The sequence below is a fragment of the Anomaloglossus baeobatrachus genome, chromosome 5, assembly GCF_048569485.1.
Source record: "Anomaloglossus baeobatrachus isolate aAnoBae1 chromosome 5, aAnoBae1.hap1, whole genome shotgun sequence".
NCBI classification, from domain to species: Eukaryota; Metazoa; Chordata; class Amphibia; order Anura; family Aromobatidae; genus Anomaloglossus; species Anomaloglossus baeobatrachus.
Genome location: NC_134357.1, coordinates 412,876,118 through 413,156,916, shown reverse-complemented (window position 1 = coordinate 413,156,916; position 280,799 = coordinate 412,876,118). Strand labels below are relative to the sequence as shown.

Sequence of the window (280,799 nt, the reverse complement as noted above, 5' to 3'; positions counted from 1 at the left end):
GCACATTCTGGTATATATGTCCAAATCCTGGTTTCTGTCCCCCTTCCTGGTGTATTCGTCCTCCTCCTGGTATATATGTTCCTTTCCTGGGCCCCTCCAGGTATATTAGGCTGCCACAAATAGAAAAAAAAACAAAAAACATTTTACTCACCATTCCCGGCTCCCATTTCGTGTGGCGTCCTCTCTGAGCCTCGCATGCATTTCGAAGCAAGGCAGGGGCTGAGTTCGGTGGATCCCCCCACCACTTCGGCGATCGGCCTGCTCCTGTCTTCAACTCACAGAGAGCTTACCTTTCCTGCCGGCTGCCGTATCCTTGCCACCTCCGTGGCTCTGCGTTGCCTGCAGCAGTATGATGAGGTTGCAAAGTTATAACCTCATCATGCTGGGCCGCAAGATGACACATCGGCGCCCTGCTCTGCCCCACTGACCTTGCCTTAACCACATGGCTAATTTGCATGTGATTCCCCTGAAGTGCTTTACATTAGCCATGCGTATTCACCTAACCAACACGGTCGGCCCTTTTGCTACATGTGTAACAGGGGCCCGGTGAAGATGGGGGCCCGAGCCGGGACTGGGGCTTAAGAACTAAGTAATTACCCCGGGCACGGCTGGCACTCCTCTTAACCAAGCTCCATACACCAATCATGGTTGTCATGCCCTGATGGTGGCCCTGCTTGGTTAATTTTAAAAAATAAAATATAAAAATAATACATATGAATAAATTGTGTGGACACAGCCTAAGCTGTACTATGATGCAGGGTTATTATTAGGGCTTGTGTTGGTGTGAATTGATTTACAGGACCCAGTACATGGCCACGTCGTTAATTTGTGGCAACTGGACAGGAGCCCTGAGAACCACCTCTTACCTGTCCGTTTATGCGGCTCTTCTTTTGATTAATCAACCTGGCACAAAGTAACGTGTGTCACGGTGCACCAGGCTAGCTAGTCGAAAGTCTGGGGCAGCCAACAAGTAAAAGAGTCCCAGCCAGTGACCACAGATTATTGACATGGACGATGGACCGGCTACTGCAAATAGATTTGCTGCAATTCTGATTAGGCCTATTTAGACAATCCAATCATCTGGAAACAAGTATTAATGGGAACGCTCGTACCAGACTAGCAACTAGGTTAAATAGGCAGCCTCAATCACCTGACAAACGAGCAAATCACTAGTTTATCTGGTGCATTGATTTTAAAACAGGCGTAAAAATCATCAGTATTGGCAGCACATCGTTATTTTGTTATACTCCAGTTCCACAGCACTTACAGACATCATCGTCACTGTCCCCAGTGACGCTCACAGTCTAAATTCCTTACCAGTATGGAAGAAAGCCTACACAAACATGGGGAGAACATAGACACTCCTGGCAGATATTTTTCTTGGTGGAATTTGAACCCTGGCACTGTAAGGCTACAAAGCTAACCACTGAGGCATCATGCCGCCTGTCGTTATGTGTAAACATGATCTTTGGGCACAGAATGGTCGCATTAAAAATAATTTTGTACATACAGAATTCTAGTTGGCATATCTAAACAGGCCAGTAAATGACTGTCACCTATCTTGTGAGAATGATGTTTTCAGGGTGATGCGCAGTGTTAGTTTTCCACCTCGCATAGCATTTGGCCTTTAAGCTCAAAAAGTTCTACTTTGGTCTCATCTGACCAGAGCATGACTGTCATCTATCTTGTGAGAATGATGTTTTCAGGGTGATGCGCAGTGTTAGTTTTCCACCTCGCATAGCATTTGGCCTTTAAGCTCAAAAAGTTCTACTTTGGTCTCATCTGACCAGAGCATGACTGTCATCTATCTTGTGAGAATGATGTTTTCAGGGTGATGCGCAGTGTTAGTTTTCCACCTCGCATAGCATTTGGCCTTTAAGCTCAAAAAGTTCTACTTTGGTCTCATCTGACCAGAGCAGCTTCTTACACATGCTAGTTGTGTTTCCTACCTGGCTGTCTGCAAACTGTAAATGGAAGTTCTTATGCCTTGCTTTCATAAATGGCTTTCATCTTACCACTCTTCCATAAAGGCCAGATTTGTGGAGTATACGCCTAATCATCATCCTGTGGACAGAGTGAGAGATCCCCCTGATCTGTGGATCTCTGCAGTAGAGATTAGCGAACCTGAGGTTCGGTTTTCGAAGCGAACACTGAATTTAAAAATCAAGGTTCAGTGTTTGGATGCTTTACGTGCAACAAAACTCGCGCGAGCAAAGCTGTGCTTAGGTACGCTTGGTGCTCAGTCCTGTGTGAGCCGCTAGTGTGTTTGAACGATGTACACTGGGGGCAACAGCGTGACCACATGTTGTGTGTAACAACAAAAACAAAGTTTGAAAAAGCCTGCCCACCCTCCCCTGGAAGTAATCTGCTTATGGCTGGCTGTATTTGTGCGAAGACTCAAACTGCCAATCAGTGACTTTATCCTGGGTTCGGGTCAAGCTCGAGCCTGTGGACCTAGGCTCATTTGCTGCCTGCAAACCAAACCTCCAAAAGTTCGCACATCTCTAGTCTGCAGCTCCTCCAGTGACCATGTGCCTCTTGGCTGTGTGACGCCCCAGGGCTGTGGGGTACTCAGTCCCAGACTCAGTAGTGCTCGGTGGGGTCAGTCGTGGTCGCAGCCCGGTACCATGGCCCTTGGGGTGCCGTCCCTCAGGAAAGAAAAAGTTTTTTTTGGTAAAAATAAAAGAAAGTAATAAAAGTGTTTGTCGACTACGCCACTTGCAGTGTGCAGCCAGGTTAGTTGCGGCCGCCACTGCAGATTTCTGCTGGGGCTGATGGAGTGATACAGCCTGGATGTTTGGAGCCCTCCGCAAGCAGGGACAGGCCCCAACAGTGGATGATGAGGGTTGTAGTGGGAAAACAGTCTATGTGAGTGCACGCCATCAAGGAAACAGTCCACACCAGTGTTGCAGTTTAACTTGCCTTGTTTACTTTTGGTGATGGAACCATGGGTGCCGGTTCCAGGTGTTCCTGCTCCCCTTGTTCTCCATGCCAGCTGGAGCTGGGATGGCTGTCCTCCGTGCACACTTGTTGTGATTGGACTCCTGTGGCCTGGAGCTACTTTAATGTCCCTTCTCTTCAGTCTGGGCCCTAATGCAGGCAGCCTGGACTATTTAAGGGGATCAGCCCCCAGTCTCCTTTTTGCTGCTTGTGCTTCAGGCTTTCTTAGGTTGGCGATTGACCCTGGAGATCTTCCCTCTCGGCAGAGTTAACAGCTGACCATAAAGTGTCCCATTGTCCTAGGATCTGCATCCCGCCTTGCGCTGAGTCCCGTGAGTCTTGATTCCAAACTTCCACAGGCCCTCCGTGGTTCCTGGAGTCTGCTGCTTCCACAGGTAACCCACGGTGCCTAGAGTCCTGGCTCCGTACTCCACAGTTCTCAATCCTTTTACAGCTCTCCATTGTCTCTACAGGTCCCTTTCTGTACTTTACTCTTTCCTTCACTTCCTCACTACTCACTCTCTACTCCTCAAACTTTGAACTCTCTGACTAAACTAAACACTCCCTCCCGCCAACTTCCCAACTGACCACCGGCCCCTCACCCTCACTGGGTCTCTCCCTACAGGCTGGGTGGCTGCATCCAATCAGTGCCCTCCCTTTCACCTGTTACTAGGCAGTCTCCCAGGTTAATGTTGGGGTTCTGTATGTGGCCTGAAGGTGCTGGTGTACTTACTGGCACAGATATTCTGGGATTTGGGTTTCCACGGGTTACATTTGTGGCACCTGGTACTGCAGGGGTTCTACAGCTGCTTCTCCTATCAGCAGGTTTTTAGACGTTGACAAGTTTACATAGATATTTGTTTTGGGTATAAAAACCTGCTGACCGGCTCCCTGTACTAAAAAAAAAACAAACACATTTTAAAAACACTGCTTCAAATTTGCAGCAAAAGCAAATCAAATATAGGGAAATACGCAGCAAAAACGTTTTAATTAGCGAAAATTACAGTGGGTACGGAGAGCATTCAGACCCCTTTACATTTTTACTCTGTTTCATTGCAGCCGTTTTGTAAATTCAAAAAAGTTCATTTTTTTTTCTCATTAATGTACACTCTGCACCCCCTCTTGACAAAAAAACAGAAGTGTAAAAATTTTTGAAAATTTATTAAACAAGAAAAACTAAAATATCACATGGTCATTAGTATTCAGGCCCTTTGCTCAGTATTGAGTAGAAGCACCCTTTTGAGCTAGTACAGCCATGAGTCTTCTTGGGAATGATGCAACACGTTATTCACACCTGGATTTGGGGACCATCTGCCATTCTTCCTTGCAGATCCTCTCCAGTTCCGTCAGGTTGGATGGTTAAATTTGTTGGACAGCCATTTTCAGGTCTCTCCAGAGATGCTCAATTGGGTTTAGGTCAGGGCTCTGGCTGGGCCAGTCAAGAATGGTCACAGAGTTATTCTGAAGCCACTCCTTTTGTTATTTTAGCTGTGTGCTTAGGGTCATTGTCTTGTTGGAAGGTAAACCTTTGGCCAAGTCTGAGGTCCAGAGTAGAGATGAGCGAACCGGTCGCGGTTCGGCTCGAGGTCGGTTCTCCGAACGGAGCTCCCGTTCGAGTTCGGTTCGTCGAACGTTCGACGAACCGAACTCGAACTGCATAGGAAACAATGGCAGGCAATCAAAAACACATAAAAACACCTAGAAAACACCCTCAAAGGTGTCCAAAAGGTGACAAACAACTCACAACACAACACAAACACATGGGAAAGTGACAAGGACATATACTCATGCGAAAACAAAAGAGATAGACAAGGAAAAAGAGGACGAGACACAGATATAGGCATGGCATGCCCTTCTAAGATCATGTAAAACACCGCAAGGTGACTCCAAGCGGAGTCTCCCTTTTTTCCAAAAACTGGGCCATACAGACACCCCTTCAGTGGCAGCACTTGTGCCCCAGTTGTACACTTCACAGCTAGATTTGCACCAAGCACATTCAAAAATACGCTATTCTTAACCGTCCCCAGGATGACACCGGGGTAGGTAGCAAAGTCTTTCCTGATCCCAGCTCTGTTCATCTTGGCTTCCTTTAAAAACAATGTAAGCAAGGGTTACTCCAAGCGGAGTCTCCCTTTTTTCCAAAAATTGTGCCCCACACACACCCACCCATTCAGTGGCAGCAGTTGTGCCCCAGTTGTACACTTCACAGCTAGATTTGCATCAAGCACATTCCAAATCCACAAGCATTTACTCTCCCCAGGATGACGCAGGGGTAGTAAATTCCTGGTGGATCCATGACTTGTTCATTTTGATGAACGTTAGTCTGTCCACATTGTCACTGGACAGACGCGTGCGCTTATCTGTCAGCACACACCCAGCAGCACTGAAGACACGTTCAGAGACAACGCTGGCAGCTGGACACGACAAAATCTCCAAGGCGTAACTGGAGAGCTCTGGCCATTTTTCTAGATTTGAAGCCCAAAATGAGCAAGGCTCCATTTGCAAAGTCATGGCATCGATGTTCATTTGGAGATACTCCTGTATCATCCTCTCCAGCCATTGACTATGTGTCAGACTTGTTGTCTCTGGTGGCCTTGCAAAGGAGGGTCTAAAAAAATTATGAAAAGATTCCATAAAATTGCTGTTACCAGCACCAGATACAGTCCTACTGGTACGGGTAGACTGTTGAAGATGACGAGACCGTCCCATGTTTGTCAAGTTACAACTGGGAGAATCACTCCCTGCACCTGCACGGTTGTTTGGTGGAAAAGCCGAGCTAAGATCGAGTAACAGCTTCTGCTGATACTCCTGCATCCGTGCGTCCCTTTCTATGGCTGGAATTATGTCACAAAATTTGGACTTGTACCGGGGATCTAATAGTGTGGCAATCCAGTAGTCATCATCACTTCTAATTTTGACAATACGAGGGTCATGTTGGAGGTAGTGCAACAAGAAGGCACTCATGTGTCTTGCGCAGCCATGTGGACCAAGTCCACGCTGTGTTCGTGGCATAGAGGTGCTACTCGTTCTTTCTTCCTCTGACATCTCCCCCCAACCTCTTTCAACTGAAATTTGACCAAGGTCTCCCTCATCTGCTGAGTCTTCCATGTCCATGGACAGTTCGTCCTCCATTTCTTCAGGCGATGAACCGGCAGGCCGAAAGACTTCTGGAGAGATGCAAGTCGCTCAGCTGCGGCGGTTGAACGGCGGAAGTGAGCAGACAGTTTTCGTGCCCTGGTCAGAAGGCCATCTAGGCCGGGATAGTGTGTTAAGAATTGCTGGACAACAAGGTTCAACACGTGAGCCATACAAGGCACGTGGGTCACATTGCCCAGGTGAAGGGCCGCACCCAGGTTTGCAGCATTGTCGCACACGGCCTTACCAGGCTGCAGGTTGAGTGGAGACAACCATTTATTAAACTCGGACCGCAGAGCTGACCACAACTCCTCAGCTGTGTGACTCCTATTCCCAAGACATGTCAAGCTAAAGACCGCCTGATGCCGTTGCGCTCTGCTGCCAGCATAGTAATGAGGCGTGCGTGATTCCTTCTGCGCAGTGAGAACGCTGGTGGCCTGACCAGGCAGGCTTGGGGCGGAGGACCCAGATGAGGTGGAGGAGGCAGAAGCAGTGGAGGAACTTGGACAGACAGAGGATTGACACACAAGTCGTGGGGACGGCAAGACTTGTGCAGCTGACCCTTTACCATCTATCACCATAGTTACCCAGTGCCCAGTCAGCGACATGTAACGTCCCTGTCCATGCTTACTGGTCCAAGTATCGGTGGTGAAATGCACCCGTTCACACACATAGTTTCTCAAGGAAGCGGTGATGTTGTGTGCGACATGCTGGTGTAGCGCGGGCACACCTTTCTTAGAGAAGTAGTGGCGACTAGGCATCTGGTACTGGGGCACAGCGACAGACATAAGGTCTCTAAAATCCTGTGTGTCCACTAGGTCGGAAAGGCAGCATTTCGGTAGCCAAGAGCTTACAAAGGGATAGAGTCAACCTCTTAGCTTTGTCATGGGTCGCAGGAAATGGCCTTTTATTTGACCACATCTGAGGGACAGAGATCTGGCTGCGGTGTGTAGACGGTGTTGAGTAGGGTGTCCCTGGAAAAATGCAGGTTTGTGAGGAAAGTGCAGGCGGAGACATGATGTTGCCTTCATCCAACGTTGGTGCTATCGATGTCTGAGAGAGCTGTACACACTCACTTGTTTCCCCTTCCAAACCAACTGACGACCTACCAAGCAAACTGCCTGTTGCGGTAAGTTGTCATCCCAATCTGGTATCTGCGTCTCATCGTCATCAGTATGTTCCTCATTGTCTATAACCACAGGTGTTACAGTTTGTGACAAAGGGTCAACATTATGCTCAGAAACTTGGTCCTCACGGCCTGAATCAGAGTCACAAAGGTTCTGGGCATCACTGCAGACCATTTCCTGGTCTGTACTCACTGTAGCTTGGGAGCAGACTTCTGATTCCCAGGCTATAGTGTGACTGAACAGCTCTGCAGACTCAGCCATCTCAGTTCCACCATACTGTGCAGGGCTGATGGAGACTTCAGAGCTGGGAGAAAGCAAGTTTGATTGGGATGACAACTCAGAGGACTGGTGTTTTTTGGATGCGGTACTTGAAGTAGCTGAGAGGGCACTTGTTGGACCACTTGAGATACATTCAAGCATTTTCCTTTTTTGGCCATCATCTACCTTTGTTCCTGTTGTTCGTGTCCGTAAAAAAGGGAGCACATCGGATTGTCCACGGTAAGTAGTAGACATCTTACTTTTGCTAGTAGATGGTCTATCTTCAGCAGATGATAATGGAGCTTTGCCACCTTCCCCACGGACAAACCCTTTTTTTCCTTTTCCACCACGCCTCTTCCCCTTTCCGCCAGCATCTGTCATTTTGCCACTCATGTTGATTGCGACAAGATTGTGCACTGAAAATGTGGTAGTAAAAATTGAGAGGTGGTGTAGATTGCAGCGGTGGTCTAGCTTTATTAACAGCAGAATAATAAAGAATAAATATCCCTGACAATGCAACTACGGCCCTTAAACTGGCAGCATAAATTGCTAGTATAATGGCTTAGTTATAATGAGTTGGAGTGTGCAATGCAGGCAGACGTGCTGCAAATATCTGTGCACTACTGGGACTATACAGAAGTCCAATAGCCACGTTTAGGATGCCACTAGGTTCACTCAGTGTTTGCTAGTATAATGGCTTAGTTATAATGAGTTGGAGTGTGCAATGCAGTCAGACGTGCTGCAAATATCTGTGCACTACTGGGACTATACAGAAGTCCAATAGCCACGTTTAGGATGCCACTAGGTTCACTCAGTGTTTGCTAGTATAATGGCTTAGTTATAATGAGTTGGAGTGTGCAATGCAGGCAGACGTGCTGCAAATATCTGTGCACTACTGGGACTATACAGAAGTCCAACAGCCACGTTTAGGATGCCACTAGGTTCACTCAGTGTTTGCTAGTATAATGGCTTAGTTATAATGAGTTGGAGTGTGCAATGCAGGCAGACGTGCTGCAAATATCTTTGCACTACTGGGACTATACAGAAGTCCAATAGCCACATTTAGGATGCCACTAGGTTCACTCAGTGTTTGCTAGTATAATGGCTTAGTTATAATGAGTTGGAGTGTGCAATGCAGGCAGACGTGCTGCAAATATCTGTGCACTACTGGGACTATACAGAAGTCCAACAGCCACGTTTAGGATGCCACTAGGTTCACTCAGTGTTTGCTAGTATAATGGCTTAGTTATAATGAGTTGGAGTGTGCAATGCAGGCAGACGTGCTGCAAATATCTGTGCACTACTGGGACTATACAGAAGTCCAACAGCCACGTTTAGGATGCCACTAGGTTCACTCAGTGTTTGCTAGTATAATGGCTTAGTTATAATGAGCTGGAGTGTGCAATGCAGGCAGACGTGCTGCAAATATCTGTGCACTACTGGGACTATACAGAAGTCCAATAGCCACGTTTAGGATGCCACTAAGTTCACTGAGTGTTTGCTAGTATAATGGCTTAGTAACAATGAGTTGGAGTGTGCAAAGGGCAGGAGGGTACAGTGGCAGGGTTGTGGGTCTCTGGGTAGAGGAAAGGAAGCCTGCCTTTCTATCCTTCCTAATGGGGAAATGCAGCGAGGAAATCCCTGACCTTAGCTACACAGACGCTGTCATCTTCTGTAGCTGTTAAACTCTGTTTTCAGGACCTATCACCTATGGCTCTGACCCTGCCGGTATGAGCCCTTAAAAGGACTGATAGAAAGTGCTATCCCTAAGCTGTCCAGCGCTGTGTATGGAGCGTAATACAGCTGTATCGGCGATAGGAGCTGCGCCAGTGATGTCTGACACCAAGGACACAGAAGAGATAATGGCGTCCGGACGGGCAGATACTCGTTTTTATAATGCAGGGACATGTGACATGGACATCCTATCACACATGCCGTTGCTTCTCTGGCTAAAAGTCCACTTAGCTGTGTGTGTGTCTGGGATTGGCTGACATGCTGGCCCTCCCCACTACACGCGCGCGCTTAGGGAAGTAAGACAAGGAAAAAAAAAAAAAATGGCGATCGCCATTATACATACAGCAGTGATCTGAATGCGCTGTTCCCGCACACTATACACTGAAATGTCATAATAGTGTGAGTCACAGAGTGACTTACACTATTACAGCGGAAAGCCAGCTAGGAATTAGCTGGGTTTTTTTGCTGCTAGAACCGTTCTCGAACGGATCTAGAACTATCGAGCTTTTGCAAAAAAGCTCGAGTTCTAGTTCGATCTAGAACAGCCCCCAAAATCACTCGAGCCGCGAACTGGAGAACCACGAACCGCGCTCAACTCTAGTCCAGAGCACTCTGGAATAGGTTTTCTTCCAGGATATCTCTGTACTTGGCCACATTCATCTTTCTTTCAATTGCAACCAGGCGTCCTCCTCCCTGCAGCAGTAAAACACCGCCATAGCATGATGCTGCCACCACCATGTTTCACTCTTGGGATTGTATTGGGCAGGTGATGAGCAGTGCCTGGTTTCCTCTACACATACTGCTTAGAATGTTCACCAAAAAGTTCTATCTTCGTCTCATCAGATCAGATAATCTTATTTCTCATAGTCTGGGAGTCATTCATGTGTTTTTTTTGCAAACTATGTGGGCTTTCATATCTCTTGCACTGAGGAGCGACTTCCATAGGGTCACTCTGCCATAAAGGCTCAACTGGTGGAGGGCTGCAGTGACAGTTGACTTTTTGGAAATTTCTCCCATCTCCCTACTGCATCTCTGGAGCTCAGCCACAGTGATCTTGGGGTTCTTCTTTACCTCTCACCAAGGCCCTTCTCCCACAATTGCTGAGTTTAGCTGGACGGCCAGGTCTAGGAAGAGTTCTGGTGGTCCCAAACTTCTTCTATTTAAGGATTATGGAGGCCATTGTGCTCTTAGGAACCTTGAGTACTGCAGAAATTCTTTTTTAACCTTGGCCAGATCTGTGCCAGAATTCTGTCTCTTTGCTCCTTGGGCAGTTTCTTTGACCTCATGATTCTCATATGGTGTGACATGCACTGTGAGCTGTAAGGTCTTATATAGACAGGTGTGCGCCTTTCCAAATCAAGTCCTATCAGTTTAATTAAACACAGCTGGACTCTAATGGAGTAGAACCATCTCGAGGAGGATCACAAAGAAATGGACAGCATGTGACTTAAATATGAGTGTCTGAGCAAAGGGTCTGAATACTTATGACCATGTGATTTTTTTTTTGTTTAATAAATTTGCAAACATTTCTACATTTCTGGGGTTTTTTCTGGCAAGATGAGATGCAAAGTGTACATTAATGAGAAAAACAAATGAACTTTTTTGAATTTACCAAATGGCTGCAATGAAACAGAGTGAAAAATTTAAAGGGGTCTGAATACTTTCCGTACCCATTGTATTATTGCTTAATATGGTGCGGACAGCTTCAGAAAATATGCACGTAAAAAGCAACAGAAGTAAAGCAGCGCATGTGAACAGCGGTGGCAAAAAGATATTCATAAAATACATTTATTTATTTTTCCTCATTTTAATGAACACTAAAGTGCATTTTACATTCTTTTTATATATATATATTTGTACTGTCTTGTTGGTCTCTTTATTTAGATTATGCCAAGATGTAAAACTTTAAAATAGTATACAAATGTAAATATAACTTTTTAATTCCATGTTCCACCTAAACAATTTTTTTATAGAAATAAATCTTATATAAAATTGAAAAGTTATAGAAATGTTTAATATGTTTTGTGTTTTGGTTTATTTCCCTTGTTTAACCCTTTAGTGACGGAGCTAATTTTCACCTTAATGACCAGACCAAATTTTGCAATTCTGACCAGTGTCACTTCATGAGGTTATAACTCTAGAACGCTTCAACGGATCCCGGTGATTCTGAGATTGTTTTTTCGTCACATATTGGACTTCATGTTAGTACCAAGTTTAGGACAATATTTTTTGCGTTTATTTATGAAAAAAATTGAATATTGGCAAAAATTTTGAAAATTTTGCAATTTTCAACTTTTGAATTTTTATACCGTTAAACCAGAGATTTCTGTGACACAAAATAGTTAATAAATAACATTTCCCACTTATCTACTTTACATCAGCACAATTTTGGAAACAAATTTTTTTTTCGTTAGGAAGTTAGAGGGGTTCAAAGTTTATCAGCGATTTCTCATTTTTACATCAAAATTTACAAAACCATTTTTTTAGGGACCACATCACATTTGAAGTGACTTTGAGAGGCCTAGATGACAGAAAATACCCAAAAGTGACACCATTATAAAAACTGCACCCCCCAAAGTACTCAAAACCACATTCAAGAAGTTTATTAACCCTTCAGGTGCTTCACATGAACAAAAGCAATGTGGAATGAAAAAAAGCAAAAATTAAATTTTACCTACAAATGTTGCTCTAACCCAAATTTATTCACTTTTAGAAGAAATAACACATCAAAATGGACTGCAAAACTTGTTCCCCACTTTCTTTTGAGCACGCCGATACCCCACATGTGGTCAGAAACCTCTGTTTGGACAAATGGGAGGGCTCGGAACAGAAGGAGCAATATTTGAATTTTGGAAAGCAAATTTGGCTGAAATAGATTGCGGGCACCATGTTGCATTTACAGGTCCGCTAAGATACCTAAACAGAAGAAATCCCTCACAAGTGACACCATTTTGGAAACTAGACCCCTCAAGGCTTCTATCTAGGGGTATAGTGAGCATTTTAGATCCACAGGTACTTCACATATTTTGTTAACGTTACGTTGTCATATTGAAAATTGTAATAATTTTCTCAAAAATGTTGCTTTAGCATCAATTTTCTCACTTTTTCAAGAGGTAATTCCAAAAATTTGACCTCAAGGTTTGTTAACGACTTTTTTATGAGCGCGGTGATACCTCACATGTGGTCTGAAACCTTTGTTTGGACAAATGGGAGGGCTTGGAACGAAAGGAGCAATATTTGAATTTTGGAAAGGAAATTTGGCTGAAAAAGATTGCGGGCACCATGTCACATTTGGAGGACCCCTAAGGTACCTAAACAGCAGAAACCCCGCACACGTGACCCCATTTTGGAAACTAGGCCCCTCAAGGAATTTATCTAGATGTTTGGTGAGTACCCTGAACCCCCAGGTGCTTCACAGAATTTTATAACGTTGAGCCATGAAAAAAAAAAAAAAAATTTTACCACAAAATTGTTATTTCAACCAGGTAGCTTTTTTTTTTACAAGAGTAAAAGGAAAAAATTCAGCATGACATTTATTGTGCAATTTCTCCTGAGTTTGGCGATACCTTATATGTGGTGGAAATCAACTGTTTGGGTGCACAGCAGGGCTCGGAAGGGAAGGAGTGCCATTTGACTGCAAAATTGGCTGGAATCAATAGCGGACGCCAGGTTCCATTTGGAGAGCCCCTGAGGTGCCTAAACAGTGGCTGTCCCCCACAAGTGACCCCATTCTGGAAACAAGACACCTCAAGGCTTTTATCTAGGTATATAGTGAGCAGTTTGAATCCACGAATACTTCACAGAATTTGATAAGCTTAGGTTGCCATATTGAAAATTTTCATTTTTTTCACAAAAATGTTGCTTCAGCATCAAATTTCTCACTTTTTCAAGAGACAACAACAAACCGTGGACCCAACAGGTTGTTATCCAATGTCTTATGAGCACAGGGATACCCCACATGTGGCCAAAAACCTCTGTTTGGATAAATGGGAGGGCTTGGAATGGAAGGGGTACCATTTGAATTCTGGAAAAGTTGAGATAAATTGCGGGCACCATGTCACATTTGCAGGGCCCCTTGGGTACCTATACATTAGAAACCCCCCACAAGTGACTCCATTTTGGAAACTGGATTATATTCAGGAGTATAGTAAGCATTTTGAATCCACAGGTACTTCACAAAAATGTTGCTGTAGCAACAAATGTCTCACTTTTAGGCTATGTGGCCATGATCCAGCGACACGGCGTCTAATATACAGTGTCAGCCTCCTGCAGAGATGTGAGTGTTGTCCACGGGAGAATGCAGCTGCCCATGCCCACGATTTGGGTTCAGGCCGCTGTGGAGCTCTATGCTACCTGCAGAGAACACTCATCTCCGCAGCATAAATTGACATGCTGAGGCTCGGGAAGCTGCGCCACAGGTCGGTTTATGCTGCGGAGAAAAGAAGCACAGTGGACACGGGATTTCTAAAAATCCTTCCACTGTGCTTCTACTGCACAACGCAGCGCTATGGACGCAGGGAAAACACTCTGCGCCCAAAACGCTGCAAATCCCGATTGTGGGCGCACAGCCTAAAATGCTACAATGGATGAATGGATAGATGTCAAACAAATATAACGTCCCACCCCCTGCATATTCTAAGCTGGCGCCCTTTAGTGCCTTTCATGTGGCACTAAAGGGTGCCTAGCCTTGTATTTAGCCCCCCAAAAAATTAATAATTAAAATAAACGACGTGGGGTCCCCCCTATTTTTGATAGCCAGCTAGGGTAAAGCAGACAGCTGTAGCCTGCAAACCACAGCTGACAGCTTCACCTTGGCTGGTGATCAATTTGGAGGGCTCCCCAGGCGTTTTTTTAAAAAAAAAAAAAACCGTGGGGTCCCCCCCAAATTAGATCACCAGCCAAGGTGAAGGAGACAGCTGGGGTCTGGTATTCTCAGGGTGGGAAGAGCCATGGTTATTGGACTCTTCCCAGCCTAAAAATAGCAGGCCGCAGCCACCCCAGAAGTGGCGCATCCATTAGATGCGCCAATCCTGGCGCTTCGCTCCAGCTCATCCCGCGCCCTGGTGCGGTGGCAGACGGGGTAATATATGGGGTTGATACCAGCTGTAATGTCACCTGGCATCAAGCCCTGGGGTTAGTGATGTCACGGCATCTGAACAGATACCCGACATTACTAACCCAGTCAAGTAATAGAAAAAAATAAAGACAAAAAAAAAAATTTATTTGAAAAAAAAAGCTCCCCGAAACATTCCTCTTTTACCAATTTATTGAAAATAAATAAATTTCGGTCGCTGTAATCCATTTTGGAGGTCCCACGCCGACTCTGGATCTTCTAGAATATGGGGGGCACGTTCAGGGAACGTATCCCCCATTTTCTGGAAGAGCAAGCTCTCCATGAGCAGTGTGGGTGCAGTAATCTGAGAATACTGCACTCACACTGCCCCGGTCCAACCTAGGGCAGAGTGACCTGCAGTAACCTCATTCTAGAATATGAGGGGCACGCTCACAGAACGTACCCCCCATTTTCTAGAACAGCAGTCTCTCCATGTGAGGAGTGTGGCTGCAGATTACCGCACTCACCCTCCCCCGGTCCACAGTGGAGCAGCCTGTGCAGTAGCGACGTCAGCATCCCTGCTTGCAGGGATCCAGCTGACAGCCGCTGTCTGCGCATGCGCCGCCAGCTTTCAAGAAGGAGGCGGCGTGATCGCGGGGCCGGAGCACCAGCAGCCAGTTAACGTAAGACCGGGGGCTGGGGAGGGTGACGGGGGGACCTGGGGACAACTTTCTGCCGCATGACGTGTCACATGCGGCAGAAAGAGCAGGATGAATGCGGCCGCCATCTTCCACGCTCCGGAGGGGGGAGGGGGAGGCGGCTCTGGAGAGCCGGAGGGGGCTCCGGGGACCAGAGATCTCCGGTGTACCGGAGGAGAGGTCAGGGGGAGGACATTTCCCTCCGATCTGAAATGTTTGATCATTTCAGATCGGAGGGAAATGAATGCAGAGCCGGCGGCGGCGGGAGTTTTCAGCGCGCGTCGGCGCCATCTTGGATTTTCCGGAGGGGGGGTAGGGGTGGTGGGGGGACTCTCCGGTACCAGGGGCTTTGGGGGCACTAAGGGCTCATATTTATTTCTCATCTGACATGTTTGATCACGTCAGATGAGAAATAAATCAATTTTACCGGCCATTTATTTTTTTTTAATGTTGTCGCCGGTATACGGTGTATACCGGCAATCGCATTAACGGGGTCCAAAAAAAACACCCCGATTCATAATCTTGGGGGTCTCAGCTACCTCCGGTAGCTGAAACCCCCGAGATTTTTCGTCACTGGGGGACGCTACCAGCTTTTTCCGGCCTGACGTCTCAAGACGTCGGAACAGAATAAGTACCCTGTTTTTCCGACGTCTTGAGACGTTAGGCCGTCGCTATGGGGTTAAGACCATTAGGACCTATATTCCAAAGACAAACCCTTTCCAAGTGTTGCCCTGTTAGTTCCATTTAGGAACTGGTAAAGTTGTTCCTCCCATATATCACAGGATGGCACTTCATATTAGGCCCCCTTCACACGTCCGTGATACACGTGCGTGTTTGGTCCGTTTCCGTATATGCCGGAGACACGGCCAAACGTGCACCAATGTTAATCTATGATTGTGGTCACACGTGCGTTATTTCATTATGTCCGTGTGTGCGTGTCCGTGATCCGTATGTGTTTGCGTTTTGCATGGATGCATGTCCGTTATCTGCACGGAGCACGCACACGTGGACACAATGAAAGTCTATGGGTATGTGCACACACGTTAGTAAACACGTATGCATCTACCTATAGTCCGTGTCCGTTTGGTGTTTTTATTTCTAGTGATGTCGGCTATTCTTTCTATTTCTGTGTATGTCGGTCAATCTCCCTGAGTCCGTCAGTCCGTCTCTCTGTCGGTCTCTCTGTCCCTCTCTCACAGTCTGTCAGTCAGTTTCCCCCCCTCTCTCATACTTACCGTTCCCCGATCACCGGCGCGGCGCTGCACGGCATTCACACTGCTGCGGCGGCTTTTACTATTTTGAAAAAGCCGGCCGCTCATTAAACAATCTCCTATTCCCTGTTTTCCCCGCCCACCGGCGCCTATGATTGGTTACAGTGAGACACGCCCCCACGCTGAGTGACTGGTGTCACACTGCACCCAATCACAGCAGCCGGTGGGCGTGTCTATACTGTGCAGTAAAATAAATAAATAAAAAAAAACGGCGTGCGGTCCCCCCCAATTTTAATGCCAGCCAGATAAAGCCATACGGCTGAAGGCTGGTATTCTCAGGATGGGGAGCTCCACGTTATGGGGAGCCCCCCACCCTAACAATATCAGTCAGCAGCCGCCCAGAATTGCCGCATACATTATATGCGACAGTTCTGGGGCTGTACCCGGCTCTTCCCGATTTGCCCTGGTGCTTTGGCAAATCGGGGTAATAAGGAGTTAATGGCAGCCCATAGCTGCCACTAAATCCTAGATTAATCATGTCAGGCGTCTCCCCGAGATTCCTTTCATGATTAATCTGTAAATTACAGTAAATAAACACACACACACATGAAAAATCCTTTATTAGAAATAAAAAACACACACATATACCCTGGTTCAACAATTTAATCAGCCCGAAGAAGCGTTCCATGTCCGGCGTCATCCAGGATGGTCCAGCGTCGCATCCAGCTCTGCTGCATGGAGGTGACAGGAGCTGCAGAAGACACCGCCGCTCCGGTCACCTCCACGCAGCTAATGAAGGGAACAGCGCGATCAGCTGAGCTGTCACTGAGGTTAGCCGCTGTCACTGGATCCAGTGACAGCGGGTAACCTCAGTGACAGCTCAGCTGATCGCGCGGCTGTCTTCATTTGCCGCGTGGAGGTGACAGGAGTGGTGGTGTCTTCTGCAGCTCTGGTCACCTCCATGCAGCAGAGCTGGAAGCGACGCTGGACCATCCTGGATGACGCCGGACATGGAGGGCTCCTTCGGGCTGATTAAATTGTTGAACCAGGGTATATGTGTGTGTTTTTTATTTCTAATAAAGGATTTTTTCATGTGTGTGTGTGTTTATTTACTGTAATTTACAGATTAATCATGGAAGGAATCTCGGGGAGACGCCTGACATGATTAATCTAGGATTTAGTGGCAGCTATGGGCTGCCATTAACTCCTTATTACCCCGATTTGCCAAAGCACCAGGGCAAATCGGGAAGAGCCGGGTACAGCCCCAGAACTGTCGCATATAATGTATGCGGCAATTCTGGGCGGCTGCTGACTGATATTGTTAGGGTGGGGGGCTCCCCATAACGTGGAGCTCCCCATCCTGAGAATACCAGCCTTCAGCCGTATGGCTTTATCTGGCTGGCATTAAAATTGGGGGGGACCGCACGCCGTTTTTTTTTAATTATTTATTTATTTATTTTACTGCACAGTATAGACACGCCCACCGGCTGCTGTGATTGGGTGCAGTGTGACACCAGTCACTCAGCGTGGGGGCGTGTCTCACTGTAACCAATCATAGGCGCCGGTGGGCGGGGAAAGCAGGGAATAGGAGATTGTTTAATGAGCGGCCGGCTTTTTCAAAATAGTAAAAGCCGCCGGAGCAGTGTGAACGCCGTGCCGCGCCGGGGATCGAGGAACGGTGAGTATGAGAGAGGGGGGGAAACTTCAGTCACTCGGGGGATTAGCGGTCACCGGTGAATCCTTCACAGGTGACCGCTAATCAGTACTCGACACAGACAGAGCCGCGGTATGAGGATGAAGTCGGGTGAAGTTCACCCGAGTTCATTCTCATCGCGCAACTCTGTCTGCTGTCAGCCGACATTTATAAACGACATTGTGCATCACACACACGGACATTACACACGGACATTACACGTACACATACACGTTAATTCCACACGCACACACGGACGTTCTACACACAAACACGGCTAGCATACGCAATTCACACAGGTGCCACACGGACCATAAAAACGGACACAAAAACGGGACACGGACCCGAAAAACGGCCCGTAACACACGTGCGTGTTTTTCACGGACGTGTGAAGGGGGCCTTAGGCTGAGCACACACAATGAGTAAAACGGAGTCGGGACCCATGTTACACTATGGGCACACTCCCATGAGCGATTTTTTTTCTCAGTCCTAATTGGATCGAGAAAATAATCACAGCATGCTGCGGGTGGAATCCAATTCGTTTTCACTTGCACCCATACAAGGCTATGGGTGCGAGAGAAACATCGCATTGCACTCGCATTACACCGGTGTAATGCGAGTGCAGTGCGGGAATCGTATCAGCTGAAAATGAAGGAGATAGTGAGAATAATCTCTCCTTCTCCTTCGCAGCACCCGCCCTGTCCTCCATGGCTGTGCTGCGATTGCAGGATCGCATCTCAGTGGCTTGACCATCGCGTGATTCGGCTTCCACTCCAGCAGAGCGGGAGCTGAGTGTCATGCGATTCGCTCACATTAATGACCATATGACCCCAGCCTTTAGGTCATTGTACGGCCATCTGGGGCTTGTATCACAGCTGGTATATTAAGCTACACCCATGGTGATTGGTTTCAATATAGAAAGGAGTGGTCATGTTGACACTTCCTTCCGATGGCTTAGGATTTATTATAGTTGTATCCTTTCTAGATAATCAACTGTGAGCGAAATACATCATCTTTTACTGGTTTCAGTCAAGCGTATGAAACCTTCGGACGATTTTCACCCTTATCTTCATCTATGTGACAACCTTGTGGCATCAGTTTTTATACATCCTGAGTTTCATAGTTTCATAGTTTCATAGTTTTTAAGGTTGAAGGGAGACTCTAAGTCCATCTAGTTCAACCCGTAGCCTAACATGTTGATCCAGAGGAAGGCAAAAAAACCCCAATGTGTCAAATAAGCTCCAATGGGGAAAAAAATTCCTTCCTGACTCCACATACGGCAATCAGACTAGTTCCCTGGATCAACACCCTGTCATAAAATCCAATATACATAACTGGTAATATTATATTTTTCAATTAATGCGATCAGGCTCTGCTTAAATTTTGCTTGTGAATCCCTCAATACAACATCATACGGCAGAGAGCTCCATAGTCTCACTGCTCGTACAGTAAAGAGTCCTCATCTGTGATTATGATTAAACATTCTTTCCTCAAGACGTAGCGGATGCCCCCGTGTTCCAGTCGCAGGCCTAGGTGTAAAGAGATCTTTGGAAAGGTCTCTGTACTGTCCCCTCATATATTTATACATTGTGATTAGATCCCCCTAAGCCTTTGTTTTTCCTAACTAACTAACCCCAAGTTTAATAACCTGTCTTGGTATTGCAGCCCACCCATTCCTCTAATAATCTTGGTCGCTCTTCTATCTACCTGTAAGATTATGCTATTTATAACCTTCTATACTTTTGCTAACAAGAAATGCATCCATTCCTCTCTTAAATTCATTCAGTGAGTTGGCCATCACCACTTCCTCAGGAAGAGAGTTCCAGAGCCTCACTGCTCTTACCGTGAAGAACCCTCTTCTATGCTGATGTAGGAATTTTCTTTCCTCCAATCGAAAAGAATGCCCCCTTGTTCTTGTCATAGTCCTTGGTACAAACAGATCATGGGAGAGATCTCTATATGGCCCTCTGATATATTTGTACATATTTATTAGGTCTCCCCTAAGTCTTCTCTTTTCTAGAGTAAACAGACCTAATTTTGATAACCTTTCCGTGTATTGTAATGCACCCATTCCATTTATTATTTTAGTAGCCCGCCTCTGAACCCTTTCAAGTTCAGTAATGTCTTTCTTCAGCACCGGCGCCCAAAATTGCACACAATACTCCAAGTGTGGTCTGACTAGTGATTTGTACAGAGGGAGAATGATGTTTTCATCTCGTGCCCCCAGACCTCTTCTAATGCATCCCATCACCCTATTTGCTTTGGTGGCTGCTGCCTGACACTGGGCACTCCAATTTAGATTCTTATTCACTAAGATGCCTAAGTCTTTTTCCATGTCTGATTTCCCCAGCAGTTTCCCATTTAGTAAGTAATCGTAGCATCTGTTTCTCCTTCCCATGTGCATAACCTTACACTTATCTGTGTTAAACCTCATTTGCCATTTTTCAGCCCAATTCTCCAATTTACTCAAGTCCATCTGTAGTTGCAAACTGTCCTCCTTTGTGTTAACTACCTTACATAGTTTTGTATCATCTGCAAATACTGATATTTTACTCTGTAAACCATCCACCAGATCATTAATAAATATATTAAATAGTAGGGGGCCCAATACAGACCCCTGTGGCACCCCACTAGTAACCCTGGCCCAATCTGAGTATGCACCATTAATAACCACTCTTTGTTTTCTACCACTAAGCCAGCTACGTACCCATCTACACCCATTTTCCCCGAGCCCAAGCTTTCTCATTTTACTTAGCAGTCTTTTATGTGGGACAGTGTCAAATGCTTTACCGAAGTCGAGATAAATGACATCCAATGATTCTCCTCGGTCCATGTGAGAGCTTACATCCTCATAGAAGCTGATCAGGTTAGTTTGACAGGAGCGATCCTTCATAAATCCATGTTGATATGGAGTTAAACAGTTATTAACATTGAGACATTCCATAATAGTATCCCTTAAAAACCCTTCAAATTTTTAAAGTTAATTTTTTCCTGAGTTAATTTTGTATTAATAAAAATCAGATGCTACATAGATAACCCATATGGGATCTGATTTTATTTGTGCACTCAAAGACTTGCATAGGCGATTCTCATCTGATACTCAAAAGAGAATAGTGCACGCTGGATCTTTTTCACACGGATGTTTTGTCTTTGTGATAAACCGCAATCTGACCTGCCTTAGTGAATTACTGTGGTCAGTGTCCTGTCTGATTTTTAACTCGTTCAGCACATGTCCATAAAAAAGATTGTCTGAATGAGCCTTAATCTCTTTTTGCTTGGGGTTTTTCATTGTATAAAGGTTCACATGCATATTAGATAGAAATATCAATCAACCGAAAGCTATCCATCCTGACTCCGCTATATATATAGGAATATTTGGATCATATGTGCTTTTCTGCATTCTCTGACAGACATTACCAAACTTCTCTGGTGGTGTCTTATCTCCTTGCCAAACCAAAGTCTCAGGATATGAAATGCAGCAGCCTGGAAACTAATCTCTACCCCAACTTGATCCGTTAGGGAAGGGTCATGAGGCCCTCATACATATTAAATTGCTGGCCGATCCCACCAATATTGTCAGGTTCTGTTGACTTTAGTCTAATGTGTATCTGGGCTGTCAGTTGAGGTACAATGTAATAGTAATATGTTCTTGTACACTGACAGTACAGACATCTTGAAAATGGAACTAAAATGCATATGACACAAAAAATGTGAATTATGTATTGTTACCTTATATAAAGATAAAATGGGCTTTCCACTTTTTAAAAATGTAGTAACCAAATGTTTGGAGTCATGTAAAGTTAGAAAGCCAGACATTAATCTCCCACCCCTCAGTCCATTACCAGCTCCCCATCACTGCTGAGGTCTCTGCGTTTTGGCTGCAGCGGTACCATCACAACTACAGCGCACATCACCGCGGTAACCAATCACTGAGCTCAGCAGCTTGGTAGGGTGGATACTATCTGGCTTTGCTTATTTAGCATGACATGACTTCTAAAAGTGGGAAAACCCCCTTAAGCTTTATTTATAAGTATATGTAATTACCAGGTCAGGAAATGTTAATGTAAAGAAAACCATACTTTCATTGAGGTGGTATCACTTACTTTACATTACAATGTTTTATATATGACATGTACATATTATATGTGTAAATATTATGAACAAAGGACTACATTTGACAGAATAAATATAAAATAATTATTAATCACTGTCATGCAAAGAGGTATAAAAGTTATGATGACGTTTTACATATCTGGATGGGAGAGTTGTAAAAAGTCTGTGCTTGGCTGTCTGTAATGCCTTTTCGGATATGAGAAACATCAAGGCGGTAGTTATTCATAACTTTGCTTTACCACAATACTTGAACGGAGTCCACATTTACTATCCTTAATGAGATCCTGTTATCAGAATTATGCATGTTAAAATAAAGGTATGGCCATAATGGCGCTGCTATACTGATAAAATAGGTACTTTCAGTGAAGAAACCCACATCTTGGTTGTTGTTTAACCATTGCACAACCTTGGACGTACCCCATACGTCCTGGCTGGGAAGGCGCTCCCGACCTATGACTCACAAGGGACGTCCTGACTTTCATGTGCCATTGTGACTTAAGTCACGGCGATCGCATGAAAGTGACGGTTGATTCTATCAGCAGGGCACTGGGACTCGTCACTATGGAGGGTTTCGCAACCCCCTCAACTACTGTTGCTGTAATTGGCTGTTCAATCCTAAACAGCAAATCACAGTGATTTCAATGTCAAAGTCCATCTATGAATGGTGCAATAACAGCCCCTATCAAAGACTTGAGCTAGGCAACGTTTGCGTCACCAGCCCCAGCACTGTTTGGAGCGATCGTCCTGTAGCATGTGATCTCACCAGTGAGCAGAGATGCGGTCTGACCTCCCAGTGACCGTTCTGCTCTGCTTCAATTGCACAACAAATTGTGGAGTATATTTTCACCTGTTACCCTTATCAAAATTAAAATATTGCGGTTAAAGCAATGTATTTGTGGTAAAAAAAAAATTCAGTTTCACAGCTCAACGGCAAAAAATTCTATGAAGCTCCTGGGGTTTAAAGTGCATCTTGATAAATTTCTTGAGGGTCTACAATAGGGTTACTTTTGGATGGTTTCCACTGTTTAGGCACATCAGGGGTTCTCCAAAGGCAACATGGAGTCCTCTAGCGAGTCAAGCCAATTTTGCGTTAAAAAAGTCAAATGGCACGCCTTCCCTTCCGAGCCCTGCTGTGCTGCTAAACAGAGGTTTTCCACCACATTTGGGGTATCAGCGTACTCAGGAGAAATTGCACAACAAATTTTAAGGTCCATTTTTTCCTGTTACTTTTGTGAAAATGAAAAAATTGGGCTTAAAGCAACATTGTTGTCAGAAAACGTTACATTTTCATTTTTTCCTTCCATATTGATCTAGTTCCTGGATTTAGTTTCTGTGAAGCACCTGAAGGGTTAATAAACTTCTTGGATGTTGTTTTGAACAGTTTGAAGGGTTCAGTTTTAGCTCTCAGATCAAGAACTCATCTGCGGATGCGCCGCCTCCAGTCCATTGATCTCCCAGCAGCAGATTTAAGGAAAATGGTGCCTAGAAGAGGCGCGTGTACAGATGAGATTTTGGCTCGTCTTTCTTTGAAGTCCGCACCGCCAACCGTTTCTGGATGCTCCTGCCTCACAGCACTCGCAGTGAGCATCCGGGAGACCGCTGCACCGCCTGCAACATTGTCTTACTCCAGCACCTCACTGCACCACCGCTGCTGCCCCTCCTTCCCGGTAAGACTCATTGGATTATAAGATGGACCCCATATTTTTTTTTACCTTTTTGTTCCTCCAAATTTGCAGTGTGTCTTATAAACCGGTGCATCTTATAAAACGAAAAAAAAAAAAAAAAATACGATAACTGTCTTGTTTAAAGACTTAAAAATTAGAAATTTTCAAGATTTTCTCCAAATGTACACTTTTTCACAAATAAATGCAAAACAATCGTCCTAAATTTCCCACTATGTAATGAAGTACAATATGGCACGAAACAAACAATCTCAGAATCACCGGGATCCGTTGAAGCGTTAGAGTTATATTTTCATAAAGTGATACTGGTCAGAATTGAAAACATTTTCCTGGCCATGAAGGTGAAAACAGTCTGGGGGGGTGAAGGAGTTAATTATCAGAAATTTGCCTTTCTAAAGGTATCGTTACATTGTTTGTATCTTTTTTTTTTGTTTGTTTTAAAAGTTAGAGCGTAGCCACTGGTGTCGCTTGCACAAATTTATATCCTGGCCTCCACTAGCACCATTTTACTGAAGCCCGATAGCAGATCAATCTCTACAATTGAGACCCGTGCAAGATACAGACACCAGAGGCAGGTGGAGGGGCCGTGACAAAGCCAAAGACCTTATCCACAATCCCACCCCAGTGCACTGAAAGCTTAGGAAACGCAAACTTCTAATGATTAAATAACAATCAAGATGTGGTGATTTCTTCACTGAAGGTAATTGAATCTGTATAACAGCTCCATTATGGCCATAGCTCTATTTTAACATGCATAACCCTGATGACAGGTTCTCTTTAAGGCTATGAGCCCACGCTGCGGATTTTGCGCGGATTTTGCCGCGGATTTCCCGAAAATCTGCAGCAGCAGCACTTCCAAGCCATTTCAATGGCATTTTGGAAATGCTGTGTCCATGCTGCGGATTTTTCCCGCTGCGGATTTGCCGCGGATTTTGATCCGGAAAAATCTGCAGCATGTCAATTGTTTGGTGCAGATTTGGTCCGGATTTTTGGTTTTGAATGGGGGAAAAAAAATGAAATCCGCGGCAAATCCGCGGTAAATCCGCGGGTGCGGATTTGCCGCGAAAGTCGCGGATTTTCAGGCAGAAAAATCCGCAGGGACATTCTAGCGTGGGCACATAGCCTAAGTGTCATCGTTGTTTACAATTTGTGAAAGATCTCACAAACAAGCTTTTTTTCTTTTTGCAGATTGCTTGTTTATGTATCCCAAGTAATCAGCCAGAATAACTTTGTATTCGCAAAATCATTTCTGCTTTTTTATCAGCAGAATTTTTAATTTTATTTCTAAAACCAGCATTCATTCTTCATACCCGGTCTTAAAGATTTTCCCCTTAATCCAGTGTCTGCTTTGCATTTTCTTCTAGGCTTTAAGCAAAGCCGAGACACAAAGAGAAAAATGTACTCCTTCATCCTTATATGGTAGCAAGCTGAAAAGCAACAGACTGACGATTAATATGTGAACCACCGCTAGTCGTGACAGCAGCGTACAATAATGTTGACAAGCTCTGTTTGCGCACAGAATACAGCCCCACTGACATCATTAGAAAGGTTTTACTATTGTTATTGTCATCCTTACATAAAGTTCTAGCCCAAAGACTTAGTTTTACCCATTTTAGATGAAAACGTATCTACTATTATTCATTTACAAAACTGTAAGTTGTTCTGACTCTGAACACTTTATTTGTGTATCAAAGAACAGCGGGCAGACATTTTTTATCACAATACATAAGAGTTTTGGCACAAGTGCCATGTGAAACATTTATTTAATGGGTTATCCGGAGCTTTGGGGGGTTTTTTTGGCGATGGGGCTAAGAACCTACCGACAGGTCAACCGAGCAGCTTTTACTTTACCCTCTGCTCTGTCGAGGGGGTGTTACGGTTGATGTCATACTATTATTATTCGTCTCCCCATTGCATAACTGCGGGGAACCAGCTGTTAAGAAGCATGATATCGTCTGTGATGCCCCATCGACAGAGAAAATCAGAAGTGAAAAAACATCTCTGTTGGCGCGAAGTCAAATGATGTCGGAGAATCGCCACTTGAGCAGGAACAGATTGTCACAGAGTAGGACAGAGAGGTGGTTAGCATCTATCTGCCTGAAAATTGTTATCTTCATAGCAAAAAAACCCCATAAATCTAGGATAATTCCTTTAAGTGTTTTTAACACATTTGTTTAATGAAGAGAAATTCTGCACTCTGACAATGAGTCCAAAGATAGTTCAGAGGTTTTATTTCAATTCCATAAACCACATGGTGTGTCAGAGATATTTTGGTCCTTTCATGGACCTTTATCAAGCTCACACGGAATTAATGGTCAGTGGTGGCTCAAAAAAAAACCAAAGGCACATATGGTATGTGTGGAGTTACCGCTTATGGAAGGCGCTAATGGACAGGCCTTAGACACGTTTGTGGTCACCTGACAAAGCAGAGTGGCTTAAGAATCTTCACACTGCGCCAAAATTGTGGCACAAGATAACTGTTCTAAAGTAAAGTATCCAAGAGCTGGTATGAAGGTATGTAAAGAAAGATGTGGCAAATTTGATACATGTAGTCGAATTCTAAATTAATGTAATTTGAATGGATTTGTTGCCAAATTTCACAATACATACTGCTTGCATTATTACATAGATCTCTTAGACCTGATGAAACTGGTGTACCTGTCTAAAGAGTTTTACTTCAATGTAGGCCAACCTAGCCTTATTGATGGCGCCTCAGTGTCTCTCCACCCTGCTGCTGCTGTGATCTGACACTGCTCAGTACAAGCTGCAGCTGCCAGTCAGTCTGGGTAGGTGAAGACTGAATCCACTTGAACTATTTCACTCTAAAGCAGGACTTCTAAAATGTTATCTAATATATAAAGCTGAATGTGTGTGTGTGTGTGTGTGTGTGTGTGTATGTGTGTGTGTGTGTGTGTATGTCCGGGATTGGCATCTGCACCGTCGCAGCTACAGCCACAAAATTTTGCACACTCACACTTCTGGACCCCGAGAGCATCATAGGCTATGTTTTGAGGGGAAATTTTAACTCCGCGCTTTACAGTTATTCACCAAAAAACCTGCCTCCATTAAAGCGAATGGAGCTGGGAGCCACAGTGCAGCCAGAACTTCAGAAGAATGCACAGCTACGCCCTTAAATGGAATGTTGGCGTGTCACAATGCAGCCAGGGAAAGAGACAGACAGGGAAAGAGGCAGACACAGACAGGGTAAGAAACAGACATATACAGGGTAAGAGACAGACACAAAGAGACAGACAAAGAGACAGACTGACAGGGAAAGAGACAGAAAGGGTAAGAAACAGACAAAGACAGGTAAAGAGACAGACACAGGGAAAGAGACAGACAGGGAAAGTGACAGATAGATAGACGGAAAGAGATTGAGATAGAAAGAGACAGAGACAGACAGGGAAAGAGACAGACAGACAAAGAGATAGAGACAGAGAGATATATACAGAGGGGGAGACAGACATAATTACATTTATATCTATTTGTTTTGTGGTTTTTGTGTGCAGAATACATTTTTGTTAATACATTCTATTTTGTTAACAGCAGTTATTAACCCGGGCGAAGCCGGGTAGTACAGCTAGTCTTAATATAAAGGCTATAGAGTGGCATTCAAACATGGATCCTCCAAATAAGTATGCCACCTTCATGAGGTCTATGAGATCTGTTTAATAATCTATAGGAGGTTGTAATTTGAAATCTGGTGACAGATCAACTTTTAAAGGGAACCTGTCACCAGTTTTTTCACTATTAAACTAAAAGTTTCACCTTCTGCAGCTCCTGAGCTGCATTCTATGAAGGTGCACCTTGCTCTTGACTAAACTTGTAGACCCCTGAAATAACTTTATAAAATCTGACCGCCAGGTATGTTAATTACCTTATCTAGTCAGCCCAGGAGCTGCAGAAGGTGATGCTTTTAGTTTAATAGTGAAAAAACTGGTGACAGGTTCCCTTTAAGGGCTCATTCATACGCCCGTGTTGCACGTATCTTTTATATCTTTTTCTTCACGGATACAGCATGTGTCCATTATAACCTCTGGTGCTATTTGTGGAGACACGGGGCTCAGTGGGTGCTCTCGTCCACTAAAACCCGCCGCCTTTAGAAAGACAGCGTGGCTCAGGACTCATCCCAACTGAACGCCGGCCTCCTTAACTGTGGGCGTAACACTACTCAGACAACACAGGGTGAGGGAACCACAATAATTAGACTTTATTGGATCCCCAAACAATTAACGGCACATAACACATAACCAGCAAAACACACAAATGTAACAGGCAACAGAGTCTCACCCTTCCGCTGGCTCACCAGGGATTTAGAATGTCCATGCCTCACAGGTTCCAAGCTGTCTGAGGTCTGCAAAGTCTGTAACAGGTGACTGAACTGTCCCAACCTGAGTGTCCTCCTTAGGTAGTCCTGGTTTGATGTTAAAATCCTGGCAGCCGGAGTCGAAATCCCTAGGCTGTGGATATGGTCTCCAACCGGATCCGGAGTCCCTAGATTGAAGCCATAAGATATCCTGATCCTCTAGTCAGCTCCAAAGAGCTTAGACTGGATCCATCAGCATCCATCAACCTTCATCAACCCTGGTGGCTTAAAGAAGTCCCTTTTATAGCCAAAACCTTCCCTTAGGATACACTGCGTCCTCATCGATTGGTTGGACAAGATTGCTTCTCCCATTGGATGAATTTCAAGCTGCATGGATAATGTTCATTTAAATGATGTGCATAGAAAGACTCAGTATATCTACATGGAGTCGGCAAGTCACAGACTCAACAATGGCTACTAAGGTAATCACATTAGCAATACACAACTACAATACAATGGTTACTGGAAAAGTCTGGAGAACAATATGTCTAGCTTTCAGTGGCCAACACAATTACATTGAGTCAACAAGAGTCTTGTAAAAACAATGAGGGACTTCTCCCCCATCTATAGACAATCTATCATGCTGTCTGGCTGGATTTTAAAAAACTTTAACCCATGAGAGTCCATGTCGTCACACTATTCACGTCCCCATTTTGGTATTATGGATTACAAAGGCCAATACAAGTCTATGGGTCCATGAACAACACGTAGAAGAACATGTATGGCATCTGTGGGCTGTACATAGAAAGCATAGAAGAAGCTTTGTGATTTCTTTACTTATTAATTTGATGACACACTAATTGAAAACACTAAAATTACGGATACCTTTTGTTTTACATATGGTTTTAAACACGGACGTGTGAATGAGGCCTTATAGTGAAATCTTATAAGGCCCTGCCCTCATGACTGAATCCATAAGGTCTCATTCACACATCCGTATTTACACATGTGTGTGAAAAAAATGGTCCTGGTGTCATTAGTGTTTTGCATCATTGTGTCAGCAGTGTGTCCATGTTTACCATCAGTGTGTCATCAGTTTTTTTCACAGATGTATAAATAAATCTATCTTTTGCAATACCATGCGTGTGCTGTATGTGTTTTTGATGGACCCATAGACTTGTTTTGGCTCTTGTCATCCATAATAGGAGGAAAAAAATGGATATGTGAGTAGCATCATAGACTATAGTGGGTGTGTGTTGTATCTGTGAAAAAAAAAATAGTACAACACGTATGGGCAACACAGACATCTGAATGAGGCCTAATACAGCAGTAAATTGGAGCACAATGTATCCCTGGATATAGAGGCATACAGAGATTGTTTTCAATACATCAGCACATACAGGGGCTACAGCTCTGCTATATGGCACAGGATATATGTCTGCCAGTCCTACATGCTGCTCTTCTCAACTATCCATATTTACAATATAAATTCCTTCCACAGGCACATTATTGTCTTCACAAGATGACATAGAACAGATAGATAATATATATTGAATACAGATTTCTAGTGACAAGATTTTAATAGTTTCTCAATGTATAGTAGCTGGAGGACCAGCAACAGAAAAAAAATATTGTATGTATCAATAAAACACTGAAGATTGCAGCAGCAAAAAAATATCACGGAAGCAGCAAACTGTGAAAACCCAAATTAATGTCTCAAACATTTGGCCATGACTGTACATAGAATTTTACCTGTCAGCCTAGTTCGGCTGAACCACGTAATCGTGAAACAAAATATTGGCACATTATCAAAAGTAAGGCCACGTGCGCTCGTTGAGTATTTAGTGAGTTTTTACCTTCGAATTTGTAGCAAAAAACAGGCAGGAGTGGAACAATCAGAGGAAAAGTATAATAAAAACACATCACCACTTCTATATTTTATACCCACTCCTGGTTGTGACTTAAAAATACACAGAAAAAACTTAGTAACGTGTTCACGTGGTCTAAATTTGCGCACAGGAAATCCAGCTTGGCGCACCCTCTAGCCTCTGATCGTTGCTTATTCCCTACACATGCTACCACTGAAACGAAGAGATTGAGACCTCTCCAGCCCATGTATCAGACTCACTGTATTGTCACAACGAACACCAGTGTATGTCATGTCATTTATAGCACACATCCTCTGGCTCAGCGTTTCTTGACTAGAAATGGGGCAATGGAAGGTTTAGCTGATCTGTGGTATTTTATGGATAATCAATGCTTTATTGTTGTAACTAGTTGCATCCCTGTAAATATAAATCTTTTAGTAATATGCAAGCTATTGTGCTGCTTTCTGCATTATGTCTCTCTTGTCACTATTCCGCCAGCAGCAAGAAGCTTTCTTTGTGAAAGTTGTCATGTAATTAAATTTCCAGTGCAAATACTGAAAAGGTTATTTATCTTTCAGTCTGGAGTAGGAGTTAGTTGGACAGACCTTGTTCATGCCCCACTTACTTGCTAATTTTTGTTCTAGGGTTTGGCTGATTTGGCTGTCTTCACTGACCACCTAATACAGCATGAGAGGAGGCTAACATCTACATTAGCCACCAGCATTTAATCCGAGCCACTGATGTTCCCCTCCCTGCAGCTATCCTCTCCTCATCTTTTCTGTCATATTTAATTTGTCCTTTCGCTCTACTGAGCCCTTGTTGTCATCGCCCTGATAGTAATTACTGAGAAAAACCAGCGGCAAATGACTTTGGATCTCCCATACATTGACGGTAGATTCTCCAGCTTGTGTAAAAAGTACAGCAGGTGCCAGCGGCTTTATTTTTAGGTGGCTTACCCCCTTATCTGTAGACACATCCAGCTGGCTATCATGCCCTTTGGATATGTCTATTCTTTTAGCCCTTTACCTGTTTACTTTCTAGAAGTGTGAGTTTTGCTATAAAGAAACAACAAATGTTGTGAATGTTCATGAACATGTATTTACAGTAGGAGATAATTCTTGACATGTTTAATGGTAGAGTGTATGATGCTATGATTAGGTTGTAGTAACATTTCCTCGATTCTAATATACCTGCAATATATCTGCATGGCTCCTAAAATGAGTGTTGTTTTGTCCATGGCAGCAGTGATTGAAACCATTGCACATAGAGACAAAGCTACATTGTATTAATCAGTAGGGCACATTTTTATCAATGTGAACTAAAAGTGGTATGACTTCTGAAAAATGTTGCTGTATCATATTTGTTCACAGTTGTGAAAGGTTTGAAGCCTCCTAAAGACACATTAGATCATTAGATATTTGTGAATGTAGCCGTCCAAAGTCAGCAATACTTAAAAGGAATTTTTAATTGCACAATTTCCAGTTATCCCAACTTTGTTAGCTTGGACGTCTTAAGGGGAATGTATAATACAGGTATGCAAAATTGGGTGTATGAAAATTGTTTCAAATCCAATGACTTCTTATGTTTCCTTATGCCCTGATTTTATGTTCATATATGTATGTATATATATATATATATATATATATATATATTGTGAGGTAGCGTGGTCGGCTGCGCGGCAGAAGACACGGGATCCAGGCACCAATGGTCACAGCACACGGTTTATTGCACAAACAAAAGTCCAAAACAGCACACATGTCTTTCTCTGGCAGAAACTCAGGGAGTTGTGTTCACTCCCTCACACTAGGGACCCACGCCCATGTTCCTGTTTCCTTTTAACCCTCCTTTCAGCCTGCAGGGAAATAGCATTAACCCTGGAGTGGAGTTGCTTTCTATACATGGAGGGAGCACAACCGGGGTGAGACGTACCGGCCGTCATAGACAACCCCGGTCACAGTCTCACAATATATATATATATATATATAATATATTTAAAAAAAAAAAAACACTTCTATTTTTAACCATCACTTATGGACTTTGCACAAAACGTGCGTGAAATTACATACAAGTGAGATGAACAAGAAAAATCTTTATTGTAGCTAAAAATGGACACAATATTATATATAAAAATGTATTCAACATTCATTCTGCAACTTCATTGGAAATTAATTCTTGTGCCTTTGTCTTTTCTCTTCAAAGCTATTATCTATACCTTTTCTCTTATAGAAGGCCTGCGGATCTTCTCTGTGAAGCATCCCGCAGTCGTACCAGATCATATTCATTTTCCATCTACCTTGATATCGTCGTTCCATCTCTTTGCTATTCTGATTCGTTCTTCTTGGTCTTCGCTAACAGCACCAAGGTTTTCTGGAGAGTAGTCCAAATATGAATATAAATAATGTAATTTCAAATTGATCAGAAAACTCAAAACTTTGAATCGTTTCAGCATGTTCTCCAAAATAGACTTACATTTTGGATCCATGTTGTTACGTTTCTCACTAGTATCTGTAAAATCCCTTTTATATAGATAAAAACAATCATTATTAGATATGCATTAAAAGACAGACAACTTTTACACACAGGTGAGAATGCAAAAAGTGCAAGTGCATAAAAAATAAAAATGTACACTGCAAAAGCGTACACCACAAAGGATGTATACCGTATTTTTCGGACCATAAGACGCACTTTTTTCCCCCCAAATGTTGGGGGAAAGTGGGGGGTGCGTCTTATAGTCTGAATATAGGGCTGCGGCCGGGAATAAGGGTGCTGTGGTGGAGTGGGTCATCGGCGGCACGAGCAGGCTGTGGCAGCGCCTGCCGTGACCACGTGGGCCCAGTCATTACATATGCACGCCCATCATCCCACCTATCATCTCTCAGCGCTGAAGCCGGCGCTGACAGGTGGGCGGAATGATGGGCAGGGGGTACACGCATATTAAACAGCCGGCCGTGATCACCCCTGGCAACTACAGCCTGGAGTGATCATGTGCGGCTGTATTCACTGCTCCCCGCGCATCATCATCAGCACGGGGTGCAGTGAATCAGTATACTCACCCGTCACCGTTCCCTGCAGCACCGCGATCTCCTGTCTGCCGGCGCGCTGATCTGTGTTTCGAGCGGTGAGCACAGCGATGACGTCATCGCCGTGCGCGCCGCTAGTCACGCAGGTCAGCTGACTGGCAGACAGGAGGACAAGCGATGCTGCAGGGAACAGTGACGGCTCCACACAGGTCAGCGGTGCTGCTGCCGCCACAGACAGGGGGAGGAGCGATGCTGCATGGAACAAGGAAAGGTGAGTATAAACGTTTATTTTTTTTTGTGTGATACAGGATACATGCCATATAGCAGGATGGGGCCATATAGCAGGATTGGGCCATATAGCAGAATGGATGGGGGTATATAGCAGGATGGATGGGGGTATATAGCAAGATAAGGGCATATACCAGGTTGGCAGTATATATCAGGATGGGGGGCATATAGCAGGATAGCAGTATATTGCAGGATGGGGGTATATAGCAGGATGCCAGTATATAGCAGGATAAGGGCATATACCAGGATGGGGTACATATACAAGGCAGGAGGATCATTACCAGGATGGGGTACCTTAGCAGAGGATTTGGGGACATTACCCCCATAAGGCTAGGGCCCCACTTTGCGTTCATCTACTTGCAGTTCTAAACGCACGTTTTGGGCTTAATTGATTTTACCAAAGTTGCCTTTTTCAGAAATTTAGCGCTGAAAATGCATGCGTATTTACCACGTTTTAAATGCGTTTTCAGTGCTGGTTACCTGCTTTTCCACCTGCGTTTTGATAGATGCGTTTTGAACATCATGACACTGCTAAATAAAGTTTAAATAGTCAAACTCAATGAAAAAATTGGAAAAAAAGAAACAAATCTATATTTTTGTTAAAAATAATGAAAATAGATTAATTTAATGAAATTATAGCGGTAATATATTTAATGGAAAAATAGCAATAATTTATTAAATTTCTTATTTTTAATTGTCGGACTATGTGTGTTTGTAAAGGTACATAAGAAATTTTTTTGATGTCCAAAAAGCATGCGTTTTTGAAATCCAAAACGCATGTTTTCTGCACATAAAAAGCAGGTAAAACGCAAGAATTTGCTGGAATCTTGGTTTTTGCCATTTCTCATAGACTTCAATGTTAGCAAAACGCACCCAAAATGGCAAAAACAACTGACAAGGTGCTTCTTTGAACGCATGGTTTTTGCCACAAAACATGCAAATTAAACGCAGCGTTTCAAAACACAAAGTGGGGTCTAGAAATCTCCTTTTTCCATAGACTTTGCTGGGAAATCAAAACGCATGCCTGTTAGCATGAAAAAGGTGCTTCTCAAAACGGACCTAAAAAGCACCTAAAACGCAGGTGGAAACGCAAAGTGGGGCCCTAACCTTACAGTGTAGGCAGCATATCCTTGCCCCATAACAGTGTGTCATGACCACATTTTTTGCTTAAAATTTTATTTTCTTATTTTCCTCCTCTAAAACCAGGGTACGTCTTATGGTCCGGTGCGTCTTATAGTCCGAAAAATACGGTACTTCAAAAGATGACAAAGATGTACACTTAAAGCAAAAAAGGAGGCATAAAAGGTGGTATACTAGGGACAGGAATCCTATCTGGACACAAATGTATACATATAGTATATATAGAGAGAGGAGAAAAACACTAGATAGGTTTAATCTGCTACTATCTTGTCATGGAGGTTGGCACCCTAAAGGCAACACAAGTTATTTCGCACCCACTAGATGTCGACTTTCTCTCTCTGTTCCTGTAGCCCTGCAGTGAAGCACTGTCTTGCTAAATTCTACTAAAAAGGGGGCTGAAAGCCCATACTTACGAAGCGCTCACTGATATCCTAATCAGGCACGAATACTAAGATTCTTTATAGCAAGATACTATTTCTTTTAATAGCACATGAATAGTCAATGGTACATAGGCATTAGAACTACTTTTTTAGTCATAGAATCTTATACAATAACAGAAATATGCATCAACATTACCGATATGTTGCAGCAATCCTTTCTCATCGGAGGGACTCGATTAATGTGAGAAGGAAACACAACCTGGCCTCTTGCATCACAGGAGCAGTGCGTACACTTCAATGTCCTGGAAGGTTTCCCTAACATTAAGCGAGTCTGGTGTATTTTTATAGGAAAACTTTGTAGGTTGTGTTTTCTGAATGGTTAATTGGTCACCAGCATGTGACAGCTGAGTCATGTTCATGTAACTTGACCACAAACTGCTGTGGGCACCAGCAGCTTCCTGCACATTTACTGTACATTCTGCCAGTTGACCACAGTTTTCCTGGAGATATTGCAATGAGCCGTAAATTTTATATGCCAGCTTCCTTGCACCTGTTTTCAACTAACCACAAGTTTCCTGACTGTGGAACTGTAAACGTTACTTCCTCATTATCGTGGTTTTGCTTGAGATCTGTTTGACACGTATTCTTTGGTCATGGTAAAAATGGGTCAACCAGAGGACATCTCTCTCTGATACTGAATTATTGATGGATCAAATAATATCTGGGATCACTCCTATCTTTTGATTATGATCCCTATCTAATCACACTCATTCTTTCAGTCATAGCACATTGGTATCACAAACGGTCCTTGATCCCAGGAATTATTTTCCATCATCAGTATTCCACTAGAGGAAGATCACTCAGAATATACCATACCATGACCAAGAAATATCGTTTGCCACAAATTTAGTTTTCTTGGTTTGTTTAAATAAACGTTGAATCACAAATATAATCACTTTCACTACTATGTATATTAAAACTAAAAGCAATATTATCTGAAAAGCTCCCTTAAATATCATATGTTTTGGCATTTGCTCGATATTCAAAGGAATCATTACACATTACATTTCCCGATATGTTACTACAAGTTTCACTAGTCCCATTTATGAACATATTGGCATAAAGCCATAACATATCATGAATTGTCCTTTCCACTAAGCTGGGTTTAAAATCATCTACAGTATATATAACTGTCCCAAAACTTATTTTTATATTCCCCATAGGGATGAATCCCAGGTTAGTCAGTCCAGTCTTATTTCTTGGTACCCAAATTCCTCCCTTAAAAGCCAGATATTGCAAATTGGTGACTGTTGCATTCAAATTGCCTTGCCACCATGGAAGATTGATCCATCCCACTACGGAAATGGGTACTGTAGTATTCTATAGACGAACATTTCAAGTGTCTTTATCAGCAAGATGATCAGAACAACTTTTCCACTTTAAGATTTCCTCCATCGATACCAGGACATCCAGATAAGGGATTCTGGTGGCTGTAACCGAAGAATGTGTACAGATCCAGCAATCTGTGTGTTGAAAATGTGATGGTGCATCAGAAATTTATTCGCCATAGGTTCCTCCTGATGTAGACTTGTCCATCCAACGACCAAAGAGGCAAACATCAAACACAGGAATCTCTCCATCTCATCACTATCGAGCTCTTCCCAGTAACCGATACCATGGATTCTGCTTATTTACAACACCATCTGCAAATAAAGATACACTATTATTCTCGTAAATAACATTTTTCTTGTGGAACATATTCCCACTTCTCCACTCCTGGTCTCATTATCAGGAGAGTACGATCTTTTCCGATCGCTATTACCTCTGCCTCTGAGGGTGGTCCTTGGAGGTTTTGAATCCATATTTTTGCTCCTACATTTGTAATATTAGAGGATCCAAAACCTTTAGTACCCCGTATTGTTAATTCTGCTGGGGCAGTTCCTTCTCTTATCTCAGACAAGTTTATTGGAATTATTAACATCTGAGCCACCTTCTGGTGTTTCATCAATATCAAAGATTCATTTCCCAAATTTAGCCTCAGTACCTTGATTTCTCCCTGATAATCTGCTTCTATTACCCCTCCCACCACTATGGCTCCTTTTAACACTAACCTAGAACAAGTGGCTATTTGACCATAATGATCCTTTGGTATCTGGCAACCCAATCCTGTTGAAATTGGTTTTACCTTACCTGGGGGTACCACTACAGTTTCCAATGTACTGAGATCTAAACCTGCTGAATAAGGTGTCGCTCTTTCTGGTGTGCCCAAACAGCTGTACCTTGCAACCATGCCTCTTTTTTCCTTGTCAACTGTTGGACTGATTTTGTCTGATGGCTGCTGCTTTATCTGCTTCTGAATTAAACAAACGTTCAAGTGAGTTAGTAGGGACATGAGCATCAACATGAAATACAGTGGTCTTGGTAGATTGAATAATCCCTTCAATGTCTTGCCACACTTCCCTGACCATCTCAAACACATTTTGCTGTTCCTCTCCCCAATGGAACTCATATTTTTTCCTCTTTACTTTGTACAAATGAGCCAACATTTGTCCCAAATGAGGGATATGTTGTCTTCAAAAATCAAACAATCCAATATAAGACTGAGTCTCCTGTTTGGATTTAGGGACCGGAAAATTAATAATTTTCTGTCTGGCATTGGATCTCTCTGTGCCCCTTGTTCCACTGAATCCCTAGAAATGTTACCACCGGAGACGGTCCTTGAACCTTGGCATCATTGATTTCTCATCCTTTACTCCTCATATGAGCAATCAGTTTTGTCAATTGATCTTTCACACTTTTCTCATCTTGTCCTTGTATCATTATATCATCGATATAATGTGAGATCTGCATTTCTGATGGTAGATCAAATCCATCCAAATGCTCTGCCACCATCTGGTGACAGATTATGGGGCTATGTAGCCATCCTTGGGGTAACCTGGTAGAGGTATATTGTCTCCCTAACCAAGTGAATGCAAATTGATCTTGAGCCTTCTCTTCTATAGGTATAGTAAAGAAAGCATTTGCCAAATCAATTACTGCATACCAAGTTCCGGAGTGAGTCTGAATATTTTCCACAATTGTTATTGTATCCGAATCTGCAGCTGTCAAAGGAGGAGTATTCTTGTTTAACTCCCTATAATCAACTGTCATGCGCCAGGAGCCATCACTCGTTTTAACTGGCCAGACAGGATTATTCCATGCGGTAGTAGTAGCGCACATTACCCCAGTTTCTACCAATTCTTTAATGGTTTCTCCTATCTCTCTGTGACCTCCTGGTATTTGATATTGTTTCATAGCTACCATTTTTGTAGCTGGAGGCACATGTACAGGGGGCATTTTGACTTTGCCCACCACCACCGGTCGCATTTCCTTATGATAAGACTTAACCCCAAAGGAGAATTTTCCTTCGGTTAGATTAAGAGTCATCCCTTTTAGGACATCGATTCCCAAAATATATTCTGGTATAGGAACTACCAGCACCGTATACTTCTTGATAGGTAAATTACCTATCTTCAAAGCTACCTGTGTCTGAACCCCGGTGATCACTTGACCACCTAGTCCAGCAATTTTTACTCGAGGTGCTTTTATTTTTTCTGGGTTTACATGAATTAAAGTAGCCTCCGCCCCCATGTCAATCAAAGCTGGGACTCTTTGAACATTTCCCCCTTTCCAATGTATGCTAAGATTGACGTAGGGACGTTCGTCCCTTTTATCAATAGGGGGGCTTGGCTGGCTACGTATGGTAAATCACTTCTTTCTGAACTTTCATTTACACAGACTTCAGTCTGTGTATTAGCCCTTCCTTCCGTGACCTTTGTGGCCACAGCTGCAGCCAGTTCTTCCCATGGATAAACTGACTGAAAATCTTCCCAAGACACTTTCTTTGGGGGTTTTTCCCCTTTTCCCTCTGATTTCTTTACCTTGGGGGTTTTTGAACCCCCTTCCACATTGTTTTTTTAAAATTCTTTATTTTCAAAATTTTCCAAAGGGAACCAGCATCATAACTAAGTACATTTTTTAGGACCATATCGGCCTTTTTGCAAGTACATTCCATATGCCTCGGATTGGGTATAAAGCAAAATTTACATATTTATATATTATCAGGCAGTATTCCCACAAATACCCTCACTTAGGCGACCAAGACTTCGGGTTCCACTGAACTGTTTCATAAATAAGTACATATTAAACAAATAACCATAAGTAATCAGCAAGAGTGCTTAGTAAGAGGAAGGGAAAGAGAGCAGAGGAAGAAGGAACAAGCTAGTTAGAAAGAATAGAGAGGAATGAATACCAGGGGAAAAGGGGGGGAGTAGTGGGGGAGCTGAAGGGGGGGGAAGGTATGGGGTGGGGAGGGAGGTAGGGAGTGCGGCTATGTGTTGCCTTCTGCGGTTTCCTCAGCGCCCATTGCGCCCCCAACTAGAACATCATAGTCCTCGGAATGCTGGAAATCCAGCCATTCCCGCCACGTAGCCCAGAATTTCTCATATGAATCGTATAGTGATGAGGTTAAATCTTCCATGAGCATGAGGTCATTGACCTTGTTGGTCCATTGAACTAACGTGGGAGATGACGTACTCCTCCATTTTTCTGGTATGCATACTCTCGCTGCCATAATGAGGAATTTCCTCAGGGAATTCTTATATCTTTTTTCGGGAATCCCGCAGTGATGCAACAGGGCCTCTGCCGGCCCCAATTCCTCATCCTTGTCAGTAACCCGTCGGATAGTGTTGGACACTCCCTTCCAGAAGGGCTGGATCATTTCACACCCCCAGAACACATATAGAATGTTGCCCTCTGCCTTACCACACCTCCAACATATAGGATCTATTGACGGAAACATGACATGTAGCTTGGAGGGAACTCTGTACCATCTAGATAAAAGTTTGTAGCTAGCCTCCTGAAACCTGGAACTAATGGAAGACGTGTGGACCAATCTGAAGATCCTTTCCCATTGTGCTGGTGTCAACTGAATTCCCAAATCCCTTTCCCACTGTGTAGCGAAGGGGGGTAGTTGTTGATCTGAAGGTGAAGATAAAAGCGAATATACTGCCGACAGTGAGTGACGTATTATGCCTGATCCCATACATAATTGTTCAAACTGTGTCTTAGGTCGCTGAAAGTGGGACCTGGTGAGAAGACTACTGAAAAAGTGCGCCAATTGAAGGCATCTCCACTGGCCAAGCAGGGTAGGATCTTGTCTAACTGCCAACCTAGCTGCCGAAGGCCAGGATCCCCAGTCTCCAAACTCCTCCACTCGATCCACCCCACCTCTAATCCACATCCGGAAGATCGGATCCACCCTACCAGGTTCAAAGGCGGGATGGCTCAAGATAGGCATTAGGCTGGAGTTCCTGGGAATCATTTCTGACTGTACTCTCCCGATGTTGCAATATGTCACGGTTGGGCCGATAGTTGGATGTGTTTTCAATCCTGCAGGGACCTCCGTGAGCACCCACGGCAATTTATTAAGGGGTATTGGGGAGAAGGACTGCTCAATTTGTATCCACTTCTTCTGAGACCCGTTCCGGCACCAATCAATCATTCTAGTAAGATGTCCTGCCAAATGATATCTTCTCAAGTCTGGCAGCCCAATCCCCCCCCCACCTTTGGTCCTGTGCAAGATGGCTCTTTTTATACGTGCCGATTTACCTGCCCAGACGAACGAGGACTGAATTGATTCTAGGGATTTGAAAAATCCCGAAGGTATTTTAACTGGGAGCGCCTGTAACAAATACAGGATTCTGGGTAGGACATTCATTTTGTATATCTGGCATCTACCAAACCAGGAGAACAGTGATTTCAACCATCTGTCCCAATCTTTCCTAATAGAGGCTAACAATGACGGGAAATTCTGAGCGTAAAGGAGACTCAGGTCCCCGGTCAGCCGTATCCCCAAATAGCTTAGGGACTGGGTTGCCCATCGGAAGCTAAATGCGGTTTTCAGGTCTTCTACTTCTTTGGATGGGAGGTTGATGTTCAAAGCCTCCGATTTTGAAAAATTTATCTTAAAATTAGATAAACTGGAATATCTCTGAAATTCCTTCATTAAGTTGGGAAGAGAGATTTTGGGGGCTGACACAAAAAACAGGAGGTCATCAGCGTATGCCGCTACTTTATGCGTGTCTTGAAGCACTCCTTTACCTGCAATATCTGGGTTGGCTCGTACGTGTCTGAGGAAGGGCTCAAGCGTCAGGATGAAGATTAAGGGTGATAGCGGGCACCCTTGACGGGTGCCATTAGATATTTTAAATGGGTCCGACAGGATCCCATTCACTCGGACCCTAGCCGAGGGTACCGAGTACAGAGACATAATCCGACCCATCATTTTGTGTCCCAACCCCAGACACCCGAGCGTGGCTTCCATGAAAGTCCATCCCACTCTATTGAACGCCTTCTCTGCATCTGCTGACAGCAGCATGGATGGTATGCCCCCAGTTTTGGCTTTATGTATTAAATTAATGGCCTTAACTGTATTATCCCGTGCCTCACGACCCACCATAAAGCCCGTCTGGTCTGGATGAATTATTCGTGAAAGTAGAGGAACCAGCCTATTTGCTAGAATTTTCGCAAATAGCTTTGTGTCCACATTTAACAAGGAGATCGGGCGGTAGCTCGCACATTGTGTTGGATCTTTCCCTGATTTAGGTATGACCGTAATGTGCGCTCTCAACGAGTCTGCATTAGGGTTTGGGGTTCCTGACGCCCTGGAGTTGAATGCTGACAGTAGGTGCGGGGATAATATTTCTTTAAGTTTTTTATAATATACAAGGGGGAAACCATCTGGCCCAGGTGCCTTTCCTGTTTTGGACGACCCAATTGCATCAACTAGTTCTTGAATTAAAATTGGAGTTTCCAGTGCTGCTATCTCAGAGTCCTCCAACCTCGGCATTTTTGCTTCTCTGATATATTCTAAGATTTTCCTTTTTAGGGATGATTTTGGTGTTTGGGGATTATTTGTTCCTAAGTTATATAATGATTCATAAAATTTTTGGAACGTCTCAGCAATTTCTGTCGAAGAGTGAAGTATGGAGCCCCGAGGATGTGCAGGAGATATTTTTGGTATAAAAGTTGTCGCCTGCTGCTGCCTGAGTGCTCTTGCTAACATCTTACTACACTTGTTCCCGTGTTCGTAAAAATGTCTACGGCATCTATTAAGAACCCCTTTTGCCTTACTATTCAGTAATTTCCGTAATTCGTCCCGAACTTTGAATAGGGTACCCCCCAACTCCGCTGAGGGCATCTGCTTATGCTGTGTCTCCAAGTCTCTGAGTTGTGTTAGTAAACTGGTAACCTCCATTTCCCTTTCCCTCTTTCGTCTTGCCCCTTGCTGTATGAAAACCCCTCTGATGACACACTTATGAGCCTCCCAGACCGTTGTTGGAGTAGTGTCTCCAGTCCCGTTTACTGAAAAATATTCTGTCAGGGAATTCTGTACTATTTGCAGGCTTTCGGGGTCCTCCAACAGAGAAGTGTTCATTTTCCACTGCCACTGCTGTGGGATCGGAGACTGCAATATCACGGACACCGTACAGAGTGCGTGGTCAGAGAAAGTTATGCTATCTATCTGAGCTTGTGCGATCCTCTCAAGATCTTTATGTTGCAAAAAAAAGTAGTCCAGTCTAGAATATACTCCATGTGCATTTGAGTAGAATGAGTAATCCTTGTCAGACGGGTGCAGAAGCCTCCATGTGTCCACAAGCTGCTGCTCATGTAATATGCACCGCAGCTTGCGGAGAGCTGACCTGGTATGTACTGAAGTCCCTGATGAGGTGTCCTGAGCCGGGTTCAGAGCGATATTAAGATCCCCCCCTAAGATGAGTGTCCCCTCCGAAAAGTCTTCTATCCTTTCCAAAAAGCCCGACAGGGCATCAATTTGCCCTACATTAGGGAGGTATATGGATACCAGCGTATAGATATGTGTGGTGATCCTTCCCTTCACCATCAATAGTCTGCCTGTGTCATCACTGTGAGAGTCCATGAACTCTCAAGGGATTGAGCGCGAGATGAGGACGCTAGTTCCTCGGGACTTCGAGTCAGGTGAGAAGCTTTGGTATGCCTCCGGGAACCAACGTGAAGTCAATTTGAACAATTTGCCTTTGCTCAAATGCGTTTCTTGCAGAAAAGCAATTTGGATCCCAGCTTTTTTTAACGTGTTTGACAGGATAGACCTCTTACCCGGACTATGTAAGCCTTTTACATTTAACGTCCCACATTTCACCTCCGAGACCCCTGAATTATGCATGTTGAGCCCAAGACCGTTATTAATCCCCTACCAAGGAGAACGGGGTAAGGGAAAAAAGGTTAGGGACTAGGTGGATAAAAGAGGTTAAGAGTGCTGAAAAAAAAGATACTGCACAGTCTTTTAGAGCGAAAATCGGGTAGGTAGAAAAGAGCAGTAGAAAAGGATGAAATGAGCTGAAGAAGTAAGTTAGAAAAGGGATACAGAAAGTATTCGACAAGAAGGGAAAGTAAACAAACCAGCTGGCCTAAAAGAACGACCAGTAAATAACACACTATAAAACTTTACAGTCTCACGAAATTTGGAGACCTGGTGACCTCCAATCAGGAGAACCACCCTTGGGGTGTGTGGAAAACCAAGGGTGACAGCTGAGCAAGCTATAGGCATTAATGACATTATCCTACTAGGCTAAAAACTCACATCTCACCCCTCGATCTGAGACCGAACGGTGAGAGGCACAATTCTTAAACTTGTATGTCAAACTATCAACACAGTAACACAGTATTAAGGGACCCTGTGACTCCCCAAAAAGGAAGAAGAGGAGAAGAGAGAGAGAGGAAAAAAAAAGGGAGGGGGGAGAGGGGAAACAGACACCCCCCCCCTGTCAGTGAGGAGAAAGACACAGATATAACCCACATCAGTGACCCATCATAATTGTGTCCTTCTCAAGTCCAATAATCCTACAGGGACTCCCAGATCTTCCTCCTCAATCCGCACCTCCCACCTCTGAATAAGGAATCACCTCCGATCTCGCGTCATCAGTCTGGCTCCTCCCGGGAGAATTCTCCCATTGGCCTGGAATCCTTGGAGCTCCTCTGGGGTCTTGAAAATCCGCGTTTACTTCCTCTTTGTCTTTGGGGTAATCCATTGGATCTGTCCAGATGTAGCCAGTTAGGGATTGCTACTGCAGGGGTTTCAAGGAACTGGAAAAGACCCTCCGCCTCCTCCGGGCGTTTCAGCAGGTATTGGACCCCATTATGCCGGACTATAAGGTGAAATGGGTGTCCCCATCTGTATGACGCACCTTTTTCCTTGATTTTTTGCAGTAAAGGCATAAGTTCGCGCCTCATGTAGAGGGTTCTAAAAGAAACATCAGGAAAAAGCTTAACTTCAGACCCTTCATATGTGACAGTCCCCCGTGGGTCCATGCATTTCGCAGTATGGCTTCTTTATCAGTATAATAGTGCAGTCTGCATAGGACATCTCTCGGCTGAGCATTATCCCCAGGGCCCTGACGATATACTCTATGGACTCTGTCAATCACAAAAGTGGTGTCATCAGCAGCTCCCATCACCTTGTTAAAGATTGAGGTTACAGTTTTAAGAAGAGCCGTAGCAGCGATCTTTTCTGAAATGCCTTTCAGGCGTATATTTTTTCGCCTTCCCCTATTCTCTTGATCGTCTAACAGGATGGCGACATTTTGCAGATGTGTTCTGGAGTTGGATAGATCTTGCTCCAGTGTGTTAACTCTTTCAAATAGTGTAAATACATCCTTCTCCACTGCTATAGTGCGTGTATCAAGAGCCTCTATATCCCCTCTCACAATGGACAGAGCCCTCTCATGTGCCGCCTCCATTTTGGTGACTAAATTGTCCAGGTCATTTTTAGTGGGGAGTGCAGACAGCAATTGCAAAATACGGTCTGTGTCCACAATAGCACCCACAGGGTTAACTCCATGTGCACTCTGGCTTCCAATTTATTTCCCCTGGCTGTTAGGGGGATGGTGACCATGAATCCCTGCAAGCCCCTGCTCCACCAAGGACACTCTGTTTTTATTGCCTCCAGGGTTAAGCCCATCCATGTCAGGACCACCGCTCTCTTCAATAACCTGACACCTCATGGTCTGCTGTGTGGATGGGACACTGCCGCTGCCATCTTCCTGTGTACTCTGCTTCTCAGATCCTGCTCCTGTACACTCCTGCACTGCCAGCGTCTGAGATATTATCAGGAAATAAGAAATAACGCTTGGAACTCCATTCTATGTCTGAACTGGGTGCAAAAACCTAAAAAAAATCACTATGGGGAGATAAGGTATGCACACCAGTGACTATGTAAGGGGAATACATGTAATAGCAGAAACTGCTGTGTGAATACTGACATGAAAAATTCAATAGCTATATGTAAGAATGAAATGTGAAAAATGGAACCTGCATTACTGCTATGAATATATGAATAAAGAGAAATTTAGCTACCGAATTGATCAATGCAATAGAGCCCCAACACTACGCCAAAGTATTTCTCTACGTTGGGGTCCCTAGCTTGTGTGTGTCCTCTCATGCAGTTAAAAAACTTACCGTGTATGGGAAGCTGAGACCCAGGCTATATATACGATGTGGATTGGCAATAGGTGTGTATGGGGAGGGTTCACAAACGAAAAACTACTAACAATTGACAATGATCAATGCAATAGAAAACGTATTTGTTATAATGTTTTTTTAGGTTTTTGCACCCAGTTCAGACATAGAATGGAGTTCCAAGCGTTATTTCTTATTTGTTAGTAGTTTTTCGTTTGTGAACCCTCCCCATACACACCTATTGCCAATCCACATCGTATATATAGCCTGGGTCTCAGCTTCCCATACACGGTAAGTTTTTTAACTGCATGAGAGGACACACACAAGCTAGGGACCCCAACGTAGAGAAATACTTTGGCATAGTGTTGGGGCTCTATTGCATTGATCAATTCGGTAGCTAAATTTCTCTTTATTCATATATTCATAGCAGTAATGCAGGTTCCATTTTTCACATTTCATTCTTACATATAGCTATTGAATTTTTCATGTCAGTATTCACACAGCAGTTTCTGCTATTACATGTATTCCCCTTACATAGTCACTGGTGTGCATACCTTATCTCCCCATAGTGAGATATTATCAGGGACCTTGTTTCCATCTGCTCTGGAGCAGTAACGCTCTGTTTCTTGCTCCCACGTGTCGCCTCTGCTTGTTTTTCAGCACCTCTGCTGTCCTTTGCAGCTGCAGCAGGTGCCTGCCTCATGACAACCGTCGCCATTACAGGAGCAGGCCTGGAGACTGGGGATAGTTTACCTTCCTTTAACAGGCGATCCACCGCCGCTCTGCTACTTCTCAGGGCCGGGGGTCCGCTCTGTGGTCCTGTGCTCCTCTTCCCTGGCATATTTGCGTGTGCCAGGTGAGTTTAAAGCTATGTTTTGCCGCCTCAGTCTACAGAGCTTTCAGTATGTACTTCTGCCTGCCACCATGCTCAAGCCACGCCCCCCCTTCCACATTTGTAGTGGTCACTTTCTTTGCGGATAGAACTTTCTGTTTGTACAACTTTCATAATTCTCCTGTCTCCTTTCCATCAATTCTTTCCTTATTGATCCCGGCTTTAAGCAAAGCCTGGAACATGTCTTTGTGAGACACCCATGGGGCCTTCCCTACTGATTTCTCTTTCCAATCAGGATTGTTTGGCTTACTGTTACCAACATGGCCTCCAGGGGACGATTTATCCCACTGTCCCATATCCTGTAAAGGTCGTTTTACACATCCGGCTTTTCACCGGATTGGCGGATCCGGTGCACTCCAGTACAGTGTGATACAGTACAATGGCAGCGCGACAAGCTCCGGTCACATGCTCCGGTCATATGACAGCATGTGACCAGAGCTTGTCGCGCTGCCATTATACTGCATCACACTATACTGAAGTGCTCGGATCCACCAATCCGGCGAAAAGCCGGATGTGTAAAACGACCCTAACTCCCTCATCCTCCCTAGAACTACACCGATTGATTCTCCAGTCAGCGCTACAGTTAAGGTTAAAATAACTGTTTTGTATGCTGGAGGAGCATGTTTAACCAGCCTATTTCTTATGCTGGCTGTCAATGGGTACTGGAGATAATCATTATCCATTCCCAAAAGAGGAAGAGCATTCCTCATTGCTTCTTCCTTCAGCCGTCCCATACCATCTTTTAAGGTATACCAAGGTTTAGCATTGATAGGAAAGTATGCTTCTGATGGGTATTTGTCCAGAAAAGCATGGGCTAGGATGATGATTAAGTTTTGAGTACCATGCTCATTATGATCAACAAAATAATTTTTTATTGATCTCTGAATTACTGGGTCCCGAGACATGGTGACAAATTTTGCCACGTCTCCGGCGTCAAAGTGCACTCTACCTCCTCCGAGATCGTTCACCCTGACCAACCAGGGAACTTCTCCTTGTTTTTGTCTAAACTGTGTTAAAATGCTATCAACTTCTCCCTGAGAGTAATCTTCAATAGTTACTCGATTTTTTACATGAGGAATCGTTCTCTCATTTGTGATGGCATTACCATCTTCGTCATATTGCAGATTCCCCTGACCATCCCAGATATGTTCCCGGATGATCTCATTCTCTGTCCTCTCTAGGCGCCTCCTTACTGGATTAGCCTGAATCTTCCCTTTATGGTAATCCTCCTCATCAGATGATGAAGATGAATCCCACACATCCCCATCCCAAGTATTGGGATCCCAGTTTATAGAAGCTGAGGCGATACTTTTATGTACTTTGGTTTTATTTACTTTTCCTCTTCTTTTCTTGTACTTATTTTGAGCAATTTTTACAGCAGTTTTTTCTGCCACATTCTGATATTGTTCCAATTTATCCTTCAACAGTCTGGTATTACATTTCAGAACTGTTTTCTGGCCACCTAATTCTATCATCTTTTGTTCCATCTGAGAACCTTTCTTCTGCATCTTTAGATTATGCTCATGCATTACACTATATGCACTTGCCAAAATCCAGATACGCCGTCCTAAAGACACTACATCACCTGCTTTCACAGGGACACTACTGAATACATTCACAACATCAGTAGCTTCACTACCCTTAAGCTTATCCTGCCATTGTTCTGCCAATCCACAAGACACTACATCACCTGCTTTCACAGGGGCACTACTGAGTACATTTACAACATCAGTAGCTTCACAACCCTTGAGCTTATTCTGCCATTGTTCTGCCAATCCACAGTTGACCAATTCATGTGCTATAAGATTGTAGGGAGCCTCAGTCCAGATGGGGATCTCCACAACAACCTCCTTAACATTGTCCTTACGTTTTCTGAACATTTTGACACTATGCAAAAAGATTGAAAAAATATCTGGAATTTTGCCAAATATATGTTTTTAATTTCTAAATTACAAAAATTTGTTTATTACTTCTTATAGAAGTAATCCTGCCGACTACGCCAATTTATGTCTTGCTAAATTCTACTAAAAAGGGAGCTGAAAGCCCATACTTATGAAGCACTCACTGATATCCTAATCAGGCACGAATACTAAGATTCTTTATAGCAAGATACTATTTATTTTAATAGCACATGAATAGTCAATGGTACATAAGCATTAGAACTACTTTTTTAGTCATAGAATCTTATACAATAACAGAAATATGCATCAACATTACCGATATGTTGCAGCAATCCTTTCTCATCAGAGGGACTCGATTAATGTGAGAAGGAAAAACAACCCGGCCTCTTGCATCACAGGAGCAGTGCGTACACTTCAATGTCCTGGAAGGTTTCCCTAATATTAAGCGAGTCCAGTGTATTTTTATAGGAAAACTTTGTAGGTTGTGTTTTCTGAATGGTTAATTGGTCACCAGCATGTGACAGCTGAGTCATGTTCATGTAACTTGACCACAAACTGCTGTGGGTACCAGCAGCTTCCTGCACATTTACTGTACATTCTGCCAGTTGACCACAGTTTTCCTTGAGATATTGCAATGAGCCGTAAATTTTATATGCCAGCTTCCTTGCACCTGTTTTCAACTAACCACAAGTTTCCTGACTGTGGAACTGTAAACGTTACTTCCTCATTATCGTGGTTTTGCTTGAGATCTGTTTGACACGTATTCTTTGGTCATGTGTTGTGAATGTTAGTTATGTCTTGGCTGCTGGGAGACTCCCTCTGGTGGCCAGGAAAGGTTTGGACAGAGATCAGGTGTGTTGTGCAGTGGGTGTTTCCTTTCCTAACTCTGCTTATTTAAGTCCTGGTCTGATTGCAGGCTGTTGCTGGATGTCAATTGTTCTTTGTATCTCTAGCCTGCTTAATCCTGCCTTACACCACATCTTCCCCAGATAAGTGCTTGCTCTTTATTTATTGTCTGTTCTTTTGTTTACCTGGGTTTGTCATTTTGCTGTGGTTATTTTCAGTTTATTTGCTTGCAGGGATTTTCCCCCTCAGTGGATTGTTGAGGAACTCCCTGCAGTTCTGTGTTGAGTGTAGCTCCTTTGGGTCCATGTGTTTGTGGCTTGTTGACTTTGTTATGATTCTTGTTTTCTGTTCATTGGTATGACAAGGGCACCTGGTATAGGACGGAGTTCAGATCGAGCGATCTGAGGGCCTTTTTGTACTATCAGGAAGTTGGTATTTTGTAGGGTTTTTCTCTGGCAACCATCAGTCCCTTTCCTGTCCTTCCTATTTTAGTCAGCGGGGCCCTCACCTTTTGCTAATCCTGTCATCTACCTGTGTATTGTGTTTTTCCTATATCATCGCAGTCTTTGAATGTGGGGGGCTTGCTATTCTTGTCTATTTTCTGAGGCAGAGAGTTATTCATCTTTCCTACCTTTAGGATAGTTAGTTCTCTGGCTGGGTTCGCGGTGCACAGGATGTTAGTTCACACCTTGGCTACTTCTAGCTGTGTTGGTTAGTAAGGGGATGGTGGCCAGATTAGTTGCCAATGCTCTTGTCACCTTTTTGCCAATGATTTGTGGTGGTCTTCCATGGTTCCGGATCATAACAGTCATGGTAAAAATGGGTCAACCAGAGGACATCTCTCTCTGATACTGAATTATTGATGGATCAAAATATCTGGGATCACTCCTATCTTTTGATTATGATCCCTATCTAATCACACTCATTCTTTCAGTCATATCACATTGGTATCACAAGCACCCATCCAGATTGTTGGACTGCAAATATCAAAAATTTGCTAAACCACGCCCAATAGTAATCAAAATGAAAGAAAAAAAATCAGAGAAATACCCCTACATCAATACATAACAGCATGTAAAATAATATACACATATGTAAACATACTTGAGCAAAAAATGCAACATGTCATAACAAGCATACTGTGTGCAATAGCTTAAAATGGAAAAGCTCTAGTGGGTCAGTGCATTAGAAGGCAATTACTGTAGTTAAATATAGGTCTAAACATAAATGAAAGAAAAGAAAGTATTTCCCTTTTAATGAGGTCCTAAAAGCATGGTCATGATACGTTTCAACTCCCTCCCTTAGGCTACATTCACACGACCATTCCGTTTTTGAAACAGTCCTGTTTTTTCACAGATGCATCCATGTGGCATCTGTGTGACATCTGTTCCGTTCCGTATACGGGCCCTGTGTCATCTGTGTGCCTACCATTTTTTTTGCGGACCGCAAAAAATGGAAGCAGCTAAATAGATAAATAGATGGATAGATAGATATAGATAGAGGGATAGAGAGATAGAGGGATGAAATGAATGAAGCTAAAGGGATAGATAGATAATAGATGAGAAAGACATATATAATGTCCCACTTCCCAGCATTTTATAATCTTGCACCCTTTAGTGCCTTTCTTGTGGCACTAAAGGGTGCTTAGCCTTTTATTTAGCCAAAAAATAATTAAAAAAAAGACATGGGGTCCCCCCCAAATTGGATCACCAGCCAAGGTAAAGCGATCAGCTGTGGTCTGGTATTCTCAGACTAGGGAGGTCCGCTGTTCTTGGACCCTCCCCAGTCTAAGAATAGCAGGCCGCAGCCGCCCCAGAAGTGGCACATCCATTAGATGTGCCAATCCTGGTGCTTTGTCCCAGCTCATCCCGATGCCCTGGTGCGGTGGCACACGGGGTACTATATGGGGTTGATACCAGATGTGTAATATTACCTGGCTTCAAACCCTGGGGTTAGTGATGTCATGGCGTCTATTAGATACCCGACATCACTAGCCCAGTCAGTAATAAAAAAAAATAGACGAAAAACAAATTTTTATTTGAAAAAAAAACTCCCCAACACTATCCCTGTTTCACCAATTTATTGAAAAGAAAAAACAAATCCGGGTCCAATGTAATCCAATAAGGGGGTCCCACGACGATCCATACTCACTGTCCCAGTCAATGAAGAACAGAATGTTCCCCATTGGCTGGGAGAGCAGTGCAGTGACATCATGAGGTCAGCCCAGGTCACTGCAGGGCATGACCAGCGCTGACTTCAGTAGGTTAGCTAGGGACATTACCTGCGGTGATGGAAGCCACTGCACTCCTGACGTCAGCGCTGGTCACTGACTTCTATGCCCGCCGCGTTCTCAGATCACCTCTCGTGATCGGGCCGTTTTGTCACCGCTAGTCACAGTCTCAGGCCGCCCGCGAGAGGTGATGTGAGAACGCAGCTGTCAGTGACGAGCACTGACGTCAGGAGTTCATCATCGCAAGTAATGAACTTTACTAACCTCCTAAGGGCAACGCTCATCAACCCTGTGGCTGCTTGCACTGCAGTGCGGGAATATGCTGACACTGCAATGCGGGCAGCTGTTGACATTGCAGTGTGGGCACATGCTGACATTGCAGTGTGGGCATATGCTGACATTGCAGTGTGGGCAGATGCTGACATTGTAGTGCGGGCATATGCTGACATTGCAGTGCGGGCAGCCACAGGGCTGGCGGGGGAGCGGGACACAGACTGCAGGGGCTTGTGACTGAGGTCACACGGAAGTTCTTCCTTGCGGCTTACAGAGATTTGGCGGGCCCACTGACTTGTATTGAGTCACAGTCCGTTATTACGGAACAGATTAGGACATGTTTCATAATAACGGAGCAGACATACGGCATCCAATGTGTTTTTTAGTAGGATCGGATGCACACAGACATGCTTGCGTGTGCCATCCGATCCTACACAAAAGACAGTGAAAAGATCGTCCTGTCCGTGGGTCCGTAAAAATCCAGGAACTGACCAGGACAGACGGAACGGTCATGTGAATGAGCCCTTAAAGATGCAGTTTCATTAGGATTCCGGGTGGGAAGTAGAATGCAGAGCCTGTGGCTATAATGGATAGTGTGTGCTGCCATGAGATTGAAATTGGGTAGGTTTAAATACAGATTAGGGGTACCTAGTATTTTTTTCTCCCTTCTCTCTATATGTATACATTTTTGTCTGTATAGGACTGCTGTCCTTGTAATACCCTGTAGTACTGTACATCTCCTTTTATACCTCCTTTTATTGCTTGAAGTGTACATGTTTGTTATCTTTTGACATATATATTCTTTGTAGTGTACACTTTTGCTCTGTACAATTTTTTTTTAATGCACTTGCACTTTTTTGCACCTGTGTGTATATGTTGTATGTCTTCTTTTAATGCATATCTAATAAATTATTGTTTTTATCTATATAAAAGGGATTTTTCAGATACTACTGAGAACCTTGATAACTTTTCCTACTATTTATGCAATATTTGAGTTTATTTATCTTTGTTGTTACCTAGAAATTTCTTCACAACTTCTTTAACCCCTTCCCGACCTTTGACGCACCATATGCGTCATGAAACCTTGTGCCTTCCCGACCTTTGATGCACCGTATGCGTCATGGCGGGTTTCTGTTCCTGCAGCGCTGGTGACCGGGTTCACTGAAATCTCACCAGCGCTGCAGGTACATAAGGACTTGTAGTTGAGCCCAGGGGGGGTGGCTTTTTTCCCCCGTGGCTAGGATCAGTTTGATTGGCTGTTCAAAGTGTCACTTTCACATTCAATCAGAACGATTGTAATATTTCACTAATGAAACTTGGTGAAATACTACAATCCAGCCATGGCTGAAGATGGAATATCATCAGCCATTGGCTGCAGCAGGGAGAACTCTCTGAAATCCCCCCCCTGATCTGATTGGAGCTAGCGTCCATGTGACGCTATCCCTCCAATCAGATGTGGAGGAGCGGTGTGACCGGTGGGTGCCCTCCCCCTTCAGGCCTCATCCTGACCGTGGACGGCGATGCTGAAGATGAGGGTCCCCTGCTGACACTGCCACCACGATGTGCCGCCTCCGATCGCCATCACGTAAGTTTCTCTCCCTTCTGTGCTGTCTTCCCCTCCCTTCTGTGCTGTTCCGCGCTCCCCTCTGTTGTCTTCCGTTCCCCACCCGCGGCCCTGCGATTGCCCCCCTCCTGCGGCCCTGCGATTGGCCCCCCTGCGGCCCTGCGATTGCCCCCCTCCTGCGGCCCTGCGATTGCCCCCCTCCTGCGGCCCTGCGATTGCCCCCCCTGCGGCCCTGCGATTGCCCCCCCTGCGGCCCTGCGATTGCCCCCCCTGCGCCCCTGTGATTGCCCCCTTGCGCCTCTGAGATTGCGCCCCCTGCATCCCTGTGATTGCCTCCCCCTGCGTCAATGAGATTGCGTCCCTGCGATTGTGTCCCTGTGATTGCGTCCCCCTGCGATTGCGTCCTTGCGATTGTGTCCCTGCGATTGCATCCCCCCGTGTCCCTGCGATTGCGTCCCCGCGATTGTGTCCCCCTGCGTCCCTGCGATTGCATCCCCCTGCGATTGCGTCCCTGCAATTGCATCCTTGCGATGGTGTCCCTGCGATTGCGTCCCCGCGATTGCGTCCCCGCGATTGTGTTCCCCTGCATCCCCCCGATTGCGTCCCCGCGATTGCGTCCCTGTGATTGTGTCCCTGCGATTGCGCCCCCTGTGTCCCTGCGATTGCATCCCTGAGATTGCACCCCCCTGATTCCTGCGATTGTATCCCTGCGATTGCGTCCCTGCGATTGCCCCCCCCGCAGCCCTGCAATTGCCCCCCCTGCGGCCCTGCGATTGCCACCCCTGCGGCCCTGCGATTGCCCCCCTGCGCCCCTGCGATTGCCCCCTTGTGCCCCTGCAATTGGGCCCCCTGTATCCCTGTGATTGCTTCCCCCTGCGTCCCTGCGATTGCGTCCCTGCGATTGCGTCCCTGCGATTGTGTCCCTGCGATTGCGTCCCCCTGCGTCCCTGCGATTGCACCCCCCTGCGTCCCTGCGATTGCGTCCTTGCAATTGTGTCCCTGCAATTGCATCCCCCCGCGTCCCTGCGATTGCGTCCCCGCGATTGTGTCCCCCTGCATCCCTGCGATTGCATCCCCCTGCGATTGTGTCCCTGCGATTGCGTCCTTGCGATTGTGTCCCTGCGATTGCATCCCCGCGATTGCGTCCCCGCGATTGCGTCCCCCTGCGTCCCCCCCGATTGCGTCCCCGCGATTGCGTCCCTGTGATGGTGTCCCTGCGATTGCGCCCCCTGTGTCCCTGCGATTGCGTCCCTGCGATTGCACCCCCCTGATTCCTGCGATTGTGTCCCTGCGATTGCATCCTCCTGCGTCCCTGCGATTGCGTCCCCCTGCGTCCCTGTGATTGTGTCCCTGCGAATGCGCCCCCTGTGTCCCTGCGATTGCGTCCCCCTGCGTCCCTGTGATTGTGTCCCTGCGATTGCGCCCCCTGTGTCCCTGCGATTGCGTCCCTGCGATTGCACCCCCCTGCATTCCTGCGATTGCCTCCCTGCGATTGCAACCCCCTGCATTCCTGCGATTGCGTCCCTGCGATTGCAACCCCCTGCATTCCTGCGATTGCGTCCCTGCGATTGTGTCCCTGCGATTGCATCCCCCTGCGATTGCGTCCCTGCAATTGCGTCCCCCTACGTCCCTGCAATTGTGTCCCTGCGATTGCGCCCCCTGCAATTGCGTCACTGTGATTGCGCCCCCTGCGTCCCTGCGTTTGCATCCCCCTGTGATTGCGTCCCTGCGTTTGCATCCCCCTGTGTCCCTGCGATTGCGTTCCCCTGCATCCCTGCGATTGCGTCCCCCTGCGTCCCTGCGATTGCGCCCCCCTGCGATTGCGCCCCCCCTGCGATTGAGCCCCCCTGCAATTGCGCCCCCCTGCGATTACGCTCCTCCTTCGCCCCTGCGCTCCTCCTGCGCCCCTGCGCTCACCTGCGATTGCATCCTCCTGCGTCCCTGCAATTGCGTGCCCCTGCGCCCCGGTGATTACGCCCCTGTGATTATGCGTCCCTGCGATTGCGCCCCTGTGATTATGCGTCCCCCTGTGCCCCGGTAAATATGCCCCTGTGATTGCGTCCCTGTGATTACGTCCCCTGTGATTGCGTCCGCCTGCGCCCCGGAGATTGCGCCCCAGTGATTACGGCCCCTGCTGGCTCCTGCATCTCCTCAGCCCCCTCCTGCAGTAGAAAGTTTCACCAAACACTTGCACATACACACGCACACTAAAATAAAGTTTAGTGTTTTGGGGTTTTTTGCACACGCACACACAAATGTCCTGCTCGTCCCTCCGTAGCTGATAGTGAGGGAGAGGGTCCCACTTTTATCTATTTCTCCCACTCTTCCTCCTCCAGTGACACAGACTCTACGTCGCAGGACAAGAAATCATCCAGAGGCCGGGAGGAGAAGAAGCCGGAGGCCGGGAGGAGAAGAAGCCGGAGGCCGGGAGGAGAAGAAGCCGGAGGACGGGAGGAGAAGAAGCCGGAGGCCGGGAGGAGAGCCGGAGGCCATGGAGGAAGACCCACAGTGAAGTGTGAGTAACCCCCAACCTAGCGCTAGTGCACTAAACCACACACACCAAACTGACGTACATTACACCACATTAACCTGAAATACACTACGTCAGGTTGGTATGCGGTGTGGTATAGTGTACATCAGGTTGGTGTGTGTGTGTTGTAGTGTACATCAGATAGTGTGTGTGTGTGTGTGTGTGTGTGTGTGGTGTATACTAAACCATACATATCAACCTGACACACACCAACCTGACGTACACTACACTATACCACACTGCACACCAACCTGACTTAGTGTATGTTAGGTTGGTGTGTGGTGCATGTCAGGATGGTGTGTGTGGTGTATACTACACCACACATACCAACCTGACGTACACTACACCACACACTCATCAACCTGACCTACACTACACCACATACCAACCTGACATACACTACGTCAGGTTGGTATGTGGTGTAGTGTAGGTCAGGTTGATGTGTGTGGTGTAGTGTACGTCAAGGTGGTATGTGTGGTGTAGTATACACCACACACACCATCCTGTCATACACCACACACCAACCTAACATACACTAAGTCAGGTTGGTGTGTGGGGTGTAGTGTATGTTAGTTTGGTGTGGGGTGCAGTGTACGTCAGGTTGATATGTGGTAAACACCACACACACCAACCTGACGTATACTACACTACACACCAACCAACCTGACGTATACTACATTACACACACACACCAACCTTGACATACACTACATACTCTCCATACGCCACATGGTGTCCGCAAATAATTGGTGCTAATTTTCCATTCAAATTGTTACCAAGACACCATGTCGCGTATGGAGAGCCCCTGTGTGCCTACACATTGGTGCTCCCCCAGAAGTGACCCCATTTTGGAAACTAGACCTCCCAAGGAACTTATCTGGATACATAGTGAGTACTTTGAACCTCCAGGTGCTTCACAAATTGATCTGTAAAAATGAAAAAATACTTTTTTTTCACAAATTTTCTTTTAGCCTCAATTTTTTTTCATTTTCACATGGGCAGCAGGATAAAATGGATCCTAAAATTTGTTGTGAAATTTCTCCTGAGTACATAGATACCTCATATGTGGTCATAAACCACTGTTTGGGGCTCGGAAGGGAAGGAGCGCCATTTGACTTTTTGAATGGAAAATTAGCTCCAAAAGTCAAATAGCGCTCCTTGCCTTCTTAGCCCTGCTTTGCACCCAAACACTTGATTTCCACCACATATGAGGTATCGGTGTACTCAGGAGAAATTGCACAATACATTTTATGGTGTAATTTTTCCTGATACCCTTGTGAAAAAAGCTACCTGGTTGAAGTAACAATTTTGTGGTAAAAAAAAATAAAATATTTTCACGGTTCAACGTTATAAACTTCTGTGAAGCCCCCAGGGGTTCAAAGAGCTCACTAAACATCTAAAAAGAATTCCATGAGGGGTCTAGTTTCCAAAAGGGGGTAACTTGTGCGGGAGCTCCATTGTTTAGGTACCTGATGGGGTCTCCAAACGCAACATGGCGTCCCCTAACGATTCCAGACAATTTTGCGTTTGAAAAGTTAAATGGCGCTTCTTGCCTTCCGAGCCCCGCCGTGCACCCAAACAAGTGATTTCCACCACATATGAGGTATCGGTGTATTCAGGAGAAATTGCACAATCAATTTTATGGTGTAATTTTTCCTGATACCCCTGTGAAAATACTAAATTTTATGGCTAAACTAACATTTTTGTGTAAAAAAGTAAATTTTCATTTTTTCCTTCCACATTGCTTTGACTCCTGTGAAGCACCTAAAGGGGTAATAAACTTCTTGGATGTGGTTTTGAGTAGCCTGAGGGGTGCAGTTTTTATAATGGGGTCACTTTTGGGTATTTTTTGTCCCTTAGGCCTCTCAAAGTCACTTCAAATGTGATGTGGTTCCTAAAAAAAGTTTTTTGTAAATTTTGTTGGAAAAATGAGAAATTGCTGATGAACTTTGACCCCTTCTAACTTCCTAACAAAAAAAAAATTGTTTTGAAAATTGCGCTGGTGTAAAGTAGACATGTGGGAAATTTTATTTAGTAACTATTTTGTGTAACATATTTCTCAGATTTATAAGCATAAAATTTCACATTTTGAAAATTGCGCAAATTTCTAATTTTTCGCCAAATTTCCGAAATTTTCATAAATGAATGCAAAAAAATATCGGCCTAAATTTACCACTTTCATGAAGTACAATATGTCACAAAAAAACAATGTCAGAATCGCTAGGATCCTTTGAAGCGTTCCAGAGTTATAACCTCATAAAGGGACACTGGTCAGAATTGCGCAAAATGGCGAGGTCAGTAAGGTCAAAATAGGCTGGGGGCTGAAGGGGTTAATTGAATCCCAAGCCCTTTTCTCAGCCGTTTTCATTTTTGTCTTGAACTCGTCATCTTTATAGCTGGTCGAACTCGCAAAAAACGGGAACCTGCTAAATTAAAAAAAAAAACCCGATCCAACTCCGGAATTCGCTACCCATATAGGTCTATGGGGACCAGAATCCGTAGATTAAAAATGTTGGTGGAAGGGATAGGGGATAGGAGCGCGCGCAGTGTACTCACTGAGGCTGTGTCATGACGGCACACTCCTTCCGGGTTACACTTTCCCTTCCGGAGCCGCCAATTGAATATTCACTGCTTTGCCTGCCCACCAGCGCATGTAATTGGTTGCAGATAGACGCACCCCCACCCTGAGTGGTAGTGTGTCAACTGACTACAACCAATCACGGGCGCAGGACGGCCGGTGGGCGGGTAAAGCAGTGCAAGTGTCTGTCGGTCAGCATGGTGGTATAAAAATAAATGAATAAATAAAACAATTGGTGCAGGGTCCCCCAAATTCTGATGCAAGCACAGATAAAGCCCACGGCTGCAGCCCCCAGCTGTCGGGCTTTATCTGGGCTGTGTATCAAAATAAACCCTGAGTCACACATGCGAGGGACTCGCATCACATCACCCGGCAGCTGCACACTCTCCTGACAGGAGCGTGCAGGTACATAGAAACACATGCTGCCGACCCGCTCTTATCAGGAGAGTGTGCGGATGTGCTGGGTGATGCTATGCGAGACTCATACGAGTCTGGCATGACATCACCCAGCACCGCCTGCCGCTCTCCAAACATTAGCATGCAGGTACATAGAAACACATGCTGCCGGCCCACTCCTGTTAGGAGAGTGTGCGGCCGTGCCGGGTGATGCGATGTGAGACTCGTGCGAGTCCCTTACAAAAACACCCTCTTTCACCACTTTATTAACCCCCAACACACCCCTCCAGGCCCAGCGTAATCCACAAAAGGTCCCACGCCGCTTACAGCTCTGCTACATCTCACAGCGAGCGCCATAAAACACGACCGCTGGCTGTGTTTGCAGACAATGACTGAGTCGCGATGAGCAATGACTGCAGGCAGACACTGTCACAGTCTGGAGGCGTGTCTGACTGCAACCAATCACAGATGACAGGTGGGCGGGGAAAGCACGGAAGGCTGTGTGTTGCGATGAGCCTAATGCGCAGTACAGGAATTGAATACGTTACCTGGAAGCAGTTTGCTGAATGACACCGAGTCTCCGTAAATATGAAATGCTCGCTTAATTCTTTTTTTTTCTTTATTTTCCCGTTAATTTCCCCAGTGCTGAATCCAGATCGTACACTCGGAATCCCAGGCCTGGGTCCGGAACCCGGGCATCTTTGAAATCGCGCAATCCGGACTATAACAGTCCGGGTCCACTCAGCCCTAGTCATCCTTCATGAGTTTCCAAAAATGTGGGCTCAGAAAAATGCCTTCCTTCAGTTTTGGTTCAGACAGTACCTGAAACTTGGTACACAGGTACTTAAGTCTCTCCTTTTTTTCAGTAGAGTTTTCACAAATGGCTTCCTCAGTCCAAATGAGTAAATGAAGTGAGTAATTGAAAACCAGTTTTAACCTAAAAAACGTAAGCAAGCATAAGAGATGATAAACACCCAGAAAAAAGGTGTATCTGATGTGTCTAAGGCTAGGGCCCCACTTTGCGTTCTCCTACTTGCAGTTTAGAACCCACGTTTTTGCCTTAATTGATTTAGCCAAAGTTGCCTTTTTCTGAAATTTAGCGCTTTTTACATGCTTTTCCACTTGCGTTTTGAAAGATGCGTTTTGAACATCAGGACACAGCTAAAAAAAGCAGTCAAACACAATGAAAAAAGAGAAAAAAGTTAAACAAATCTGTAATTTACAGTAAAATAATGGAAATATATTGATATCATTAAATTTTTGCGGTAATTCGATAATTACCGAAAAATTAGAAATAAATTAATAATTTTTTTAATTTTATTGGTTGGACTATGTGTGTGTGTGTAAAGGGACATATGAAATCATTATTTTGATGTCCAAAAAGCATGCGTTTTTGAAGTTCAAAACGCATGTTTTTTGCACCAAAAAAGCAGGTTAAATGCAGGAATTTGGAGGATTCTTGTTTTTTGCCATTTCTCATTGACTTCAATGTTAGCAAAACTGACCGAAAATGTCAAAAACAATTGACATGTTGCTTCTTTGAATGCATGTTTTTTGCCACAAAATATGCAAATTCACAAACAGTTTACAAACGCAAAGTGGGGTCAGAAAAATCACATATGCTATTGAAATGGCTGGAAAATGAAAACGCAAGCATTTTGGCATAAAAAAGGTGCTTCTGAAAACGCACCCAAAAAGCACCTGAAAAGCAGGTAAAAACGCAAAGTGGAGCCCTAGCCTTAGTGTACAGATGAACCCACAACAAAAGCACACGCTCAAGGGTTCGAACCGAGACCCATGACAGTAACCCCCCCCACCTCTATGAAGGGCCAGTGGACCCCCTGAGATCCCCAACAGCGGACAGAACTCTCACTAGGCGATCCGCATGCAAACCCGATGCGTCAACCCAGGAATTATTTTCTGGACAAAAACCTTTACATTTAACGAGATAGTGTAGTCGACGTCTGACACGTCTAGAACCCAAAATTTGTTCCATTTCTTACTCTTTGTGCTCCTAGAAGTCTACCTCAGTGATGTCATGAGGACCCGGCGTCCCCTCAGATTTTTAAGACAAGAGTAATGGAGAGAATTATTAATCATCCACGCCACTGGGAGTTGGATCTTGACTGTGACAGGATTAATGATTTTAATTACCTTATATGGACCAAAAATTGAATCAGCAAATTTCCTTGATAGAACTCTAAGACAATTTTTTTTTGTGGAAAGCCAAACAAAATCTCCTACTTTAACTACTTCATAATCTATGACATATTCATACATTATAGGCCTTTGATGCGGACTCGCACGCTGAACCCGCATTGTTTCCCGAACCAATGGGTTGTCAGCTGATGACCCCTGTGTTTGTCATGATGAACTTTCTGTGAATGCCACTGTGGCACCATTAATATCACAACACTTCACAGACATCATCATCATCACTGTCCCCAATGGGGCTCACAATCTAAATTGGCATTCAGTATTATTTGGCGTTTTAACCCCTTCACCACAGAGCCTTGTTTTGATTTTCCAAACAGGCCATTTTCTTTAATTCTGACAAGTGTCACTTTATAAAGTAATAACTCTGGAAAGCTACAACAGATCCCGGTGAGTCTGAGATTGTTTTTTCGTGATATATTGCACTTTATGATAGTGGTAAATTTAGGAGAATATTTTTCCATTTATTTGTGAAAATAAAGTTCAAAGTGCCTTTTTTTTGCCTCATTAGTGAATTTTACATTGGGAATTCAGTCTGAATCACATTTTTCAGAGGGTTAAATATAATCTCCGGTGAAAGTGAGCGGCGTAGAGCACAGGATAAATATGAGCCTCAACATACTCCAACCTTTGGGAGGCAAAATAAACAAAATCAGCGATAGTTGATGAAATGGACTTATTACTATTTTTTACGCTGTTCACCATGCGGTATAAGTGATTAGGCGGCTTTATTCCTCCGGTCAGTATGATTACAGTGATACCAGGTACTATCACATTAAAAGAAGCTTTTTTACAAAATAAAGGTTTTTTTGCTCACCATATTTTGAAGGCTATATATAGCTTTTTATTTTTCTTCCAACAGAATCATGTCAGGGCTTGTTTTTTGCAGGATGAATTAGAGTTTTTATTGTTACCATTTTGAGCCACATAATGTTTAATCGCTTTCTATTAGGCTTCTTGTGCGGCAGAATCAAGAAGAAACAGCAATTCAGAATTTATTTTTTTTTTGTTTGTTTTTTACACCGTTCACTGTCGTAAAAGTAATAAAACAGCTTTATTCTTCAAGTCAGTAGAATTACAGCGATACCACATTTATTTAGTTTTTTATGTTTTGCCACTTTTACACCATAAATCTATTTTTGTAGAAAAAAGAATTGCTTTTGCATTGCTATATTCTATATTTTTGCTGACCGAGCTGTATGGCGGATTGTTTTTTTGCAGCACAAGATGACGTATTCAGCTATATCGTTTTTATTTACCTGCGACTTTCTGATCACATCTTATTCCACTCTTTTGGGCGATATAATGAAAAAGCATATTTTTTTCGCTTTTTTTTTTTTTTTTTTTTTTTTACGGAATTCACTAAAGGGGTTAACTAGTAACTAGCGTTACAATTTTATAGATTGAATTGCTCCAAATGTGGTGATACAAAATTTGTATGTGTGGTGTGTGTGTGTGTGTGGGGGGAGGGGTGGGTGTTATTTGTGTTACATAAATATACGTATTTTAACTTTTTTTTTTTAAACGTTTTTACTTACTCTCTAACTTTTCATATATTGTTCACTGCTATAATCCATTGCGTGCACCAGCATTGCAATAGATTATAGATGTCAATTTTATACTGACAGAAGTCTGAGACCATGCTACATGTGCTGATATATAGGGGTTGTGTGCAGGCTCACATTGTATATAGTGGGGTTATGTGCGTACATACAATGTATCTAATAGGTTTATAGGAAGGCCTGCCATATGATGAGACGTTGGAAAAGTTGGTTTTATTTATTAGAAAGACGATGTCTCAAAGGAGATCTCACTTGTATGTATAAATACATGTGTGGTCAATACTAGATATAAGCAAATCTTTTGAGGTTCGGTTCGCAGGGCACATTTGAACCTTAGATAAGGTTTGGTTTGTGACTCTGACTTGAACTGAAGCTTAATGGAAGTCAATAATTGGGAAGTTTGTGTCTCCTCATATATGCTACCAGCCATAAACAGATCACTTCCGGGGACATGGTTTTTCCAATTATTTTTTTGTGTGTGTGTTTGTGCACATTACATCTGATCAGGCTGATTTTTAACCCAAGTGTGGGCCGATCAAACACTCCTTGACAGGGCTGAGCATCAATCATAGCCAAGCACAGCACTGCTCGCTTGAGCGGTTTGCACTCGTAACTCACTCGAACTTCGAACCTGAACGGAAGACGGTTTCCGAACATTGAACCTAAGGTTCGCTCATCTCTAGTCAATACAAAAGACTGGCACATGACTTACTCTTTTAAAAGACTATAGTAAGGACCAGGGGGCACTCATTATGGATTGAAGAAAAGAGATTCAAGAACTAAATAGGAAAGGGTTCTTTACAGTTAGAGCAGTCAGACCAGACTGTGGAATGCCCTACCACAAGAGGTAGTAATGACAGATACTATAACAGCTTTTAAAAAAGAACTGGATGATTTCCTCAGCAAAAATGGCATTGTGGGTTATAGATAATGTTGTGACAAAACTGTATAATTGGTGGAGAAAGGTTGAACTAGATGGACCCAGGACTTTTTTTCAACCTACTGTATGTAACTATGTATGCCAAAAAATGCAGCATTTATTAATTCATGTGGATTTCCACAGTATAAGGTTATGCTCTATAGTCATAGCTTACATTTGGCTATAGAATTGCTGGAGATAATACCAGTCATACACTTCTTCAAAAATAACAGAAATGGTGACCTCGTGTGGTAAGTGCAGCAATTTCAGAGAATCTCGCCAGCTACAACATAATAGTCTTTATTTGTATCTATATATTTTGGTTTTAGTTCAAGTGTTATTGAATTTGAGAGCTTAGGTTTATGGGATAGTAGTTCAACTGTTAGCAGCAGGCATAAAAAAGTGGGTAAGGGTCTCTCTCCACCTTCTGATTACTTTATAGCCATATAGGACGTGTGTGTACTAAAATCACAGACAAGCATGTGTAGACCGTGCTGATTGATTAGTAAAAGCACTCCATGTGACCATACGCTAAGTGAAAATATGTTTAATAAGACGTCAGAGAAATCAAAAGAGAAGATCACATTGGTAAAGTCTGTGATCTCAATTAAATGAAAATCATCTATTGAAATTTTTACCCCTCTTTATAAATTTCTACAAGAAAAATGACAATACTTGAATCAATTAACCCCCTAATTCTGAAAATAAATGGTGGTCCATTAAACCTACCTGATCTTCTGACATAATGGATTTTTTCAGCAGTACTGTATGTTGGTGATGTGTTTATGACACTTTGGATTTCTACATGTATAATTGTTTGTCCAGGAGGATGATATTCTGCTGTGAGAGGGGTGGGATATTTTATAGTTACCGACAGATGCACACAAGGTCTGATGGTGTACGTTTATGCCACGATCAGGATGCAGCTACCTAAAAATCATCTTCACATTAACACTGGCACAATAGAGTTATCATCACTCACAGGGCTGTGGAGTCAGTAAGCCAAACCTCTGACTCCTCAATTTCACTGATTCAGACTCCACGACTCTGACTCCCTCATACAGATGAAACCAGAAGTTTCCATCCACTATCTATAAAGACTCATATCCATGTTTGTCTCACTATCAGACATGAAATCAGAATAAGCCTTTCCCATTTTAGGTCAATTAGGAATCCAAATTATTTATATTTGCCAAATGCCAGAATAGTGAGAGAGAATCTTCCACATGTTTTAATTCACAGTCTTGATGCCTTCAATGTGAATCTACAATTTTCAGAGTCATGAAAATAAAGAAAACTCTTTGAATGAGGTGTGTCCAAACTTTTGGTCTGTACTGTACATCAGCAATCAGGGTCTTGTGATGGCCACTCCAAAACATTGACTTTGTTGTCCTTAAGCCACTTTGTAACCAGTTTGTCAAGATGCTTCGGGTCATTGTCCATTTGGAAGACCCATTTCCACCCAAGCTTTAAATTCCTGGCTGATGTCTTGAGATGTTGCTTCAGTATTGCCACATAATCGTTTTTCCTCATGATGCCATCTATTTTGTAAAATGAATTGATCTATATACAGTTGAAACCAGAAGTTTACATACACTATCTATAGACACATGTGCATGTTTTACTCACTATCTGTCATGAAATCAGAATAAACCTTTCCCATTTTAGCTCAATTAGTAACCAAAATTATTTATATTTGCCAAATGCCAGAATAATGAGAGATGTTTTAAGACATTTTTATTACTTTCTGCAAAGTCAGAGGTTTCCATATATTTCATTAGTATTTGGTACAGTGCCTTGCGAAAGTATTTGGCTCCCTTGAATTTGTCAACCTTAACCCACATTTCAAACTTCAAACATAAAGATAAACAATTTTAAATTAATGGTGAAGAATCAGCAACAAGTGGGACACAATTGTGAAGTTGAACGAAATGTATTGTTTATTTTAAACATTTTTGAAAAATAAACTGAAAATTGGGGCGTGCAATATTATTAGTCCCCTTTAAATTAATACTTTGTAGCGCCACCTTTTGCTGCCATTACAGCTGTAAGTCTCTTGGGGTATGTCTCTATCAGTTTTGCACATCGAGAGACTGAAATTCTTGCCCATTATTCCTTTGAAAACAGCTCGAACTCAGTGAGGTTGGATGGAGAGCGTTTGTGAACAGCAGTTTTCAGCTCTTTCCACAGATTCTCGATTAGATTATGGTCTGGACTTTGACTTCGCTATTCTAACACCTGGATACGTTTATTTTTGAACCATTCCATTGTAGATTTTGCTTTATGTTTGGGATCATTGTCTTATTGGAAGACAAATATCCATCCCAGTCTCAGGTCTTTTGCAGACTCCAACAGGTTTTCTTCAAGAATGATCCTGTATTTGGCTCCATCCATCTTCCCATCAATTTTAACCATCTTCCCTGTCCCTGCTGAAGAAAAGCTGGCTCAAAGCATGATGCTGCCACCACCATGTTTGACAGTGAGGATGGTGTGTTCAAGGTGATGAGCTGTGTTGCTTTTACGCAAAACATTGTTTGGCATTGTTCCCAAAAAGTTTGATTTTGGTTTCATCTGACCAGAGCCCCTTCTTCCACATTTTTGGTGGGTCTCCAAGGTGGCTTGTGGCAAACTATAAACGACACTTTTTATGGATATCTTTGAGAAATGTCTTTCTTCTTGCCACTCTGCCATAAAGGCCAGATTTGTGCAGTGTACGACTGATTGTTATCCTATGGACAGACTCTTCCACCTCAGCTGTAGATCTCTGCAGTTCATCCAGAGTGATCATGGACCTCTTGGCTGCATCTCTGATGAGTCTTCTCCTTGTTTGAGATGAACGTTTTGAGGGACGGCCGGGCCTTGGTAGATTTGCAATATGCAATATCCATTTCAATATGATCACTTGCACAGTGCTCCTTGGGATGTTTAAAGTCTCATCCCTCATCTCTATCTATCACCCCACCCGTGCCCTCCGCTCTGGTAATGACTTAAGACTGACATCCCCAACAATTCGAACCTCCCACTCCCGTCTTCAAGATTTCTCACGAGCTGCGCCTATGCTTTGGAACACACTACCAAGAGAAATCCGATTAATTCCCAACATCCACACCTTTTAAGCGGGCCCTAAAAACGCATTTCTTTAGACTAGCCTATCACCTCACTGCCCTGATCTAATCTAGTCCCTTTCTGCCCTTCAGAAAATTTACTTCCAGTTCTCGTCCCCTGTACCTGTATAAATTCTCACCGACGGGTTCATGCAGCTGCTTTTGAATACTCTATTAAATCGATGGCTGGACCATATATGACAAGCTTTTCTCCCTCCCATTCACCTTTTGTGTCTCCCCTATTTCCTCATAGACTGTAAGCTTACGAGCGGGGCCCTCACTCCTCCTGGTATCTTAATTTTGTTATTTTGTATTGTCTCATATTGTCTGTACATGTCCCCTCTTAATTGTAAAGCGCTGCGGAATATGTTGGCGCTATAGAAATAAAACTTATTATTATAAGTTTTGGAAATCTTTTTGTAACCAAATCCGGCTTTAAACTTCTCCACAACAGTATCACGGACCTGCCTGTTGTGTTCCTTGGTCTTCATGATGCTTTCTGTGTTTTAAACAGAACACTGAGACTATTACAGAGCAGTTGCATTTATACGGAGACTTGATTACACACAGGTGGGTTATATTTATCATCATCAGTCATTTAGGACAACATTGGATCATTCAGAGATCCTCAATGAACTTCTGGAGTGAGTTTCCTGCACTGAAAGTAAAGGGGGCGAATAATATTGCACGCCCCACTTTTCAGTTTTGTATTTTTAAAAAAGGTTTAAAATAAGCAAAAAAATTTGTCCAACGTCAAAATTGTGTCCCACTTGTTGTTGATTCTTCACCATTAACACCTTAGTGATGGAGCTAATTTTCACCTTAGGTAAATATAGAGAAAAGAACAAAAACCGCTCACCACTGCAGAGACAAGCCTGAATATATCCTCCTGTTAATGTCCTTTAGTCCGGCACGGATTACAGCAGCAAGCTAAGAAGGTAATGGAATAGAACAATGGAAAAGATCCAGCTGGACTCCAAGGAGATGAATAAAAATGCTTCGTTATTTGTAACTTGGTTAAAAATACATATCCATATTGCAAATGAAAACACCGGCTTGTGCACACTGATGAATGGCAGATGTATACCACAACGCGTTTCGGCGGAACGCCTTCCTCAGGTCCTTAATGACCAGACCAAATTTTGTAATTCTGACCAGTGTCACTTTGTGAGGTTATAACTCTGGAACGCTTCAACGGATCCCGGTGATTCTGAGATTGTTTTTTTTGTTACATATTGGACTTCATGTTAGTACTAAATTTTGGACAATATTTTGTGCGTTTATGAAAAAAATTGAGTTTTGGCAAAAATTTTAAAAATGTTGCAATTTTCAACTTTTGAATTTTTATACTGTTAAACCAGAGACTTCTGTGACACAAAATAGTTAATAAATTACATTTCCCACATCTCTACTTTGCATTAGTGCAATTTTTTAAACAAAATTTTTTGGGGTTAGGAAGTTAAGGGTTCAAAAGTTCATCAGCAATTTCCCATTTTGCAAAATCTTTTTTTTAGGGACCACATCACATTTGAAGTGACTTTGAGAGTCCTAGGTGACAGAAAACACCAAAAAGTGACACCATTCTAAAAACTGCACTACTCAAGGTACTCAAAATCACACCCAAGAAGTTTATTAACCCTTCAGGTGCTTCACAGGAACTAAAGCAATGTGGAATGGAAAAATATAGAGCAATATTTTTAGGTAAAATATAATCACCAATTCACTTTTAAAAGAAGTAACACAACAAATGGAACCCAAAATTTGTTCCTCAGTTTCTCCTGAGCACGTTGATACCCCACATGCGGTCAGAAACCTCTGTTTGAACAAATAGGAGAGCTTAGAACATAAGGAGCAATATTTGAATTTTGGAAAGCAAATTTGGCTGAAATAGATTGTGGGTACCATGTTCCATTTGCAGGGCCCCTAAGGTACCTAAACAGCAGAAACCCCCACAAGTGACTGCATTCTGGAAACTAGACCTCTCAAGGATTTCATCTAGGGGTATAGTGAGCATTTTAAACCCAGATAGTTCACAGAATTTGATAACATTATGCCGTCATATTGAAAATTTTCATTTTTTTTCACAAAAATGTTGCTTTAGCACCAAATTTCTCACATTTTCAACAGGTAACAGCAAAAAGTGGACCCCACAGTTTGTTACCCACTTTCTTATGAGCGCGATGATACCCCACATGTAGAAAGCTTTGTTTGGACAAATGGGAGTTCTTGGAACAAAAGAAGCAATATTTGAATTTTGGAAAGCAAATTTGGCTAAAAAAGATTGTGGGCACCATGTTGAATTTTTAATTTAGGGCCCCTAAGGTACCTAGACAACAGAAACCCCCCACAACTGACCCCATTTTGAAAACTAGACCCCTCAAGGAATTTATCTAGATGTTTGGTGAGAATTTTGAACCCCCGGAGGCTTCACAGAATTTTATAATGTTGAGCCATGAAAATAAAAAAAATAATTTTTTACCATAAAATTGTTACTTCAACCAAGTAGCTTTTTTTCACAAGGGTATCAAGAAAAAATGCACCACAAAATGTATTGAGCAATTTCTCCTGAGTTCGCCGATACCTCATAGGTGGTGGAAATCAACTGTTTAGGTGCACGGTGGGGCTCGGAAGGGAAGGAGCTCCATTTGACTGCAAAGTTGGCTGGAATCATTAGCAAACGCCATGTCGCATTTGGAGAGCCCCTGCGGTGCCTAAACAGTGGAGCTCTCCCACAAGAGACCCCATTCTGGAAACTAGACCCTTCAAGTATTTCATTCAGGGGTATAGTGAGCATTTTGAACCCACAGTTACTTCACAAAATTTGATAACCTTAGGTCCTCATATTGAACATTTTTATTTTTTTCACAAAAATGTTGCTTTAGCACCAAATTTCTCACTTTTTCAAGAGGAAATACCAAAAAGTGGACTCCACAGTTTGTTATCCAATTTCTTATGAGCGCAAGGATACCCCACATGTGGCCAAAAACCTCTGTTTGGACAAACTGGAGGGCTTGGAATGGAAGGAGCACCATTTGAATTTTGGAAAAGCTGATTTACCTGATGAAGACAGCAAATAGCTGTTGAAATGCGTAGTGGCCGTTAGAGGGTTATTAACAATAACAGGTTTGTTTATTTTACTTCAACAACAATTTCACTCTTGCTTCCTAGTGCTCCTATTTGACCGCCACCCTGCTTTTCCTCCATATATGTTATATCCCGGTCGAGGGATTAACGGCAGGAGCAGCTCTGGCAGCATAGAGTTTTCCTCACCAATAGGACCTGCGGTTGCTGGGATACCGGGCCTTTGGTTTGATGTGTGATAGGACCTGCGGTGACGCACTTCCAGTCAGTCGCTCACGATCACGTTATCTACCCGGAAGAAGTATCTCGATGGTGCTCCCTAGGATCTACAGCCAGCACAGGACATCACCAGCTCCCACGGATTAATCCTCTGCCATAACCGGGGTTGTGCAAGGTTACACAACCCTAATAGGTGAGCAGCATCTGGGCATTTACTAATTCACCATTACCACCAGGTGTCACACAGCGCATCTCTCCTTTTTCCTCCTTGTCATTCCACAGGAAGACACACAGTAATAAGCTCTGTTTCTTGTGACATAACATATACATAACCTATATTACCTTTGTGATGTAGTTTGTTAGTGTACAGAGCAGCAGCCAGGAATCCGAAGGCTAACACTTTAAGCACCATCTTAAAGGAAAATTGTCAGCAGGCTTTCAGCTCCCAAACTATTTATATGTGCATGTAGCTTTTTCAAGGACAAGTCAAGCAACACCTTTTGTCACATGGGGTCATTACCAGGAGGTCAAACTCAGTGATAGAATTGGAAAGCAAGCACGTGGATAGAATTCTAGCCAAGATCAGAAAACAGAATAATCAAAATAGCACCACAGAAGCAAAGGGCATGGATGTGGACTTAATAACTGGCAGTGTAGAACAGGGATACAATAAGTTAAATGGCAGCAGCCTCATCCAGGGCTAACAGCATGAAGCTATTATAAACCAAAGATAGAAATTAACTCATAAGCTTACTGGATGACTCCACAAGTTCCAGTGAATTGCACAGTTATCGCCCTATATCACAGGCACTATGCCAACTAGTAACAGAAACAGTAGGGGCAGAACCACAAAGAGGTCACAACTCCATCCTGCAATCCAAACTTTCTAGAGTTATTCCAAAAAAAAAGTAACAAGCTAGATGTTTAAATCACCACTCCAGCATTTTTTTACTTCACTGATGGTGTGGTGATTTAAATCTTAAGGGGGCTTTACACGCTGCGACATCGCTAACGATATATCGTCGGGGTCACGGTGTTTGTGACGCACATCCGGCGTCGTTAGCGATATCGCAGTGTGTGACAACTAGGAGCAACGTTCAACGATCGCAAAAACGGTATAAATCGTTGATACATCGCTCCTTTTCATAATATCGTTGGTGGTGCATGCCGCTGGTTGTTCATCGTTCCTGCAGCATCACACATCGCTATGTGTGACACCGCAGGAACGACGAACATCTCCTTACCTGCATCCACCGGAAAAGAAGGAAGGAAGGAGGTGGGCAGCATTTTCCTGACGTTCATCTCCTCCCCTCCTCTTCTAATGGACGGCCGTTTTGTGACTTCACTGTGACGCCGAACGCACCTCCCCCTTCAAGGAGGGATTTTTCAGCAGCAACAGCGACGTCGGTGAACAGGTATGTGCGTGCGACGCTGCCGTAGCAATATTGTTCGCTACGGCAGCGATCACATGTCGCACTTACGACGGGGGGCAGGTACTATCGCGCACGACATCGCTAGCATAGCTAGCGATATCGCAGCGTGTAAAGTGCCCTTAAGCCCCCTGCTGCTAGTCTTATACTCACCCTCCGGTGTCTCAAGTCTGTGTCAGACACTTTGTGACCTGCCAGGAGCTCCAGCGTTTCATGGCTGGAGGTCACAAATCAATACAACTCTATAAGAGGAGAACCTCGTTCTGGCTCTCATAGAATTGTATTTGAGAACTTGTGAAGTAACGTCCCACTTCTGGCCAGTAAGAAGTTAGTTATAAGATGGCACTGCAGGACCGGAAAAGGGATGAAACCGCCGTAAGGTAAGTCTAAAGCAGGGAAATTAGATTTAAAGAACCAATCCAGTGCTGAAAAAAAAGAAAACTGATGGAGTGGTAGTTTACCATAGTTTATTATTTGTGAAGTCCATCCCAGAAATAATTCCGTGTGAGTGAGGAGGAGCAGAAAATACTTATTGGAAACTTTTATTTGTTGATGATTCCCTTTCTTTTGTACTTGATTTGGAAAAACTGCCAATAATTATTATAATTTACTTGAATTTGTTTGACATATCTTCCTTGATGGCAGAATGTTTAGCTATTAAGCAAAGATTATTTTGTGTCATACCTGTCATTGTGTATTGCTGGGTGATCATCCTCTAAGCATGATAATTACATCATTTTTGCCATAGGTTGTATATTAAAGCACTTTCCATAAATACTCATCTCTTGGCCTCATTCAGACGTCCTGTTTTCACATACATGAAAACCATAGATAGAGAGCTATGGAGCTGTTCACTTGTAGGTGTTTTTTTTTGCAGAAAAAAATCCGTGGAGATTTATACAAGTGCATCTCAATAAATAAGAATATTATTAAAAAGCTAATTTATTTCAGAAATTCAATACGAAAAGGGAAACACATATATTATATAGAGTCATTACAAACAGAGTGATCTATTTCAAGTGTTTATTTCTGTTAATGTTGGTAATTATGGCTTACAGCCAATGAAAACCCAAAAGTCATTATCTCAGAAATTTATAATAATTACCACAAAACACCTGCAAAGTCTTCTTAAGCATTTAAAATGGTCCTTTAGTCTGGTTCAGTAGGCTACACAATCATGGGGAAGACTGCTGACTTGACAGATGTCCAGAAGGCAGTCATTGACACACTCCCCAAGGAGGGTAAGCCACAAAGGGTCATTGTTAACCCCTTAACGACCCATGACGTACTAGATACGTCATGGATCGTGTTCCGGTAAGCCCCGCCCCCTGCCGCCGGTCGGCGGCGGCGATCGGCGCACATATCAGCTGTTATTAACAGCTGATATGTGTGCCTGCTAGCCGCGGGTGGAATCGCTTCCACCCGCGGCCATTAACCCCTTACATTTCGCTGCCAAAGTCTTGGCAGCGATATGTATATGGGCGCCGCCATGACAGTGACTTACCCCGCCCCCGCCGGAAGTCACGTGACATGATCACGTGACTTTCGGCGGTTGCCATGGTAGCACAGGGTCATGTGATGACGCCTGTGGCTAACATGAGTCACTTCCTCTCAATGCCGGAATACAGCCGGCATTGAAAGTGAAGCAGCAAATCTGCAGTTCTCAGCTCTGTAGCTGAGATCTGCAGATTGTGCAAAGCGATCGGATTGCTGATCGCAATAGCCCCCTAGGGGGACTAGTAAAATAAAAAAAAAAAGTAAAAAAAAAAGTTTTAAAAAATTAAAAAAAAATAAAAAAACCTAAAAGTTCAAATCACCCCCCTTTCACCCCATTGAAAATTAAAGGGTTAAAAAAATAAAAAATACACACATATTTGGTATCGCCGCGTTCATAAATGCCCGATCTATCAAAATATAAAATCAATGAATCTGATCAGTAAACGGCGTAGCGGCAAAAAAATTCCAAACGCCAAAATTACGTTTTTTGGTCGCCGCAAATTTTGCGCAAAATGCAATAACAGGCGATCAAAACGTAGCATCTGCGCAAAAATGGTACCGTTAAGAACATCAGGTCAAGACGCAAAAAATAAGCCATCACTGAGCCTCAGATCCTGAAAAATGAGAACGCTACGGGTTTTGGAAAATGGCGCAAAACGTGCGCCACGTTTTTCGGACAAGCTTGTGAATTTTTTTTAACCCCTTAGATACAAGTAAACCTATACATGTTTGGTGTCTATAAACTCGCACCGACCTGAGGCATCATACCCACACATCAGTTTTACCATATAGTGAACACGGTGAATAAAATATCCCAAAAACTATTGTACAATCCCACTTTTTTTGCAATTTTTCCGCACTTGGAATTTTTTTGCCGTTTTCCAGTACACTATATGGTACAACTTATGGTTTTATTTAAAAGTACAACTCGTCCCGCAAAAAACAAGCCCTCATATGGCAAGATTGATGGAAAAATAAAAAAGTTACGCCTCTCGGAAGAAGGGGAGCAAAAAACAAAAACGCAAAAACGGAAAGTGCCCGGGGGCTGAAGGGGTTAAAGAAGCTGGCTGTTCACAGAGTCCTGTATCCATGCATATTAATGGAAGGTTGAGTGGAACGAAAAAGTGGGATAAAAAAGGTGCACAAGCAACCAGGATAACCGCACACTTGATAGGATTGTGAAAAGGCCATTCAAAAGTTTGGGGGAGATTCACAAGGAGTGGACTGCTGCTGGAGTCAGCGCTCAAGAGCCACCACACACATATGTATCCAGGAAATGGGCTACAACTGCCGCATTCCTTGTGTCAAGCCACTCATGACCGATAGACAATGCCAAAAGCGTCTTACCTGGGCCAAGGAGAAAAAGAACTGGACTGTTGCTCAGTGGTCCAAGGTGTTGTTTTCAGATGAAAGTAAATTTTGCATTTCATTTGGAAATCAAGGTCCCAGAGTCTGGAGGAAGAGTGGAGAGGCCACAATCCAAGCTGCTTGAGGTCTAGTGTGAAGTTTCCACAATCAGTGATGGTTTGGGGAGCCATGTCATCTGCTGGTGTAGGTCCACTGTGTTTTATCAAGACCAAAGTCAGTGCAGCCGTCTACCAGGAAATTTTAGAGCATTTCATGCTTCCCTCTGCTGACAAGCTTTTTGGAGATGGAAATTTAATTTTCCAGCATGACTTGGCACCTGTCCACACTGCCAAAAGTACCAATACCTGCTTTAATAATCCCTTTGCTTGATTGGCCAGAAAACACTGATGCAGTAATTCATGCAAAAGGAGCCCCGACCAAGTATTGAGTGCATTTACTGTACGGACTTTTCAGTGGGTGCCAACATTTCTGAGTTTAAAATAATTTTTTCAGTTGGTTTTATATAATATTCTAATTTTCTGAGATAATGACTTTCGGGTTTTCATTGGCTATAAGCCATAATCATCAACATTAACAGAAATAAACACTTGAAATAGATCCCTCTGTGTGTAATGACTCCATATAATATATGTGTTTCCCTTTTTGTGTTGAATTACTGAAATAAATTAACTTTTTGATGATCTAATGTATTGAGATGCACCTGTATGTCTGTTTTTTGGGTTGGGTGTTTGTTTGTTTTTTTATCAGCGTCAAGTGTGAAAATCACCTATACAAGTGTACGTGTCTGTAAAAATCACATGCAGCACACAGACGATAGAAGAAGCCTTGCAATGTATTTATATATATTTTTATACGAGAAAATCACTGATGAAACACTGATGGCCAAACTGACACACTGATCAAACACTTGATTACACTTGTACTATTTTTTTCTTTGTACGTGAAAACTCACTGATGTCTGAATTAGGCCTAAAGTCATTGTCCAGGACGGAAATATTGATGAACTATCCTTACTGAAGGTCATCAGTATAAGATTGGTGGGGCCCAACAGCCAACACTCCTTGTGATCAGCTGAATACTGCACTGGCAGCGACCGAAACTAATCAATGTACCAGGCAGAACACAATAGACCCTGACATTGCTTAGTGGCTACAGCTGAGTCCTGAACTTTATCTCCCATTCGAGTATATGGGAGATAGCTGCTGAGTACTGCGCTCTAACGTACCGGGCTGCTGTTCTGCCCCCTACATTAGTTCCAGCCGTTAGAGTTTTCGGCTGATCAGTGAGGGTGTCTGCTTTGGATTCTCACCAATCTCATCATGATGACATTATGTACAGATAGGTCATCAATAGTTCAGTCCTCGACAACCCCTTTAATGCAATTCATTTGAAAGTGAACATTTATCTTTTGAGCTGGACTTGCCACCACTAAGGATAGCTTACTGCATACTGTATTATTATTGAGATAAATGTAGGAAGTGCATGCAGTGAGCTCCTTCTAGTGGTGTTAATTTGTGTCCAATGGGGGCACTTTCTCTTTGTTTGCATCATATGCCTAAAGAACCTCACATACTAAATGTGCAGGGACTATGAACATAAGGGTGCTTTACACGCTGCGACATCGCTAGTGCTCTTCTTAGCGATGTGACACGCCAGATCGCAGATAAGATTTGCCGAGATCGCATATATGTCATTTTTATAGCGTCGGTCACATGTGCGATCTCGGCAAATCGTATCTGCGATCTGGCATGTTACATCGCTAATGAGATCGCTAGCGATGTCGCAGTGTGTAAAGCACCCTATACACTTGCGCTGCCCTCAATAAACAGGCTGTAAAATGTGGTAGGTTTGACAATGTAGAGAGCAATCTGTGTATAAAAAGAGAGTATATTCACTTTTGGAATCTTCCCTTTCTGCCATATGAATACGATAGTAGAAAATCTTACCTCACCAGAAATTCTAACTGAGGAAAGAAAAACTTTCCTGTGGTTTTGTCCAATCATTTACCTTTTTTTTTTCTTTTTTTTTTTTAATAAAAAGAAGCCTCGCAAACATGTAGAAGCCATAGAACGACAGACTTCCACTGAATAAATCTGACATTGTCTGTGTGGTGAAATGGGTGCATCATATTAAACCTTGACGTATAAGAAAAGAATTACAAGCAGTCACTTTTCTAGTCCCGTCACTGTGAGAACAATCATTTTATTCTTTATGTTGTATTTTAAAAAAAGAAACATTAGGACCTACAACTCCTTCTGCATCAAAGTCCTGTAGGATTAAAGTTATTCCCAAACCAATGAGCTGACGAAGCTTACCCAACTCCACTGTGGAAGAAAGACATTCAGTTGCTTTGTAAAGGAGTCTTTTGTTGTTTTTTTTTGTCCCACAACCAAATACTAGACATAATGAGAAGATTCCATCGTTCCATGGAAAGTCAGTAATCACTTGTCCATGTGTTCAGGATGATGCGATTCTCAATATCCGCAATTTCAATTCCCAAGCGTAAGTAATATTTATTCCTTCTCTGACCATATGATGCAAGTTCTTAACCATTGTGCGGTGTCACCTCGTCGTTGGGTACCACTGTCTGTGCGGTATAACATCTATATAATGCTGTTGCTCCATTGAATAGCTGCATGCTCTGTCACTATTCATCCCATTGTTTCCTGGTGTGTTGTGCAGCCCCCAGTACAGTCTGCTGTCTATACGCAGTATTATATTCTGTGCGGATACTTGGAATGGAGAATATCTTGGCAGTGAGTTACTCCGCTAGAATGACGGCGAACATCTGGTTCGGAAAAAGCTGCTTTGAATGCTGATAGAGATGCTGGAGCCAAGAGGACAATGTAAGTTTACAGATATTAAATTTGCTTTAGAGAATTATTTAGAATCAGATACGAACTTGCTGTTCTGTTTTTCGACTTGTACCTCATTAGAAACATGGCGTCATATACACATTTATGCATGCAGTGATCAGATAGCCAGCTTCAGCCAGTACTGTTTAGATCAGCATTACATTCAGGGCACAGACACTATTACTAATTTGATATCTTGCCTGTTTTTACATATGTTAGAAAGGGTTTTCACACCAAATACCTGAATCCAGGAGATCAGGGTCCAACTGCTGGGATCACCGATGACCAGGAGAAAAGGGAAGTTAAAGACATATTCCCATCTCCAAGATCCTAACCCATTATGTAATAGGTGTAATAATAATATTAACAAATTCCTTCAATTAGTAATATAGTATAGTTCTCCTAAGGCCCGTTTCACACGTCAGTGAAAAACGCTGACTTTTTTCACTGGCGTGTAAAACACGCACATGTCCCTCCGTGTGCCGTGAATTACGGCACACGTGGGTTGTCTAAGTGCAATCCGGGCTCCGTTCTCCGTGGCCCGTGATTGCACTTAGAGATTAACTCACCTGTGCCCGCTCCCGCTCTCCATGGTGCTGAACGCTCCCGCAGTGCAGCATCCGGCCGGCGCTGACCCCCGCAGCAGCTGCTTCCGGGTCGGCTGTGTCGCGCATAATGAATATGCGCGACAGTAATGAGCCGGCTCAGAAGCAGCAAGCTGGACGGGCTGCAGAAGACATCGCTGGAGCCGGGTGAGTAAAAATGATTTTTATTTTAAAAGCACTTTTTTTTCTGGCACATGTTTCACGGACCACACCACTGCGTGGTCCGTGGGACATCAGTGATGCCAGAAAAAAATGGACATGTTTCCGTGCGGCAATCACAGACACGCGTGAACGCTGCACGGAGACATGGTCAGTGAAAAATCACTGATGTGTGAGCAGACCCATTCATTATAATGGGTCTGCATATGTCAGTGATTCTGGTACGTTTAAAAAAAAAAGCTCAACGTACCAGAATCACTGACGTGTGAAAGGGGCCTAATATAGCCATGTCTCTTACCTCATGTGCAGAGCATTACAGCATAGCAATCCATGGTTACGACCACGCGCAATAAACTAACTCAGCTGCAATGCCCTGCACATGAGGTAAGAAACTTGACTATATCAGAATTATACTACATTACTTATTCCAAGTATTTGCTAATATTATTATTACACCTACTACATATTGGGACAGGATCTTGGAGATGGGAGTAACCCTTTTAGTCTTCAGTGTAAATTTATCAGCAGTGTGTATGCATTACCACCACTCCATTCACAACGGGGACGTTGATGGGGCCATTCTCAGGACCAATGAGGCTGCCCCAATAGTCAGACCCGAGTAATCATACATTTAGCAACTATCGCTAGATATTACATTTATTTAGTGTGTAAACTCCTTTGGTGTAGGGTTAATATTAACAGATGTTTTCAATATAATTCAGTATTAATGAATTCAATGTTTTCAGCAGTGTCAGGAGGAATAAAAGAGGCAGTCATTGGTCATCCATCCCTTAAAAATTTTAAAATTACCCCATCCCTTCCCCTCTGAATAATTTCTTAGTGCAATTAAAAAGGGGAGATTTTTATTATTTTTAGAGCAATAATTAGTTATTTAAAAAATATTTCAATATTATAGATACGCTTAAAATGATATATATGACTATATTCAGGGGACACTGTAAGTCGGAACCTCCTTCTGCCACGGGGTATAGAGGCAGGAAAGAAGTCATTACCTGGAATCAAAGCATATTTATGGCAGTAATATAATTAGGCGCTAGACTCCAGGATGCTAAATAGTGGGTCCCCATGGCAATGTTGTTTTTCAGAACAGTCCCTCCTACAATCGGTGTCCTAATGGCAGTGACATTTAAATTGTACTCTTCACCTTCAGAAATGGTAATTTTCTATAGGTTGAGCCAGTATTTGTAAGTGTGTGCCCCATTAATCTTTAATGAGGAACATTTGTAAGATATGAAGACTCAGTAATATCCAAAGTTCCTTCATAACTGTCTCAACCCACAAAAAAAACACTGTTTCCATTGTATAAGGTGAATAATACATTGATCCCTTTGCAAAAAAGTGAAATGTACTGTACTTGTCTATTGGCTTGTTTTTAGTGGTTGGTCCTTCCCAGTAACAAAGTGTATAATCGGCAGTGACAGGTTTTAAAGGGCCAGTCCTTCTTGCTTAGAAATTGGAGCAGCCTTCAGGACTGACTGGCAAGTTCAATACGGCTTCTGACACGAGAAACCTACTATGTAGCAGTCTATTACTGTCCCAGGGAGAGACAGATTAATTCCAGTTCTGGAAGACAGGGAGAAAGTTCCCATACATATACGGTACATTGTAGTGTCCAATTCTTTTCTGATTCCAATGTATTATTATCATGTTTTGCATTATCAGCAAAGGCCTAGAGGTGTCATGGGAATGATAGAGAGTATTGACAGATGGCGAGAGAAAGTGTCACATAAGTCATGCCGTTGGCTATCCACCTCCAGACCTGGAAAACAAGCAGAGTAAGCAGTTTATACAATGGCTCAACGATTCATTTACAAATATTAATCATTAATAATGTAATAACAATGTACAATTAACAGTAACAGAGAAATTGTGATCAACTCGAAAGAATGGATTGGGCAAGAATAGGTTACCATCGGTCATTATTTGGCATTATGTGACATCCCACATGCTTGGGAAGACTGCAGAAGTCTTGAAAAACAATGGTCCACACTAAAGATGAGCAGATCAGGCCAAATTTAAATTTACTGTAAAATTAATTTTGTAGAGAAGTTATTCTCTGCAAATTTAATGTCCCTTATTATACCCTGGATGCAAAATTTGGTGCTGAAATTTGTACACCATATTCCTGCACCCAATCTATACCTCCTGGCACAAAATCACATCACTACTGCATCATACCACTTGTGGTAGTGATGCGTTTTTTTGCCAGGAGGTATAGATTGGGTACAGGAATATGGTGTAAAAATGTCAACACCAAATTTGCATCCCTTGGTCCAAAACTGCAAAAAAGTTGTTTTTTTTTCTGCCAGGAGGTGGAAATTTGGTGCTGAAATCTGGTGCAAACAATTTCAGCACCAAATGCTGGCATAATATCGCGTCAAAAACCCTCGTCAAAAAAATCGTAAAAAAACAAGATTTTTTTTTTGCCAGGAGGTGTAGATTGAGTGCAGGAATATGGGGTAAAAAATTTCATGACCAAATTTGCATCCCTTGGTCCCAAAATGCAAAAAACGTTTTTTGTTTTTTCTCTGTCAGGAGGTGCAAATTTGGTGCTGAAATCTGGTGCAGACGACTTCAGCACCAAGTGTGCACCTCCTGGCAGAATACCAAAGGAAAAACCCAAACGAAATCTACATCTCTTGGGAAAAAAAAACGGCGGTCTCACCTGAGGTGAGGTCACTGACTTTACAGAGGTCACCTGAGGTCAGGTTAACTGCTGCTACAGGTAGAGGACTGTGGGAACCTCCAGCTGTGACCGCAAATATCTTGAGTGACATAATCTCTCATCATGGCTCAGTCATTGTCTGAACTCACAGCAGGCAGTCATGTTCTATGGCTCTAGCTATGAGATTCAGATCCTGCAGAGCTCAATCGTCGTGGGATCTCATGTAGATTACTTTGGACTTGCAGGTGTGTTTGGGGTTAATAAAGTATTGAAAGAGGGTGTTTTTTTGTCTTTTATTTGAAATTAAGGATTTTTTCGGTGTTTGTGTTAATTTACTTTCACTTACAGATTACTGATGCTGGTGTCATAGACGACTGTCATTACTAATCTGGGGTTTAGTAGCAGCTGTGGGTTGTTATTAACCCCTGCTATTACCCAGATTGCCACCGCATCAAGGCAATAGGGAAAAGCTGGATAAAGCGCCGGGATTGTCGCATCTAATGGATGTAAAAATTCCGGGTGGCTGGAGGCTGATATTTTTAGGCTGGGTCTCCCCAGCCTAAGAATACCAGCCCCCAGCTGGCTTTATCATGGCTGTGTATGCAAACTGGGGGGGGGCGGAATGTTGTTTTTTTTAATTATTTCTTTATATAATTGAAAGAAAAAAGCTGCATGAGGTTCCCCTTCTTTTGATACACAGCCAAGATAAGCGCAGGACTGGGTCGGCACCCTGTAGCCATGGGCTTTATCTGTGCTGGGTATCTGAATACCGGGGGACCCTGCTCCAATTGTTTTATTTATGTATGTTTATACCTCGGTACTGACGCGCATACAACATCTGTCAGTAATTGCAGGCAAATACTCTTACATCAGGTTTGGGTGCGTCTGACTGCAATAAATCACAGACGACAGGACGGCTTGTGGGCGGGGAAAGCAGTGCGATGAGATAATACGCGGCACAGGAAGTAAATGCGCGACCTGGAAGCAGTTTGCCGCCATGACTGAGCCTTGGTAAGTATGAAGCGCTCGCTTCATTCTTATTTATTTTCTTTATTTTTTCCTTTATTTTTTTTTGTTAATTTCTCAAGTGCCGAATCCAGATCAAACACCCGGAAACCCAGGCCCGGCAACCGTGCACCTTTGAAACCACGCGGATCCGGACTTTTACAGTCTGGGTCCGCCCAGCCCTAATTCTGACACCCTGGACTAGCCATGTAGTCACCGACAGGCCCTTGCACAAACACCAGTCCCCTAAAAAGGTAACAGCAGACAACCTAAAAACCCTGAGTCTTCCCTCTCAGGCTTTGACGTTCAGACCCGGGGGCATAGCCAGGCGGTTGGCCACACCCATCGAGGAGTTCGGATAGCCTGAGGCGGGAAAAGCAAGCAGATGAAGTTAGGGAGGAGAGGAGAGTAGTAGAAAAGAGAAAACGTCTGTCGGGGATCTGGGTCGTAGCCCAGATACCCTGTGGCCAGGAGGCAGACGGTGGTTGCCGCCTGCAGGAGCCAGGAAGACGGCTGGTGGAACCGTAAGGGACCGGGACAGGGTACTGGCCCGCCGGTACCGAACAGGGGAACCAACTGGAAACCGGAGCACCAAGAGGGGTACTCAGACCCAGAACGAAGCCCAGAAACCACTGGACCAAGTAAAATTCACTGATTGGGGTCTGGACCTTAGGTTCTTTCCCACCCAAGTCCCGACTGAAGACAACAGCCCAACGAGGGGAATAAAAAGCCACCGCTCAGGCAGAGAGATCCCACGGGCCAGCGTCTGCGGGCAAACGGGCTCTCCCGACACACACACACAGCTGGGGAGCGGACTCCCGTCGCGGAAGCGCAGGCAGTCAAAGTCTACAAAACGAGGTGCAGGAGAAAGGCGGGAGCCACCAAACCGGGTGGGGGACCAGACGCAGCCGGCTGCGGGCACCGACCACCATCTCCGGTGTGTCTGTCATAGTGAATACAACAGTGCCCTCGGGCCGCGCACCGCCCCGCATCGCATCAACACGCCCGAACCCCCTCATCCTAACCCCAACAACTGGGCCCCGGGACCATCAACCCCATACCCACGGAGGGGCTAACACCTGGCTGCGCAACACCGTGCCCGGGAGCCTAGTCAACGGCAGCGGTGGTGTCCACACTCACCACGACCCGTAGGTGGCGTCACAAACTTAAACTCAAAACCGTGGCTCCGGCCGTGAACCTCCCCACCGAAACCCCTCACGTAGCGCCAGCCTCCCTTAAGAGCGATGTGACCCCCGGGTCCGGAGGCGCTCGAGCCACCCACCGACGAGCCCGGATCCGAGCGGCTCGGCTGCGGCCGAGCCCCGGGGCGGTACATGATCATATATCATTAAGGCCTACCCCTCCTCTTTACCATCCATGTAGGTCCACTTTTTATTTAATTATTTATTTTTAATTTATCAATAAAAAAAATCTATTGTTCTATAGCGTCATTAATATGGTGTAGAAAAACACTAAATGTGAAATTATCTAATCCGTACCTTCCTCTTCGAATATTCCTAACAAGGTATAGGAGAGAGAGAGAAAAAAAAAGGAAAGAAAATAAGAAAATACCAAATATTAGGTTTCTCTTACATACATAAATAGATCATTCTCAAAAAGATTAGTAAAAATGGTCTATATACTCACTTAAAACCCCAGCCAGTTCCCCCTAATACAATGGCAGCAATGAGCACAGCCCCTGCAATTGATCCAATGATAATATTTGTACCACTGGGACCTGCAGTGAAAATGTGGATTTAGTAATAGGTATTGACAAGTGAAAAAGAGACCATAATACTCAGTACTCCTGCATTGCACTGATAAGGGGAATAAAACCTGAAACACATTTGAAAATTGAGTTTCTGGTTTGGCTTCTTATCCGTAGTCATGTCGCAAGGCCCCTTAAAATGTTGATATTGACTCCTAGACTTGTTATTCCCAATAATTGACTAATAGTTTTCCAGCTCTCTCTTTGCATACTAAACTTTCATGGAAAGAAGTAGAAAATGAAAGGTCAAAATTAAATGTCATTTTTGCTGCAAAACTTATTTTCTTTACTCTTCATCAATCAAGTTATTTTTACCAAACAAATTACTTCCAGTGAGATCATTAGGACGTTTCTGCCGTTTCCGCGATCCAACAGAAATATTTATGCTTGATGCTATGCAAACATTTACATTCACTGTGGACATTTGTCTTCTATCATGAAACATTCGGTGATTGGTCCTTAATACAACACGATAATAGATAGTCTATGAAGTCAGAGAGGTCTACAGGCTTGACTTATGGATGAAATGTACCTTTTGATCTCTCTACAACTCCAGTGGCTTTAGGAACAGGAAGTGGATCATATACACTGCAATCTTTTCCAGTCCAGTCCGAGTGACAAATACATTTACCTTCATTACTGCAAACCTGAAAAAAGATTGAAAAGTAGAGGTGATATAACTGGTAATAAAGTCACCCTCCACCTTGGTAATGAAAAGGGACTAAACATTTTTCATGTATAGTCATCCTGCCTGGTGCTCTCCAGTTGTTTTCCGTTGCCTTCTCTCATCAAATTGGCGTCCCTTTCCTCCTGCTTCCTGGATGGTCACCACAGTGGCATAGGGAGTGCAGAAGTAATTGTAAAGCATAGCTCCCAGCATTCTGGTACTGTAGAATAGGAGGGGCATGGTTTAGAGTCGACTTACCACTGCACTCCATCATGCCCCGCTACATTGACAATGTTAGAAGCTAGAAGAACAGAACGTTAATCTAAGCAAAAGAGGCAGCTCATGAAGGACACCTGGTAGGGTGACAATACATGAGAAATGTATAGACACACTTCAGTCCCAGAGTGAAGGACACTGTAAGCCTGCTTGTACCAAATTTTGGACAAGTGCAGAGAGAATACCCTGCAGCATTGCCTAAGGATTTGTTCCTTGTAAATATTCTGAGAAAATTAAAAAACTTGTATAAGACGCCATTGGTCCATACCCCATGATCTGAGCAAACCACTTCACGACCACTGCCTGGGCAGGTGCTAAAGTTGAATATAGTTGCTGACAGACACTTCCGATCTAGACACATCATGTTGGGTCCACACGGTGTACCGTCCTCAATATATCCCAATCCAGAGCCATCTGGTAGAATGACTTGTCCACCTCTGAAAGTATGAGGAAAAATAAAATGTCAACATATATGTCACAGTGATACATAATTAAGACAAACGGATTACATATTAAAAAAAGTAAGGGCTTTTATAAATGGAGTATATAAAAGCCGCAGACTTATGCTTGAGGGACTATCTTGAGCAGAAAGCAGATTGAATGTGTTAAATGGACTTTAATCAATGTTGCTTTATATTATTGGCTAGCAAGGTGCTTAAGAGAGACTTTGTTGGAGTAATGCCATGCCCAGAAGAAGGCACAATGGCAAAACACACATTGGGATTTGGCACCATGCCAGAGGGAATCCTGTGTACAAGAATGTGTCAAGTAAATATCTACCTAGTAAATTCAGTCCCAACTGATGATTAACATAATGTTACCCGGTTCCCAAAGAATAAGACCTTCCCCATAAAATAAGCCCTAGTAGGATTTTTGCTGCTTTGAGTACGCTTGAAATATAAGCCCTATTCCAAAAATAAGCCCTATTTTCAGTTCCATAAGGAAGTGTCCAAAGCAGCTAAAAAAAGTTAAATACAGCAGGACTCTTCATCAAAGAAAGCAGGCACACCAAAAAGAAAGCAGAACCCCCCTTCCTTCCCCCCCAAAAAAAAATCATACTTACCTGTCCCCAAACAATTACAGTTGGCAAGTGCCGATGGTGGATGGGCTCTCACACAGAGATCTGCATAGCTGTCAGGTTCCTCTCGGTTTCAGCTGCATTGCACTGCAGCTCTCACAAACAGATCAGGTACCAGTATCACTTCACACAAGTGATACTGCTTCCATTTACCAGGGGGAGCCAACTGCTGTAGAATGCAAGGGAACCTGACAGCGACGCAGATTAGTATGTGAGAGCCCATTCACTTGCCTACTGTAATTGTTTAGCGACTGGTAAGTACGATTCTTTTAGAAGGTGTCTGCTTTCTTTTGGGGGTAAACTTAGTAGTACATAGAGAATAAGAAATTTAAGCGGATAATTTAAACTTTTATAAATATGGTATGTATCCACCACTACAGGACTAGTTCTGCACCATGAGAAGAGCAGATAAGTTAAGAAAATGTGCATCTGAACCAGTAATCGGAATATCAGAAAATATTGATGTTCCAGAATGTGATGACAGGCTTAGATTTGAATAAATGTTAATTATTTGTTCAAGAATAAATGTGGATTGTTGTTCATGGGAAAATATAAGACATCCCCTGAAAATAAGCCCTAGCGCACCTTTCGGAGCAAAAAATACTACAAGACCCTCTCTTATTTTCGGGGAAACACAGGTATGTATTTTTGTGAATGTTTTCTACTATTTTGGACTACATCTTTTTTATGTACTCATAATACACTCTATTTCTACTCCATATCATTTGTCCGTATATACAGTGCCTACAAGTAGTATTCAACCCCCTGCAGATTTAGCAGGTTTACACATTCAGAATTAACTTGGCATTGTGACATTTAGACTGTAGATCAGCCTGGAAGTGTGAAATGCACTGCAGCAAAAAAGAATGTTATTTCTTTTTTTATTTTTTTTTTTTAAATTGTGAAAAGTTTATTCAGAGGGTCATTTATTATTCAACTCCTCAAACCACCAGAATTCTGTTTGGTTCCCCTAAAGTATTAAGAAGTATTTCAGGTACAAAGAACAATGAGCTTCACATGTTTGGATTAATTATCTCTTTTTCCAGCCTTTTCTGACTAATTAAGACCCTCCCCAAACTTGTGAAAAGCACTCATACTTGGTCAACATGGGAAAGACAAAGGAGCATTACAAGGCCATCAGAGACAAGATCGTGGAGGGTTACAAGTCTGGCAAGGGGTACAAAACCCTTTCCAAGGAGTTGGGCCTACCTGTCTCCACTGTTGGGAGCATCATCCGGAAGTGGAAGGCTTATGGAACTACTGTTAGTCTTTCACGGCCTGGACAGCCTTTGAAAGTTTCCACCCGTGCCAAGGCCAGGCTTGTCCGAAGAGTCAAGGCTAACCCAAGGACAACAAGGAAGGAGCTCCGGGAAGATCTCATGGCAGTGGGGACATTGGTTTCAGTCAATACCATAAGTAACTTACTCCACCGCAATGGTCTCCGTTCCAGACGAGCCCGTAAGGTACCTTTACTTTCAAAGCGTCATGTCAAGGCTCGTCTACAGTTTGCTCATGATCACTTGGAGGACTCTGAGACAGACTGGTTCAAGGTTCTCTGGTCTGATGAGACCAAGATCGAGATCTTTGGTGCCAACCACACACGTGATATTTGGAGACTGGATGGCACTGCATACGACCCCAAGAATACCATCCCTACAGTCAAGCATGGTGATGGCAGCATCATGCTGTGGGGCTGTTTCTCAGCCAAGGGGCCTGGCCATCTGGTCCGCATCCATGGGAAGATGGATAGCACGGCCTACCTGGAGATTTTGGCCAAGAACCTCCGCTCCTCCATCAAGGATCTTAAGATGGGTCGTCATTTCATCTTCCAACAAAACAACGACCCAAAGCACACAGCCAAGAAAACCAAGGCCTGGTTCAAGAGGGAAAAAATCAAGGTGTTGCAGTGGCCTAGTCAGTCTCCTCACCTTAACCCAATTGAAAACTTGTGGAAGGAGCTCAAGATTAAAGTCCACATGAGACACCCAAAGAACCTAGATAACTTGGAGAAGATCTGCATGGAGGAGTGTGCCAAGATAACTCCAGAGACCTGTGCTGGCCTGATCAGGTCTTATAAAAGACGATTATTAGCTGTAATTGAAAACAAGGGTTATTCCACAAAATATTAAACCTAGGGGTTGAATAATAATTGACCCACACTTTTATGTTGAAAATGTATTAAAATTTAACTGAGCAACATAACTTGTTGGTTTGTAAGATTTATGCATCTGTTCATAAATCCTGCTCTTGTTTGAAGTTTGCAGGCTCTAACTTATTTGCATCTTATCAAACCTGCTAAATCTGCAGGGGGTTGAATACTACTTATAGGCACTGTAAACCTATAATCCATTCTGGACTTGAATACAGCTGATTGCATATGATGTAAACCTCCTGCTGAGCTGTGTCACCATCCATGATTTATTTTTTCATCTTCTTTGCTATAAAGATACTTTTTGTATTTTTCTACATTTTGGTTCTATGAGCACCATTTTCTGTTGTAGAATACATGGTATTGAATTGCACTGAACCATGTTTACCTTCCTTATTTATTGAATATTCCCAACACACGTACATTACTTTGTACACACAATCAAATGATGAATTTTCTCTCGTGTCACTGCTGAATGTTTCACTAATCACGGTGTTATTTATTACAGTTCATTACTACTGTTCTGTATGATCTCTCTGGTTTGTGTCAGTTCTCCTGTAATCCTCCATGTCATGATGATGGTGAAGATAATGGTTTCTATGTGTCCCATGTAATACAGTTCATTTTGCAATAATATAATATCTGAATGCTGAATGATTCTGCTGAAAGCTAAAATCTGCAAAATTTATGAAACCTAAAACATGTACTTGAAAGTTGTTAATAATGGTTTATATTCTTTAATACCTTACCTTTTTAATCAATTAAAATAACAATACAAAGATTCACATGTCCCCTTCATGAGGTTTCAAGATATACACCATGTACACAAGGGTACCTGGAAATTTTCTGTTTGCAATCTACATAAGTGATCCATTCTGAAATCTAAATTTAGTTGAATTCAGGCCATGATAATTTTTTTTCCAGACTTCCTGATCCACCCGTCAATTTCCTGAGATGTCATCATGCCATCAGCACTTTTTATTCAATGCAGTAAATAATACAACAACGTGTTATCCTTCTTTATTATAGCCTGCCATAAATATAAATTGGCCGCAATTCATCTTTGTGTTTGCACCTTTTTTTCTGGTTCTAAAATTGTTAATAGTGGCTATTTTTTGTTTGCGCCTTATTCTTTATTTACTTTCAGCTTGTTTGGTTTTTTAGCTCATTTGTTATTTTAATTTTTTTTGTTTGGCATTTTGGCTCTTTTTTGGGTTAACTAAATATGTTATCCTATTTTATATTTTGCAACATTTTTCAAAAAGGAACCAAACTTCTGCAATTTGCAATGCAAAGGGTGAAATGTGTGGCAGATTGACATTTTGTTGATTTCACTGCACAAATGAGATGTGGTAACATACTCCTAGTGGTTGGAAAACAAAGCTAGATTCATCTGTAATATTGTCTCACCTGCAATCAATGTATCTGTTCTGGTGATAGAAAGACATACTTGTGATGTCACCATTCAGTTCTCCAATTCTTGGTAATCCAGATATGTTGGAACATAGAAGATAGCCACAGAGCACATCTCTAATGGACAGAAAAAGGGCACCTTTGTGAACAGCTGGCCAGCATAGCCTACCCCACATCTATTCTCAACATGTAATGATTACCAGTCAACTGCAGGATACTTATCACTGCCCTAAGGGAGCCACAAAATTAATAAACAACCTCCAATAGGAAAATATTTATTGATCAGCGGTCAATTAATTACTTGTATATTTCGGCAAACCACGCTTCAGAAACTGACTGAACGATCTGTAAACCACAAGTTTAATTCACCAGATGAACAAATGTTTTGACATTCATCGTTGATCAGCAGCCTATTTATACTACAAGATTACAGCGAGACGAGTCTTCCTAGAAACTTGTGCTCATGATAATCATGCACAGTAAATGCACTTAAGTCATGTCCTAGAGTTTAGATTGAGGATTCATGTTTTGATCCATTCCACTTACGGCTTGCTGCACTGAATCCAGTTATCGCCATCTCTTCCACAGTTGCCCTTCTCTGTCCCTTCAATGTTTAGTTTTTCATAGCAGAACCTGTCTGATGCATCTAGAATAAAGTAAAAACTGGATATAAGATTTTGGAATATAAGTCTTATAGAAATGTCATTTGTAGATGGTAGATGGTTAAAACAAGTAACATTGGGAAGTGGTGAATATAATGAGATCACTGATTATTATATTAAAGCGACAATCCACCCTGAGATAGAAAAGTGACTATACATGGCTCATATACAGTGAGGGAAATAAGTATTTGATACACTGCCACTTTTGCAAGTTTTTACGTCTACAAAAGAATAAAGAGCTGTAATTTTCATTGTAGATACACTTCAACCGTGACAAACAGAACCCCCCCAAAAATCCAGAAAATCCCACTGTATGATTGTTAAATAATTAATTTGCATTTTATTGTATGAATAAGTATTTGATCATCCACCAACAAGCAAGAATTCTGGCTCTCACAGACCTGTTATTTTTATTTTAACCCTTTAGTGACGGAGCTAATTTTCACCTTAATGACCAGACCAAATTTTGCAATTCTGACCAGTGTCACTTCATGAGGTTATAACTCTAGAACGCTTCAACGGATCCCGGTGATTCTGAGATTGTTTTTTCGTCACATATTGGACCTCATGTTAGTACCAAATTTAGGACAATATTTTTTGCGTTTATTTATGAAAAAAATTGAATATTGGCAAAAATGTTGAAAATTTTGCAATTTTCAACTTTTGAATTTTTATACCGTTAAACCAGAGATTTCTGTGACACAAAATAGTTAATAAATAACATTTCCCACTTATCTACTTTACATCAGCACAATTTTGGAAACAAAATTTTTTTTCGTTAGGAAGTTAGAGGGATTCAAAGTTTATCAGCGATTTCTCATTTTTACATCAAAATTTACAAAACCATTTTTTTAGGGACCACATCACATTTGAAGTGACTTTGAGAGGCCTAGATGACAGAAAATACCCAAAAGTGACACCATTATAAAAACTGCACCCCCCAAAGTACTCAAAACCACATTCAAGAAGTTTATTAACCCTTCAGGTGCTTCACATGAACAAAAGCAATGTGGAATGAAAAAAAGCAAAAATTAAATTTTACCTAAAAATGTTGCTCTAACCCAAATTTATTTACTTTTAGAAGAAATAACACAACAAAATGGACCCCAAAACTTGTTCCCCACTTTCTTATGAGCGCGCCGATACCCCACATGTGGTCAGAAACCTCTGTTTGGACAAATGGGAGGGCTCGGAACAGAAGGAGCAATATTTGAATTTTGGAAAGCAAATTTGGCTGAAATAGATTGCGGGCACCATGTTGCATTTACAGGTCCGCTAAGGTACCTAAACAGAAGAAATCCCTCACAAGTGACACCATTTTGGAAACTAGACCCCTCAAGGCTTCTATCTAGGGGTATAGTGAGCATTTTAGATCCACAGGTACTTCACAGATTTTGTTAACGTTACGTTGTCATATTGAAAATTTTAATAATTTTCTCAAAAATGTTGCTTTAGCATCAATTTTCTCACTTTTTCAAGAGGTAATTCCAAAAATTTGACCTCAAGGTTTGTTAACGACTTTTTTATGAGCGCGGTGATACCTCACATGTGGTCTGAAACCTTTGTTTGGACAAATGGGAGGGCTTGGAACGAAAGGAGCAATATTTGAATTTTGGAAAGGAAATTTGGCTGAAAAAGATTGCGGGCACCATGTCACATTTGGAGGACCCCTAAGGTACCTAAACAGCAGAAACCCCGCACAAGTGACCCCATTTTGGAAACTAGGCCCCTCAAGGAATTTATCTAGATGTTTGGTGAGTACCCTGAACCCCCAGGTGCTTCACAGAATTTTATAACGTTGAGCCATGAAAAAAAAAAAAAAATTTTTACCACAAAATTGTTATTTCAACCAGGTAGCTTTTTTTTTTACAAGAGTAAAAGGAAAAAATTCAGCATAACATTTATTGTGCAATTTCTCCTGAGTTTGGCGATACCTTATATGTGGTGGAAATCAACTGTTTGGGTGCATGGCAGGGCTCGGAAGGGAAGGAGCTCCATTTGACTGCAAAGTTGGCTGGAATCATTAGCGAACGCCATGTCGCATTTGGAGAGCCCCTGCGCTGCCTAAACAGTGGAGCTCTCCCACAAGAGACCCCATTCTGGAAACAAGACACCTCAAGGCTTTTATCTAGGTGTATAGTGAGCAGTTTGAATCCACGAATACTTCACAGAATTTGATAAGCTTAGGTTGCCATATTGAAAATTTTCATTTTTTTCACAAAAATGTTGCTTCAGCATCAAATTTCTCACTTTTTCAAGAGACAACAACAAACCGTAGACCCAACAGGTTGTTATCCAATGTCTTATGAGCACAGGGATATCCCACATGTGGCCAAAAACCTCTGTTTGGATAAATGGGAGGGCTTGGAATGGAAGGAGTACCATTTGAATTCTGGAAAAGTTGAGATAAATTGCGGGCACCATGTCACATTTGCAGGGCCCCTTGGGTACCTATACATTAGAAACCCCCCACAAGTGACTCCATTTTGGAAACTGGATTTTATTCAGGAGTATAGTAAGCATTTTGAATCCACAGGTACTTCACAAAAATGTTGCTGTAGCAACAAATGTCTCACTTTTAGGCTATGTGGCCATGATCCAGCGACACGGCGTCTAGTATACAGTGTCAGCCTTCCTGCAGAGATGTGAGTGTTGTCCACGGGAGAACGCAGCTGCCCATGCCCACGATTTGGGTTCAGGCCGCTGTGGAGCTCTATTCTACCTGCAGAGAACACTCATCTCCGCAGCATAAATTGACATGCTGAGGCTCGGGAAGCTGCGCCACAGGTCGGTTTATGCTGCGGAGAAGAGAAGCACAGTGGGCATGGGATTTCTAAAAATCCTTCCACTGTGCTTCTACTGCACAACGCAGCGCTATGGACGCAGGGAAAACACTCTGCGCCCAAAACGCTGCAAATCCCGATTGTGGGCGCACAGCCTAAAATGCTACAATGGATGAATGGATAGATGTCAAACAAATATAACGTTCCACCCCCTGCATATTCTAAGCTGGCGCCCTTTAGTGCCTTTCATGTGGCACTAAAGGGTGCCTAGCCTTGTATTTAGCCCCCCAAAAAATTAATAATTAAAATAAACGACGTGGGGTCCCCCCTATTTTTGATAGCCAGCTAGGGTAAAGCAGACAGCTGTAGCCTGCAAACCACAGCTGACAGCTTCACCTTGGCTGGTGATCAATTTGGAGGGCTCCCCAGGCGTTTTTTTAAAAAAAAAAAAAACGTGGGGTCCCCCCCAAATTAGATCACCAGCCAAGGTGAAGCGGACAGCTGGCATCTGGTATTCTCAGGGTGGGAAGAGCCATGGTTATTGGACTCTTCCCAGCCTAAAAATAGCAGGCCGCAGCCGCCCCAGAAGTGGCGCATCCATTAGATGCGCCAATCCTGGCGCTTCGCTCCAGCTCATCCCGCGCCCTGGTGCGGTGGCAGACGGGGTAATATATGGGGTTGATACCAGCTGTAATGTCACCTGGCATCAAGCCCTGGGGTTAGTGATGTCACGGCATCTGAACAGATACCCGACATTACTAACCCAGTCAAGTAATAGAAAAAAATAAAGACAAAAAAAAAATGTATTTGAAAAAAAAACTCCCCGAAACATTCCTCTTTTACCAATTTATTGAAAATAAATAAATTTCGGTCGCTGTAATCCATTTTGGAGGTCCCACGCCGACTCTGGATCTTCTAGAATATGGGAGGCACGTTCAGGGAACATATCCTCCATTTTCTGGAAGAGCAAGCTCTCCATGAGCAGTGTGGGTGCAGTAATCTGAGAATACTGCACTCACACTGCCCCGGTCCAACCTAGGGCAGAGTGACCTGCAGTAACCTCATTCTAGAATATGAGGGGCACGCTCACAGAACGTACCCCCCATTTTCTAGAACAGCAGTCTCTCCATGTGAGGAGTGTGGCTGCAGATTACCGCACTCACCCTCCCCCGGTCCACAGTGGAGCAGCCTGTGCAGTAGTGACGTCAGCATCCCTGCTTGCAGGGATCCAGCTGACAGCCGCTGTCTGCGCATGCGCCGCCAGCTTTCAAGAAGGAGGCGGCGTGATCGCGGGGCCGGAGCACCAGCAGCCAGGTAACGTAAAACCGGGGGCTGGGGGGGTGACGGGGGGTGACGGCGGGACCTGGGGACAACTTTCTGCCGCATGCACCCTTAACTTCTTTGGATGAGGAGAACCACTGTGCCTCCACTCTTTTGACTGCTCCTTATTTTCAGGGTTATACAAATACATCCAGGTCTCATCCATAGTGACCAGTCGATCCAGGAAGTTCTTATCAGTCTGGAAACACTGACAAATGGACCGGGAATTTTTCACTCGCATGCTTCTCTGATCTGTTGTCAAACATTTGTGGACCTACTTTGCAGATAGTTTCCTCATGTCCAAATGTTCATGGAAAATGACACAAACATGTTCACGGGAAATCCCCATGATGTCTGCTATTGCTTTAGCTGAACCTGGTCGATTCTCCAGTATGAGGTTGTGCACAGCATCAACGATCTCTGGAACAACAACCACTCTGTCGTCCAGGATGTTCCTCATCATTAGTTCTGAAGTGGCCCATTTATATTTGGCAACCAAGTTCTTAACTGTGGAATATGAAGGGCATTGATCCCCCAATGTCTATGACATATCACTATGAATATCCTTCGTGGACTTTCCTTGCAGAAATAAGAATTGAATCACTCCTCTGCTCTCTGTTGTTGTGAATATCGTATTACACTCTGCCATTTTGTTTTCCCACGTATGTAGAACACTGTTGCCATAAGCAACAAACACAAAATTTTGAAAACAAATATTAGACACATAAGGCTTTCATGTGATGTGATTCATTACTATAGAAACAAAAAAAGATCAGAAAGCCAAAGACTTATCAGCCCCTCGTATTGTGAGATTTTGGCCAACAACCTCCTTCACTCAGAATGAGCATTAAAGATGGGTCGTGGCTGGGTCTTCAAAGCATGATAATGACCCAAAACACTCAGCCAGTACAACTAAAGAGTGGCTCCATAAGAAGCATTTCAAGGTCCTGGAGTGCCCTAGCCAGTCTTTAGACCTTAACCCAACAGAACATTTTTGGAGGGAGCTGAAACTAAATGTGGCACAGTGACAGCCCCAAAAACTGAAAGATCTGCAGAAGATCTGTGATACGAAATCCTTGCTGCAGTGTGCGTAAACTTGGTCATGAACTACAGGAAACGTCTCAACTCTGTAACTGCAGACAAAGGTTTCTGTACGAAATATTAAGTTCTGTTTTTCTATAGTATCAAATACTTATTTCATGCAATAAAATGAAAATTAATTATTTAAAAATCATAAAATGTGATTTTTTGGGGGGATTCTACCTGTTCCAGTTGAAGTGTACTTACAATAAAAATTATAGAGCTCTCAATTCTTTGTAGGTGGGAAAACTTGTAAAATTGGAAATGGATCAAATCTTCCTACATATTGCTTTCCACTTCCTTCCCTACTCAGATTGGTGTTTTGTTCCTCTTGCTTTTAAGATGACTGCAGTGCAAAGGTACGTCTAAATCACACACTCATGTGCTGTGAGATAAAAAGGCGAAGAGGCATGGTTTAGACTTACCACTGCATTTTCCCATGCCATTATGGAAGCCATCTTGGAAGATGAAGGAACAAATTATCAATCTTAGCAAAAGAAAAAGCAGGTGGCAAACAGAGGGTACCGTGACAAATGAATATACACTTTTCAGTCCCTGAATTAGATGTACGAAAGACAGAGGGCACGGAGTCACCAAAAAATGTGGATTTAAAGGGTATAGAGGTATAAAACTATGTCCCCACAAGACATTTGCTGATAAATTTCAGTACACTAATTTAATTTAGACTAAGTGGAGCAAATTATACTAAGATCATAGATTTAAATATAGAAGTATCGCTTACTCCGTCCCCATACAGCACTACATTGTCGATCTCTGGTCTTGCATCGTCCTCCATAACATCGACCCTGTTAAACAGAAATTTATAAATCTATCAGATACTTTGAGTTACACAATTAGTTTTCTGAGGTTTTACATAGGTGTCACAGTTACTACAATTTCCATTATATTAGCTACTTTATAACATATTAACATATGGAGAGCTAGAGGATTTAATAAGATAAATGACAACCATTTCTTAAGTAATTATTATTATTCTCTGTAATCCTGCACTCAAAATGTTTATATTGCAGAGCTTATATGTAAGTTTTATTTCTACTTGCTAAAAGCACTATTCCTCAGATCTTCCACATGGAAATCTCAGCTGCCTGCTTTGCGTACCTACATGACTGATCTGGTTGCCATGCCCATTTAGATCAATAGAAGCCATATGGATTTATACAAACTGGACTTTTTTGTTGGTGGCAACAAAGCCATTTGCCAAAATGTGTATTGGCTGAAGGCATCCTAAGTGTCCTTACATCTGATCACATATCTCAGGTAGTGATAATATGCCAAAAAGAGGCAGCACAAAGCTCTGAGGCAGAGGGGACCTGAACATCCAAGATGGAACCTCTGGGGATCCGGTTACTGCCAGAGGGAAAGGTAAATGACGTGACATAGCTGCTAAGCTGGATACGTTTGCTGGTAGACTAGGAGGAGAAGCTGACACTCTGATGGCTGATGACTAGAGTCGGAGAAGTGAGGCTACAAAGTTTAATACGGGCAAAATCACATCTAAGGGCAGACAGTCTGAGGGGATTGTGGAACAAGAGCCATCACTGCGGAGTGGCAGGAAAACACCTCAAAAAAGTTACTGCAAAGCATACTACAAAAAACCCCACTCTATGGAACATTATGTCTGCTATTTCACAGTCTACGATAGTAGGTCAATAGACAAGCTGTCCCTGCATGTATTCAGCATAAGAGAAAACCTAAACTTCATAAGGCTGGACACTCAAAATGTCTGCAAAAGAATCAGTACTATTAAAAACGGTCTCCACCTTGGAAGATAGAGTCTTTTTCCACCCTAGTAAAGCTAAGAGATCCACTGAAGAATTAAGGGCCCTGTGGTCCAAAACGGAAGACGTAGAAAATACGACATACAAAATAGGCACCGCCGCAATAATATCAGAATTGTGGGCTTTCCTCAAAAATCAGAAGCCTCTAAGCCTACTGGTTTCATTGAATCCTGACTGCTGAAAGAGTATGGGAAAGAAGCCTTATCTCCCTTATACTGTAGAGAGGGCTCACCTATGAAACAGTCCCCATAGAAACAGTTCAGGAGAGAGGAGGAGCCGGCAGCTTAGGGGAAAGGGTGAGAGGTTAGTGAGGGCAGTTGATTCCGGGACGGGGGAGAAGGAGCAACGAGGGCAGAGTGTGGGAGCTATGGTGGCAGATAGCGAAAGAAAGGAGAAAGAAAGTGTCCTAGACGGTGAAACAGAGTTGTGTGGGTCAAGTCTGCGGTAGCTGGAGCGGGAGCCTAGGTGAACCAGAGTAGCCGGGCAAAGCCCCCTGAGAAGAGAAGACAGGAGCAGTTTTCCCCAGCAAGGGCTGTGAATCAACGCTGCAAGATTTGTGCCTCTGTTGTGACGATACGTGCAATAAAATGCCTTTTGATTCAACTGATGCCTGCCTGCGGAATTTTCCTGTGTCTGCCAGCGTCCTTCCTTCATCCACACTCTGCCCACAACACGATCCCCTGTCCCAAAAGTGACGGCTGCGCCGGGGGTTAGCCTGATACATGAAGGGGCCACGACTACAACCCCCGAGGCACCCCTGGCACCCCGTTACACTATTACAATTCGCGTAGATATTGCCTGGTTACATTTATACTTTATTAAATTTATATTATAGAGGCATGATTTAAAGGGAAAAGTATAAAGAATAAGAAAAAATGCAGCAAACCTAATTTAGGTAATGTCTGCCTCCTACAGAAACTTGGTTAAGGCCGGAGTCACACTTGCAAGTGACTCGTGCGAGCCTTGCATCGCATCACCCCGGCACGGCCATACACTCTCCTTATAAGAGCATCTCAGCTGCATAGAAATACATGCAGCTGACCCGCTCTTGTTAGATTGTGCGGCCGTGCCAGGGTGATGCGATGCGAGGCTCTGTGAGTCACGCGCTAGTGTGACTCCAGTCTTAAACTGATCTGCGTAGGGGACTGAGGAGTCTGAAGAGGCCACCACTTTTTTTTCACCTAGTTTCAAACCTAGTGCCAGAGCATAACATATAGTGCTCTGCCCCAAACAACAAGGAAATCTATTTTGTATATTTCCTTTTTACTGTATTCTTCCATTTCCCATAAAATAACATTTCTGGAGCATCACTTCCTAGAAGTCTGTTCCATTATTCCTTTATTATTGTCCCTATACAGTCTGACACTGTTCAGTTGGTCTCAGACTGTGAGATGATACAGGGTATTCACAACTGGAATAGTAACGACGACTTTGTAGTCATACGTTTCCATTAGTAATAATAGAGGAACTACAACACAACGACTAAATACTCCATAAAATATATCATTGTTTTGCAAACTCAAGTATTTACTAAATCCTACATTCCATGAGAGCTTATAGGTGCTCTTCCAGATACTCAGCTGTAACCCTTTTGTTTTAACCATACTTAGGTGAAATGTAAGGATGATATATTAGCAAGTAAGACCGGGTTCACACACGCATATTTCACAGTCCATATACTGACGGCAGTGCCTGCTCTGGAGGCCGATCTACCGACCTGAACTTACAAATTCATATGTGTCTATGAAGCCATAGGTTCGAGTCGAGAAACGCTCAATCAGTCCAAGCGTTGTGGTCCGTATATGGACCGTGAAATATGCCAGTGTGAACCTGGTCTTATATTCCTAGAGAAAACTCCTGGTCATTAAGCACTTGTGTCTGAATAAAAGATGCTGCTGCATAATTTGGTGCATAAAATGGCAGTAATATTGGACAAAGTCACACCATTTACTAACATAGAACATCACAAGTTAAAGAATGATTCTACCTATGCTGTAATATACATTCAGACTAACTGTCAGGTTACCTGTTCATTGTCACAGAAGTATCCATCCTGCTTGTGTAGATTTGCTGGGCACTGTGTAAGCAAAGTGAGACAAGGATTACCTTACACAAGACAGATCACAATTCACAGACGCAATCATTTTATTCATTTTCTTGAGGTCTGTGAAGAAAAACTGATTTATCTGTATAGAAATAGTCAGGACAGGATGTCTCATGAAACTGTGATTAAATCATGGGAACTGATATGCTTAAACAAGATCAAAGGGAATCTGTTACCAGGTTTTTGCCAACTAATCTAACAGCAGTTTAATGTAGGGGCAGAGATCCTAATTCCAGTGATGTGTCACTGCTGCTTGCTGTAAATTTAATAAAATCACTATTTTATCAGCAGGAGATTATCAATAGATACTGATTCCAGGTAGTCCGCCATTTTCATATCTGTATAATCCCACCTTCATCACTGATTGTGCATAGGTAGAAAGCTGCCAGTCTATACAAAAAGCTGCCCATAAATGTTGTTGGCAAGATTATGCAGAGCCCACCATTCAGAGAACTGCTAGATCTGCAGCAAATAATACAGGAATATTATCAAAATTACAGCAAGTGGCTCTGTAGTGAGATATTGCTGGAAAAGAGGCTCTGGACCTACATCATGCTGCTCGCACATTGGGCAGCAAAAAGCTGGTGAGAGGTTATCACCACTGTTATCTTTTCCTTTCCAAGCTACAAAGCGCTTAATGAGTCCTATAGGCAAATACAACCGTCAGAAATATCAGTGCTACTCTTGAGGCCCCGTCACACTAAGCAACATCGCTAGCAACATCGCTGCTAACGAACAACTTTTGTGACGTTGCTAGCAATGTTGCTGTGTGTGACATCCAGCAACAACCTGGCCCCTGCTGTGAGGTCGTTGGTTGTTGCTGAATGTCCTGGGCCATTTTTTAGTTGTTGCTGTCCCGCTGTGAAGCACAGATCGCTGTGTGTGACAGCGACAGAGCAACAACTAAATGTGCAGGCAGCAGGGAGCCGGCTTCTGCGGAGGCTGGTAACCACAGTAAACATCGGGTAACCAAGAAGCCCTGTCCTTGGTTACCCGATATTTACCTTTGTTACCAGCCTCCGCCGCTCTCACTGTCAGTGCCGGCTCCTGCTCTGTGCACATGTAGCTGCAGGACACATCGGGTTAATTAACCCGATGTGTGCTGTAGCTAGGAGAGCAGGGAGCCAGCGCTAAGCATTGTGCGCTGCTCCCTGCTCTGTGCACATTTAGCTGCAGCACACATCGGGTAATTAACCCGATGTGTGCTGTAACTAGGAGAGCAGGGAGCCAGCGCTCAGTGTGCGCTGCTCCCTGCTCTCTGCACGTGTAGCTCCGTGCGCTGGTAACCAAGGTAAATATCGGGTTGGTTACCCGATATTTACCTTAGTTACCAAGCGCAGCATCTTCCACGCGGCGCTGGGGGCTGGTCACTGGTTGCTGGTGAGCTCACCAGCAACTCGTGTAGCGACGCTCCAGCGATCCCTGCCAGGTCAGGTTGCTGGTGGGATCGCTGGAGTGTCGCAGTGTGACATCTCACCAGCAACCTCCTAGCAACTTACCAGCGATCCCTATCGTTGTTGGGATCGCTGGTAAGTTGCTTAGTGTGACTGGACCTTTGGTCACAAGATCGCTAATATACAGATAAATGCAGATAAAATTAGTTAAAGGGACTGTTCTGGCATGACATACTGATAACTTATCTTTGCGATAGGTGATCAATATCAGATCAGTAGGTTTGGACACCCAGCTTCCCCCACTAATTAGCTGGTATTAGTTCTGGTTGTGGCTGGATGTAACCATAGAACAAGGCTGTTCCATTTAATTCGTAGTGGCTGCTTTGCTACACGTTAACAGAGCTACACAGTGACAATCCGATCACTGATTACATCCAGCCACCAACAAAGCAAATAACAGCTGATCGATGGGAGTGCTTGGTGTCGGACCTCATTGATCTGATATGGATGTTCCATCCCAAGGGTGTCATCAATATTTTATGCTGGAACCAATGATAGATGCTGCCTCAGACAGCAAAATGAAGATGCCAATCCCAGACCATGTAGAGCAGACCCATTGTAGTAAACAGCCATATATAGTACAACTCACCACGCTGGAGTCTCCAGGACACATCTCTGGTACATCACATTCATTAATAGGCTCCCGACAAACGGTGCCCCTTGGTTCATACTGTTGTCAAGACAGAAAAGAGAGATGCCTGCTTATATTTATAATTATGCTAGTTTATTCAATTACTTTTCAGCCTTCGACAATGGATGAACAATTGTAAAATGGCTGTAATTCCTAAACTGTGAATGAGTTATTCCCAGAAAAACTAAGTTTCTCCTATCTGTAGACTCGAGGATAACTTGCTGATCATTGGGGGTTCAACCACTAGGACACATGATCACATTAACAAGGGTGTAGCCCCGTCTTAGGCCTCTTTCACACGTCCATGAAAAACCACACACGTTTTTCACAGACGTGTCAAAGGTGCGTTTTGCCCTCCGTGAGCCGTGTTTATGGCATACGTGTGTTCTCTGTGTGTTATCCGTGATAACACACGGAGAACGGGAACTTACCTCTCCCTGGCGTTGCTGTCCGTGGTGCTGATCTTCGGTCTCCGGCCCTGCCGACTCCCCGCTGCTGCTTCCGGCCGCAGTAAAGTGAATATGCAATGAGCATAATGAGCGGCGGTCGGAAGCAAGTGACAGCAACGGCAGAGACAGCAACGCTGGAGAAGGTGAGTAAAGTTTTTTTATTATTTTCTCAGACACGTGTTTTCTCCGGCACGTGTCACACGGAACACCTCCGTGTGGTCCGTTTGCATTCCGTGTGACACCCATGATGCCGGAGAAAAACGGACATGTCTACATGTGGAGCACACGGGCACACGTATGCTCCACACGTACCCACGGTCCATGGCAGAATACGCACGTGAGCGCAGACCCATTGATTTAAATGGGTCTACGTGTGCCCGTGTCTCCGGTACGTGAGGAAACAGACCAAACACGTGTCGGAGACACGGACGTGTGAAAGAGGCCTTAAATAGAGTGAAGGTAATGCTCAACCTCTGACACATTCATTAACCCGACTACAGAAAATACGTACAGCACTTGGCTTTCTCTGGCAGTCCCACGGACAATGAATGCAATGGAGGTCAAGCATGTGCTTCTCTACTCCATTCAAGATTGGGCACTATATTGAATTATGAAAATTATTTCATTTTGATTATGCACTCTATTTACAGTGCCTTGAAAAGTATTCATACCCTGTGAACTTTTACACCCAGAAACTTACATGCATTTTTTTGTGATTTTTTTTTTTGTGACATACAACACAGACTAGCAAGTATTTGTGAAGTGTAAAATAAATGATACATGGTTTTCTAAATATTTTAAAAACTATAAATCTGAAAATTGTGACGTGCATTTGTATTCAGCCCCCCCAAGTCAATACTTTATAGACCCACTTTTTTCTGCAATTACTGCTGCCAGTCTTTTGGGGGATGTCTCTACCAGCTTTGCACATCTACAGGCTGAACTTTTTGCAGGCATCTGTGAACAGCAAATTTCTTGTCACAGATCCTTAGGCCGGCTTCACACTTGCGATTAACTCGCACGAGTGCAATGTGAGAAATTCTCGCATTGCACTCGGACCCATGTTAATCAATGAGGCAGCTCCAATCTGCTATTTTTTTCTCAGTCCAAATCAGACTGAGAAAAAAATCGCAGCATGCTGCGTTTTGATGAGTTTCTCACGCAAGTCTCTCCAATGCAACTCTATGGGAGCGGGTAAATAAACGGATGTCACACGGACGGCACACACACCATCCTAGTGACATTTGTTTTTCTAAATACATTTATCGCATGTTTCAGAAAACACTGGAAATGAGTGAGGTCTGACAATGTCGGTCAATCTCTATCTCTCTGTCGGTCTCTCCCTCTCGGTCTCTCTCTCTCTCTGTCGGTCGGTCTCTCTCTCTGTCTCTATCTCTCTCTTTGTCCATGTCGGTCTCTCCCTCCCACCCCCCTCTCATACTCAACGATCCACGATCACCGGCGCGGCGCTGCACGGCGTTCACACTGTGGCGGCTTCGCCTCTTTTGAAAAAGCTGGCCGCTCATTATTCCATCACGTATTCACTGCTTTCCCCACCCACCGGCGCCTATGATTGGTTGCAGTCAGACACGCCCCCACAATGAGTGACAGCTGTCTCACTGCAACCAATCACAGCTGCAGGTGGGCGTGTCTATATGATGCAGTAAAATAAATAAATAAATAATTAAAAAAAAACAGCGTGCGGTCCCCCCAATTTTGATACCAGCCAGGGTAAAGCCATAAGGCTGGAGGCTGGTATTGTCAGGATGGGGAGCCCCACGTGATGGGGAGCCCCCCACCCTAAAAATATCAGCCTGCAGCCCCCCGGAATTGCCGCATCCATTAGATGCGACAGTCCCGGGACTGTACCCGGCTCATCCCGAATTGCCCTTGTGCGGTGGCAATCGAGGTAATAAGGAGTTAATGGCAGCAGTCCATAGCTGACACTAAGTCCTAGGTTAATCATGGCAGAGGTCTCCCCAAGATACCTTCCATGATTAACCTGTTAGTTAAAGAAAATAAACACACACATCCAAAAAATCCTTTATTTGTAATAAATGACAAAAAATAACAACCTCTTTCACCATTTTATTAAAGTCCCCAAATACCCCTCCAGGTCCGACGTAATCCACAGAGGTCCCACGACGCTTTCAGCTCTGCTACATCGGAAGCTGACAGAGAGCGGACACAGACCACGACCGCTCTCTGTGAGCTCCACAGAGCAACTGAAGTGAGTTGCGCTATCAGCGATGACATCACTCAGGTTACCCACGGCCACAGATCTCTGCTGGAGGACTGCAGCTGTGGCCGTGGGTGACCTCAGTGACGGCACCGCTGATCACGCAGATCGCTTCTGTCACTCAGGGGAAAATCAGGCCACGACACACAGACAGAGCCGCAGGATAACAATGAAGTCGGGTGAAGTTCATCCGAGTTCATTCTGATCATGCGGCTCTGTCTGTGTCTGCTGTCAGCAGGCATATAGCAGGGCTGAATGGCAGATGACATAGCTGCTGAGAATAAAAACGCATAGCATACGCATTGCACATGGACTAAAATCATGAGAAAAATCACAGAATCGCATTGCAGTTGCATTGCACACTGATCAACACTTGAACAGAGCTCATGCTACTTTCTAGCATGAGACTAGGACCAATTTTACACGCACAAGTGTGATTCCAGCCTTAAGGGAATATAGGTCTATTTTGACTGGGCCATTCAAACTCATGATTATGCTTTGATCTAAACCAGAAGTCTCAAACTAAGCTGGAAATATGGGCCTCACAAAAAAAATAAAAAAATAAATTTGGGGGGGCCACATTCTTTGCAGGGCAAAGTGACATTTTTAGTGATACCATTGTTTTTTTCTATACACCTTTTGATAATTTTTTTTGAACATTTTTGGCTTATTTTATTTCTTTAAATGGCATTCATTGTATGGGCTATAATACAGTTTTATAGCTATGGGTTGTTATCTCCTTCTTGTAGTAATGTTCCCATTTTTGTCTCCATCATGTAGTAATGTCCCCATCCTGGTTCCCACCTTGTAGTAATGTTCCTATCCTGGTACTCATTCTGTAGTAATGTCCCCATCCTGGTCCTCATCTTGTCGTAATTCCCCATCCCAATCCCATTCTTGTAGTAATGTCCCTATCCTGATCCCCTTCTTATTGTAATGCCCTGTCCTGGTCCCCTTGTAGTAATATGCTCATCCTTGTCTAATGCCACAGCTTGTAGTAATGTCCCCTTCCTGATCCCCATCTTGTAGTAATGTCTCCATCCTGCTTTTCATTTTGTAGTAATATCCCCATCCTAGTCCCCACCTTGTACTAATGTCCCCAAACTGGTTCTCGTGTAGTAATGTTCCCTTTCGGGTCCCCTTCTTGAAGTAATGCTCTATCCTTGTCCCCCTCTTGTACTAATGTGCCAATTCTTGTTTTTATTTTGTAGCAATGAGCCCTATCTTCTAGTAATGTTCCCTTCCTGATCTCCCTCTTGTAGTAATGTCCCCAGCCCGTTACCCATCTTGTAGTAATGCCCCCATCCTGGTCCTGATTTTATTGTAATGTCCCTATCCTGGTCCTCATTTTGTACTAATGTCCTGATCCTGGTCCTCATCTTGTAGTAATTCCCTGTTCTCTGTAGTTATGTACACATCCTGATCTCCTTGTAGTAATATGCCCATCCTTGTCTTCATCTTGTAGTAATGACACAGTGTTACGGGGGGCTGTCTGATAATAAAACCTAAAGGAGTATCAGACAGTCAGGGTCCACTGTGCAAAGACTCTGCTGCAGACTATGGCAGAGGATAAGGGGTATATAAGTGTGCCACTGTAAATAATAATAGCACAAGTGCAGAGTGCAATACCTCTGTTAAACTCACAGAGGAATATAATTAGAAAATAAAGCAATTCCTCCCTTACTTGGAGGGTGTGTGGAATTGTCTCTGTTAATGATCACAGAGACAAAAGCAGTGAGTGTGAAATGGCACCTACCTAGGTCCGTTCCTCTAGTGGTGCCAGGAGACGGACAGCAGCGTAAGCCGCACAAAGCTCCTACCTGCGTTCGTTCCACTAGTGTGCGAGGACACGAACCACTAGATATGGCACCTGCCTAGGTCCGCTCTTCTAGTGGTGCAAAAGAGACGGACAGCAGCGTAAGCCGCACAAAGCTCCTACCTCTGTTCGCTCCCCTAGTGTGCGAGGATACAAACAACTGCCAGACGCAGTATAAGGAACGTTACCCTAGCGGCAACGTCCACCTACGAGTAGAATCACAAGGCCCAGCCGGACCATGTGCCTCAGGCACCTGCCTATGTCCGCTCCACTAAGAGGTCAGGATACGGACTGCAGCCGAAGCTGTAAGGTATAAGAACGCTACCCTGCCGGTAGCGCTCACCTAACATAGACAGAGAGATGCCTAGAGGGACGTGCACAGAGCGTCTACTCTCATGCATGAACCAAGAGGACTGAGCGCCGGGCGGCGTGCGTCAGGGTCTTATATAGACTCTGTATCTCATCCAAGATGGAGGACACCAGAGCCAATCCGCTGCCAGAATGACAGCAATGACGTCACGCTGGCCTATCACCGAGCAAAGCGTCACAAGCACATGACCAGCAATCCAATCGGCATAGAAGGTGTCAGAGACATGTGACCACGTGTCACAAGCACATGACCAGCGGCCAATCAGCTTAGAAGGTGTCAGAGACATGTGACCTCGTGTCAGCGATGATGTCACCCACACATGTGCAATGGCTCCAAGATAGGACTTAGTCTCCAGCGCTTGCACATGTGCAGTAGCAAGAAATCCGGACATAGTCTCCAGAGCCACAGCAACCGTAACACACAGCTTGTAGTAATGTCCCCTTCCTGATTCCCCTCTTGTAGTAATGCCCCATCCTGGTCCCCTTCTTAAAAAATAATGCTCCATCCTGGTCCCGCTCTTGTAGTAATGTGCCCATTCTTGTCCTTATTTTGTAGTAATGACCCCCATCTTGTAGTAATGTCCCCTTCCTGATCCCCATATTGTAGTAATGCCCCATCCTGGTCCCCCTCTTGTAGAAATCTGCCCATCCTTGTCCCGTTCTTGTAGTAATGTGCTCATCCTTGTCCCCCTAATGTAGTAATATGCCCATCCTGGTCCTCATCTTGTAGTAATTCCCCATCCTGATCCCCTGCTTGTAGTAATGTCCCTATCCTAGTTCCCTTGTAGTAATGTGCCCATCCTTGTCCTCATCTTGTAGTAATGACCCCTGTCTTGTGGTAATGCCTCATCCTGGTCCACCACTTGTAGTAATGCCCCATCCTGACCCCCCACTTGTAGTAATGATCGCCATACTGTAGAAACATCCCCATCCTGATCCCTTTCTTGTGGTAATGTTCCCATCCTGTGGTAATGTCCCCATAGTGTAGTAATGTGCCCTGTTGTGCCATTCTTCACACATAAATAAAAAAAAAATAAAAAAAATCTTCTCACCTGTTCTCCGTGTTCCCTCAGCATCCTCAGTTCTGCACTTGTGGCCCGAGGGCACCGTAGACTCCTTGACAATAGTGGTAAAGTCCAAGTTAGTTGCCATCCAATCAGAAGCCAGCAGCTGAGTTTGGCATGCCAGCGTATGATGTCACTGTTATGCGCCGACAAGCCAAAGTCAGCTGCTGGCCTCTTCATTGGCAGGCAGTTGGAATTGCGGTACAAGGAGCTTGTCTCTGCACGTCAAAACATTTCAATCTAATGTACATCCAAGGATGCAAATAAAACTCTGATGTCGGTGGCCCCCTAGACCGTACCACAATCGTCAAGGGGCCTACGGTGCCTGCAGGCCACATTAATTAGCCTCATGCAGCACACGAGTTTTAGCCCCCTGATCTAAACCATTGAATTCTAACTCTGGCAATGTGTACATGGTCTTTGTCCTGCTGGAAAGTGTTTTACAGCATCTATCAGGTTTTCTAGGATTGCCCTTTCTTTAGCTCCATCCATCTTCCCAACAACTCTGACCAGCTTCCCTGTCCTTGCTGAAGAGAAGTATACCCAAAGCATGATGCTGTCACATCCATGTCTGATAGTAGGGATGGTATTTTCAGGGTGACATGCAGTGTTAGTTTTCCATCACACATAGTGTTTTGCACTTAACCTAAAAAGTTCTACTTTGGTCTCATCTGACCTGAGCACCTTTTTACACTTACTAGCCATGTCCTCTACATAGCTTTTTGCAAATTAAACTTGTTATGTGGCTTGCTTTTACAAAATGGCTTTCTTGTTTCCACTTTTCCATAAAGGCAATATTTTTGGAGTATACGACTAAGGCTATGTGCGCACAGTGCGTTTTTCGCGGCGTTTTTGCGCGTTTTTCGGGTGCATTTTTGGCCTCAAAACTGCAGGACTTTGCTTCCCCAGCAAAGTCTATGAGTTTTCATTTTTGCTGTCCGCACACATCTGGTTTTTTTACCTGCGTCTTTGAGTTAAAAAAAAAAAATGGACATGTCAGTTCTTTCCTGCGTTTTTCTGCGTTTTCCGCCCATGCAATGCATTTGAAAAACGCAGCAAAACGCAGAGATCAAAAACGCAGAAAAACGCAGCCAAAAACGCACCAAATCGCGGTAAAAAATGCATGCGTTTTTGACGCGTTTTTTCGACGCAGGTGCGTTTTTGTGCGTTTTTAGCGGCCAAAAACGCACAAAAACGCAGCGTTAAAAAGACGCAGTGTGCGAACCTAGCCTAATTGTTGTCCTGTGGATAGATTTTCCACCTGAGCTGTGGATCTCTGCAGCTCCTTAAGAGTGGCAATGGGCATTTTGGCTGCTTCTCTAATTAGTGCTCTGCTTGTTTAAGATGTTAGTTTAGGTGGATGGCCATGTCTTGGTAGGTTTGCAATTCTGCCATACTCCTTCCTTTTTTGGATGATGAATTCAGCAGTGCTCCGTTAGTTGTTCAGAGCTTGTGCTATTTTTATTTTATTTCTATAACCAAACCCTGCTTTACTATTCTCCATAATTTTATCCCTGACCAGTCTGGTGTGTTCCTTAGTTTTCATGATAATGTTTAATACCTAATTTTCTCAAACAAAATGTTGAGACCTTTACAGAACAACTGTACTTATTGCAAAACTAAATTACACACAGGTTGACTCAATGTACCAATTACACTCAGGATTTTATTTAGGGTTATCAGACTTCAGGGGGCTGGATACAAATGCATTTTATTATTTAGATTTATTTATTTATTTATTTTTTAAATTATTGGAAAACCATATATCATTTCTTTTACACTTCACAAATGCTTACTACTTAGTATTGGTGCCGTATTTTTCAGACCATAAGACGCACTTTTTTTCCCCCAAATGTTGGGGGAAAGTTGGGGGTGCGTCTTATGGTCTGACTATAGGGCTGCGGCTGGGAATGAGGGTGCTGCGGGTCATCGGGGGCACGAGCAGGCAGCAGCAGCGCCTGCCGTGACCACGTGGGCCCGCTCATTACATATGCACGCCCTTCCTCCCGCCCATCTCTCAGTGCAGAAGCCGGCGCTGACAGGTGGGCGGGAGGACGAGCTGGGACGCGCGCATAGCAAAGAGCCGGCCGCATGATCACCCCTGGCAATTACAGCCTGGAGTGATCATGTGCGGCTGTATTCACTGCCCCCCGCGCGTCATTACCAGCGCGGGGTGCAGTGAATCAGTACACTCACCCGTCCCCGTGTGTGGAGCCGCCCCCCTGCTGCACGCGATGTCTTCCTGTCTGTGCCGGTCAGCTGATCTGTGCTGAGCTGGTCAGCTGATCGGCACAGACAGGAAGACATCGCGATGCAGCAGGGGAACGGCTCCACACACACAGGTCAGTGGCGCAGAGAGGAAGATGATCGGTGCTGGAGGGAGTGAGGAAAAGGTGAGTATAAACGTTTATTTTTTTCTCTGTGCTATAGGATACAGGCCATATACCAGGATGGTATATGAGCACGATGGGGGCATATAGCAGGATGGGAGTATATGAGCAGGCAGGATGGGGGTATATGAACAGGATGGGGGGTATGTGAACAGGATGGGGGGTATATGAACAGGATGGGGGGTATATGAACAGGATGGGGGTATATGAACAGGATGGGGGGTATATGAACAGGATGGGAGTATATGAGCAGGCAGGATGGGGGTATATGAACAAGATGGGGGTATATGAACAGGATGGGAGTATATGAGCAGGCAGGATGGGGGTATATGAACAGGATGGGGGTATATGAACAGGATGGGAGTATATGAGCAGGCAGGATGGGGGTATATGAACAGGATGGGGGTATATGAACAGGATGGGAGTATATGAACAGGATGGATGGGGGAATATGAGCAGGATGGATGGGGGGTATACCAATAGGATGGGGGTATATCAATAGGATCGGGGTATATGAACAGGATGGGGTATATGAACAGGATGGGAGTATATGAGCAGGATGGGGGAATATGAGCAGGATGCTGGTATAGGAGCAGGATGGGGGTTTATAGCAGGATCATATACAAGGCAGGAGGATCATTACCAGGATGGGGTACCTTAGTAGAGAATTTGGGGACATTACCCCCATAACAGTGTCAGCAGCAGATCCTCGCCCCATAACAGTGTGTCATGACCACATTTTTTGCTTAAAGTTTTATTTTCCCATTTTCCTCCTCTAAAACCAGGGTGCGTCTTATAGTCCGGTGCGTCTTATAGTCCGAAAAATACGGTATATCACATACCATCTCAATAATATAGCTTTAAGTTTGTGGGTGTAATGTGAAAAAGTGTGGAAAAGTTCAGGGGGCATGAATACTTTATCAAGGCACTGTATATTGTATATTTCTTGAGAATGATTCACAAAAAAAGTAAAAAGAATTAAAAAAAAAAAGAGAAATGGCCCCAATATCCGGATTACTGGGGTCCCAGTGGACTGAACCCAGCAAATAGCAAGGTATCCCCTCTACCACACATGAAAACAACTTGAAATTTGAAAGTCTATACCAATCACACTTAAAGGGAACCTGTCAGGTGTAATATGCACCCAGAACCATGAGCAGCTCTGGGTGCATATTGCTAATCCCTGCCTAGCAGTCCCAGCCTATAGTAGCATAGATAAAGGGATCTTTAGAAAAAGTATTTCTAAAGATCCCATATGATATGCTAATGAGGCCATTGACTAGTCACAATGGTGTTATATCCCTTGACTAGTCTGCCCCCTTAGCATGTTAGCACGCCCCTGTGAGTGTCGTAACATGCTAATGAATGCGCAGCATCAGTGGATGGTCGCACACCTCTCTGCTGCCATCACGTCCGAGTCCTGGATTCAAAACCCATGTAGTGCACATGACCGAATGTTCGGGATCATGCGCACTGAGCCAAAATCCAGGACTCAGAGGTGATGAAAGCAGATCTGTAAGCGTGGCCATCCTCTGATGCTGCGCATTCATTAGCATGTTAGTACGCCCACAGGTGTGTACTAACATGCTAATGGGGCCAACTAGCCAGTGGAATTAACGCCCAGGGGACTAGTGCCTTTGCTAATTAGCATATCATAAAGGATCTTTAGAAATACTTTTTCTAAAGATCCCTTTATCTATGCTAGTGTATACAGAGATGGTTAGGCAGGGATTAGCAATATGCACCCAGAACTGCTCGTGGTTCTGGATGCATATTGCACCTGACAGGTTCACGTTAATGGCTTTCAGTCAACTGCACTGTCATAATATACAGAGGAAAAATTATTGAAAATCTAGAACTATACAAATGCTTCTGGAAACAAACTGTGTATACAAATTCATCTATAGTCCACATAGTGACATGATGTCAGGAAAATCCTACTAGAACAGCTAAACTTTAAAATGGATTAATCAAAATCAGATTAAATGATTCCAGCTGTGTAGTAACTATTAATTTAACATGATTGGCTAATTCTGAAAACAGCCACATCCTCAATTATAAGAGGGTGCTCACACTTATGCAGCCACAAATATTTCAGTTTTGTAATTTTTATTTTTCCCCTCAAAATAATTTATTTCTCAATAGATTTGTACAGATTATGGGCGACAATAAAGATGGTAAAAGTACTGAAATTATGAATTGTTATTACATGACAAAAACCTAGCATTATTACAGGGGCGTGTAGACTTTTTTTATAGGCACTGTATATTTAATGAAGTAACATATTAAGTTAAAAAAATTAAAAAAAAAAAATAGTCCACCATCTTGCGGTATTATGGGTATTATGGAGACATGATCCTCTGCCGTTGTCCTTACCTTACATCGCCGACAACACAGCCCGTCACTGCACATTGCATCATGGCTTAGTGTGCACTTCTTACAGCAGTTCAGGGCGCCGCTCTTTTTACATTCCTGTCAATTACAATAAAAGCGCAAGTCATTGTTACGTGGCGTTTTGTAAATCCACCTGCAGCAGTAGTAGACTAGAAATACTCTATCCTGCAATGTGTGCACACTGCGCCTCGTCCATGTCTCCACTTGAGTGCAGATGGGTATTTTTTTGGAGCCCCAGTATTATTTGTACACTTCCAATCAGTTTTTACAGGAGACACTTTATGGGATTTGTCAGTGCTATTACCGCAGTTGCCAAATAACACTCTGACACTTAAAACTATGCCAGAAAGTTAGCACATGGCCGTTAAGATGGATATTTTTTATTTATGGAAGTTTATTGCCACTTTACACTTCAGAAACAAAATCTTAGAATTGATTAGTATTGTGCCATTTTGGGGAAAATATGGCATAAGCTGCAATTCTACATTTGATGTACCCTTGGGCTTATCTCCTAGAGGAACAGAAGGATCAGGCACGAATAATTCAACAAACCCGACCCATCTTGATAAGTTGGTGAAGAGTTAGTAGACATAAGCAGGCTTTACACGCTACGACATCGCTAGCAATTGCTAGCGATATCGAGCGTGTAAGCACCCGCCCCCGTCGTGGATGCAATATCGTGGGTTCGCTGCCGCAGCGAACATTATCACTACGGCAGCGTCACACGCACTTACCTGGTCGGCGTTGTCGCTGTGACTGCTGAACAATCCCTCCCTCAAGGGGGAGGGACGTTTGGCATCACAGCGACGTCACCGCGACGTCACTAAGCGGCCGGCCAATCAAAGCGGAGGGGCGGAGATGAGCGGGACGTAACATCCCAACCACCTCCTTCCTTCCGCATTGCGGCCGGCGGCAGGTAAGGAGACGTTCCTCGCTCCTGCGGTGTCACACACGGCGATGTGTGCTGCTGCAGGAGCGATGAACCACATCGATAATCAACCATTACCGATTTTTGGTTTTGGGACGACCTCTCCATGGTGAACGATTTTCACCATTTTTAAGGTCGCTTAAGGTCGCTGGTATTTGAGGTCGCTTAAGGTCGCTAGTAAGTATCACACGCTGCGACATCGTTAATGACGCCGGATGTGCGTCACTAACAACGTGACCCTGGTGATAAAACTTTAACGATATCGTAGCGTGTAAAGCCCCCTATAGTCTTATCACTATTGTGGATCTGTACCAAAAGCAATTTTGTCTCATTGATCATTCTTTATCTACAGGCAGCATCTTATAGAGCAAGACCAGATCGATTCCTAGGGGGACTTTATCATTACACTTAGAGGGTAGCAAATTATAGCACATGACATATTTATGGTGTAATTTGTGCTTCTTTTTTTTTTATAGCACTTTTCTAAAACAGTGGGTGAGGCTCAGTAATGTAAATTATAGTGAATATCTAGATTAAGCGAAAGAGATGCACCTAATTTCTAAAGAAGCATGTGCCTTTTAATAAATTGGGTGCATCTTACTCTAGGGTGGACAACTCCTGGACAATCCCTTTAAGCATAATGCATAAAGATGGCTAGAATACCAATGAAAGTAGAGTTACTGTTAATGAATATTTATGGCTGTAATTTCTGGGCAGTGACCACCTGTGTACAAGCATTATTCACATCAATATATGCACCGAGTCAAGATGAATAAGACATGAGAGCATGAGAACCGCCAGTCAAAAGAACTCCCCCCCCACCCCCCCAAAGCCCCAAAGCGTTAGTATAAACCCAGGGTTGGGGAACCTCCGGCCCTTGGGCCGACTTTTTATGAGGCCCACGGGCACATTCCCGGGTACCACAGTGCTCAAACATTAGCTGTGGTCTTATCGGCTGTCGGCCCTTTAAATTGCAATGTGTGAAGTGAGGATGCAAACGCAGCATTCGCTGTGTGCGCAGCCGCATACCATTAGGTCCTCAGCATACTGGCCTGTGCCAGCATCCAGAGGACATACTTTGTGGGCGGGGTAAGTGCGAGGTGTGCTCCCGTCCCACAGAAAAAAAGGAGCAGCAGATTTACCGGACTCCCTACTGTACATGCCTTCCGGAAGTGTGAGACTGAGTCCTCTACCCAGTACTGTGAGCCCTCCACCCTGTGCTGTGAGCCCTCCACCCCCTCCTGTCATGTATATGTGAGCCGTCCACCCCCTCCTGTGATATATATATATATATATATATATATATATATGAGCCCTCCAGCCCCTCCTGTGATGTATATATGAACCAGCAAGTGATTCCTGTGATGTATATATGAGTCCTCCAGCCCCTCCTGTGATGTATATATACTAGCCTTCCAGCCCCTTATGTGATGTATATAATGGAGCCCTCCAGTGATTTTTTTTATATATATATATATATATATATATATATATATGAGCCCTCCAGCTTCTCCTGTGATGTAAAAAAGGGAGCCCTCCAGCCCCTCCTGTGATGTATATATGGGAGCCATCCAGTCTCTCCTGTGATGTATATATGGGAGCCCTCCAGCCCCTCCTGTGATGTATATATGGGAGCCATCCAGTCTCTCCTGTGATGTATATATGGGAGCCTTCCAGCCCCTCATATGATGTATAAATGGGAGCAGCCCTCCAGCCCCTCATGTGATGTATATATATATCAGCCCTTCAGCCTCTCCCCTCATATGATGTGTATATGTGAGTCCTCCAGCCCCTCATGTGATGTATATATGGGAGCCCTCTAGTCCTTCCTGTGATGTATATAAGGGAGCCTTCCAGCCCCTCATGTGGTGTATATATTGCAGCCCTTCAGCCTCTCCCCTCATGTGATGTATATAAGTGAGTCCTTCAGCCCCTCTTGTGATGTATATATGTGAGCCCTCCAGCCCCTCATGTGATGTACTGTATATGATTTACCAATCTTTTGACTGCGCTCCAGATCGAGACAAACCTGGAAAGCAATTGTGAGAAGCCACGTGATCAATATCACTGAACATCACAGCTGCACCAAAGAGCAGCAGCTCCGGCTACCACAGTAGGGGTGAGTTAATTAATTGTTTGACCAAATATATTAGAGTAATTTTCAAGCCGATAATTTTTTACGGCCCCTGAATGTTGGTAGATATTTCCAAATGGCCCCCGGTAGAAAAAAGGTTCCCCACCCCTGGTATAATCAGTCACTGACTCCTCTAAACCCTGCCTTTCCTGGCCTTAAATGTCCAGTGGGCAAATCTGCTCAATGACTGACAGCTGTTTCTCTATGAACACTCATACAGGGTAAGCTGTCAATTGTTCATTAAGTCCACCCACTGGACTTCTAAGCCCAGCGACGTTAAGTATTTACAGTTGTATGCAAAAGTATGGGCACCACTGATTAAAATTTACGGTTATTGTGAACAGTTAAGCAAGTTGAAGATTAACTGATGTCTAAAAGGCGTAAATTTAAAGATGACACATTTTCTTTGTATTTTAAGCAAAAAAAAAATTATATTTATATCTTTTATATTTTTAAATTAACAAAAAAGGAAAATACGCCGATGCAAAAGTTTGGGCACCCTGCATGGTTAGTGCATAGTAGCACCCCCTTTGCCAAGTATCACAGCTTGTAAACGATTTTTTGTAGCCAGCCAAGCATCTTTCAATCCTTGTCTGAGGGCTTTTCATCCATTCTTCCTTGGAAATGTCTTCCAGTTCTGTGAGATTCCTGGGTCGTCTTGAATGCACTGCTCTTTCAATGATGTTCAGATCAGGGCACTGTCAGGGCCATTGTAAGCCCTTCAGCTTGCGCCCTTTGAAGTAGTCTATTATGGATTTTGACATGTGTTTAGGATCATTATCTATTTGTAGAAGCCATCCTCTTTCAATATTGGGGTTTTTTACAGCAACATTTTTGGAAGAGCTGATCGTAGGATTGCTAGAAAAGCAAATCAGGAGATTTAGCAAACTCTGGAGTTGTGGTACATTGTTCTACTGTTATGAGACACCTGCACAAATATGGCCTTCATGGAAGAGTCATCAGAAGAAAACCTCTCCTGCATCCTCACCATAAAATTCAGCATCAGAAGTATACAAAAGAATAACTAAACAAGACTGATGCATTTTAGAAGCAAGTCCTGTGGACCAATGAGATTAAAATAGAACTATTTGGCCACAATGATCAAAGGTATATGTGGAGAAAAAAGGGCACAGAATTTCAGGAAAAGAAAATATTGCCAACCATTAAGCATGGGGGTGGATCAATCATATTTTGGGGTTCTGTTTCAGCCAATGGCACGGGGTAGAGGGAAGAATGGATTCAATGAAATTTCAACAAATTATTGATACAAAGATAACACCATCTGTAAAAAAGCTGAAGTTGAAAAGAGGATGGCTTCTACAAATGGATAATGATTCTAAACACATGCCAAAATCCACAATAGACTACCTCAAAAAGCGCAAGCTGAAGGTTTTACAATGGCCCTCACAGTCTCCTGATCTGTACATCACTGAAAATCTGTGGCTAGACCTCAAAAGAGAAGTGCATGCAAGAGGACCCAGGAATCTCACAGAACTGGAAGACTTTTCCAAGGAAGAATGGATGAAAATCCCTCAAACGAGAATTGAAAGACTCTTGGCTGGCAACAAAAAGCGTTTACAAGCTGTGATACTTGTCAAAGAGGGTGCCACTAGGTACTAACCACACAGGGTGTCCAAACTTTTGAAAGTGCCTGTTTTCCTATTTTGTTAATTCAAAAATGTACAGGATGAAAATATAAGTATTTTTTTTTCCTACAATAGAAAAGAAATGTGTCATCTTTAACTTTATGCCTTTTAGAGATTATTTCATCTTTAACTTGCTTAATTGTTCACAATAACACTCATTTTGAAGAGGGGTGCACAAACATTTGCACGCCACTGTAGAGCAATATACTACAACTTGTACTGAACATTTGCACAAAACTATATCTGTTCAAATGATTTTTATTAGGTTTTGTAGTTAACAAATCTTGAACTCATACATTAGAAAATTCAAGGACACATTTTTTTTTTTCTGGAGCACAAAACTATATCAATGGGCTCCACTCCTCCTGCACCAGTTTGTGGTGGGTACTCACAGTAGGTGAGCCACAGTCACATTCTTCCCCCACTTCCACAAATCCATTCCCACAAGATGGAGCATCCAATAACTGAAAAGGAAGAAACAAAACAAGAGGACATTTGTTAGGAGGGGTGACTGAAAGATTGTCCTTTTTGGGTTTTTTTCTGGCAATTTTTTTTTTCTTTTAATTTTATAGGAAAACACAGCATCCAGAAAATTACATTTAGGAGCCATCCAGGTGACTGTACAATTATACAGTGGGATAGGTTAGAGCGTGAAGTAAATGTCGAGGGAGGAACACACCTAATTGAAGGCTCAGACGTGAAGTGAAGGGTGCCCGAGTGACAACAAGCTGTAGAAACTAATGCATATAGGCATTAGATATATGAATCCAGATACCATGTAATCAGTGGAAATAATGCAAAACTAGTTATATAGTTATATACAGGGAAAGGCTAAAAAAACAAAAAAAGCTTGTTGCTATGGCAGGACCAATGTGCTGGTTAGTATTGTGTGCAATATCCAGTTAACGTCATGTTCTGAGTACAACGTCTCTACCTTGTTGGGTTTGTTAAACAAGCACTTTCCGCCTCCATTTTTCAAGAACTGTCTGTATTCATCAGTGCTGCAGCGGGAGAATTTCTGGGGAAGATAGTACCTGAAATGATACAATTACTATTAGTGACAACCATTACACACCTTCTTCTGGATTATCAAACATTTATAGAAAATGTTTTTGGGATTATCCAGTACCATCAAAAATTGGAGTTACTGCTGGTCATGCTGTAAAGCACCACTCCAGCGGGGTTTTATTTAATCACTAGACTTGGGCTATAAATCCAAGTCCCCTGCCCCCCTTTTTATACACACTATCTGAAATTTTCATCCTTTTTCGACACCACTCCAGTCCCAAGGCACCATCTTGTGCTTCTTACTTCTTATTGGCCGGAAGTCAGAAGTTACATCACAAGATCCCAATGCAACTCTAGGAGAGCCAGAGGGAGGCTCTCATAGAGATGTATTGATTTGTGACTTCTGGAGAACTCAATGAAACACTGGGGCTGCTAGCAGGTAAGAAACTGCCTCACACCAAGGAGAGCATTGGTAAAACAGATGAAGGCGCTAGAACTCACCACTCCATTGGTGAAATAAAAAAAAAACAGAAAACGCTGAAGTGGTGCTTTAAAATAATCAAAACACTATCACTAGCCCCCTGCGGCTCCAGAGCCGTCTCGTCACTGCTCACTATTATTCCTTGTTGAAAGAACACATCTACAACATGTGACCACTGCAGTCAATCACTGAGCTCAGCAGTCTTGAGCCATCTATGGAGAGGTGGTGCTAGAGAAGCAGGCAAGTGATGCTTATTTTGATGAATTACCAGCATTTTTTTTTAAGAAAAAGAAGAACCCCTTGAAGCACAATACATAAAGACTGCTAGTATCCAGGTTAAAGAGAATTACTGTACATGGAAAACTTATGGCTGTAATTTCTGGGTAGTGGCCACATGGGTACAAGCATTGTGCACAGCAATATACAGTATATCAAAAAAGTGAATATACCCCTCACATTTTTGTAAATCTTTTATTATATCTTTTCATGGGATAACACTGCAGATATGACACTTTGATACAATGTAAAGTAGTCAGTGTACAGCTTGTATAACAGTGTGAATTTAGTGAGCCCTTTAAATAACTCAACACACCGCTATTAATGTCAAATCCGCTGGCAACAAAAGTGGGTACACCCCTGAGTGAAAATGGTCAAATTGTGCCCAAAAGGTCGCATATTTTGTGTTGCACCTTTATGATCAAGCATTGCCTCAACTCTCTTGGGTACTAGAGCTTCACAGGAGCCACTGGAATCCTCTTCCTTCCTCCATGACGACATCACAGAGCTGGTGGATGTTAGAGACCTTACGCTCCTCCACCTTACACTGTGTGCAGAATTATTAGGCAAATGAGTATTTTGATCACATGATAATTGTTATACATGTTGTCCTACTCCAAGCTGTATAGGCTTCAGAGCCAACTACCAAGTAAGTAAATCAGGTTATGTGCATCTCTGTAATGAGGAGGGGTGTGGAATAATGACATCAACACCCTATATAAGGTGTGCTTAATTATTAGGCAACTTCTTTTCCTTTGGCAAAATGGCTCAGAAGAGAGATTTGATGGGCTCTGAAAAGTCCAAAATTGTGAGATGTCTTGCAGAGGGATACAGCAGTCTTGAAATTGCCAAACCTTTGAAGCACGATCACTGAACAATCAAGCGTTTCATGGCAAATAGCCAACAGGGTCGCAAGAAGCGTATTGGGCAAAAAAGGCGCAAGATAACTGCCCATGAATTGAGGAAAATCAAGCATGAAGCTGCCAAGATGCCATTTGCCACCAGTTTGGCCATATTTCAGAGCTGCAACGTTACTGGAGTATCAAAAAGCACAAGCTGTGCCATACTCAGGGACATGGCCAAGGTAAGGAAGGTTAAAAAACGACCACCTTTGAACAAGAAACATAAAATAAAACATCAAGACTGGGCCAAGAAATATCTTAAGACTGATTTTTCAAAAGTTTTATGGACTGATGAAATGAGAGTGACTCTTGATGGGCCAGAGGCTGGATCAGTAAAGGGCAGAGAGCTCCACTCCGACTCAGACGCCAGCAAGGTGGAGGTGGGGTACTGGTATGGGCTGGTATCATCAAAGATGAACTTGTGGGACCTTTTCGGGTTGAGAATGGAGTGATGCTCAACTCCCATACCTACTGCTAGTTTCTGGAAGACAACTTCTTCAAGCAGTGGTACAGGAAGAAGTCGGTATCGTTCAAGAAAATCATGATTTTCATGCAGGACAATGCTCCATCACATGCATCCATTACTCCACAGCGTGGCTAGCCAGTAAAAGTCTAAAAGATGAAAAAATAGTTACATGGCCCCCTTTTTCACCTGATCTGAGCCCCATAGAGAACCTGTGGTCCCTCATAAAATGTAAGATCTACAGGGAGGGAAAACAGTACACCTTTCGGAGCAGTGTCTGGGAGGCTGTGGTGGCTGCTGCACACAATGTTGATCGTAAACTCATCAAGCAACTGAAAGAATCTATGGATGGTAGGCTGTTGCGTGTCATCATAAAAAAGGTGGCTATATTGGTCACTAATTTTTTTGGGTTTTGTTTTTTGCATGTCAGAAATGTTTATTTCTAAATTTTGTGCAGTTATATTGATTTACCTGGTGAAAAAAAACAAGTGAGATGGGAATATATTTGGTTTTTATTAAGTTGCCTAAAAATTCTGCACAGTAAAAGTTACCTGCACAAACAGATATCCTCCTAAGATAGCCAAATCTAAAAAAAACCAATAATGAATAAAAAAGTCTTTGAAAATGAACAAATTAAAGTCAGACATTGCTTTTCAACCATGCTTCCACAGACATTTTTAAAAAATAAAACTTATGAAATAGGCCTGGACAGAAATGATGGTACCCTTAACTAAATATTTTGTTGCATAATCTTTTGAGGCAATCACTGCAATCAAACAATTCCTGTAACTGTCAATGAGACTTCTCCACCTCTCGACAGGTATTTTGACTCCTCAAGAGCAAACTGCTCCAGCTGTTTCATGTTTGAAGGTTGCATTTTCCAGATGGCATGTTTCAGCACTTTCCAAAGATGCACAATAGGATTTAGGTCAGGGCTCATAGAAGGCCACTTCAGAATAGTCCAATGTTTTTCTCTTAGCCATTCTTGGGTGTTTTTAGCTGTGTGTTTTGGGTCATTATCCTGTTGCAAGACCCATGACCTAAGACTGAGACCAAGCTTTCTGACACTGGGCAGCACATCTCTAGAATCCCTTGATAGTTTTGAGATTTCATTGTACCCTGCACAGATTCAAGACACCCTGTGCCAGATGCAGCAAAGCAGCCCCAGATTATAACCGAGCCTCCTCCATGTTTCACAGTAGGGACAGTGTTTTTTTCTTGATATGCTTCATTTTTCCGTCTGTGAACATAAAACTGATGTGCCTTGCCAAAAAGTTCAATTTTTGTCTCATCTGTCCATAGGACATTCTCTCAGAAGTTTTGTGGCTTGTCAATATGTAGTTTGGAAAATTCCAGTCTGGCTTTTTTTATGATTTTTTTTTTCAACAATGGTGTCCTCCTTGGTCGTGGTACGATCTGATACTGATATTCCTTGAGTTTGAAGTTCATCTTTAATCTCTTTAAAGTTTTTCTGGGCTTTTTTGTTACTCTTCTTATTATCTGTCTCTTTGATTTGTCATCACTTTTACTCCTGCAGCCATGTCCAGGGAGGTTAGCTACAGTCCCATGGATCTTAAATTTCAGAATAATATGTGCAACTGTAGTCACAGGAACATCAACCTGCTTAAAGATGGTCTTATAACCTTTACTGTTAACATGCTTGTCTATAATTTTCTTTCTAATCTCCTGAGACAGCTCTTTCCTTTCATTCCTCTGGTCCATGTTGAGTGTGGTCCACACCATGTCACCAAACAGCACAGTGAGTATTTGTAGCCCTATATACAAGCCCACTGACTGATTACAAGATTATAGACCGCTGTGATGCTAATTAGTGAACACCCGTTGATTCAACATGTCCCTTTTGTCACATTATTTTCAGGGGTACCATCATTTCTGTCCAGGCTTGTTTCATGAGTTCTATTTTTTTAAAAGTTGTGTGGAAGCATGGTTGAAAAGCAATGTCTGACTTTCATTTGATTCATTTTCATAGATTTTTTATTTATTATTACTTTTGTCAGATTCAAGATATTTCTGTGACCCTTGTGGGTTTTTCTTTCCTTAAACAAGGGGTACCAAGAATTTTGACCACGTGTGTATTGTATGCTGCCTGTCTAGTATTAGTAACTAAATGGTTCTTAAGGATTCCCATCTAGGCTAAGATACAGTTTGGTCCAGAAATATTTGGACAGTGACCGAATCTTCGTGATTTGGCCTCTGCATGTCGCTATTTTTTATTTAAAATGAAACAACTGAGATGCAATTGAAGTGGAGACTTTCAAATTTATTTAAAGAGGTTGAATAGAAATATTCTGTGAAATATTTAGGAATTGCAACCACTTTTCTACAATCCTCAACATTTCAGGAGCTCAAAAGTAATTGTACAAATTTACTTTACCATAAATAAAATGTTAATTTTTAAAACTTTGTAGAGAATCCTTTACAGGCAATGACTGGCTGAAGTCTGGAACCCATGGATGTCACCAAACCCTGGGTTTCCTCCTGTGTAATGCTTTGCCTGCCTTTACTACAGCTGACTTCAGTTGTTTCTGGGTCTTTCTGCCTTAACTTTTGTCTTAAGCATGTGATATGCAGCTCGATGGGGTTGAGATTTGGTGACTGACTCGGCCATTGCAGAATATTCCACTTCTTTGCCTTAAACTCCTGAGCTGCTTTCGCAGTATGTTTTGGGTCATTGTCCATCTGTACTGTGAAGCTCCGTCTAATCAACCTTGCTGCATTTGGGTGAATCTGAGCAGAAAGTATCGCCCTGTACACTTCAGAATTCATCCGGCTGCTTCTGTCTTCAGTCACATAATTAATAAACACTAGTGACCCAGTACCATTTGAAACTATGCATGCCCGGTCATTACACTGCCTCCACTATGTGTTTAGAGGATGTGCTGTGCTTTGGACTATGAGCCGCTCCAAGCCTTCTACGTACTTTCTTCTTCCCATCATTCTGGTACAGGTTAATCTTTGTTTCATCTGTCCATAGAATGCCTTCCCTGAACTGAATTATTCAGATCTTTTTTTGGCAAAGTCTAATCTGGCATTTCTGTTTTTAAGGCTGATTAATGATTTGCACCTTGTGGTAAACCCTTTGTATTTGCTCTCATGAAGTCTTCTCTTTATGGTAGATTATGGAACACCCACTTCCTTGAGACTGTTCTTCACTTGGGTGGATGTTGTGAAGGGGATTTTGTTCACCATGGAATGGATTCTGAAATCATCTACAACTGTTGTCTTCCGTGGATGTCCAGGTCTTTTTGAGTTCCCAAGCTCACCAGTGCACTGTTTTTGTTAGAGAATGTACCAAACTATTGATTTGGCCACTCCTAATATTTGTACTACCTTTCTGACAAATGTCATTTTTTTCTTTCAACCTAAAGATGATCTGTTTCTCTTCAATTGAGAACTCTTTTGACCGCATGTTGTGAGTTCATAGAAACAGCTTCCAAATGCCAATGCCACACCTGGAGTCAACTCCAGACCTTTCACATACTTAATTGATGATGGATTAATGAGGGAAAAGCCCATTCAGCCTATTAAAGAACTTCTGATCCCTTGAAAAAGAGGCAGCTAAAAATTAAAGAGCTGTAATTCCTAAACCCTTACTCCAATGAGGATGTGAATATCCTCAAATTAATGCTGAAAGTCTGCATGTTAAGCCCATACTGATTATACAGAGTGGTCCAAAAGTAGGTGGACAGTATGTGTAATAGGGTTATCAAACATCGTGTAAAGTGAAACTGACTCAGTTGCCCTTAGCAACCAATCAGATTCCACTTTTCATTCTTCACAGACTCTTTGGAAAATGAAAGGTGGAATCTGATTGGTTGCTAAGGACAACTGAGTCAGTTTCACTTTACACAATGTTTGATAACCCTATTACACATCCTGTCCACCTACTTTTGGACCACCCTGTATAACTGTATCTTGAATATGTTTTGGTAAATAACTAATATGCCAAAACTTGTTTCACTGTCCAAAGATTTCTGGACCTAATTGCATGTCCCGACTTTATGATTGGTGGGTGTCTGATATCTGATATCTTCACTGTGGTAAATGAGGCAGCCACAGCACTAATTCAGTTGTGCAGCTATTTTCATTCTTTTTCTGTAAAGCGCCACCCTGACAATGTCTGTACAGGCAGCTGCAGCACATCTTCACTCAAATAAATGGGGCTGGCTGTGGCTCTAGGTATTGCTGAGTAGCTGGGAGTGCTGATGTGTACGGGAAAATAGTGTAACAGCAACGTCACTGATTGGGCAGTCCTAGAGGTTGAACCTCTATTGATGAAAAAGGGATGGCATATCCTAGCGATATGACAAGATTTGAAAACCCTTTAAGTTAGAATTCTAGTCTTCTGGTAGTATTGAATAAATTGCCTTTCAGTATTGGGATCCATTATAATAGTGTCATCATAAACCCATTCTAAAGGGCACTTTACACACTGCGATATTGCTATCGATGCCCGCCCCCGTCGGTTGTGCATCACGGGCAAATCGCTGCCCATGGCGCACAACATCGCTTACACCCGTCACAAGGACTTACCTTCCCTGCAACGTCGCTGTGGCCAGCAAACTGCCTCCTTTCTAAGGGGGCGGTTCGTGCGGCATCACAGCGATGTCACACGGCAGCCGTCCAATAGAAGCGGAGGGACGGAGATGAGCGGGCGAAATATCCAGCCCACCTCCTTCCTTCCTCATTGCCGGTGGACGCAGGTAAGGAGATGTTCGTCGTTCCTGCGGTGTCACACATAACGATGTGTGATGCCGCAGGACCGACAAACAACCAGCGGCATGCACCACCAACGATATTATGAAAAGGAGCGACGTGTCAATGATCAACGATTTTTTATGTTTTTGCGATCATTGATCGTCGCTCCTAGGTGTCACACGCTGCGATGTCGCGAACGACGCCGGATGTGCGTCACTAACGACGTGACCCCGACGATATATCGCTAGCGATGTCGCTACTGAAAGCACCCACCCCCGTTGTTTGTGCGTCACTGGCAAATCGCTGCCCGTGGCGAACAATATCGGCGGTACGCGTCACATATACTTATCTTCCTAGCGACATCGCTGTGGGCGGCGAACAACCTCTTTTTTAAGGGGGAGGTTCGTGCACCGTCACAGCGAGGTCACACAGCGGTCCGCCAATAGAAGCGGAGGGGCGGATAACAGCTGCATTAACAACACGCCCACCTCGTTCCCGGCAAGACGCAGGTACGTTGTTGTTCGTCGTTCCCGGGGTGTCACACATAGCGATGTGTGCTGCCTCAGGAACGACGAACAACCTGCGTCCAGCACCAGCAACGATATTTGGGAAATGAAGGACGTGTCAACGATCAACGATCAAACGAGTATTTTTGATCGTTAGCGGACACTCGTAGCTGTCACACGCAACGACGTCGCTAACAAGGCCGGATGTGCGTCACGAATTCCGTGACCCCAAAGATATCTCGTTAGCGTTGTCGTTGCGTGTAAAGCGGCCTTTAGACGAGCGCTGAAATTTGCAGACATGTTGCAACTGTGTGTGCTCGTTCGCATAGAGAATGGGACCAGGAGCTGTCTACTATATTTATTCATGCACTAGTCTATTCTGTAACTTGGACCTTACCATGCTGCCATTATTTTCCATGGGGAACTGAGGACTTTGTAGAATATAATTCAAGAAGTGCACTAGCAAATAGGCTACCATAGGTCCATATGTGGACCACTGCAAACAAGGTCAGCATACAGATCGACAATAAGCTTGTGGGAACTTAGCCTGATGTAATTTCCACACATCTGTGAAAAAGACAACTATTATTGAATTGGAAGACGTGGCCCAACTGTGGGGTCTCACGAAATGAGCTAACTGCTTCATGTGCATATATAAAGAAGCAAGCTCAAGTCGGAGTACCATGCGGTCAGGCCAGGTTTCCTGTATTTCACTCATGTACAAAACTGGTTTTATTCTGTCAAATTTCCGCAAGTGACTACATATCCTCAAAGAATACCATCACTAGCTTTAGCTTCAATGCCTCTTTTTAAAAATCTGTGGTTAGTTGCCATACATTTTTTAGAGTATAATTAAACTTTCCACAAAATCCATCACATACCCTGTATCTTCCATGATGCAACCAAGCCACAGGTCAGGACAGCGACAGTCACCTACAGGGAAGACAATGAAGCCAACATTATACACTAACTACTGTATACATCCAAAAAAGGATCGAAATAGAGCAGCTGTCTGCAATATATCTTACCTGCAGCCATGCGTGGTCTGTTATACATCATGCCAAGGTTTTGTCCCAGAGTCTGTGCTAAAGTCACCGCCATGGCAGCAATGCTTCCGAACTGGAAAGAATAAACAGCACAAGCATCAGAAGCAGACCTCATTCTAATGGTTTCTATCTTCTTATCATTTGCATTGTATTCACACTGGTGTTGTTCTGTTTCTTCAGATCATTACTGTCAATCATATATCTGTTTGCTGATCACCCATAGTGCATTTTGCAGCAAAAAAGGCAAATACCATTCTAGGATGTATTAACAGAAGCATACAGTCTAGATCACGTGAAGTCATTATCCCCCTTTACTCCTCTTTGGTCAGACCTCATCTGGAATATTGTGTCCAGTTCTGGGCACCACATTTTAAAAAAGACATCAACAAACTGGAGCAAGTACAGAGAAGAGTGACCAGAATGGTGACTGGTCTGCAAAGGAACGGTTACAGGATTTAGGATTGTTTATCTTGCAAAAGAGAAGACTTAAGGTACCGTCACACTAAGTGACGCTCCAGCGATCCCACCAGTGATCTGACCTGACAGGGATCGCTGGAGCGTCGCTACATGGTTGCTGGTGAGCTGTCAATCAGGCAGATCTCACCAGCGACCAGTGACCAGCTCCCAGCGACGCGTGGAAGCGATGCTGCGCTTGGTAACAAAGGTAAATATTGTGTAACCAAGCGCTTGGTTACTCGATATTTACCTTGGTTACCAGTGCACACCGTTTAGCGCTGGCTCCCTGCACTCGTAGCCAGAGTACACATCGGGTTAATAAGCAATCCGCTTTGCTTATTTATCCGATTTGTACTCCGGCTACTTGTGCAGAGAGCAGGGAGCCAGCACTGGCAGCGTGAGAGCGGAGGACGCTAGTAACCAAGGTACATATTGGGTAACCAAAGGGCTTTGCTTGGTTACCCGATATTTACCTTAGTTACAGCTTACCGCAGGCTGCCAGAAGCCGGCTCCCTGCTCCCTGCACATTCAGATCGTTGCTCTCTCACTGTCAAACACAGCGATGTGTGCTTCACAGCGGGAGAGCAACGTCCAAAAAATGAACCAGCACTGTGGGTAACGAGCAGCGATTTCACAGCAGGGGCCAGATCGCTGATCAGTGTCACACACAGCAAGATCGCTAATGAGGTCACTGGTGCGTCACAAAAACCGTGACTCAGCAGCGATCTCGCTATGTGAGAAGTACCCCTAAAGCTGCTAATAAGAATGTGAAAAAGCCATTGTGAAGGAAGAAGGAGCTGTCACATCAAATATTATGGCTTCAGTGTTATCAGCTGTGTATAGAGATTTTACCTGACCGAATAACCCTGTCTGTAATGCTAATGAGACTGCTGAAAATTAAAGAAATGGAAGTAGAAGTCTAAGATAATCCCAGTTGTTAGAGTGAAAATTGCAAGATTCTATTTTTGCCAAAACGTTTTCAACCCCTTAAGGACCAGAAGAATTTTTTGTTTTTACGCTGTAGGTTTTTTCCTCCCCTTATTCCAAAAGTCATTCCATTTTTATTTTTACACTGATATATAGTGGGTATGGAAAATATTCAGACCCCTGTAAATTTTTCACTCTTTGTTTCATTGCAGCCATTTGGTAAATTCAAAAAAGTTCATTTTTTTTTCTCATTAATGTACACTCTGCACCCCATCTTGGCAGAACCCCCCCCCCCCCCCCGAAATTTAGAACTTTATGCAAATTTATTAAACAAGACAAGGTGAAATATCACATGGTCATAAGTATTCAGACCCTTTGCTCAGACACTCATATTTAATTCACATGCTGTCCATTTCCTTGTGATCCTCATTGAGATGGTTCTACTCCTTCATTGGTTTAAATAAACTGATAGGACTTAATTTGGAAAGGCCTTGATTTGGAAAGGCACACGCCTGTGTATATAAGACCTCACAGCTCATAGTGCATGTCAGACCAAATGAGAATCATGAGGTCAAAGAAACTGCCCTAGGAGCTCAGAGACAGAATTGTGGCAAAGCACAGATATGGCCAAGGTTACAAAAGAATTTATGCCGTACGAGCACTAAGAGCACAGTGACCTTCATAATCCTTAAATGGAAGACGCTTGGGATGACTAGAACTCTTCCTAGAACTGAACGTCCAGCCAAACTGAGCAATCATGGGAGAAGAGCCTTGGTGAGAGAGGTAAAGAAGAACCTCAAGATCACTGTGGCTGAGCTCCAGAGATGAAGTAAGGAGATGGGAGAAAGTTGCACAAAGTCAACTATCACTGGAGCCCTCCACCAGTCAGGCCTTTATGGAAAAGTGGCCCGACAGTAGCCTCTCAGTGGAAGACATATGAAAGCCCGCATAGAGTTTGAAAAAAAAAACAACACACGAAGGACTCCCAGACTATGAGAAATAAGATTCTCTGGTCTGATGAGACAAAGATAGAACTTTTTGGTGATAGTTCTAAGCGGTATGTGTGGAGAAAACCAGGCACTGCTCATCACCTGCCCAATACAATCCCAACAGTGAAACGTGGTGGTGGCAGCATCATGCTATGGGGGTGTTTTTCAGCTGCAGGGACAGGACAACTGGTTGCAATTGAAGGAAAGATGAACACAGCCAAGTACAGAGATATCCTGGAAGAAAACCTCTTTCAGAGTGCTCTGGACCTCAGACTTGGCCGAAGGTTCACCTTCCAACAAGACAGTGACCCTAAGCACACAGCTAAAATAACAACGGAGTGGCTTCAGAACAACTCTGTGAGCATTCTTGACTGGCCCAGCCAGAGCCCTGACCTAAACCCAATTGAGCATCCCTGGAGAAACCTGAAAATGGCTGTCCAACAACGTTCACCATCCAACCTGATGGAACTGGAGAGGATCTGCAAGGAAGAATGGCAGAGGATCCCCAAATCCAGGTGTGAAAAACTTGTTGCATCATTCCCAAGAAGACTCATGGCTGTACTAGCTCAAAAGTCTGCTTCTACTCAATACTGAGCAAAGGGTCTGAATACTTATGACCATGTAATGAAAAAGGAGAGGGCGCTCCTGTGTGGAACCTTAAAAGCACAAGATTTAAGTGGTGTGAGATACACACTCACCTGATAGTGTTGTACAGCAGGTACAACACTGTATGATGCTGAAGGGGGAATCCTGGTTCACCGCTCCTCATCAGCGGCGATCCCGTCCTCTATGACCCGCAGGAATCTGCTCACACGATCGGAACTTCCACGTGTAGTGTGAAGCCGCCAGACCGGCGTCTGACAGCAGCTCTTCCTCCGAGATGGAAGGTCCCGTGATCCCGGTAGCAGTGATTCACCAGCCCCTTGCATACACATCAAATGGATCGCAGGATCCTGATCTGGCTGCAGCAGCCCCGTGAGCTCCCAAAGGGAGATAATTTAGTGGAGAGCAAACAAAAAAAAAAAACCACGGTATCAGCCGCGCTGCTCAGAAGAAGGTAGTGATAAGATTATTCTCCCAAGAAATTCTCCCAATTCATGTATATAAGATCCAATATCCTGCCTTTTTATTGCTACCTGAGGAAGGGGGAGGATGTACCCCCGTAACGCGTAGTGGCATATTAATCCTTAATAAATCTTCATCAATAATCTTATCACTACCTTCTTCTGAGCAGCGCGGCCGATACCGTGGTTTTTTTTTTTTTTTTTTGTTTGCTCTCTACTTATGACCATGTGATATTTCAGATCTCCTTGTTTAATAAATTTGCAAAACGTTCTACATTTCTGGGGTTTTTTTCTGTCAAGATGGGGTGCAGCGTGTACATTAATGAGGAAAAAGGAACTTTTTTGAATTTACCAAATGGCTGCAATGAAAGAAAGAATGAAACATTTAAAGGGGTCTGAATACTTTCTGTACCCACTGTAGCTGTATGAGGGCTTGTTCTTTTGAAGTACACCATTCATTTTATCATATGATGTAACATTAAGAAGAAAAAAACTCCAAGTGTGGCGAAATGAAATAAAAAGCTGAAATTCTAATTCTTTCATTTTACCATAAAACTGACCTGACAGTATGAATCTCCAAATCAGTACAATTACGTAGATATTAAACATATATAGTTTTTGTTTTATTTAAGTGGTAAAAAAAAAAAATCTGATATTTTGAAAAAAAAATATTTTGCTTGTTTCATGACTTTTCGAGAGCCATAATGTTTTCAATTTTTGAGATATTGTTCTGTGAAAGAGCTTGTTTTTTTTCCACCCCGAGCTGATGTTTTTATTTATATTATTTTGGGGTATATACAATGTTTTGATTGCCTGTTATTATATTTTTTTCTGCGGTTGCAGCAGCCGAAAAACTGTAATTCTGGCGTTCTGATTATTTTTTTCATGTTATGCTGTTGACCGATTGGATTACTTTATTTTATATTTTGATAGATTGGACATTTCTGAAAGCAGCAATACCAAATAAGTGTATTTTTAATTTTTTTTTATTGCTTTATTTTCAATGGGGAAAAAGGGGCTTGATTTGAACTTGGTTTTTTTATTTTTTCTTAATTTTTAAAACTTTTTTTGGACTTGGTACTGTTTTTACTAGTTCCCTTAGGGGACTTGAAGTTGTGATCATCTGATTGCTTCTGATATACAGAACTGTGCTTATGCACTGTTCTGTATAGCTGAAATCACAATCTCCTAAAAATGCCAACTCACAGCCGGCATTCACAGGAAGATCATCATGACAGTCGGATCTCCGGCTGTCATGAGAACCCATCAGCGGCCCAACCAACGTCACGGGAGTGCCAATCGGAGTGGGGAATGATACACTCTCTGCCGGTGTGTTAAATCTCGCTATCGGAGATTGACAGCGGGATTTAACTGGTTAACAGCCGAGGGCGGATCTCAGAAACACCTGCGGCTATTAGAGGCACGTGATGGCTGATTAAATCAGTTATCATGTGCGGGCATGGAGTGCAAACCCACATGAAAGCAAGTAAGACGATCCATGATGGACATAGTACATCAAGGGGATAAAAATAAATTGAATGTCAAAACCTCATAGGTTTTTAGTCATGTAAAGGGAACAATTAATTACTAGTAGGCTAAGGATAAGACCACATAGTTCCTGCCTTATGGGGTCAAAACCTTGTCCACCCACGTTGGCCAATAGCCACAAAATTTTGCAAGTAAAACCTAGACACATTTGTCTATTCATCTTCCTGTGTAAAAGGTCCAGATCCTTTATAACCCTCATTGTGATGAACTAGTGAGACAAGCAAATTGGATTGTAATGAGCCAGAAAAAGAAAACTTAATTCTGTGAATTCACGTGAGACATTACCATTCACGCAAAAACTGATCTAGCAGTGAATTTTGTTACAAGGGTCATGGTGAATGGTCTATTAGGCCATGTGCCCATGGGAGATCGTACATGCGGACTTTTATGCAGGTATTTCTGCAGGTTCACGCAGCAACTCCCCGGAATCCACAGTTATCCATTGCTGCGGACCTGCGGTATATCTGCGGAGTTGTTGCGGTAAACCTGCGGAAACAGTGCGGATTTCGTGCGGAATTCCTGCCTGTATCTCCATAGTGGAGAAGCGGGAATTCCGCAGATAATTCCGCATGAATAATGGACATGCAGTTACATTTTCCGCAGCCGCAAATACTGCGTGGTTCGTCTTTCCAGACCGCAGCGCGTCAATTGTTTGCTGCGAATTTGCATGCATCCTCCGTAGGGAGAACACAAGCAAGAGACCGCAGCGCACTGAACCCTGATCGTGGGTACAAGCAGCTACGGTCTCCTGCGTTCTCCTGCGGAGGAGAAGCACGGCCTCGCAGGCCGGGACCCGCTGCGTCCAGGGCACATACCCTAAGACCAAGCAGAAATGGATGAGTAATACAGTGTACATGGACATAGCACGTTTCTACCATATGCAAATAAAAAAGTTACATCCCAAATATACAGTTAATAAGCCATAAAACAGCTTGTATTTCTGGCAAATTTTTAGGAAAAAATATTGGATCTATAATATTAACTGTTAATAATTAACAGTTTCCTGTAGGCATTCATCCTGGCCACATCACTATGTGGAGAAAAATATATTCGTATGTCCACAGCTCCAACTAGTGGTGTAGTGCTGTAACTGCACTCACATTGTATGAATTAAAAAAAAATAATCAAGTCTCTTATGCAGCATTGTAAAGCTTTACAAAGACATGGAGGACACTAGGAGACACATCTAACACCAGAACAGTGTCTGCTATCCAAATTCCTCCAGAATTTGGTATTAGAGTTCGCTCACATCTGCGTAAAAAAAAAGGTCCAATTTTCATCCCGATATATTGGGAAAGTGAAATCCATTTGGTATTCCATATGTCATGTGAGTGTGCAATTTTTTTTCTCATCACCCACCCGTATGACATGCTTTTTTTTCCTCAGCAGCTATTTATCAACAATCATTTACAGTGTTTTATGCTACAGAATGGTAATGTATCCATAAAAAAAAATCAGATAATTATCCGTTGACTTGCATTGGCAAGTCTCAGCCGTTTTATGTCACCATACGTAGCATGCTGTGATTTTTTTCTTCAGGTTGAATAAAGCTGAGGAAAAAGTCACCGACCAGCACTGCCTCCTCATTGAATAACATTGGTGCATGTGCAGTCCATATTTATAAGAAGATGTGAGCGAACCCTAAGTGCAATTCCTAAAGGCCCCGTACACCATCATGCCTACATATAGTGGCTTTTGGGAGTGTGATGTTTTAAGGAAACAAATCTGCTTCTTAGGCCGGTGTCACACTTGCAATTGCCTCGTGTGTATCTTGCGCGAGTCTCGCGGTGCATCACCTGTCACGGACTCACACTTTCCTCACAGGAGTGTCTCAGCTGCATAGAGATGCATGCAACCTACCTGCTCCTGTGAGGAGAGTGTGAGTCCGTGACTGGTGATGCACCGCGAGACTCGCGCAAGATACACGCGAAGCAATCGCAAGTGTGACACCGGCCTTTGGGCCATAAAGGGAATGATCTCCAAACAATTTTGCTTACCCAGAAATCCCCAAGCTTATCTATGTCAGTTTCCTATGCACAGTCGCCCTCCACTAATTCGGACCTGCCATCATAGAGGCCTTGCTGGAGGGTTGAAGTTCAACTGATGTTCCATGTGGAGATACAGGCCCAGAAGTCTGGTATGGGGGTCTAAAGCAATTTTAGTGTTTAGTCTAAATAAGTTGAGGGTGTTGCGGGGTGTATGGGGGACCATGGCTCATAGACTGGCCCTCATGCTAGGGGCCATAGCTGTCTCAAATCCCAGAGATACCTGCAGTGGTGAAGATGTCTGAGCCGCCTTCCTTGCCCTACTCCTGGCAAGCCCTGATCTTATACCTCCACTCTCCCACCCCAGGAGAGGATCAGGACAAGAGTGGTTGAACCAACAAATATAGACAAACAGGGAATCCAAAAACTCTATCACACAGTTAGCACACCTGGAGATATAAGACAATATGTGATAAGGAGGAAATAACCAGTTGATGAGAATCTTTCCACAGCACACCAAGCAGCATTCAATAAATCACCAGCAACTGGAACACAACAGCACACGGACCAGTTTAGCAAAAGCTATAGTCTGCATGGGAAGACAGGCTCCACCATCTTAAAAAGGTGGGGAGTAACTGTGATAGGTCTCCCACAACATGGGATTCAAGAGGTACCAGCAGGCTATCAGAGATTAACTCCTGCAAATCCGTTTATCAATGTGCGTACAGCTGGTCAAAGCCCAAGACTGTCTGTGCATTTGAAGCACCAGAGAAGGCATAGTGTGGATTGTCATTCTGCAATGTGAACAGTGTCACATGCCACATTGACACTTGGAGAGTATAGAGCCAAACACCATGTGACAGAGGGGGCTCTAATGAGCTTTGGCATCTGGGGTTTAGTTTTTCAACTAACAAATAATAATAAACTTGAATGGAAATAGTTCTTCAAAGTGTGAGAAACATTAAAAAGGCGACATGTGTACTGTTGGTGTTGAGCTCTGGCCATCTGCAGGACCAGGTAGGTGAACCTGAATTAAACCTAGTTTGGTACCCCTGCTCTAGATCATGAAATGATAGCCTACATAGAGCATTGCACCTAAAAAACGGTTAGAGCACTATGACTTTAAGAGGAGAGCACCCCTGTTCTCTGTATGTTTGGACTGGCTGGCTCGTCCGGCGCCTCCCCTCTGAGCTGTGAACTTGGACTAATCTGGCCCCAGAAAGAGCGGGAGAAGAGTTTAGGGGGAACAGGAGCAGTCCGGTCACCTGAAGGAAGTAAGAGATAAGGGACGCTGTCTTAGTTCTGTCCAAGAGTGGCGATTTGGGAAGAGGTACAGTGCAGGCTGCAAGAGAGACTACAAGCCGGACCATGAGACAGCCCTGATCACTGTTGAGCGAGAACTGGACCAAAATGTATCTGAGGTCAGCAAATCCAAGAAACAAGAAGAGTTTCCTCTGCCCTGAGGAAAAAGTGCGCACCGACGAGCATCACTGCACCAAGTTTCCAGGAGTGGTCTTGCTCCCCTCTCAACTGTATTATTATTATTATTTATTATTATAGAGCCATTTATTCCATGGCGCTTTACAAGTGAAAGAGGGTATACGTAAAACAATCATTAACAGTACAAAACAGACTGGTATAGGAGGAGAGAGAACCCTGCCCGCGAGGGCTCACAGTCTACAGGGAATGGGTACCATGAGTCTTTACCGGTGTGGACACTTAATAGGGCGTAGCGTAGGCCGCCATAGTTAAAGAGCGGTATCCGCGCAGCCTGAGTGGCGAAGGTCAGCTAGGTTGTTAGTGCAGTGCACGTGCGATTACTTTGTGTCTGCCATGTTTATTGCTGTGGTGATCTTTGTAATAGCTGAGGCAACATACTGTTGGTGCACTCCAGCTAAATTTTCCTGTGTGTTAAAAAACCTTACTGTTTGCCATAATTACCCCGTTGACTTGTAATCCCTGCGTGTTAATAAAGCTTGGTCTGCAATCTTGTCTTGTGTACCATAATTGCATCCTGCACTGCGGTGATCTCTAGGCCACCACTACAATAGGTCCTCTTCAGAAAGCTGCCATCTAGTAAAGGCAGGATTTTTTGATACAAATAACCATGGTAAGAGAGTAGGCGTCTCAATGTCTAGCAGCCTATACATTCTATTTCGGGTGGAATATCCATTCCAAGGAAACTTAATTTTCATTTTTTTTTTGCTCACAGAATAAATGTTTTGTTGGAATTGAATATTTTATATAATTTGTTTTCATACTGACCTCAATCACGCCACCACTTTTAGTTGGAGAGCATATCCCACCAAAATAAGCTGCTCCGCTGCGGCTACTCTTAAAAGTGCGTCCTCTAAATGCAAAGAAGAGAGATTATTAGTAGGGATTATCTTACTGTTTATTTAATCAGAACCTTTAAAAGGAAAATTACTTAGAGAGGTGGAATTACATTTTCTTGTACTACAGGGTTGCAACTGTAGAAAATAATAAAACAGAGTAATACTCCATAATCTACTTTGGCAACAACACTGGTTCTAGTGATTGGCTGTAGTGATTGGCTGTATACTGTAGCTCTCTGTTGGTTATTTTCTACAGCTGGACAAGATCATGTAATCCAGAACAACCGGATATGGTATATGCTCAAAATGACATGATTTGTGGTGGAAATGGTTAATTACAGACATACCCCATTTTAAGTCAGTAGGATCTGTCTGGCATCACTGGAGTCAGTCATTTAATGTATCAGTCCCTGATATGAATTAAGTTTTTCTTTTACTAATATAAATCATTAAAATTGACCTCCTAACACCAAATCCAATACACAATTTCTCACATCTCAACATTTGAGAAAAAAAAAGAAAGTCCAATCTAGACAATATCGGGCCAATAAGGACATTGGCACTGCAGTGTATGTTGTTAGGAAATCCCAAATTCATAGGGATCTGAATCCCTAGAGAACCCCTCTAAAAAAAAAAGGGGAAAGAGTAGCTATATCAGTGGAGGACCTGGCATATTCTTGTATTACTTGGACACTGATTTCAATGACAACTGTGTAATGCTTCAATTTCCTCTGGTGGCGCTGTGTGAAAGAATAAGGTTTTCTGCCAGTTTAACCAAAATAAATTGAACAAGGTCCAGGTTGGGAAATTCTTAATGACTTATGAGGACTCGTTTAAAAGACGTTGACGACTACAACAAGGTGTAGGTGAACTGAAGATCTTAGGCGTACACAAGCCCAGGCTAAACTACTGTCAGTAAAGAATGTGGCTCTTACTCCAGCACTAGTCAGTTTAACATATCCCAGTGATGTGAATACAACAGTGGGGTAATGGCAGACGTAGACTGGATGACAGTGGCATGTTCAATGGATTATATAATAAGGTGCAGCTAACCCCATTAGACTCACGAGAAGAGGTGAGTGGCATCGCTATGCTCTGGTATCTCCGTGCTGCGATACTTCATGAAGTCGGCCAGTGTTTGCAGAGGGTCTTCACTAACTGCAACCTTATCTCCAGATGTCCAGGTTTCCATCGCAACCAGAACAATACTGGTGTTTAGCTGTTCCCTGAAAATCTAATTGGAGAACCATGAATTAGGAGCCATGAAGGGAAACTGTGGAGGTATATGGGATAAAGAGGTGAAGGAAACTGACATTCCAAGTATATAAAACCAGATCCGAGAGGTATAAAGAAGCCATGGATGGCTCTGAAATCATTATATATGAAAATATCTAGTATTGCCCAATGTCGCCCTTTAAGTGGAACCTGACGTCTGTCATGCACACTAAGATAGAGTGGCTGAGTGTATACACCCCAGTTCACTGTGCATGACTGAGGCGATCTGAACCCGGATCATACATGTATATGTGCTGGATCTTACAGACGTCAGAACTACCCTGTAGGTCAATGTCTGGCCCCGTAATGAGCGTTGAAAAATGACTAACCATATAATTTCCTTGAGGAAAGTGAATTTGTATAACATTTTGGCCAGGGAGTATTGCCTGGCCTTGAAGGTGACTATGATATCTAGTGGTATCCACAACAAGAAAGACATTTGCAAAAATTCCTGTGACAAGTGTGACAAGTGTGAACAAACCATGATTGTGTCTGAAGAAGAACTCAAGAGATGAGTAGACTTTGCTGAAGCCTGAAAAATGAATCTGAGTGGACAGCTTTGATCGGGTCTCTAAATTTTCCTTCTTTTCAGCTGACTACAATTGTAACTATATAGGATGGACAGAAACAAGAAAAACTACATTTTGGGTGGAAGGAATAATAAAAAGTATTGGAAAATTACAACCTATTGCATATTTGTTCTATTATTGTGTTAGCGAGCAGATAATGGACTGGTTATTTAACCACTAAGTTAAGAGAATAAAACGGTTAGTAAAAAACAAAACAATGAAGCTAAAGGCAGAGCAGCACACTAACACAAGCGCGTCGTACTCACAGAATCGGCTAGGTTCACCACCGATTTGGCATAACTACTTGAAAGACCCACAGATTGTCGGACCTGAAACTAAATAGGACAATGGTGTGAGATTTTTCTTTTTTACATTTTCAGTTTCCTCTCCAAAAATTCAAAGACATGGTATCATTCATTAGAAATAAACAGCATAGCCATATTACAAAGTATTCCCAGCTACAATGGAGAAGAAAATGTCCTCAAGTCATTCTCTTCTGACTCATTAACAATTCTAAACCAGTCATTTACAGTATTTTATTCACCGATTACTGAATATACTCCAGTAATAGTTTTGGTGTTGATTGACAACCCCTTTATGAATCATATAAATGGACATGTTAGTTATCACCCAACTTTCTTATTAAAAGGTATAACAAAATGGATAGATTTAATATGAAACATGAAAGAAGGCAACTTTATTTCCTACATTGTTAATTTCAGGTGAGAATGCTCTTCTTACCAATCTAACCATAGAGCTATGTTCGCCTTACACACATAAGCCAGCGACACCTACCAGACGCCAATCATTCACCACCATAAGCTCAATGTATTTGGTTTCAGATAAAGCAGAGTGCGCAGTTGGTCGGACCTAAAGATGTGAGACACAAATGAAAATATGAGATATGTGTTAAATACACTTCAAGTAAAGCTATAATCAGCTTATGACTTATTTTTTAATTCAGGTTTTTTTTTCAATAATTAATATTATCAAAATTGTACAAAAAAATTGGCAATATTTTTTTCACATCATGATTTTTATTTAAAAAAAATGTTAATCTGTAATTTTTCACCTTTTTTTGGGACACTCGAAACTTTTTAAACTTATACTTTTTTACCTTTCAGGAACAGTTTTCAGCAGGCTTCTTGCAAGGAGAGGGCCGATCACAATGCTTAATAAGACCTCTACTGTATACACAGGTGATAACACAGGATCCATCAATCACAACAGGTGATATCACTGTTCCCCCTGCGCCCTCTCTCCTCATAATGACCTTTGCACACGCTTATTAGAGGCTTCAATATAACCGTTAGGGGCAGAGTCTGTTCATTGTTACCAATGTACTTGTCATTCATTGACCCAACAGGAAGTTAAGTCTTAAAAAGCCTCAGTGGCCAATGAGAAAATTGTAAGGGTGCTCATTTTTATTTTTAATAACGAGATTGTGATTATGGGAAAAGAAAAATTGCAAAAAAATAAAAACAAAAAAAATACAATTAACACAAACAAATATTTAAAAAGTAGGTCATTTTCCCTTTAACTCTTCCCACCAAGTTAAATATTAAGTCCTCATTATACCAACCTGCCTTTTCCTCCGAATTTTTGAGCTTCTGGGAATTTCTTGAAGATGCATACAGCCTGTGGTAATTAAAAAGATGACAGATGAAAAATAGTAAAGAATCAGGGTCATCTGTTATCCACAGAAAGCAATCTGTAAATGCAAAAAGCAATGGAAAAGGTCAACATAGTCATTCACCTATGAATTTCTTTTATTTTTTATTTTTTTTAATAACCATGCATTACTTCAAAGAAACTACTCTAAGTGCTTAGTGAACAACAACCGATTTTATCGGAAGAGTGGTAGTTTTTACGGATAACACTGACACCCATGATATTCTATGAGACTGTGAATATGTCCGATTTTTTTCTTAGGATGGAATGGTCCGAGGAAAAGAAATCGGTGACATGTCCGATTTCGATCCAAATGTTGGAACAAAATTGCCGATCCAAGTCCATGAGTTAGTGAAAAAAAACATAGGACAGCACTCGGATGACATCAGAGTGCAGTCCGATTTTCACAGACTCACATGACAGAGAAGATGGAGAAGCATTGTGCTTACTTTCTCTCCACCTCCAAAAAGAACTGATTTCAGAGTCTGAAAAGAATAATCGGACCGTTTTTCTTGGATAGAAAGAAAAAGGTTGTGTGCAACGGAGAAGCATATCATGTTGAGCTGTTCTCTGCATTTCCTTCTTCCCACAAACAAAGTTGATTTTAATCAATCGATCTTGTAATAATAATAATTTCCACAATTGGATGTGTTAAAATAAAATGTTCCTGTGCTGAGATAATCTTATATATGCTGTGTAATGGCTGTGTCTGACCGTACTGTAATATCTTTATACTCTTCTGTCCTCCCCGGCCCAGGAGATGTGGTATGATCAGACCATGTGCCTGTACGGTCAGACACAGCCATTACACAGCACACAGCAGGGACACATATATAAAATTATCTCAGCACAGGAATATTTTTTTAAACAGATCCAATTGTGGAAATTATTCCGGTATTATTCCAAGATCGATTGATTAAAATCTACTTTGTTCAGGGGTAAAACGCTTTACGCATTGGCTCATCATCTTATTTCTTGTTGTGTGTTGGATGTTTGTATTGTTGTTTTTTCATTCCTATTTATTCTGCAGTTTTTAATATGTATGCATTGGTGTCTCCTTCATTGATGCTATTGCTTCATTACTTTCTTATTTTGTATTACATCAGTTTGGTATTAGAGTTGCTGTAGTTGAGGGTCTCATCCCGTATTTTACAGGTAGGATATATGGGTTACGCCTTTTGAACATATAAGCGCCATTTCACATTTGCGCTATTTTAACAGATTCGGGCTCCGTTACAAATACAGTACAGTTAATTTATTTACAGTGGAAGTGCGACATCGTGTGGACACAAGCGGGTACTGCATGACACACACACTCGCCATAGTAACGCGCTTCAAATGTAAATAAATGAACTGTACTACATTAGTGACGGATTCCGTTTGCATCAAAACAACGCAAGTGTGAAACTAGCCTAAGACATTATGTCTGTGTAGACATTATGTCTGTGTGGGTTTTTTTTCTTGTTTTGTATTTTTGATTCAAGCAATTACTTATATTTTTTGATGACCTGTTTGGTTGTATGTAGGTTTTTTTTTTATATGTAAATGTTTTTGTGTGCAGTAGTTGTCTTTGATTACATAATGCAGAACCCCGGATTGCGCTAACATCCATGCTCATCCTCAATCTTTCTACATAAAATTTTCAATAAATGAATTTTGTTGCAAATGTTATTTTACCTGTTTTTTTGCATTTCCTTGCCTTTTCAATCACATGTGGCCATGGAAGAGACTTCTGTAAAAAGAAACAAGACATCACCTACTGACAACTTAACTGCTTCATGACCTAGCGATTTTCCGTTTTTTGGGGTGGGGGGTTTCGGTTTTTCCTTCTCTCCTTCCAAGAGCCATAACTGTTTTTTATTTTTCGGTCAAATAGCCATATGAGGGATTGAGTTTTTTTGTCAGGAGGAGTTGTAATTTTAATCCACAAAGAAAAAGGAGAATCCAGCGCAGTTCCTCAAGATAAGTTAAAATCCAATTTATTGTAAACAACCGTTAAAAAAATTATTTGGTACACAGCAGATGTAAAGGTAACCACACAGTTACAACATGGGACAATTTTGTCCCATGTTGTAACTGTGTGGTTACCATTACATCTGCTGTTTACCGGATCATTTTTTAACAGATCTGCAAGGCAGTCCAACCTTTCCGTGCACAGGATCCTAACAGGAATCAGTGAACAGCTGATCGGTGAGCTGAATTTTCTTCTTCTTGTGATTGTAATTTTAGTGGCATCATTACTTCTGCCACATACTAGAAAATGGGGGTAAAATTAAAAAAAAAAAGTGCAAATCCGCAGTAAGTGTTGAAAAAAAAATTCAGCGCACCATGACAGACACAGTGGTCAGCTAATGACCCCTGGTTGTTATGAGAACCCATCAGCGCCCTGCAATGACGTCACGGGAGAGCCCATGTGAGTGGGGAACGGCGCACTCCACGCCAGCAGGTGTTAAATCCTGCTGGCAGAGATTGACAGCGGGATTTGACTGGTTAACAGCCACGGGCAGATGTCCGATCCACCAGCGAATGTTAAAGTCAAATGTTATGATCAGCAGGGAAAAATGCAGACTTGGCATGCGAACCTGCATCAAAGCAAGGGACAAGACCTATGACATACCAGTAAGACATAGGTCGTGAGGGGGTTAAAGCACCACTCCGGTGTTTTTTCTTTTCTTCATTTCACTACCAGAGCGATATCACCAGCCCTTCTCTTCTGCTTCTTCCGGCACCATCTGATCCTGTTCTACCATCTTGTGACATCAGCTCATGAACTGACCAGAAGTGAGAGCCAACGGTTACATGTTTTCAATGAGGGTCTATGAAAGCTTTTTTCTGGCTATCATAGACTTGCATTGAGAACTGACTTCCAGTCATCCCAACAAATACTGGACCGATTCAGTTAGTGACTACTAGCAGAAGGCGGCCGTAACGGTGCCGAGAACAGCAGAATATGGCTGCTACTATGTTTATTACTGGGGCAGGGAACATGCATTAGTAATACCACTCTGGCATTGAAATACATATAGATGAAAAAAAATGCTGTTGTGGTGTTTTAAAGCAAGCCTGTTGGCTCTCTCTGCAGCTTTGATAAATACTTCAATTCCCCATGATATAACAGTTGTGGAGCAACTGTGTAGCCAAAACTAGGTGTGGAACAATCAGAGGAACAGTATAATAGAAACACATCACCACTTCTGTATTTTAACCCATGGCATCTTGGCTTACAAATACTGAGGTAAAAATCTCACCAAATACTCAATGTGTAAACATGGCCTAAGTCTTCACAATCACTTCTGATGATGTCTAACAATAGCCCTCATTTTGGCTTTCCTGATACACCTAGGGGACTAAGGGAACATACAGTGGTTCAGTATTTGGTGAGTTTTTACCTCAGTATTTGTATTCAAAACCAGGAGTGGGTAATAAATACAGAAGTGGTGACATGTTTCTATGATACTTTCCCTCTGATTGTTCCACTCCTGGTTTTGGCTACAAATACTGAGGTAAAAAACTCACCAAATACTCAGTGTGCACGTGGCCTAATAGGATGCTGTCAGCATTAGGCCTCATTCACACGTCAGTATTTTTCCATCAGTATTTCAATGCCAAAACCAGGGACTGTCTCTAAGGCCCCCTTCACACGCACGTGTCTCAAGACGTACGTGCTAGGTCCGTGCCCGCATGTACCGGAGACACGGGCACACGTAAACCCATTAAAATCAATGAGTTTATGTGCACGCACGTGTGCAGCCATTGGCCCATGCCTCCGTGTGGAGCAGACGTGTGCCCGTGTGCTCCACACGGATGCATGTCCAATTTTCTCCGGCAGCACGGGTGTCACACGGCCCGCACCCGTATCACACGGATGTAGTGTGGATGCGGTCCCGTGTGACACGCGCCGGAGAAACACACGTGTCAGAGAGAATAAAAAAATCTTTACTCACCTTCTCCTGCCCTCCTGTCTCTTCGCGCTGCTGTCACTTGCTGCCGACCGCTGCTCATTATGCTCATTTAATATTCGCTTCACTGCGGCCGGAAGCAGCAGCAGCAGCGCGGAGTCGGCAGGACCGGAGACCAAAGATCAGCACCACGAACAGCGACGCCAGGGACAGGTGAGTAGAAAGTTCCTGTTCTCTGTGTGTTATCACGGATAACACACGGAGAACACACGTAGTGCCATAAACACGGCTCACGGAGGGGAAAACGTACCTTTGACACGTCCGTGAAACATGTGCATGATTTTCACGGACGTGTGAAGGAGGCCTAAAACACAGAACATATATCAATCTTTCAACCGGCCTTTTTCTCTGTAAGTTCTATTCCTGGCTTTGTCATAAGAAATACTCCTGAAACACTGATGCAAACGTTGTGATGTGTGAATGAGGCCTTATGTAGTGTGTTAGAAGAACACTCAAAACAGTCTATGTGCTAGTCCTGGAGTGAGACTAAAAAGAAAATATTAAAAATGGTTACTAAACAAAGAGAAAAGAACATAAAATGCTTTCTTATGTTAAAAAGATAAAAGATAAAAAAACTACATGTAAAGTTGCCTTCATACATCTGTGTGAGAGATCAAAGACAAACAGAAAGATTTTTTTCTTAGGCGTCATCCTAGTTGCTTCCATTTTTTTATCTTTCATTTTTATCTTTCATTTTTCCCAACTAAGGCTAAGTTCACATTTACGTTGTTTTGCATCAGTCACATGCGTTGCTTGACGCATGTGACTGATGCGTTGTACAACGGATGACAATGGTGACAAAGAAAAGAATTTCTTTGTCGGACTCTGTTGTGTGCGGGGGGCGGAGTTCGGGGGGGCGGAGCTGAGGACGTCAGTGCCGTGGTCTGCATGGCTGGGGACAGGTGAGTGAGTGTGTGTGTGTGTCTACATGCGTGTGTACATGCGGAGTGCGGGAGGGCGCGGAGCGCGAGGGGGCGGAGCTGAGCGGGGCCGTGGAGCTGAGGACGTCAGTGCCGCGGGGACTGCATGGCTGGGGACAAGTGAGTGTGTGTGTGAGTGTGTGTGAGTGTGTGTGAGTGTGTACACATGCGGAGTGCGGGAGGGGGCGGAGCCGAGCAGGGAAGTGTCGGCCTCCTTGCACACTGTATCCAGGGTAAATATCGGGTAACTAAAAGCAAAGCACTTTTTGCTTGGTTACCCGATTTTTATCTTGGTTACCAGCATACACCACTTAGCGCGGGCTCCCTGCACCCGTAACCACTGTAAATATCGGGTAACTAACCAAAGCGCATTGCTTGGTTACCCGATGTTTATCCTGGTTCCGGGGGCAGGGAGCCAGAGAGCGCATGCGCAGCGAAATCCTACGGATCGCGCTGCACAAAAAACGTTACAGGCTGCGTTGCTTCCGCCCGGCGGTCAGTTAAAAAACGACTGACCGCAGCGGATGCAACGCAGCATCATCAGTCACAATCCGTCACTAATAGAAGCCTATGGGGAAAAACAGGATTACTGCTAAATATTTTGCAGGATACCGTAATTCCTCAAGGCTACAGATTTTGACTGATACAAAACATGATACAAAACAACGGAAGTGTGAACTTAGCCTAAATAGGTGTGCTTGTTTATAAGCCAATAAAAAGACCCTATAAGGTCACATGTTTTTATTTAAAGGGGTATTCCCAACTCCAAGATCCTATCCCAATATTTATTTGGAATAATAATATTAGCAAATTAGAAATGTAGTATAGTTCTCCTGATATATTCATGTCTCTTACCTCATTTGCAGGGCATTCTATCTTAAGTGTCCATGGTTACAACCACTCATATAGTGACAGTAAGTTAGTTGCTTGTGGTCATGACTGTGGATACCGAAGCTGCAATGCCCTGCACATAAGGTAAGAGAAACAACCTATCAGGAGAACTTTGCTATATTTCTAATTAGATGCATTTGCTATTATTATTATTATTATTATTACACCTACTACATATTGGGATAGGATCTAGGAGATGAGAATACCCATTTAACTTGTTCACATTATTGGGACATGCATTAAAGTCCTGGGAAAGTGTCCGCCTGTATGCAGGGTACTCTGGAACAGAGTTGTAGCCCCAGCTGCTAACTATTTAAATGCCACTGTCAATTTCCACGATGCCATAACAGGGGACTAATGGGTTGCAATGACAGCTGGGGGTCTGCTGGTGATCCCTGTCACTGTCATCTCAGTCCTCCTGTGAAGCTGAGCCGTAGGAGACCAAATTTTTCAGCACATACTATTCATTGCACCATATATTCATTGCAGTATATACTGCAAGCTCAATTCTACTAAGATGACTAATGAATAGAATAAAAAAAACTTTTGAAAATAAAAAAATATAAACGTTCCAATCACCCCCCCACCTTTTTACTCTTTTAGAAATAAGAGTAAGAAAATTAACATTTTCAATATCACCGTGTTCGTAAGAGTCCGATCTAATAAATGATGAAAGTCATTAACCTGGTAAAGGGAAGGAAAATCAAATAATCAGAATTTCGCTTTTTTGGTTACCTCACTAGCCTATAAAATAAGCAATCAGACCATTGCATGTACACAAAATTGGTATCAGTGAAAATGTAAGCTCACCGGGCAAAAAACAAGACCTTACTCAACCGCATCAACAGAAAAATTAAAAGGTTAGCGGTCTCGGAAATCGGAGATGCAAAGCAAAAAAAAAATTGTTTTTCAATATTCTGATTTTTTTTTCATCACTTAAAAAAAATAAAAAAAAATTGCTGCATGTTTGGTATCACCATAATCAGACTATCTTGGATAATCATGTTTTCAGGTCATTTTTTACCGCACAATGAATGTCATAAAAACAAAACCCAAAAAACAATGATGGAATTATGGTAGATTTTTTTTCACGATTTCGCCCCACTTGGAATGTTTCCATGGTAACATGAATGGTTCCATTGAAGGATCCCTCTCCCCATCCAAAAGACGCCTTACGTCTATGTCATCAGAAGAAGGCAAGGAAAAAAACAAAAAGTGCAAAAAAAAAAATTTCCCTGGTTTTTAAAGGGTTAAGCAATGGATCCATGAGACACAGATGCAAAACGGGAGCAAATCGGAAACGTTCATACGGATGTTTAAATGCAGCCTAAATCATAATGCAGTCAGTAACGATCTACACTATAAATTCTCGCATTGCACTCTGACCAATGTTAGGCAATGAGGTTGAGCTGTTGGTCAGCTTTTCTCGCATCCAGATTCTGGATGCGAGAAAAGCGGCAGCATGCTGCGTTTTGCTGCTACCGCCGTATCACTCGCACCCATTCAAGTGAATGGATGCGAGAGATACATCGGACTGCACTCGGATGTTATCCCAGTGCAGTGCGATCTACGCACAGGCTGACAGTGGAGGAGATGGGAGGATTGACCCCTCCCTCTCCTCCGCAGTGCCCGCACACAGCTTCACAGCTGTGACCCGATCGCAAGATCGGGTTACAGTCGCATGACACCCGGCTCTCGCATCGGATGCCATACGCTCGTGTGAGTCCAGCCTTAAAGAGAACCTGCCATCATGATTATTCATGTTAAAAGAATGGCGCTGTTATACTGATCCAATAGATACTGTGAAGAAATCACATCCTGGTTGTTGTTTAACCAGTATTAGAAGCTTGTGTTTCCTAAGCTTTCAGTGCATTGTGGCGTGACTGTGGGAAAGGTCTTTGGCTCTGTCCTGGCCCCTCAATGACGAGCTGAGTTCTCAATCTGCGCATGCGCCATCACCTGTGGCTTTGACTGTGCCGGTACAAATTAAAAACAGGAGGAAGATACAGACACCAGAGGCAGCGGAGGAGCAAAGGCAGAGCTGAAGACCCTACCCACAGTCAAGCCCCAGTGCACCGAAAGCTTAGGAAAGGCAAACTTCTAATGATGGTTAAACAATCCGAATGCAGATTTCTACACAAAATATTATCTATTGAATCTGTATAACAGCGCCGTTATGGCCTTACCTTAACTTTACATGCATAATCCTGATGACAGATTCTCTTTAAGTGATCGTATTATTTGACCTATAGGGTGAACAGTGTAAAAATTAAAAATTAAAATGCCAGGGAAGCTGTTGATCACATTTTTGTAAAAAAAATAAATAAAATAAAAAAAAAAAGTATCATCTGCTGATTAAGAAACTGCTCCGTATTTTACTGTGCCAGGTGTATGTTGAGGGGTAAATACCATGATGGATGGATTGATTTTTTTACCTTGTTTTTTTGCCCTTGGGGGTATATTGTATAAGTGAATGTTCCATCTGAAAATGCTCCACTGTAAGAAAATAAAATAAGTTTATAAATGCCAAATCAGTAAAATACATAAAGATGACAATAATCAGGTCACATAATCCTATTACTACTAATACTTCATGAAATGGTTACTGTAATTGTATTAGTCCAATGATTTGACAGGCTGCAATATATTCATGGCAGTACAGGGGTTCACAAAGGTATACGGGGCCTCTAGTTATTGATCTGTCATTGATACAGATATTTCAGAGGTAACTTTATATATATATATATATATATATATATATATATATATATATATATATATATATAAAAGAAAAAATTAGATCAGGTGGGCAGAAACCAAAATACTTTATATATATATGGTAACAAAAATTTAGGTTACATCATTCTTAAATACTCTGTGGGTTACATAGAACATCATATAACACTTTTATAACATACTAGTTGTAGTACCCGGTATTGCCTGGGATAGTAACTAAGTCTCTTGCTCTCTCTGTGTCTCTCTCCCACTCTCCCTCTCTGCCACTCTGTCTCTCCCACTCCCTTTCTCTCTCCCACGCTCCCCCCTCTTTCCCTCTCTCCCTCTCTCTGTCTCTCTCCCAATCTCCCTCTCTCCCACTCTGTCTCTCCCACTCGCTTTCTCTCTCACACGCTCCCACTCTTTCCCTCACTCCCTCTCTCTCTCTGTCTCTCTCCCACTCTCTCTCTCTCCCACTCTGTCTCTCCCAGTCTCTTTCTCTCTCCCACGCTCTCACTCTTTCCCTCTCTCCCTCTCTCTTTCTGTCTCTCTCCCACTCTCCCTTTCTCCCACTCTGTCTCTCCCACTCGCTTTCTCTCTCCCACGCACGCTCCCACTCTTTCCCTCTCTCCCTCTCTCTGTCTCTCTCCCACTCTCTCTCTCTCCCACTCTGTCTCTCTCACTCGCTTTCTCTCTCCCACGCTCCCACTCTTTCCCTCTCTCCCTCTCTCTCTCTGTCTCGCTCCCACTCTCTCTCTGTCTCTCTCCCACTCTCTCTCCCACTCTGTCTCTCCTACTCGCTTTCTCTCTCCCACGCTCCCACTCTTTCTCTCTTTCCCTCTCTCTGTCTCTCTCCCACTCTCTCTCCCACTCGCTTTCTCTCTCCCTCTGTCTCTCTCCCACTCTGTCTCTCCCACTCGCTTTCTCTCTCACACGCTCCCACTCTTTCCCTCTCTCCCTCTCTCTCTGTCTCTCTCCCACTCTCTCTCTGTGCCACTCTGTCTCTCCCACTCGCTTTCTCTCTCCTTCTCTCCCACTCTTTCCCTCTCTCCCTCTCTCTCTCCCTCTCTCTCACACGCTCCCACTCTTTCCCTCTCCCCCTCTCTCTCCTTCTCTCCCACTCTTTCCCTCTCTCCCACTCTCTTTAGGCTATAGGCCACCTGATGAATATCTAGGTTAACTGTCAAAACAGCCAATATATTACCTCACACATCCATACAATAAGCGGTTTTTTTTTTTGCGAATAACTGTAAAGAGCGGGGTTAAAAATTCCCCTCAAAACATGACGTTCCCTGAGTCAAATGGGGCGTCTGTGCAAAATTTTGTGATTGTAAATGTGATGGTGCGGATTCCTTTAACACACACACACACACACACACACACACACACACACACACACACACACATACAAATGCACTCAGCTTTCTATATTAGATATGCTAAAACAAAAAAAATTCTATTGCCGTTTGTGCAGAGAAATCATCAATGATGTGGAGCGGTCCCTGGAAAGTGGGGGGCCCTTGAATGCTGGAGAATAAAGGCGGAATGGAAACCCAACAACAGCCCGGTTCCCATTTAGTAGTTTGCTATGGAGTTCCCGCTGACTTACATATAGCACTGGTTACAGAGTTCTGCCCACAGTACTTATTTGGATTACTTAAACTGTCCCCTTCATCTTGGTAGCTGCAACCCTGAGGTCCTAATATCGTAGAGAATATTAAACAATGACGTCCGCAGTCACATTTTCTTCCTAATCCCAGCTCTGTACAGTCAACATCAACAGCTGAGATTTCAGCACTTAGTGAACCAAGAGCTTCACAGTAACATCCTGCTCTGTTCTCACACCCCCACACGCCTCCTGCTGTCACCAAATGGTCCTGAAGACACAAGTCACATCACAGGAAATAAATACTTATGTGTACAGAAAACAAGCCAATGCTACACTCACCTGAGTCCATAACAGGTGGAGATTGCCACCCATGATTCTTCGTACCCGCGCACATGGCCCTTGTAGTAACAATGATCACCAGCTTCACCGGGAGTCTGGAAAACAAAAGCATACACCATAAAAACTAAATGACATTCCACAGATGAGGACATGGAATGGATATTAACACTTTTTATTTCATTCGAGAGAGAGAGGGAGATCCGTCGCTGTCCGTTATTTCAACGTACACAAAAAGCGTTACTGTGGACATCATCTCCGTCCGACGGACAAGCATTTTTCGACGGATCCGTTGAACGACGGATGAAATGTGAGGCTGTCACAATCCGTCGCTAATACAAGTCAATGAGAAAAAAAATGAAATCAGTCGCCGGATCCGTTTTTTTAAAAATTTGACGGATTGTCACTGATGGCAAAAAACTGATGTGTGAAAGGGGCCTTAATGAATCGGGAGTGTCTGACTCCAGCACGCTCCCTCATTAACATAGATCAGCATGAATAATGACAGTCTTGATGAATCCGAGCCATTATACATATTGTTTCCTCCTTTTTTTCTAAAACAAAAATCCAAACAACCTAAAGAGCCAGGTACAACACTCCAGGAGCTAGACTTTTAGGCAGGGATTAAAGGGAATCGGTCACCAGGTATTTTCCACCTAATCTGAGAGCAGAATAATGCAGGGGCAGAGATCCTGATTCCAGTGACGTGTCACTTACTGGGCTGATTAGTGTAGTTTTGATAAAATCACTGTTTAATCAGCAGTCAATTATCATTAGAGGGCTACTTGACCTCCTGCCAGGTAATCCAGCATATTCATGAGCTCTGTATAACTGCTAGATCTGCAGCAGAAAAACGTTTATTTTATCAAAATGGCAGCAAACAGCTCTGTAAGGCCCGTTTCACACGTCAGTGAAAAACACAGACGTTTTCACTGGCGTGTAAAACACGCACATGTCCTTGCGTGTGCCGTGAATCACGGCACACGTGGGTTGTCTAAGTGCAATCCAGGCTCCGTTCTCCGTGGCACGTGATTGCACTTAGAAATCAACTTCCCTGTCCCCGCTCCCGCTCTCCATGGTGCTGATCGCTCCCGCGGTGCAGCATCCGGCCGGCGCTGACCCCTGCAGCAGCTGCTTCCGGGTCGGCTGTGTTGTGCATCATTAATATGCGCGACAGTAATGAGCTGGCTCAGAAGCAGCAGGGAGAACGGGCTGCAGAGAGCGTCGCTGAAGCCGGGTGAGTAAAAATGTTTATTATTTTAAATGCATGTTTTTTTCTGGCACGTGTTTCACGGACCACACCACTGCGTGGTCCGTGGGACATCAGTGATGCCAGAAAAAAATGGACATGTCTCCGTGCGGCAATCACGCACACGCGGGTACGCCGCACGGAGACACGTGCAGTGAAAAATCACTGACGTGTGAGCAGACCCATTCATTAGAATGTGTCTGCGTATGTCAGTGATTCTGGTACGTTTAAAAAAAAGCACAAACGTACCAGAATCACTGATGTGTGAAAGGGGCCTTAGGTACACATCGCTGGATTCTGGGTCTCTGTCTCTACATTATTCTGCTCTCAGATGTGGGAGGTAAAAGCCTGGTGACACATTCCCTTTAAAGTAGCTGTCAGGTATTGCCTTAAAATTGTAAAACATACAGGTGTATATGTTTATATGTAAGTGAGTATTTTCCTCATTGCTTGCTTAATGGCTGTTTTCTTTGCTCAGCTCCATTCTATGATTTATCACTACAGTGCAACTTCAATAATTAAGGCTGGGTTCACATAAAGATATGCAAAATCAACATTTATTCATCCAGATAAAAATGACGTTTTTCATCAGTTTCCAGTTCCGTTTTCTATGTCCTTGTGCCATCCGTATGTCCATTTTATCCATCCATATCAGACACGTTTTTTACGGAGATTTTCACAAACTTCGCTGACTCATGGGTTCTGTTCAGACTACAGATATGGAGACTCCGCCTGATAACTCCTCTGGTGTCTGATCTATGCAGGCAGACTCAGGATCAACCTGCTGAGTGCTAATTCAAAGGCAGGCTAGCAGGAGTTAATCTCTGCTAGGCTGCTTGTTAGGTTCCTTTGATCACCTGCTGTGGAGGAGCCAATCACATCTGCTCCCCTCCTATATATGCTGGCTGGATCCTTCTACCTATTCCAGCTATAGTTTATCTTAGTCTGGATTACCATCTCACCAAAGCAGCTATCTGGTGTGATACTTGTTGCTGTGTGCAGTTGTGATATTAAACCTTGTTGCCTTTTGTTGCTACCCTACTGCTTTTGTTTTTCTCCTGAGTCTCTCTTTGTCTAGTCCTGTGTATGTGCAGTGTGTCAAAGTTTTGGTTTTCCATTGTCTGTCCTTAACTGTTTACCATCTCGCTCCTGCCCTGTCCCTTTCTCGTGGGAGTGGGTATTAAAGTAGTATTTCTCAATAGTATAGAAAGGCACAGGACTCCGGTGTCTCCACCATTAGGAGTAATCTAAAGGTGAGGGATAGCCTAGGGTCCTCTAGCGTAAGGGACAGCTTGGCCCCTGTCCCTCACTATCCAGAAGTAACATCATGACATAAATAGTAAAGATCAAAAATGGTTTCATATGTCAACATTTGTAATAGATTGATGAAAAATGCATGACATATGAAATGTAGCACAGCATCTTTAGGCGGGCTTTGCACGTTGCAACATCGGTAACAATGTGTTACCGATGCTGCAGCGATAGTCCCGCCCCCGTCGCACGTTCGATATATAGTGAAAGCTGCCGTAGCGATTATTATCGCTACGGCAGCTTTACACGCTTTACAAGCTTTATACCTGCCGTGCGACGTCCCTCTGGCCGGCGACCCGCCTCCTTCCTTAGGGGGCGGGTCGTGCGGCGTCACAGTGACGTCACACGGCAGGCGGCCAATTGAAGTGGAGGGGCGGAGATGAGCAGGATGTAAACATCCCGCCCACCTCCGTCCTTCTCATTGCAGCCGGGAGGCAGGTAAGGTAAGTTCCTCGCTCCTGCGGCTTCACACACAGCGATGTGTGCTGCCGCAGGAGCGAGGAACTACATCGTACCTGTCGCTCCCCCGGCATTATGGAAATGTCGGAGGCTGCAGCGATGATACGATGACGACGATTTTGCGCTCGTTCATCGTATCATCTAGGATTTACACACTACGACATCGCAAGTGACGCCGGATGTGCGTCACTTTCGATTTGACCCCACCGACATCGCACCTGCGATGTCGTAGTGTGCAAAGCCCGCCTTATTTTGCTCACATATTGAGTCTCATCCAGAATACAGATCAAAGTAGACAATGCTGCAATTTTTACACGTGGCCCATGGGTCTGAGTGTAACAACATTCATGTGTGACAACATTCATGTGAACTATCACATTGACTTGGATTGGTCCTTGTGCTGTCTGTATGCTGCCTATTTTGCAGCTAGACATAACACGGACATTTAATACGCTCATTGGAACAAGCTCTTACAAGGAGTCTGAGACACATCCCTTGCCTCACTATTGGTGAAAGGCGAGAAAGAAAAAGGTTCACATACAGCAATTAACTTCAAAATAAAGGGCAAATATAGTATCATGCCTGTGACATGCATGGCTGGTACCGCACTACTCAATGTGGACATCGTCCTGCACCTCCCAGTGTCAGATCATCTGATGAGCTGCCCCTTGCAACACATTGAGCTCTGCTACATTCTACTGTGGCTGAAGAGTCTCCACCCGGCTGTAGTGAGGTGTAGCTAGACTCTGCAGGAGTTCAATCAACAGTCCTCTTTAAAGGGAACCTGTCACCACTTTTTGGCCTATAAGCTGCAGCCACCACCACCGGGCTCTTATATACTGCATGCTAACATGCTGTATATAAGAGCCCAGGCCGCTGTGAGAACATAAAAAACACTTTATAATACTTAACTAACGGTCGCACTGTGGTGGATGAGGGCCTAATGGGCATCTTCATTGTCCGGTGCCGGAGCCGCATCTTTTGACCATCTTCGTCCTCCATCTTCTGCAGCCGTGGTGCATGACGCGTCCGACATCATCCACACTTGCTGGTATTCAGGTCCTGAGCAGGCACACTTTGATCTGCTCTGAGGTGGGCAGATCAAAGTATTGTAGTGCGCCTGCGCAGGACTGGCGAGTGTGTATGATGTAGCCGCATCATGCACCCAGGCTTCAGAAAGAGGATGAAGATGACCGAAAGAGGAGGCGCCGGCACCAGACAACGGAGACACCCATATGGCCAACCGCGCGACCGTTAGGTAAGTATTATAAAGTGTTTTTTATGTTCTCACAGCAGCCTGGGCTGTTATATACAGCATGTTAGAATGCTATATATAAGAGCCCGGTGGTGGTGGCCACAGCTTATGCGCCAAACACGTGGTGACAGGTTCCATTTAACTGATGCTGTTTTGGCCTATCTGCTGTCAGCAGTGGGTTTATCAGGCAGCTCCTCTCTGCACACTCTGCCTGATCTTATGTTTTGGTCAGTTCACATCTGGTGCTCTGTCTGCTACCGTGTTTCCCCGAACATAAGACACTGTCTTATATTTTTTTTTTGCCCCTCAAAATATGCTAGGGCTTATTGTGAGGGAAACACAGTTGGGGGTAAGTTTACCTCTCTCAATGCAGATCCCCCTTCCCAGGAGAGTCATCTGCGTGGCTCCCAGATCCTCCTACAATCTTCGGCAGGCGCTCCAAGCAGGTATGCTGCACGCTGTCCTCCCCTGCTTCTGGCTGACAGACACAGACACACACAGACACACACAGACACACACAGACACACACACACACACACACACACACACACTGGGAGGGATTAGAAGCACTGAAAACATCAGAGAAAGTAGCGGTTGAGGAGAGGGAGCAGAAGGCAGTGTGTCCAATGGTGCCTGGTACTTTGGAAACTGTGTTTAACTTATGTGCCAACTGTCTCGCATGTAAACTTGTGCTGGAAGATCTGTGCAAGTAGTTCAGTAAAAGACTTGTTTAAGAACTGTTGGCCTCTGTGTCTGTCTTCACTGCAGACTGGTTCTGGTTTGCCAGAAGCAACGGTAATGAGTGGGTGGTAAAAAAGGCACCAAACAAGTCCACGCACCCAGCGAGGACCACAATGCCCCTGTGGGATGCTGGGGCAAAACTGTGCCTCACCCGTGACCACTGCAACTGGCGCCGCCCTCACACCTGTGCCCTTTATTATTCGCACACCTGCCCTGACCCTGTGGTTCTCTGCCGCAGACCTGGAAACTGCCCTGAAAGTTGTACCTGGTGACTACCTGCCGCTCAACCTATCCTCACCATCAAAGGCTCTAGTGAGTACAGGGTAGTCAGTTAAGCTACTCCAGGGTATGCCCAGCCTGTGGAGCAGTAGGCCCACACCCACCAGGGTTACATACAAAAATGTAAACAGAAACATCTTTCACACAGCGCATTTAGCTTGAAGGTTCATCACGTTTTACTTCTATATTGGTCAAGCGTGACAGTTCCAGTGTTCAAGAATTGGTACACAACCATAGTGCTTCATATACAATGATGTTATCTGAAAAGAACCTGGGCTCCTTCATTTCAACTTATATGCCAAAATAACATGACCACCCCTATAGTTTGGTGATACCTGTTAAAGGGCTATTCTCATCTAGCCTTGTATAGCCAAGAAGAATGGAACAACTGCTTTTAGTTGTCAGCCACCAGCAAAACAGCTGGTCATTGGTGTATTACACTGTACACAGGAGATCAAAATTAGAGAGTTGATAAACATTTGAAGGTTTTTTGTAAGAGGTACACCATGCCATTAGAACAGTGCTTTACAAAAGATCCAAAGTTCATCAACATAAAACCTTTATTTTGCCGAAATTGTGATGATCATAATTAGAGAAGAGCAATGACTGTAGCACACAGAAAGATTATAACTAAATTTTTTGAAGGTTTGCTTTGAATGACCACATCTGTGGCCACAGGACAACACTAGTCTCACACTGCTCTGGTGTGATTTTGGTCCACTCTTCTTCCAGTCTCTTCCACAGTTCTTATTGTGGTTTTCTTGGCCATAACTTAGTCACCAAGGATTTTCCAGAGGTTTTCTATTGGGTCTAGTTCAGGACTCTGGGCTGGCCATGTCATCGTTGCAATGTTTTCCGTTTCAAGGAACTGCTTAATCCATGAAAGCTCATGGCTGATTGAGTGATGAACACAAGTAAGGAACCACGTGCTGTTGAAGAAGGTTCTGATACACACTTGCATTCACTCTGCCATGTAGCTGCATGAAAGGTCCAACTCCCGCTACAGAAAACATTCCCCAAACCATGACACTTCCTCCACCATCTTTCACTGACTTCTTAACACACTTTGGGTTTAGTCTTTCAGTCTTTCCCAGTTTGTTGACGAACATAATGTTTCCCATCAGACCCAAATAAATTAAACTTGCTTTCATCACTAAAATGAACTGTGAACCACTTCTCCTCTGTCCACACAACATGCTCCTCACCAAATGTGTCTAGCTTTTTGATTCTTTGTGCTAATGAGAGGTTTGGTCACTGCAGAGTAGACATTCAGTTCAAATGCTCTTAAACATCGTGAAACTATATGATGAGAAAGATCCTTACCCTGTTCAGTGCTGAACTGGCGAGCAATTCAAGCTGTAGTGTAAAAACAATTACCCATGGAGATTCTCAATATTATCCTGTCCTCTCTTGCATTTGTCTTTCGAGGGCGACGAGCCTTCTGGGGGACTGGAAATAGTTTGTGATGTTGTAAAGATGCAATATTCTTGAAATCACAGACTTGGACAGACCAACTTCTATTGATATGGTTGATAGGGTCACCCCTTCGGCCTTCATGTGGACAACCTGCTGCTGGAGGGTTTCAGTCATTTTGGTACGGCACACCATTTTTGCAAAGTCACTGCAAACTGGAAAGTTAGGCTGCCAGTTAAATAGGGTTTGTCAGATAATTAAGGAAATTAGCAGCAGGTGCCAGATTAAAGGGAACCTGTCAGGTCAAAAAAGCGTTCTGACCTACAAGTAGGAGCCTCTGTGAGCTGCTTACCCCTTCCTACCCATCCCTGTGTTGTTATATTGTGTAATATCAAATTTAGCAGCTCACACAGGATCCTGCTTGTAGGTCAGAACACTTTTTTTGACCTGACAGGTTCCCTTTAACATATAGATATACTCACATAGGACAACGCAATGACCTTAACATTTAGGAAATTGTGTGTTGTTTTCTAATTTTGATCTCCAGTATATATGGAAGGCCCGAAGAAAAGAATGGGGTAAAAAGAAACAGCGACGCAGAGGTTATTGGTAAAATGCAGTCATCAAATATACCCTTTCCCCTGTTACTCTCATTTACTGACTACGTGTCCTTGATGGTAGTACTTAGCATTTTGTTATATAATGGATCCAACTGTTTAAGTGGAGCAGAAATAATGATAAAACAATATCTGGGTCTCTCTCCACCTCCCAGAGAACATGGCCTGAGGTAAAATGAACCTTTATTTATTAGTCCTGCCTGAGATGAAAGCGGATGTGCAGAATACAAAACTGTAGAGTGGCACGGAGTGAGCGCCGATTCTCTACGTGACCCATTTATCTTCTGTGGAAATGACTGAATACCAGAAAATGTCCTGTGTTATGTTCAGAGTTTAGATTTTATTCTACGGCTCATGGTTTTATCAGGGATAACAGGAGGTGAACATTGAACGACTTTTCTCTCAGAAGAAAAAAAAAATTACTTGTCCTCCTGTAAAAAGCCTTAATGTAGTCAGCCATTTCTCAACAATCTTGGTACAGATACCAAGTGACAACCAATAATGGCAGCTATTACAATATCTATAGAGGGAAGAGAGGGTCATTATTCAGCTTTCAGTGGGATGGTCATCTACCCTAGTACGAACAGTGCCTTGAAAAAGTATTCATACCCCATGAACTTTTCCATTACACCTACAAATTTTAATTTATTGGGATTTTATGTAATACTAGCTGTACTACCCGGCTTCGCCTGGGTTAATAACGGCTGTTAACAAAATAGAATGTATTAACATTCCCGGGATAGAATGTATAAATAGAATATATTAACGCCCGGGATAGTAACTGTCTCTCTGTTTTTCTCCCATTCTCTGTCTGTCTCCCCCTCTGTATATATCTCTCTGTCTCTCTCTATCTTTGTCTGTCTGTCTCTTTCCCTGTCTCTCTATCTTTGGCTGTCTGTCTCTTTCCCTGTCTGTCTCTGTCTCTTTCTCCGTCTTTCTCAATCTCTTTCCTTGTCTGTCTATCTATCTGTCACTTTCCCTGTCTGTCTCTTTCCTTCCCTTTCTCTGTCTGTCTCTTTCCCTGTCAGTCTGTCTCTTTGTCTGTCTCTTACCCTGTCTATGTCTGTTTCTTACCCTGTCTGTGTCTGCCTCTTTCCCTGTCTGTGTCTGTCTCTTAACATGTCTCTCTCTTTCCCTCTCTTTCCCTGTCTGACTCTTTCCCTGTCAGTCTGTCTCTTTGTCTGTGTCTGCCTCTTTCCCTGTCTGTGTCTGTCTCTTTCCCTGGCTGCATTGTGACACGCCAACATTCCATATAAGGGCGTTGCTGCGCATTCTTCTGAAGTTCTGGCTGCACTGTGGCTCCCAGCTCCCTTCGCTTTAATGGAGGCAGGTTTTTTGGTGAATAACTGTAAAGAGCGGGCTTAAAATTTCCCCTCAAAACATAGCCTATGACACTCTCGGGGTCCAGAAGTGTGAGTGTGCAAAATTTGGGGCTGTAGCTGCGACGGTGCGGATGCCAATCCCGGATATACACACACACACACACACACACACAAACACACATACACACATTCAGCTTTATATATTAGATACCAACAGAAAGTAACAAGTATTTGTGAAGTATAAATGAAATGATACATGGTTTTCTAAATATATTAATAATATAAATTTGTGATGTGTTTTTGTATTCAGCCCCTGAGTCAATACTTTGTAGGGCCACCTTACGCTGAAATTACTGCTAGTCTATTGGGGAATGTCTCTACCATTTTTGCACATCTAAACGCTCAAATTTGTGCCCATTCTTTTCTGCAAACTAGCTCTAGCGCAGTGATATTAGATAGAGGCATCTGTGAAGAGCAATTTTCAAGTCTTGTCACAGATTCTCAATGGGAGTCAGGTCTGGAATTTGACTTGGCCATTTACACATGTTGTAGCTCTGGCAGTATGTTTAGGGTCTTGCTGGAAGGTGAACCTATGCCCCAGTCTCAATTCTTTTGCAGCATCAAATGTTTTTCCTCCAGAATTGCCCTGTATTTAACTCCATCCATCTTCCCATCAACTCTGACCAGCTTCCCTGTACCTGCCAAAGAAAAGCATGCCCACAGTATAATGTTGCCACCACCATGTTTGACTGTGGGGTTGGTGTTTTCAGAGTGATATGCATTGTTAGTTTTTTACCACCACACAGCGTTTTGCATAAAGCCCAAAAAGTTCTACTGTGGTCTGAGTTCCTCTCTTTATGCAATATGTGGGAATGGATGGATATATATAAAACACATCTTGCTATGATATAAGGAATTATGTTTATATATTATATAACAACTATTGGACGCATTCAAATTCCTCTTTTCTTCTCATTTTATTTCTTGCCTCTTTTTTTGTCTTTTTATGTGCAGTGAAAAAACATATATAAATAATAAAGAAAGTAGGAATTTCAAAATACATTTTCTCCAAAAATTGTATCTACAAAAGTGTTATGTTTAATTCAATTGTATTTAATAAATACTACATTTATGTTTTATTTTTATTGGTAGCATACATTTTTTGCTCCAAATTTTTTGGGCTCTTTTGATTACTATATACAGTTTATAAAAATATATCTGAAGTTCCTTTAAATGTAAATCACAGATTAGCTCACGTTATAATTGTTTATAGGTTATATTTCTCCCATGTGTAATACCAAATATGAAAATAAGAAAATGTGCTAGATGTCATTACTGCCCAATCCTAGGCAGACTTTATACATTATAGGGAAGCATTGTGTTCTATGGAACTGACTGAGATAGCTGATTAATCAGTCCCCTAAAAGTGAATGAAGCAATGATCCCATATGCATATTTCAAATCCATTCACACAAGGGACCCCCTTTCTTGGGATCAGTGGGGGTACCTAGTGGTCTGATTCCAAGTGATCATACACTTATTACCAGGGATGATCGAATACCGCAAATATTCGGCAACGCCCATATTCGCCGAATAGGTCGCCGCTTTTCCACTATTTGCGAATATTCGATGCGCAATGTAAGTCTATGGGAAACCCGAATAGTTGACGAATAGCAACTATTCGGGCTTCCCATAGACTTACATTGCGCATCGAATATTCTCAAAGCGGCGACTGATTCGTCGGATATTTGCTAAGCCGAATATTGCCGAATATTTGTGATATTCAATCATCCCTACTTGTTACCCATTTAATCTGACAACGTATATACAGGATTTTCCGTAAATTGTCCAAAAAAAAACAAATTAAAAGATTAAGATCCTAAAGATTATTTTTAATTCTGTAAAGATTACGAATTTAGTGTTTAAAAGAAACTCCGTCATTAAAGGGATGGCAAAATCTTCTAAATAGAGAAAGACAATATAAAATTATTTGGTATAGAAATAAGGATCAAATAGATATTAGAAGTAATATATGGAAAATATAGATCTGAGAAAAAATATGTATTACCTTCTGGATTTTATTAGAGGATGGTGAAATATGCACTCTGAACTGTTTAAGCTTTGGGTCATTGATGGGGATTACTATCGTAGACACAACCTTTAATATTGGGAGGGATGTGTCCAGTGGCTATAGTGCTATACTGACCCTAGTTGGGGATAATGCTGAAAAACACTAAATAACACGTTATTTCAATGTAATTATTTCTATGATAGTTGGAATTTTATGTCCCTTTAGAATACTGTCATTGTTTTGGGTTAATGGAGAATTTAATTACATCTTCTCTGAAATGAATTAGGGGGAGGGGGTGAACATTTTCTTACTGTGGCAGACAGATGTGTTAATAAGCTTACTGTACAATTATACAGTTACTCACAATGTAAAATTAGTGATTACCTTCTATGTTAAAGGGAATCTGTCAGTAGAATTTAACTATGTGATCTGAAGATAAGAGGAGACAGGTGCTTTGACACAGATTTCAAGGATGTGTCACTTATGAGGCTGTGTGCTGTTTACTTGCAACAAAGGTTTAAGCACTTTATCACTCCCAGGACTACAGCTCACCCACCTGGTAGACCGACCACACCTCCTCTGATAAGCAGCTCACTGTCAATATACAATGTACATAGAAAGCTGTGGTGTGGGCAGGGTTAGCTTTCTGAGCTCTCTATATCATACATCTAAGAACTTTGATTGTGTTAGTAAACTAAATGGTACATCGTTTTTTCCTACATTATCCTGCTCTCAGATGAGGTAGCAAAAACCTGGTGACAGATTCCCTTTAAAGTTAAACAACTGCTGGCTGGTGACTAGTGTCGCTATTAGGGCATTACTGCCATTGTTGCTGTATGGGACCCGCCAACCCCACGCCTACTCCAGCTGGATATGTCCGAGGGTGTACATACAACTGAAATGCATTGCGGTACAGAGACCTGTCAGGTCCTTGCACTGCACTACATTCTGATGGCCAAACAGTGACTACCAGATAACATCGGTGGTACATGACTGAGGTGCATGAGAGTGACGTCATGCGCCATAGCGCACACTCAGATGTCAGCTGGTACACACTGCATCCTGGCTACAGAAAAGGATGCTGTGCAATGTGGGAGCGGAACGAAGGTGAGTAGAATTTTGTTTTTAATGCATTAAAGACAGAACGGGGACTATATATATCAAGAAGGGGCCATGGATAAGGACATATACACCAGAATTAGGACGTATATACCAGGATAGGGCCCAGGATGGAGACATATATACCAGGCTGGACCCTGGATGAGGACTTCTATACCAGGATGTGCCCAGGATGGGGGAAATTTACACCAGGATGGGCCCAGGATGAGGACATATATACCAGGATGGGGACATCTATAACAGGGTGGACCCAGGATGGGGACATCTATACCAGGATGCACCCAGGATGGGGACATATATTACAGGATGTGCCCAGGATGGGGGACATACATACCAGGTTGGACCCAGTATGAGGACCATATATACCAGGATGTGCCAAGAATGAGGACCATATACAGTATACCATAATGGGCCCTGGATGAGGACATATATACCAGGATGGGCCCTGGATGAAGACATATATACCAGGATGGGGACATATATAAAAAGAAGTGGCCCACGATGGGAGACATTAGTACAGAATGTGTAGATAATACTACATAATGAAAGGGAAGGGGGGCAACTTGTATATCTTTATAGGATTTAGAAACGAGGGCCCATTCATCTGACCAAAATGCGGGGGGGGGGGGGAAAGAAGGTCCCAATTTTTCACATGAGCCCATCAGACTCTAGTTATGCCACTTGTCCCAGTCACAGCAACATCTACTTACATTGTAAGACTGCACTAGAAGGGGCCGGCTGCATCTGACATCATTGACGTCAGAAGCTGAGGCCCAAACCCTGTTCTTAAGTTGCCCTTGTGGCACAATATATTCAAGAGTTGAGGGCCCTAAAGTGATGAGGTGCGTGCACCTGCCCACCTCCTCACCAGTCCACTCACAGTAGGTAGTGTCACAGCTCACCTCTTCCCACTACCTGTACAATGACATCTGCATGTCGCTAAACATGAGAACATGTATAGAAAATCTCCCAAGGAAATCGAGTCCCCTATAATGTCTTGTGATATATACATGCATATGTCGAATGTCCATATCTCCAAACAAGTAAGAGAGCAGCTTGCATAAATGTACAGAAAATATAATACAATAATCTGCAAACAGAAATACACATAATAAAAAAAATATCACAATCTGGTTTCGACTAGTTTAAAAAAAATGTTATGTGACACATTCCCTTAAAGAAAAATAAATAAAAATATACCTAAAAAGAGTATTGGATCTTTTAAGAAATGTATAATAGGTCAGAGCAGGGTAGGGCCCAGCTAAAAGAGTCTACGTTGCTATGGTGGCCATTTTAAACAAAATCTTTTGACCAACACAAAAGCTGATGTCTATGTATGTGATATGGTGTTCGATGGGAACTGTAAGGCCTTAGTCACACAAGCATATAATACGGAGGAGTGCAATGTTAGAAAATTTCTTGTTGCACTTGGACCAATGTTATTCAATGAGGCAGATTAGATCTGTGATCTTTTTCCCATGTAAAATTGGCATGAGAGAAAAATCACAGCATGCTGCGATTGGCAGCATGTCTTGGATCACACGCACCCATACAAGTCTAATGCCGCCTTTACACGTTGCGACATCGTGGCCGATATATCGTCGGGGTCACGTCGTTAGTGACGCACATCCGGCACCGGTAGCGACATCGCAACGTGTAAATCCTACCTGCGACGATGAACAAGCGCAAAAGTGACAAAAATCGCTGATCTGTGTCACATCGTTCATTTCCATAATGTCGCTCCTGCTGCTGATACAATGTTGTTTGTCGTTCCTGCAGCAACACACATCGCTGTGTGTGAAGCCACAGGAACGACAAACATCTCCATACCTGCGTCCAACGCCAATGCGGAAGGAAGGAGGTGGGCGGGATGTTATGTCCCGCTCATCTCCGCCCCTCCGCTTCTATTGGCCGGCCGCTTAGTGACGTTGCGGGTGACGTCGCAGTGACGCCGAACGCACCTCCCCCTTGAAGGAGGGATTGTTCGGCGGTCACAGCAACGTCGCCGACCAGGTATGTGCGTGTGAAGCTGCTGTAGCGATAATGTTCGCTACGGCAGCGATCACCAGATATCGCATGTACGACGGGGGGCGGGTGCTAATGCGCTCGACATCGCTAGCAATCGCTAGCGATGTCGCAGCGTGTAAAGTATCCCTAAGGGTGCGTGTAAAAACATCGGACTGCACTGATGACATCCAAGTGCAGTGCAATTTACGCAGACAAAGGCAATGGAGAAGATGGAGAAATTAATTTGTCCTTTTCCTCACCTGTGCTCCGATTCTCACATGCAAGAGAATCAGATCACAGTGGATGACACTGGGCTCACGCTCGCAGCAGAGTTTGAGCCGAGTGTCATTAGCATAGCACATCCGATGCTCTTGGATATAAAGGGGAAATAAATTCAAGCGGGATGAAATTGCAAAAAAAGTGCAATTGCACTATGGTTTTTGTTTTTTTTTTATTCACTGTGTTCACTATATGGAAAAACTGATGTGTCAGTAGATGCCTAATTTCGGTACGGGTTTGTAGATAGCTAAAAGTAAAATGATACATATTTTCTAAGGGGTGAAACAAAATTCAGAAGTTTGTCTAAAAAAAAGAATAGCGCTTTTGTCACCATTTTCCGAGACCTGTAGCATTCTCATTTTTTGGGATCTAGGGCTCAGTGACGGCTTATTGTTTGCATCTAGAACTGACATTTTTAACTGTACCTTTTTTGTGCAGATGCTACATTTTGATCGCCTGTTATTGCATTTTAAAAAAAATTGTGGCTACTCAAAAATGTAATTTTGGTACTTGGAATTTTTTCTCACCACGCCGTGTACTAATCAGATTAACTGATTTTATATTTTGATAGATCAGGCATTTCTGAACACAGCAATATCAAATATGCGTATATTTTTTTAACTGCTCTATTTTCAATGGGGCGAATGGTGGGTGATTTAAACTTTCAGTTTGTTTTTTTCATATTTTTAAAAACTTTTTTTACACTATTTTATTTATTTTACTAGTCCCCCTAGGGGACTTTATCACTGCAGTCTCCGATTGCTTGTTCCTTTCTGCTGATCAGAGCAGCATTGCTCTGATCAGGAGAAATGCTTCTTTCCTGTGAGTGACGGCGCTCTGTCGGCTCTCACAGGAAGTGAGTTATGGCAGTGTCAGGAGTCATCAGCTGAACCCATGCTACCATGACAACACATTGGTGCCCCGTGATTGCGTCACGGGGCCGGCGATGGCGGCGGGGAACAGCGCGATCTCCATTGCGGCCATTTAAATCGCACTGTCATTATTTGACAGGGTGACCTAAAGGATTAACAAGTGCGGGTGGATCTCTGATCCACCCGCACCTGTTAGCCCCACGTCTGTTGATCAGAATCAGCAGACATGTGCGGGAATTACCGCGGGCTCGCCACCGGAGCCCACAGTAACGGGAGATAGGCGACCAAGGACGTACAGTTACGTCCTTGGCCATAAAGGGGTTAATGTGTGATTGGTGAGGATGTGTTGCAGAAGTGGAGTTTTTCAAAGACTGGGCGGTGAGACTGTGAAAGGTTTGAGGGGTGGAGGCAGAGCTGGAGTGGAGTCTGGGAGGATTCTTAAGGGGACCTGAAAATTTTGCATGTATGGAGCCCTGAAATTCCAGGTGGCAGTGCTACTGGTGAAACATATGTACCTCTGTGCAGGGGGGTGCATTGCCAAGGGTACTTTTTTGATAGCAGAATTTGTTTGTGAAAACTATATGATTCATGTAAAAATGTAAAAAAAAAAAAATAAGGGGTACTTTGCACGCTGCGACATCAGTAACAATGTGTTACCGACGCTGCAGCGATAGTCCCCGCCCCCGTCGCAGGTGTGATATCTAGTGATAGCTGCCGTAGCGAACATTATCGCTACGGCAGCTTCACACGGCACATGCCTGTCCTGCGACGTCGCTGTGGCCAGCGAACCGTCTCCTTCCTAAGGGGGCGGGTCGTGCGGCGTCACAGCGACGTCACACGGCAGGCGGCCAATTGAAGCGGAGGGGCGGAGATGAGCAGGGCGTAAACATCCCGCCCACCTCCGTCCTTCCTCATTGCAGCCGGGATGCAGGTAGGAGATGTTCCTCGCTCCTGCGGCTTCATACACAGCGATGTGTGCTGCCGCAGGAACGAGTAACAACATCGTACCTGTCGCTGCAGCGAATTTATGAAAATGACCGACGCTACACCGATCACCCGATTGTGATGTTTTTGCGACCGGTGATCGGTGTATCAAGGCTTACACACTGCGACATCGTTACCGGCGCCGGATGTGCGTCACTTTCAATTTGACCCCAACGAGATCGCAGGTGCAATGTCGCAGCGTGCAAAGTGCCACTTAAGGCTACTTTACACACTGCGATATCGGTACCGATATCGCCAGCGTGCGTACCCGCCCCCATCGGTTGTGCGACACGGGCAAATCGCTGCCCGTGTTGCACAACATCGCCTGGACCCGTCACACGGACTTACCTTCCCTGCAACGTCACAGCAGCGTCACTGAACCGCCGCCCTATAGAAACGGAGGGGCGGAGATCAGCGGGACGAACATCCTGCCCACCTCCTTCCTTCCGCATTGTGGCCAGGAGGCAGGTAAGGAGAGCTTCCTCATTCCTGCGGTGTCACACGGAGCGATGTGTGCTGCCGCAGGAATGAGGAACAACTTCGTTACTGCTGCAGTAACGATATTTGAGAATGAACCCCCATGTCACCGATGAGCGATTTTGCACGTTTTTGCGATGATGCAAAATCGCTCATAGGTGTCACACGCAACGGCATCGCTAAAGCGACCGGATGTGCGTCACAAATTCCGTGACCCCAACGAGATCACTTGAGCGATGTCGTAGTGTGTAAAGCCCGCTTTAGTCTCAGTGGACATGGTTGAACAGGTATACCAATGTCAATGGAAAGAGGCTACAATGCAAAAATCTAGAAGATCCCCTAGAGATTGCCTTGATTGTATAGTGCCAGCATAATGTGGAGGCGGCACTAGAAGATCTTTGTGAAACATCATCTTCCGGAAGCAGAATGATGAGACTACGGCATCTGGAAAAGGCTGAGCAGAGAGGCAGGAGCTAAGTAACACGGTGCTTTCTACATCCTTCAAGGGATTTCAGGGGTCAGAGCAGTCAGACCCTGCCAATCACAAACTGATGGCATATCCTCGTATGCCAATGTCTGTTACCAGACCTTTAAGAGTTCCTATGGAAACACTCACCAGCACACGAGAATCGTTGTTATCACTGTAGTGGATTTCTACATATCCAGATGACAAGAGATTACTAGGAAAAGAGAGAAAACAATAGACGATCAATTAATGCAACAATTGTTACAAAAAAGTGGAAACTAAGCATCATATGTTCTCCCTGACACTTCACAACACAGGGCAGGAATTTTTTAAGTCGCCAATTAGCTTTCTTTTTACAGAGGACAACTATGACATACACACAACTAAGCTCCTCTCAGGGTAGCAATAATGTAACGAGATGGAGCGATGGGTTTGGAAATATGACCGCTCCTGCACTACTTCTTGAATTGCAAATACAGATTTAGATGTTGGTGAAATCCATAATATGTCTGAAAATGCTGAGAATTTATCAATTCCATACACGATTCTGTACTGAATTATTACTGGGGTCATATTAATTTTCTTCAGGGCTGAGAGATGTTATCATTCTGAAAAGAAGTGATACTTGGAATTTTCCTTTGCTCATGGTAATTGTATAAAGCAATATTAGATAGCTAGACTGCATGGCCTAAATGTGCTACCATGTCCTACAGCGTCTCCGCACTTGTCTCCCATTGAGCAAATCTGGGATTTCTCATTGGTCGAGAACGCTGCCAGCAGTGGATCTTGAATATTTACATACCCAAATGCATTCAGAAAGAACATTCCTTTGGCAACCATTAATAACCCTATTGATAGCAGCCAAGGAGTGTAAGTGCTGGGATTTCTGCACGTGTTGCTTAATCCATACTGATTAAACGAAGATGTTTAGAAATTTTGTTTCCATTTTTTCAACATTTACATATCAATAACATGTCTATCCATCCTTGAGATAGATAAATAGATAGATAGATAGATAAATAGATAGAGGGATAGATAGATAGATAGATAGATAGATAGAGGGATCGATAGAAGGATAGATAGATAGATAGATAGATAGATAGATAGATAGATAGATAGATAGATAGATAAATAGATAGAGGGATAGATAGATAGATAGATACAGGGATAGATAGATAGAGGGATAGATAGATAGAGGGATAGATAGATAGATAGATAGATAGATAGCTAGAGGGATAGATAGAGGGATAGCTAGATAGATGGATAGATAGATAGATAGAGGGATAGATAGATAGATAGACAGATAGATAGATAGAGGGATAGATAGATAGAGAGATAGATAGATAGATAGATAGATAGAGGGATAGATAGATAGAGAGATAGATAGATAGATAGAAAGAATCATAGATAGATAGAGGGATAGCTAGATAGATGGATAGATAGATAGATAGATAGATAGATAGAGGGATAGATAGATAGAGGGATAGATAGATAGATAGATAGATAGAATCATAGATAGATAGAGGGATAGCTAGATAGATGGATAGATAGATAGATAGAGGGATAGATAGATAGATAGACAAAATGTAGAGCTTAGAACCAGGTGTTCTAAAGAGCTCATTGAATTTTTGAATGTGGTCCTGAAATAGGATTCCACCATTTTAACAAATCAATTCATGTTAATTTTACTTTTCCAAATATTCCACACTCAGATGAGACTGATATTAATGAAAACTGAAAGTGTTTAGAAACCATAACAGCTCTTCCATGAGGTGGAGACCACATAAAGCTACAGGACGGGGTCACCGACTGCTGAGGTACGTAGTGCCTAAAAGTCACCAACACTCTACTTACTCCATGACTGCAATATCCAAACCGTCTCTGGTATTAAAGGGGTGGTTCACAAGTTAGTATTTATAGGCACATCGTTATTGTGTTGAGAAACAAGGTTTCTCTCAAATACTTTGTGTTGCCAATAGTGCCTGTGAGTGGCGCTATAACGGTCTGCTCATCCCCTTCGTGTGACCCCCCCCCCCCCCCCCCCCCCCCCCCCCCCCCGGGCTCCGTGACTTTCAGTTGACCTGACATCACTGTGGCTGGACATAGTCTTCCTGAGTGACTGGGCTGTGGGTGGCACTTCACTGCTGAGCCCAGCTCAGCATCTCCCTGCTCCCTCCTTCACTGCAGAGCGCCGCAATCAGGAGCAATGCTGGGTTGTGATGAGCAGTGAAATGCCGCCCACAGCTCAGTGACTCAGGAAGACTGGGGCCGTGGTGATGTCAGGTCAGCTGGAAGTTGACCTAACATCACTGGATATCAGAGGTCAAGGGCCGGGGGGGGGTCACACGAAGGGGATGAGCAGACTGCAATAGAGCTGCTCACAGGCACTATTGGCAACACAAGGTATTTGAGAGGAACCTTGGTTCTCAACATGATATCGATGTGCCTATGAATACTAACTTGTGAATACTAACTTGAAGTTGACAGGACATCAGAGGTCATGGAGCGCGGAGATCACGCAAAGGGGATGAGCGGAGCACAATAGTGACGCTCATAGGCACTATTAGGCACTATTGGCAACACAAGTTATTTGATTGAAACCTTGTTTCTCAAGTAGTGAACCACCTCTTTAACATTAGCACAAAAATTGTGCTCTGGGAGCTTCTTGTAATGGATTTCCATGACCAAGCAGCTGCATGCATGCCTTACATCGCCACCGCCACTGGACTCTGGAGGAGGCAAAAGGATTTCTGTGGAACGTTGATTCACACTTCCCTATCTGGGGTCTGATGGACAAGTCTTTATTTTGGTAAATGCCAAAAGAATGTTACCTACCTGACTGCACTGTGCTAACTGTAAGGTTTGGTGAATTATGGATAATACTATGAGACTGGTTTTCCAGAGTTTCGCCAAGGAACCTTAGTTTCAGTGAAGGGTTAATGCCATGCCATTTTCTAAATTTGTGGGAACAGTTGGTGGAAGACATTTTTTTTGTTCCCTATGACCCTTAACCAGTGCACAAAGCAAGGTCCATAATGGCATGGTTCGGTGACTTTGCTGTGGAAGAAGAGAGCCCTGACCTCAACCCCATTCAACACCTTTGGCATGAGCTACAGGAGAGATTGTGAGCCGGGTCCTCTCAACCTACATCAGTGTTTTACTTTGCAAATGTTCTTCTGAATGAATGGTACAAAATTCCCACAGACAACTCTAAAATCTTGTAGAAAATCTTCCCAAAAGAGTGGAAACTGTTATAGCTGCAAAGGGGCCACGTTCACATTAATGCCAATGGCTTTAGTATTGGATGTCATAAGAGGTTCTGCAGGTGTGTAGTTGCCCCAATCTTTTTCTCCATATAGTGTAGATAGATAGGTAGATAGTGTAGATAGCTACATACAGTAGAGAGATAGATTAGATTTCTGATAACCCACGCAGTTTTCTGTATTTTGTCTGCTTGGAAATGTGTGAATAAATGAATATTTGATTACTATATAAGACTTGACAGCCCAGTCTCACAGACTTCAGTGCAGAAAGTGAGGGGGGAGAAAATAGAACATGTCCTACTTTCCGCCTTCCATGTTCCTTCATGCGTTCTGTGAAGAATCGTATATTCACCAACTGCACTTTGCAGCAAAAATCCCACAATACTGATCCCTATGTGTACGTAGTCTATAATTCTCAATTTCTTTACCCCCACAAAAAAACAACAGCAACACTGTGTAAACAGTTAAAATCCCTTCCGTGCCCATAACTTGACCAAGATTTAGGTGGATGAAGGTAAAAGGTGGAATGAATAATTTACACTCACTGATTGAGCTCCAGGTCCAGAACAAACTCTTTCTTGAAAGCTGGCACCAGGAAACTGACGCTGGCAAGATGAGCCGGCTACAGAAATAACGGGAAAATGTAAAATCAGGGTGAAAATTGTGACTTTTGTAGAGATGTGAAAAGGAAACAGTTGGTCTCTCCTAACGTATCTATTTTCATTCTCCATTAAATAGCATCTTTTCATAGAACTCTGCATTGAGACATTCCTCTAGAATTTTTCATGGAATTTTAGGACTATATTGACAATTGGGTCATAGTGTTCCACTAGCAAATGAAAGGTGTCACAGATTGTGACACTAGCAGCACTGGTTGGACAGTGTCATAATTTACTAAAACAGATATATCAGGAGAGCTGACTTGTTCTGTAAGCAATCACCTGAGTTTTATAATTATTAGATGCCACATGCTTGAATGAATCTGTTTATGGAAATGCACCATGTCTTAGCGCCATAAAGAACGGTCATGTGATCCCTTTGGTCCCTTGGATAAGATGTCTCATGTAAGGGAACGTGGGAAAAAACAACACAATAATTTCAACTCCATGTCAGATATATATATATATATATATATATATATATATATATATATATATATATATATATATATATATATATATATATATATATATACATAGAGATTCTATACTTGAAGGGTCATTCTCATCTTGAACACGAAGACAGAGCTCTCTAGCTTTTCCAGGCTCCTGCTTCCCAGGGTGATGTCCGCTCCTGCTTGATTGACAGTTTGGACCAGTAGCGTCGTAACACCGCTGATCCGAACTGTGCACTCTCCAATTCTGCAAGAAGAGGCAGCTTTGACTATGCATAAATTCATCTTTAAGCAAATATGCTAATGAGCCGCTGTTCCACCCTTGGCATAGCCAAACAACTGCGCCTTCCCACCTATTTATTTTACATTTAGCTCCTCTTCCTTGACTGACAGCTCTGGCTTTACAGTAGCCACAGGGGTGGAGGATCTAGATGGAAAATAAACAGGTGGGAAGGTGTCCTGAACCGATTGGCCACACCAATGGTGCACCAGGTGCCTTAGGAGTACTTTATACGTTGCGACATCGCTAGCATTTGCTAGCGATATCCAGCGTGCTAGTACCCGCCCCCGTCGTACATGCGATATGTGGTGATTGCTGCCATAGCGAACATTATCGCTACGGCAGCTTCACACGCACATACCTGGTCGGCGACGTCTCTGTGACCGCCAAACAATCCCTCCTTCAAGGGGAAGATGCGTTCGGTGTCACAGCGACGTCACCGTGACGTCACTAAGCAGCCGGCCAATAGAAGCGGAGGGGCGGAGATGAGCGGGACATAACATCCCACCCAACTCCTTCCTTCCGCATTGACGGTGGAGGCAGGTAAGGAGATGTTTGTCGTTCCTGCGGCTTCACACACAGCGATGTGTGACACCGCAGGAGCGACAAACAACATCGTACCTCTTGATGTAGCTACATTATGGAAATGAATGACGTTGCACAGATCAGCGATTTTTAACGCTTCTGTGCTCGTTCATCGTCGCACATAGGATTTACACGTTGCGATGTCGCTTCCGGCGCCGGATGCGCGTCACTAACGACGTGACCCCAACGATATATTGGTAGCGATGTCGCAACGTGTAAAGCCCCCCCTTAGTCTGACAGGGTGTTATACCAGATATATTTTTGTGGTTACATGTTTGTTCTCAACTCTCAGTGGTCCCGTCTAAGCCTACAACGGAAGCCCCTGTATAACAGGAAGCAATTGTAAATCTTGATGGTACCACTGAACACGGGGAACAACGCAATGTGAAAGCACCCTAAAGCCTGCTTTACACGCTGCGATCTCGCTAGCGAGATCGCTAGCGTGTGTGCCCGCCCCCATCGTTTGTGCAACACGGGCATATCGCTGCCCGTCGCCCACAAAATCGCGCACCCCCGTCACACATACTTACCTACATAGCGACGTCGCTGTGACCGGCATACCGCCTCCTTTCTAAGGGGGCAGTTCATTTGGCATCACAGCGACATCACTAAGCGTCCACCCAATCAAAGCGGAGAGGCGGAGATGAGCGGGACATAACATCCCGCCCACCCTATCCTTCCTCATTGCCGGTGGACGCAGGTAAGGTGAGGTTCCTCGTTCCTGCGGTGTCACACGTAGCGATGTGTGCTACCGCAGGAACGACGAACAACATCGCCCAAGTATCAGCAACGATAATTGGGAATAGGGGGGCATGTCACCGATGAGAGATTTTGAACGTTTTTGCGACGATTCAAAATCGCTCATAGGAGTCACACACAACGAGATCGCTACAGCGGCCGGATGTGCGTCACAAATTCCGTGACCCCAACGAGATCGCTGTAGCGAAATCGTAGCGTGTAAAGCCACCTTAAGGCTAAGTTCACATAGCCAACTCGGGCCAGCCACATCCACAAATTGCAGTTATGTCGGTTTGATCTCCTCATCCACTTAGAGATGTGGTGCAGGAACTGCCTAATATTAGCATTCAATAGTCTAGTCCCATAATTTGGACCAAACTTGTGCATGCTTCGATTTTTTCCATGCAGACCAGAGCACATATAAGCGGGCTTTATACGCTGCGATCTCGCTAGCGAGATCGCAAGCGATCGTACCCGCCCCCGTCGGTTGTGCGACACAGGCATATCGCTGCCCGTCGCGCACAACCTCGCTTACCCACGTCACATGGACTTACCTGCCCTGCGACGTCGCTCTGGCCGGTGACCCGCCTCCTTTCTAAGGGGGCGAGTCGTGAGGCATCACAGTGACTTCACACGGCAGCTGTCCAATAGAAGCGGAGGGGCGGAGATGAGCAGGACGTAAACATCCCTCCCACCTCCTTCCTTCCGCATTGCCGGTGGAGGCAGGTAAGGAGATGTTCCTCGCTCCTGCGGTGTCACACATAGCGATGTGTGCTGCCGCAGGAACGAGGAACAACATCGCTAATGAGAGGTAAACGATTTTTTGTTTTAGGACGACCTCTCCGCAGCAAACGATTTTGGCCGCTTTTACGATCGTTTTAGGTCGCAAATAACTGTTACACGCAACGATATATCGTTAATCACGCCGGATGTGCGTCACAAACAACGTGACCCAGACGATAATTCATTAACGATATTGTAGCGTGTAAAGCCCGCTATAGTCTTAACATCAGTCTGGGTGCTGTCCCTATGTGATCCAATGTGCACACAGAGTGAAATAATGCCCATATGAATGCACCCTATATACATACACACGGTAGTTGCGACCCCCTGATCCAAATGTAACCTGTTGCTCAATTTATGCTCCCCAGACAAGAGACGGCATGATCTTGAGCCTAGCTGCACGATTGCAGCCAGGTAAGTTTTTCCCTGAAATGCTCCCGCGTTTCAGAGAAAACATAGTATGTAGATCTGGCCAGGGACCATAGAAATAGTCATGTCTAGTCCCAAGGCCAGCTTCTTCCAGCAACATTCCAGGTGATTGACAGGTGTCTTTTTCTCTCTGTACACACATGGGAGAGACCTTTCAATCATCTTGAGGTGTGGATGGCCCTGGACTAGTCAGATTTTCCCCTATTGTTCACGGCTGGATCTTCAAACTATGTTTTCTATGAAATCCTAAACAATTTCAGAACAAAATACTTGGATGTAATCATGTAGCTTGGCTCTGATTCATCCTGCCTGTGGTTTGGGCAGCATGAATCGCGTGACAGCTTTTCCTCAATAATAATTTATTATAGTCATCCATCACCAAGGGATGTGAAATGAGGCCAAACTTTTAATGAGGATTTGTAGATAACGCAAGACATGTGGCAGTTCTCACACATTCTCTTCTGACATCTATGTCCTGGCATGAAGCCCAGAATAATGAACCAGCAGTAGGATATAAACTTCATAAACAAGCATGAAAAAAAGTAAGACATCAGTAGCTCTGGACCCTCCCAGTCTGCAGTGACTATAGGATGGGGATGTAATAAGTAAACTGAACAGTATGGTGACCATACACACAATAGTCTGTTCTGTGTCCGTCTAGATCAAGAGGTTCCCAACCTTTCTGATTTTGAGAGCCACATTCAGCTCGGAGAGAGGGTAACGAGCCACATCCAGCTCCCGCCACCCTCACAGTAGTAACAAGCAGAGCCCCCATTTACCGCTATGATAGCCAAAGCGTTTCCCCAGAAAAGTCACAATGAGACGGTATATCAAGGGTTCATACCTTACCCCATTCAGATCTGCTGTTTTGTGCGGGGCTACTCACAAAAGGCACCATTTGAAGACCTGCTGTTCATAGTTATTTGCTAGTCATGGTGGTAAGGCATCTAAGTGGCAGACAGCTGCAAGCCACACATCATGGGCTTGAAAGCCACACATCATGGGCTTGTAACGGGGTGCCAGGGGCGTCTCTGGGCTTGTAGTCGTGGCCCCTTCTGTCAGGCTTACCCCTGGCTCCGCCGTCACTATCGGGACGGGAGATGTCTTGGTGGGGCAGAGTGTGGTGGTGCAGATGTCGTCCGACGTATAAACACTCTCCAGGCATGGTTCGATGCAAATAAAAGACATTCTTTATTTCACAACTCTTTCCAAAAAAAACGGCAGTTACAGATGACTTCACGTTCTTTTCTTAGCTGGGGAAAGCCTGCCCTGACGTCTCCTCCAGTGGAGATGTGCCCAGCTACTCTACTTCACCTGGCTCCCACTTATGGCTACCCACAACCCGGACCCACACCGGGACTGCTTCGCACTATGAGGTTCCGCCCGCTCCTTTTCTCTCCGGCTTCCCTGTTCTTCCAGCTCCCTTCTTTCTTTCTTTCTTTCTGCCCACTCAGCTCCACACTCTGCCCCTGGCTGTTCCTTCTCCCCTGTCCCGGAATCAACTGACTTCAACACACACACACTTCTCTCTCTAAGCTGCCGGCTCCTCATCTCTCCTGCCCTGTTTCTATGGGGACAGCCGTCCCACCCGGGCTCTACGGGAAAACCCACTGCACAGTAAAAACATGTTTATTAATAACATCAACAGTAACTACCCCAGAGTGAGGTATCTTCAGGGGGAAACTGCACCTCCTTGTAAGGGGTCTGCCCACCCCTTACAGGCTTGCAAGCCACATGTGGTTCCAGAACTACAGGTTGGGAACCCATCGTCTACACGATCTCTGTGAATGGATCAAGCTTATACTACAAAGGGGCTTGTACTTAATTGTAAGGGGCAATTAACTTCCCCCTCTTTTACAACATTGAAAAAAAGTATCAAAAAAGTTGTAGAGATTCATCTGAATCTTTGTATACCTCTAATTTGGTATAAAGACCCACTGTGGTTTGTAATCATAAATTCATGCCACATTAAGGAGAGGCTCTTCTCCGGGTGTAATGTGTCTTAGGGCGGTAGCCAAGGGAGATATACTCGTCTCCGACACCCCAGCACGTTACATGAAGGTCAGGATCCTGGCAGGGTGTGTGGACTTGAACTATGGAGGTGCTATGCCCTTGCAGGCTGCATGATGCTGGTAACTTTGGCCGGCCAGGAACAGATGTTGAACAGTTAAATGAGAAACCACCACTTAAAAATAAACATTTTACTAAACGGTAACTTTTTGGGGTTTATGTACAGAAGATAGCGAGTACACAGCTTAAAGAATGTTTTCTTCACAATATGAAGCATTTCCATGCACATTCTCAATTTCTTTCCCTTAACTTGCTTGAACTCTATTTCTATTATTCACCACAACTCAGCTCAGTACTATAGTCCAGTTAGTGAGAGTCCTATTCTTAATACGTTGTTCCAAATCTTCTTTCTTTTCAATATGACCAATACTTAGCATATCTACTTCTGATGCCTCAGAACTCCCGGCTGGGGCACTCTCATCATCACGCGTTTTCTGTTCCGTCCTGACCCACTTATAAACTCAGAGCCGCACTACTAATTGTCCTATGCCACAACCTGTCTCCAGTCCATCACTCTGTCCTTTGGTAAATTCTTTCTCTTTAGGATCTTACTATCTTCTATCTCGGTCTCCTCTCACGTCAGGGATACTCAAGTCATGCGGCTCTGCTCACTAGTAGTGATGAGCAGCAGACTCACAGATAACCAGGACCAGAGGGTCCCTGATATCTTGTTTTTAAAATCCGGTTCCAGGCCAGATGCTGGTCCCCATATAAGTCTAGGGGGACCAGAATCTGGCGACTAAAAATGTTGGTAGAAAGGATAAGGGGATAGGGTCAAGCGTGCTGTACTTATCGAGGCTCCGTCGCAGCTGTACACTGCTTCCAAGTGGCCCATTCACTTCTGGGGCATTATCGTTCATGCATATGCACTGCTTTCCCCGCCCACCGGCGTCTGTGATTAGTTGCAGTCAGATGCACCCCCACCCTGAGTGACAGCGTCTGCCGCTTCCAATAAGAGGTACCGCATGAGCTTTTTTTTTTTTTAATTATTATTTAAATAAATAAAAAAACTGAATTGCAGTCACCCCAATTTTGATACCCGGCCAAGATAAAGCCCAACATCTGGGGGCTGGTATTCTCAGACTGCGGAGACCAATGCTTATTGGGCTGCCCCCAACCTAAAAAAAGCAGCCTGTAGCTGCCCAGAATTGTCGCATCTATTCGATGCGACAATCCCAGCACTTTACCTGGCTCTTACCTATTGCCCTGGTGCGTGGTAATCAGGATAATAACTGTGTTAATAACAGCTCACAGCTGCCACTAAGCATAGATTAGTAATGGGGAGGGTCTATGAGACCCCCCATTACTAATCTGTAAGTCAAAGTAAATAAACACAAACATCGAACACACCACTTTATTAACCCAAAACACCCCTGCAGGTCCAACGTAATCCACACGAGGTCCCACGACAATTCCAGCTCTGCTACATCTGAACTGACAACCCACGATCATGGAACATGACTGCCCGCTGTGAGCTCCAGGCAGAGAATGAATGAGCCACAGCTATGAGCGGTGACGTCACTCAGATTAGTTGCAGTCATAGCTGGAGGTTCCCCCAATCCTCCACCCGTGACCGCAGGAAACCGATCTCAGAGGACCTCAGGTGACCTCATTAAACTCAGTGAACTCACCTCCATCTTCTGGCAGAAAACCACAATTTTGTGTGCCAAGAGATGCAGATTTGGTGCTTAAATTTTTACACCACATTCCTCCACCCAATCTACACCTCATGGCAAAAAACAATAAATAAATCACATCACTAGTGCATCATACTGCAAACAAATGCAAAACAAAAAACGTTTTTTTTTCTGCCAGTAGGTGCAAATTTGGTGCTGAAATCTGGTGCAGACTTCTCAGCACCAGATTTTCACCTCCTGGCAGAAAACTGCACCGAAATAGCGCTTTTTTTTTTTTTTTTTGCATTTTTGGGCCAAGAAATGTAGATTTTTCTTGATTACATTTTTACACCATATTAATGCACTCAATCTACACCCCCTGGTAAAAAGTACATCAAATCCGAATGCGGTAAGATTTCGATGCAGTTTTTTGCCAGAAGATGTAGATTGGGTGCAGGAATATGGTGTAAAAAATGTCAGCACCAAATCTACATCTCATGGCAAAAAACCACGGTTTTCTGCCAGGAAATGCAGTTCTCACCTGAGGTAAGGTCAGTGACACTACTGAGGTCAGGTTACCTGTGGTCACAGGTGGACGACCGTGGGAACCTCGAGCTGTGACAGAAAATCACCTGAGTGATGTCATTGCTGATTACGCGGCTAGGTCTCTACTTGAAGTTACAGCGTGCGATCATGTTCCATGATCGCACTCTGTGACTTCAGATATGTAGCAGAGATGGAATCGTTATGGAACCTCGTGTAGCTTACGTCGGACCTGCAGGGATGTTTTTGGGGTTAATAAAGTGGTGAAAGAGGGTGTTTTTTTGTATTTTATTATAAATATAGGATTTTTTAGGTGTTTGTGCTTATTTATTTGACTTACAGATTAGTAATGGGGGGGTCTCATAGACATGTCCCATTACTAATCTAGGGCTTAGGGGAAGCTGTAGGCTGTTATTAACCACTTATTACCCTGATTGCCACCGCACCAGGGCAATCAGGAAGAGCCAAGTAAAGTTCCGGGACTGTCGCATCTAATAGATGCAACAATTCTGAGTGGTTGCAGGCTGCTATTTTTAGGCTGCCGGGCTTTATCTTGGTGGGGTATCAAAATTGGGGGGACCGCACACTGTTTTTTTTAAATTATTTATTTCAATAATTTAAAAAAAGTCGCATGTGGTTCCTCTTATTTTATACACAGCCAAGATAAGCGCACGGCTGGGGACTGCAGCCTGTAGCCGTATGATTTATCTGTGCTGGGTATCATAATATGCGGGGACCCTACGCTAAATATTGTTATTTATTTTTACTTTACGATATAGACCCGGAGACAGTGCCTGTGATTGGTTGCAAGCAAACGCTGTCACACAAGCTGGGGGCGGGTCTGACAGCAACCAATCACACATGCCAAAACTGCCTGTTGGCGGGGAAAGAAGTGCATATACAATGAAGGTAATAATCGGCCCTGGAAGTGAATTGGCGGCTGAGGGAGCAGCTACAGCCACGCTGGAGCCTCAGTAAGCATGAAGCGCTTACTTCATTCTTATTATTTTATTTCCTGAGTTGTCGGATCAACACCCAAAAACACAGGCCCGGAAAGCTAGTAAGTTTGAGACCGCGCGGATCAGGACTTTTACAGTCCGGGTCCGCCCATCACTACTCACTAGTCAAACCTTAGGTCTGTTTCTATCACACGCTGAGCCCTAACTCATCTCCTCATCTCATCTCGCGATGTCGGTGGGGTAAAATCGAAAGTGACGCACATCCGGCGTCGCTGTCGACATCGTAGTGTGTAAATCGCTTTTGATACGATTAACGAGCGCAAAAGCGTTGAAATCGTATTATCGGTGTAGCGTCGGCCATTTCCATAATTTCGGAAGGACCAATGTTACGATGTTGTTCCTCGTTCCTGCGGCAGCACACATCGCTGTGTGTGAAGCTGCAGGAGCGAGGAACATCACCTTACCTGCGTCCCGGCTGCAAAGAGGAAGGAAGGAGGTGGGCGGGATGTTTACGTCCCGCTCATCTCTGCCCCCCTGCTTCTATTGGCCGCCTGCCGTGTGACGTCGCAGTGATGCCGCACGACCCGCCCCCTTAGGAAGGAGGCGGTTCGCCGGCCAGAGCGACGTCGCAGGGCAGGTAAGTGCATGTGAAGGTGCCGTAGCGATAATGTTCGCTACGGCAGCTATCACAAGATATCGCAGCTGCGACGGGGGCGGGGACTATTGCGCTCGGCATCGCAGCAATCGGCTTGCGATGTCGTAGTGTGCAAAGTACCCCTAAGAGGGAGCTGCAATACTAAAATGCATGGTACTGTTTCTGCTTTAAAGATGCAGATGCTTTTTCTAATCCCCAAAAATACTATATATGCATAATTAAATATGAAGCAGAGAATGACTGATCCCCCAAGACAACAATGTAGGGACTTATCTATATGATCATGTTCTCCCTTATACCTGACTGAATCCAGCAGAAGGAAGAATACGGTAATTATTATTAGGAAACTTACTAGATAAAGGCTGCTTTCATTTCTGACCAGGGTGTCCAGCTGGTATCTGCGGGTTTCTGCTCCTGATGTCCGACCAACTAACCGTCTGGGGTGCGTGATCTGGGGCAGTTCCAGGGTCTGGTGCCATTGGGTAACAGATTCAGACTGAGCAGTATCGGAGGGAGATGTAGAATCTTCTAGAGGTAGCCCTGGAGTGGAGACCACAGAGGAATATATGGTTAGGAGAGCTCACTCCAAGAAGATCTTGGCATCAGAAAATATTTGCGTTAGAAATGTAAAATGTATTCTGATTAAATTAATGACAGGCGTCATTCACAGAAGCACACAGTCATGTTCTTTAAGCTATGTCCAAGTTGACACTTCATGGAATATAACTAAAATTGGGTGGTGGAAAAAGGGGTCATCCTGGCACATGTTTCAGGTAGGACCATCCAGTATGGTCCCTTCTCCATGGAATTAGAGCTTAGCAATATCCCATAGGTCCCTTTATCCTGCCGACCTCACTGGTATACAGTGTTTATAAGGGATCAGCGTCCTTCTTCGATGCAAGATGTTTGTCAATATGGTTGGGTTCCTAGTTTATCGCGTCTGCCATTAGATTAGACAAGTCGGCATTTACTAACACTTTGGCCAGCAGCCAGGTAAATACAAAAACAGGACTCAATGACCATTAGTAGCCCTATTAGTGTAGGACACACTGTTTGATTCATTATTGGTTCAGGTTGCTGCTCGCTATGTAATCCCTACATCCCTACTAATATACTGAGGGGAATATGCCTTAGCCCCCCCTTCACATGTCCATATAAAAACGTACATTTGGCGTGGTCCATTTTGACCATCAGAGTTAATTTTAATCATCCATCCATGTGTACGTTTTTAAAAATGTACAGTGAAGGAAATAATTATTTGATCCCTTCCTGATTTTGTACATTTGTCTACTGACAAAGACATGAACAAACTATAATTTTTAGGGTAGGTTAATTTTAACAGTAAAAGATAGAATATTCAAAATAAAATCCAGAAAATTACATTGTATAAATTCTATAAATTTATTTGCATTTTGCAGACAGAAATAAGTATTTGATCCCCCACCAACCATTAAGAGTTCTGGCTCCTACAGACCACTTAGACGCTCCTAATCAACTCATTACCTGCATTAAAGACAGCTGTCTTAAAGTGTCACCTGTATAAAGGACTCATGTCCACAGACTCAATTAATCAGTAAGACTCTAACCTCTACAACATGGGCAACACCAAAGAGCTTTCTAAGGATGTCAGGGAAAAGATCATAGACCTCCACAAGGCTGGAATGGGCTACAAAACCATAAGTAAGACGCTGGGTGAGAAGGAGTCAGCTGTTGGTGCAATAGTAAGAAAATGGAAGACATACAAAATGAGTGTCAATCGACATTAATCTGGGGCACCATGCGACATTTCACCTCGTGGGGTATCCAGGATCATGAGGAAGGTGAGAGATCAGCCTAAAACTACACGGTGGGAACTTGTTAACGATCTCAAGGCAGCTGAGACCACTGTCACCAAGAAAACCATTGGTAACAGATTACCCCGTAATGGCTTAAAATCCTGCAGCGCTTGCAAAATCCCACTGCTCAAGAAGGCACATGTGTAGACCCATCTGAGGTTTTCCAATGAACACCTGGATGATTCTAACTGAGAGTGATTGGGAGAAATCCTGTGGTCAGAGGAGACAAAAATTGAGCTCTTTGGCATTAACTCAACTCACCGTGTTTGGAGGAAGAAAAATGCTGCCTATGACCCAAAGAATACTGTTCCCACTGTCAAGCATGGCAGTGGAAACAATTTTTTTGGGAGTGTTTCTCTGCTAAGAACAAGTAAGAAAGAGAAAAGCGGTGTGTAAAAATAATTGAGATCACACCACTTTTCTCTTTCTTACTTGATGTTACAATTTTTGGTGTGTTAATTTGTTTTGATCCCCCTAGATATCTATGGTGCCCTCAAAAAACTGTGGTTTGTTGTTTCTCTGCTAAGGGCTCAGGACTACTTCACCACTTCAATGGGACAATGGATGGAGCCATGGACTGAGTGACAACCTTCTTCCCTCCACCAGGAACTTAAAAATAGGTCGTGGCTGGGTCTTCCAGCACAAAAATGTCCCAAAACATACAGCCAAGATAACAAAGGAGTGGCTCAAAAAGCACACTAAGGTCATGGACTGGCCTCTCCGGTCTCCAGACCATAATCCCATAGAAAACCTATGGAGGGAGCTGAAGCTCCGATTTGCAAAGCGACAGCCTCAAAATCTTGATGATTTGATGATTGATTGATGAATGATTTAGAGATAATCTGCAAAGAGGAGTGGATCAAAATTCCTCCTGACATGTGCGCAAACCTCATCATCAACTACAAAAAACGTCTGATTGCTGTTCTTGCCAACAAGGGTTTTGCCACCAAGTAGTAAGTCCTGTTTGCCAGAGGGATCAAATACTTATTTCTCGCTGCAAAATGCAAATAACTTTATACACTTTACACAATGAGATTTTCTGGATTTTATTTTGGATATTTTATCTCTCACAGTTAAAATTAACCTACCCTTAAAATTTTAGACTGTTCATGTCTTTGTCAGAGGGCAAACTTACAAAATCCGCAAGGGATCAAATAATTATGTCCTTCACTGTATGTCATCTGTATTTTTTCCAGTATGGATAAAGAAAATTAAATTACAAAACAAACTTCTGTACTTTCAAAGTGAAACACATACGGTACACGGATGAAGTCCGTGAGCTGTACGTGTTTATACAAACCCCATATGCTTGTATTGGCCCTAGTCATCACTGCTATCGGAAAAAAACGGACTTGTATCTGTGTGGTTCACACGGACAAACGCATGGCTCACACAAACACATGGTTTGTGTGAAACCGCGGGCATGTGAAGATCGCCGTAGGTTACAATAGGTATGTGTGGTATCTGTGAAAAAAGTGTACAACAGTGGGAGGGGAGGGCACCAAAACAGATTAATGAACAATATGAGGGGATCAAAGCCACTTAGCACATTAGAAAACTAGTATGCATCAACAAGAGAAAAGAATGTGCGAAAAAAGTGGGATCACCACAATGAATAAATATACAAAAATATCTTTATTATAGAAATAGGCACAAATACCAACAACCGATTAAAATCAATTAAAAAAGCAAAACAGCTTATGGGAAACACACATACTGAGAGTGCCAATGGTCTGACACCCAAAGAATACCTCACACCCTCAAAGAGCCCCAACCCCACAAACATATAATAATGCAATGATTTAAGACACAGTGTCCATAAACTGGGATCACCAAATAAGCAGATGGAAAATGCAAAATCAATCAGACAGATCAGAGTCCCAGTAGATGCCGTGGTGGTTTGGCAATGCAGCAATGTCGCCACCAATAAGCATGATTTAAAGCAAAAATAGCCCATACAATACCACCTACGGATGGACACACAACGGGGTGCAGGCAAGGAGTGGAGGGGTGAGGTATGAGCCCCACGCGTATCGCTACAAACAAGGTGTAGCTTCCTCAGGGGAGATGTGCAATGATGGAAGCAATGTGCCTTTTTATTTAGTACAACATAATTAGAACATAATTACTAAATTGCCTACCAGCGTGTGGAGAAAGAGGCAAGGAAAGGTTGCTGTGGAAATGGAAGACGCCCGATGGAAGCTGCCATTTTGCCACGTGATCACAGTCATGTGAATGGGAAAGAGCCACAGGAAATGTAGTATGCGCATGCGTTAGCAACATCAAATAGCAGGCGGCGTAGATAATCATGCTAGCAGCGTAAAGCATCGTAGCCGGCGCGTGCGCAATAAGCAGATGCTGAAATAGATGGTCCCCACACATATTCCACCAACTAGTGTGAAGAATACCACTAGTTGCGCAAATATCGTAACCGGCGCATGCGCAATAAGCTGAAACGCCGAAAACAAGCAGAATGCCAAGATAAGTTGTTACTGCGCATATTCAACCACCCACGAGCTATATTTAGATTTAAACACAGGTGCCATATAGGCTATTGTTTTACATTATTTGGGAGAAGAAACAAAAATCAAAAATACAAATGGATCAATACAAATAATATGTAATATCAACAAAATATAACTCAGTGGTTAATAAAACATGGAATAAATCACCTTTTTTTGCCATATAAAGCCCACCAAATCTTATCATATGGTGCAACCATGGTCATATTACAGGCACTAAAGGGCCATTAAGCAGCATGTAATGCTATATAGAACCATATAATGTACCAATGACAGAGAGATATGAAAATATGTACAAGCCTGCACCCTTTCTGCATACAGGACCAGGCAAACCGGAAAATCAAGCAGTTTGTTTACATACATAGGCTGCTGCACATACATGCATTACCCAAAATATATATAATGTACCGGATCACGTGGCAAAAGACAAACAGGGGGTGAAGGGGGTATATATACAGACAAAGCATTACAGATACAGTAATACAAAAAAATATACAAAAAAAAAAAAAAATAAAAATAAAAAAAAAAAATAAATAAAAAATAATGAAGGTCAAACAAGAAGACTCAATCCAATTCCTTTCTTCTTAACGTTGTAACCATGGAAATGTCAAGATGCAGGCGATCCAGCAATCCATCCTATCGATTTTTAAACAGGAAAACTGCCAACTAGGATAGAATGTAAGAATAATTTAGTAAAGCTGGAACAAGAAAACAACAAGAAGAGGCCAACAATGGAGACCCCCAAAAAAATTTTTTTCGAAGAAAAAGAAAGAGAAAGGCGCCCCGACCACCCTGGATAGAATAAGATAACCAGAGAAACCCATCCAATCATGTGGAGATGGGCCATACCCGAAGGCCAGAAAAGAACACCGAAACCCAAACTGAGCGTTGAACCAATGCTGCAAAACAATGTGGCAACGTGGACAAAGGCCCAATAATCAAATAATGTATAAAAAGGCCCCTTGTCCACGGTGCCGTCCATGAAAAAATCACAGACGCCATTCTTATTTCTTGTAGAAGCCTGTGAACAGAAGCTCCTCATTTAGTCCGTTAGGAGAAAGGCTCCGTAATTGGTAGATCCATCTTGCCTCTCTTCTCAACAATTCATCCGACAATCTACCTCCACGAATGTTAGAGGGCACGGACTCCAACACCAAAATCCGGACACCCTGTAGCGAGCCATTATGCATTTCCAAAAAATGTTTTGCCACTGATGTGATAGGCTTACCTTGGGCCTGATCTTTCTTTGCTCGTCCAATATCCGAGAAGTGGTGCTGTATCCGCCGTCGAAGCTCCTGAGTGGTCTGCCCCACATATAGTTTCGGACAACCACATGTGAAGACATATACCACGTTCCTCGTCCGGCAATTGGAATAAATCTTAGTCGTTATGGACCCTGGAAAGATGGAAATTTCAATGCGTCTATTGGCAGCCATAAAGGGACAAATAGTACAATCTCCACAGGGAAAAGAGCCAATCAATCTGTGCCCTCGACCCAAGGAGACGGTAGGCCTAAGAAAATGGCTGGAGGAGAGGATATCTTTTAAATTCTTGGCCCGTTTTGCGGTAAGCTTAGGGCGGGTACTGATAAATGGAACCAACCTGGGTTCGCTCAGTAGTATATCCCAATTCTTCTCCAAAATCCGCCAAATCTTATCCCAATGGTTGTTATACGCAGTGGTGAGATTGATGGTGCAAGGCTCACTGCGTTGTTTGCCCCGAAAGGTATCAGACCTCGGAATATTGGCAGAATGTTCAAAAGCCTTTGTAACCACTTTGCGGGGATAGCCTCTTTGAAGAAAGCGTGTGGTGAGTGCCTGAGCTTCGTTCCTGAAAGTGATGGAATTAGTACAATTGCGGCGTACCCTGAGGAATTGACCCCTGGGTATGCCATCACGCACATGCCTGGGGTGGAAAGATGAATAGTGTAATACACTATTGGTCGCAGTCTGTTTCCGAAACAGGGAGGTAACAACACGATTTCCTTCCAAGGAGATCTTCAAGTCAAGAAAGTCCACAGAAATGGTCGAAATACTCGATGAGAGCCTAATGTGCCATGGATTATCATTGAGTTGAGCGATGAATTCTTCACAGGATGATCGATCACCTGTCCAAAAAAACAAGACATCGTCTATATAACGAAACCATTTCACCACGTTGTGCTGGAAGGGGGCGGTGAGTGCCACATGTGTCCCCTCCCACCAACCCAGAAAAAGGTTGGCATAGGAGGGGGCACAACGGGCACCCATCGCGGTCCCAGAAACCTGCTTGTAGAAAACACGATCAAAAACAAAAAAACTATTGTGTAGGACAAGTTGTAACAAATCCAAAAGAAAAGAATCATGCTTTCTGTCACCTGTGGACCGTCGATCAAAGAAGTAGGTGACTGCCTGAAGCCCCAAGTCATGTTCGATGCAGGTGTACAATGACTCGACGTCCATGGTGACCAATAAAGTACCAGCATTCAGTTCAACTTGTTCCAATTGGGTGATGAGATGTGAAGAGTCCCTGACGTAAGAGTCGAGAGCAAAAACATAAGGCTGCAAATAAAAATCCAGGTAAACACACACACGTTCATAAAGACCCCCTATGCCCGAAATTATTGGCCTACCAGGTGGGTCCACCAAGGACTTGTGCACCTTGGGGAGCATATAAAATGTGGGTGTGATGGGAAAACGTGTTGTGAGAAATTCTCTTTCACGTTTAGAAATTATGCCCAAATCAAAAGCTCGACCCAATAGTCTGTCCAACCGTTTTTTATAGGAATCAGTGGGATCCGAAGGGAGAACCGCATAGGAGGTTGAGTTCTTAAGCTGCCTATGGGCTTCCTTGGTATATAGATCAACAGGCCACAACACCACATTTCCTCCTTTATCAGCCTCTCTTACAATGAAGGTGTTATTCTTTTTAAGATCAGACAAGGCTCTCTGTTCAGCAGCAGTAAGATTGTTCTGCTGGAAAGGAACAATCTTAAGTTTCTGTATGTCACGACATGTTGTCTCATAGAAAATTTGTACTGCTGGGAACAGAGAGAAGGAGGGTGTGGCTTGTGATGGTAAGCGGGATGTAAACGGGATCTTCTTACCTCCTAGGTCCCCACTTTCTTCCAACAGATCCAGCAAATCACGGAAGACTTGTCTATCCTCTGCAGGTAGAGTATCAACGACACCTGGTTGATGATATAAAAGTTTGAAGACCAATTGCCTGCAGAAGAGGTATACATCCTTGGTGAGCTCAAATTTGTCAAGCACTTTAGTGGGCGAAAAGGAAAGGCCTTTGGATAGAAGGCTGACTTCATCAACAGACAAATGGTAATCAGTCAAATTAATGATCTGCAAGTTACCTTGTGGATCAATCTCTGGGTCAGCACACAAAGTGCTTGATTCCATCACCATTTCTTCCTGGTATTGTGCCTGGTCACCCTGTTGGACGATGGAAGCCACTGTTTGCGTTTCGTTTGGTTCAACACAGCACCTGATGGATTTGCTGGATTTGCGTCTGCCTCGTCGGGTGGGCCTTCTCGATCGCTGGTGTCCGAGGACAAAAAATCACTGGAGGACAAGTCCCTAGATGACATATTGGAAGGAGTGTGACCCATTCCACCAGGCCTCCGGGACCTCTGGTTGCCATGGTGTGTCCACCTGAAGGCGGAGCCATTCTCAAAATCTTTCTTATCCCTAAAAAACTTTTGTTTTTTGCCCTTGATAATATCCCTTTCATACTTATCGACAGATTCCTTAAGTTGTTGTTGGAAGGGAAGAACCTGCACATTTAAGTCAAAGGTTTTAAGCTTGGATTCGCTGGTTCTAATCTTATCCTTGATGTTATTAAGGATAACCCTATCATGCTCAATGAGCATGTTGAGAATAATAGCTGAGCATTTTAAAAGTCCAGCTTCCCAAATACTCTTGAACTCCCCATCGGGCTCCCATGCTGGAAAGATTTGCACCCGTAAACCCCTGGGCACAATCCCCATCTTCAAATACTCCTCAAGAGTCTTAATATTCCACCAAATTTTGGTGACTGATTTATGCAAATTAGTAAGTTCAATAGTGAGCTGCTGGAAAGAATCCTGAACAACCACGTCAGGAGCTGACCCAAATAAATCAACAGACTGATTGTTCCAAGCAGCCTCCCTAGCCTCTAAATCCATGCTGTACAAAAGGCAAATACAACAATCAACAACACATGTGCCACACTCCCAGGAAAGAAGGAGAAAGACCTTCACAGCTAAAACTGTGTACAACAGTGGGAGGGGAGGGCACCAAAACAGATTAATGAACAATATGAGGGGATCAAAGCCACTTAGCACATTAGAAAACTAGTATGCATCAACAAGAGAAAAGAATGTGCGAAAAAAGTGGGATCACCACAATGAATAAATATACAAAAATATCTTTATTATAGAAATAGGCACAAATACCAACAACCGATTAAAATCAATTAAAAAAGCAAAACAGCTTATGGGAAACACACATACTGAGAGTGCCAATGGTCTGACACCCAAAGAATACCTCACACCCTCAAAGAGCCCCAACCCCACAAACATTTAATAATGCAATGATTTAAGACACAGTGTCCATAAACTGGGACCACCAAATAAGCAGATGGAAAATGCAAAATCAATCAGACAGATCAGAGTCCCAGTAGATGCCGTGGTGGTTTGGCAATGCAGCAATGTCGCCACCAATAAGCATGATTTAAAGCAAAAATAGCCCATACAATACCACCTACGGATGGACACACAACGGGGTGCAGGCAAGGAGTGGAGGGGTGAGGTATGAGCCCCACGCGTATCGCTACAAACAAGGTGTAGCTTCCTCAGGGGAGATGTGCAATGATGGAAGCAATGTGCCTTTTTATTTAGTACAACATAATTAGAACATAATTACTAAATTGCCTACCAGCGTGTGGAGAAAGAGGCAAGGAAAGGTTGCTGTGGAAATGGAAGACGCCCGATGGAAGCTGCCATTTTGCCACGTGATCACAGTCATGTGAATGGGAAAGAGCCACAGGAAATGTAGTATGCGCATGCGTTAGCAACATCAAATAGCAGGCGGCGTAGATAATCATGCTAGCAGCGTAAAGCATCGTAGCCGGCGCGTGCGCAATAAGCAGATGCTGAAATAGATGGTCCCCACACATATTCCACCAACTAGTGTGAAGAATACCACTAGTTGCGCAAATATCGTAACCGGCGCATGCGCAATAAGCTGAAACGCCGAAAACAAGCAGAATGCCAAGATAAGTTGTTACTGCGCATATTCAACCACCCACGAGCTATATTTAGATTTAAACACAGGTGCCATATAGGCTATTGTTTTACATTATTTGGGAGAAGAAACAAAAATCAAAAATACAAATGGATCAATACAAATAATATGTAATATCAACAAAATTTAACTCAGTGGTTAATAAAACATGGAATAAATCACCTTTTTTTGCCATATAAAGCCCACCAAATCTTATCATATGGTGCAACCATGGTCATATTACAGGCACTAAAGGGCCATTAAGCAGCATGTAATGCTATATAGAACCATATAATGTACCAATGACAGAGAGATATGAAAATATGTACAAGCCTGCACCCTTTCTGCATACAGGACCAGGCAAACCGGAAAATCAAGCAGTTTGTTTACATACATAGGCTGCTGCACATACATGCATTACCCAAAATATATATAATGTACCGGATCACGTGGCAAAAGACAAACAGGGGGTGAAGGGGGTATATATACAGACAAAGCATTACAGATACAGTAATACAAAAAAATATACAAAAAAAAAAAAAAAAAATAAAAATAAAAAAAAAAATAAATAAAAAATAATGAAGGTCAAACAAGAAGACTCAATCCAATTCCTTTCTTCTTAACGTTGTAACCATGGAAATGTCAAGATGCAGGCGATCCAGCAATCCATCCTATCGATTTTTAAACAGGAAAACTGCCAACTAGGATAGAATGTAAGAATAAATTTTTTTGGGGGTCTCCATTGTTGGCCTCTTCTTGTTGTTTTCTTGTTCCAGCTTTACTAAATTATTCTTACATTCTATCCTAGTTGGCAGTTTTCCTGTTTAAAAATCGATAGGATGGATTGCTGGATCGCCTGCATCTTGACATTTCCATGGTTACAACGTTAAGAAGAAAGGAATTGGATTGAGTCTTCTTGTTTGACCTTCATTATTTTTTATTTATTTTTTTTTTTATTTTTATTTTTTTTTTTTTTTGTATATTTTTTGTATTACTGTATCTGTAATGCTTTGTCTGTATATATACCCCCTTCACCCCCTGTTTGTCTTTTGCCACGTGATCCGGTACATTATATATATTTTGGGTAATGCATGTATGTGCAGCAGCCTATGTATGTAAACAAACTGCTTGATTTTCCGGTTTGCCTGGTCCTGTATGCAGAAAGGGTGCAGGCTTGTACATATTTTCATATCTCTCTGTCATTGGTACATTATATGGTTCTATATAGCATTACATGCTGCTTAATGGCCCTTTAGTGCCTGTAATATGACCATGGTTGCACCATATGATAAGATTTGGTGGGCTTTATATGGCAAAAAAAGGTGATTTATTCCATGTTTTATTAACCACTGAGTTAAATTTTGTTGATATTACATATTATTTGTATTGATCCATTTGTATTTTTGATTTTTGTTTCTTCTCCCAAATAATGTAAAACAATAGCCTATATGGCACCTGTGTTTAAATCTAAATATAGCTCGTGGGTGGTTGAATATGCGCAGTAACAACTTATCTTGGCATTCTGCTTGTTTTCGGCGTTTCAGCTTATTGCGCATGCGCCGGTTACGATATTTGCGCAACTAGTGGTATTCTTCACACTAGTTGGTGGAATATGTGTGGGGACCATCTATTTCAGCATCTGCTTATTGCGCACGCGCCGGCTACGATGCTTTACGCTGCTAGCATGATTATCTACGCCGCCTGCTATTTGATGTTGCTAACGCATGCGCATACTACATTTCCTGTGGCTCTTTCCCATTCACATGACTGTGATCACGTGGCAAAATGGCAGCTTCCATCGGGCGTCTTCCATTTCCACAGCAACCTTTCCTTGCCTCTTTCTCCACACGCTGGTAGGCAATTTAGTAATTATGTTCTAATTATGTTGTACTAAATAAAAAGGCACATTGCTTCCATCATTGCACATCTCCCCTGAGGAAGCTACACCTTGTTTGTAGCGATACGCGTGGGGCTCATACCTCACCCCTCCACTCCTTGCCTGCACCCCGTTGTGTGTCCATCCGTAGGTGGTATTGTATGGGCTATTTTTGCTTTAAATCATGCTTATTGGTGGCGACATTGCTGCATTGCCAAACCACCACGGCATCTACTGGGACTCTGATCTGTCTGATTGATTTTGCATTTTCCATCTGCTTATTTGGTGGTCCCAGTTTATGGACACTGTGTCTTAAATCATTGCATTATTAAATGTTTGTGGGGTTGGGGCTCTTTGAGGGTGTGAGGTATTCTTTGGGTGTCAGACCATTGGCACTCTCAGTATGTGTGTTTCCCATAAGCTGTTTTGCTTTTTTAATTGATTTTAATCGGTTGTTGGTATTTGTGCCTATTTCTATAATAAAGATATTTTTGTATATTTATTCATTGTGGTGATCCCACTTTTTTCGCACATTCTTTTCTCTTGTTGATGCATACTAGTTTTCTAATGTGCTAAGTGGCTTTGATCCCCTCATATTGTTCATTAATCTGTTTTGGTGCCCTCCCCTCCCACTGTTGTACACAGTTTTAGCTGTGAAGGTCTTTCTCCTTCTTTCCTGGGAGTGTGGCACATGTGTTGTTGATTGTTGTATTTGCCTTTTGTACAGCATGGATTTAGAGGCTAGGGAGGCTGCTTGGAACAATCAGTCTGTTGATTTATTTGGGTCAGCTCCTGACGTGGTTGTTCAGGATTCTTTCCAGCAGCTCACTATTGAACTTACTAATTTGCATAAATCAGTCACCAAAATTTGGTGGAATATTAAGACTCTTGAGGAGTATTTGAAGATGGGGATTGTGCCCAGGGGTTTACGGGTGCAAATCTTTCCAGCATGGGAGCCCGATGGGGAGTTCAAGAGTATTTGGGAAGCTGGACTTTTAAAATGCTCAGCTATTATTCTCAACATGCTCATTGAGCATGATAGGGTTATCCTTAATAACATCAAGGATAAGATTAGAACCAGCGAATCCAAGCTTAAAACCTTTGACTTAAATGTGCAGGTTCTTCCCTTCCAACAACAACTTAAGGAATCTGTCGATAAGTATGAAAGGGATATTATCAAGGGCAAAAAACAAAAGTTTTTTAGGGATAAGAAAGATTTTGAGAATGGCTCCGCCTTCAGGTGGACACACCATGGCAACCAGAGGTCCCGGAGGCCTGGTGGAATGGGTCACACTCCTTCCAATATGTCATCTAGGGACTTGTCCTCCAGTGATTTTTTGTCCTCGGACACCAGCGATCGAGAAGGCCCACCCGACGAGGCAGACGCAAATCCAGCAAATCCATCAGGTGCTGTGTTGAACCAAACGAAACGCAAACAGTGGCTTCCATCGTCCAACAGGGTGACCAGGCACAATACCAGGAAGAAATGGTGATGGAATCAAGCACTTTGTGTGCTGACCCAGAGATTGATCCACAAGGTAACTTGCAGATCATTAATTTGACTGATTACCATTTGTCTGTTGATGAAGTCAGCCTTCTATCCAAAGGCCTTTCCTTTTCGCCCACTAAAGTGCTTGACAAATTTGAGCTCACCAAGGATGTATACCTCTTCTGCAGGCAATTGGTCTTCAAACTTTTATATCATCAACCAGGTGTCGTTGATACTCTACCTGCAGAGGATAGACAAGTCTTCCGTGATTTGCTGGATCTGTTGGAAGAAAGTGGGGACCTAGGAGGTAAGAAGATCCCGTTTACATCCCGCTTACCATCACAAGCCACACCCTCCTTCTCTCTGTTCCCAGCAGTACAAATTTTCTATGAGACAACATGTCGTGACATACAGAAACTTAAGATTGTTCCTTTCCAGCAGAACAATCTTACTGCTGCTGAACAGAGAGCCTTGTCTGATCTTAAAAAGAATAACACCTTCATTGTAAGAGAGGCTGATAAAGGAGGAAATGTGGTGTTGTGGCCTGTTGATCTATATACCAAGGAAGCCCATAGGCAGCTTAAGAACTCAACCTCCTATGCGGTTCTCCCTTCGGATCCCACTGATTCCTATAAAAAACGGTTGGACAGACTATTGGGTCGAGCTTTTGATTTGGGCATAATTTCTAAACGTGAAAGAGAATTTCTCACAACACGTTTTCCCATCACACCCACATTTTATATGCTCCCCAAGGTGCACAAGTCCTTGGTGGACCCACCTGGTAGGCCAATAATTTCGGGCATAGGGGGTCTTTATGAACGTGTGTGTGTTTACCTGGATTTTTATTTGCAGCCTTATGTTTTTGCTCTCGACTCTTACGTCAGGGACTCTTCACATCTCATCACCCAATTGGAACAAGTTGAACTGAATGCTGGTACTTTATTGGTCACCATGGACGTCGAGTCATTGTACACCTGCATCGAACATGACTTGGGGCTTCAGGCAGTCACCTACTTCTTTGATCGACGGTCCACAGGTGACAGAAAGCATGATTCTTTTCTTTTGGATTTGTTACAACTTGTCCTACACAATAGTTTTTTTGTTTTTGATCGTGTTTTCTACAAGCAGGTTTCTGGGACCGCGATGGGTGCCCGTTGTGCCCCCTCCTATGCCAACCTTTTTCTGGGTTGGTGGGAGGGGACACATGTGGCACTCACCGCCCCCTTCCAGCACAACGTGGTGAAATGGTTTCGTTATATAGACGATGTCTTGTTTTTTTGGACAGGTGATCGATCATCCTGTGAAGAATTCATCGCTCAACTCAATGATAATCCATGGCACATTAGGCTCTCATCGAGTATTTCGACCATTTCTGTGGACTTTCTTGACTTGAAGATCTCCTTGGAAGGAAATCGTGTTGTTACCTCCCTGTTTCGGAAACAGACTGCGACCAATAGTGTATTACACTATTCATCTTTCCACCCCAGGCATGTGCGTGATGGCATACCCAGGGGTCAATTCCTCAGGGTACGCCGCAATTGTACTAATTCCATCACTTTCAGGAACGAAGCTCAGGCACTCACCACACGCTTTCTTCAAAGAGGCTATCCCCGCAAAGTGGTTACAAAGGCTTTTGAACATTCTGCCAATATTCCGAGGTCTGATACCTTTCGGGGCAAACAACGCAGTGAGCCTTGCACCATCAATCTCACCACTGCGTATAACAACCATTGGGATAAGATTTGGCGGATTTTGGAGAAGAATTGGGATATACTACTGAGCGAACCCAGGTTGGTTCCATTTATCAGTACCCGCCCTAAGCTTACCGCAAAACGGGCCAAGAATTTAAAAGATATCCTCTCCTCCAGCCATTTTCTTAGGCCTACCGTCTCCTTGGGTCGAGGGCACAGATTGATTGGCTCTTTTCCCTGTGGAGATTGTACTATTTGTCCCTTTATGGCTGCCAATAGACGCATTGAAATTTCCATCTTTCCAGGGTCCATAACGACTAAGATTTATTCCAATTGCCGGACGAGGAACGTGGTATATGTCTTCACATGTGGTTGTCCGAAACTATATGTGGGGCAGACCACTCAGGAGCTTCGACGGCGGATACAGCACCACTTCTCGGATATTGGACGAGCAAAGAAAGATCAGGCCCAAGGTAAGCCTATCACATCAGTGGCAAAACATTTTTTGGAAATGCATAATGGCTCGCTACAGGGTGTCCGGATTTTGGTGTTGGAGTCCGTGCCCTCTAACATTCGTGGAGGTAGATTGTCGGATGAATTGTTGAGAAGAGAGGCAAGATGGATCTACCAATTACGGAGCCTTTCTCCTAACGGACTAAATGAGGAGCTTCTGTTCACAGGCTTCTACAAGAAATAAGAATGGCGTCTGTGATTTTTTCATGGACGGCACCGTGGACAAGGGGCCTTTTTATACATTATTTGATTATTGGGCCTTTGTCCACGTTGCCACATTGTTTTGCAGCATTGGTTCAACGCTCAGTTTGGGTTTCGGTGTTCTTTTCTGGCCTTCGGGTATGGCCCATCTCCACATGATTGGATGGGTTTCTCTGGTTATCTTATTCTATCCAGGGTGGTCGGGGCGCCTTTCTCTTTCTTTTTCTTCGAAAAAAATTTTTTTGGGGGTCTCCATTGTTGGCCTCTTCTTGTTGTTTTCTTGTTCCAGCTTTACTAAATTATTCTTACATTCTATCCTAGTTGGCAGTTTTCCTGTTTAAAAATCGATAGGATGGATTGCTGGATCGCCTGCATCTTGACATTTCCATGGTTACAACGTTAAGAAGAAAGGAATTGGATTGAGTCTTCTTGTTTGACCTTCATTATTTTTTATTTATTTTTTTTTTTATTTTTATTTTTATTTTTTTTTTTTTTGTATATTTTTTGTATTACTGTATCTGTAATGCTTTGTCTGTATATATACCCCCTTCACCCCCTGTTTGTCTTTTGCCACGTGATCCGGTACATTATATATATTTTGGGTAATGCATGTATGTGCAGCAGCCTATGTATGTAAACAAACTGCTTGATTTTCCGGTTTGCCTGGTCCTGTATGCAGAAAGGGTGCAGGCTTGTACATATTTTCATATCTCTCTGTCATTGGTACATTATATGGTTCTATATAGCATTACATGCTGCTTAATGGCCCTTTAGTGCCTGTAATATGACCATGGTTGCACCATATGATAAGATTTGGTGGGCTTTATATGGCAAAAAAAGGTGATTTATTCCATGTTTTATTAACCACTGAGTTATATTTTGTTGATATTACATATTATTTGTATTGATCCATTTGTATTTTTGATTTTTGTTTCTTCTCCCAAACAATGTAAAACAATAGCCTATATGGCACCTGTGTTTAAATCTAAATATAGCTCGTGGGTGGTTGAATATGCGCAGTAACAACTTATCTTGGCATTCTGCTTGTTTTCGGCGTTTCAGCTTATTGCGCATGCGCCGGTTACGATATTTGCGCAACTAGTGGTATTCTTCACACTAGTTGGTGGAATATGTGTGGGGACCATCTATTTCAGCATCTGCTTATTGCGCACGCGCCGGCTACGATGCTTTACGCTGCTAGCATGATTATCTACGCCGCCTGCTATTTGATGTTGCTAACGCATGCGCATACTACATTTCCTGTGGCTCTTTCCCATTCACATGACTGTGATCACGTGGCAAAATGGCAGCTTCCATCGGGCGTCTTCCATTTCCACAGCAACCTTTCCTTGCCTCTTTCTCCACACGCTGGTAGGCAATTTAGTAATTATGTTCTAATTATGTTGTACTAAATAAAAAGGCACATTGCTTCCATCATTGCACATCTCCCCTGAGGAAGCTACACCTTGTTTGTAGCGATACGCGTGGGGCTCATACCTCACCCCTCCACTCCTTGCCTGCACCCCGTTGTGTGTCCATCCGTAGGTGGTATTGTATGGGCTATTTTTGCTTTAAATCATGCTTATTGGTGGCGACATTGCTGCATTGCCAAACCACCACGGCATCTACTGGGACTCTGATCTGTCTGATTGATTTTGCATTTTCCATCTGCTTATTTGGTGGTCCCAGTTTATGGACACTGTGTCTTAAATCATTGCATTATTAAATGTTTGTGGGGTTGGGGCTCTTTGAGGGTGTGAGGTATTCTTTGGGTGTCAGACCATTGGCACTCTCAGTATGTGTGTTTCCCATAAGCTGTTTTGCTTTTTTAATTGATTTTAATCGGTTGTTGGTATTTGTGCCTATTTCTATAATAAAGATATTTTTGTATATTTATTCATTGTGGTGATCCCACTTTTTTCGCACATTCTTTTCTCTTGTTGATGTATCTGTGAAAAAAGTGTTACACATAAGGATACCACATGTACCGGAAACACTGATGTGTGAAGGGGGCCTTAGTGAGGGGGAAACAGGTGGGGGGATCACACAAATGCTCTATAGCTGAAGGAGTCATCGGGTCAAAAAAATAATACAGCTTAAAGGGGTTCAGGACATTGCAGGACCTTGGGTATCCATGCTAACTGCTAACATCCAACTAACTGACTGTGACTATATGCATGGTCGTAACTATGGATACCTAAGGTCCTGTAATGCCCTGAACAGGAGGTAGGCGACATTGTAAATCAGAAGAACTATACTACATTTCTAATTGGAGGTATTTGCTAATATAATTATTACACCTACTACATATTAGGACAGGATCTTGGAAATGGGAATACCCCTTTAATTAATGTATAAAAACAAGTGATGAAATGTTAGACTATACTTAGTGTTTCACCATTTCTACGTTTTTTGTTTACTGTCAGTGAATGAACATATAACTTCAGACGAGTGAGTCCATGCCATGTAAATACAATCAGCTCAGATTTTACTCCTACGGGCTCTTCCACACATCAGCTTGTTTGGTACGTGTGCGATCCATTATTTTTGCAGACACCTCACGTACCCGTTATAATGAAGGGCCTTTTCATGTGTCCTTTTTTCTGCATAATGATTGCCTGCAAAAAGAAAGGATAATTTGCAGGATGGAGAAGAAAGGGTTAAACCTGCGCTGCCGTGAAAAGACCAACTAGTCCTGTTAACTTGAAAAGTGATTGATTTCTACGCGTTTCGGAGACAAAAAAATCTTCTTCAGGAAAAATCACTGACGTAATTATTCCTGAAGGAGATTTTTGTCTCCGAAACGCATAGCAATAAATCACTGTTTAAGTCAACATGACTTATTAATCTTTTCACTAAAGTGTCGGTTTAACCCTTTCCACTCCATGGTGCCAGGGCCGCGGCAGCCATCTCTGTCTCCTGTATTCTACTATAGTGGTTGTGACTTCTCACAATCTGACTAGGTGAGCAATTCCTGGTATATTTCTCAATCTGTGTAATAGGATAAGATCCTATTTGTGCCATTTATCTTTCCAGTACATTATCATGTAAAAGGAATGGAACATAGACATGTGAAACTTTGATCCACGATCAAACTCACCAAGGCAAATCAATGGCCCAGTGGATAAAAAAAAACAGATGTCATCCATGCAGTGTTGGACTGGGGTGCCAAAGACCCAGCAGTAACATTGACTCTGAGGGCCCACAGTTCATCTAAATGCAATGTTTTATTACCCTCAATCAGAAAAGTACCTATTTGTCTATATAATAATACACTGAGTAGATTATTAAATGAATGATTGCTGCTTCTGTCTGTACTAAGTGAGTCAAGTTTATTTTGCCAAAGACAGCACAAATAGGGAGGTTGGGGCCCACTCCTGGACAGCGGCTGTGAGAGAACAGCACCCATTTTGTTCCTATAGTGTCCATCTTGACTTATAGCTAATGATGTCATAGGGTTCAGCTGGTCGAGGAAATTTCACATTTCTGTTCATGTCCCTACTGCTTTTATTGGCGCATAGTACAGAGTGAACTTATCCTTTGTGACCCTATATAAACTGGTCATATGTACTAATACAGAAGAATTCTTTGAGTACACCATACTAAAGGGCGCTTTACAGGCAGCGACATTGCTAGCGATGTCGCTCATGAAAGCACCCGCAAATCGCTGCCCGTGGCGCACAATATCGCTAGGACGCGTAACACGTACTTACCTCACTAGCAACGTCGCTGTGGGCGGCAAACAACCTCTTTTTTAAGGGGGAGGTTCGTGCGCCGTCATAATGTCGTCACACAGCGGCCCGCCAATAGAAGAGGAGGGGCGGAGAGCAGCCGCATTAACGACACGACCACCTCGTTGCCGGAGGACGCAGGTACGTTGTTGTTCGTCGTTCCCGGGGTGTCACACATAGCAATGTGTGCTGCCTCAGGAACGACGAACAACCTGCGTCCTGCACCAGCAACGATTTTTTGAAAATGAACGACGTGTCAACGAGCAACGATTAGGTGAGTATTTTTGATCGTTCGCGGTCGTTCGTAGGTGTCACACGCAACGACGTCGCTAACGAGGCCGGATGTGCGTCACAAATACCGTGACCCCAGCGATATTTCGATAGCGATGTGTGTGTGCTGTAATGACTTCCCAAGCGCTTGTAATACATATGTTATTAATTTGGAGTTCAAGAGGCATAGAAGGAATGTATTTCGCTCACAGGGGCCCACCTGTTCCCCTATGGGCCAGTCCAAGCCTGCATTTGTGTGTTGTGCGTATTTTACTGTTTAATGCATAGAAGAAGTTAAGCTAATTAGAAACTGTTTTAGTCATATGACAAAAACAGATCCGAGAAACATTGCAAAAACTGATACAATGACCAAAAGTGGGTCCAACATTAAAAAAAAAAAAAATACAAGGAACGTTTTTCACGTATGAAAAAAAAAACGTGTTAAACCAACCTAGGAATGTTGTTGGATCTCCTAGGAACCAGCAACTTCTGCTCCCTCCCTACATTCAGCGACCACAAGACTGCTGGCTTTCGAGGAGCAAGCATTATATGCAATTCTTGCTAGTTCAGGGCCTTGTATACAGCAATCAATAAGGCAGAGATGGTAATAAACTGTTTCTGTCTTCTCTATGTAGAATCAGGCGGTGTCTGACAGCCAGATACTGCTCCCTCAACTACACAACTTCACATTCTAATGCCTGCTTTACACGCTTCAATAAATCTTTCAATCCGTCGTCGGAGTCAAGTTGTAAGTGACGCAAATCCTGTATCGTTCGTGACGTATTTGCGTGTGACACCTACGTGCAATCAAGATTGAACGAAAATACGGTGATCGCATACACGTCGTTTATTCCTCATACATTGGACATTTTGTTGTATGAACCTAGTCAATTGTAACGTGTGACATCCCTCATACGATTTTGATGTCTGAGGCTATGTGCGCAGGTGTGCGCTCTGCACCGCAGCTTAAAAAAGGTCCGCTTCAGAGCGCAGCTGAAAAGCTGCGTTCTGAAGCGCCTCACAATGTCTGTCATTCACTAATCTCTGTCAGTCCGTCACTATCTCTGTCCCTCTCTCTCTGTCCATGTCAGTCTATCCCTCTTACCCCCCTCTCTCATACTCACCGATCTCCGATCCCCGGCCCGGCTCTGCACGGCATTCACACTGCTCCGGCGGCTTTTACTGTTTTGAAAAAGCCGGCCGCCCATTAAACAATCTCGTATTCCCTGCTTTCCCCGCCCACCGGCGCCTATGATTGGTTACAGTGAGACACGCCCCCCTGCTGAGTGACAGGTGTCACACTGCACCCAATCACAGCAGCCGGTGGGCGTGTCTATACTGTGCAGTGAAATAAATAATTAAATAATTAAAAAAAACAGCATGCGGTCCCCCCCAATTTTAAAACCAGCCAGATAAAGCCATACGGCTGAAGGCTGCTATTCTCAGGATGGGGAGCCCCACGTTATGGGGAGCCCCCCAGCCTAACAATATCAGTCAGCAGCCGCCCAGAATTGCCGCATACATTAGATGCGACAGTTCTGGGACTGTACCCGGCTCTTCCCGATTTGCCCTGGTGCGTTGGCAAATCGGGGTAATAAGGAGTTATTGGCAGCCCATAGCTGCCAATAAGTCCTAGATTAATCATGTCAGGCGTCTATGAGACACCTTCCATGATTAATCTGTAAATTACAGTAAATAAACACACACACGCCCGAAACAATCCTTTATTAGAAATAAAAAACACAAACATATACCCTGGTTAACCACTTTAATCAGCCCCAAAAAGCCCTCCATGTCCGGCGTACTCCAGGATGGTCCAGCGTCGCATGCAGCGCTGCTGCATGGAGGTGACCGGAGCTGCAGCAGACACAGCCGCTCCGGTCACCTCCACACAGCAAATGAAGACAGCCGCGCGATCAGCTGAGCTGTCACTGAGGTTACCCGCTGTCACTGGATCCAGCGGTGGATGCAGCGGTGGCCGCGGGTAACCTCAGTGACAGCTCAGCTGATCGCGCGATTTGGACTGAGAAAAAAATCGCAGATGAGAGCTGAATCATTGACTAACATGTGTCCGATTTCAATGCGAGTTTTTCTCGCATTGCTCTACTGCGAGAAACTCGCAAGTGAGAAGCAGCCCTAACACCGGAGGCCTGAGCACCTGCATACTTATTGTTAGTGTGTACAGGGGCACAGACTTCTCCTCTCCTACTCCAGTGTATTGGGGCCGCTCACTGCGAACAGGATTACAAAGCAGTGGAGGCCAATACTGTGGCCAGCACCAGTGAGCCCTTATATACATCATTCTAGAATACTGTATATAAGAGCCCAGGCCGCTCTGTATAACGTAAAAAAGACCTTTATTATACTTACCTGTGGGTGGCCCTCTATCTTCTTGCGATCGCTGTCCTCCTTCATAGCTCTGTGTGGATGACACATCCTATGTCATCCACACACATGCTTCCAATGCGCTCCAGTGCATGCGCATGTTGATCTGCCCCGCTGTGGGCAATGCAAAGTACTGTAATGCTCAGGTGCGAGGAAAGGTCAGCCGGGCAGATCAAAAGTGCGCTTGCACAGGAGCGCAATGAAGACCTCGTAGGATGTGTCATCCACATGTAGCTGGATGGAAAACGGCGGACTGCACAGTATAAAAGAGGCGCCGGACCGAGAATAACAACGCCCATCAGACCGGACCGCCCCACAGGTAAGTACAATGAAGGTCTTTTTCACGTTATTCAGAGTGGCCTGGGTACTTACATACAGTATTCTGGTATGCTTTATATAAGGGCTCACTGGTGACAAGTTCCCTCTAAAAGAGTTAAACAAGATGTCCCATTAACATTTTTATTTTATAAACGCTCATAATTATGTACATAATAATGTGTAAGTGCATTACAATATTTACCAATCACATTGTTTCCTGTGCCCCCGTTCCTCTTGTGGCCCACATGACCTGCAAACAGGCTCCCCAGCTCACATAGGGGTTTGTGTTTGAACCAGAAGTCGCTTTCTCAATGTAAGACTATACAGCTTATTTCTCAGGCTCCAAAGGCTTACATTGATGGAAGTAGCTCTGTCTTGTACAATGTAGCAAGAGCTAGCAAAGAAAAGGAACAGTCACGTGGGACCAAAGAGGTGCTGAAAACAGAAGGATGGAGATCGGCAAGTATTTTAATGGACGCACACGGAACACCCCATGGTGTCGGGAGTGTATTTGGGATTACTCATCACCGGGTCGATACGGGTCAGGGATGTCACGGGCGACCCTGCCAGCTTCGTGGCCCCGAGGTGTCCACAAAAAGGGGTTTAGGAGATGGGATGAAGATATTGGGAGTAGTAGTTGTCTCATGACGCCACCTGTGGTATGCGGCCAGGGATTAGCCGCTGATGCGGGTGCTGTCCTCTGGGGCGGATGGTGTTGCAGCTGGGATGGTTCAGCTCCCCACAGGTGGACAGGTGGAGCGGGCCCCAGGGAAGATGATGGGGTGGTAGTCTATGGTGTTGTACACTGGGGAGTGGGCTGAGGATGCCGACAGTAACTGGACACCACAGGCCGGTAGTTTGCTTTACCTTTACTGGTCAGATGTTATGGTTCCAGAGTTACAGTGGTCAGGTCAGCCGGGAAGCAGTGTTGAATCTCTCTTTGCCAGGTAGGTTGGAGGCCTTCCTTTGTGCGCTCTGAATGAGGGTCGCTGTGTCCTGAAGGAGCACATCGTCCCTCTTCCTAGATGTGATTTGCCTTGTCCCTTGTGGCGGGCAGCGTGAGCCGGATGTAGGGCCCGCTTGTATTTCTGCGGCCCCAGGCTCTATTATACTACTTCGCCTTGGGAGTCTCTGATGAGCTAGGAGATGTGGAATCTCCTGCCCTCCAGGTTTACTGCTGGGCCAACAGTTGAGGACCCCGGTGTCCTGATTCAGCGCTCGGTCCTGGAAAGCTTGCAGACTGCTCTCTAACAGCGACCGTTCTCTTTTCCTGCTACTCGAGTATGAGGTCTCTCTTCCTGTTCCTCTCTCTAACCCCTCGCCAGCCCAGAATGCACAGGGAAGCTCGCCCCAAGCAGGACTTGAGCTCCCCCTTCTGGCCTGAATTGGGAAGTGTTGTATGTGATTGTACCTCACATAGAGATCTCCCCGCTGCTTCCAGCATAGCATGTCCCTCCAGAGAGGAGAACAACGCCACTATGGCTCCCATGACCTCTGGGGTGCCACACACACATCACAAAGTAGAAGATTAAGATGGATTATAAATAGTGATGAGCGGACTCGGGTCCCTGTTATCTGGTTTTTAAAATCCGGTTCCGGGCCAGTTGCCACTACCCATATAAGTCTATGGGGACTAGAATCCAGTGATTAAAAATGTTGGTAGAAGGGACTCTATCATCACTCTACACTGCTCCTGCAGCCACCCATTCACTTCTGGGGCTGTGCATTAGGCTCATGCATATGCACTCCTCTCCCCGCCCACCAGCATCTATGGTTGGTGGCAGTCAGACACGCCCCCCCCACCGTTAGTGATAGTGGCACTTCCAATCACAGACCCGATCTGTGGGTCTATCGTACAGTGATAACAAATAAAAATAAAAAAATTGGTGTAGCGCCTACCCCCATATTATGATACCCAGCACAGAAAAAGCAGACGGCTACAGGCTGCAGCACCCAGACGTGTGCTTATCTTGGCTGTGTATCAAAGCAAGAGGAACCGCATGCGTTTTTTTTCTCCAATTATTTAACTAAATAATTTAAAAAAAATCAGCTTGTTCCCCCCCCCAATAAAGCCCAACAGCTGGGGGCTTTAGATGTGACAATTCCAGCACTTTACAGGCTCCTCCCGTCTGCCTTGGTGCCGTGGCAATCAAGGTTATAGAGGGTTAATAACAGCCCACAGCTGTCACTAAGCCCTAGATTAGTTAAAGGGAGGGTCTATGAAACCCCCCCATTACTAATCTGTAAGTCAAAGTAAATAAACACAAACACCAAAAAAATCCTTTATTTGAATTAACATACAAAAAAAACCCTCTTTCACCATTTTATTAACCCCAAAATACCCCTGCAGGTCTGATATAATCCACACGAGGTCCCACGACGATTCCAGCTTTGCTACATCTAAACTGACAGCGTGCAATCATTGAACATGACTGCCCGATGTGAGCTTCAGGCACAGAATGAATCAGCAGCACAATCAGCAGTGACGTCATTCAGGTTATGTGCGGTCACAGCTGGAGGTTTCCACGGTCCTCCACCTGTGACCGCAGATAACCTAGGTAGAGATGGGCAATTCGGAACAAATATGCAAGTATTAGACAGTATTTGTTATTATAGGTAGTATAGTGAGTACGAATAGTTAGGTACTCACTCAACTCTAAACCTAAGCTCAGGTGACCTCAGTAAACTCCATGAACGCACCTGCATTTCCTGGCAGAAAACAACTTTTTTTGCCAAAAGATGCAGATTTGGTGCTGGAAATTTTACACAATATTCCTGCACCCATTCTACACCTCTGACAAATAAAATTGCTACGTATCAAAATACGGTTTTGATGCGTTGCTTTTTTTGCCAGGAGGTGTAAATTGGGAGCATGAATATGGTGTAAAAATGTCATCACTAAATTTGCATGTCTTGGCCCAAAAATGCAAAAAAACCCCTTTTTTTTATGCCAGGAGGTGCAAATTTGGTGCTGAAATCTGGTGCAGACATTTCATCACTAAATTTTCACCTCCTAGCAAAAAACTGCACCGAAATTGCACCAAAACTTTTTTTTTTTGCATTTTTGGGCCAAGAAATGTAGATTTTGTTATGAAATTATTATACCATATTCATGCACCCAACCTACACCTCCTGGAAAAAAAATGCATCAAAACTACATGCGGTAAGATGCGGTTTGTTTTTTTGCCAGGAGGTGTAGATTTGGTGCAGGAATATGGTGCAAAAATTTCAGCACCAAATCTACATCTCTTGGCAAAAAAACCCGCGATCTTCTGCCAGGAGATGCAGGTCTCACCTGAGGTAAGGTCACTGATGTTACTGAGGTCACCTGAGGCCAGGTTACCTGTGGTCACAGGTGGATGACTGTGGGAACCTTCAGCTCTGACCGCAAATCACCTGAGTGATATCACGGATCAGTCTCTGCCTAAAGTTACACCGTGCAGTCATATTCCATGATCTCGCTCCGTGAGTTCATATATGTAGCAGAGCTGGGATCGTCATGGGATCTTGTGTGGATTATGTTGGACCTGCAGTGGTGTTTTGGGGGGGTTAATAAAGTGGTGAAAGAGGGTTTTATTGTATTTTACTGTATTTCAAATAAAGGATTTTTCAGTGTTTGTGTTTATTTACTTTCACTTACAGATTAGCAATGGGGGTCTCATAGATCCTCCCTATTACTAATCTAGGGCTTAGTGGCAACTGTGGGCTGTTATTAACCCCTTATTATCCAGATTGCTAAAGTTTCAGGACTGTCGCATCTAAAGGATGCGACAATTCTGGGCGGTTGCAGACTGGTATTTTTATGCTGAGGTGCGGCCCAATAAGCTGGGTCTCCGCAGCCTGAGAATACCATCCCCCAGCTGTCGGGCTGTATCTTGGCTGGGTATCAAAACTGGGGAGGAATGCACGCTGTATTTTTAATTATTTATTTATTTAAATAACTAAAAAAAAGTTGCATGCGGTTACTCCTATTTGGATCCACAGCCAAGATAAGCGCACGACTGGGGGCTACAGCCAGTAGACGTATGCTTCTGTGCTGGGTATCATAATATGGGGGGACCCTACGCCAAATATTTTATTTATTTATTTTTACTGTACAATAGACCCACAGACTGGGTCTGTGATTGGAAGTGTCAGACAGACTGTCAAAGAGGTTGGAGGCGCTGTCTGTTTGCAACCAATCATAGACGCCTGGAAGTGAATGGGTGGCCACGGGAGTAGCTACAGCCTAAGTAATTACGAAGCGCTTGCTTCATTTTTATTTTTTAACTTTTCCTTTTCTTAAATTTTTTTTTTATTTCCTGAGTTGCTGGAATCCCAGGCCTGAGCCTGCATTCGAGTAAGTTTGAAGCCAAACGGACTTTTGCAGTCTGGGTCCGCTCATCACTAATTAAGAATTAAAAATGTTAATACTACTTGTTATTTAACATATTAACAGAAAAGTGGTTTTATCATCAAAGAGTCTTTCAAGCATTTTTTTTTAGTAATTTTTCAGCAACAGCTCCCAAGTCCCATAAGCAATTTTACTATTTTTTTTTATTTATTTTTTTTAAGTATCAACATGTGTTTATGAAAGATTGGTCCTGTCAAACTAATCTGATCAGCTTCTATGAGGAGGTAAGTTCCAGACTGGACCAGGGAAATTCAGTGGATGTTGTCCATATGCACTTTTCAAAGACGTTTCATACGGAGCCACAGAAAAGGTTGGTATGTAAAATAAGAATCAATAGAATAGAATAGAAGTAAATATGTGTAACTGGGTGAGTAACAGACTCAGTGATAGTGTTTCACTAATAACCCCCCTTTGTTTACTAAGACTGGGTCATAGTTAACAGTGGGGTAGCACAGGGGCCAGTATTGGGCCCTCTTCTTTTTAATACATTTATTTATGACCTTGTAGGTGGCATATAGAGTACAATTTCAATATGTGTAGATGATACTAAACTCTGCAGGGTAATCAACACAGAGCAGGATAATTTAATATTACAGAATGATTTATGTAAGCTGGAGGCCTTGGGCTGAGAATTGACAATTGAAGTTTAATGTACATAAATGTAAGGAACCAGAAAGGTTGCAGAAAAGAGCAAGGAAGGTTATTAAAGAAATGGGCAAACTGCAATACCAAGACAGGTTAGTACATTTGGATTTATTCAGTTTGGAAAAATGTAGGCTTAGGGGCCAATCTTATTACAAGGCACAAATATATGAGCAGTACACAGATATTTCTAATGATCTTTTTACACCTAGGCCTACTATGCGGTCAAGTGGACAGCCTCTACATGTAGAGGAAATAAGGTTGAATCATAATCACAGACACAGATTCTTTACTGTAAGAGCAGTGAGACTATGGAACTCTCTGCCGCATGATGATGTAATGGTTGAGTTACTACTAAAATGAAGGAAAGACCTGGATGCCTTTCTTGAAAAATATATTATTACCGGTTATGGGCAGTAGATTCTGTGATGGAGCATTGTACCAGGGAACTAGTCCGATTGCATTATGTGAAGTCGGGAAGCAATTTTTCTGCTTAGGTTATGTTCACACGTTGTGTTTTTGCTGCATTTTTTTCTGAGTTGTATGCAAATAAAAGCTGTTTTTAAAGTACCAGCAAAAGCTAGGAGATTTCAGAAATTTTATGCACATACACTTGCTTTTTTGTCCCAACTGAAATGGAAAACTTCTGAGTTTTTGAAACAAGCAGCGTGTCAATTCTTTCAGCGATTTGTCACCATTGAAATTAAAGGGAAAGTGCAAAAATGCTGCAAGAACGCAACCACTTTTGTGGTGAATAAATCTAACTTAAAGGAGTTGTCCGACATTAGCTTACTAAAAAATGTTGAGTTTATCTGTGCTGTATTGTCATATAAAACACCCCTACATTGTTATTTTTTGTTTTATGACTTTTGTTCCTCTTGAATTATCCCTTTATTCTCTGCAGCTCTTTGTTTGCCTTCAGCTCAAGAAAACATGATAACTTCCTGTTCCACACCTCCCAGTCAGAGCTGGCACCGCCCGACCTTACTGTCCAGCCCCACCCCAGTGTCCAGCCCCGCCCTCTGTACACACATTCCCTGTCAGTATTCTGCCCCAGCACTGACCTGTTATCACTACAGCATTGGAAATAACAGCCCCAGATCGGGCTCTGCACACCACACACACATATGGCTCTGCACCACACACACACATAGGGCTTTGCACACCACACACACATATGGCTCTGCACCCCACACACATAGGGCTCTGCACGCCCCACAACATCGGGCTCTGCGCCCCACACCACATCAGGCTCTGCAGTCCCCACCTCATGGGGCTCTGCGCCCCATACCACATGGGGCTCTGCACTCCCACCACATGGGGCTCTGCAACCCATACCACATCGGGCTCTGCACTCCCCACACCACATTGGGCTCTGCGCCCCACACCACATTGGGCTCTACGCCCCACACCACATTGGGCTCTGCGCCCCACACCACATTGGGCTCTGCACACCACACTTACATCGAGCTCTGCACCACACACCACTTAAGGCTCTGCAACCCTCCCCCCCACACACACACACACAGACACGGAGCTCTGCACCGACCCCCCCACCATCCTTCTGTACCGAACCCTAGCCCCATAGGTAACACATGCAGGCTACATTCACATGACCGTTCCGTTTTTGCGGTCCACAAAAATGTTCCATTTTTTTCACAGATGCATCCGTGTGCCTTCCGTTTTTTTTTGCGGACTGCAAAAACCAGAAGTAGCAAGAAAGATAAATAGATGAGTAGATATAGAGACAGAGAGAGGGATGAATGCATGAATAGAGAGATAGATAGATAGATAATAGATGAGAAAGACATATATGATGTTCCATCCCCTGCATATTCTAAGCTGGCACCCTTTTGTGACTTTCATGTGGCACTAAGGGGTGCTTAGCCTTGTATTTAGCCAAAAAATAAATAAATAAAAAAAAAATGACGTGGGATCCCCCCTATCTTTTGTAGCCAGCTAGGGTAAAGCAGACGGCTGCAGCCTGCAGACCACAGCTGGAAGCTTCACCTTGGCTGGTAATCCAAAACAGAGGGCACCCCACGCTGTTATTTTACATTAAATAAATAATTTAAAACAAAAAACATGGGGTCCCCCCCAAATTGGATTACCAGCCAAGGTAAAGCGGACAGCTGTGGTCTGGTATTCTCAGACTAGGGAGGTCCACTGTTATTGGACACTCCCCAGCCTAAAAATAGCAGGCCACAGCCGCCCCAGAAGTGGTGCATTCATTAGATGCGCCAATCCTGGTGCTTCGCCCCAGCTCATCCCGTGTCCTGGTGCGGTGGTAAACGGGGTAATATATGGGGTTGATGCCAGATGTGTAATGTCAACTGACATCAGGCCCTGGGGTTCGTGATGTCACGCGTCTATCAGATACCCGACATCACCAACCAAGTCAGTAATTAAAAAAAAAAATATACAACAAAAAAAAATGTATTTGAAAAAACACTCCCCAACACATTCCCTCTTTCACCAATTTATTGAAAAGAACAATCAAATCCGGGTCCGGCGTAATCCAATAAGGGGGTCCCACGACGCCATCCATCTCCATATCCATACCATAGTCAATGTCCCAGTCAATGAAGAACAGAATGTTCCCCATTGGCTGGGAGAGCAATGCAGTGACCTGAGCTAACATCAATGGGTCAGTCCAGGTCACTGCAGGGCATGACAAGTGCTGCTGTCAGGAAGTTAGATGAGATCATTACCTGCTGTGACGATCTCCTGCCTCCTGACGTCAGCGCTGTCACTGACTTCCATTGTCCGCTGCGTTCTCAGCAGTATCGCGGGAGCCCGTGACGTCACCGCTAGTGACAGTCTCGGGCCGCCCGTGAGACTTGATGTGAGAACGCGGCGGGCATAGAAGTCAGTGACAGCAGTGACGTCAGCAGAGCAGGAGATCGTCACAGCAGGTAATGATCTCATCTAAGCTCCTGACAGCGCTCGTCATCCCCGCGGCTGCCAGCACTGCTGATAATGCAGTGCGGGCAGCCGCGGGGCTGGAGCGGGACACAGACTGCACAGGCGATCCTGAGCAGGGGGCCCGATGCTGGCGGTGACACCGTGGGCAGTTGCCGCCAGGCCCCTCCCCCAGGTCACAGACCCCACGGCAGTGCCGGGGAGGTTGCGGGGAGAGTACGGGCGTGGGGAATGTGTGGGAGGGTGCAGGGAAGGGGGGCGTGGACTCCACGCACTGTACAGCCCAGCAGGGCGGCAACATGCTGTTCCCAGATTTGCATGTCAACATGGTCCTGCCCATGTTGTCATGAAATGACCGGAAGCAGCAAAATCGCGGCAGGAGCGGTCACATGACCACTCTAAGCCGGGGGAGAGGGGCTGACAGCGGAGCAGGTAAGTGCTCACCATCTACTTACCTACCCCAATGTAGCCCAATAGGGTAATAATAAAAAAAAAGTCAAAATAAGCCGGATAACCCCTTTAATTAAAGATGCATGGAAGACAAATGACAAGCTAAAAAAGCAGCTACAAGGAAAAAAAACAACAGCAAAAAAGCAGCAGAAACACAGCAGAACAAAATAATTCAGAAAAAAATCCCCAACATGTGAACATAGACTAATATGTAGCTATTCGTGGCTGCCCAACAGGGTTTTTAGCTTGCTCTGCATCAACATGGTAGGCTATAGGCTGAACTCAATGGACTTAAATCTACCTTCAACCTTAAAAACTATAAAACTATAAGGGGTTGCCTGTTTTCAGGAAAAAATAGAGTAAATAAAAGTAATGGCTGTTTTTCTCTCCTGCTGAGACCAACAATTGGCTGCAGGGGTCACATGTCATAGACGGGATGTCACTACTGCAGCTCTGTAAACAAAAACCGATGTGGAGCAACAGGGAGGCAGCACTGGAGGGGCTTCAAAAGGTAAGTAATGCTTATTTTCTGATTTTAAACCATTATCTGCAAGTCCTCAATTTTTTTTTCCCTGAAAACAGATCACCTCTTTGGGGAACGTTTTCTACTTTTCTTGTGCCATAATATAATCTGATCCACGGATTTAAAAGCATATATGGAAAAGTAAACAGAGGTATCAAAAAGGATGTATAAAATTAAAAAAGTGTGTGGGGGGGCAAGTTTATGCTCATGCACTGAGTAGATGTGTTGGAGTGGAACTGCTGCTATCCTGAAATGCTATCCTAGGGGTTTTATCCCTTCCCTTACCTAATGTGGACCAAAACGTTCCTTAAAGGTGGACACGACTAAGCGATTGTGGGTCATCAGATTTAAGACACTGACCTGTTAGTCATCAAAGAAATCTGGTTGAGCCCATTTTGGAGAGGAAGCGGCGGCCCAGAGCTGAGGGGAGAAAAGTGTGTGCTGAGGAGGGAATTACTGGTGCGCTGAAGTACGTAAACCCTAGCCACATACCCTACACAGACAGAAGGTAGAGGAGAGGCTGTGGGGTGATATGGTCTTAATAGATCATCGGAGGGCTCTACCATATAGTCTCCTCCAAGTTACGCTAAAGTGTCTGCTTGGATGAGCAGGAATGAAAGCTCTACTGCAGCGGATATACTCCAGGAATATGATAGATGTGAACGGTCCGGACAACATCCAAACATTAAGGGGTGGTGCATCAGCCTCAAAAACCCTGGAGCACCGGAGAGGGCAATTGCCGTAGGATGAAATGGCGGAAGGGCAGGAAGACCTAACTCCCCTCCCGGTCTCTGAGCAGTTACTACAGGCCATGGAAAATTGAAGAATATTTAAGAATATTTAGAAGACAAACTTTCCCTATGGTGATCAAAGTAAACAAGGTGGCTGGATCAGCCGATGCATGGCGTCTAGAAATGGATGATCTAGAAAACAAACTTCGCAGCAATAATATTAGGGTTATAGGACTACCGGAAAGAGCTATGAATCAACACCCTGAACAGTTTATTGAAACCTCGGTTAAATCTAATTTGTGAGACAAATTCTCCTCCATGTTCAAGATGGAGAGGGCTCATAGAGTCCCAGCTAAGCCCCCACCTACAGGAGCCCCTCCTAGGCCATTCCTAGCATGGCTTTAGAATTGCAAGGACAGAGATGTCACATTGAGCCTGGCCAGGCAAAGAGGCTCTCTCAAGTATAACAATACAACAATTTCCATATTCCCTGATTTTTCTGTGCATCTCCAAAAGCAGAGAGCCCAGTTCATGGATGGTAAGTTTTCCTTATTTTATGGTTTATCCGACTCACTTGAGGATTCTACAAATTTTATCTCCAACCCCAGAGAAGCATTGGAATGGCTACAGCTTCATCCTGTTTCGAGATGGGAGAAAAGCTGGCCTCTCTCACCACAGGACACCCGATCATTCAATTGTGAACCCAGAGGAGGGAAGGGGAGAAACCAGATTTAGTGCGCAACCATAGGAGCCCTGATTTCTCACATTGTTGGTAACAACTATACCTTTCACTATGTTTAGTGTGGGTATCCCACAAAATTGTAAACTATACAAGGTATCAACCTCCTTATCCTTCCACAGTTGAGTTGATATCGGTTTGTTTGTTTGTTGCTAGCTGCTAAGAATTTAGTTTGTTCCACTTTCCTATTTCATTTAAAGGGAACCTGTCATGTTGTGTTTTTGATACTAAACCGCCCACAATGTATTTTAAATGATGCAAAGTGCATCACTAACATGGTTTAAAGAAAAACACAATTCCATGTATTTATTAAAAAAAAACAAAAAACGCTTTGGTGAATGCAGTACATACCATAAGGTTTTAGCCAAAGGGGCACCACTTTTGCTGCGATCAGTCACTGTCACTCAAGTTCAGGCGTGAATCTATTTTGAACTTAGTCACGCCCAATGCATTGTAATTTATTACACCACAGGTCCTTCAACATCACTTCTCTGCTGAGCTTCGCCCATTACGGTCACATGATTGTGATATCAGCACAGGTCCTTCACCACCATTTCTCCAATGTTGAGCTCCGGAGCTCAGCAGCAGAGAAGTGGTGGTGCAGGACCTGTGCTGGTGTCACGATCATGTGACCATAATGGGCGGAGCTCAGCAGAGAAGTGATGTTGAAGGACCTGGGGTGTAATCAATTACAATGTGGGGTCGTGACTAAGTTAAAAAAAGAATCATGACTGAACTTGATTGACAGTGACTATCTTGTTGGTGTATGCCTCCTTTTAACCTCCCCTTTCCCTGTGTGATGCCACCTCCTAACAAAGGCTTTCAACCAAAACGCGAGTCTGTGCAGATGCTATTCCTGAGGGAATCCCTGGCACTCACATGCTGCCTTGTTCACAGGTACACTATTGCTGTTTATCTATATTGTGACTACTATCAAAAGGTAGAGGATTTCAGTAGTGTATATTGTGTGACGCCCTGGCAAAACCAGGTAGTCACAGATAGGCCCCCGCATAACACCTTCCCTCAATTAGGTAACACACAGCCGACATGAAACCCTAGTCACCCAGCTTAGGGAAAGACACACCAGCGGGCGGGACCAGGCAGTTGGACACGCCCACCCAGGGGTTTAGACAGCCCGAGGTGGGAAAACAAGCAGATTAGTTTTGTAGTTCAATTTGAGAGGAGTGTGGGCTGGAGCTAGGTGTAGCTCCAGCAGAGGAGGTTAAAGTTGAACGGTGCCAGGGTTGGAGCCCTGGTACCTTTGGCTAGGTGGCAGACGGTGGTCTCCGTCAGCAGGAGACCGGAGGACGGCTCGGCAGATCCGAGGTGGACCAGGACAGGGTTGTAGCCCGCCGGTACTGACCCGGGGAACCGACCCAGAAACCGTAGCACAAAAAGGGGGTACTCGGACCCTGAAGCCAGGACCGGAAACCAGTGGCTTGGTTAATTAACCGATTGAGGCCAGGATTATAGGTCTTGTCCCACCCAAAGTCCCTCATAGAAGACAACAGCCCACCGGCAGTGATAGGAGGTCACCGCCAGGTCCCATAGATCCCACGGGCCAGCGTCTGCGGGCACGGCTCCTTAGGCCACATCCAGCCGGGAGCGGACTCCTGAGTTCCAGACCAGGCAGTCCACCATACACAAAGTCAGTGCAGAGGAAAAGGACAGAGATCACCAGCCCGGGTGGGGACCTGAAAGCAACCGGCCGCGGCGGCCGGCCACCAGCACCTTGGTTTACCAAAGACTTGTGTGGTTCATTTACTGTGAGTAACCAAAACGTTCCCCTGTTGTCGCTATACCCTGCACAAAGACACCGGGTCCCGGGGCAACCATCCCTAAACACGGAGGGGTTAACATCCAGCTGCCACTACATCTCCACCGGGTGCCCCATAACAGCAGCGGTGGTGTCCCACCTCACCACACACCGTGGGTGGCGTCACGAACTTAATACGGCCTAGCCCGTACATCTACGCCCTCCACCCCCTTTTATTCGGCGTATCCGCGAGACCCCCGGGTCCGGAGACCCTCGAGCCACCCCCTTAGAAGGTCCGGATCCGAGCAGTGACGGCTGCTGGCACGGGGGCGGCACAATTGCACTGATCAAATCCTCTTACTGATACATACGCCCTCTATTCTCTGTGCTATATTGGACAGTGTTCCCTGTCTTCTTGCAGAATAAATATTCTGTATCTCCATATATATCTGACACAGTATTAGCCACATTTTACCATGCCTTATATTCATCTTTGCTGGGCCTTAGTTTATGCTCGTATGCTCCTGTGAGCATTTAGCCATAGTTTCCCACACTTCATACCCCCTTCCATTGTGGCATTGATTAGGCACGCATACCTCTGTGAGCGCTAACAACTTTTTGCCTTGTCCTACAAGTATATAAATACTCATGTATGTATTTTCTTAATATTTTAGAGCTGCTTATTCCCTCTATTAGTGGGGAGAACTGGGAGTAGATTTTGGAATCCCCCTTTATGTTTCCCCTTCACAATAAAGTGACTAAATTATACATTATTCACTCAGCCTACCTAACCCCATCAAGGTTGCACCATATGTGTAGATTACCCTCTTCAGAGTGTCCGTGGTGTCCCACCTTAAACGCAGATTTTGGGCACATGGTTTGGGCTTGTCCGATTATTGTATACTTCTGGCAAAATATATTAACCTTCCTATCCTCCCTGATATCGATTCCTGTTCCACTAGATCCTAGAATATGTTTATTTGGGCTACTAGAGGAGGAAATATGGAGTCATCATACCAAAATCTTTCCTAGAGAAACTTTATTTCTTGCCAGCAAATTGATAGCTACAAGATGGATGGGTACCTCAATGTTAAGGACCTGGGTTGATTCCGTAAACACAATAATCACACATGAGAAATCAGTGTATGATAATAGAGGAGCCCTCGGAGATGTGATCAGGTATGGGGCATATGGAGCTCATCGGCCTTCCACAACTGAGGTATCATTTATACCACCAGTTACAGGTTACATATAGTTTGGAGATGTAGGGGGGAATCTTACAAAAGGTTTTTTTGTTAGATCTGAACAGTGTGTAAATTCTGAGCTGGTTCTTCAGGATTGATGACAGAAGAGTAAAGGCTACTTTACACACTGCGATATCGGTCCCGATATCGCTAGTGTGGGTACCCGCCCCCATCTGTTGCGCGACACGGGCATATCGCTGCCCGTGCCGCACAACATCGCCCAGAGCCGTCACACATACTTACCTGTCCAACGACGTCGCTGTGACGGGCGAACCGCCTCCTTTCTAAGGGGGCGGTCCATGCGGCGTCACAGCGACGTCACTGAAACGTCACTGAACCGCCGCCCAATCGCAGCGGAGGGGCGGAGATGAGCGGGACGTAACATCCCGCCCACCTCCTTCCTTCCGCATAGCGGCCGGGAGGCAGGTAGGGAGAGCTTCCTCGCTCCTGCGGCGTCACACGCAGCAATGTGTGCTGCCGCAGGAACGAGGAACAACCTCGTTACTGCTGAAGTAACGATAATTGGGAATGGACCCCCGTGTCGCCGATTAGCGATTTTTCACTGTTTTGCAACGATGCAAAATCGCTAATCGATGTCACACGCAACGGCATCGCTAATGCGGCCGGATGTGCGTCACGAATTCCGTGACCCCAACGACTCCGCATTAGCGATGTCGTAGCGTGTAAAGCCCGCTTTACTGTCATGCTTCCCGGTCCCCGGGCCCCGCTCTCCGGTCCCCGTGCCCCGCACTCCGGTCCCTGTGGTCCGCTCCCCGGTTCCCGCCGGCGTCCCCTGCTCACCACCCCAGTCCCGGTCCCGTCCTCCTCGCCTGCACCCTCCTTGTGTCCTGTTCCCCGCTCCCGGCGCTCCTCTGCGACATGGGACACTCAGCCGGGTGCTCCTGCTTCCTCCTCACCGCTTCCTGGACTGGCTTCTGGCACACGGGCCTCGCGCATGCGCATTAGGGCGCGCGGTCATTGACCCTCTCTTAAAGGGCCAGCACCCAGAAACAGGATATTGCATAGACAGGTACAGGGTATATTAGGGTTCTCTTTCCTGGTGGGCGGGGCCTGTTCTACGTGTTTAGCAAGCTAGTGTTCAGGTCCCCGTATTGCTTTACCCTGTGCTTTGCCCTGTATTAACCCTGTCTGTCTCGTAGAGCCTGTCCTGCCACGCCAGCCGCTCCGAACCAAGTCCATCCCTGGACCCTGACGGTGACTTCGGCGGATGTTCCACCACCTCTGCAGCTCCGCCAGTCTCCAGTCCCTGGCTCCGTTCGGTGACCCGCCCCATCGCTCAGCAGGTTCCGGATTCCGCCTGACCCTACAACCCGGCCTCGGACCCTGAGCCTCGTCACCCGGACTACCGTCCAGAACTCCGTGGGTTCAGCAGCATACACCTTTCCTGCTCCTCTACCGACTGTCTGGCTACCAATAGTGCTTTGGCTGCCGTGCATCAGGACCCTCTGGCGGGGTGACCGGCCTGGCTGCCTCCTCAGGAGAAACCGGTGTACGGTCCAGAGTTTCCACCACCCGGACGTAACAGCTAGAACAGGCCATGGATCCCGCCGAAGCACTAGCGGCCTTGCAGCAGGAACTCACACGGCAGCGCGAGACCCAGACCCGCATGCTGTCCTTCATGTCTTCTGTGGATACCCGCCTGAACACGCTACAAGCAACGGCCACGTCCTTGGCATCTCAGGAGTCCACTGTGCAATCCACGGCCGCAGCTCCCGTGGCAGCCTCCTCGGATACTTCCAAACTTCGTTTGGCCTCACCACCCCGGTACGCCGGAGATCCCAAGACCTGCAGGGGATTCATAAATCAATGCTCCCTCCATTTCAAGCTGCTGCCGCACCTTTTTGCCTCTGACCAAGCCAAGGTCGCGTTCATGATGTCCCATCTAGAGGGAGAGGCACTGGCCTGGATGAACCCCTTGTGGGAGAAGGAGGATCCGGTAACCGCCGACATCCAGGAGTTCCTGCAGGCTTTTCGTGGCACCTTTGACGAGCCCGGACGCGCCTCCGCGTCTGCCTCATCCCTCCTCCGGCTACGTCAGGGGACTCTGACGGTGGGCCAATATGCTATACGTTTTCGCACCTTGGCTTCGGAATTAGGGTGGAACAATGAGGCTCTAACCGCCGCCTTCTGGGAAGGACTCTCGGGTCGTATTAAAGATGAGCTGGCTGGTCGTGACGTGCCTTCCACCCTGGATGTCCTGATTGATCTAGCGACTCGAGTGGATCTTCGCTTTCAGGAACGAGCCAAAGAGGTGTCCCGCGAGAGGCGTCCGATAAGGCACCCCTCCCCACCACAGAAGTCCATCGCTCCCCAGTCGGCGTCACCTGGCGCGTCTACAATCGAGCCCATGCAGATTGACCGCCTGAGGCAGTCTGAGCAACGCAGAGCAGAATGACTAGCAAAGGGTCTCTGCTTCTACTGCGGTGATGGCACACACCTGCTACGCTCTTGTCCCGAGAAGCCGGGAAACTCCAAAGCCTAGGCTTGGTAGGAGAGGCCACCCTAGGTGCTGGGACTCTCTCAGACTCTGTTATATGGACTGTTCAAGTCACTACAGAAGAGACCCGGTTCACGGCAGAGGCGTATCTCGATTCCGGAGCAGCAGGCAACTTCATCCAGCAGTCCACAGTGGATAAGTACCAGGTGCCTGTTCTCCCACTGGAAAAACCGCTGGTGATCGCCTCTGTAGATGGGAGACCCCTCTCTGACACCGTCTCACTGATCACCAAGCCTGTGGACTTACGGATCGGTGCCCTGCACACCGAGAAGATCACCTTCTACGTCCTCCCGCGCATGTCTCATCAGATCCTGCTGGGACTCCCATGGTTACGGGCACACGAACCGTCGGTCAGCTGGAGTACAGGTGAAATTACCCGATGGGGCTCCTCGTGTCACGAGAGATGCCTGAAATCCATCCAGCCCATCCGACGACCTCCGGTTCCAGAGTCTCTACCAGGACTGCCTTCTGCCTACTGGTCCTTCTCGGACGTGTTTGATAAAAAGGAGTCGGAGGTACTACCGCCTCATCGTCCCTACGACTGTGCCATCGATCTATTGCCAGGAACTACGCCTCCTAGAGGAAGAATATACCCCTTGTCCCCTGCTGAAACACGGGCCATGTCTGCCTATATCACCGAGAGCCTGGCTAAGGGCTTCATTCGGAGATCCTCGTCCCCTGCCGGAGAAGGGTTTTTCTTTGTCAAGAAGAAGGGGGGTGATCTGTGCCCTTGCATTGACTACCGGGGATTAAACCAGATCACCGTAAAAAACAAATACCCTCTGCCTCTCATCCCCGAACTATTCGATCGGCTCCGAGGAGCTCGTGTATTTACCAAGTTGGACCTCCATGGGGCCTATAACCTGGTTCGCATTCGCTCTGGAGACGAATGGAAGACCGCATTCAACACTCGGGATGGGCACTACGAGTATTGTGTCATGCCCTTTGGTCTGTGTAATGCTCCGGCAGTCTTCCAAGAATTGGTAAACGACGTGTTCAGAGATTTCCTCTATGTCTGTGTCGTGGTGTATCTGGACGACATCCTGGTCTTCTCTCCGGACCTACAGACCCACAGAGAGAACGTGCAGCTAGTACTCCAAAGGCTTAGAGAGAACCGTCTGTACGCCAAATACGAGAAGTGCGTCTTTGAAAAGTCGTCCCTTCCCTTTCTGGGTTATGTAATCTCGGACACCGGCCTGCAGATGGACCCCGAGAAAGTGTCTTCCATCCTCAACTGGCCTCCTCCATCCGGACTGAAGGCTATCCAACGCTTCCTTGGCTTTGCGAACTATTATCGGCAATTCATCCCGCACTTCTCTGCCCTGACTGCGCCTCTCTCTGCCTTGACCAAGAAGGGAGCTAATCCTAAGGACTGGCCACCGGCGGCCGATGCCGCGTTCTGCTCATTGAAAGAGGCGTTTGCTTCCTCACAAGTTCTTCATCGTCCTGAATTGAACCGACAGTTCACCTTGGAGGTGGATGCCTCCTCCTCAGGGGCCGGGGCAGTGTTGATGCAGAAATCCTGCTCCGGGAAGATGGTTACATGCGGATTCTTCTCCAAGAGTTTCTCGGCACCCGAACGCAACTACACCATCGGTGATCGGGAGCTACTGGCCGTCAAGCTGGCCTTGGAGGAATGGCGCTACCTCTTGGAGGGAGCTGTATATCCTGTGATTATCTACACGGACCACAAGAATCTGGAGTATCTGCGGTCAGCCCAAAGACTGAACCCACGACAAGCCCGCTGGTCCTTGTTTTTCGCTCGTTTTGATTTCCAACTCCATTTTCGGCCCGCGGACAAGAACGTGCGGGCAGACGCCTTGTCTAGGTCCTTCGTGCCCATTGAGCTTGGAGGAGGAGACGTTCCAGCCCATCATCAGCCCCAGTAAAGTCATTCCGGTGGCCCCTGTCGCTCTGACTCAGATACCCTCTGGGAAAACCTATGTCTCTGATACTGACAGACACAGAGTCCTGCAATGGGGCCATGCCTCTAAGATCACCGGCCACGCTGGTCAGAAGAAGACGTGGAGTACGATTGTCCGTCACTACTGGTGGCCGTCTCTCCGTAAAGACGTCGCAACCTTCGTCTCAGCCTGTTCGTCCTGTGCCCGGAACAAGACACCCAAGCACCTACCATATGGACGTCTTCTGCCTCTGCCCATTCCTTCCGTTCCGTGGCAACATATTGCAATGGACTTCATTACGGACTTACCCTTATCCTCCGGACACACAGTCATATGGGTTGTGGTGGACCGTTTCTCAAAAATGGCTCACTTCATTCCCATGGCCGGGCTGCCCTCTGCCCAGGAACTAGCTGACTCCTTCATACAACATATATTCCGATTGCATGGCTTTCCCGCACACATTGTGTCCGACAGAGGAACTCAGTTTACTTCGCGCTTCTGGAGGGCCCTCTGCAAACATCTGGGAGTATCTCTGGACTTCTCTTCAGCCTACCATCCTCAGTCGAATGGGCAAGTGGAACGGGTCAATCAGATCCTGACCTCCTTCCTGCGCCACTACGTTAATGCCCATCACGATGACTGGTCCGCGCTTCTTCCTTGGGCTGAGTTCTCCCACAACCACCACATCAGCGAGTCCACTTCCTGCTCCCTTCCGAGTCGTTTACGGACTTCAGCCTTCTGTCCCATTGCCAGTATTCTCGGCTTCTGACGTCCCCGCAGCAGATGCTCTGGTCCAAGACTTCTCAGCCATATGGAGCTCTGTCAAGACTTCCCTAGAGCGTGCTTCTTTGCGGATGAAGAGACATGCGGACAAACGGCGCCTGGATCCCCCGTGTTTCTCCACTGGTGATTTGGTCTGGCTTGCATCCAAATATGTCCGATTGAAGTTGCCATCGTACAAGTTGGGTCCTCGTTACATCGGGCCGTTTAAAGTCATCAGCAAGATTACTGCAGTCTCCTACAAGCTGCAGCTCCCGGCCATGATGCGGATACCCAACTCCTTCCATGTCTCCCTGCTCAAGCCTGTTGTCCTTGGTCCCTTCTCCGCTGATGCCGGTACTGCTCCTCCTCCCATCGCTGACGATGACATCTATGCGGTAAGGGATATCGTGGCCATGAAGACCGTGAGAGGTCGGCAATACTTTCTGGTGGACTGGGCGGGGTATGGTCCCGAGGATAGGTCCTGGGAGCCCCGGGAGAATGTTGGCACTCCTCTGATACGTGCCTTCCTGTCCCGGTTGCGGGGAGGGGGGCGTGGGGGAGGGGGTACTGTCACGCTTCCCGGTCCCCGGGCCCCGCTCTCCGGTCCCCGTGCCCCGCAGTCCAGTCCCCGTGGTCCGCTCCCCGGTTCCCGCCGGCGTCCCCTGCTCACCACCCCGGTCCCGGTCCCGTCCTCCTCGCCTGCACCCTCCTTGTGTCCTGCTCCCCGCTCCCGGCGCTCCTCTGCGACATGGGACACTCAGCCGGGCGCTCCTGCTTCCTCCTCACCGCTTCCTGGACTGGCTTCTGGCACACGGGCCTCGCGCATGCGCATTAGGGCGCGTGCGCGGTCATTGGCCCTCTCTTAAAGGGCCAGCACCCAGAAACAGGATATTGCATAGACAGGTACAGGGTATATTAGGGTTCTCTTTCCTGGTGGGCGGGGCCTGTTCTACGTGTTTAGCAAGCTAGTGTTCAGGTCCCCGTATTGCTTTACCCTGTGCTTTGCCCTGTATTAACCCTGTCTGTCTCGCAGAGCCTGTCCTGCCACGCCAGCCGCTCCGAACCAAGTCCATCCCTGGACCCTGACGGTGACTTCGGCGGATGTTCCACCACCTCTGCAGCTCCGCCAGTCTCCAGTCCCTGGCTCCGTTCAGTGACCCGCCCCATCACTCAGCAGGTTCCGGATTCCGCCTGACCCTACAACCCGGCCTCGGACCCTGAGCCTCGTCACCCGGACTACCGTCCAGAACTCCGTGGGTTCAGCAACATACACCTTTCCTGCTCCTCTACCGACTGTCTGGCTACCAATAGTGCTTTGGCTGCCGTGCATCAGGACCCTCTGGCGGGGTGACCGGCCTGGCTGCCTCCTCAGGAGAAACCGGTGTACGGTCCAGAGTTTCCACCACCCAGACGTAACAGTAACGTATATTGTTTCTAGGCTTCTTCTACATTCATGTCCTAAACGGTTCCTTTATACCTTTTGAAGAACAATGCATATTGTTGTGCCTTTGTTTCCTACTTCTGAATGAGTATTTTGGAAGACAATAAAACAAAACAAAAAAAGGGTTAAAAGGCGCCAGCTTTTCTTCCACTCTTTTCCGGTACTGCAGGTGTCCCTTTGACTTGAATACAGCGGATTCACTATACTATGCTTAACCTATGAGCAGGAACACAGAACTTGCTTAATTTGAACTATTGTAAAGCTGGGTTGATTCGGAAATATCCCACAATAAATAGTATACTTTTTTATACTGTGCTAAATAGCAGAAATGTGCCACTCTATAGCTTTGTTTGGTGGCACTAGGTATACCACATGTATGTCCCAACATGTGACCAGAGCCTTAAAGGGGCTTTCCCACGAACAAAGTTAATTTAAAACATCTGTTTTATCAACAGATCTTGGAATAATAATAAGTTCCACAATGGATAAGATTAAAAAAATGTTCGTATGCAGAGATAATCTTATATATGTGCCCCTGCTCTGTACTGTGTAATGTATCTGACTGCACAGGAATATGGTCTGATTATACCACATGTACTGGGCAGGGAAGGACACAAAGAGAGTATACACATATCACAGCATGGGATCACAGCTGATTCTTTTTGTGAGGTAAAACATTTACCTGCCCGTTTTTAAAAAATTGAACAACACCTGTTAAGAGTACAGATAACTCCAACACAAACATAGTGAGTTATGGTTTAAAATAATTTTTTTATTGCAAAATATAAAAATAATTCAAATTTCTTTTAAAAGAAATGTATAGTGGTGTTTCAACATAGGATGGACAGAATAACAGTCTACAATTTATGTATAAATAGTAATATAAATAAACAAGCACGAGTTATGAAGCGTGAAATGTTATGTAAATAAATATCAAATATGTTTTACTAAAGATGTATATGGCCAATATTAGACCTATATTATACAAATAGCAATTTAAATATAAGAATAGTGAAACCAGGAAATTAGTCCCTGCTGATCTAACGTATTTGGTATCAATCTACCCATGTGCAAAAAAAAATAGATACTGAGTCTTGATGTATATGTAGTTTTTCAGATACACCCGCAATGTAGATCAATATAGTGAAAAAAGTTCATGGGGGAATGTTCCTGAGAACAAAGTGCACATTAGTGGTATGTACGTCCCCTGAAGAAAGCTATTTGAAACATACGTTGGGGTGGAGGGATGATACAGCTATATTACAGCCAGTACTGCAGGGAAATAATATAACAGGCACAAGAGCACTTTACCATTGCCACTACTTTATTATTAATCCAAGATCTATTGATTAAAATGAACTTTGTTTGTGGAAAACCCCAGGTGGTCACACATTTTGTCTGTATACAAATCCTATTTCAAGGATCAGCTTATTTGTCATTTACATCCTGGAGAAAGTTCTACAAAGTGATTTCCAAAAAGGTTAATCTCATCAGATAAAGGCTAAATATCATATTTCTAAAACTCTGTGTTAGTCGTGTCCATTTTTGAGGAGTGCTAGATCCTTATTCCAAAGTCCAGACGTGACTGACAACCTCAAGAGATCTTCACCCATTATACAAAAAATATATCTATCCATCCCTGGGATTACAGTAACATTTTCATCTGGTAATGTACGGTAATATGTTTCTGGGGGTAGGAATAGAAATCACCCAGAAGTCTTAATATGGAATTGATTTCTTTGACCAAATACATGAATATATTTCTTTGGCACAGGAGTCTTATTATTTCTTACTAGATTATAATAGACAGTGAAGGGGAAGCATATACCGGTGGTAACCAGAGATGTAATATCCATGGTGGGGGCCGGGAGACTGCACTGAAAATACTTTATACTTATCAGCATTGTTACTGCATCCTCGGATATTAACTTTGGCCCCTAAATTAGCTGTCCCAAAAGAAGAACGCAGAACTGAGATACCCTCACCCCAAGTCATAAGAAGCCACCTCTTCCCACCCTCCCGACAGCATCTATCATCTACCTGATGCATTGCAGTATATCTGCTGATGCTACAGAAAGCCTGATGATGGCAGGAAGGAGGGGGAGTTATGGGTTCTTTAGGAATCACTAGACAATATGTGGTTGATAAGAATTGGGGCAACCGATAAAGTGAGGCACAGATTATACTGGTGATCTGCATAGATCTATATGGAGCCATGATCATTCCTGATCATTACAAGCATTCCTATTAACCCAGATTGCTCCAGGACAGCGGGCACCTCAATACTGATGATGCCAATGCAGAGAGATCATGTAATTGCTCTCATCAGGGAAGATGGCAATGTATGATGAAATGGGAGGGGTGATAATGGGATGGATGAGCAATGAGGAGCTGTCAGGTGGAAAAAATAAGGGTGAAGAAAGGAAAAAGGGTTAGAGCAAGAGGAGTGACACAGGGTACAGGGAGGAGGGGGTCTGTGATCCCAGATATATGAAGGTGCAGGGTCAATAATCAGGGGTATGAGGTGGAGAAGAGGGGCAGGAATCACATATATGGGGGTGTAGGGTCAATAATCAGGGGTACGGGGCAGAGAGGAAGGAATCACATATATGGAAGAGCAGGGTCAATAATCAGGGGTATGGGGTGGAGAAGAGGGGCAAGGAATCACATATATGGGGGCGCAGGGTCAATAATCACGGGTACGGGGCAGATAGGAAGGAATCACATATATGGAAGTGCAGGGTCAATAATCAGGGGTATGAGGTGGAGAAGAGGGGCAAGGAATCACATATATGGGGGCGCAGGGTCAATAATCACGGGTACGGGGCAGAGAGGAAGGAATCACATATATGGAAGTGCAGGGTCTATAATCAGTAGTATGGGGTGAAGAGGAGGGGGTTTGTGATCACAGATATATGGAGGTGCAGGGTCAATAATGAGGGGTACGGGGAGAAGAGGAGGAGGTCTGGGATTACAGATATATTGAGGTGCAGGGTAAATAAGCAGTGGTACGGGGTAAAGAGGAGGGGGTCTGTGATCACAGATATATGGAGGTGCAGGGTCAATAAGCAGTGGTACGGGGTGAAGAGGAGGGGGTCTGTGATCACAGATATATGGAGGTGCAGGGTCAATAATCAGGGGTAAAAGGTGAAGACGAGGGGCAGGAATCACATATGAAGGTGTACGGTCAATAGTTAGGGGTTCAGGGAGGTGAGGAGAGGCAGGAATCACATATACAGAGATACAGGGTCAATAATCAGGGGTAAGACGTGAAGAGGAGGGGCATAAATCACATATGGAGGTGTAGGGTTAATAATTTAGGCGCGCAGGGAGGTGAGGAGGGGCAGGAATCACAGATGTATGGAGGTGCAAGGTCAGTAATTGAGTACAGGCAAGGAGGGGGTTAATAGTCACAGGTATGAGGAGGTGGAGGGTCAGAAAGCAGGGCACAGTGTATGCTGGAGATAAGCAGAGGATCAAAGGAGGCGAAATATAAATGTAATAGATGCAATAAGGACACATGGGGTACAGACTGCAGTGTGACAGATACAGCTGACAGGGATCAGGGGAAGAAACAAAATGCAGAGAAAATCACAGAGGGAAGGAGCAGAGCAGCAGGTAGGTGGAAAACATCAGGACAAAGTATCAGAGACAGGGAGGAGAAGGCATGGTGATGGTCTCCACCGAGGGTAGAAATGCTTCAATGGCTGAGTATACGTGAAGCTGCCATCCACCTGTGCACAGGTCACCACAGGTTAGGAGAAGGGGAAAGAAGGCAAAGTGCAGATGACAGACAGCAAAAGCATCCGAGCAACCATCCTCCTCCCCCTGCGGAGAACACTCACCCAGCTCTGACATGGCACAGATCACAGCAGCTACAACCCAGAGCAGCTCCAGACGCATCCTTCATACATAATCACTCAGCCCTGGGCACAGGGGCAGGGGGCAGCTTCACCCTGGTGGCAGAGGACATCAGCCCGGCTCCTTTGTGTGCCTGTCACCATCGGGCAGCAGTGAGCTGTGTGCAGGAGGATGGATGCAGGGTCTGCAGTGTGGGGAGATCCAGGATTACCATAGAGGAGACACGTGAGGAATATTCCCCTCCTCCTCCACCTTCATCTTCATCATTCCTCTCCCCTCCCCCTCCCCTGCACTCACCCCCTATACCTATCAATCTGATCTCCCCATATCCTTCCATGTATAACACCACCTGCTTATAGATCACTATATATTACATACTGTTCAGGCAACGAATCACCCTAATACTACAGGCAGATACATGGAGCAATACTCTACATGTAATCATAACATCACACATAAATCATCATCACCATATAAATCATCACACATGAAACATCACGCAAAAAATCATCATCACATAAATCATCACACTGCACTATCACACATAAATCATCACTACATATATCATCATCGCATAAATCATCATCACACATAAATCATCACACGTAAATGATTACACAAATAATCACTACATATATCATCACCATATAAATCATCACACAAATCATCACTACATATATCATCTCCATATAAATCATCACACATGAAACATTACACGCAAAAATCATCATCACACATAAATTATCACACATAAATTATCATCACATAAATCATCACACATAAATCATCACACAAATCATCACTACATACTGTATATCATCAGCACATAAATCATCATCACACATAAATCATCACATAAATCATCACACATAAATCATCATCACATAAATCATCACACTGCACTATCACACATAAATCATCACTACATATATCATCATCGCATAAATCATCATCACACATAAATCATCACACGTAAATGATTACACAAATAATCACTACATATATCATCACCATATAAATCATCACACAAATCATCACTACATATATCATCTCCATATAAATCATCACACATGAAACATTACACGCAAAAATCATCATCACACATAAATTATCACACATAAATTATCATCACATAAATCATCACACATAAATCATCACACAAATCATCACTACATACTGTATATCATCATCACATAAATCATCATCACACATAAATCATCACATAAATCATCACACATAAATCATCATCAGATAAATCATCATCACACATAAATCATCACATAAATCATCATACATAACTCATCACTACATATATCATCACATAAATCATCTCGCTACACTATCACACATAAATCATCACACATAAATCATCACACACAAATCATCACTACATATATCATCACATATCATCACAAATCATCAGACATAAACCTTGCTGCAGAGGGGCAAACATGAGATACTCCAACACAGCACAAGCTCTATCCATAGGCAGATTAACCCTTAGTGCTCCGCACCTGCTACATAACTACAATACAGTTCTTACAGGTCAGATGATTTCAGTTTATGTTTTCGTTTCCCTCGAGCAATTATTTTGTTACAAAAATCTGAAAGTTTGTGCAAATAAACAGGTTTGTTTTGATGGCAAGCACATGGATTTCTGCAAGCCCTACCCAGATAAATGGGCAGCCAATCGGACACTTGAAAGATTACCATTGCTATTCTTTTGGAATGTCAGTTAGACTTGGAGCAAATACAGTGCCTTGCGAAAGTATTCCTCCCCCTTGAATTTTTCAACCTTTTCCCACATTTCAGGCTTCAAACATAAAGATAAAAAATGTTAATGTTATGGTGAAGACTCAACAACAAGTGGGACACAATTGTGAACTTGAACGAAATTTATTGCTGATTTTAAACTTTTATAAAAAATAATAAACTGAAAACAGGGCGTGCAATATTGTTCATCCCCTTTAAGTTAATACTTTGTAGCGTCACATTTTGCTGCGATTACAGAGGCAAGTCGCTTGGGGTATGTGTCAATCAGTTTTGCACATCAAGAGACTGAAATTCTTGCCCATTCTTCCTTTGCAAATAGCTCCAGCTGAGTGAGGTTGGATGGAGAGCGTTTGTGAACAGCAGTTTTCAGCTCTTTCCACAGATTCTCGATTGGATTCAGGTCTGGACTTTGACTTGGCCATTCTAACACCTGGATATGTTTATTTGTGAACCATTCCATTGTAAATTTTGCTTTTTGTTTGGGATCATTGTCTTGTTGGAAGACAAATCTCCGTCCCATTCTCAGGTCTTTTGCAGACTCCAACAGGTTTTCTTCAAGAATGGAACTGTATTTGGCTCCATCCATCTTCCCATCAATTTTAACCATCTTCCCTGTTCCTGCTGAAGAAAAGCAGGCCTAAACCATGATGCTGCCACCACCATGTTTGACAGTGGGGATGGTATGTTCAGAGCGAAGAGCTGTGTTGCTTTTATGCCAAACATATCATTTGGCATTGTGCCCAAAAAGTTCGATTTTGGTTTCATCTGACCAGAGCACCTTCTTCCACATGTTTGGTGTGTCTCCCAAGTGGCTTGTGGCAAACTTTAAAAGACACTTTTTATGGATATCTTTGATAAATGGCTTTCTTCTTGCCACTCTTCCATAAAGACCAGATTTGTGCAGTGTACGACTGATTGTTGTCCTATGGACAGACTCTCCCACCATCTGTAGATCTCTGCAGTTCATCCAGAATGATCATGGGCCTCTTGGCTGCATCTCTTATCAGTCTTCTCCTTGTTTGAGATGAAATTTTTGAGGGACGGCCAGGTCTTTGTAGCTTTGCAGTGGTATGATACTCCTTCCATTTCAATATGATTGCTTGCACAGTGCTTCTTGGGATGTTTAAAGTTGTGGAAATCTTTTTGTAACCAAATATGGCTTTAAACTTCTCCACAACAGTATCACGGACCTGCCTGTTGTGTTCCTTGGTCTTCATAATAATCTGTGCTTTAAACAGAACACTGAGACTATCACAGAGCAGATACATTTATACAGAGACTTGATTACACACAGGTGGATTATATTTATCATCATCAGTCATTTAGGACAACATTGAATCATTCAGAGATCCTCAATGAACTTCTGGAGTGATTTTGCTACACTGAAAGTAAAAGGGCCGAATAATATTGCACACCCCAATTTTCAGTTTATTCTTTTTTACAAAAGTTTAAAATAAGCAATAAATTTCGTTCAACTTCACAATTGTGTCCCACTTGTTGTTGATACTTCACCATAACATTAACATTTTTTATCTTTATGTTTGAAGCCTGAAATGTGGGAAAAGGTTGAAAAATTCAAGGGGGCCAAATAATTTCGCAAGGGACTGTAGATTTGTCTTCCAACAAGACAATGATCCCACACATAAAGCAAAATCTACAATTGAATGGTTCACAAATAAACGTATCCAGGTGTTAGAATGGCCAAGTCAAAGTCCTGACCTGAATCCAATCGAGAATCTGTGGAAAGAGCTGAAAACTGCTGTTCACAAATGCTCTCCATCCAACGTCACTCAGCTCTAGCTATTTACAAAGGAAGACTGGGCAAGAATTGCAATCTCTCGATGTGCAAATCTGATAGAGACCTACCCCAAGCGACTTGCAGCTGTAATCGCAGCAAAAGGTGGCGCTACAAAGTATTAACTTAAAGGGGATGAATAATATTGCACGTCCAAATTTTCAGTTTATTCTTTTTTATAAAAGTTTAAAATCAGCAATAAATTTCGTTCAACTTCACAATTGTGTCCCACTTGTTGATTCTTCACCATAACAGTAAAATTTTTATCTTATGTTTGAAGCCTGAAATGTGGGAAAAAGTTGAACAATTCAAGGGGCCGAATACATTCGCAATGCACTGTACATGGCTCCTGGTGCTGATCTATGGCATGGATTATACTTCTTCAATGGTTTACAGGAAGAGATGGCACTCATTTCAGTGAATAAATGCTGGGACCGCTATGTTCAGGTCATTGACCTTCACTATTGGGAACGTCAAAAACATGGAGTACTCTTTTGCAACTAATTATGTGTTGGACCTTGGCATCCTAACAAACAAATGAAGCAATTTTACAAATAATAATAAAGCGGTTGTCCCCAAACGACAACTATTACTAATTACTAAACCTGCGCTACAATCAAAATCTTCAGAAGGAACCTGAAGACCTACCTCTTCCGACAAGCCTAAAACCTGCAGTAACCCTCATTCCATTATACCGCCGATGACCAGCTCTGCCCTCACCTACTGTATCCTCAGCCACCCCCTCAGTCCACTGTACCGTTGATTACATAAGCAAGGATGATTGACCTTAGGGAGATCAACATCCAGCACCACGGAGACACCATCACGTGTTTCTCAATGCAGTGATTCTAGAACAAGGCCCCCTGGGAAAATATTTTTTGCATTTTTTCACTGTACCGTTGATGACCAGCTCTACCCCCACCTACTGTATCCTCACCCATCCCTCGTAGACTGTGAGCCCTCGCGGGCAGGGTCCTCTCTCCTCCTGTACCTGTCTGTGCCTTATATTGGTCATGATTATTGTACTTGTTTTTATTTTGTATACCCTTTTCATAAGTAAAGTGCCATGGAATAAATGGTTATATGGCATAAATGGCGTTAGTTCCCTTGGCTAGTCGGCCCCCTTAGCATGTAAGTGTAAACAGGGGCAACAGGGGGCGATGTAGTCGTGGTCAGTGTGTCGTGCAACCCCCTGGTCCTGCTACAGGCAGATCGTAGGGCCCGTGAATGTTTGGGCTTCATCCACTTGCCACCTGGGAATACTTCGTCTCTTCTATGTTCTGGTGCAGGGACAAACAAGGAGACGACACAAACAGCTTATTTTTCTTTAACACAACTTTTACTGTACTTTGGTGGCAGGGTTATCATACAAACTGCATTCACTTTCAAACTGTTTCATCCTTCCTGTGCACATTAGCACTATACTGCACTTCTTTCTGTCTCTAGTGCTGTCACTCTTCTGCACTCTATTACCAGCCGTTTAGTCTAACCCCGTCCTTCACCTGGGGTCCTAGCTTGGTCCTTTTCCTTGTGCCCGATGGGTCCTGCGAACCCCATATGATGCCCAGCAGGCCGCCGACAACAGACCTGCTCATCGGTGGACCGGTTCACCCACGGCACCACAACCACCCTACTCCTCATGCAGCCATGTTCTTTCTTCCGGAATATTTCCTGTGTCCTAGGGATCAAGTTCCCAAGCTCCTCGCAGGGGCTTAACCTATCCTTAACCCCTGGTGCACCTGCTGTGAAAATGAGGTCGAGCTACCTGGCCTTATTGCATTCCACCAGCACTGTTTATCTAACACCTTCTCTAGCAGTGCATCTCACATCACTATTACCAAAGGTCTTGTACACAATACATTACGCTTGAAGGCATACCTTACATTAATATTCAATACAACGCTGTACCCTTTTTCGGCCACTAGATGGCATTGGCCAAACTTACTACATAACTATATTCAAATTGTCTCTCCAGTAAAGGAGACAAACTCTAGCACAGCGCCACCTAACATAACTATATTAATACCAGCATACAATCTGCCAAAACATCAGTTATAACATACAGGTAAAATATATCTTTGTACCGTGTTAGCCAATGCACGTTTCTTCAGAAGTGTCTTTAGTTCCATAAAGATGCCTTTAAATGCCCATAAAGAGGACTTGAGTTCTTTTAAACAATTTTTTATCAGTTATAACATATCATGAACATTTTGGTCAGAGTCTTCAAGGAGGGAAATTCTTCGAATCCTCGATACACTGACGACCTCCTTACATAAGCACACCCCTGTGCACGTGCTAACATGCTAATGAATGCGCAGCATCAGAGGCATGGTTGCGCTCACCTCTGCTGCCATTGCACCTAATGTTGGATATCGACTCAGTGCGCATGATTCCCAGACTTCTGGTGATGAGCACTGGTGTAGTGTGCATGACTGGAAGTAACAGGAACTTCTGATCATGCGCACTGACCATATGCCCAGCATTCTGAGATGGTTCAACGGACAGCGGTACGCACGTCACTGCCAATGATGACATTGGGCAGTGGGCATCGAATAGCATGTTAGCACACCCCTGTGGGTGTGCTAACATGCTAAGGGGGCAAAATGAGCACAGGAACCAACACCCTTGCAACTAGTCCCTGCGCTCCTTAACATATCATAAGGGATGTTTAAAAATATTTTTTTTAAAGATCTCTTTAAAGTATGCTACTAGATACAGAGACAGTTAGGCTGGGATTAGCAATATGCACCCAGATTTGCTCGTGGTTCTGGGTGCATATTGCACCTGACTGGTTCGATTTAACACTAGAAGTCCCAGAAATTTCGAGCTCCCCCCTGAAGTCCCGAAAGAGGGTCAAATGACCCTTAATCCAAAATGACAACTCTGATGGCTCCAATTAGCATCCTTTCATTTGTAAATGTGGCCATTGCCTGAGGAATCTGCAGGGGGCAATTATGTTGATCCACCTCAACAAAGGTCTTGTAAAAGAGTATAAACAAAAGAATGTCATTCGACCCGTCTCTGGGTTCCAAAGGTAGAAATGTGAAATGACCCCTCTCTGGGACTTCTAGTAAGGAATCAACAAAATAGCATTGAAAAATCGAGCACATGGTGCCAATGTTGAAAGATTTGTCCAAGGCAATTTTATAATTTATTAGGGAGTGTAACATGAGGATTGCTAACGCTATATACTGAGATAACAATGATCTTAGTATGATAAAGTGACCTTTGTAATCTTGTTCGCTTACCTTTGCAGAGCACAACAGTCATATCAATTGCTGCGCTCTACATAGGCTGCTACTGACATACTAAGGCTGCACTGTGTTCTTCCACAGTCCCCCTCCATTCACTTGTAATTTTATGACAGAAGAGACAGAGACCTGCTGGGGGAGCTGTCTCAAATTTAACCCCTTCAGCCCCAAGCCTATTTTGACCCTAAAGACCAGGCCATTTTTTGCAATTCTGACCAGTGTCACTTTATGAGAATATAACTCTGGAACGCTTCAGCGGATCCCGGTGATTCTGAGATTGTTTTTTCGTGACATATTGGGATTCATGTTAGTGGTAAATTTAGGCCGATATTTTTTGCGTTGCTTTGTGAAAAAAACGGAAATTTCGCGAACATTTTGAAAATTTTGTAATTTTCAAACTTTGAATTTTTATGCTCTAAAACCAACGAGACATATGACACAAAATAATTAATAAATAACATTTCCCACATGTTTACTTTACATCAGAACAATTTTGGGAAAAAAAAAAAAAATTAAGGAAGTTATAGGGGTTCAAAGTTTATGAGCAATTTTCTCATTTTTACAACAAAATTTACAAAGCCACTTTTTTTAGGGACCACATCACATTTGAAGCGATTTTGAAAGGTCTACATGACACAAAACACCCAAAAGTGACACCATTCCAAAAACGGCACCCCTTAGGCTACCCAAAACCACATTCAAGAAGGTTATTAACCCTTCAGGTGCTTCACAGTAACTAAAGCAATGTGGAAGGAAAAAATGAACATTTTACTTTTTGCAACAAAAATGTTAATTTAGCCTCAAATATTGCATATTCACAAGGGTAGCAGGATTAAATGAACCCCCAAAATTTGTTGGGCAATTTCTACTGAGCACGCAGATACCTCATATGTGGCGAAAAACCACTGTTTGGGCGCTCGGCAGGACTCGGAAGGGAAGGAGCGCCATTTGACTTTTTTGAACAGAAAATTAGCTGGAATCGTTAGCCGCACCATGCTGCGTTTGGAGAGCCCCTGAGGTGCCGAAACAGTGGAGCTCCCCCACATGTGACCCCATTTTGGAAACTAGACCCCTCATGGAATTTATCTAGATGTTTATTGAGCACTTTGAGCCTCTGGGGGCTTCACAAAAGTTAATAGAGTTGAGCCGTGAAAATAAAAACACATTTTTTTACCACAAAATTGTTACTTCAACCAGGTAGCTTTTTTTTCACAAGGGTATCAGGAAAAATTTCACTATAAAATGTATTGTGCAATTTCTCCTGAGTACACAGACACCTCATATGTGGTGTAAATAAAATGTTTGGGCGCACAGCAGGGCTCGGAAGGCAAGGAGCGTCATTTGACGTTTCAAACGCAAAATTGTCTGGGATAATTAGCGTATTCCATGTTGCGTTTGGAGACCCCCTGAGGTGCCGAAACGGTGGAGCTCCCCCACATGTGACCCCATTTTGGAAACTAGACCCCTCATGGAATTTATCTAGATGTTTATTGAGCACTTTGAGCCTCTGGGGGCTTCACAAAAGTTAATAGAGTTGAGCCGTGAAAATAAAAAAAAAAATTTTACCACAAAATTGTTACTTCAACCAGGTAGCTTTTTTTTTCACAAGGGTATCAGGAAAAATTGCACCATAAAATGTATTGTGCAATTTCTCCTGAGTTCACAGACACCTCATATGTGGTGGAAATAAAATGTTTGGGCGCACAGCAGGGCTCGGAAGGCAAGGAGCGTCATTTGACGTTTCAAACGCAAAATTGTCTGGGATAATTAGCGTATTATTGACCAAGGAAAAAAAAACCCCTTAAAAATACATTTTATTGATTCAAGTTAAAACAATCCCTAGACAAACACACATAAACAGGACAGACAATCCCAAACTCGCCAAGGTCCAGTGGGACCCCTCTGTAGACCTAACAGATAGGAGCAGACAAATAAATGGGATAAGTCAGATTGTCCCCTAATGAACAAATAATTAATGCTGTATCTTGATAAATCCAATATTGTGAAGGAGTACCAGAGAAAATAATAGTGCAACCAGGGTATGGCCCAAATTCCCTTCAAAGGCCCCGCCTAGCCGCGGAGGTTGGCACCCTCAACCTGGACGCAATGGCGCCCTTGCTCAACGATGACTCACCCTTCTTTCCCTCTACTGATCTCATGTGCAGCTAATCTGGGAAGAGGGGAGAGTGTGGGGAGATTGCACCAACAAGCTACTCAAACAAATAAGGACTCAAACACACATATCAATGATACAGTAGGTATTCAATATTATAGAGTGTTAAAGTGGACCAGATCAACAAGAGGGATCACTTTCAATATCAAAGTACAATTTTGGATCTTAAGTGCTAAAAAATTCCACTAGCATAAATTTTGTAATTGTCCAACAGGCTTCTAGTTGGACAGATAGATACAATAAAGTACATTAATGCCTAAATGATGTATTACATATAGCTTCTGTGTACAATAACTAGATCACACGATGGATGCAATCCCCATGCTGACAATCAACAAAACGGAGGCATAAGACTCTTTAAATAAGGTCACCACAATAAGATTGTTTGATCCCAGAGCAGTCCTCTCTATAAGCTATTAAGGACCATCCCACAAGTTATTCCATAAATAAGCACTTCACAGAAGGCAAAATAACATAAACTTTCATAGAAGGCACATCACTATATATATTTCACAAGAGTGCAGTGGAGCACAGCTAGAATTAATCAGGTCCAAGTAACCATACAACAAATAAATCCGATGTGAACATAGTACTTATCTCATCCTTAAAGCCCTATGAATGGTGTAAATACACCTGGGTCCAAGTCGACACCTAAAGAACCGGCCCAACGCGTTTCCCCCCGATCACGAGTCACATCGGGGTTCATCAGGGGCTCCCTATTAGGGTAAATAGCACTGGCTGCAGTCAGCCACGTGTGCACCTTGGTATCCGTCACCGTCGTTCCAGGAAATGTGCAGGGCGTCAGTGTTTAAAAATGGCGCCAGACGCCACCCATCAGCAGTGATCCCGGATGGGAAGTTACGCCCCCACCGTCATACACAATGACGTAGGTGAGGAAAGCCCAACAGAGCGTTGCCCATATAAGGTATACACGGGGGAAAGGCAGGAGGATGCCCACGTCACAGGAAGTGACATCAGCAGGCTTCATGTCAGAGCGCTGTCTCTATGATGCATACTATGGAACGCAGCGTGCGTTCCACTGAGATTGCACTGGATATAGTAACCGGAGAGAAAAGGAGTTATAGTAAATAACTCCAGATATAAAGCGCCAAAATTACTCAAAAAAGGGGGGGGGGGAGGAAATAACAGCAGTGTTCCGAAGGACAGTCAGCACCAGGGCAGGGGCCTCTCGGACCCCGGCAAGGCTAGGAGTCGCCAGATTTGCCAAATCCGCAGCTCCCCCAACAACCAAGTCCCGAGTGAAGGCAACAGCCCAACCCGAACCGGGGAGACACCGCCACCGCCAGGGCACCAGTTTCCCCAGGGCCAGCGCCTGCGGGCACAGTGTAGAGCTCCTCCGGCCCAGATTGCAGCCGGGGAGCGGGTAACCGGAGGGAATCCACCGCTACCATCAGTCAACACAGGTGCAAGGAAGAGAGACATCACCGTCACCTACCGGGAGTGCAGGTGCAGCCGTCTGTGGGACCGTCCTACCAGCCGTTGGTTTACCGTACAAACTGTGTCCACGTCTCAGGCTGAGTGAGTACCACAGTGCCGCAAGGCACAGCGCTGCCCCCGCGTCCCTGCGCCCACCAGGCCCTACACTTTACATCTCTTCACTGGGCCCCGGGATCACCAACCCCTACCCACGGAGGGGCAACACAACACCTGGCTGCTCCGCATCACCATCCCCGGGACCCCCATACTGAGCAGCGGTGGTGCAATCACCACAACCGTGGGTGGCGTCACGAACTATAACAATCCCCACACCCAACCACAAACACCCCCTTTCACTCACGGGCGAGGAGTGTCGCTCGAGAAACCCCGGGATCCGGCCCACAGCTCGAGCCACCAGGAGCAGCTGCCGGACCCGAGCAGAAGGGGTGAGCGCGGTGTGCTGACACCCTCCTCCCCGCCCGCGACAACTTGGCGTCACGAACAGGATCTTACCGCTCTGCCGTCTGGTAGAGGTGCGCCTTGTTACCGCCGGAGGTATCCGGCAGAAAAATTTCAGAAGCCGCCATCTTTGGCGCGAAAAGTTCCCGCTCGAGCGTCTTCTCGAGCAGTAGAGGCGCGAAGGCCAAAACCCCGCCCCGAGAGAGGAGGGGCTGGAAAGAGCTAAGGGGGATGCGATGGCGGCTGGCCGCATGTAAGCGCAGCTATGGAAGCAGGGACGCCAGGACCCTGCGGCCATTTACTGGTTCCTGGAAAAGGCCGCTGCTAAAGATGCTGAGTCCGACCAACAACACCGTGGTCCCCGCGCCTGGCATGGCGGCGTGGGTGGAAGTCCGGACCGTCCAGCTAAGCAGCCGTCTGCAGGTCCACAGGCAGCTCCTCCTGGAGGAGCGGGAGGCCGACATGGTGGAAGTGGTGGCTGCTATGTGGAGATGCGAGGTGGAGGAAGATTTGGAGGAACGGGTAAGAGACCCACGTCCCTGTATGCCCGAGGGATCGGCCGCTGCGGCTGAGGGGCCCGGCCTACACCCGTTCACCCTGTTGCCTCTCCCGCTACCCGCGTTAGCTGCTGCCCCGCCACTAGGCCCGCTACCACCACCACCACCGGTAGCGGTACCCTGCCAATCCGCCCCGGCGGACCGACCTGCAGCAGAAGCTCATGACGACCCTGAACCGCTTCTATGAAAGAAGCCAAAGGCTGAGCCCGTCAGCAAAGATGCACCGGAGGCACGGCGGGGATGCAGCTGCCAGGAGGCAGAGCAGGCCATGTCACAGCGGGGTCCCTCATTACTGAAGGTGCCGGTCGTAGCCGACACGGAGGGACTCTGGCTGGGCCCGTCCCTCGCACACGCTGAACCGGAGCAAAAAGAAAGTGCTCCCGGCTGGGAGCGACGGCAACAGCAGCTGCGCAGGAAGATCGATGCCCGAGAGGGGTGTAGAGCGGATGTGCATGCCCGCATGAATATGGAAGAAGATCACCTGCAGCGAGCTACCATTGGGGTCCAGAGCGGTGCACCATGTGAAGGTGGCACTAGAGCCCCACGATTGAGGATGGACTGCTAAGCCGGCGGACCTCCGCCTAAAAGTTGTCCCCGTTGGGACCACCAGTCAGCATGTTTACAAGTTTGTTGTTTGAAAGTTTGCAAAAGAATGATAAGGAAAATGAAAATTACAGAGTTTTTCATCTGATTTGCCTTGTGATTGAACCGGCTGGAGCCGGCACCGTTGTCCCCGTGAGGACCGTTAAAAGTTTATTTTGCATGGGAACTATCCATGGACAAGCCCGTGAACTTGCAGGGCACCACAAACGTTAAGTGGCTTGTAAATATGTTGGGTACCGTTACCGTTTTTCCGCTATGCCGCCTCCGGAGAGGCAGGTTGGAGGGAGGGCCCTGAGCAGAGCAGGCTGGGGCCCAGCCACCAAAGGAACCGGTGGCCACCCTCTGGAGGGGAAGGACAGATCCCGCTCGGGTGACTTGTGCTGGACTGTGGATCAAGGGGTGCTGCCTGGGTTTTAGGGGCAGCATCAGGGCCAGGTTGCTTGGGTGGGAGAGAGCGGAAACCGTGACCGTATACCGTTGCAACGTTTAAGTAAACGTCCCTCCCGTCTTGGGAAGAGTTTTGATTAAAAATGTATTTATGTTTTGCTTAACCCTGTTATCCCCTTTTTACAGAAAAATAAAACCGGTGTAGGACGGCAGCCCGCGGACGGTCTGCATTTTGCTAAGGGGGAATGTGTCGCCCTGGGCAAGCCAGGGGACACAGGTCACACACCACCACACCCCACACTCCAGGTAGGCACATCACAGCTAACCACAAATCCTTGTTGCCTTCCTCCAGGAGTCTGATGATGCACACCAGGGGGTGGGCCAGGCGGTTGGCTCCGCCCACCAAGGAGCTCACAACTCTGGAGGCAGGAAGAAACCAGGCAGATAGCTCAGGGACGAGCTTGAGTAAACAACAGAGTTCAGCTCAGGGAGGAGAGGAGCTAAGAAAGTGAAAGTGAAAGTAGTAAAGGAGGAAAGCAAGAAAAGTGACAGAAGAGAAGGACAGCCTGAAGGGTCCAGCTTTGTGAGGGCCAGAACAGCAAGGTCAGCAACGGCGGTGACTGTCTGGAGGGGGACCGTTTGGAAGTTCCTGGAAGGACCCCGTTGGCTGTGTGCCCGGTGGTCTGGAGCAGTGTTCCGAAGGACAGTCAGCACCAGGGCAGGGGCCTCTCGGACCCCGGCAAGGCTAGGAGTCGCCAGATTTGCCAAATCCGTCAGTGACGGGGACGCAGCTCCCCCAACAACCAAGTCCCGAGTGAAGGCAACAGCCCAACCCAAACCGGGGAGACACAGCCACCGCCAGGGCACCAGTTTCCCCAGGGTCAGCGCCTGCGGGCACAGTGTAGAGCTCCTCCGGCCCAGATTGCAGCCGGGGAGCGGGTAACCGGAGGGAATCCACCGCTACCATCAGTCAACACAGGTGCAAGGAAGAGAGACATCACCGTCACCTACCGGGAGTGCAGGTGCAGCCGTCTGTGGGACCGTCCTACCAGCCGTTGGTTTACCGTACAAACTGTGTTCACGTCTCAGGCTGAGTGAGTACCACAGTGCCGCAAGACACAGCGCTGCCCCCCCGCGTCCCTGCGCCCACCAGGCCCTACACTTTACATCTCTTCACTGGGCCCCGGGATCACCAACCCCTACCCACGGAGGGGCAACACAACACCTGGCTGCTCCGCATCACCATCCCCGGGACCCCCATACTGAGCAGCGGTGGTGCAATCACCACAACCGTGGGTGGCGTCACGAACTATAACAATCCCCACACCCAACCACAAACACCCCCTTTCACTCACGGGCGAGGAGTGTCGCTCGAGAAACCCCGGGATCCGGCCCACAGCTCGAGCCACCAGGAGCAGCTGCCGGACCCGAGCAGAAGGGGTGAGCGCGGTGTGCTGACACCCTCCTCCCCGCCCGCGACATTCACATCCGGGATCACTGCTGATGGGTGGCGTCTGGCGCCATTTTTAAACACTGACGCCCTGCACATTTCCTGGAACGACGGTGACGGATACCAAGGTGCACACGTGGCTGACTGCAGCCAGTGCTATTTACCCTAATAGGGAGCCCCTGATGAACCCCGATGTGACTCGTGATCGGGGGGAAACGCGTTGGGCCGGTTCTTTAGGTGTCGACTTGGACCCAGGTGTATTTACACCATTCATAGGGCTTTAAGGATGAGATAAGTACTATGTTCACATCGGATTTATTTGTTGTATGGTTACTTGGACCTGATTAATTCTAGCTGTGCTCCACTGCACTCTTGTGAAATATATATAGTGATGTGCCTTCTATGAAAGTTTATGTTATTTTGCCTTCTGTGAAGTGCTTATTTATGGAATAACTTGTGGGATGGTCCTTAATAGCTTATAGAGAGGACTGCTCTGGGATCAAACGATCTTATTGTGGTGACCTTATTTAAAGAGTCTTATGCCTCCGTTTTGTTGATTGTCAGCATGGGGATTGCATCCATCGTGTGATCTAGTTATTGTACACAGAAGCTATATGTAATACATCATTTAGGCATTAATGTACTTTATTGTATCTATCTGTCCAACTAGAAGCCTGTTGGACAATTACAAAATTTATGCTAGTGGAATTTTTTAGCACTTAGGATCCAAAATTGTACTTTGATATTGAAAGTGATCCCTCTTGTTGATCTGGTCCACTTTAACACTCTATAATATTGAATACCTACTGTATCATTGATATGTGTGTTTGAGTCCTTATTTGTTTGAGTAGCTTGTTGGTGCAATCTCCCCACACTCCCCCCTCTTCCCAGATTAGCTGCACATGAGATCAGTAGAGGGAAAGAAGGGTGAGTCATCGTTGAGCAAGGGCGCCATTGCGTCCAGGTTGAGGGTGCCAACCTCCGCGGCTAGGCGGGGCCTTTGAAGGGAATTTGGGCCATACCCTGGTTGCACTATTATTTTCTCTGGTACTCCTTCACAATATTGGATTTATCAAGATACAGCATTAATTATTTGTTCATTAGGGGACAATCTGACTTATCCCATTTATTTGTCTGCTCCTATCTGTTAGGTCTACAGAGGGGTCCCACTGGACCTTGGCGAGTTTGGGATTGTCTGTCCTGTTTATGTGTGTTTGTCTAGGGATTGTTTTAACTTGAATCAATAAAATGTATTTTTAAGGGTTTTTTTTTTCCTTGGTCAATAATTGTGAGTACCCCCTTACATTAAGTTTCTGGTCTTTGGATAATTAGCGTATTCCATGTTGCGTTTGGAGACCCCCTGAGGTGCCGAAACAGTGGAGCTCCCCCACCTGTGACCCCATTTTGGAAACTAGACCCCTCATGGAATTTATCTAGATGTTTATTGAGCACTTTGAGCCTCTGGGGGCTTCACAAAAGTTAATAGAGTTGAGCCGTGAAAATAAAAAAAATTTTTTTTACCACAAAATTGTTACTTCAACCAGGTAGCTTTTTTTTTCACAAGGGTATCAGGAAAAATTGCACCATAAAATGTATTGTGCAATTTCTCCTGAGTACACAGACACCTCATATGTGGTGGAAATAAAATGTTTGGGCGCACAGCAGGGCTCGGAAGGCAAGGAGCGTCATTTGACGTTTCAAACGCAAAATTGTCTGGGATAATTAGCGTATTCCATGCTGTGTTTGGAGACCCCCTGAGCTGCCGAAACAGTGGAGCTCCCCCACATGTGACCCCATTTTGGAAACTAGACCCCCATGGCATAGAAAAAAAAAACAGCGGCAGATGGGGGGGCGGCAGATGGGGCGGCGGCAGATGGGGGTCAGCGGCATATAAAGGGAGCATCTGTGATTGTGAGACGGCGGCTGGGATAGGGTGGGGGCGGATGGGAGAGGGCGCAGTGGATGCAGGAGCGGCAGAGGATGGGGGGAGGGGGTGTGGGGGGGATGGGTGGGAAGGGGAGTGGGAGGTGAGATTGGGGATAGTTACCCTACAGGATGGATCTAGGCAGCTGGATCACAGGAGATGAAGGAGGCAGCAGATCGGGGAGGGTGAGAGGTGGGGGAGGGAGCGCAGCGCAGATCACGGAGGAGACAGGTGAGCAGAGCACAGATCACGGGGGTGAGAGGTGAGGGAGAGCGGACAGCAGATCACGGGGGTGACAGGTGAGGGAGCACAGATCACGGGGTGACAGGGGAGGGAGCGCACATCACAGGGGTGACAGGTGAGGGAGCACAGATCACGGGGTGACAGGTGAGGGAGTGCACATCACGGGGGTGACAGGTGAGGGAGCGCACATCACGGGGGTGACAAGTGAGGCAGCGCACATCACGGGGGTGACAAGTGAGGGAGCGCACATCACGGGGGTGACAGGTGAGGGAGCGCACATCACGGGGGTGACAGGTGAGGGAGCGCACATCACGGGGGTGACAGGTGAGGGAGCGCACATCACGGGGGTGACAGGTGAGGGAGCGCACATCACGGGGGTGACAGGTGAGGGAGCGCACATCACGGGGGTGACAGGTGAGGGAGCGCACATCACGGGGGTGACAGGGGAGGGAGCGCACATCACGGGGGTGACAGGGGAGGGAGCGCACATCACGGGGGTGACAGGGGAGGGAGCGCACATCACGGGGGTGACAGGGGAGGGGGCGAGTAGCAGATCACGGGGGTGAGAGGTGGGGGGGGAGCGGGCACATAACGGAGGAGAGGGGGCGCGCAGCATATAACGAAGGGGAGGGGACGGGCAGCACATAACGGAGAGGGGGCGCGCAGCACATAACGGAGGAGAGGGGGCGGTGCCGGGCAGCACATAACGGAGGAGAGGGGTCGGTGCCGGGCAGCACATAACGGAGGAGAGGGGGCGGGGCCGGGCAGCACATAACGGAGGAGAGGGGGCGGGGTCGGGCAGCACATAACGGAGAGGGGGCGGGGCCGGGCAGCACATAACGGAGGAGGAAGCGGGCAGCCGGTCTCGAGTGGAGGGGGCGGGCAGCACATCACGGAGGTGAGGGGACGAGCAGCCGATCACGAGGGAAAGGGGCCGGGCAGCAGATCGGGGGGGACCGGTGGCACTGTGGCAGATGGAGGGCGGCGGCGGCGGATCAGGAGGTGTGGGGGTGAGGGTGCGGGCAGCAGATCGGGTGGCAGATCGCGGAGGGCAGCGGCGGATCGGGAGGTGTGGGGGTGGGGGTGCGGGCAGCAGATCGGGTGGCAGATCGCGGAGGGCAGCGGCGGATCGGGAGGTGTGGGGGTGCGGGCAGCAGATCGGGTGGCAGATCGCGGAGGGCAGCGGCGGATCGGGAGGTGTGGGGGTGAGGGTGCGGGCAGCAGATACGAGGGGTGGGGGTGCGGGTAGCAGATCGCGGAGGGCAGCGGCGGATCGGGAGGCCGGTTTCATACAGTGCAATGGCAGCGCGGCAACTTCCGGGTCCCATGCTCCGGTCTCATAACAGCATGGGACCGGAGCTTGTCGCCCTGCCATTGCACTGTGTACACTCACTGTGCTGGCGTGCTGCAGGGAACGGGAAGGGAAGCTGATGGGGCGGTCACCGGCAACAGGTCCACTGTGATTGGAGACAGCGGTCACAAGGCCGATCTCTTCAATCAGAGCTACTGGAGCTGGGGGAGGGTGATCCAGTGAGGTCACCCAGCTCCAGCCAATGGCCAGTGCTATAGCTGCACTGGCCAGGGCTGGATTTCAATGTTTCAGTCACTTTAAGTGGCTGGAACATTACAGTGGCTGTGATTGGTTGAGCGGCGTTCGTCAGCCAATCACAGCCTCCGTAGGTCCGGGGAGGAGGCACCACCCCTCCTGAGGTCAGGTACAGGTCCCCTCCTCCCCGAATCTGCGGTTTATGTTAACATTTTTCGCAGTCACCGGAGGCTCCGGTGCCGCGATTACGCCATGACGGAAAGATCCGTCCATGGTCGTGAAGGGATTAAAGTCTCAAAGTGTCACCTGAAAAAAAAATATGATAACAATATCCCCACTAACTTTAATTTTCTACATATGTGGCGCCCTGGACTAGCCAGGTCGTCACAGGTACTGCAGAACACACACCCCACCCCGAGACAGGCACATCAGCCAGACACAAAATCCTTGTTGCCTCTCTCCAGGGGCTGATGTCCACACCAGGTGGGGTGGAGCCAGGCGGTTGGCCCCACCCACTGAGGAGTTCACAGTCCTAGAGGCGGGAAAAGGAAGTCAGATCAGTTAGGGAAGTGCAAGGGAGAGGAGTGAAGTAGTGGTGAAGGAGTAAACTGACCGTGTCCGGGTGCGTGGCTCGGGCACTAAGAGCAAGGTTGGCAGATGGTGGTGGCCGTCTGTAGGAGAGGCGAATCAACGCGGAACCGTAGGACCGGGGTCGGGCGGTGGCCCGCCGGTACCAAACCGGGGAGCGAAGTGAAGCCAGCACACACAGGCAGGGGACCCCGACAAGGCTTGGAGTCGCCGTTAAGAGGTCAAATCCGTCAGTGACCGGAACCCCAGGGGTTTCCTAACAGCCAAGACCCGATAGAAGGCAACCGTTCGACCAGTAGAAGGAAATACAGCTACCGCCACATTTGTGGCTGAGTGAGTACAACCGTGCCATCCGGCACCGCGCTGCGCAGTCCAGGCGACCCTGCACCTTGCCAACCCTGCCTCTCCGTCACCTCACCGGGCCCCGGGACCACCAACCCCTACCCACAGAGGGGGAAAACGACATCCCTGCTGCTCCCTACCATCGCTCCTGGGATCCCCGTCACCAGCAGCGGTGGTGCCCAACCTCACCACAACCCGTGGGTGGCATCACGGACCAAATCCCCACACCAAACTATCCCCCTTCACTCACGGGCGAGGAGCGCCGCTTGAGTCCTTGGATCCGAGCCCACCGCTCGAGCCACCGAGCAGCAGCAGTGCCGGACCCGAGCGCGAGCGCAGCGCCCCGCCGCCCGCGACAACTTGGCGTCACAAACAGGATCTTACGGTTCTACCGGCTGGTAGAAGTGCGCCTTGTGCCCCGCCAGCGGTGTCCGGCCGAAAAATTTCAGAATCCGCCATCTTGGGCGTGAAGATTTTCCCGCTCGAGCGTCTTCTCGAGCAGTGGAGGCGCGAAAGCCGAAGCCCCGCCCCTGAAGAGGAGGTGCCAAGAAAAGACCATGGGGGGACGGATGGTGTCCGGTAGCATGTGAACCGAGGCCATGAAAGCAGGGACGCCAGGACTCTGCCGCCATTTGGTTCCTGGAAGATACCGCTGCCAGCATGCACCATCCGTCCGGTAACCCCGCAGTCCCCGAGCCCGCGCCCGGCACCACAGCGTGGGTAGAAGTCCGGACCGTCCGACTGAGCAGCCGTCTGCAGGTGAAAGTGCAGCTCCTCCTGGAGGAGTGGGAGGCCGACATGGCGGATGTGGTGGCGGCCATACGGAGATGCGAGGTGGAGGAAGACTTGGAGGAGCGGGTAAGCGACCCACGCCCTTGTGTCCCTACAGGATCGGTCGCTGCGGCTGAGGGGCCCGGTCTGCGCCCGCTCACCCTGCTGCCTCCCCCGCTACCCGTGTTGGCTGCTGCCGCCCCGCCACCAGGCCCACTACCCCTACAACCGGTAGCGGAACCCTGCCTGTCCGCCCGAGCGGACGAGCCTGCAGAAGAGGTCCGCAGACGACCCGAACCGCTTCCTTGGAAGCTCCCGAGGGCAGCGTCAGTCTGCGAAGACACACCGGTGGCATCGGAAGTGACCGCACCCAGTACTGTCCCGGCTCCGGTGATCCGTCCCATCCAGGAGGAGGCTCAGCAGGTGAGGACCCCTGTGCCCATACCCCACGCCTCGGCTGAGGCTGCGCCGGGTCGTCGCTGTGAGGCAGCACCCCAGGCCATGACACCGCGGGACCTTCCACAGAGGACACCAGTAGTGGGCAGTGTGAAGGAGGCCCTGCGGGGCCCGACCCGCGCGCAGGGGCAGGCAGACGCCCCTTACTGGGACAGGGAGCCGAGCCAGCTGGGCCGTGAAATCGCGGAGAGGGAGAAGCGGAAGGCTGAGATGATAGCCCGCACGATCCAGGAGAAGGAAAACCTCCGCAGAGCCACCTTCTGAGTATGGGGCCCGGTATACGAGGGTCAGGTACGAAGATTCGACCCCCGCCGGGGGTATGGATTCATTTTCGAGCCGGGCCTGGAGGCCGAGGTGTTTGTGGCCCGTCGGGATGTCAATGCCCATCTACCAGAGGGACACCCGGGCCGTAACTTACTCCCAGGCGACCTGGTGACATACACGTGACACTGTGTAGAGGAGGCCAGGAGGCCCAAGAACCGGCCCAGCCCCCTCCTCCGTCCTGTGGTGTGGACTTGAAGTAAGGCAGCGGTCCCTCCGTTGCACTGTTGTCCCCGTTGGGACCATCAGTACCGTTACCCTGTTTAAATGAATGAATCAACCCGAGTAAATAACCTGATTGACACCGTAATTGACCCGGCCGTTGCCGGCAAGTTGTCCCCGCAGGGACCCTTTGTTACCGTTGGCATGAGGAACTCTTCATGGACATGCCTGAGAACTTGCAGGGCACCCACGAACTGGTGGGATTGTAAATAAGTTGGGGGCATGTTTTCCGTTGCCGCCTCCGGAGAGGCAGATTTGGAGGATGGGCCTGGAGGAAAGTGATGGCCCAGGCCCGCCACTACCGCAACCGGTGGCGATCCTCCAGGGGTCAGGGGTCCCCCATGGACGTGGGGTCCCCTGAAGTGACAGCCGGGTGCGAGGCACCGTACCCGTTCCCGCTTGGGCAGCCTGGATCAGGACTGGGGTCAAGGGGTGCTGCCCACTTCTTAGGGGTAGCATCAGGGCTAGGTTGCTTGGGTGGGAGAGCAGAAGCCGTCCGTCCGTTATTATTAAAAATGTATATATATTTATGTGTTTTGCAACGTTCAAGTGACATGCCTCCTGTAAGGGAAGATTTGAAATGCATACTGTGTTGTTGTTTTTATATTTTTACAGTTGAAAAGAAAAATAAAACCGGTGATGGACGGGCAGCCCGCGGACGGTCTGCATTTAACCAAGGGGGAATGTGGCGCCCTGGACTAGCCAGGTCATCACAGGTAGTGCAGAACACCCTCCCACCCCGAGACAGGCACATCAGCCAGACACAAAATCCTTGTTGCCTCCCTCCAGGGGCTGATGTCCACACCAGGTGGGGTGAAGCCAGGCGGTTGGCTGCACCCACTGAGTTCACAGTCCTAGAGGCGGGAAAAGGAAGTCAGATCAGTTAGGGAAGTGCAAGGGAGAGGAGTGAAGTAGTGGTGAAGGAGTAAACTGACCGTGTCCGGGTGCGCGGCCCGGGCACTAAGAGCAAGGTTGGCAGACGGTGGTGGCCGTCTGCAGGAGAGGCAAATCAACGCGGAACCGTAGGACCGGGGTCGGGCGGTGGTCCGCCGGTACCAAACCGGGGGGTGAAGTGAAGCCAGCACACACAGGCAGGGCCTGCGGACCCCGACCAGGCTTGGAGTCGCCGTTAAGAGGTCAAATCCGTCAGTGACCGGAACCCCAGGGGTTTCCTAACAGCCAAGACCCGATAGAAGGCAACCGTCCGACCAGTAGAAGGAAATACAGCTACCGACACAGCTAGAGTTCCAAGGGCCAGAGCCTGCGGGCAAAAGGGCTCCTCCGGCACATATATACGCTGGGGAGCGGGTTACCGGTGGGAAGCCATCGGGACCGAACATACCAAAGGTGCAGGGAAAGGCAGCCACCACCAACCATCCGGGAGAAGCCACAACAGCCGGCTGCGGGACCCGTCCATCCAGCCGTTTGGTTTACCAGAGACTTTGCGTACATTTGTGGCTGAGTGAGTACAACCGTGCCATCTGGCACCACGCTGCGCAGTCCAGGCGACCCTGCACCTCGCCAACCCTGCCTCTCCGTCACCTCACCGGGCCCCGGGACCACCAACCCCTACCCACGGAGGGGGAAAACAACATCCCAGCTGCTCCCTACCATCGCTCCCGGGTTCCCCGTCACCAGCAGCGGTGGTGCCCAACCTCACCACAACCCGTGGGTGGCGTCACGGACCAAATCCCCACACCAAACTATCCCCTTTCACTCACGGGTGAGGAGCGCCGCTCGAGTCCCTGGATCCGGGCCCACAGCTCGAGCCACCGAGCAGCAGCAGCGCCGGACTCGAGCGCAAGCGAGCGCAGCGCCCCGCCGCCCTCGACACATACTTTTTCTAACCCTAACTAGGGTTAGAGATATCTTCAAGGTTAAGACTAGGTTAGGAAATTGACTAGGGTTAGGGTTAGTGTTATCACTTGTGTCAAAGAGGTTATCCGACCTTGAGGTACAAGTCTGCAGTCACTCCATGTGACTACAGACTTGTGAATCTTCAAAGTGTGTAGTGTGCTAGCTGTCGGGATTTTCTGATGCCAGGGCCGAGAGCTTTCAATCATGTGATGACAAGTATGTTATATGTAAACTTTCGGCCACATTCTGACTAGATGTATCAAGCTTTTGTCAATTCACTAGTATTCAGGCAGGCTGCACTGATCTAGGGCACATGACCACATGTATATAAATCGCATACTGGTCATGTGCTTGACAGCTTCTGACACCATCACTGGAGAATCCAGAAACCACACACATTGCACGTTGTAAGGATTCACAAGTCTGCAGTCACAATCCTCAAATGGTAGAGCTACAGTTTTTGAAATCTTGGCAATCGCAGCTTCTGGTTTGGGCGCTTTCTCCCAAGACTGGCATAACTCCTTAGGGAAAGGGTATTTCCGTTTAATGACTTGGGGGACCGACACCTTCCTGATCGTTTTTTTTCGATTCCTTGTCAATCAAGCTAAGCAGAATTTTATGGACTGGGAAGACTCTATGCTTATGCTCCCCTAGATTGCTAAAAATGGAGTCCTGGACTGATTGCTACCTTTTTCGCGATTCCACCCCCATAGTAGCTCTTATGAGGAGTTTGCTCATGTCCTCTGCCCGAAAGCATGGTTGATCATATTCCTCATCAGATGATGACAGCTCAGATGTGGACCCCAATTCTCCCAGCTCCTCCCTGTCTTCTTGAGTGCTATCTTCAGATGGAGACTGAGCTTTACAGGTGGATGCGGCAGGGTCCCCCTAAAAGACTAATCTCCCTCTTCACTGTATTTGTAACCTCGTCCTTGAAGGACCTAATTTCCTGCAACATGCTTGGAGATTACTCCACTACTGTCTTTTCAATACAGGGCTGGCAGAGCTTCTTTCCATATGATCGTGGTGGGGATTTCTTGCATAACACACATTCCCTATGTTTAGTTTTGCTACCGCTTTCTTGGCCTACAGTTATTTGGAATACAAAGAAAGAGAGGGGGGAGGGGAGGGTCAGTACATGTTGTGGAGATCCCCTTTACCCCTCCTGAGCCCGGGCAGCTACCGCTGTAGGAACAGGCTTAGGGTCTTCTGCAGCAACGCTGGGCGATATGGGAGCTTCCATCTTGGAGGTCTGTACCGCCCCGCGCTCGGCGGCAGCCGAGCTGCTCGGGTTCGGGCTTGTTTGGTGGGTGGCTCGAGCGCCTCCGGACCCAGGGGTCACGTCGCTGTGAAGGGAGGCTGGTGCTACGTGAGGGGATTTTGGTGGGGAGGTTCACGGCCGAGGCCGTGGTGTTTAGGGATGTAAGTTCGTGACGCCACCCACGGGTTGTGGTGAGTGTGGACACCACCGCTGCCGTTAACTAGGCTCCCGGCGACTGTGTTGTGCAGCCTGGTGTTGACCCCTCCGTGGGCAGGGGGTGATGGTCCCAGGGCCCGGTGGTTGCGAGGTGCGGGCGTGTTAGTGCGGTGCGGTGCGCAGTCCGAGGGCACTGTTGTACTCACTATGACAGATACACCGGAGTCTCTGGTAAACCAAAAGGATGGTGGTCGGTGCCCACAGCTGGCTGCGCTTGGTCCCCCCACCTGGTTCGGTGGTTCCCGCCTTTCTCCTGCATCTCTTTTTGTAGAACTTGACTGCCTATGCTTCAGCAACGGTAGTCCGCTCCCCGGCGGTGTGTGTCGGGGAACCCGTTTGCCCACAGGCGCTGGCCTGTGTGATCTCTCTGCCTGTGTGGTGGCTTTCTATCCCTTAAAAATACATTTTATTGATTCAAGTTAAAACAATCCCTAGACAAACACACATAAACAGGACAGACAATCCCAAACTCGCCAAGGTCCAGTGGGACCCCTCTGTAGACCTAACAGATAGGAGCAGACAAATAAATGGGATAAGTCAGATTGTCCCCTAATGAACAAATAATTAATGCTGTATCTTGATAAATCCAATATTGTGAAGGAGTACCAGAGAAAATAATAGTGCAACCAGGGTATGGCCCAAATTCCCTTCAAAGGCCCTGCCTAGCCGCGGAGGTTGGCACCCTCAACCTGGACGCAATGGCGCCCCCGCTCAACGATGACTCACCGTTCTTTCCCTCTACTGATCTCATGTGCAGCTAATCTGGGAAGAGGGGAGAGTGTGGGGAGGTTGCACCAACAAGCTACTCAAACAAATAAGGACTCAAACACACATATCAATGATACAGTAGGTATTCAATATTATAGAGTGTTAAAGTGGACCAGATCAACAAGAGGGATCACTTTCAATATCAAAGTACAATTTTGGATCCTAAGTGCTAAAAAATTCCACTAGCATAAATTTTGTAATTGTCCAACAGGCTTCTAGTTGGACAGATAGATACAATAAAGTACATTAATGCCTAAATGATGTATTACATATAGCTTCTGTGTACAATAACTAGATCACACGATGGATGCAATCCCCATGCTGACAATCAACAAAACGGAGGCATAAGACTCTTTAAATAAGGTCACCACAATAAGATCGTTTGATCCCAGAGCAGTCCTCTCTATAAGCTATTAAGGACCATCCCACAAGTTATTCCATAAGTAAGCACTTCACAGAAGGCAAAATAACATAAACTTTCATAGAAGGTCGGTGACGGATACCAAGGTGCACACGTGGCTGACTGCAGCCAGTGCTATTTACCCTAATAGGGAGCCCCTGATGAACCCCGATGTGACTCGTGATCGGGGGGAAACGCGTTGGGCAGGTTCTTTAGGTGTCGACTTGGACCCAGGTGTATTTACACCATTCATAGGACTTTAAGGATGAGATAAGTACTATGTTCACATCGGATTTATTTGTTGTATGGTTACTTGGACCTAATTAATTCTAGCTGTGCTCCACTGCACTCTTGTGAAATATATATAGTGATGTGCCTTCTATGAAAGTTTATGTTATTTTGCCTTCTGTGAAGTGCTTACTTATGGAATAACTTGTGGGATGGTCCTTAATAGCTTATAGAGAGGACTGCTCTGGGATCAAACGATCTTATTGTGGTGACCTTATTTAAAGAGTCTTATGCCTCCGTTTTGTTGATTGTCAGCATGGGGATTGCATCCATCGTGTGATCTAGTTATTGTACACAGAAGCTATATGTAATACATCATTTAGGCATTAATGTACTTTATTGTATCTATCTGTCCAACTAGAAGCCTCTTGGACAATTACAAAATTTATGCTAGTGGAATTTTTTAGCACTTAGGATCCAAAATTGTACTTTGATATTGAAAGTGATCCCTCTTGTTGATCTGGTCCACTTTAACACTCTATAATATTGAATACCTACTGTATCATTGATATGTGTGTTTGAGTCCTTATTTGTTTGAGTAGCTTGTTGGTGCAACCTCCCCACACTCTCCCCTCTTCCCAGATTAGCTGCACATGAGATCAGTAGAGGGAAAGAAGGGTGAGTCATCGTTGAGCGGGGGCGCCATTGCGTCCAGGTTGAGGGTGCCAACCTCCGCGGCTAGGCAGGGCCTTTGAAGGGAATTTGGGCCATACCCTGGTTGCACTATTATTTTCTCTGGTACTCCTTCACAATATTGGATTTATCAAGATACAGCATTAATTATTTGTTCATTAGGGGACAATCTGACTTATCCCATTTATTTGTCTGCTCCTATCTGTTAGGTCTACAGAGGGGTCCCACTGGACCTTGGCGAGTTTGGGATTGTCTGTCCTGTTTATGTGTGTTTGTCTAGGGATTGTTTTAACTTGAATCAATAAAATGTATTTTTAAGGTTTTTTTTTTCCTTGGTCAATAATTGTGAGTACCCCCTTACATTAAGTTTCTGGTCTTTGGCTTTCTATCCCTCTCGGTGGGCTGTTGCCGTCTTTCGGGTCTTGGGACGGGAAAGGACCTAAGGTCCAGACCTCAATCAGTAAATTCGACGTGATCCAGTGGCTTCTGGACCTCGTTCTGGGTCTGAGTATCCCTCCTGGTGCTCCGGTTTCCAGTTGGTTCCCCGGTTCGGTACCGGTGGGCCACCACCCTGTCCTGGTCCCATACGGTTCCACCAGCCGTCTTCCCGACTCCTGCAGGCGGCAACCACCGTCTGCCTCCTGGCCACAGGGTATCCGGGCTACGACCCAGATCCCTGACAGACATTGACACTTGGCTACTGCTCTCCTTCACCTCTACAACTGAACTCTCCTCCTCCCTAACTTCATCTGCTGTGTTTTTCCCGCCTCAGGCTATCCAAACTCCTCGGTGGGCATGGCCAACCGCCTGGCTCCACCTCCTGGAGTGAACGTCAAGACCTGAGAGGGGTGACTCAGGGTTTTTAGGTTGGCTGCTGTTACCTTGTTGGGGGAACGGGTGTTTGTGCAAGGGCCTACCTGTGACTACCTGGCTAGTCCAGGGCGTCACAGGTCACTTCACCAAAAGTGCCACAGGAACACGAAGCTCTACATTTGCTGCTTCTGTTTTGAATCTAACAGGCTCTGCCTCAGATCTAGGAGGTGGGCTGTGACGCCATCCGGGGTGTGCACCTTCACATCCGCCCATGAGCCCTCACTTCACAGGAAGTGGTAAGAGGTAGCTACTAGATGGTGGTACGTGACAGTGCCTGCGGCTCTGCCATACGATCTCCGGAAGCGACCGTGGTGTCACTGCTCCAGCCACCCACCCAGAGGAACAAGCCCTGGACTCCTTCCCCACAGGCAACCAATGGCTCCACTGCCGATGGTTACCCCGGGACCCCCGGGTTTGTGCGATGCTGGGTATGAGAAGGAGCTGCACATGCGACCAGCGCAGTTCGTGACACCAGGATCCCGGAGACCTCCTTACCCCCGATCTTCTGGAGAACTCCAGGTAACAGGTATCCGCTTCCAGGAACAGGAAACTGCACTGGGGTTTGGGAGAAGTGCTGCCCCTTTTATCTTTCAGAAAGGTTTCCTGTTCCTGGGGGCGGATACACTCTTTTATGTACGGTGCTGTCATGGGATAGGAAAAGAATATTATGTGGCAATACTGAAGCAACATCTTAAGACATCAGCCAGGAATGTAATACTTAGGTCTTCCAAATGGACAATGACCCAAAGCATACTGCCAAACTGGCAACAAAGTTGCTTAAGGATAACAAAAGTCAATGTTTTGGAATGGCCATCACAAAACCCTGATCTTTTTGCAAACAGCTTCTCATTGATGCAGTGAATGAAAGGTAAAGATGGGTGTAGTGCCCTTGAACCCATCAGGGTGCTACAAGGTTCTGCATCCCCACAAAGATGCAGGGCCTACCCCCTCAGGGACCCAGAACCCCAGTGCCGGTAGCACCAAAAAAACCCAGGTAATCCCAGTTTTTCCCAACATTCCCCCATATAATGGTACCTAGCTAGGGTGGGACCATGGATGACCGCCTAGAGGTGCAGCCACCCCAGTCCACTAGTTGACCAGGTAGGAGGGGCAGACTGTAGACATAAGAAGTCAGTAGTAGCCTAGGAGAGAAAGTTGACGGAGAAGACATCCTGACTCGGGTTAACGGTGACCAGGTACCCAGGAGAAGTGGTTGCCGGTGGAGTACGGTGGAGTACTCCCGGAACTACGAACTGACAGGGTACAGGACCCTAGGACAGGAAAGAGCTTCAAGACGACCTGTTAACACCTGCACAGCAAAGGGGACCATCAAGGACCTTTAGGACCCTAAAGAATCCGAAGACTCAGTTGCAAAGGGAGAGCCGGGGACAGGACCAGAGATTCCATCCCCACAGGGTTCACGCTACCGTCAGGCGGACAGAAGTAGACAAACCACAGACCGTGGACCCCCAGTGTTCCATACCACGGGGACTCACTTACCAGAGACAGGTGCAGGGGAAGAAGGTACCAGAGAACCACACTGGCACTGGGACGACTGAGACTTGGAGGCGAAACCAGCCGGCGGCGGGCAACCAGTTAACATCTCAGCAGTGAGTAAACCAGTTGCACTGAATACCTGTCTGGACTCCTTCTTCCGATGCACACCGCACCATACACCCGCTGGGGCAATACCCTACTTGTGGAAGGATTACCATACTAGCTGCTAATACCATCAGCCCCAGTAGAGACATTTTGCAGCGGCGGCTCCCTACATATAGCCACAACACCGCAAGTGGCGTCACGAATAAACTTTATTCACCAATCCCCTGTAAATATCCCCATTACAAAAAGGGCCCAGGGCACGGAACCAGGTAACGGCCACCACGTGACATTCCGAATAGAGACTCTGCCCAGAACCGAGTACCCCATATCCCTGGGTGCTACATGGGGAGCGCACGTCACATCTCTCCTGAGCCACAGACAGCCCAACAAATTGTGCGCTGCTCTCTGGATCAGAAGTGATGATAACAACACATGATGGAAATTAAGTCACAACTACCAGGATCCCATACATTCTAGCATCTACCATTTATATTCCGCATGGCAGCCTCTTTAGCACATATGCAATTCAAACTGGCAGAAAATTGCAAAAAATCATGGACATTGCTTTATTCTGCCAGACGCTATGGACGTCAAAGAAAATCTCCCGGGTTTTACTGGCAGCACAGCTCGCAGACCACATAAAATGATGTGGCGGGCCCGATTTGGCATTGGGGCCTTGAGTTTGACACCCCTGCATTAGGGTATCAGCCAAATGCTGGACACCTTAGTTCAAACCAAATGGCCAAATTATAATTAAGCTATATTAGTTTCCAGTACTATACTTGGACCTGACATAATATATCAGGGATGAATATTACTAATTGTCCCTTGCATTGTGTAAATGGTCCACAAACAATAAATTACTGTATTTAACATTGAAATTACAATGGCTGCCTTACCCCTAAAGTACACTACGATTTATGTTACTTTTGTTAATATTTTTTTGTGAAAACGGTAACAATTCTAGTGGTGGTGGTCATCACAGCTTGTTACCTGACCCATTGGAGAGGTGAGGGGTGCATTATTGGTCTTGTTATCTTAGTCTCTGACCCATTCCTTTGCTTAATCACCATTGGCTTCATCTATGTAGGGCACCAAAATAACTTGTCCAAGCCCTGAGGGGGTCCCTATACATTCATGTATGGGGTTTTAAAGGAACTGAAGCGGACTAAAAAAAAATGGATAGTGTCCATTAAATATAAATACTTTTACATGTTCTGTTGTCACGGATGTGTCAAGGCCGGCTGACAATCCTGTGACAGTGAGTGTAAGAAAATCCCAAAGATTGGCAGCACGTGTTGTTATCTGACAGTTCACAGTTTTTGCAGCAGCGGACTCTAGGACCCTGGGAATCTGTCAGTTTTTCCTCTCTGTTGCCAGCCTCTGACACCATTTATAAACCTCACTCTCGGGATATTTGGGAGCGGTTTATGTTTTGTTCCTTACTGAGCTGTGGAGAAGTCAAATTGATCTGTTGCTTCAGACTCCTGTAGTTGTTGCAACTCAGATAAGTGTTAAGGCCTCGTTACACGCAACGACGTATCTAACGATATATCGCCGGGGTCACGGATTCCATGACGCACATCTGGCATCGTTAGCGACGTCGTTGCGTGTGACACCAACGAGCGGCCGTTAACAATGGAAAATACTCACCAAATCGCCCATCGTTGACATGTCGTTCATTTTCAAAAAATCATTGGTTGTTGAGGATGCAGGTTGTTTGTCGTTCCTGCGGCAGCACACATCACTACGTGTGACACCGCAGGAACGAGGAACAACACCTTACCTGCGGCCGCCGGCAATGAGGAAGGGAGTGGGCGGGATATTCCGCCCGCTCATCTTCGCCCCTCCACTTCTATTGGGCGGCTGCTTAGTGACGCCGCTGTGACGCCGAATTAACTTCCCCCTTAGAAAGGAGGCGGTTCGCTGGCCACAGCAAAGTCGCTAGGCAGGTAAGTCCGTGTGACAGGTCCTAACGATATTGTGCACCACGGGCAGCGATTTGCCCGTGACGCACAACCGACGGGGGCGGGTGCTTTCACCAGCGACATCGCTAGCGATGTCGCTGCATGTAAAGCCCCTTTAGTCTTTGCTATCTACCAGGGCTCTGGTGATAGCTGTTGTGTTTCCCCTGTATTGTTGTTCCATTGTGTCGTCCTTTAGTGATAGTGGTGTTGACAAAGAGCTCATACACTCCACCCTTACTTAGGGCCCATTTGCTAGGGTGAAATAGGGCCCCAGGTATTCCAGCTTGGCAACAGGTGCGGAACCTGTATAGGGTCTGTTAGGACTGTGAGAGTGAGCTGCAGGTCGTAGTCAGGATTCACCACTTTCCCCATTCCCTAGCTATAAGGCATTCCTGCCCCCTTCCTGTGTGTTGTTCTTTACAGCCGGTATAGCTTCTATCCCCGGCCGTGACATCTGCTTGGTTCATCCACTTCTAGGACAAGATGCCAAGCTGTTAGTGAGAAGACTAGCTAAATGAAACAGTCAGGACAATTAAGGTCTCTTGTTATAGTCATTTCTTAGTCATGAAAGTATAAGATACTGTAGTTCTTCAGAGACAACCAATAAGAAATATAATACAGATAGGGCTGCGCCAATACAAGTAGTGATGATCAATTCTCTAAGTGGATTTAATAATGCCTCAAATGCATCAGTTACAGGAAATAGCTGATTTACTTGCGATTAAATTATATTAAGGAGAGGGGGAGGGTTGAGGGATGTAATCCTCTTCTATTTATGGGGCCAGGAAAAAGAAATATGCCTCGACTTGAGAAGTGAATTAGCTACCTATAGATTTTATTATGGTATATCTTTTTTTTGGCGATCAACAAATTCAAAACGAATGTATATATTATACGTCAAATAAGATGTGACATAATTGTTACAATGTATAGAATGTTACTTAAATAAGGACAGCTCTAAACAGAAAAAAAGCTCCCCCATTGATCCCCCTATGAACTAGAACAGAGACCCAAATTTCATACATCCACTTATTTGACAAGTTTAATTAATAAGTACCATAATATCTCTTTGGAAATGCAATTATTTATTCTTTTCAGTAAGCACGCTTCCTCACCTCTCTCATTTTGTTCCTTGTGGGCTTTGTCGAGTTTCCTCGGGTTCACAGAAATCAAATGCTTTCTATCCCTGGTGACCACAAAGGCTGTAAAATACATTAAATATAGGAGTGCTCTTTTCAACACTCAGAGCTTTGTTTCTATGAAACAGAACACCAAAATCCTGCCACAGTCATACTGTATGGGTACGCTCACACGAGCGTAAGAATCAGACCAGTGCAATGCGAGAAAATCTTGCATTCCACTTGGGCCAATGTTATTCAATGAGGGAGAGCAGATGGTGAGCTTTTTTCTCATCAAGATTCTGGATGAGAGAAAAGTCGTAGCATGCTGCGATTGTCAGTGAGAGATGTATCAGTCACACCCATACAAGTCTATGGGTGTGAGTGAAACATCGGAGTGCACTCGGATGACATCTGAGTGCACTGCAATAATCATATCAGCTGAAAATGGAGGAGATGGGGAGATTAATCCTTCCCTCTCCTCCTTCAAGGATCATTAGCATCTTGCATCGGAAGCCATAGCATCGTGTGAATCCAGCCTTAGGCTAAACTCACATATCCAGTAGTCATTGGTTAGAACGGATCGGTTGGGAAACTGATTTCTGCCAGATCAGGGTTTTTTTTTAACATGGGAGTCTATTGACAACGGATTTGTTAACGGATTGCAATTTAGCCATCTGTTGTACTTGCATTTGTAACAGATCCATTGTTTTCTTAACGGATCCTTTACAAATGGACAATAAATAGTGATCCGTTGTCCATAGACTCCACATGTTAAAAACTGATTCGGCCGACATCCGTTATTCAATGACTTGCAAAAAAAGTTGCAACTTTTTTGATAACGGATGACTACAGGACTTGTGAACCCAGCTTTACATATCATTCTGCTTGCCTAGAGTCACCAGTAGAGGGTGATTTCTGCATAGTATTTTATTAAAGACTTTATCATATAAACCTGGACAGCTCAATCTTTTTCTATTGTGGCATCATCAATCAGAACAAGGTAGTGTCTTGGAGCTCATCTGAATTGAAGGTCGACAGTAAAATTTAGAGTTCATTACTTAAAAAAAGAATATTTTCAGCTGTGTTGTGTATTTTGAATACACAAAATATCCTAATATACTGTTATGTCCACTGATGTCCTAATTACAGCCTCGGTCCGGCAGCTCCTCCTTCTAGTACTATACTAGACACGAAAGCAGGGATGCCAACTTTATTTTTTTTTTTCTGAACAGCTAATTAAAAAATAATGGTTACTCAATATGCTCCATGCTCCAAGAGTCTAATTTTAAACTCCTGGTGAGGTGGTACAGGGTCCCTTCTAGACTGCACATAATGTTTCCCGGAGTGGATCCCAGCTGCTGGAGATGCGGGGTGGAGGTGGGAGACTTTGTACACATCTTCTGTCCGGCCTGTCCGGCTCTGAGGCCGTTTTGAGACGGAGTGGGTGAGGTGATCAGACATGTAACGGTACTACTCAGGCCCTGGGTCCGGAGCTGTTCTTGTTACAGTTTTCGGAGGTCCCGGTCTCTTTGTACAAAAAAAAAATCGCTGCTGCATTTCTTGGTGATGGCGGCTAGGTCGTGCATCCTTCTGAAATTGAAGTCTGGCGCTCCCCTCACTCTGTCACTTTGGGCTGCAAGAGTCAATGACCTGATGTTAATAGAGGACCTGTCTTCCCCGCTCTATGATAGATATGAGCACTTGTATAGGACCTGGTTCTCCTGGCTGGAATTTAAGTTTTCTGGGGATTACGACCGCCTGTTGGCTGATTGATGATGTCGGCACGGTATGAGCGGGTTCCCTCCCTGGAGGGGTTGGCTCTTTTCCATTCCCGCTGTACCCCCCCTCTTCTTGCTCCCTCTCCTCCACCCTTTCCTTCTTTGCTCCATCTTTTCCTTCCCCTCCCATTTTTTTTCTCTCTCTCCTTTCTTTCCTTGTTCTCCTATATTCTTCTCAGGGGGTCTTTCCCCCCTAAGGGCAGTGTGGTCCGGCCCTTAACTGGTGTCTTGCTGTCCTCTCAAATAACCTTTTATAAATTTCAAAGTGTACGGATCCGCACCTTGGCGGGGGTGGGCTATTTAGAGCTTTTTATAGTAATTGGTGTCAGCTCGCCCCCCATGGTTATTGTTATGTCTATTGGGCTTATGTCTGCCACGCCTTGTTATGTTATGATCTGTTTATAAATAATTTAAGAAAAATAATGATCAGCAAAAATTTGTTACGAACATATTGGAAAACTAAAAATAAATCATTAATATTCTAAGTGATACATGTCTACAGCTCATAATTATGATACAAATACATTAGTGGCATTCACTGTAAGAAGATGAAAATTACTGTCACAAAAATCTGTACAAATTTCTCCAACTTCAAAATAATCACGGACAGATCACATTTTTTTTACGGACGGGGTAAAAAAAAGTGATCTATTTTTACAGGAGTTTCTGGACAAATGGCAACCCTGCAAATTAGGCTGTTTCCCATGTTGTTGCATTGACAGATCTATGTGTGAAGAGGCTGGCTGACCTCAGTTCCTTAGCTATGCCAACCTCCTACTCTATCATGGTTTATGCATAGTCAGAAAAGAGACTATATTAGCTATTGAAATATGCCATCCAGCTAGCTTCTATCAAACCCAGCTCTTTTAATATTTCTGAACTAGATGTAGGGTACCGCTGGGCGATAGTCGTAGGTGAAAGATTGACTCCAGACACCCTCACACGCTACATAAAAGACATGGTCCTGAATGAGTGTGTGGACTTATGTAGTGTGTACTGTGAACCAATTCAGGCAGCATACTGCCATTGATGCCAGCTGGCCAGGACTGGATGTCAACTTGTACTCACAAGGAGACCAACAGTTCATTTCAAACAACACTTTACTCAATGGTTCATTCTCGGCAGCAATGTTTAATTCCACTCACTGTTTGGAGGGCAGTTGTAAAGCTCCGCCTCAGGCAGAGTGGGGGATCTCTTCTGGCCGGCTGGCCCGTTTCTTCCAGGTCTACACCCATTCCATGCTGTCAATCTCCAACAGGCTGACCTTCTCCTTCCAACGGGGGTGGACACTTGTCGTCATGGGCTGGCATCTCCAGGTGTGGCACTTCTGTCAATGGGCATAGCTTCTTGAGGGCTGATCAGACTTTTGAGCCATTCCGCTTCTCCATGCCTACAATGGGCGGAGTTCGCTTTTGGAGCTGTGTCACCTTCTGGCATCTTACAGCCTATGCTTAGTGCAATCTTCAATCTCACCATGCTCGCCATCTTAAAAGTAGCCTATGCCTTCCCCACAACACCCGGCTCTTCAGATGGCAAGACTTGATCCTGCTATTCCAAGTGTAGGGCACCATAGGGCAGTAATTATGAGTGAGGTATTGACTACAGATGCCCCGGCATGCTACATGAAATACATGGTCCTGGCTAGGTGTGTGGACCTCCAGATCGTGGGCATGTATCTTCCAGCACATTACAGATTTGTACAGACACATTTGAAGTTCCCACTGGGTTGAATCCCACCGCTACCTTTACGGTTAAGGGGCCAGGCCACTAGAGTCCTGTCCTCCAGTTTCTATTGTGAATAGTTATTATACATTGTACCTTACATTATACATCACACCATCGACACTACATAGCACAGAAGTGCATTACAAGATATCACATTACATTACAATTCACATGGCATAATATTCACAAAAGATGCATGATATTATTCACACTACCATACAATAACGCTATTGATGTCTTCAGGGGTAGGAACACAGACAGATCTGCAGGAATTTAACCCCACTTTGTCCAGCAGTGTGTAGGTTTCCTGGCCAATCCCCAAGCTGCAGGGGCTTTATTAGGTAGCTTCATCTATCACTCCTTGCCTGATCTCAGTGTAAGCATCAGAGGCAGCTGATGCAGACCATCAATGTGGTGGCAACTCAGCTACAGTATCTGTCTACCACAGTGTCTTCCGCTACTTCTCTGTCTGGACAATCCTCCTCTAGTCAGTCGGCCTCTCCATGGGAACTACCTAATACTCCAGTTTCAGGTGGATCTGATAATCTCCAGCTTCCACTTCCATTCCGCTATGATGGAGGCCCCAAGGAGAGCTGCGGCTTCATTAGTCAGTGCAAGATCCACTGCACCCTCCACGCTCAATCTTTCCTATGGATCAGACCAAGATAGCCTTTATAGTCTCCTTGCTGTCCGGACAAGCCCTGGCTCAAGCATATCCTATCTGGAAGCATGGTGGTGGAGATTCGCGACATAGTTTCCTGGATATGTTCCGGGCGGTATTCAAAGTCCCGGGCGGTATTCGAGGTTCCGGGCGGTATTCGAGGTTTCAGGCCACATTTTCTCAGCTGTTTCTTCCCTTTTGTGTCTAAGGTAGGGCATGGAGTTCGCGTCCCAGTATGCCTTACGCTTCTGTGCCTTGGCGGGGGAGCTAGCTTGGATTGAGAAGGCCCTGGTGAGGACCTTCTGGCAGGGTCTGTCGGGTCATGTTAAGGATGAAAAATGTGAGGATGGAAGGCACTCACCAGTTTTTTCTTGCAGAAAAATTCATGTTTATTCTTTACAAAAGGACGAACATCCTAGGAAGGAGGGGGAGAGGGAGACACGGGACACACACAGACGACAGCTGTTTCGCACCGGCAGCCGGCGCTTTGACTTGTTGTTGACTGGTCTAGGTGCTCCATTAGGGACTGTGCTGCTAACTGCCTAGCCAAAATCACACCCAACACTCCACCCTCTGTGGCTGCAAACCTTGCCTGTTCATTATTGTGCCTTTGCAGATGTATTCTGTAAAAAGAAGGCTGTGTATTTCCACCCCACAGATCTTATAATTGTCCCATTGATCTTCTGTGTTGTACTTCTCCTACACCAGGTTGGGTGTATCCGCTATTGCTCGGGCCATGTCTGAATACATTGAAGAAAACTTGGCCAAAGGATTCATCTGTAAATTCTCTTTGCCGGCTGGAGTAAGCTTCTTCTTCGTGTATAAGAAAGATGGTTCCGTATATTTATGCTTAACAAAAAATACCATTAAAAACAAATATCCTCTGCCTTTGATCTCTGACCTGTTTGACAGAATCCGTGGGGCGATAATCTTTTCTAAATTGAATCTACATGGGGCTTCCAATCTGATTCTTATCCACAAGGGTGACAAATGGAAAATAGCCTTTAATACCCGTGATGGTCATTCTGAATATCTGTTATGCCTTTTGGTCTGTGCAATGCACCAGCTGTGTTTCAAGAACATATTACTCTATAACTCTGTGGTCCTGTACTCAGACAACATCCTGATTTTCTCTCATGATCTGTCCACCTATAGAAGACATGTTTGTGAGGTTCTGCAGGGTCTACGGGAGAACAATTTGCCAAGTTATCCAAATAACTTTGAAAACCCTGCTTGCCTTTCCTTGGTTATATTGATTTCAGTCGCGGTCTCAAAATGGATCTTGAAAATGTTTTTACTGTTTTCTCCTGGCCTTGTTCCCAAGGTTTACGGGTCATCCAGTGGTTCATGGGTTTCTTGGAATATGCATCTGCTCCTTAGGGTCTTTCATATATGTTCGAGGTTAATGACATCCTGAACTCTAAGCAGGTCCATGGAAAGATCTTTCTACTTGATTGATTGGAAGGCTTTTGGTGCCATGGAGTAGTCTTGAGAACCCGCTGGGAATATTTGCACTCCTGCCATTCTCAAAAGGCTCCTCCAATGGACTGGCCAAAAAAGGAAGTAGTATAAGGAAGGGGGTGAATGTGGAGTACTGTCATGCTGGTGACTTGCACTGGTGGTAAGCGACACCATACTCAGTGTAGTCACTGCTTTACTCTTCCCAGCCTCTGTTTCTGAGCTGCCTCCTGTAGCCTTTCCAATTCTCCTGCATCCTCCTGGCATTTCTACCTGGCTATAGGGAGGAAGTGCTAGATTCTACAGGAATTTAACCCCAATGTGTCCAGCAGACTTTAGGTTCTCTAGCCAATTCCCAATGAGCAGGGGCTTTATTAGACAGCTCCACCCACCACTCCTCCTCTGATCTAGGATCTAGTTTTTCAGTCTAGAATCCTGCAAAGTGCTCTCTGCATTGTCTGTCACATCCTCTGACCTTAGTTAAAAAAAAAGGTTTTGGTTCCGTGTTAGCCAGTTGAAAAATGATTGATTGCTCTCAGTGAGAGAAACAAAATTAAAATTTTTGTAGTTGTGATACCTTTTAATGGCTAACTAAAATAAAATATGATGTTATAAAGCAAGCTTTCGAGACATCCAGGTCTCTTCCTCAGGCATGGTATGACAAAGTATCTGAAGAAACACAAATATATACACAAAACAGGGCAGAGCGATGCATAGTAAAAGGACATTTAAATAAACAAAAACTGAGCTTGGAAAGTGAATCCTTAATTAGCTTTGATTAATGGTGTGAGTTTTATTGTCCCAATATCCATGTGGGATCAGAGGTCTGGTGAGTCTGAAAAGAGACTCACCAGACCTCTGATCCCACATGGATATTGGGACAATAAAACTCACACCACTAATCAAAGCTAATTAAGGATTCACTTTCCAAGCTCAGTTTTTGTTTATTTAAATGTCCTTTTACTATGCATCGCTCTGCCCTGTTTTGTGTATATATTTGTGTTTCTTCAGATACTTTGTCATACCATGCCTGAGGAAGAGACCTGAGATGTCTCGAAAGCTTGCTTTATAACATCATATTTTATTTTAGTTAGCCATTAAAAGGTATCACAACTACAAAAATTTTAATTTTGTTTCTCTCACTGAGAGCAATCAATCATCCTCTGACCTGGCTTGCCTACTCGATAATCCCATTCACTCTGCTCCTGACCTTGGCTATGACTTCTGAACCTGTGCTGCCTGCTCTGACCTTGGATTTCCTGAGTCACAGCCCTCCATAGTAAGGCCGGGCAGTGGCACAGTGGTCCACACCCACCAGCGTAACAGTCAACATTGGAACTGAAACATGAAGCAATGGAACTAGGTGGCCTTGTGTGATGAATCACATTCTCTTTTACATCATGTGGATGGCCAGGTGTGTGCATTACTTACCTGGCAAAGAGATGTGGCCAAAATGCATTATGGGGAAAAAAAACAGTTAGCATGATGTTACTTTGATACATAGTGTCTGCTAAATACCGTAGAGACATAAGGTATTCCCTAATGGAAGCGGCCTCTTTTAGCAGGCTAATACCCTCTGCCACACTGAAAAAATTGTTTGGGTATGGCTGGATGATGTTTATCTGATCGACCGTCTGTGGGATGTCTGGAAAAAAGGAGGGTACACTTATTAGGCCACAGGACACCTTCAGATGTCTGGTAAAGTCCACACCTTGATGGATCAGAGCGGTCTTGGGAGCAGGAGGACAACAATCTGATCCTTGTGTGATACATAGTGTCTCATTATACTCAAGGGTGAATGAAAGGTAATGATGGACAGCAGAATTGCACAGGAGAGAATCTAAAAAAAAAAAAAATTAAAATAAATCCACATTGTAACTCATCGGGAAAAGATAAAGAATATGCTGCAATTACCCTGTAGTAAATTGTCAGGTTGTGTAAGGTTTAAAGTAATAGTACAAGCAGAGCTTAAAAGCTTGAAAGTGGGTAGGACAGATGATGCTGTAATGTATCTTGTGTCTCTAAAGACATCTCCGTGCTGGGAAGTAAGAAGTACTCAACAAGACATGGATTAGAATTTGCTGATTGTTATATTACCAAATCTAAAAAGTTTCACAGAATTTTACAAAGCGGTTTCCCCATATTAAGGTGCAGCTGCAGACCACAAGTCCTGAACTAAAAGCATCATACAACCCTTGACGGCTATTAAATGGGGTCATCAGACCCACAGTCAGGCTGTGATTTGTGAGTGTCCATGTTCCACTTATCTGAAACTGCCCTTAGCTGGATTCTGAAACATTAAGTACTGCTGTTTACTCCCTTTCTGTAAAGTCTGTACTATTCAGCCTCCTGTCCCATGAGGACGTCCCTATACTGCCCATTCCGTGTGATAGCGCTTTACTATCAGCCTTAATATTATAGACAGAGACTACACATCTGAGGAGTTAATGCATACTGATGCATAAATAATGAATATTTCCAGAGAATGTTTGCCTTGCTGGGGAATGTGAATAATTAATTTATGAACCTTTGATCACGCTGTTTTAAACTGAGGAGGATAAGGAGTATACATAGTTAGCTTGTATGTGGAAGAGCAAAAGGTGAGGGATCACTCACACTCAGCAGGATACTTAGTACTGTGCAACCAATATGAATGAAACAGACACATGAAGGCAAGCCTGGGAAAGGAGAAAGGATTTCACAGAGAAGACAAATATAATAATAATAATTTTATTCATTTATATAGCGCTATTAATTCCACAGCGCTTTACATACATTGGCAGCACTGTCCCCATTGGGGCTCACAATCTAGAGTACCTATCTGTATGTCTTTGGAGTAAACCGGAGAACCCGGAGGAAACCCACGCAAACATGGGGAGAACATACAAACTCCTTGCAGATGGTGTCCTTGGTGGGATTTGAACCCAGGAACCCAGCGCTGCAAGGCTGCAGTGCTAACCACTGAGCCACCATGCCGCCCAAATATCATGAATAACGACTTCTGGGTTACCACACCAGAGGTTGATACTACTTCTAAAAATCCTCAAAGCCTGTGTATATTACAAGAAAGATATCACAGATATTGGATGGGAGTAACAGACTGCCGAGATGATGGAAGAACAAAGCTCATTGTATGTGTTCCAGTATTTTGAACCTCTCTGTACATAGTTGAAGAAATTACCAGATCCAGGGGCGGACATACCATTGGTACAACCTGTGCGGCTGCAAAGGGGCCCAAGAGGTAAGGAGGCCAACATACCTGCAAAGCAGGTGGTATTGTGCATTATGATGAGCTAATAGTCTGCAAAGGGCCCAAATACTGCTCTTTTATATCTCTCTCTATATATAGATGTTATATGGAATAATATGAGGAGATATAGGAGATGTTATATGGAGTAATAGGTGGAGATAGAGGGAGGTTGTATGGAGTAATAGGGGGTAGATATAGGGAGGTTACATGGAATAATAGGAGATATAGGGGCGGTTATATGGAGTAATAGGGGGTGAAATAGGGGGGTACATGGAGTAATAAAAGGAGATATGGGGGAGGTTATATGGAGTAATAGAAGGAGATATAGGGGATGTTATATGGAGTAATAGAAGGAGATATAGGGAGCTTATATGGAGTAATAAGGGTAGATATAGGAAGGTTATATGGAATAATATGAGGAAATATAGGTGGGTTATATGGAATAATAGGAGGAGATATAGGGATGGTTATATGGAATAATAGGAGGAGATATAGGGAGGTTATATGGAGTAATAGGGGGAGATATAGTAAGTTTATATGGAATAATATGAGGAAATATAGGTGGGTTATATGGATTAATAGGAGGAGATATAGGGATGGTTATATGGAGTAATAGGAGGAGTTATAGCGAGGTTATATGGAGTAATAGGAGGAGATATAGGGAGGTTATATGGTGTAATAGGAGGAGATATAGGGAGGTTATATGGAGTAATAGGAGGAGATATAGGGAGGTTATATGGAGAAATAGGAGGAGATATAGGGAGGTTATATGGAGTAATAGGAGGAGATATAGAGAGGTTATATGGAGTAATAGGAGGAGATATAGGGAGGTTATATGGAGTAATAGGAGGAGATATAGGGGGATTATATGGAGCAATAGAAGGAGATATAGGGAGGTTATATGAAGTAATAGGAGGAGATATAGGGAGGTTATATGGAATAATAGGAGATAGAGGGGAGGTTATATGGAGTAATAGGAGGAGATATAGGGATGGTTATCTATATATATAATTGCCTTATTCTGTCTGTCTGTCTGTCTGTCTGTCTGTCATGCTCCAAAATTGTGTCCTTACGGTGACACAAAGCTGATTGGCCGCTGGGCTCGCCATGACCCCGCCCCCCCACACGGATTGGCCTCTCGCCCCGGCTCTCTGCAGGCCCCGCCCCCCTCACGCAATGCACGCTCGCTCTGGCCCAACTGACACGGTGCTCCGATTCCCAGGTGAGTACACACACACACATCAGATCACACTCACTCTCACACACACCTCACACATCACATCCACACACTCACAACATCCTGGGATATCGCTTGCTTCTACACCGGGTCCGTCACGATCCCAGCAGCGCCAGACATAACCTTGCGATGCTGGGATCTTGACGGAGGCCGTGAACGCTGGTAACCATTATACACATCGGGTAACTAAGGTCCCTTGGTTACCCGATGTGTATCATAGTTACCAGTGTACACCGGCTCACACTCACTCTCACACACTCTCACACACACCTGACACATACATCACATCGCATCCACATACTCACAGCATCCGGCGATATCGCTTGCTTCTCGGCCTCGATACTGTGCTGTTGTGACCTTCCAGGACCTGCCGGAGGATCACATGGCCAGAAGCATGTGGTATCTCCGGATGTTGTGAGTATGAGCGCGTATGTGCAATATCGTCAATGTGTGTGTGCGTGAGTGTATGCGATCGGGTGTGTGTGAGTGTATGCGATCGGGTGTGTGTGAGTGTATGCGATCGGGTGTGTGTGGGTGTGTGTGAGTGTATGCGATCGGGTGTGTGTGAGTGTATGCGATCGGGTGTGTGTGGGTGTGTGTGAGTGTATGCGATCGGATCTGTGAGTGTCGGCAGAGGAGCATGGCGTGCTGGAGGAGGCTGGGAGGAGAGAGGCTGATCCTGGGGAAGGCTGGGATGGAGAGGCTGATGCTGGGGACAGAGAGGCTGATGCTGGGGACAGAGAGGCTGATGCTGGGATGAGAGAGGCTGATGCTGGGGACAGAGAGGCTGATGCTGGGAGGAGAGAGGCTGATGCTGGGGACAGAGAGGCTGATGCTGGGGACAGAGAGGCTGATGCTGGGGACAGAGAGGCTGATGCTGCGGACAGAGAGGCTGATGCTGCGGGGAGAGAGGCTGATGCTGGGAGGAGAGAGGCTGATGCTGGGAGAAGAGAGGCTGATGCTGGGGACAGAGAGGCTGATGCTGGGGACAGAGGCTGATGCTGCGGGGAGAGAGGCTGATGCTGGGAGGAGAGAGGCCGATGCTGCGGGCAGAGAGGCTGATGCTGCGGGTAGAGAGGCTGATGCTGGCGCAGCATGGCGGATGGAGCACGTTTGGGAGTGCGCAGCATGGCGGATGGAGCACGTTTGGGAGTGCGCAGCATGGCGGATGGAGCACGTTTGGGAGTGCGCAGCATGGCGGATGGAGCACGTTTGGGAGTGCGCAGCATGGCGGATGGAGCACGTTTGGGAGTGCGCAGCATGGCGGATGGAGCACGTTTGGGAGTGCGCAGCATGGCGGATGGAGCACGTTTGGGAGTGCGCAGCATGGGGGATGCAGCACGATGGGGAGTGCGGAGTATGGCGGATGGAGCACGTTTGGGAGTGCGCAGCATGGCGGATGGAGTACGTTTGGGAGTGCGCAGCATGGCGGATGGAGCACGTTTGGGAGGGCGCAGCATGGGAGATGGAGCACGATGGGGGGTGCGCAGCATAGGGGATGGAGCACGATGGGGAGTGCGCTGCATGGGGGATGGAGCACGATGGGGAGTGCGCTGCATGGGGGATGGAGCACGATGGGAAGTGTACACCTCCCCCCAACACACACACACGCGCGCGCGCACTGCACAACACACCACACACACACTGGGAACCACAAACAACTGCCCTACACAGACACCCACACACAGACAACGCTGCACACACAAATATACGCACATACCGCACAACACACACATTGCACAAAACATACCTCCCCCCAAAACACACCACACACACACAAACCGCGCAACACACACGCAACGCTACAGACACACAGCGCTCCACAAACAACGCAACACAAAAACAACACCGCTCTCACCCCCCATCACACCCAGACAACACCCAGAACATGTACAGCCCCTACACAAACACTTGGTAACTACACACAACAACATCTATATATATATATATATATATATATATATATATATATATATATATATTTATAACAAAAATCATACATGAACTACACAATACGTAAATTCCAGAATACCCGATGCGTAGAATCGGGCCACCTTCTAGTATGGAATAATAGGAGATATAGGGATGGTTATATGGAATAATAGAAGGAGATATGGGGGAGGTTATATGAAGTAATAGAATGAGATATATGGGAGGTTATATAGAGTAATAGTCGGAGCTATATGGAGGTTATATGAAGTGACAAGAAAAGATAAGGAACTTATATAGAATTCTAGGAGGTGATATAGTAAAGTTATATTGAGTAATAGGAGGAGATAAAAGGGGAGGTTATATGAAGTATGGGAGATATAGGGGAGGATACACAATCCCTTTTTAACTCCTGTAAGTTTTGAGGTGGGACTTCCATGGACTGGAGTTGTTCTTTTTCCACATCCTACAGATGCTCGATTGGATTGAGAGGTGGGGAATTTCGAGACCAAGTCAACACCTTTAACTTGTCTGTCAAACCATTCCCAAAGAATCTTTGCCATGTGGAAAGGGCATTGCTCTGCTGCAAGAAGAATATGCCAATAGGGAATACAATTTCTATAAAGGAGTGTACACTATTCAGGTAGGTGCTTCTTGTCAAAGCAATATTCCCATGCAGGCCAGGACCCAGGATTTTTCACTGCAAAACATTCCCCAGATCATCCCACTATATCTGTCAGGTCATCTTTTCCGCAGGTAAGTCACACACCTAGCTGTCAACATGATGCATGACTTCTGACGCAGCTGCCTTTTTTCATAGCTGCGTGGTCCATTGCTGATGCTCATGTGCCAACTATAGACGCTTTCGGCAGCAGACAGGGGTAACAAAACCACTGACTGTTCTGTTGCTCTGCAGTCTCAAAAGCAGCCAATAGCGAGGTTATGTTTGGACACCTTGTTCTAATACCCACTAGTAACTTTTTCAGCAATTTTTAGCTCTTGTGTGAGATCAGACCAGGTGAACTTGCTGTCACTCCCCAATCGAACCACAGAACGTTGGGCGTCTAGGAGTCTTTTGCTTACGCTCTGGTAATTCCAGTCGTCCAGCTGTCATTTACATCCATTTGCTTGCACTGCTTACCTACCTCTACCACATTAACGTCAATAACCATCTATTATCTTCCTGCCTAATGTAAGACTGTGGACAAATGAATCAGAGGTGCAAAAAAAAAAAAAAGGGGTTTAAATGTTATGAATGTTATGGGTACCTGAATATAATAAAGGCAAACAAGACAATGAATCAACGTACAAGTCAGAGATAGTAACAGAGGCGATAAGACTCTACGATAACGGAGCACAGGAAAGACAAAACGCAACACACATGCTATTAATATAAGACATCACGGCTTGTACAACACACATGGAAGAAAATAGAGGGAATTACAACTCATTGATTGTGGGTGGACGTGAAGTCACTGCCCAGGGCTAAATGTTGGATGTGAAGAAAGGGGGTCTTCTGTTCCTGGACACAACAAATTTAGGGAGATAAGAGAGTACAGAAACATAGCTGTAATACCAAATCCAAACCCCCACAACTGCACTAATTAGATAATAATGGGCACAGTATCTACTGTACGTGGGAGAATTAATGACGAGGCGGCTATGGAATGTTGGGACCGGAAGGGGTTACAGAACAGGACATAAACAAGACTATTCCCGCTACACAGGCAGCTGTGCGCAACGACTTCAGGGTTCAGTATCTGGAGAAACACAGGCATAGAAATTATACCAGTAATATATCAAGTGGTGGGGGCCATTTGTAGGAATTGCCTTTGGTTTTCTAGACATCTTCCTAGAAAGTGATAAAGCACACCTGTTCCAATTTTTAGGGCTTGATTCATTCATAATTTTACACCAGTTCTCTGGAATAAAAAGCTGTGAAACAAAAAATTGCATAATTTAAGCACAACAGGAGGCAGCACTAAATGTTTGAGACTATTTGTGTTATCTCGCCATATTCACGTAGCTCTGACAAAGAAGGTGGAACTAGGGCATGGCGACCAACACTTGTCAAATTCATGATGATTGGCAGTGTTTCTCACACCATAAAACCTACTCTAGCAAAAACTGGACTAGGCTTTGTGGCGAGGGGAAATACACTCATCCAACGCTCCTGATTCTGAAGAGGCATATACTTATTCGTGAATCAGGAGCATCGGACAAGTAATGTTCCCGTCCCCACAAATCCTATTCCATTCTCTGCTAGAGTAGAATTTGTGGCATAATAAATTCATGACAAGCGGCGGTCACCACTTACCAGCTCTCCCACTTTGTTGGAGCTGGGTGGAAGTGTCGAGAGAATGCCAATAGTCTTAAGATTTTAATGCAGCCTAAAATTATGCAACTTTTCAAAGCTTTCAAATCAGAAATTCCCTAAAAGATATAGGCAAAATCACCAAGAATGGAAATACTGAAGGAAGTCTCTAGCAGACAAAACATGTGTCAGTAGCACACAATGACCAGCTACGAACGTATTTGCTTGCATCTGGAGCACCCCAGGGGGTTCTGGGAGATACTCGTCACCGAGCCGGTGAGGGTCAGGGGATGTCACGGGTGGCCCTGCCCGGTTTCGTGACCCCTAGGTGTCCACGGAGAAGGTGGGGGATGGGATGGATAAGGATGAAGGATGGTGGAGGTTGATTGCGTGACACCACCTGCGGTATGCGGCCAGGGGATTAGCCGCCGCTGCTGTCACTGTCCTCCGCGGCTGATGGTGGTAGCAGCTAAGGTGTTTCTGCTACCCACAGGTGGAGCGGGGCCCGGGGAGGATGATGAAAGGAGTAGTAATGGCGGGTGCTGAGGCGCGAGGCCGGGAATGAAAGGCGGACACAGTCTCTGCGTGTTCCAGGTATCTTACTCACAGTTCTTTTAGTAACCTGGTTGCCGCTTTCGAAGCACTGGTCACCGCTGTGATGGGCCCCAGCCGATCCCGAGCAATTCGAGGTCACCACAGGTGTTCCCACTGTGAGTCCTTTCTGGTCGGGGTCTCTCCAATCCCGGTGTATGTGGAATATAGAATAGGTCGCGGGTGTTTACTGCACTCACCGCAGACCCTGGAATTCCATGTAGCTGTAGAGAAACCGGGCTGAGCTGGATGCTCCAAGCCATGGATCCTATGGCACTCCCAGACATGTGAGGTAGAAGAAAGTGGATCGAGATCCCAGTGTACTTCTCACCCCAAGCTGTGCCCGGGGCCAACTGACTGTGTAGAGATGCTCCTTCCCTTTTCCTCAAGTGCTGCCCGCCACCCAGGTGGCTGGCTCCAGTGACCGGTAAAGTCCCATGCTTCATGATTGCCACTCCCCTATCTACCTTAGGCCATCCCCCCAGTGGGAAGGCACCTAACTGTTTGTGGTGTGTGAATATGAGAATCACCAGCGATTAACCTCTCCTTACCCAGGATGAGTACTACATCTTAAAAGAGATGCAGTACCCTGTGGCGAATGAAGCCTCAGGGGCGCCACACATCCACCTGTATTTAGATCTATTGGCTCATTTCAGGATTGTCCTTCGGACCATGCATAAGTTGGTTTCCACACTGCACTTGGTCTTTTGGAGATCTATTATTTTGCACTAGCACATTTTATATATAGGTCATCATTTTATATAAAATCCTTCACAGCCTTTGCAACGCTATGCACTTTACTCAAGTTTCACCTGTGGTCTATAGTAGTATATATGGTCTCCCTGACCTATTTTGCTGCTATTAGTTGTGATTTTACATTTATTGCATGATTTGTTTTTAATATACATTCTAATAAAATGTGACATCTTATTCATATATCTAATTTCCGTCACCATTTTCCTTCTTGGCAGTTTTGCTGACACCATTTAGGGAAGTTTTGATTTCATGCTCACTTTTGGTGACAAAAACCCCCCCAGAGTTTTTTGACTAATAACTTTTCAAAGCTGTTTAAACCAGAATACCAGAGAAAAAGCTTTGATGAATTGAAATGTTAGTGTTCAGCATTGCCGTTGTTAGAACAGTTGCGTTCATCCTTCCCTGGGGATAAGAATGGTCCACAATATGTATACACTTCTCAGATCATTAATCCCTCCTGACGCACCATTAGTCAGTTTGGAGTAGGTTACACCTGTGTTCATCCCTTTAAGCTTGGCATAAGAAAAACAAGTTTACTTTTCACAAGAATTGTCCCCAAACCTAGCAAGATATAATCCCAATCTTAGGATTCCAAACCATTTGAAATGGAAGGAGCCCTAAAATCAATAGCTTTGATATGGAATACAATTGTTTTCACAAAACCCTTTGCAAAAGGTAAAGTACAAGAAAATTTGGGAAGGCAATTTTGGGAGAGATGATGGAGTTGCAGGGGAGTCTTTACTCTGTACATATTCCATCTGGCAATTTGGAAACAAGCTTTATTCATCAAAACTAAGCAGGAAAATAAGTGTATAATGGGCTGATTTATTGTGGAGTTATCGCTCAGACCTACTAGGAAGGTGGGCACAACTTGGAAGACAACCACCATAAATGATCAACAAAGACCTCAAATCATTTCCTAATGCGTGTAGCCAAAAATGGTAGACAGTGTAGGAGTGAGGAAAGGTCAGGAATGTCATGTTTGTACTATTCAGACAATTATTTGCATTGACTATAACACAACGTTCAGCACAAGGTTCTAGAAGAATGGCAATAGTCTGTTCCAGGGAACCACATCTGGGTACTTTGCTTTGGAAAGAATGCCATTATACCCTGTCACGAACAGCCGGGGAGTCACTCAGATATCCCACTGCTGCCACCAATATTCCATGAACATCCGGGGAAGTCACTCAGATATCCCGCAGCTGTTTGCTGATTTCACACAAACACAACTACTCTCTAGCGCCCCATTAGTGTCAGGTCAATTTCGGAACTGCCGGACAATAAGTAAATGAGGCTGCTGAGCTAATAATGCCAAATATTGGAGGTCTCACAGCAAGGGTAAATGTATATATCACCGATTCCCGCTAATGGAATATATATATACCCTTAATGATAGCACTCCAATAATTCTATGCAATAATAATTATGCTGCCACCACCCAGACTTTCTACAGGGAGCTGGGGACCCGTTTCAGATAGCATAAGGCCCTTCGGGTTGTGAATTCATAAATACAGAGCATGAGGAAAGAAACTATTACATTTTATATATTTAATCCAAAATAGAAGGCAGTGTTTATAAAAATATACAAGAATTTACAAAAGGGAACAATACACATACAGTATACAATTACATAAAATAAAAAGGAAAAAAATGAAAGATTACTACACCTGGTCACAGATTATGGCTCAGCTATAGGGGGAGAGGCAGCCCCTGGGAACTGGACAATCCTATGCACAGAATGCATATCCTCTGGCATTGACCCAGTGTGTACTAAGACATGCGCTTTTATTAACCTCTGTCCGACCCGCAGCCCCACCTCTGCTGACATCATGTAAGGGAGGGGGTTTTCCTCTGTGGCCCTCCGCAAGCAAGACGGGCCCCAGAGGATGGGTGTTGTGATGGGCGTCGGAAAACGGTAGTCCACACAGAGGTATAGTGCAACTGGTTTTTACTCACAGTTGGTAGGTGGTAACAGGTTACCCGAGGCCGGCTGGTTTCACCTTCAGGTCCTCTTCGTCCCAGTGCCAGTTCAGTACTCTGGTACCTTCTTCCCCTGCACTTGTCTCTGGTAAATGGGTCCCCATGGCGTAGAGCAACTGGGGGTCCCCGTCCGGTATTTTGTCCACTTCTGTCCGCCTGACGGTAGCGTGAACCCTGTGGGGTTGGAGTCTCTGTTCCTGTCCCCGGTTCTTCCTTTGCTACTGAATCTTCGGATTTTTAGGGTCAGTGAGGTCCTTGATGGTCCCCTCGCTGTGCAGGTGTTAACAGGTCGGCTTGAAGCTCTTTCCTGTCCTAGGGTCCTGTACCCCGTAGGTGCGAAGTTCCAGGAGTACTTCACCAACAACTACTCTCCTGGGTACCAGGTTACCGTTCCCCTCAGTTAGGGTGTTGCTTCACTTCCACCTTCACTCCTCTTTGCTGTCAACTCACTCTGACTACTCTCCACAGTCTGCCCCTCCCACTTGGTCAACTATTGGACTGTACTGGCTCCAACTCTAGGCGGCCATCCATTAGTCCAACCCTAGCTAAGTACAATTGTATGGGGGATTGTTGGGGGAAAAACTGGGATTACCTGGGTTTTTGGTGTTACCGGCATTGGGTCTCCGGGTTCCTAGGGGGTAGGCCCTGCATCCTTTTGGGGATGTAGAACCTTGTAGCATCCTGATGGATTCAAGGGCGCTACACAAGCATCCAACTGTTCTTGTTAGGGTGAATGTGACGCCCTGGACAAGCCAGGGGTCACAGGTCACAACACCACACGCACCCCACATTCCCTGCAGGAACACCAAGGTCAGAATACAAATCCTTGTTGCCTTCCTCCAGGGGCTGATGTCCACACCAGGGGGTGGGCCAGGCGGTTGGCTCCGCCCACCGAGGAGTTCACAGTCCTGGAAGCGGGAAAAACCAGGCAGTTAGAGTTTGGAGGAGGAAGTGAGAGGAGAGTTAAGCTAGGGAAGTGGAGGAGTAAACAGTGAAGTGGTAGAGGAGCAAGAGAAAGGAGTAAAGAGTAGAGGAAAAGTGACAGTTTGAAAGCCTGAAGTTGGTCCGGGTGTGTGCCCCGGACTGAGACAGCAAGGTTGGCAGACGGCGGTGACCGTCTGCAGGAGAGGCTACTCGGAGGTTGCCGAAAGGACCGTGGACGGGTGGTGGCCCGGCGGTACCGGAGCGGTATACGAAGAGAAGCCAGCACCAGTGGCAGGGGCCTTTCGGATCCCGGCAAGGCTAGGAGTCGCCGTGAATTTGCCAAATCCGTCAGTGAAGGGGACCTCCGGGTCTCCCAACAACCAAGTCCCGATTGAAGGCAACAGTCCGACCGTTAAGGAGAGACACCGCCACCGCCAGGGCACCAGTTTCTCAGGGCCAGCGCCTGCGGGCAAGAGAGGGGCTCCTCCGGCTCATATCCAAGCTGGGGAGCGGGTTACCGGTGGGAACCCATCGCTACCAAAGAACCGTACTTAGGTGCAGGGAAGTGACCGTCACCGCTAACTGCAGGGAACATCAGCACCGTAGCCGTCCGAGGGACCCGTCCAACCAGCCGTTTATTTACCGTGAACTGTGTCATCATCCTTTGGCTGAGTGAGTACCTCCATGCCGTGCGGCACAGCGCTGCCCCTGCGTCCCTGCACCTCCACAGGCCCCATAACCCGCCTGCTACCCATCCACCTACCTCACCGGGCCCCAGGACAACCAACCCCCCCTACCCACAGAGGGGAGAACTAACATCTAGCTGCTCCATACCATCACTCCCGGGATCCCCGTCCAGAGCAGCAGTGGTGTCACAACCTCGCCACAACCGTGGGTGGCATCACGGACAATAAACTATCCCAAAAACCAAACCCCTTTCACTCACGGGCGAGGAGCACCTCTCGAGTCCCCGGGATCCGGCCCATCGCTCGAGCCACCGAGCAGCAGCAGGCCGCAGCAGCAGCGGCAGCCAGACCCGAGCAGTGGGAGAGCGCAGAGTCCCCTCCTCCGCCCGCGACATGAACACTTAACCAGAGTTCACTCGTTGCCTGCTCCTGGTTCTAATTGGTGTTGGATCAAGTGCATGCTTGAAAAATGACATCAGACACACAGTCGGATATTCATCTCTTTCCTCGATTAGAGGTGGCCCAGAACTGACTGATTTATTCCAAGAACATGATCTTATAAAAACTAGGAAAAGGGGCATGGTCAGCCCTACAGTGGGCATACTTGGATGTGTCCATTGGTCACTGGGTTGAACAATGTGTTAGTCCATGAGCTAATTGGTGGGCGTGATAATAGGCGGGTCTATGACGTCATTGGACGGATCCATGGTGATGCTGATGGGAGGGTCTATGTCGTCATCTGGTGGATCCATGCTGATGGGAGGTTCTATGGTGTCATCGATGGCCATCTTAGTTATATCTGAAAACCTGGCTCATGTAAGGCAAATTGACATACTTCCCACAATCCCCTGTCAAGAGGTTAAGTATTTGATCCAATGGCTCTCCTCAACATTCTTAATGAATACCGTGCACCCAGGCATGGTAGTGCTTGATTTTGACTACTATTTAGGTTATAAAGCAAGTCTGTTGCCAAATTACAGAATATAACTTGCATAAATAATTATTTTTCTGATGAGCCTGGTATATTAACTAGGAGTATCCATGTCAAAATGGCTGTATAATCCTAATATTAAAATGAGCTCTTTACGAGTCAAGCTATAGAGTGACAGAACTCACAAGTAGAGAAGAGCAGAGGTGTTGAAGTTCGGCTCAGCAGGTTCATCTGCACTTTAGATAAAGTTCTGTTCAGGACCGGAACTTGACGTGAACCCCAATGGAAATCACTGATTGAACAATTCGGATCTCCGCCCTCATACATCCAGCCATAAATAGATCACTTCAGGGGGAGGGTGGGCAGGATTGTTCTTTGTACCCACAACATCCAATAACACTGATTTTACCCCTAGTTAAGAGCCAAACATTGCAAGCGGCTCGCACTGGGCCAAGCACTGAGCGTACCCGAGCACAGCGATGCTTGAGCGAATGGTCAGCATACGTACAGCACCCAAACTCAAACACTCATTTTTTTTTTTTTTTTATTTTGTAAAGTCTGTGTTCAGTACAAACACTGAAGTTTACTGTTCGGGCTGGCTCATCTCTACTCACAAGTACAAGTGTATTCAGACCCAAGATGAATGACAGTTGCAGCTTGTACTCAGGAGCAGCAGGGAGGAGAGACATTAAGGAGATATCACTCAGGCCAGGTGGTTGTAGATTGAGTTTATCTAATATTTAAAGCTGAATGTGTGTGTGTATGTGTGTGTGTGTATGTCCGGGATTGGCATCCGCACCGTCGCAGCTACAGCCACAAAATTTTGCACACTCACACCTCTGGACCCCGAGAGTGTCATAGGCTATGTTTCGAGGGGAAATTTTAACTCCGCTCTTTAAGGTTATTCGCCAAAAAACCTGCCTCCATTAAATCGAATGGAGCTAGGAGCCACAGTGCAGCCAGAACTTCAGAAGAATGCGCAGCCACGCCCTTATATGGAATGTTGGCATGTCACAATGCAGCCAGGGAAAGAGGCAGACACAGACAGGGAAAGAGACAGACACAGACAGAGTAAGAAACAGACATAGACAGGGTAAGAGACAGACACAAAGAGACAGACAAAGAGACAGACTGACAGGGAAAGAGACAGACAGGGAAAGAGAGGGAAAGAGAGAGACAGGGAAAGAAACAGACAGGGAAAGTGACAGAGATAGATAGACAGACAAGGAAAGAGATTGAGACAGACGGAGAAAGAGACAGAGACAATCAAAGACAGACAGGGAAAGAGACAGACAGACAAAGATAGAGAGACAGAGAGATATATACAGAGGGGGAGATAGACAGAGAATTGGAGAGAGACAGTTACTATCCCGGGCGTTAATATATTCTATTTATACATTCTATCCCGGGAATGTTAATACATTCTATTTTGTTAACAGCAGTTATTAACCCGGGCGAAGCCGGGTAGTACAGCTAGTCTAATATATAAAGCTGAATGTGTGTGTGTATGTGTGTGTGTATGTCCGGGATTGGCATCCGCACCGTCGCAGCTACAGCCATAAAATTTTGCACACTCACACTTCTGGACCCCGAGAGCGTCATAGGCTATGTTTCGAGGGGAAATTTTAACCTCGCTCTTTACAGTTATTCGCCAAAAAACCTGCCTCCATTAAAGTGAATGGAGCTGGGAGCCACAGTGCAGCCAGAACTTCAGAAGAATGCGCAGCCATGCCCTTATATGGAATGTTGGCAAGTCACAATGCAGCCAGGGAAAGAGACAGACACAGACAGGGAAAGAGGCAGACACAGACAGGGTAAGAAACAGACATAGACAGGGTAAGAGACAGACACAAAGAGACAGACACAGACAAAGAGACAGACTGACAGGGAAAGAGAGGGAAAGTGACAGACAGGGAGTGATAGACAGGGAAAGTGACAGACAGGGAAAGAGATACTTAGACAGACAGGGAAAGAGATAGACAGACAGGGAAAGAGATTGAGACAGATGGAGAAAGAGACAGACAGGGAAAGAGACAGATAGACAAAGAGATAGAGAGAGACAGACACACAGAGAGATATATACAGAGGGGGAGACAGACAGAGAATGGGAGAGAAACAGAGAGACAGTTACTATCCCGGGCAGCGCCGGGTGGTATGTTCTGAGGCGAAATTTTAACCTCGCGCGTTCTAATTTACCAATCAATTTTGCCCCTATCTACATAATGGGGAAAAAGTGAAACGAAAAGTGTTGGGGGCAAATTGAGAGCTGCCAGATGTGAACATGGGGGACTTAAAGAATGAAAGCGATGGCGCCAAAGAGTATATACCGTACAGTTGCTAAGGTGGGGCCCCGACATGGGATACTCACCACACTCTGGAATATGAACACACACACAAAATGCGCCACACACTATCACGTGCTTGAACACATATACCACCATCAGCACACATCTCACAACACATACACCAACCTCGCCACATAATCGCCCTAAACACACACAAGTCTGGTATTATCCTTCAAAAATAAAAATCTGATTAATAAGCAGCCAAACTACAAGAACAACAAATGTACCACAAAGGAAATACGGCAGCTGTCAGTCACATGACCTGTCTATATGTGTATGTGTGAACTAATATATACTGTCAGGGGGAGGGCTTTCTGTTGCCTGGAGATTTATCAGGCTGCCAATAGCAACCAATCACAGCTTAGCTTCTATTTTGCTACAGTTAATTAATCTGAGCTCTGATTGGTTAATATAGGCAACAAAGGACATTCTCAGTATGTGTGAGGTCATAGGATGTTAAATCTGTAAGGAATATCTGTGGTGTTGAAATATATGTTGTGAAATGCTTCTATTAGCTTAGTTTTTGCCTTTTAATAATTACATTTCTATCTATTTGTTTTGTGGTTTTTGTGTGCAGAATACATTTTTGTTAATACATTCTATTTTGTTAACAGCAGTTATTAACCCGGGCGAAGCCGGGTAGTACAGCTAGTATTTATATAAAGGTTCACATAGCTATTGTGATAAGGATATTCAAAGTAAGTACACCAGTTTAGTCAGGAACAATAGGTCTTTTTTATAATCTATGCAGGTACTGGTAAAGATCTGCTATAAACTAAGATTTTGTTTCATTGGTAGACAATAAGGGGATTAAAAACTCCACCTGCCACTATTTACTTGTCCATACATGCACAGTCAATAGAAGCAATAATATTTTTAGGGTGTGTAGAGAGGGGAAATATGTATAAATTATAGCCACCTCTGTAAAGAATTATTCTGTCAGTGATGTAATGAAAAGAGAATTAGTCTTACTGGTATTTCGGTTTCTGGGAACCCTGCACGACAGCACCACAGGAGGTTTACTCTCCACCCTAATAATAGAGACAGGAAATACAAAGAGGTTAAAAGGCCCCTCCCCGCTTACCTCGTCAGTGTTTTTTCAACAACCACACTGTTATGAATGGTTAAATCTTTACTGTCAAGAAATAAGCCATTACAGATATTGCGGTTTAACCAACATAGGGAGGGAAACTGGTGCTGTCGTGGTGGGCTTCTAGAAACCTAATTACTAGTAAGACTAATTTTGTTTTCTCCAGTCACTCTCCCCAACAGCACTACAGGAGGAGTACCAACAAAATTGTTAGGGGGGACAATAGCTTGAAGAACTTTCCTTCTGAAGGCTAAAGGGGGCTTTACACGCTACGATATCGTTAATGTTTTATCGTCGGGGTCACGTTGTTAGTGACGCACATCCGGTGTCATTAACGATATCGAAGCGTGTGACACTGACAAGCGACCTTAAGCGACCTCAAAAATGGTGAAAATCGTTCACCATGGAGAGGTCGTCCCAAACTCAAAAATCGGTAAGGGTTGTTTATCCATGTTGTTCCTCGTTCCTGCAGCAGCACACATCGCTGTGTGTGACACCGCAGGAGCGAGGACCGTCTCCTTACCTGCCGCTGGCCCCAATGCGGAAGGAAGGAGGTGGGCGGGATGTTACGTCCTGCTCATCTCCGCTCCTCCGCTTTGATTGGCTGGCCGATTAGTGACGTTGCGGTGAAGTCGCTGTGATGCCGAACGTCCCTCCCCCTTGAAGGAGGGATTGTTCGGCAGTCACAGCGCCGCCGCCGACCAGGTAAGTACGTGTGACGCTACCGTAGCGATAATGTTCGTTACGGCAGCGATCACAAACAATCGCGTGCGCGACGGGGGCGGGTACTTACATGCTCGATATCGCTAGAAATTGCTAGAGATATCGCTATCGTGTAAAGCCCCCTTAAGTCTCTATTAGAGGCCAGGTCCAGTCTATAGTGACGGATGAATGTGTGGATTGAGGACCATGTGATGGCTTTGGATATCTGTTCGGTAGAGGCATTCCCTCTTTCAGCCCAGGAAGTAGATATGGATCTGGTGGAGTGGGCTGTAAATCTTAATGGTGGTGTTAGGTTTTGGCTCTTGTATGCTTCGCATATGTCCTTCTTTATCTAGTTAGCGATATTTTTTGCTGATTTTTTACCTTTGTTTTTGCCTAAAGACTGGATAAAAAGATTTGAATATTTCCTACCGGCACTTGTTTGTTGTAGATAATGAAGAATAGACCTCGGAACATCTAAAATTTGGAATTCAGCCTCCTTGTCATTAGATGGTTTGTCACAGAAGGAGGGAAGGATAATGTCCTGGGACCTGTGGAAGACTGATACCACTTTTGGCAGGAACAGGGCCGGCGTCAGCACGAGGCATACCCGGACAAATGCCGGGGCCCTGGAGAGCTGGGGGGGCCCACTCGGCCTCGTCAGTTCTGCTGCCCCCGGGCCGAGTTCCGGGGACCGCAGTCCTTGGCACTGGAAACTGTGGCTGCCGGCCCTTTAAGGCCCGCAGACCACAGCGTTCACTGTGTTCTCCTGCATTGAGCATCATCTGCGGGCGGAGCTACCGTCCGGCGTCCTGCTCAGTCACACAGATGAAGGAGTCACAGTGCCAGCCAGCAACCCCCAGCACATCGCTT

At 44.8% G+C, this 280,799-nt stretch overlaps 1 protein-coding gene across 2 annotated transcripts; it reads right to left on the bottom strand.

The window, feature by feature from the left end:
- Positions 1-75,952: 75,952 nt before the first annotated feature.
- On the bottom strand, positions 75,953-224,495 carry ADAM11 (ADAM metallopeptidase domain 11). Of its 2 annotated transcripts, XM_075350250.1 has the most exons (27): positions 224,267-224,495; positions 178,666-178,853; positions 169,087-169,163; positions 165,429-165,492; positions 148,361-148,455; positions 146,133-146,193; positions 139,605-139,659; positions 137,839-137,894; positions 137,052-137,126; positions 136,523-136,591; positions 135,480-135,646; positions 134,342-134,426; positions 125,090-125,180; positions 124,943-124,994; positions 116,641-116,740; positions 116,099-116,170; positions 110,981-111,076; positions 100,236-100,316; positions 98,115-98,165; positions 95,032-95,095; positions 88,991-89,090; positions 88,442-88,561; positions 84,073-84,241; positions 83,394-83,508; positions 82,741-82,831; positions 82,593-82,610; positions 75,953-79,182 (listed from the first exon to the last, which is right to left on the bottom strand). In XM_075350250.1, exons 1-27 carry the CDS (start codon positions 224,322-224,324, stop codon positions 79,167-79,169), a joined length of 2,286 nt encoding a protein of 761 aa, XP_075206365.1. In that variant the 5' UTR covers positions 224,325-224,495; the 3' UTR covers positions 75,953-79,166. The 2 variants fall into 2 exon arrangements, with proteins under 2 accessions (XP_075206365.1, XP_075206366.1); XM_075350251.1 differs by lacking the exons at positions 146,133-146,193; positions 148,361-148,455; positions 165,429-165,492; ... (1 more) ...; positions 178,666-178,853; positions 224,267-224,495 and having other exon boundaries at positions 137,839-137,898; positions 139,608-139,651.
- Positions 224,496-280,799: the final 56,304 nt, after the last annotated feature.

Bases quoted from the DNA above. Each gene is read 5' to 3' on its own strand.
- ADAM11 (XM_075350250.1), bottom strand. From the start codon at position 224,324: ATGCGTCTGGAGCTGCTCTGGGTTGTAGCTGCTGTGATCTGTGCCATG. The intron at 125,181-134,341 runs GTCAGTATGAAA...TATTCTTTCCAG, and splicing joins AAAGTGGTGGCGTGATTGAG to TTCGGAAGCATTGCTGCCAT. The intron at 111,077-116,098 runs GTGAGTACCCAC...TGTAATTGACAG, and splicing joins GTGACTGTGGCTCACCTACT to GAATGTAAAAAGAGCGGCGC.